This window comes from Miniopterus natalensis, chromosome 16 (assembly GCF_054644295.1).
Source record: "Miniopterus natalensis isolate mMinNat1 chromosome 16, mMinNat1.hap1, whole genome shotgun sequence".
In the NCBI taxonomy this organism is placed as follows: domain Eukaryota; kingdom Metazoa; phylum Chordata; class Mammalia; order Chiroptera; family Miniopteridae; genus Miniopterus; species Miniopterus natalensis.
In genome coordinates this window covers 18,007,830-18,278,873 of record NC_142096.1, presented here as the reverse complement: position 1 = coordinate 18,278,873, position 271,044 = coordinate 18,007,830, and the positions used below count along the sequence as shown (strand labels likewise).

The 271,044-nt window shown below is 40.1% G+C and overlaps 1 protein-coding gene across 1 annotated transcript; it reads right to left on the bottom strand.

Annotated features, from left to right (window-relative positions):
* Positions 1–45,811: 45,811 nt before the first annotated feature.
* On the bottom strand, positions 45,812–264,841 carry XKR4 (XK related 4). The gene is made up of 3 exons (XM_016207741.2): positions 263,990–264,841; positions 129,518–129,717; positions 45,812–47,854 (listed from the first exon to the last, which is right to left on the bottom strand). The coding sequence occupies exons 1-3, from the start codon at positions 264,787–264,789 to the stop codon at positions 46,908–46,910; spliced, it is 1,947 nt and encodes a 648-aa protein (XP_016063227.2). The 5' UTR covers positions 264,790–264,841; the 3' UTR covers positions 45,812–46,907.
* Between the last annotated feature and the right edge of the window lie 6,203 nt (positions 264,842–271,044).

Here is a 271,044-nt window from a genome sequence, read left to right as displayed (position 1 = left end):
TGTTTTGTTCTCTGATAGAGTAATATAAGATATTCATCATGGCTATTTGAACTTAAACCCTAGTTAGAAGAATGAGGGAGTGTGGCTAAATATAGAAACCTAAGTAATAATGGAAAAGGGATGTTCTTGGTCCTTTCCGAAGGGAGTGTTCACAGGTTAGAATCTGATGAAACCTAGGGCACTCTCCAGAAGCATGAACATGGCACACCTCTATGGGAAATCTCTCATACTCTTTTTAAAAATCTTTCATTTTGAAACAATTTCAGATTTATAGAAAACTGCAATAACAGAGCCTAGTGCTCCCGTGTACTCTGCACCCAGTGCCATCAGTTCTTGTGCCACATTAGTCGTGCTCTCTTCCCATACCCCGTCCGCTCACGTATGTGTCTAATATCTGTCTTCTGAACCGTCTGCTCGTAAGTTGCAGATAATACGCCCCTTACCTTTACCCTAAACCATAAGCCCACCCATTAAGAGCACCACAGAACAACGACCAAAATCGGGAAGCTATTCATTCGTATAATAGTATCGGATCTAAAGGCTGGGTTCAAATCTCAGTTTCTATAATATTTTGTGTATCAATTTCTATTCTTGATCCATGGTTCATGGCAGGATCACACATTGCAATCGTTCCTTTAATCTAGAACGATTTCCCAGCCCTTTTCCCCCCCACCCCACCCCTCTTGGATAATTCAGTAGAACGACTCCCAAAACTCAGGAAAGTGCTGTACTTAAGTTTCATTGTAAAGAACACAGCTCGGGAGCGGGGAAACGGCAGAGGGTAAGGCATGGGCCTGGGCTGCACAGGGCTTCCATGTGCTCTGTGGGTGCACTGCCTCTCCAGCACATCAGTGTGTGGTGATTGAACTCAATCCCCCCCCCCCGTACCCCAATAACCACCTTATTAGCATACAGGAGGCACTCAGGAAAATCTAAGGTTTTAGGAGCTCAGCGTCAGGAACTGGGAATGAAGACCAGTTCTTACAACTGTATACCTACCAATTTTCCTGATTTCCTACCAAGAAAGCTAGGGATTTAGTACATTTACATCCACTATTCCCCATGCCTTTCCTATCCCTGTTCTTCCCATTGATTTATCACAATTTGGGGTTAAATTAGCATTGTGTTATTACAACTATGCAAATATGTTTACAGCTGAGCCATTTAGTGTGCTATGATTAAATTTCCCTTCCTGAACAGCCTTCTCCATTCCCTTGTCGAATTAGTAGTTATTTCACTTTTCATTTGGTTACTTTTATTTGGGCCCTAGTAATTTTTCACCAAAATTTTCCACAAAGCTGTAAAAAGACCAAAACAGCATTTACAGTCAAGCACATCAGCCAGTTCTTATTTGCTCCACGCTTCCCTTTGTGTTAACTCTGCTGGAGCCTGGTGTACATCTGTTGCAATCTGGCAAAGTCTCTGTAACCCTGCTGAGGCACTTAGGAATTCCTTTTACTTTTCTCCTTTGGATCCCTGCTCCCCGATCCCATGCTTCCTTTTTCTTGGCTTATGCCCACTTTTGGTGAGACAGGTCCTCTAGTAGTTTCCTGAGAAAGGTTGCAGGAGAGATACAAGTTTCAGCTTTTGAGCAGCTCATACTTGTTTGGTAAGTTACCTGGGCATAGAATTCTATAATGGAAGTCATTCTCTGAATTTTTAAATCATGTTATATTATCTTGTAGCATCTGTTGTTTCTCCTGTAAGATATTTGATGCCATTTTGGTTCTGAGTGCTTTACATGGCACCTGTTTTTCTCTCTGGTAGTGTCATTTTACCCATCTCCTGAAATTTTTTTGACACTCGTTTAGTTTGCACACTTTAAGCTAAATATTTGATGGATTATTTTAATTTGAAAATTTTTGCATTTTATTTCTAAGAAATTATCTTTCTGTTTTTGTTTCTGGGTCTTTTATTTTTTATTTTATTTTTTAATTGATTTCAGAAAGAGGAAGGGAGAGGGAGAGATAGAAACATCAATGATGAGAGACTCATTGACTGGCTGCCTCCTGCACCCCCCTTACTGGGGATCAAGCCTGCAATCCGGGCATGTGCCCTGACCAGCAGTCAAATCCAGATCTCCTGGTTCATGGGTTGATGCTCAACCACTGAGCCACACCAGCCAGGGCACTTCTAAGTGTTTCTAATGTGTATCCTCAATTAGAGCTTCTTGTCTAAACCTAGAGGTCTGAGAATTGCCTTCAGGGCGTTGATAGACTTGGTGAAGTTGCATAATACACAAAAGTTGGGGTGGCTGCCTGGCTCATGATGAATAATCCCCTTTCTTTGTGACGAGCCTCGATTGACAGTGTAGGCATCCAGTGGCCAGAACCCATTGGGTCAGCCTGGAGATCTAACACAAGCCAAGTCCATCAGTATCTTTGTCCTGGAAGGGTTTTTTCTTGTTAAAAAAATTTTTTTTCACTAATATTTTTTCTTTACTAGACTGCTTCTCAAAATAAACATAACTTTATTTTTTTATAATAAAAATAACACATTAATAGAAATAAATCCAGACAATATAAAAAGGTGTAAAGTAAAAATGAAAATTGCCACCACCCAGAGAGAAATCTTATTAACATTTTGATGTGTGCCTTGCTATATTTTTTCATGCATATATAAAAAATGTGATCATATTATACATGCTGTTTTGTAATCTTTTTTATTAAATGTAACATATATGGGTAATTTTTTTACAATGGATATTGATCTTGATGATTATTTTTAAATCTGCATAGCAGCAATCTAGTGCATGGCTGTACTGTAATTTATTTAATGAGTTCTCTATTGAAAATTGAGAAGATACGCTTTCCAGTTTTTTCACTATTACGAATAACCTCATAATGAACATATTTGTACCTATAACTTTGTATGCCTTTCCAGGTATTTCCTTAGGATAAATTCACAGAAGTCAGATCGCTGGGAAATGGCATGCCTATTAAAAACCTGATTACATATGCCCAGGTTACGCCCTAGGAAGCCGGTCTTACTTGTCCTGTGACCATCCCAGCATGAGAGTGCGCTGCTTCACACATTACCAATGCCGGCTATCAGTGACCTTGCCAATCTGTTAGGCAAAAATTATACTTATTATTGTCTAATTGCTTTGATTCCTTGATAGGGGAAACACTAATCAAATTCTGAGTGAGAAAATTTCATTTAAGCCATGAAAGCGACTAGGCTGCAGTTCCACATTGGGGACAAAACAAGTGACCTGGATCTGACAAAGGCTATGATGACATCCTGCTGATAATTATTATTTTTTTAACAGTTTGCTTTTGAGGTGTATACAGTTAAGTTACTGGCTCTTTTGATTTTTAGTTCCCCTTTTGGTCCCAAATATCTAAAATTAAATAGACATTTGGAAGGACCTGGAAGCAGTTATTTACTATCCTTACACCCGCCTCGCCTCACGTGAAATGGCAGGAAACAGGCCTGACGCTTCATTTCACTGCTGCAACTCTATCACTCTTCTGTGTGTCCTCACACTTCCTGCCCAAAACTCTTTTTTCTCAAAAGCTCCCTTTCTCATCCAGGAGTGACTTAATTCCTTTTTCCCCCATTCCACGGACTTTTTGTTTCAGTTGAGGTATATTTACATACAAATATAACCATTAGCTATTTTAAAGTACATTCAGTTGCTTTTAGTACATTTGCACAGTTGTGGGGGCATCATCTCTAGTTCTCAGACCTTTTCTTCCCCACAGAAGAAAACCCCACAGCCACGAAGCAGTCCCTGGCCACTCCCTCGTGTGGGCCCTTCGCCAGCCTGACAGATGGGCTTAGAAATGGACAGTCAAAAGAAATGATTGAACATCAAACATATTTTTTTGTGTGGCATAACTCTCAGCCAGAATGCAAAAATTACCTTTTAGGATAGCTATTATTAAAAAACAAAACAACAAAAAAAATAAGTGCTGGTGAGGATGTGGAGAACTTGGACCCCTTGTGTGCTTCTAATGGGAATGTAAAATGGTGCAGCTGCTGTGGGAAACAGGATGGCAATTCCTTGAAAAATCAACAGAATTACCATATGATTCAGCATTTCCATTTCTGGATCCATACTTAAAAGAATTGGATGTAAGGACTTGAATTTGGTATTTTTTTGGCAGCCAGTATTATTTTTATATTAGTTTCGAGTGTAAGCACAGTGGTTAGACATGTATATAAATTACAAAGCGATTCCCCTAAAAGTCAAGTATTCAAACAGGTATCTGTACACTCATGTTCATAGCAACATCACGCACAGTCACTAAAAGGGGAAAGCAACCCAAGTGTCCATTGATGAATGAATGGATAAACAAAAAATGCGGCGTATACTATAAATGAAATTTATTTGTCCTAAAAAAGCAGTGGAATTCTTATATATGCTGTAACGTGAATTAACTTTGAAGACATTATGCCAAGTAAAATAATCCAGTCCCTCCAAAACAAATACTCTATTCTACTTATATCACCCGAAAGGGGTCCTGGCCCTTGGTGGGTCTGCCTAGGGCCGCCCGGCAGTATGTGGGTTCTTGACTTGATGCAGGAAAAATTTCCCAGCACGAGTCCAAATGACTGTGAGGGAACATTTATTAAAGCTGGGGACAGTAAAACAAGAAAGGGCTTAGCATAGAGGAAGCAACAGGAGGGCCTGGGCTGGACTGCCCCGGCTCCCTGGGAAGTCAGAGAAAAGGAGGCCTTGGGGTCAGGCTCAGGGGACTAGCCTGCGACGAACTGCCTCCGCCCATTGCTGCCCTGGCTGCAAGTCTCCTGGGGTCCCTTAGAGTTTAGGCGATGCCTGCCTGGGGGGGTGGGGTACTTTGTCTTGAGGTTTTTCTTTCTTTCTTGCAGGCAGGAATCTTAGCGGAGGTCCCAGGGGAGAGTTTCAACAGAACATTCCTCAGTTTTCTAGGCCTGCGCCTCCAGGGCCCTGGTCAGGGAAGGGGAAGGGAAGGGGGTGATCAGTGGTCGCAGCTGGTCCTTGTGTCGCCCACCTGGTTTTGCTGCTTTTCTGGGTCTGGAGCTGAAACACAACTGAGGCCTAGGTGTAACTTCTGGGCAGGTGACCTCCTGTACCTGCTGTAAGCTGCCCTGCAAATTGGTTCAGCTCCCTGCCTCGGTTTCCCTGTTCCGCTGTCCTGGCTCACTGGCCTGTCTCAGTTGCACAACAACGTGAATGTGCAAAGTGCCTCTGAACTGTACACTTAGACATGGTCAGAAGGGCAAATTTCATGCTCTGTGTACTTTACCACAATTTAAAAGCTTATTAGAGCCATCTCCAAAAAGATGCAGGAGGCACCTAACAGAGGGCAATTTGACCAAAAAGAATAATGACTCCAGTGAATTAATACATGTGAGTAAGTCATCTTAACATTTATAAGTTTCTGAGGCTAAAAAAGTGCTCGCTTATCAATCACTTTTGGATACTGCTAGGGCATCAATTAATTAATTACAGTACTCTGGAGATGGATAAATAAATATAAAAGAATGTGGGAAAAAATGCTGTGTGTAGGGAGAAAACATTTTCAGCCAGTTTGAAGGATCTGTCTTTTTGGCCCTCTAGTTTTGGAATCTATTTTCACTGAAACCTGGTTATTACCTTGTGTGGGCCCCTTGCCAGGCTGACAAATGAGCTTAGATATGGACATTAAAAAAAAAAAAAATTGAACATCAAACGTGCTTCTTGTGGGGCATGAATCTCAGCAAGGGGTGCAGGTCCTTTTCCTCGATCTGTCGCCCTCGTTGAGACAATATATGGCTCCCTCGCCAGAAATAGATGAAGTCGGATCTTTTGCAAATGGAAGTTAGAACACCAAAGTCGGAAATCTCTTGAGTCGGAATTTGAGTAACACACAATGTGATATTATGGAAACACTCATAAAACATCCACTTCTGTCTTGGTTTTGTCCACATTGCTCTAGAACTTCATAAAAAACTGCCGACTGGATTCTTATCCATGAATAAAAGCACCTCCGACAGCAAAGAACACTAGCAATTATTTATAGTTCATTTCATGGTCATTTCGTTAATGTAATTTATTTAAATGATCAACATTCCTTCAAACATTAAGCATAAATGACTAATATTCCTCTAAGTATTCTGCTGAAGATGAAGAAAGTGGTTCTTACGCATTCAGCAAATTAAATTCCCCCGACGCTTAAGCACCGGTCACAAACTTATTTAATCCAACTCTTCTGAATGTTAAATAAAATCACAAATCTCATGCATCTAACGCAGGGGTGGGGAACCCTTTTCCTGCCAAGGGCTATTTGGATATTGATAACATCATTCGCGGGCCATACAAAATTACCAACTTAATAATTAGCCTGCTCCATTTGGCCAGACATCTAAGTAACTCACCCCTAATGTGACGGCGGGAACCGCTTCTCTTCGGCGAGGCCTTGGCAGGGCCAGGCCCCATGATTTCACGGGGGACTGTGGCCCACGTGTGGGACGGTCCCCACCCCTGATATTAATGCTTCACACACCGTGCAAAGCAGAAGAGCTGCGAGAGGACAGCGGCACTCTCAGGACTGACTACAAACGTGCCAGTGCTGCAGGCCGGTTGCTTTCTTAGGGGTTCCTGGGTTGTCCTTCTAGAGGTGCAGAGAATTTTACAAGACGGGACAGGGAAAGATACCTCCTCAGGCCAGCTGGGTTGCAGAACCTGGTTGTCCAGAAGCTGACTCTTGATCAGGACTCTGCCTCCATTGTGCCATCCAAGGTCTCACATGTGAGCCTCTAAAAAAAGGCTGAGCCTCTTTCCATTGTTCAGTTTTTCTTCTACATCAGCGAGACTTTTAAGTCCATGTCTTTCAGGGAGCTTTTAGCTCTTGATGCTTCATGTAGTTCCAAGAAATAATATATTTTTTACTTTCACATGGTCTGCATTAGCAAGCTTATCTTGCCATTATGACCCGATTTTTTAGTATTACTGGAAATTTTAGGGTCGTATGCATTATACTTGATAAAGTCACTTGGAGTTTTCTAAAGTGAGTGAGGGATAATTCCATCTGAGGGACATTTGGCTCACAGATCATCTCGGGGTCTAGACCATGTTTATATACAGAATTTGGCTCTCTTGTTCTCTTTTTTGAGATGTTTCTCCTCATTTTTCAGCTGCTAGTTCTGCCCCATCTCAGGTCTCTTAGATATTGCAAAATGATCACCCTGGTAAGTCTAGTTAACGTCCATCACCATACATAGTTACAAATTTTTCTCCTTGTGATGAGAGCTTTTAAGATCTACTCTCTTAGCAACTTTGATTTGCAATACAGTGTTATTAACTATATTCCCCATGCTGTCTGTACTTTATATCCTCATGACTGATTTATTTTATAACTAAAAGTTTGAATCTTTTGAGGCAAGACTTCTCAAAATTTTAGTTTTTATTTTTATAAAAAATAGACAGTGATTCACTGTCCTCTCTCCATCCACAAAGATGATATTAAAATCAGATGACATGCTACACTTAAGACTATTTTTAAAAATAAAAGCAATTAAAACAATTTCCTATACTTGGTCTCACCAAATATTCTGAGTTTTACGAAAACATGATGGCTTTACCTCAAACCCTTGACTTTCCACCCTTCATATGTTGCAGGCTGAGGACTGGGATAAGGCAGTGCTCTCAGGGCAGCCTGGTGCCAGCTTTCAGAGGATGGCAGGACCATAGGATTATGTTCCAGAACCTGATCCTCAATTTTACATATATTTAAGTTTAGTTTTACTAGTGTTCCGGAACTGATCACACTGACTGACTTAACCAAACTTACAAGAGTCTAGTAAGTACACCATAAAGCTAATTTACTAGTTTGCTGGACAGGGTGCTCTGTGTCATGGTATCGGTGTTTCTGCAAGCTAACTTAATAATCCACAAATTGTTTCCTAACATGGAAACAGGGCGAAGAGAGATGAATGATAATTACAATAACAATAAAAAGAACTGCCAGTGCTGACTGCTTTCTATTTTTGTTAATTTTTACAACCTTGCAAAGGAGATACTATCATTTCTGTTTTACAGTTGAAGAAATTGAAACACAGAGAATTTAAATATCTTTTTGAAGAACATAAATCCCGGAAACACTGGAGCCACTTTTCCGGCTGGAGAGAGATCAGATGAAAACATCTTGGCAGAGCTCTCTAATGACAGGGAAACTTCTGTCCACAGATCTAATGTCTGCACATCTGATGGAGAAATACCTGCAAATTCTTTTTCTCAAATGCTTTATTACCTAGGCTCCCTGCTAAGCGCCCCCCTTCTGTGTCCCATTACTTTCATAATTATGTCCAACACACTTAACATGTTAGTTACATATGTACTCTAGTCCAGCCACCTTGATATTATGCCAAACACCTTTCTTGGTTGGACTAGTGTATGTCCCCAAGGTTTTGGGTAAAACAGTCACATGTATTTGCGGGGGTGAGACTGAGACCCTGCTAAAGGCTAGTAACACTGCTCTCCTCAAGCTGAGAGTCTTTACACATTGTTCAACATTTATTAAACGAATACAAGGGAAACTGATTGTTATTACTTAAAATTGGACCTTTCTTTATGTTCAAAATAGGATAATGTATTTCTGATATAAACGGACATTTTGGCTTATTTGAAGTTTTCTTTCATAGTGTTGCTTTTACTCAGCTGCACAGTATAAGTAATCAGCTCATTGAGGGCAAATTCCACTGACATAATAATTCTTACAATAATAATAATAACATTTTCTGAGCTGAACAAGTGCCTGTCACTGCTTTACAAGCTTTTTTTTTTTTTTTAAAGAATTTTTAAATTGAATTTTAGAGAGAGAGGAAGGAAGAGGGAGAGAAATCAATATAACCATGTTCTGCCCGGCCTGCATGGCTCAGCGGGCCATCCACGGGATCAAGGATCAGTCCTGGTCAGCGCACATGCCCAAGTTACAGGCTCGATTCCCAGTGGGGGGCGTGCAGGAGGCAGCTGATCAATTAGTCGGAGGCAGCCGACTCTCTCATCATTGACGTCTCTGTCTCTCTCTCCTCCTCTCCCTTCCTCTCTCTGAAATCAATAAAGACATATTAAAAAATAATTAAAAAACCATAATCTGATAAATAAACATGCAGACTACAGCACATATAACTGTGTTTCCTTATCTCTCCAGTTCCCTATAATTTCCAGTAACATATTATAAATAAAATTAAATTTTATTGCCCAGCCAGCGTAGCTCAGTGATTGAGCATCGACCTGTGAGCCAGGAGGTCACAGGGTTTGATTCCCGGTCAGGGCACATGCCCAGGTTGCAGGCTCGATCCCCTGTAGGGAACATGCAGAAGGCAGCTGATCAATGGTTTTCTCTCATCATTGATATTTCTATTTCTCTCTCCCTCTCCCTTCCTCTTTCTGAATTTAATTTAAAAAATCCTATATTTAAAAAAAAAAAATAAATTGCTAGAAAAAGAGAGAGATGAGTAACTTGCCCAAGGTCACACAATTAGTTGATCAGGTGGAATTTGAACCCAGCCTGTCTGAGTTCAAAGCTAACAGCTTAGCTGCCATGCAAAGATGTGATGGTTTCCTGGTGTGCAGCTTACCTGGGCTCTGAGGCGGCAAAGAAGTTGACTTAGCAAATAAATGCATTTATACCTTTTTATCTTCTCCAGCCCATCCTTTCCCCAAACCATGGGATACATTTCAATATATTTTGCAATTTGAAGCACCATGCTCCCAATTTGGCTTTATGGATTTGGGGTAGCAGAGAGGGAAGGGAAGGAAATCTTATGAGGACTGTCCAGTGATGAGCACCCCTCTCCCCAGATCCCTAGGTTTATGAGTTTAGAAAGAAAAAAATAAACACTGGCAGCAAATTACTGGGAGCCTCGATACCAACAAAATTTTAGGTGTAAGGTGAGAGAGTCAGAAAGGGAAACACCAACAAGGCTGCCCCAGGAGCGGTATTGTGCCAACCGTGGTGCCATCCAACCCTGCTGCCTCTCGGACAGCGGCCAGTAAATCAAGGGGTGGGTCTAAATAAAGCGAGCTGCAGGAGGGGGGGATCATGGTGCTTATTCTGGCTGTTGTTTTCTGTTTTCCCGGATTTTAGGGGATTTACTCAGACAATTGGAGCTTCATTCTTTATTGCCAGTGGCTGTGTTTTTGCAGAGATGTCCACACAGCTGGAAGGGTCAGTGAGAAGAGAAACCGGCATCTCAGCAGGGGTCCCAAGAACGTCTGGTCCTCTCAGGCTCCGTCAGGCTCATGCTCATGACAAAATGATTCGATTGTTACCCTGTGTCACTGCTCCGCTGCTCCTAGAGCACAGATGAATATTCAGTGTTCACGCTTCTCTTTGTTCACAGGCCTGCCTGGAAATCTGGAAAGCTTTTCCCAGTGCTATGGCTGGAAAGCATGATATTCTAGCTTGTCAGGAAAGATTTTACCCAGAAGTCAGGCAACTGAAAGTCAAATTCTTTTCCCTGGGGAACTAGCAAATTGGCTCCAGGGAAGAGGCTCCCTGGCTCCCACAGGGCCTGCACCCCCCACCCCCCGGCTGTTCTCCAGGCCATGGTCCTGCACGAGGCTGGTTCGCACTCCCTCCCCCTCAGTTCCCTCCTCACTGCCTGTAGGTTCTTAGCCTCAGAAGGTATAGAGTGTGTCTTAGAAATCGGCTTGTTAACAAGAGGAGAAAACTCAGGTGGATGGCTAGACAAATGCCACAGGCCTGGTGTCCTTAGGTCAGAGCAGGGCACTGTCATTACAGACACCTTGGGGACACTGTATTAATTATTATCTTATTTTCTGTATTCTTGGTGCTCCAGCATCTGGGTCCCACTGACCATTAGCTGCCTCTCAAGACTAGCTAATTCCTAGAAGAGCAAACAGCTTGCCTGCAAGTTGATCTTTGATGTGCGAACCAACCAATCCCAAATCCACATTGCCACCCACCCCCTGCCCTAAATTACCACAAGGCCGGGTATCAGACACCTGGGGGCCACCCTTACAGCACAGAGCCTGCCGAAGTTATTCCAACTCTGCAATCCTAACCCTGTTTAGCGGTTTACCCAGCCTTGCCCATTCCTTCCAGGAACAGCCACCACAGAGGCCCTTGTCCACACTTTCCCGTTACTCCTCTGCCTCCTGACTGACCCCGAGGCGTCCCCATGTGGCCCTGCATGGCATGGTGTGCCCTTCCTTTGGGAACCCTGAATAATAAACTAATTCTTCGCTAGTGCTGTCTCCTGACCTGTTGGCTTCACCATACCTGCGTTTTATCAACTGCTTTTTCTGCGTCTATTGATATGATCATGTGATTTTTCTCTATCATTTTGTTTATGTGATGTATCACATTCATTGATTAGTGAATATTTGTCCCAACTTTGCATCCTCAGAATAAATCCCACTTGATCACGGTGTATGATTTTTTTTTTTTTTTAAGGTAGTTCTAGATCCAATTTTCTAATATTTTGTTGAGGATTTTAGCATCTATGTTCATCAGGGATACTGGCCTATAATTTTCTTTCTTTCTCGTGTCTTTATCTGGTTTTGGTATTAGAACAAGGCTGGCGTCGTAAAAAGAGCTTGAAAGTCTCCTCTTGAATTATTTTTGGAATAGTTTGAGGAGGATGGGTGTTAGTTGTTCTTTGACTGTTTGCTAAAACTCACCTGTGCATCTGGTCCAGGACTTTTGTTTACTGGGAGTTTTTTGTTTTTGTTTTTTACTTTTTTTTTCTACTGGGAGTTTTTGATTACTCCTCTGATTTCATTTGTTGTTATTTGTCTAGTGAGTTGGTTTGCTTCTTCCTGATTCCGTTTTGGAAGATTGCATGTTTCCAGGAGTTTGTCCATTTCACCCAGGTTGTCCAATTTGTTGACATATAGTTGTTCATAGTATTTTCTTATAATCCTTTTTATTTCTGAAGCACAGAACTTTTTGTGAACACTTTGGAGTCTTCCCTGTCCTAGTTTTATAACCCAGGGAACAAAGTACTCTGAACTTGGCACACATCTCCTTTATTTGGTCTGATAATGCTTCCTCATTAATATGTTTAGACACTATGGTTAATTAGAACACCCAACGAATACTTCTAGCCACCCAAATTTCTTGATGGTTAATTTGTTTATTCATTGTAACTCTGCTGGAGTGTCCTCTCTGTTTGTATTCAGGATAAATTTTTTAGGTTATAGTTAAACTTTATAAAAGAAAACATTTTTCCTAGATGGAATCTCACCTGAAAGGATAGCCAAAGAAAACAGATAAAACATGAGCTACTGTGACTGGAGCAGTTGGGGAGTCCTGGACCCTTCTTTTCTTTCATATGATTCTACTTATGAACACACGGTCTGTCCCATATTTAAACAGGAAAATTCTTTCCTTCCCTAAATTACTGGTCCATGTGAGGCATTCCATCTAAATGTAGCAGCTGTTCATAGACAAATTGCTAGTTTTGTTTCTCAGGCTGATAAGTGCACTTTGAGAACCTATTCCACTGTTGACCATTATGGAGAAATAGGTGAGGGACTAGACTGTTCAGTGCTTGTTGCCTTTGATTTTGGCTAGGAACTAGTCAGAATTAAGCCACAGGAACTGAGTATATATCCCAGTTACTCGTGTGTACACAACTTGTAAATTGATACTATTGTGAGATTCAAAATCAGCAGGAAAGAGAGTCTGCAGACAGGTTAGATAAGTATTTTCAAAGGGGCATATATCTTGCTTTCGTTTCACACCTGTTATAAGAAATGTGCATTCATGATTTAAACTTTCAGATGAATTAGGATCACACTCCTATGGTTCTGTTTGCTAAAGATGTGGGTTTATAGTCACAAGCAGGAGCAGTCTCCAGAGTGCTCCTGCTTTGCAAATATTATCAGAAACAATGGTTTAAAGCCAACTACTCTAAAATCTTTTAGAGCAACATTTACAGAAAATGCCCTTCAAAATTAAATTGGCTGATAGCCAACAGTTATGTACAGTTAAATTAACTCATTTATATACCCAGGGGTACGTTTTCCTACTAATTGTGACCTGGGAATTTTACCAGAATACTGTTTAAATTTAATTGTTTCATGGGTGCATCATGGAGATTTTTATTTTCTAAGGCAAAGGTAAGGCATTTATAAGTGCCTTCTATTTTTTTTCCAGGTCAAAATGGTATCAGTGATGTCTTCCAGTGTGGACTTCTGGGGCCCAGTCCGGAAGCACTCACAGAACTCTGTTTTGAAGGACTGTGGACCCTAATTTAGGAATATCCTTCCTTACCCATCTCCTAGTCTGACATAAGTCTGATTATGTTCTTGACTTTCATCAGATGTTTTGAATCTATTAAAAATATATAACCTGCCGCAAGAATATGTACTCAGGCTCTTGTTAGCAAATATAACCTTGACCATACCCTACTTTGTTTTTGTCTATAGAGCTCCATCTCCCTGAAGGATGTATGTATAGTTCATCCATCCTTCCGAGATTTGTGTTTCACAAAGTATGGTCCTTGGGCCATCAGCGTGGAATCCTGAGGAGTTCCCTAAAAACGCTAAGGCTCTGGCCCGGCTGTGCAACTCTGAAATCTGAACCTCTGGAATGGGGCAAAAAGTCTGCGATTGAATGAGCAGTGTTACCCTCCAAACGGAGATCCTGTGCTCTCTATGTTCAGAATCTACCTGGGACGAAGCCAGATCACAGAGTCATTTTTACTAAATTGCGCTCTGGGGCTAAGCCTTCAAGGACCTTGGAAGAAACAGATGTGTAGAGAAAGCATCCAGTTTTCTGAGGAGCCCCACCTGCTCTGCATGGCCACCTAGAATGCTGGTGGGTGGCTCAGTGCGGCTACTCTCACTCTCACCGTGGCTGCTCCCTGCCCTCAGAGGGAGCAACAGGAATTTTTAACTCCCCTCTTTGGCCAGGACTGACACCCCTTTTATTCCTCATTGGGTCTCAGAAGAAGTTTCCAGTTAGTTTTTCACTTTAACATCTTATTTTAATCTTTAAAGAGAAATGCTGTATTGTTGTAGCTATTGTAGAAATACTCTTTGGGATATCATCATTCACTGTGTCACCCAATTCATAGGACAGCATTCAGTGTCACCTGGGATAATTTTCCTTAGGTCTGCTTGCTGCTATTGACAACTGTAGCCTCTCAAGTGACAGTTGTCCCATATGGGCAAAGTGAATGTTGTAACTGATCATTTTGGCTTTGCTTTGGTTATTTGGCAATTCAGCATTAAATGCATGGCCCATTTTTATTTTTTATTTTTTAAAGATTTTCAAATTGGGTTTGAGAGAGAGAGGAAGGAAGAGGGAGAGAGAAACATCCGTGAGAGAGCAAGACATCAATCGGCTGCCTCCAGCATGCCTCCTACTGGGGACTGAGCCCATAACTCCAGGCAGTAACCCCGTCGGTCATGTGCCCTGACCAGGGATCGAACCCGCAACCCCTCAGGGCACAGGATGAAGCCCAACCAACCAAGCCACACTGGCCAGGGCAGGCGGCCCAATTTTAATGCGTAACTGTGCGTGTCATTATGGCATGTATTTCTATATGTTATCTTTCCTAGTTTTAATCTCCCTTATGTGACACCAGTTCTCCCTTTGCCATGATTTTTTAACCTTGGGGTAAAAAATTTTAAATTATCCAATATATACTTCTGGTTCTTTAAATTCTCTAGGAATGAATTTGTAAACTTAATGATGAATACATAAAACAATCATACATACAATTAATTTTTTTCATTGTGCTCTGCGTGTAAAAGGCATGTAATAAATAGTTGCTGAACGAATAAGTGGCGAATTCTAAAAGGTGCATAAGAAAATCCGGACATACATTCATCAAGCAGAGACTATAAGAACAGAACCAATAGTGAGTAATAATAGCTGAGGCGATCGTGAGCGATGTGCTACAGATGCGAGCTTATCTCCCCCAGGAGTGAGTGCGCTCGCTGTACCAACGCAGACAGGGACACTGAGCCACAGGGCGGCGATGGCTTCACCAGGCCCTCAGAGGGCAGGCGGCAGGGACAAGTCTGGTAAGCAAAGCCTTGGCTCAGGAAGGGGTAAGATCCCAGGGCTCTGGGATTTGGGCGGGCTTCTACACCCTCTGTTCCAGGTGTTAATTTACCCTGGCTCCGCTTTGAGCTGAAGTTGCCCTGTTCTCTGCGGTAAAGACAAGAGTCATTCAAACTCTTGTTTCACATCCTGGACAAAATCCATTCTCTTCCCCAAGGTCTCTGCAGATTCTTGGAGGCTTTTTCTCCCACGGTCAATTCTGTCTCCAAGTTTCTCCTTCACGGGGACCTTGAACTTCTTGCCTCTCTCCTTCAGCTGTTTTTTCCCTCTGCTCTTTGCTGACCCGAGCGGAGCTTGGTGCCTTTGGCTGCTTCCCACAAGTTCTCTCTTGTGATGCACTGTGAGTGGCAGGTTTAGGGAGGGCTGGGAAGACAGAGACTATTACAGGCAGAATCCCAAACCACTTAACAGTGATCGCTGGACACCCCTGTCCTTAAATGTCCTTTGGCTACCTTGCCGTAGGAGATTGTTCATCGGCCACTTTCTCCAGCACTTGCAGGTTGTGTCTCAGCACCTCTCCCTTCTCCCCAGCCGGTGGCTCCATAACCGAGAGGTGGGGGGGCGGGAGGCATTCCATGTATGCGAGGATGGAGGGCTTAAGTTTTAAGATAATCCTCAACTTGCAGACCAGTTGACCTGCCTGTGGCCTAGGTGATTTTCTGCTGCTTCTTTCCCACCTTCCTGGAAAAATGGCATATCTCTCCCTCATCCCAAATTTTACTATAGTATATTGCTCATGTGTGTTAAAACCTTCATACAAACGGATCATTTGAAATACTTGATGCGAGTCTAAGAAAGGGATAGACTCTAGTGATTGCGTAGTTATCTCTATTTAAGTCGAGCGGTTTCTAATTCTTGGCTTACAACAAAATTGAAGGAAGATATGATTGAGTTGTTATTTAAAAATAAATTTTAGGAATACATAACTATGCTCTAGTTTGGTAAATATAGTGCGGAGAGAATCCACTGGTTGAGTGACGATGCTGTACTAAAATACCTTTATTCTCATCTACTTATTTAGGTGAGTAAGGGTTTCAGCATTTTCATCTATTGAAAAGAAAAGTCAGGATAGAATGAACACTGTGCTCTTGTCCTCTTATCAATAAATTATAGTCATCTGAGGATATAGGAACTCCTGTGAAAAAGAACTGTGTAAAATCTTTTAAGATGAACATGTCCAACTTTTCTTTTAATTTTTATGTAATATATTTGACCATTTTTCTCAGTGGTGTGCTACTAACAATTGTAATAACAATTCAATCTACAGAATTTTTTAAAAATTTTAGGTTCTTTGACTCATAAGAGATAAACAACCAACTTGAACTTTTAATTTTCATTCATTTAGGGCAATCGATAAAAAGGTTTTCAAACATAAAAATATGTTAAATTTGAATAAAATTTGAAGGCAGAAGTGAAATGGAAATCCAAGTTTAAGGATAAGAGATACCCACTAACAAAGGATAAGAGAAAGATAAGTATCAAAAGAAATAAATGATGTTCTAGTATTTTCCTGATGCACCTCAAGAGATCCCCTTGCTCCCTAGTGCAAATATACCCGAACCACTTTGGAGGGTCCTCACATAATTCAGTGGGCGGGCGCGTCTCCCCGTGGGCTAGAGGAAGGGAGGAAGGGGGGTGATAGTCAGACTCCTGCACAAGCCAGGCCGAGGGTTGGGTGTCTCATGTACATTGACCTCGTAGTTATTATTTAATTTTCCTTTTTTCAATATAGTTATTCTTCACTGAAAAATGAAAATGCTTTATGGAAACTAACCAATAAAAACAATGTTCTCTTTTCTTCCCAGATGGTGCAATAACGGCCTGAAAATATCAAGGAACTTTTCTGAAATGTTACAAGTAATTGGAAGAAAAACAATTAGGGTCCTGGAGTCCTCATTATGGGTTATTAGACTGTAATTTGTGACAATAGGGGTGAGGTGAGGTACCTAACTTGAAGATGTTAGCATTATGGTTTAGTGTGACTTATTAAAGCAGTCCTGGTGAATAACAAGCTTTTCTTTTGACATTTCCTAGAATTGTTTTTGAAACAGGCCTGGCCAAGTTCGCCCTTGTGAGGTCTCACAGTTCCCTCAATGGTAACAGTACGAAACTATAGAACAATATTGAAGTCAGGGTTCTGACGGGTACATGCATAAAAAATAGAGATTTTCATCAATTGTGTTGGCTACTCCGTACTGCATGGAGCTCAAGTGAGGTGAGCATGTCCACACTACAGAGAAAGTCAGGGAGACTGCAGGCGGTGTGCCAGAAAGCGGAGCAGTGTGACGTGGGCACATTTACTGATTCAGATAAGGCCTCTATCTTGTCTAAGCCCCTTATGATGTCCCAGGATATAATCACCTGTAAATTTAAGGATCAGTAGCTGTCCTGTCCAAGAGGAATACTTAACATCACCTCCACAGTGTCTGATCGAGACAGGAGTGAATCCTTGACTTTGAGAAGGTTGGAGTGGAGAATGGGGGACTGGGAAACTGATACCACTCTGTTTTTCCCCCTTGAGATATAATTCACATACTATAAATTTGACTCTTTTAAAGTAGACAATTCAGAGGTTTTTAGTATATCCCCAGTACAGAGCCCAGCACATTGTGAGTGACTGGTTAGCTGTGTAAATGGGCCGAATGATAATAAAAGTGTTTATCAATCTACCTACCACCTCTTCTTTAGGATTCATATTTTTCATTGGAAAACTCACAGAGAAGCCATCTGAATACAAACCGTGGCCATTTCAATTTCCTGACTACAACCTCGAAGCACGTGTGAAACACAAAAGTTGTGCCAATTTAAGAACTCCATTTAAACGATAGAGTTCACTTCAAGTTCAGCCTGAATTGGGTTTAAATGAAATAAAATTGATAGCAGATGAAAGCTCAACAGGTTTCAGAATAATTATATACTTGTTATGATGTTCTCACTAATTGGAGCACCAGCTCAATGAACCTCAGGTTCTGGAATTTCTACTGGGATAACTGGCAGACACATCTGTTTGGGACGAATCTGCATATTTGCTCGTTTGCCAAAAATGTAAAGTAGACCCCTGAATTAGTTTCAGTTCACTTAATCACTTCCAAGCTGAGGAATCAGCTGAATATATTCCCCTCCCTTAAACATGCCAAATTTCATCCATAGGCGAACCTTCAAAAAGGGCAACTTCAAAGCGGGCTGTCTGGAATGGTGACGCCCAGAGACGCGTGCAACCTTCCAGGAATGCATATTACTCTCATTTATCTGAAAAGGAGCTGAGTGCTCACAGCAGAGAGGAGGCTGATAAAAGGAAACTCTTTAGAAGCTCTTATTTTCAAGAGTAGGGTGAAACTTGTGTTTTCCTAAAGGAAGGCCCCTTTAACTCACATTTCATTCCCTGCGGCAATGTGTGCGTTCAAGGATAAGTATTTGCTTCAGGGTTTCCGAAGCTGTGCTCCTAACAGAATTAAAGTTTAACCTTCATTAGTCCCAGTGGTGTTCTCTCCCCAATAACTTCTGTCACGGTACTTGAATGCCATGTTCATGTTACATTATCATGGTTCTTAAGTTATAGTAATCCTCCCATCCCTCAGATTCAGGATAAAGCAGCTTCATATTATATTGTGCTTGGCTGACTCAGGTTATCTTCAAATGTTCTATGAAAATAAAACTATCAGTCCTCAGAGCAGTAACCATCCTGCTGCGATGAAATGTATTATAAAGATACTGCTTCTCTTCCTCTTCAAAACACCCATTGGAACACTGTCCTCAATTACTTCTCTTGGTTAACATTTATGTAACTTTTATATTAGAGCACAAGGAGCACTGAGTTACTTTGGGGATAAAAATTCATTTATAGGACCTGTCCTCACCTGCAAGGCCAGCCCCGCCATGCTTGGCAGGAGACCTGAAGTTCCTCCTCCCCAGGCTCCCGCCTGTTTCATTGAACTGTGTCATACATCAAGGATCCACTGTACCCCTACTATGTGCCACACACTTTCCTAGAAACAGCAGGTTTAGCACTGAGGAAGAGAGACACTATTTCTGCCCGTAGGTGTTTATAATCTAGTGGGAAACACAGGCTGAGAGTAACTTACCCTGTATAAACCAAATCATTATAAAATGCTGATATGGTTGAAACAGAGTTATGGAAAAAGACTAATTTCTGGACATAGCGGGAGTGCTGGTGGTCAGGGAGGACTTTCTTGAAGGTGAAGCCAAGGGTCAGAAGGAAGCAGCCTTGAAGAGACCCAGGGGAAGAGCAGCACAGAGGGAACAGCAAGTGCAAAAGCCCTGAGCACTGATTGATGCTAGCTTCTGTCCCTTCACCCTTTATCTCTACCCTGTCTCCCACCACTGGTCCCAGGGCTTTGTTTCCCATTCATTTTTCTTATATGTAAATTGATCAAAGACCCATCTGGTAGACATTCTCAGTGAGCCAAAAGGGTCTGCGTGATCCAAGGAGTCAACTATACTGAATGCCCAGAAGACAGGGGTCTTAACTGGTTATGCGAACTAACATTTGGATACATGAAAAATAAATCTATACAGTTTTTCTAGAAGATACCATCCCAGTGACCTGAAGTGTACCTGACTGTACACCTAGATCCTCATTTGGACTGTGCCCATCTGTGTTTTGCTCATTTAGCTATCCCCAGAGCGCCTGCTCAGAAGATGCTTGTTGTGAGTGAATGAACATCTGCGTGGCATGGAAAGAATACAGCTCTACCAAAGCGATGTGGGAACGCTGGCTACGAATCAGTGCTAGCAGCAGGGCCCGATGCACTGGGAGCCACTGGCCCACCATGTTTGCAGTTGCAGCTACAAGGTTTGGACCTTACTACCTGTTTATTTCAAGAAAGACCTCGAGGACTTAAAATGAAATAATTAATTTAAAAAGAATCTGTTATAATCAGGAAAATAATTTAGTTTCAGGAATAGGTAAACACCTCATTTTTTCCTTTTTGAAGACGAGAATAAATGTGAAGAAGGGAAATAATTGCCAAAACCGTGGAACTGCTTAATTCAATTTCCCTCTTATTATTTCATGGATATGGTTCATGGATTTCCAAATGAATCCCACAAAAAGAGTAAGTTGTCTTGTTAGGAAAATATCATCTCATCCTGGTCCATTCATCATTTCAGGGCGACAGAGCGAAACCACATCTGTCTAAACATAAAAGGAGTTGGGAAGACTGACTATAGAAATAAAACTAGCATTTATAACAACGGTATAAAGGAACTGTAGAAACCCATCTGGCTGTGAGGGGAAATAAAGAACAACTTAGGACACACACGGGATGCTTACAAAATACAAAAGAGCCGTGAAGGAGGAGCCCGAGGCAGTTATCAGGAGCAGAGGAGTCAGTAAGCTAGAGCTCAAAGAAACAAAAAGAAATGAATATTGCCAAGACTGTCTTCATCAGGAGTTTTCAAACCACTGAACAAAATACAGATAAAAGGTAGCATGCGCTCACCAAAGTGGCTTTCAAGGGCTTATTTCAGATTGTAAAAGAAACACGAGAGCGAGGAAATGGTTACTCACATTTGTTTTAGAAGGACAGAGAGAGTTAAGATCCACTTTAGGTCAAAAAGCCATCCAGGAGCGATGGAAACAACTAAATGGTGCTTGGAGATAGCAAAGCAGTTGATGCCGACAGAAATGCACTGTCCCGTTTCCATTCTCTTCTAGCTGTGGGCCTCAGAGCCAAGAATTGATGAGCTAGTTACAGGCAGGGCTGACTATCAAACTAAATATTAGATCATGAATTTTAGTCCTGGCCTTGTTACTGAAGAGGTCCTTGATCTTGGCTGAATCGTTTCGTTTCTCTGTGTCACACAGTTTTAAATCTGTGCACTGATTTGCTTACTCGGTCAGCATCTCTGAAGGCCACTTTATGTGCTAGGGCTGTATGACCTGGCACATCTCTTGCCGGGCGCCCTGCACTGCTGCAGGCGACAAAGGGGAGGCTAAGTTGGTGAGGCTCCGCAAGACGTGGAAAGTTCCAGTAATGCAGCGCGGAAGTTCCTTTGCTTCAGTTAGTAGAAAAAGAATATCAGCGTTAAGAAGTTATTTCCACTTTTAAAATGAGTAGTAAATCCTCACCGCCTTCTGTTCTGAAATACACACCTGTTAAAGGGGATCGGGCAGGCTAATAAGGCCACATAGTTAACGTTCGCAGGATACATATTCGGTGTGAAGAACAGCCTTAGTAGTTTTGTGTTCAGTACTCAGCATCATCTTGCGAGGTCATTACGAGCCCCTTTTACAGATGGGTAAACAGAGGCCTAAGGAATGTAGAAACTTGATGAGGTCACAGGACTGCCCACTGAGCTCGCCCGTGTAACCCTCTGCTTAGCCTCTCTTGCAGGGAGAGATCTGAAGGACTAGGCCAAGTTTCTATAGTCCCAGAACTCTGTCCTGCAAGGGAGAGGCAGGAGTTGGTAGGCATCGCCCCACAGGGTGACTGGCTGAGGGGTGGAACTGGGAAGAACACTGAGTGGTGAGGCCTGGGAGGTGGGAACAGATGCCCAAGAGGTCCTGGAAGGTCCTAGGCTGGAGAGCAACTGGGCTCCCCCACACCAAGCCTCAGCCTCTGCATCCGCTACAGCAAGGCCCGGGAAAAGGCAGGGGCACACTCTGCCCTTCAGGCCCTTTGTGGCTGCTTTTTTCCTTTCAAAGCTGCCAATTCTATCATAATTAATATTAGTCTTAATGCATGTAATAATATAAAAATGATGGATGTAAATATTTGGAGTATTTAAATGTGTTTAGTATGGATTAATAACTCTAATAACCACCATTTATTAATGCTTGCTATATGAAAAGCACTATGAGACATTTAAAAAATTATATAAAATGTGACTCCATTTTAGGAACTTGCCTAATTTTAAGAACTTGCCTAAGCTGGGTCACTGGGTTAGGGGTGGCAAAGCCAGGGATTGAGCATAGTCTGTCCAATTCCAAAGCTTCTAGTTCTTAAATTGCGTCCGTCCTCACGGTCAAGAGTAACTGGAAGGGTGCCTGTCATTTGCCTCGCAGCCCAGGAGAGACTGTTACCCCAACAACCACCTCTGAAGGAGGCCCATTCTCATCTCCATTTTACAGATGGGGAGACTGATGTTCAGAGGCTTGCTCAGGAGTCACAGACTCCTAGATCTATCTTGAGCTAAATTCCATGAGCCTCAGTTCTACCAAAAGACAGGATGTTTTTGTCTTACTCAAGAAATACATATTTTTAACTTTAGGTGTTTTTTTCAGTATAGACATTTGAAAAAAATTTAATGTTGTCGAATCCCTTTTCCCTTTTTTAAATGGCTTCTGGATTTTGAGGCTTTATTTCCAAGGCCTTTCCTACTTTTGGATAATAAAACGGTCTCCCAAGATTCACTCTAATGCTTTTACAAAGGTTTCATTTCTTTTTTTTTTAATGTTGAAATCTGTTGAACATCTGGAGTTTATTTTGGCATAAAGGGAGAGTTAGAGATCTGAATTATTTTCCCCCCAATAACTACTTGTGGATGGAGACTTCCATGCCCCCTCCCCCCCATCCCCACTGATATGCAGAGTCACCCTTGTGCATCTCTACAGGGATTTATTCCTGGACTCTCTCTGCTGTGTCAATCCCCCTATCCATCTGTATGCCAGTACTGTTCTGTTAATTATTGTAACTTTGTAACACAAATAACTTTCTGGAGGGCTAGATTGCCCTATTCTTGTTTTCAGAAATTTTCTTGTTATTTTGCATATTTATTCTGCAATTCTTTCTCAAAACTTAACTTTACACAGATGACATACACGTGTACACATTAAACGCATTGATAACTCCACCGAGGTTTCTGGACATAAGGACTCATGAGCTGCCTTTAGGCTCCAATCTGCTTGTAGGTAGAGAAGAGTCTGTGCTTTGCACTGTCTGGTACAAAACTCAGGGCACCTGGTTAACTGAGCACCTGATCTAGTTTTGAAGGGGAAACTTGGAGGGAGGTAAATATAGTTAGAGAACAATATGCAGTTGCTCGAGAATCAAGAATGTTAGAGTCAGAAGGGCCCCTAAAGACTAACTTGTCGCTTGGTAGTTGAGGAAACCGAATTTTTTTGGAATTTAAGTGACTTGGCTAAGATCATACAGTTGGTGGCAAATTAGGGTGGAAGTCCCAGTCTTCTGTTTCGCAGCTGAATCTTATTTCTACTACATGTGTCACCCACTCTAGAATCATTAGAATGGGTTTTTGTTTTGGAAATAAGAGTGGGGAGACTTCAGTTCCTTCTAGTCCCTCCCGTTTAAGTTTTCCACAAAAGGTACATATTAAAAGAAAATGTAACAGGCCTGAAATTCTGTTAGATTTCTTATTCATTTAAAGCATACTTAGTAAGTTAGCAAGAGTTGAAGCAGAAACATGGGACTAGAATGTTTTTCCATTACCCAAATTAATAAGGGGAACTCATACGTTTTATATGAGTTACACACATTCTTATCTCTGCTTTTCATTTTTTCCATTGATAAAATATCCTAAACCATCTGGAGAGAACTGGAGCGAGGCTTCATTTCCGTTTAGCAGCAATTATGCTTTGGGCAGCGAGGGAAGGAGAGCGAAATGTCTCTGGAGTCATCGATTCCCCAGCTAATGACGGCTAGGCCTGGAGATAAGGTCGTATTTTTCTCTACGGTGCTGCAGCAGGAGTTGGCAAGTGAACCCCTCTGAGAGTTTGCGTGGGGAGCAAGATTTCCCCAATGCATGCTCACTGTACAGAAAAAATTGGAATGATACTTTCAGACAGCTAAGAGGAGACAGAGAGCTTCTAAAATAAAATTGACAAAGAATAACTAAGTGTGCAGCTCAGAGCCCAGGCTGATCTTCCAGGGTTAAACTTGAACAAAAAAGTTTAATCTGGGCATATAATGCTCATTACTTGGGTGATATACATCTGTGTTAATTATTTTTTATTTATGTGAAAGGCAGTTTAAAATGCGCTGAAATGTAAACCAAATGGATATATCTTTCCGTCATCCGAGCCATTTTTTTATGTCCCATTTTCTAATAATACACCTTATTCCAGGAAGAAGTCCAGCTATGCGGCCGCAGTTAAGTACACCGGGTATGAAGCCTGTGCGTGGCACATCACGGCTATTTATAGAATGCTCTATTTTTGTCATCTCTTCTCCACCTTCTCTTGTCTCTCCTTCTCTGTCCTTCTGTTTCTAAAATGCTAGCTATGGCTCCTGAATTAATTTTCAAGTCTTATTTATTTATTCGGGCTACAGTTCCTTTTTGATATTTGGTGTCCTTGAGGGACTGGCTAATGAAATGTCATCCACTCTGCTCAACCCCAGTTTGTTTTTGCTCTTTCTTTGAGTGGAATATGTTGTGCAGCCTCTTATTTGTCTCCCTCAGGCCCGGGCCAGAGGCCTCCCTTGCGCAGGCATGTCCATGTCGGGGGGGACTGTCATTCTTCCTGCTCCTCTGCTTGTCACTGAAGCCAAACCATACTCCTCAGAGTAGCTTCTTTCCTCAACCCTGAATTCATTTAAGTCACTAATTTTAGATGAACATGGTTTCCTTAAAGATTAAAGAATACAGTCTCCCCATTTTATGGATGTGGAAACTGAAACTCAGAGGTGGTAAATGGCTTACAGGGACACAGAATGGTTTAATTAGTATAATTTTACCTCATGTTTACCACAGATTTAGAACATATAAATGAGAAGTAAAAATAATAAATCTTGTAATAAACCAAATAGTAATAAACCAAATAATAATTGTGAATCCCATGAACCCTTGTTAGCTCTCATGATACCTTGTATACTAGTTTTCTAGAGCTGTCATAACAGGGTGATTTGAACAACAGAGATTTATTTCTCATAGTCCTAGAAGCTAGAGGTCAAGATCACGGTGGTAGCAGGGCTGGTTTCTTTGAGGCCTCTCTCCTTGGCTTGCAGATGGTTGACTTCTTGCTATGTTCTCACATGGCCTTTCCTCTGTGTACTCATCCCTGGTGTTCCTCAGTGTGCCCATATTTCCTTTTCTTATAAGAACAACAATCAGATTGGATTAAAGCCTACACTAATTAGCTGTGTTTTAAATTATCACGTCTTTGTGGGCCCTATCTCCAAATAGTCACATTCTGAAGCACTGGGGGCTAGAATTTAAAAATATAAATTTTGGGGGACACAATTCAGCCCAAAACATGCTGTGAGGTAGGATTATTAATATCCCCATTAACTGATGGTGAAAGAATGACGAAAAGATGTGAAATAACTTGCTTTAATTTGCACAGAGAAGAAATGATAGAGCCAGGATTTGAACTCAGATAATCTGGCTTCAGAAAATCTGCCGAGACTATTATTGTTCTGTGCTCAGAGTCTTCTCAGAAATGTTTCATAATGACTCTGTTATAATGTCAAGGATCTTCCCTGAAAGGACAGTTTTTCTTCATTTGCCATGGCTCTTTCCAGTCCATTTGGCTCTTCTTTACTGCATGTAACAAGGCCTGGGACCCGTGTCACCCAAGGAGCACATAATACAGTTGTGTGACCTGAGCCATGGAGGAAAAGTAATGAAAACATATAGGAAATATCCAAAGCAGATTACAGTTTTCTTTTGAACACCTACTTTTAGATTATCCATAGCTAATTAGATCAAGGGTGCATGAATAATTAATTTTAATCCCAAAATTTTACTAAGGATACTTAACTATACTTTCATTTCATAAAAGTTTCCTATAGTGTATTAGCATAAGAAATGGAAATGGTCCTATAATAGTCCTAGAATCCAGAGAAAACTTCCCAAGAAAATTCAATAACACAACCAAAGGTGAGTTAAGTGCCTCTTAAGAAATGATTTTCTGTATTGGAAGGTTGTAGATTCATCATCATTACTGGTCATTCCATCATCTAAGGTCAAAGAAAGCCTGTCAACTCCCTACTTAATTGTAACTTTAACACATTTAGTGACAAAAATAACTGTCCTCACTTCCATAGACCTTCCACAGGAAAAATGACCTGCACAGCCCCTGCTATTATACAATTTTCTTGGTCACTGTCAGTTGGATAAACCCCACAAGACAATGTCAGTGAAACTGCTAAAGAAAGAGTCAAGGTCTTTTCCTCAACTAGAGAGGGGTCCAAAACTTAACCTCTACCTAACATTTGTAAGTGAAATAAGATAGAATAAATATGCAGAAATTTATGCAGCAACAGCAGCATTTTAAAAAATAATATTAAAATAAAAGGGAAGTCTTTTTCAGTCATAAATTTAAAATCTCTCAGTGAATAAATAAGGAAATGCACTTATAAATGTATTAAAGTTTTAATTGCTTTACTTCCCAACTATAATGATTAAATTCAATACAATAGTCCCCTCTTATCCATGGGAAGTATGTTCCAAGACCCTCACTGGATGCTTGAGACCGCAGATAGTACTGAACCCTACATATACTATGTTTTTTCTTACACATACATACCTATGATAAAGTTTAACTTATAAATTAGGTACAGTAAGAGATGAACAACAACTAATAGTAAAGTATAACAATTATAGTGATATAGTGTAATAAAAGTTATGTGACTGTGCACTATCTGTCTCTGTCTGTCTCTGTCTCTCTTTCTGGTAACTGACCTGATAACTGAGGTAACTACTAAGTGACTAAGGGGAGGGAGATCTGCAGCGTGGATACACTGGACAAGGGGATGATTCATATTCCAGGCAAGATGGAGCTTGAGGATGTGAGATTTCGTCATGGAACTCAAAAGGGGGCACAATTTAAAATTTACAGATTGTTTATTTTTGGAATTTTCCTTTTCATATTTCCAGACTTTGGTTGGCTGTGGGTAACTGGAACTACAGAAAGGGAAACCATGGACAAAGGGGTCTACGGTATCACAGGATAAAAGGTAAACATGTGCTATAGGAAAGCTGTCAATGACAGTAAAACAGGTGTTTAATATCCTTGTTAATAACTTTATAAAATAAAGGAATCTACAAAATACATTTCTAAAATAAAGCAGATAAGTAAATGTAATATCGATCACAATTTTAATGATTAAAGTCTAGAAAAATTCGTCGTCATCTCTCTCTTTCATTGCTGTTAATGGTTGGCTTTCAGTTCTTTGAATGAAATGATGGTACCTCCTAACAGATCCTATTACAGAAACTTAACTACTGTAGAGCCAAATTCCTGATTTGTTTATGAGGCATTTTAGACCCAGATAAGTGTCATCTGTTTAAATCATGCAGCTCCTGCTATATGCTGGTGCCAGGACTAAAATCCAGGTCTCTGGCCTCCCTTGTCAGCCCTCTGTCCACACTCATCTTTATGGAAAAATAGCACCGGCAAGTGATACAGAAAAAACCTTCCCTGGCACAGAGAACTTTATACGGTCTTTTAACCCTAGAGAAATTGATAGCTTTACTAAGGGCAGTCTTATCGAAGGTAATGATATCATCTAGGTACCTCCATTAAGCCCAAATATATTTTCCCCTTGTTTCTAAAAATCACAGTCACGAAGATATTTACAATTCTAAAACCAGGTGTAGCCTTTATATCTTGCACAATAATTTAGTGTGGGAAGCAATCTGAAAAATCCCAAAGCACGCAGGTTTTACTGCAGCTGCAAACTTGTAAATATAGTGAGCGAATGCTTAAAAACAATTGCAGCTGATGAGTGAGAAATGCCAGCACACTTCTTTCTAAAGAGGACTTGAAGAGCAAACAAATACCTGCTTGTGTAGAAACTTCTACAGAAAATGAGACATTTATTACGTTATTAAAATGGTGCCTTCAGTATAAGGTAGATTAGGTCTCTGCACAAAACATGATAGGTAGTTTTTCAAAAAAGGGCAAGTTCCTGGCATAAGTGCTGCAATAGACTAGTGATTTGAGTTGATGTGAGGTCCTTATGGTTGGACTGAAAATCAGAGATTAGAACTAGCCCTAGAAACTTCCCCTGAAGCCTATGTAGAGTGAGATGTTTGGTAAGAATGGAGAACTCTTATCTGGTTGTCCAGTTCTCTGTTCAGATATTGGTGACTGTTCACAGGATACCTGGTGAGGTGGAGCCATGTGCAATTATGTGCCATCATCCAAGTCAACAAATTATTTGGAAGTCAAAGGAAAAACAATTATTCTTCATGGGAGGGCTGGAGAAATATGTGCTTAGGTGGAGTTTGAAAGATTGTTGTTAAGGATAAGTCTGAAGTGTCCCACCAGCCAGAGCTGTGGAGATGTTGGGAGAAGAGGAGAGGGCCTCCCAGGGAGTGAACAACTTGAGCAAAGGCACAGACATGTCAAAGTGCAGATCCTAGTCTGGGGCTAGAGTCCTGTGGAGGAGATACGTGCACGAGGAGCAGAGAGTAAGGCTGTCACCCCCATAGTGCATCCAGTGGGGAGGAATTGGATCTTTTAGATGTTGGGTCCCTCTTACACTTCAATCTGGAGCCTTATATTTGGCAATAGCCGAGAACACGGTGACAGACACTTTGTGGCTCATACTGAGATGCCCAGTTTGCTAAAAAAGTTGGGTAGTCTGCAACCAAATTGGATCCTTTGATATTTATTATTTATTTATTTATTTACTTATTTATTTATTTCTGCAAAAAGTGAAGACGTGGCTCCTAGCATCAGTGAAAGGGTGGAGGAGTGAAAGTGCTCTTCTAAATGTTCTTCTGGTGAGTCAAGGGCATAAGGCCTGCAGGTCTGTGAACTATGTATATTCTCCCGGTACCCGTCTTCAGTGGACTGTTGACCCCCCAGACAAAACATACTATAGCCATCCCTGAGCACCAGACACTACTGGATTACATGCTTGTGAGTCCTATAGCGAGAAAGGTTTCCAGTTCTAGATTTGGGATAGATTTTAAAAGGTCTTTTGTAAATATTCTAAGTCTTGTTATGGGTTGTTTCCCCTTTTTCTGCACCACCCCACCAAAAAAAGGATATGTTGATGTTCTAACTCTACAACGGCTAATTTTGTCAACTTGACTGTGCTGAGGGAAGCCCAGATAGGGGGTAAAGAGTATTTCTGGGTGTGTCTGTGAGGAGGTTTCTGGAAGAGACTTGATTCAGTAGATTGAGTAAAGGGATCCATGCTCACCAATGTGGGAGAGCAACACCCAATTCATTGGGAGCCCAAATGGAACAAAAATAATTCTTTCTCTTCTTGAGCTGGAACATCCACCTTTTCTTGTCCTCAGATATCAGAGGTCTTGATTCTCAAGTTTTGGCTTTGGACTGAGAATTACACCACAGGTTCCCCCGGTTCTCAGGCCTTCAGGCTCACACCAGGAAAGAGGTGACAGAAATGGGCAGAATTTAGAGATATTTATGAGATAGACTCACTTTGACAATGACTACAGGTTCCTTCCATGGTGTGGCTCCCTCTCCCACCCACGCCCTTACAGGCTATGTTAGATGCTCCCAGAATAGTCTGTGCAAATCTCTACTTTTGCTTTTACCACCAAATAATATAATAATTAGTGTATCTAGACTCACTTCCCTCCTTTACTGGATTCTTTCAGGAAAAAAAGTGTTTTATTAATACTTATAACTCTAATAACATGCATGTCAAATGGTTGTAATTAAAAAAAAATTGTTAAAATTACAATTTAAAAAATATAAACGCTTACAAAAAAGACTGAAAAGGAGTACATTAAAGTGGTGAGCTTCAAATATCTTTACATTTAGCAAGTGTTACTATTATAGTCAGAAAAAAAGAAAACTCTAATAAATTACTCTATAAAAGAAACAAGTACATTCTTGAAAAATTATTTCATTTCTTTGTTCCAAGAATTTTCTTCATATGTTCCTATTTGTTTCTTTAACATTTTGTAAAGGAAGGCTTTTATAAACCAAACAAAAAAAATTAGAATATTTTAAGAAAAACAATTACATAAAGCATACACCCTAATTTTGTAGAAAAACCAGGCACTTAGACACACCATTTTTAAAAACAGCACTTGTGTTCATTGACATTTTTTCCTTTTATTAATGTTTAAACAAACTATTTGTATTTTTAAGCCTCTTTGTGACCTGAAACCTCTCTTTGCTTTTATAGTGGTTCTAGACAAACATTCTTAGCACTTTTCAGAAATAAAATAAGTAAGTGAAACATATCCTAGAAATCTATATAATTTAAATTTATTTGATTTGACAGATCTCAGCTCTATTAATTTTAAGGTTTCGGTCCCATTGCCTTGAGTCTATGCCTGTGAATATGGCTTTCTTCTCCTATCTTCCCATCTTAGACCCACAATGTCCTGCTCTCTTCCTAAACTCAGAAAGAATCAGGAACTCAGACTTGTGTTAAAATGACCACAGTGTACTTTATTTAATGATTTTGGTACCTTGTGTTGCAATAAAATAAAAAAAAAATCTACAAAATCCAAATATATAAAATTTCAAGTTTTCTTTCTTTTTTTAAAAGTTTTACAAGAAAAATCATGTAACCAAGGAAATTTGTTCATTATGAAGCACTACTTTCCACTTAATTTCATCACAAATTGCAACTTACTTAACAGACCAAAATAACTATGGTACTGAGTACATCAAATACTCCACACACTGTGCTTTCGACGGGAGCACATGGGACCGCGGCCCTGAGACAGCGGCCTCCAGCCAATGAACACACTCATAATCTGAATGCTAAAGGGATGTTTGGATACATGGAGTTTAAATATATATATTTACAGGAAGGAAAAAGAAATTAATAACTAGTTTAATTCTTCATTTCAAATATAATTCCAAATACATTTGTACAATGTTCACAAAGTAAAAGCACAAGAACTGCCAAGGTTATCATTCGGGTCCAGGCACTGTGCTTGTACTGGGGGAAATGTTACACGGGTCCCTAAACACACACACGGTCTCTCAGACCTGATTTCTAGAATGGTCCCGGGAGAGAGCAGCACAGGAATGGCAATCAGAATGTCATGCAGAGAGCTGACGACAGGGAACTGAGAAATGATCGGTCCATTCTCTTAAGTTTGTTGTTCATCTGCCACCTGTTACAGTTTCTTTTTCGGAGATAGGTTTCAAATGAAAAAAAAAAAAAATTGAACAGGGAAAGGAGCACAAAATGTTTAAGGCAAATTAAGCAAATATAGAGCAGCTTCTCTTGGTGTTGAGTGGAAATGAGGATTTTTACCCCAATCCAACAGAAACAAACAAACAAAATGAAGTACAACCTCCTGAGGTTGAGTTGCTTATGTCATACACAAATTTTTGAAAATTGCTTTGCACCAAGTATCCTTTTGGAATTTTAAATGAGAAACTTATTGGTCACAAAGTGCATGATTTCATGTTTCTAAATTAAACAACAGTAGCTGAGGTAGTTAGATGTGAAACTTATTTACTTAAAATAACCAGAGAATGAAGGACAAACGTCAGTAGCAAAAATCCTTGTCATTTGAAAGCAGATTTAGATTGTGCAATGATATAATGTGAGCAAAATGCTTTTATTTTCCTATTAGACGTTATTAATTAAACCAGAACCTTAGTGATAGTAATATTTGTTTCCGATTTGCTTGGTTAGTCACAAACAAAGTCTGTATCCCCAGTGATTTTGCTTGTAACTCATGCTTTCATCATTTCTGCATCGAAGCTATAATATAAAGTGGCATTAGCTATTAATACTAGAAATTTCTGATCTAAACTGTAAGAAGAATTTAATAAAAATTGAGAAAAGTATCCATAGGAAGGACACTTTTGCTCTTGCTTTTACAATATTTTTGTCTTAGCCCTAAATTCGATGTACTATTTGGTTTCAAGGTGGGAGGGAAACGCTGGCTCATTGGTTACCCCCCTTGTTCTGAGAAAGGGAAAAGCCTAATTTGCATATTCGTCACCATCCCTCTCTCTCTAGGCTACTGAGCTACCTGGTGACCGAGAAGAAAAGCAGAAGCCACTTGGCAGAGGCCAAGCTCTCCACCCAAGGTCCTCCCTCCTCCGCCCGCCCCTTTACCAAAGGGAGGCTTCAGGCGAGACCTTCAATAAGCAATCGACCAAAAGCTTCGTTTTCCAGCTATCTCATACCATCTAGATATGAAAGGAATTGTATGATAAAAATATGGATATAAAGAAGTTGGGAGACATTCTTTTTTTAGCAAACGAGAATTTTTTAATGTGTTTTTACCACTTGTTTATGGGACAGAATGTTAACTGGAAGTTGATAGCAACATTTTAAAAGCAACACACATGTGATGATTTACGTAATGACTGGTCCATAGCGGTATAATCACATTTATCTTTGCTAAAAAAATGTTTTCTAAGAGTCTCTGGTTTTCGGGGAAGACTCCGGAGATTTTCATGTGAGCTGGAAAACCTTGAAAAGAGTAAAATGTATGGGGCATTCAAACTCCCCTTTCCCCAGTAATTAGATGTATAGAAATGTCTATACATCTATATAGTAATTAGATATATCTAATAACATGTTGTCTCCCCTATTTTCTCCTTTAGAATTTAGATTCTACCATTTCAAAGAATTGCCCAGCTCTGACACTGTTAGATTCTGTTTTGCACCTTTGTGGTAAAATCTCCCTATGACACCTTCTCCTCCCTTCTCTCATCCGAGCCAGTCCACTCAAAAAGTGGCTACACCTGCCCTCATGTCCAGGCCCTCAAGCCCAGCCAATTTCAGTTTTCTTGTGCAAAAACAAAGGAAAGACATGGGCACTTCCCTTCATAGCAAAGGATAGTCTGCTGCACTTTTGGTTGGAAAAGCATTGATGACGTTAACTGGGAGGAAAAAGAAGAAAAGAAAAGTCCACATTATTCTGATTCATTTCTATACTAATATTCGGAGTCTAAAAAAAAGAATATTTTTCTAAGTCTGGTGTGGTGACACAAATTTCCGTTAATGGATCAGATAATTGCTTAGGTTAAATTCATGCCTCAGAAAGCTTAATACCATGCGTTAGAAATGTTTAACCTATCTGAAATGCTAAGCCTTCCTGGCAACTGAATTTTGGAATTCAGAAGAGATTATGTTGAACCTATATGTCGGGTCAGCTCCAGGCACAACATGATTTTTCTAACCCTCTTACCAAGATGAACTTTCTGAAACCTTATTTTGTATTTTCAAGAGCATGCAAATTTGTTTTGCAAAGGAATCTGATTATTAAGTAAGGGCACAATATTGATGATATTGTTCTTATCAGGACTCAGCATTTAAGTAAAAGAAAACAAGTCACTTTGGGAGGAAGCTGTCCGGGATGGTGTCTACGGTGGTGTCCCCACCCTTTGTCCTTGAGCTCTGCTCCTACCTATATCCGTGTAAGAACACGTGTGTCTCAATGCGTAGCTGAAGCCCTGTGTCAACACTTCTCTGGAATATTTTAAATATTTATAATCTGGAAAATAAATCAGCTCAGGCAGAAATAAAGCTTTACATCATTTTAAAGGGTTATAAAGGGAAAGATGTATCATCTTAGGGATGAAAGAGAATCTCACTGTAAACAACACAAAAACCTAACTTGAATGACATCTGTTGAAATTTTCCTTCCTGATAGTGGGCTCCAGACCACGGCGTGACAATCATTAGTATTGAACCAGAGTATAACGCACGCATGATGCTCTGAAAAACGCGGCGTGGGACCAGGCGTGCAAGCTCCTCAGGCACCAGAGGAGCCAAGTTTTCCGGACGCGTTTAATTCAATATTTCATAAAATGCAGTTTTTGCTGAGAGGAAAATTGTGATTCTATATGAAGCTTCTCCATGTCTGTATGAAAGGGGTTAATTTTCTCATTAGAAAGCCGATAACTGAGAAGAGTTACACATAGACCTTTGAAGAAAAAAATCCCACTTTCCTTAAGTGATCAAGAATAACCGTGCTCTCTGATGGTGAGTTATTGCTGCTGTGTCCCGAAGCTGCCCCGGCTGACCCCGCCGCCTTCTCCCCTTCGCACTGACACTAGTTATCAAGTGTGAAAGCGCCTTGAGAGCTCTAAACGTTCTGCACAACACCCTTATGAGGTAGGTAGATAAATATTATCTCTCTTTTACGTATGGGAAAAATGAGATGGGAGGTGAGTTTCTGGGGCTAAAATGACCCACCAAAAATGAGGATGTGAGTGGTCAGACCCCCAGACCCTGTGTTCCCATCACGGGACCACGCCCTGGTCTCCCGAAAGGAACCTATTCCGGAGTGTAAAAGGAGACTGTGTCACAGAATATCTTTAAAACAGTCATTATATGCCCTGGCTGCTGTGGCTCCGTTGGTTGGAGCGTCATCGCCTTCAGCAGAGGGTCATGGGTTCAGTTCCCAGTCAGAGCACACACCCAGGTTGTGGGTTCGATCCCTGGTCTGGGTGCGTGTGGGAGGCAACTGATGGATGCTTCACTCTCACATCAATGTTTCTCTCTCTCTCTCTCTCTCAAATTAATTAAATTAAACAGTAATTCTATTCAACACAGGGACTTTCAGTTTTCTATTAAACCATAAGTTGTATTCAATTATCACGTAAAAGATGACTGGGAAAAAAAGGCCAGTGTTTTTGTAGCTGCCGACTGCTTGTCGCTTTGTTACCAGTTCACCTGAACCTTGAACTAAACATCCTGTCAATAACATGGGGGCATAAGTGAGTTGGAAAGGGTTTAGAGAAGTAGAAATCTCAAAGGAAAAGCAAAGCAAAGCTAAACTGGGTGTGGGAGTAGCAGCTTTGTGGTCCTGGAGGCTCTCAAATGAACAGGCCTGCCCTCCAAAGGCGAATTTACAAAACGCAGTTAGCGCAGAGCCACGACGCCCAGTAGCTGGCGTCCTTTGGTGCACAAGGCGGACTGTCCCTTTGATTTCCAGGAAACTTCTGCATCTGGTGGCAGAAAGAACTCACTGCGAGGAAGGGGACTGCCTACCCAACGAAGTCATCCTAAGTTGGCACTAAACGTAGGCTATGACACAATCAAAACGCTTCCTAAGAACCTACAAACGTTGAGATTTGCTCTGACAATCCCCTCATGATCTTTGAGTGGCTAACTACCTTCCAGTGCCCTGTGTGCCCGCCTGTCGTCAGTGCCTCGGGACAAGCTAAGCCACATAAGCACGCTTAAAAGAGAACTGGACTGAAGAGCTTGCCTATTTTCCTGCCCAGCTTCAGAGCAGTAAGTGAGGGAAGCACACAATTTGCAGAAACACACACCTCACCAATCCGGAGCCACATCTGATGGAACATGGAAGGAATGGCCACAAATAATCTTAAATACGAGAGTTGATTGAGTATCTCAAGCGTCCTTTCTGGAAAGTCAGTTTCTCTTTGATATCATCTTTTCCTTCCTGTCGTGGCTATAGAAACATCAGTGTCACACTATGTGGTAGCCAGCTGGTCCTTGGCAATCAGAATGACATCAACCAGCTGAACCAAAAGAAAGAAAATGTGTTGTTTTTAAATTTGGGGAAAAAAGCTTTTACTTCTGTCGACACTATAAAATTCACCATGAAGTAACTGCACCAAGCAGCTGAAACTATTTTTATGCTTAAAGGTATAATAAATCCTTAAAATTAAAACTCCCATTTGAAGAATAAAAAGTTAACAAATTTGTATTTCCCTTGAACAGTTCTGTCAAACTTTGTGAATGATTAAGAGTATGTGAAGAGCGGAAGGGTAATTATAAAATTATGGAAGGTGGAAAGGGCTGAATGAAAAGGTTCCTTGCTAGGAAGGGGCCGAGTGGCAGGCCTCCAGAACGGTCGTGGGGAAGGAGGCCTGTGGCTCCATCACATCTGAATACACCTAGGACAGCCTCTCAAACCTCTTCCATTCACACGTTCGTTGAAAGTAAATAAAAAGTAGCACTTCTCTGCATTATTTATTTCTCTTTGCACAACAAAGAGATTTTTATGTAGCAGCAGGACATCACCAGCAATAGATTACTGCACGAGAAACTTAAATTCTGTTACCTACAACACCTGAGCATTTCCTGTCTCTCTAGACAACACCAGGCAACCAGATGAAAAAAACTATCGGATTCAAACGCCTAGATTTTCCCAAATATCCAGATGTTTGACATCACAAAGACCAAATTTACTCCTCAAATGACCTAATTCTTCACTTTCCATTGGGATATTTGCATTCGTGTGGACAGTCTTTGTTTTTTACTAACACCATAGTGTCCATTTCAATTCAGTGAAGGTGGTTTAACAATCATCTGGAAAATTCAGATGTTAAAAGCTCCCCCAGTGAAAAGAAACTTAGTCATGAGGAACAATCAGAGCTTTAGGGCTATCGATGGTCTAGAAGTTTTGTCTTCATTGAAACATTGCTTAACTGTCCACCTTTTTTCACTACTATTATTCTGAAAATCTCACAAGAATTATTTTTCAGATTTGGGGATAGATGCACAGACTAGGTGATGGCAGAATCAAGATCCAAAATATGTTTAAAGGGTTCAGTTAGTACTTGCAAACCTAGTTCAGTGAATGTGAATATGGAGGTTCTTGTAATGTCATGAAATATCTGCATTGGAATAATGAACAGGGCCATGGAAACCCTGAATCTCCTTGTTGGAATATGAGGGATAATTCATGTTCTACAAGCAAGAGTACTTACAATACCTTAAAACATCGCATCTTACAATCCATCAGAAGCTGTTGGTGTGCAGAGCTATTTGGCAGCACAGGGGCCAGCGTCCAAGGAGAACTGTCGTGGGGGAAAGTTTCCTTAAGGACAGAATTAGTCTCAGATGTGAAACCACTGACATCTCCTCTATCTTCCCACTCCAGTCATGCCTTGGCCCTTCATAAATGGACACACCTATTGTCATAGCTATGAACTGGAGGGGGCACCTTGAACCTCTGCTCTATAGGAAGGCAGCTATTCCTGATGACCCACTGTCAGACAGGTTTCCTCTTCAATCACCACACCCAGGCCCCTACATGAATAGAAACCTTCTGTCCCAACACTACTCTTACTCATAAGCCTGTGGGAGAGAATCGTTTATTGCTCCTGTGTCTCCACAGTCAACCAACTCATTGTGCATTAGAGCATCTTTGTTCCTCTTTTGGCTTTGGAATTTCTTTAACGTGTTAGTTTTCATTACCTTACAATTGAAAACAAGTCACAAGGCGGTAGGCCCCTTTTTTACCATTAAATTTCGGTGCTGCATCAAGAGCTAGTTCTGAAAATGAGTCTCCAGAGGAGGGGGCGCAGCATGACACGGGCACCTAAGACGGGGACTCTCGCTCAGGAGAAACATCTTGGAAACGAAAAATCACCCCTGCGGCTGCTGCTTCTTATTTTTGTTATTACTTGTTATTATTACTTGTTGGACAAATCTGATGACTTTTTCTCATTCGTCTATGATTCACTCCTAAAACTCTTAGAGTACAACAATTAGACAGAAAACCTTATAACAACATACAGATGCCTGACTTGGTCGCAAACTCTGAAACTCTAACGCGAAACCAATTCATCCTCGCCTGCGGCTCAAAGCTTTCTTTAAAAACAGGGAAGCGAGTGGAAAAGAAGCATGATTTTTAATGATGGGACCATCTGTTTACTTGTAAGAGAATCGAGAATGTGAGATTGGTGACTTCAGAGCTCGCAACCAAGGTTTTGCAAGGGTCTAAGAAGCCACAGGAGAGCCAGTTCCACATACAAATGCACCTCAGTCTGAAACTGGCTGTCTCACCACCTAGCGAGGCAGGAATCCGATTACCCGGTAGCTACATTCATGCAGATTTTACCTTTGAAATTGAATTATAAAAATGTTATTACAGTGCTGACAACTGTACTTTCAAGAAATGAAGCAAGGGCAGGAGCTATGCTCAGACAGGTCAATCATTAAACAGATGGCAATACCATTTCTTTTTCATTTTCAAACACAAGTAGATTCGTATTCATTTAAAGTGAGTCCCTATGACCCAGTACCAATATTCTGAGCTATGCAAGGCCCCAGGAATCCATCGATTCTTTTTTTCCTTTTATTTTTCAAAGCAGTGCTTACTGGCAAAAGCAAATGAAGCGGATGAATATTCATAGCATGAATGATGAGGAGGCAGGAGCCCGAGTCAGGAATTCACGCGTGCCCTACTTCACGGGGGTCTTTCTCTTCAGGCCTGGGCACGTCACCGCGCGACACGGGGAGCGCTCCTTCCCACTAACTGATTAACTTGCCCTTGCAGTAGCTTGGCTACAATATTACAAGTCAAGAATTTGCAAGATTCAAGGGTCTGTTGAATTAATTAACGCAAATCACCTTCAGTAAAGCTTGACAAGTTCCAAGACGGTTCTGTAAGAAAAAGAAGGGAATCGATGGCATCAGCAACGTGCGGCTTGTGACCTCGTGACCGTGGGGGCTCGCTGGCCACCTGTGGCTGGCTCGCCCCCCTTCCCCTTTCTCCAGGCAGGAGAAGTTTCTTTCTTTTCGCACGGAGCGAAGCCTCCGATTCAGACCAAGGAAACTGTTTCACCCCAGGCATTCACAACCGTACTACAAAGCTCCGCTTCCTTTTCTATGTGCAATACATCAGAAGGGTTAATGAGGGAAGTCAACTATTTTAGCTCTTTGAAAGGAGATAAAATGACAATTCTTTGACCAGCTGACAGACCTCCTCTGCTTACAGGGTGATGTGCTATTGCTCCCACCTTGAGTAGAGTAAGAACTCACAGTGGGCCTCACAGAAAGCCACAGGCCGCAAGTTAATTGCTGGGTTAATGCAACAGCACCGAACACACCCAAACACAAGTGCTCATCTGGCAGAATCACAATGATTGAAATGCCTGTGCTGATTAAGACGTGTTCTGCTGGTTTGTAATCAAATAGGAATTTCTTAAAATAATAGAAACCCCAAATATATTTTCAGCATACTTATGGGTGTTTTAGAACTTACTGATAATGAATTAATTTGAAATAATTTAGTGTTGATTTGATACCAGAATGCCACTAGAACAGTTAGATTAAATTAGCTTAAACTCAACGTCTCCATTTGTTAATATTTGTAGCAGTTAAATGAAATAAGAATTTGATTATTTCCATTTTAATGCAAATCAAGCAATAGAGAAGGGGCCGCCAGCTTAATTTTGTAGATTAATGTATAATAAAAACATGAAACTTTACATTTTCTGAAATTCTAATGACAGAGTAGGTGACAGGTTGCAATAATAACACAAGGGAAAGTCTGTGTTGGTGCTGTTCTGGTAATATTTGCTTATCAAGTTGATTAATTAGCATTGTTAAACATGATCGTTGTTCTTTAAACATTGTATCGGTAACTATACTTTTCTCATCTGGTGTAATGGCGAAAACAGCAGTAATAAGGGTAATGGGGACATAAGGCTAGAAATTGTGCCTCGGACCTCACACCATTATTCAGTCAACTGTTTTACTGATGCCTAATGAGACTCACCAAGGAATTCTTTGAATTATTTGCAACCTGTAAAAATTAATATTCTGTTTTTCTTTCCTTCCTTTTACTCCTAGAGGACCTACGGGTTTATACATTCCCTGACCAGAATATTTCACTTAGAGAAAATTCGTTGTGCACGTTAATAGATACCTTTAAGCAATAAACTCCTTAGCTACGTGGAAAGCCAGTCCCTATGGGCCACATTGCAGAGAGGCTCGGGTTGGTATAGCGCCAGGATGAGTAGCCACACCGGGCGGGTCTGGCTGTCCTGACTCCTGAAGTTAACACAACACAGGGTTGCTCTTCTGGGCACCTGAGAAATGGCTTCAGCACAACCTCTCAGGTTGCAATAACTGAGGTTCATGTCTAGAAGTTTGTTATTCCTGAATAACTAGTATGCCAGAGACAGATTGTATGTGCCAATGAAGGATGTTTCCTGACGGACAGAGAAGTAGCCTATTCAAAAAATTTTCAGACGTTTAATTCTGTGCCTCTTAAAAGAAATTCTCGGGAATATGCCCAAAGTTTATCTAGAGATGATTGTTTTGAGTCAGATACTATGTGTCAAAAGAATATTTTAATTTTTCTGTTGCTTTTTGACCTTGATTTTAAAATATCTAGTGATGGAGCAGCATAAAAAGAAATTATAAAATTCTTCTTCTTTTTATAGGTTGTCATCTGTCATTTGTTTGTCTTTGATTTATATTATTACCTCATATTTGTCACTGTGTGTGGCAATTATTTATTGTGAGGCTTACATAATACAATCTTGGAAACGCTTATGTTTCTTTATTGGCTCTAGTATAGAATTAAATAAAGATATTAAAAAGACAAGCAGTGTGGTAGAGCAGAAAAGAGGCAGAGCTGAAGTCAAAAGACTCTTACTCTGCTACTAATAACCAAGTGTGAGCTGTTGGACCATGAGAATCCTTTTGCACTTGACTGGGTACTACCCAGCGATACAAATCATAAAATCATACTTTGTGAGTGAATGACTGAAGGAATCCTGATTACAAACATTCTCTGATCTCTCTGAAGCTCAGTTGTCTCATCTATAAAAGAAGTGTGCTGAAGTAACACTTGGATCTCTTTTAGATGCTATTTTCTATAGAAATTAGTGACTTCTAATTGAATTTAATATAACTTCATAAAGATCTGCTTAAATCTTATCAAAGTAGGAAGATAGATGATTACTTACATTTTTAATACATTAAATTTGGATCGATCGCCATCAGGGCTGAGCAATTTTTTGCTTTATTATCGGCTAACTTTTTAGCGTCCGTTCAAACAGCAGCACACAGGGCTTACCATAAAACACCATTACATGGCTATAACTGTCTTCCTGTAGAACGCAGACATGTTACATCTAAAGTGAGGCGGAGGATGAAACACTAATTATTTTATAATCCATTCAACAAATAGTTGCCAAACATTTCCTATATTCTTTGCATCTGACCTTTCAATCTAAGATAAGGTTCTTAGATTTATATGATGGGTGAAGCTAGTGGCATAATAATCTTCTTCAGTGTTAAATACTGTGATCTGAAAAGCATTCAATAAATAAAATTTAGGGGAAAATTATGGCAATGGAATAAAATGATGGCATTTCAAGGATTTGTTGACCTATCTTTCCTTCCTTTTCCCCTCTCCTTTGTCAGGGGATCAAAGTAGGTAGTGGGGCTTGGTTATTTTTTAGTCTGCCTCACTGGATGACAGGAGCATACATGTGCAGAACACAACAGGACAGCCATCCAACTAATTTATATGTATTACTCACTTTAGTGCAGAGTAGGGCCACGAAAGGGGCCAGCTGCCTGGGATGGAAGAGCAGCATTGATCGGCCTACTGTGAACCAGGGAGTTGAAGTAAAGTTCAGTTACAGGTGATAGAGACTTTCATTTCTCATCACTGGCTTTTCTATTTCTAACATTTCATTTTGAAAGGCACCTTCAGCTTTTAATTTTCTGTGAAGAATCTGATCATCAGACCATGAGATTTTGTTTCCCCTGAAACCTTGCCAAATCAGGAACAGATTATGGTGGGAAAACATTCTTTGGTTTTCCAGAAGAACATGCGGCTGTTACAAGTTCTTACAAGTTGTGTTTTACTCTGCTCTTTCCTAGCTGTAGGACCTTGCCATTTATTGATATCTCTGAGCTTAAGTTTTGTCATCTGCAAATCGTACTTAACACATAGATGGCTGTGAGGGTTAAATGAGATCACACCCATAGGCCCTTTAGCACAGCACTTGACCGGGGCGAGCTACTTGCAATAGGGGGAACTGAATTATAAGAAAATCTAAGAGGGAAAAAATGGCCAAAGCAAAATTTTGACTTAGCTGGTGTTTCTGGCATATTATATCAGTATATTATTTATGTCAGTAGAATATTTTAGCAAAAACAATCAGACATTTCAGGACATTAAACCATCCCTCATTTAGCAGAACATAGGCCATGGAAGTTGACTGAAGTTTTTACATTTCTGGGCTAGATCACTGGGTACAATGTAACGACAGTCTGATTTTTTTCCTAGTGGAATCTAGAGGAAGAGCTTCAGATGGATGGTGAAGCCGTGTGATGCCTCAACACTCAAGGGAGAGTTTCTGCACCCCTCATTTCTGTGGGCAAGCGGCTGTTTGCCACTGTTCCGCTTGGCTTTGTGCTGAGAGCAGGTTGTGGGCGAGCTGGCCTAATTGCTACAACTGGCAAAATGAAATGGCTCATCATGTTTTTATACAATTCCACCCACATTCCGCAGAGTTTTGCTTCTGATTCAGTAATTGTACTGTGGAGGCTGTAGACACAAGCTTACATGGAGACTTCCCACGTGCCCATCTTTAGGTGGCGTCTGAATAGGACCTCTGTCCACGGAGGGTCTGCCTGAGTGAGGGGAGCAGGGGGGCCCAGCTGGGTCATTGCACAGCCCACACAGGTAGGGACCAGAGGTTTGGAAACGGGCGTGGGTGCTAGAGAGAAATGGCCTCTCCTTAGCCATTTTGAAATGCAGGGGGGAAGGGATGCTGTGAGTCAAAAGCTGGCTCAAGCAATTATTTGATTGTTTTCAAAGTGACAGTGGATTCCTGAAGATAAATGAACATGAGCTGATCTGCATCCATCACTGAAATTATAGAAGCACCCACTCCAGCCCTGCTGTGTTTTCATCACGCACTTCAACCTGCTCTGAGCTATATTTCTGAAAGGCAGTCTGAGCTATTTTTACAAAGGCTTTAAGGAACTCTCCTCCGAAACATAAAAATGCAGGCGTCTCATCCCGGCTTTATATAGAAACAGTAATGGCTACTGGCAAAGATGTGTGGGAATGCAGGGGAGCAGATATTTAGTCTAGAAAATGGTTCATTAGAAAAAGTATCTCTGGATTCTTGTCTAAACATTTGTGTTGGAACTTCTTTCCACTCCATGGCATTTGACACATTTAAAGGCAAATGTGTAACCTTCCACAACCCTGGTAAGGACGCCAGAGGTTTTCTTCCCTCAATTCAATCAGTTCAGAGAAACAAACTTTGAACTGACTCAAAACTATTCTTTTCAGCTGCTTAAAAGATGAGAACCTTAAGAAGCGACTAAGCTCTTTCAAGCTAAAAGTGCTGGATTATAGCTAGGTATTTCCAACTGGAGTTCATAGGTGTGCTCTGTCCCACAGACAGGTGCTGTAAGCTTGGCCTGATGTTGAAAATGAGGAGGAAAAGGTTTTTTGTTTTTTTTAAAATCTAAAAGTTCATGTGTCAGTAACATACCAATTTACATGCATATAAGAGAGCATATACGTTACCCTTTTCATCTGTTACTCTATTGTGTGTATGATATATAGCATACACACATGTATAGGATTATTTTGTAAAAACTGTCATTGAGATTTCAATTTTTCCCATTCAGCTTTAATTGCTCAGTGCTATCACCTCATTTATTCATAGATCAAAATAAATTGAACATTTAGAAATTAAACATAAATACTTCATTATATTTTCTCTTCAGATTACCTTTATATTTTATATTTTGCTAATACTTGAACTGTGTATTTTTACTGTCAATAAGAATTTGTTTCATTTGTTGAGTTCACAGCATTAGCACAAGTGAATAGTAGCTGAGTGTCTGCAAAGTCCACATTCCTGAAAGAGACAGGACACAGGTAAGTAGTACAATTTAAATGTGTGAAGAGAATTTAAAGGACATAGTCATTTCAGGGGACCAAACTTTGACTTCCATAAAAATTCTTTTTCTTCCACACAAATACTTGAAGTCTGTGTGGTTAAGATATAGATGTTCTTTAATCTTAAATATGGTTTCATTTAAAAATGCTAATTTGAAAGTGAAAAAAGATTATAATATTCTCTTTTAGAAAATTTTATGGTCCTATGCAAAAAGTGAGTACTAGGAGCAGACCCCTCCTCTAAAGGAATCCAGTAAACTCATGCACAGGAAGCCGGAGCCCAGAGAGAAAAATCCAGCACTTCCAGTTTGTGTGCTAACCACTGCGTCTTCGTCTTGGATTCCTGTTACTCTCTGTGGAGAGTTTAATGGCAGATTGAAAATGAAATCTTAGGAAGAACTAAAATATAAATACAAATATCAAACTTTGTTCCTTTGTACATTGACAATGTCTCTTTAAATCCTAATACTTTAAACTCTCTGTTATCTGTGGATCTGGAAACTAATGAGTTGTCATCACCACACAGTCTTCTAAGGCCTGGAAGTAAGATTAAATCATGATTTACCTTGGGAGTAGATTTTTGTTGTTATAATCTTGAGGGAACTTGTAATTCATTACATGTAGGAGATGTCATTTTCTTAACAAAAATTTTTGACTGAAACATCTTAATCTTCAAGTATGTTGGATAACAGAGTATTTACAGTATTTGGGAAATCATTGAAAAAACCCAAACTTCTTATACCTCCTGACTGCATTCTCACCTCCAAGACAAAGCGCAATACATTATTATTTTTTTAAATTCACATAGCACTTACTTTGACTCTTAACATGTTAAATGAGGGATAAAGTTGAGAAATAATTTAAGACTTACATTATTGAAGAGTGATGGGGCCTGTGGCGTTTGAGCTGATTGACACTATTATATTGTTATCTGTTACTGGCTCATGGAATCCACTGAGCAATTCAATTTCCAAAGATCATCAATTAAAAGTTGTCTTGGAAACAATAAAGCTAACAACTCATGATTCTGCACAAAAGTGAAGAATTTGTCAATGTAATCATTTTTCCCCCCTTCTATAATGGGGGTAGAATGTTTTCACCAAATTGCTGACAAAAGAGGAGTATCTTCCTGGGCCTTTACTGATGATTTAGGTACTCTTTTCATATCCAAACAAAAGATTATTGTTTTTTAGTGAAGATCTTGCTTGGGGGATCAAACCATGGTGTATCAGGAAAGTATGTCTACTGATAAAAACCCCCTATTTTTGGACTTTGTACCAAAAGAAGTCCTAGGTTGAGTGCTCTGTCATTTCTTGTGGATGTCATCTTGGGGACAGCAGTCTTTGTATGACACACTCATTAGAGATGGTGGCTATAGAGTTTGACTATTTTAAGTTAATTGTACAGTCCCAATAACTGAATAATTAAGTTAAATGGACTTGTTTCTTTTTTTATTTAGAGCCTTGACTAATATTTAATATGTCAGTTGGGTTACTATAAAACCAGGGAAGGAAATTTAAGACATGTTCCACTGTGGTCAGGTTTGTCATAATGGATGGATGAAAGTAATCATGTACATCTTTGACTTCCTGGGAAACAATGGCCAGTCTTGACAAGCCCTTTCTAGTTAAGCTGCTTCTCTCATCACCTGATATCCTGATAGCACCCCTGGCCAGGTTCCTGGGGGCACCGACATGGCAAAGCAGGGCGATCTTGCAAGAGACAAATGTTCTCAATCTGCTGAGGCAAGCTGATGGAATTTGTGGACCAGTTTCTGACATCCCAAGTAATTATGATGCTTAAAGTATTTTAAACGATTCCAGGTCTATAAAAAAAGTGATGATGCCTATATGTATACCCTATATTTTTTTATTACAAAAATATTGAAATAATCCATGAGTTATTCCACTCTGCACCAACTATAAAAAAATACTATCAAAGTTTGACCGGCACTTTTATGCAACAAAAAGCACCATGACCGAGGACACTGGGAACAGAAAACGGGGAACGTTTACTCGCTGTACGGAGGTATTTAAAACCAGAAGCTTGTTGTAAGAGTACAACTTTACAAATAATTCAAATACAAATCTTAGCTGGATCTAGTGATAAGCCCTCAATCAGTTCAGAAGGGTTTTCTCATAGCATATTCACTGTATTTGTCTGCTCATACTTACTAAAGTGTCCCAAAGCCTCTAAAAGACACATCACTTTGACCTTGAATTGGTGGTGGTGGGGGAGTCTGTACACAGTGGAGAACTCGAGTGTTCATTCTAGCTTCTGCTTTTGTGGGGCGCATGCCACTCGTTCTCAGTTATTCAGGGCTTCCACGTGAGTCCCGTGGTTGGACGGTGTTTGGCACTAGAAAGATGGGATGTGGTGGTTCTAGAATTGTGCCTGCCTGAGATCACACAGAGCCACGCATTCTGTGACCTGACACATCCAGCTATAGCCTGGTCCTCTCCCGCCGATCTGCTCTTACGTTCCAATGTGCGTTGCACAGGCCGGGAAATCAGATGCTCATTTTGTCTTTTTCCCACTTTCTCTTCCTGTATTAATTAAATTTTTGCAATTGAATACTGAATCATGATTACCATTTAATTTACATCACTAAGTTATTGAGCTCCTTGGTCTTGCCAAAAGCCATACATGAGCTGCATAGGATTTCTGTCATAAGAGATGTTCTCAACTGAAAATTTAAAATAAAAAACCAATCCTGAAATGTGTTGAAAATGAACCATTCCATCAATTCTAATACACATGTAAACACACTTGAGTTTGCTGTCTGGGGGACAGGCTTTTCACACATGGTATTTATTGGTTTCCAAATGAGAATGGTGTATGAATTCTTTTCTAAGCAGTGCTACTTTTTTTTTCTGGAGTCTTGAGGGATATATTCTCTCTCTGTTTTTATATTCCTGTGGGAATCAGAGCTTTTCATCAAGAAAAATCACCTAAACTATTTTGACAGAGGACTGGTGTTGTATATGTGTGTGTGTGTGTGTGTATGCATGTGCATGTGTGTGTGTGTGTGTGTATGACTGAATATATTTTTATGCAAAGATCAGTTAATTTCATCAAAACACCCTATTGATCAGAGGCAACATTTTCCATAACCATAGTACCCTCTGGTGGATGCGCTGACACTGCAGGAGAAGTCGGTAGGAACAGGGAGCCTTACTAAGCTGGCATGTTCCCCCCAGGGGAGCAGGAGGCTGTTGGGGTTGCTGTTCGGAAAGACCAGCCGCAGGCAGTCAGCTGATGGAGGGTCAGACAGCAATCATGACGACGGTCAGACTTCAAGCATGACAGCTCCTTTCCCTACTCAAGGACCGAGTTTCACAATTGCCACAGCCCTGCCATCACCCCTCTCTCCGGCAGCTGCGGCTCCTCCGAGTCTTTTTCGTTTTATAAAGTGGTTTCATACTCCAGCCGCTCCTGAATAAGGGCATCATCTTTGTACTGAAGCCTTGGAGGAGATGGGGAACATTCAAAGGCTAAAATGGCCTTTCGGAGGCTTCGGTCCAAAACATGTCTCTCCCATGCTGGGTACCTATTCCTGAACAGGTCAATTTTAATGACAGATTCTTCAATCCGTGGTGGGCGAGATGACGGGGTGGATGGGGCAGTGGGTCTCACCTGAAAGACAGGCACACACCCATCCCGCTCTGCGAATTTCTGGTCTCGGTCACTGACAACACTGCGGTTGTTGGAGATGGACCGCAGAGTGCTTGTGGCCACTTCTGGGGGCAGAGTGAAGGCAGCGACTGGGTCCTCACAAGCACAACTTGGTGACTGCCCGAATCGGGGTCCATTGGGGTGAAAGAAGGCATAATACATCAGCATAAAAACAACGCCCGTTAAAAAGCTGCTGAACACCACGCACAGCGCTGGGATGGCAAATGCATCTGCAATCTGGGGAGCCTTATAGAGGTACCAGAGGGCACTCAAGGCTGTATTTTCCAAAAGGATCACAAAGTAGTAAATGAAGAGCCTGCAGCGTGTCCTGCCTTCCTTGACGTTGAACCAGCTGAAGATGTAGATGATCCCCACCACCATGTCGAACACGATCTCTTCCCATTTGGTGATACAGAATTCTGTCTCACAGTGGACGATCCAGAAGGTCATGATGCACCAGTGAAGGACAATGAAGATCCCAAAGTACAGCTGGAAAACCGAGGCAAAGAGGGCGAAGGTGATGACCCTGGCAGCGATGGTGAAGAAGTGCCAGCAGAACTGGATGACAACAGCCATGTAGCTGATGGGCTTCTTGTCATCTCGTGAGTCCCGCAGGGCCTTCTGGTATGAGGCCAAGGCCCAGGCCAAAGACACCAGGGAGGCTGCCGCTGTGAAACCTACAAAGGCAAACAGGAAGACATTCTGTCAAAAGGGAGATGCAGTGTTGTCCCCTGGAAGTAGTCATGTGGGCTGGGGCTGGAGGCAGGCTAGCTTTGACCTCAGCACAGCTCATGATTTCTTTGAGTTTTAGCCGGGCGAAACCCTCAGATAAGGCTCCAAGCATCTATCCTCTCTATTACCCCAACCACACGGAGAAGTCATGAAGCTAATCATGGAGTGTGGCATCTGGAAATGGGGTGGGGTTTAAGTTTCCATGTCTTTGGTGTAAACAAACTCAGGAGGTAGTTTGCATAGTGGGAAGAAAACTGTGGATTAGAGGTTAACAGAATTAGGTTGCTGTTTCAACTTTGCCATTTATTAAACTGCATGACTTTGGACAATTGTTTAAACTGGTATTCTCATTTATAAAGTAGATGATCTCCCAGGCTCCCTGTCACCTTTGAGAGTCTGTGATCGAAAGCATGAAAAATCCCAGAAAACTTGAGGGGCTAGCTGATTTACCGTTCTGCCTCTAAACAAGAAAGTTGCTTCTTAAAAATAAGAAAAGGAGCCTGTGGAACCTCCTCGGCAGTGTTTCCTGTGATACCTGCAATGCAGTTTGTTCTAATATAATCTGACACTCGTCTTACAGCTTTTGTATATTCCTCACTTCCTTTCCCTAAGAAGAAGAAATGTCTACTCACTCTCATCTCTGAATTTTTCATAAATTAAAGACTGTACAGGCCTCACCTCTCAGAACCATAAAGAGAATGAGAAATTCAAAACATTTGCACAATTCTTCAGTGCTCTCCTATTCTACTTCTTTGCAGTTTCAGTCTGAACCGCAAATGCCCAAACACTGTGAAACAAAACCTGTACTCCTGTTGTGTTGTTTGTGGTCTGGGTGTAAATAAGAATTCCTGGAAATCCCCAGAGTGCTTTACAGGATTTATAGCCTACTTTCCTAGATGTATGAAGTCCAGCAAATTGAACCAAATACACTAATTCTTTGATTTTTCAACAAACAGAATGAGCCTGTCCCTTTCCTTCTCCTGTTGAAAGTACAACCACAGCCCTTCCCCCACAAGAGGCCAGCCAAGGGCTAGAGTCTCAGGGAAACACCTGGTCACTGGCCCAGGTTCACGACCAAACTGCAGCTGGTGAGAAAGAACTCTTCTTTTAAACTTAAAAAGTTATCGTGTAAAATTTCAGACTTATACAAAAGCGGAGAGAATCATACAATAGACACCCCCTTCAAGCACAGACTCTTCCTGAGTTCTAAGCTCCATCACAATGGAAGCATGACTTTTGGCCAGCGGGGGGGGGACGGGGAAAGACATCTCTTGATGGAGCCTTGGATCCACTCCTTCCTGAATCTTCCCGCATCTGCCCTTCCCTCGTCCTTCCTGAATCTCCCCACACCTGCCCTTCCCTGGTCCTTCCTGAATCTCCCCACACCTGCCCTTCCCTGGTCCTTCCTGCATCTCCCTGCACCTGCCCTTCCCTGGTCCTTCCTGCATCTTCCCGCACCTGCCCTTCCCTGGTCCTTCCTGCATCTTCCCGCACCTGCCCTTCCCTGGTCCTTCCTGCATCTTCCCGCACCTGCCCTTCCCTGGTCCTTCCTGCATCCTCCCTCACCTGCCCTTCCCTGGTCCTTCCTGCATCTTCCCGCACCTGCCCTTCCCTGGTCCTTCCTGCATCTTCCCGCACCTGCCCTTCCCTGGATGCTCTCTTCTCTGGCCTGGCAGGCGGAAGAGCTGTGCTGAAAGCTGACTCGCTAAGAGCTGGCGCTTTATCGGCTCATCTTCGGAAGCCTGACCTGGGGACTCCCCGGGCACCTGAGCACCCTGGCTCCTCTCGTGCCCCTCTGTGCCCCAGCCACGTTGCCAGCTCTCCATTCCTCACCTGCTGAATAACATCACATTTTCTTGCCGGAGACAAAAGGAGCTGCGCTCTCCCTTGAAAGGTCACCCTTTGCAGTTAATCTCCACTTATCCTCACCCTTGTTTTCGGTTCAAGCATCACTCCTTTCCTTAGGGAAGCCTGTCCTGGCCTCCGATCTAAACCCAGCCACCTCGCTGTAAGTGCTGCCACAGCCTGCGCTCGCTTGCTCTGGACAGCACGCCTCAGCTCACCCACCACAGTCATCTCCCTGGGCTGGTGCTGATGGGCATGTCTCCCCATCTTTGGCTGACCATTGTGTCCCCAGCATCTGTCTCTCTGCTTGTGTATAAATTTCCGAAATGAGTACATTTGTCATCCAGTTGCTGGATGTCATATTGTCTCCCTATCTGATCACCATTTTGATTGCAAACATGTTGACTTCCCTTCCTTTCAGCCCATTTCTCTGTCCTGTCTGTCAGTTTCAACATTCTTGGAAGAAATTTAAATTATGTTCTCACCAATAGTTTGGGAACGGGTGATTTACAATATAACCTTCTTCAGATATGGAGGTGAGATTATGATATGACCGTTCAAACATATACAGTCTGTTCATCACAAACTTGATAATTTTTCTCCCTAAAGGTACAGTTCCTGAACAAGTAAACAACAAATAAGCCACTGAATTTTAGATGACAATATAATATTGATTTCTTATAGTCAAAACACTTTATGGTTTTTTGAGTGAAAGTGAAGCTCATAATCATAGACAAAAGAAGGAACAAGCATTTTTTGGGCCCTTGCTTTGTGCAGTGATGTGCTAGGTACCTACATCCTTTGTCCAATATAAATTTCATGATAACACTTGTAGGCAAGTACTGTGTTGCATTCAGGAAAACAAAGACCCAAAGAGAGGTTAAATAACTTGCCCAAGCTGTGTAATTAGCAAGACGGGGAGGCATCCGATTGCATAGATTCACAACTCTGTACACCGCAATAATAGACTGAGATGGTTATCTGTACCAACAAGTGGGGAAGTGAGTTCTTGAATCTCCCACAATCTAAACTCATGAGATAACAAGATGGAGGGATGTAGATGGCCCTGCAATAGTGCCATCTCTTTAGCATCTGACCCCCAAATCTTCAGGCATATGACCCCCAAGAGGTTCCCATCACACCTGCTCCTTCAGGCTCAGAGCAGCTATATCTGTTTCCAGGCCAAAGGATCCCATTTTGGATTATTTTCACAAAATGTATCAGAAGCACAAGAACCTGGGAGGAAAGCCATTTCTCTGCACTTTTTCATATTTTCTGAACTAAAACAACCCTCCTAGTTTTTCTGGATTTTCACCTAAAGAAAAATATTGCCCAATTTGAGTTGATTATATGATGGAAGAGTGGCAGGTTATAAAATGATTATAGAGAAACAGAATGGTTTTCTATTTCTTCAGCATGTTTAGAGCTTGTCTCTTAGTTAGAGATATAAAAGCAGTAGCTCCACTTGGCTGGACTCATACTGGATTCACCCAGCGGAAAGAATATAATAATTGAAAAAAAATGTAAAGCCTTCTGTGCTCTCATCTTTGTTGAGAGCGGAGAAGGTAAGGAAAGAAGACAAGCTCCACTGGGTCTAAGATGGTCTAACTCTTTTGCATTGAAACCATTTTATCTCTGTTTGAAACCTTGTAATAGTTCTTACTAAAAATATTTAAATGCTTTAATATGTTTGGTTTGGGCAGGGATATGCATTCTTTTTGTAAGCCATTGTGAGGATTTCAACTTCTTTGCAAGGCAAATTGTGAGGCTGTTAAAGTGTTGATAAGAGAAACACTGTATTGAAATTAAAAAATGTTTTAATATGAAAGTAGTTAAAAAGAGTTGTTGGGAGAGGCAAAGAGTCACTCCTCTTCCTTTTTCTAAAGTTTATTTTTTATTGTTGACATTATTACAGATGTCTCCTACCCCCTCCACCCCCCACTCCACACACACTTCCCCCAGGGTTTATAATCAAGTGCTACCTCTAATGAGAACTACTTCCAGTCACCCGCATTCAGAGCTATTCATGCTTAGAGGACTTGGAAGTGAGTACAGAAGATGGGAAATGGGAACCAACTGAGTCCTGGGTGAAAACTAAGGAGAGGCATGTTTGGGGTGGGAGACATGGGGTAGAGGCAGAGCCAAGGATCTGGGGTGGTGCTGGGGTGTGATGTTCATGATGAAATGAAGTGGCATAAGTATTTGTGCTCATGGACACCAACAGCTGAAGCTCCTTTCTGGTAGGAGAGAGTTAAGAGTCTGCTTAGATGGCGCTCTGCCTGCCCTGGAGAAAGGAAGACAGAAAGACCACCCACGATGGGAGCGTTTCCGAAGGAGAGACATGGAGGGAACGCATGCCGTGCCCATTTGTGCAGGTGTGCGACCAGGGTTTGTATCTAGAAGGCTCCAGCTCAGCTCGTCCCCTCCTTCCCTGCTTCCCTCTGTCCCTCCTTCAGTTCCTCCCTCTTACAGACATCTCCGGAACACCTCTTAAGGGCCAGGCGCCGAGGACACCCATGCAGTCCCCTAGAGGGACTGGGGGTGAGTGTGGGAGACGGGCATTCATCTGCAGGGTGCAGGTTTCCAGGCTGCAGGGCGAGTGTAGGGAGGGAAAGGCTTCGGGCTGAGGTTCTGCCCCGCAGGGGAGGCCGCTCTGGAAGCACCGCACAGGCCAGCTTGCGGGTGTGGCTGAGGCCCGAGCGGGGCGTTGGAGGAGCCGGCAGCTGGCCAGGGGACATGGACTTGGACTTGGGCCCCGTCATGGAGGCCATGGCATCTACAGTAGCCTCAGGGCAAGGTGGCAGGGTGACAGTGGGGGGCACTCCAGGCAGAGATGGGAGGCTCTGCAATACATCCAGGGAAAGCAGCACTGAGGAGGGGGAACTTCGTACCTACCAGCTGTGTGTCTCTGGGCAAGTCACTTGGCTTGACCTATTTGTCACAGGTTTGAGGGATAATTAATGAAATAAAGTATTTTGTATTACCTCTTGGCCTTTTGGCTAAGATCAAGCGTAAAGTATTTTATGAGGAGAAAACTTTCCATATAAATATTAGTCATTCCAAACCTGAGCTTTCTTCTTAACTTTCCCCTCTGCTGCTCTCCCCACCCCCTACCCAGCTCTTTTATGCCTGGATTGAAAGGAGTGTTTGTTACTGGAAGGTGTTGGCTTTACTAGAATAAGGGCAGAGAAAGAATACAATAAGAGGTGCAAATATTAAAGAAATTTTCTTTACAGGTATTAAAGAAATTCATTTGACAGGATACTGTTTCTAAAACTCCCTTTAAAGTAGAATGAAAAATAGTTGGTATTATTTATGTAGATGGGTATGTACTTCACTTTATTTGGATTAAAGGCCAATAAAAAAGAGGCCACTCAGTGGGAGGAAAGAGGGGGTGTGGGGGAATGGTTTCAGGGTTTGCAGAAAGGATGAGGCCAGTACAGGTTTTGGTGGCCTGGTTTTGGGAAATCCCAGGTGACAGGGAGAGTGTTAGGTCACAGGATTTTCCTGAATTGTATTTAAGAAAGGAGGGTTTATGAGGAGAGTGTGGCTCAGCCTAGAGCAGGGGTGACCTTGAATCCCAGGGTCTCCAGGCTCCAGATCTCCAGGCCCCAGATGGGTCCCTCCAAACATTGGAAAGAAGGCAGTGGGGGCAGGGGGAAGGGGCTGGTTGGAGAAGGACAGCTAGGGAGAGGGGATGGCTGCCCTCAAACCATGTTGTGGTCCTTGGGAAGGGCAACAGACACTTCATTCATCTGCTTTTAATTACTGATTTTCCTGGCTTCATTCCTCAAACAATTTCTTGCAGAAATGGGTGCCCTTTAAAAACGTCTTGCTTTTTACAAGATGTAGCTTTCTTTAAGGATCTTGTCTGCTGGCCTGCATGGTTCAAAGAGAGCAGGAAGAAGCCTCTTTTGGGGGGGTGGGGGTTGGAACCCCAGCTCCTGCCCGATTTTCCAGTGCCTCGCTCTTTGGGTTGCCTCAATTTTACTCTGTCAGTACAAAGAATGTAGCTTGCTGCTGGGACCATTTAATAATGCAGCAATAAACTGCGCTTCCAAGCCCAGCAATGCCTTTCTAGGTGATTTACAAAAAATGACTCAATACCCGGAGGACACAGCTTTGTAGCATTACCTGTTCTTGCGGATGAACTGGCTCAGAGAAAGCTCACCCTGCGTGGAGGACCCCAAAGGCTCACAGAGGGCCCGAAGCCACAGAGCCAGGTTCAGGCTTCTCAGCCACCCCTCCCCTCACTCCCTCTGCCCCCAGCTGGGACCCCAGTCCTTTCCTTGGCAAGCTCCTGCTATATGTCTGCGCTTTTGCGAAAGGAAAGATGAGTGTTTCCGGGAGAGGAAAGGCTAGGAGAGCATCTGACAATATGATGGAGGTTGCCTTGCAGAGGAGAGTAACTAGCTGCTCTTTCTGGGGGAGCAGCGGCAGGTTCCCAGCTGGCTGCCCCCAGGATTTAAAATCAGAAGGTGGGGGGTAGATTTGAATCTGGGCCCTGCAGGCCTCTGGGCATTTTGACTTCTCTGCATCCCCACCTGCCTCGTGACCCCACCAGGCACAGCTTCCTACCTGGCCTTCAGGTCCCCATCTCCATCTCCATCTCCCCTCTCCCACCGCCTCTTCATATTGTGGTTAACTTGAACTGGCTGCAGAACACATCTGATTAAATCTGTCCCCCTCCGGTTCTCCCTCACATCCTGCCTCACCCTCTGAGCCCCATCCTCTGTCTAGCTTGGGCGTCTGTGTTCCCTTCCTACACCCCACCTGGAGGATCCCTGCACCCCCTACACCCTCGATCCCAGCTCACAGGCTCCCGGCTACAATATTGCTGATTACTCCATAGCCCTGCATTGCCTTTTCACAACACCTGTCACCACTGGGAATCAGCCAGTGTGCCCCCTCTTTTCCTCTCTCCTGTCCCCCAAAGTAAGAAACAAAGGGAAGAACCATTCTTCAATTTCATTACAGGTGAGTAGGCCAGACTCTAAACGCCTAGGACTGATGTCAGGAGTAGGAGAGAGTGGCTGAGGACTTTGTAAACCGCAAAGAGTTCTTACAAACACTAGGTGTTTTCTCCATTGTCCAAAAAATAAAACCCAGAGGAAAGAACCTCACAGTCCGGATTACTGTGAGGAACATTGTGAAATTTCTTTTAATTAATCTCTGGGTATGAGAGATGCCTTCCTTTCCAAAAGGACAGACCATCAAACTTGTCAATGGTCCTTCTGGTCCAGGAATCTTAGGTGACATAATGTCTGGCCCCTTGGCAGTCCTCAAACACCTGGGAGTGATAACCAGCTTCCAGGCCCTCTTTCCAGAGATACTGGTACCAGTTCAACCAACCTTTCTAGTATCACCTTACTCTAGAAATAAAAAAGCCCTTCACCAGCTCAGGTCAACTAGTTCTCTATGTACCATATGTGACTGTGGTGAGGTCACCACAACTGCTCCTGAAATAGTGGGAGTTTTAGCTGATCTTCATGCTTTTAGGTGGTCTCTCAGTTACTAAATATTTGAACCACAAAATTCTGTTTGGGAAGACACTCTCTTGAAATGACCTACATCACTGCTAGTTTGGGATGATTGTAAAGATTTACTAACAAAATCAGAAAAAAATATTAATTCAATTTAGGAATTATTCCTGGAAGTCTGAGGTAACAAGTTTTGGCTCTGACAGGGTTCAGGACATGCTACCCCCAAATATAACACCCTGGCATATTCAATATTTCAAGCTGAAGGAGCCTGAGAAACAGTAGGTACAGAAGGGCTTTTCTGACTTTGCCCTGAAGCAGGTCAGAAGACCCTCATGTGAGATGAGCCCTTCCTACACCTAGAGGAGCATCTATATCTTCAAAAATGGGGGGACTCCGAGAGGAATCCGAATGAACAGGCCTTGTCAATCCCGCCCCCCTTTCCCATCTTCGTCAAACCAACTATAAAAATGCCCAGATTCATCTGCTTCTTTGGGTCTTTATTTCCTTATGAAGGCTTGTGCATCACCTAAAATTTATATTAAATAAATTTGTATGCTTTTCTCTTGTTAATCTGTTTACTGTTACAGGGGCACCAGCCAAGAATTTAGAAGGGTAGAAGGAAACTATATTTTTCACCTCCTATAGCTCTTACAAATCAGCGTTCAAAGCAACACGGTAAATGGTTCTGCAGATCACTGACATGGTTGTGCAGATCACTGATGGCAAATGCGAACCTGCGTCAGGTGACACAGTCTCTAGTGAGAAGCTCAGGGACCTGCTCAGAATCTGTAGTGTCTCAGGAAAAGGGGAGAGGCTGAAACTGTCCAAATGACTAAAAAAATGGTGACGAAGGCAAAAGATGAGATTTCTTAATCTGCATGTTATTTAATGTGTATATGTGACTAAATCGAGTTTATGAATGGACATTCAACTATTTTGTCTTCACCCAAAGTTTAAATATCTCAGTTGGCTTCAAAACTATGTTATATCTTCCCCTTTCACTGAAAAAATAGAGGGCTGCTCTATTTTAAGAATCATCTCAAAACCAGGTAAATACACTAATCCCCAGTTCCAACCAGTCTGTCACCTGAATTTGGAACACCTTTAGAGACCCAGAAAAATAAGTAGCAATTACCGTTGACAATCCCTTCACACTTATTGTGCTTTTCTGTTCCTTCCCACTCACTTGCTCAGTTCCACAAACACCGGCGCCTTCCTAGGCTACCTTGGGTCTACCACTGGGTTATGCTGGGAACGCTCAGGGAGAGCCTAGTCCTTTAATTCTCTTGAAACTTTAGGGGTTGCTGAGCCATATCCAGGCCTGGAACTCCATCATATTTCCCCCACTAACTGCTCTGTAATGTCTGCTTGAGCCATGTCCTTTGGAAAACCTACCCTGCCCTCTTCTCACTGTCTCCCAGAATCTGCTCTTTTGTGCACCCTGAGCACCTCATGTACACCTTAATTTTATTTTCAAGCTATTGATTAGCTTTTCTTTTCCTGTGGAATTCATAAAAATAGGGATTGAGCTCTCTTCTTGATATTCTCTCAGAGACTCAAAAAAATGCCTAGCATACATGATAATTATTTGATAAATTGCACCGAAATAAACTGAATTGGGAGATGTTTTAAATGGAAGTATTGTTTAGATGCCATTCTTGCCCATAATAAAGTGATACAAATGACCTGGATCTAGGACTATTTATTTGTGTCCTGGGGCTGCGCCAGCCCTCAGGGACAGAATGTATAACTCACAAATCACCAAGATTCCAATGTGCATTCCTTCCCTGACCAAGACATGTTCCTAATAGGACAGAAGTAAATTAAATGCATGCCATTACCAGGTGTAAAGGTTTTTCAATTAGAATTTTGTGCCCTAGCAAAGTAATAGAATAGTAATTTCCCAAGACAGAGACCTTTAAATGGAAATGACCAACTCCAGATTCAAGGCTCTCTCTACATCACCTTAAATTAACCAGAATAAATTATTTTAAGCTTTTTAAATACAAAGCTGTGTGATTTTGATTGTATTAAGAGAAATTTAAAGTTTGAGTTTTCAAAAAAATCCTGGAATTATACATGTTTTAGAATTTTTTGATTAGTACAATACAAGGAATGGTACAATTTGGAAATGCTGATATACAAGTAGTCCAATATCCATGACAATTACATAATCATTCTAAAGCAAATAGCCACCATTCAGTTTATTCTGAATGATAAACTTGTAAAAAAGACTTGAAGCAGGTAATTATAAAATAAACATATCTAAGTAAATGATTAATAGAGACCAACTAAAAAAGAGTAACACCACAGCCCTAGGCTAATATTATTCTAATTGATAATTGAAATTATGTCTGAATTCACAAGATGTTAAAGTTAAATGAATGAATAAATAACTGAAATAAATAAGTTAAATGATTCTCACTGTGGGATAAAAGCAAGTAGCACTTTTCCTGTAGAATATTGTAAAAGTAGTGACCCAGCACAGTCACTGCACTTTTCATGGGATAAGTGCTGGGTTCACAGACTACTGTTTTCATTATATACTTTGCAAAAATCTAAGCCAGTTTATATACACTGTAGGTCTGTTATGCAATGTAATTCTCTTCTCAGAAATGAAACATAATAAGGGCAGGGTGGACCTAAATCCAGAATCAAGCAGGGCATGAAATCAGCTTTTATTAGCTAATCATAAACAGATAAGGGACTGGTGTGCATGGAAAATGGTCTTTACATTGCAAAAAGATGAGATTTTAAACAAAATCACTGTTCTCTGCAAGGTGGAAGTTTGGGAGTTGGCCTTCCTGTGATTCCACAACTCTTTATCAGACACTGAGAGAAAGCTGGCAGACAAGAAGACGTTGCTGTTGCTAAGTAGTGATTGAACAGGCCTTGAAGGACAGGCCTGTCTGACATGCAGCAGTTCCTTCTCGCTATGGTCTTGAGTAGGGGTACTTGGGGCTAGTGTGTGATTTCTACTGTGAGCCCTTCAGCCCCATCTATTGGATCTTTAGGTGGTAGAGACCTCAAACTGACTCAGGTGTCCTTTCTCTACATTAATACCTTTCTTAAGCCCTCCTGTGGGCTCATAGAAATCACCAGTTGAGTTGTATCTGCATTTTATGCTTTGTGGCAGTAAGGGCACACCTAAACCTTTATCAGAATACAGGCTATATGTTGGGTGAAGAATTGCATTCTGCCCTTCCATCTCCCCAGGGCTATGAGATAGTGGCCCCTGGTCTGCTGAAAGCAAAATCCAATTCACAAATCCCTATTGGATAGTGCATATCCTATGTGAACAAATATGACAACCCTGAAAAAAGTTGCTCCAAATGTTCAAATATATATAGAGGAAGATTATTTTACACATGGTGGAGATGGCCTGATTTGGAACAGTATCTAAGATATTTTGGTGTCTTTACCTTACATACAACAATTTTTTTAAAAAAATCAAATTTTGAACAACCGGAAAGAAGACAGGTAAGGAAATAGAGAACTTGAACAACAGTAGGTAGCAATATTCTACCCAACAATATCAGAATATACATTTTTTTCTCAAGTGCATGTGAAACATTCTCCAGGATAGACCACCTGTTAGGCCACAAAACAAATCTTAATAAATTTTAAAAGATTAACTTTATATGAAGTATCTTTTCTGCTACAATGAAATAAAAGTAGAAATCAATAGTAAAGGAAAACTAGAAAATCCAGATATGTGAAAATTAAATAATACACTCTTAATGAACCAATGTGTCAAAGAAGAAACCACAAGGGAAATCAGAAAATATCTTGAAACAAATGAAAACAAAAGCTCAACATACCAAAATTTATGACTTCACAATGCAAAGAGGAAAATTTATAGCTGTAAGTACTTACATTTAAAAAGAAGAAAGATCTCAAATAAACAAAATCTAACATTACACTTTAAGAAACTAGAAAAAGAAAAAACAAAACCCAAAGCTAGCAAAAGGAAATAAAGAATTAGAGCAAAGATGAATAAAATAGAAAATAGAAAAACAATATAGAGCCCTAGCTGGTTTGGCTGAGTGGTTAGAGCATCGGCCTGTGGACTGAAGGGTCAGGGACCTTGGCTGCAGGCTCGATCCCCAGCCCTGGTCGGGGTGCAGGCAGGAGGCAGCCAATTGATGTGTCTCTCACACTGATGTTTCTCTCTCTCCCTGCCTTCCACTCTCTCTGAAAAGCAGTGGAAAAAAAAAATACTTGGGTGAGAATAAAAAAAAAGGTTAAGATAATAAATTTTGCTTCATGTATTTTATCACAATAAAACCAATCAGGTGCTTTTCCTTGTTAAACTTAATAGTGCAGAAACTGCGTATTAATACTTCATGTAAAATATGGCACTGGATATATTTAGGTTTCTACTCAGTTTTTAAAATTTTTAAATTTGTTGCTTTAGATTGACAGGTCTTTCCAATCAGCCATAAGCTCCAGGTTTCCCTGCTGTATTACACTTTGTTACACTTAACCCGTTACCTGCCAGGGCCTCAAAATTATTTGGGTTTGAAATCTATGTGCTCCACTTTGCACGCCTCCCGTTCCTGTCAGCTTGCCAGCACGCATCTGTTGGGTGGGTAGCTGTTGGTAGTTACCTGTCGGAATGTCTGGCTGAATGGCAAGAGGTTGGATGTTGGACCTCAGTTGAGCTCTAGAACTGAATGCTAGTTCTGCCCTCCTCAGCCCTATGGCAAGTGCAGCTTTGGTTTTATTTGTAAAATAGGGTTAAAACATTAATTTTGTAGCGTTGTAGGAGAGTTAGATGGGATTGTAAATATAGAAGCACATGGCATGTGCCTGTCAGGCATCAGGGGTTCAGCAAATGTTGGTTTCCTTCTCTTTTTCTCTGTAAGTGATCGGTCTGCCTTTGAAAAGGGATGGTGACTGTGTTATACAATTTTCATAGATTAGTGTTGGGAGAGGCTGGGCAGGGTGGTTTTGGTGGTTTGCAGAAGGGCCTCCTGTCAAAAGCTAAACTATTATAATATCCTAGAGGGCAAGAGCTGGGCCATCTTTGTCTTTATCTATAGGTCCAACATGCTGCTTAATAAATGTGTACAGAATAATGGTTGAATTTTGTCAACATGGTAAAATAAGCATCAAAATGGCATTCACCTAGCTTTGATGACAACCGGCAGGAGAAAAAAAACAGGTCATCCTGACCTTTGGGAAGGGAATTTGGATTCCAGTGCTGGAGATCATAACTGAAGCTGGCAGAGACCTGAAGAATATCTAAAGCTGGGAAGGGGGAGCTCAAGGATCATGACCTTACTGCTAATTTTTCCCTTCTTGCTGCAATGCTCTCATCTCTTTAAGTTTTTTGGGATTTGCAGGAGCAGTTGCTTTTCCCATAACTTCTGACCAACTTGCTCCGAAAGCTGCCCCTCCTTCCTGCAGCACAGAGCGTTCCAGGGGCCACATTTTGGGCAGTAACAGCCCTTGCTCTCACCTTAGTCTCAAACTCTAGAGAAGTTGGATGGAAGAAACTAAAGAAAAAAGATGAATGTTAACGAATTGTTGGTGCTGGCTATTATTTTTCTTCCCTCTTATTTTCAAGAGATGTGCATGCTCTGTTTCACACAGAAAGGAGGGAAGCACACCTAAGGATTATACACTCATAAAATGGAGAAAAATCTCTAGGCTCCTTCCTGAATTCCAGCTGTAGCCCAAACAAAAAACAAAACAAAACAGAATCAGACAGGAGAATTGTGAGCTAAAGACAGAGCAACAGCTGGCCTGGATGCACTGCCGAACACTATGTAAATAAATAATTAGAGACCAAATTAGTACTATTAGTGCTTGATGGCTGTCTCAGCCAAACTGCTGCAATCAGTTGCTTTGAATTCACCCATCATCCATGCAAGTTTCAGCTCCAGGGCCTGATGGGTCCCCGGAGCAGTCTCACAATAGGTCACTGCAGATGTGGAGAGCAAGCTCTCTCTGCTAGTTAACTAACCACACTTCTGGAGCACTGTTCAAGTCCTTAACTTGTAAACTTGCAAAAATAAAATCAGAAAAGATATTTTACCAGCCATTGTCTTTGTCAAAGATGGAGCCCTCTGGAGCTCAAAAACTCTGTTCCCAGGGTCCCAAGGATTAACCAATGTGTGTCACATGGTAGGCAGAAAATGCTTTTCAAAAGGCAGGAAGAATGTTATTGAGAGAAAGTTGCTTTAAGTTAAGGAACATGTCAACCCATTTCTTTAATGGACTTCTATACTCATGGCACTTAAAATAACAATAATGACTCCTTGATCTCAAGTAATGTAATATAACAGTATTTTCAAAGTGTTTCTTTATACATTATCTTAGTATAGATTATAGTTTGATGCTTTTGAAATTTAAAGTTTAACTTGGTGCATATAGTTTCTATAAGATCTAGAAGTCAGTCAGCACTCCTTGTGAATTCTGAAGATATTTGTTCAAGTTTCTTCATCTAAGCAGGAGATGACCAAATATAAAAAAGATAGCATTTTATCTTATGTTTGACTCAAACACCAGCAGATAAATTTGTGGAGGCTGTACTTATGGTTAGTGAAGACCTCTTTCTCAAACCCCAAGCTTTGCCACCTAAGAAGGCTCTTGAATATGCTGTGTTTGTTCAAAGCACGGTCTCCAGGGCACACTGCCTGGGTGTGAATCCTGGTGCTGTGATATTAAGCAAGTCGCTTCCCATCTCTGAGACTCAATTTCCTCATCTACAAAACTGGGATTCAGTTAATTCAGCAAATTTTCATGAATTCCCACTTGTAAGTAGGCAATGCTACAGCTGTAGTAGTAAGACCCCAAATGCCTGCTTCCCTAGGATTGACATTTTATGGAGGGAGGAAAAACTAAATAAATGCCTGGGAGGGGAAACATGCTCTGGTCCAAGAACTGGCTGAGGTGCTGAATAAGAGATAGTGATTCTGTTGGATGTAGAAAGGTTTCCAGAGTCTTAATCTTTATTAAGCATTAAAGCCTAGAAGGGTCCTTCTTAACCTGAACAGCTCCATCCACTCATGGCCCTTATTACGATGACTTACCATATACCAGATGCCTACCATTTCCCCAGGTTCCTTATAGAGTCCATTAGCAAAGCCCTTCCAACAAGAGTCAAGCTTCCAGAGGGCCAGCACAGAAGCCTTGACTGAGCAACTGAATCAATTTATAAGCAAATATTTTCGAGTTCATGTTCTCAAGTTAATTTGACCTCAATGTTTTGCCTGAGGCAATTTTTCTAAAATATTTCTCATATGGAGATTTTGAGGTGTGTGAGCGTATGCATTTGATAAAGCACTTGTTTTACTGTGAAAGGGCTGATACAAGGGTTAGGAACCACTAGAAATTAATATCAAGGTGAGCAGGAAATCAATACAGTCTTTGTTTGATCCTTCCATGAATGAAAAAATGAGAATTGTGTGAATGGGTGGCACTACTGAGTAAAGGGCATGGTCACTTTTACAGTCTTTTTCTGTAAGCTGAGCCCAGATATAAGTTGACCTTTCAATTTGATTGTTTATTAACTAACAATAACAAAAAACACATGATTTATTATGAGTTTCTTATGTGCTAGGCATCTCTAAGAGCTTTATAAACTATAGATATTTTAATTCTTGCAATAATCCTATGAGGTAGGTAATATTATCTATTTTATGAATGAGAAGGCTGAATCTTAGTAGGTAGCTGCCCCAATAAGCTGCCTTTTGACACAGTCTCATGTGTCTTTATACTCTCCCTTCAACCAGTGTGGCTGAAAGCCTGCAAACTTCATTTTCCTGCTTAGCTGGGGTCCATGGGGGGCAATGGGAGGTACTCATAACTAATGCGGAGAAAATAGAAACCACTCTGCTTCTGGCAGTGGCAGGTGACTGCAGACTATTGCAGTAGTTGCCAGCAGTTCTAGTATAACTGGGAGATGAGCATGGACTCCTGCAGAGGCACTGCCAGCAAAACCCCAGGCCCCCTGGAGCCTACATGCTGAAGCACGGCAGAGGAGTGTGGGCTCACATGAGTGTTACCTCTCTCCAGGGTGATATGACTGTCTCTAGTTTCTGAGGTCTGCAGACCACCAACCTTCTCATTTTTTGCTCCTTTCCCTCACAGATTTTGTCTCTTAATTCCCTACTTTAAATAACTTTCTGTTTGAAATACCTAGAGAGGTTTGAATGTTCCCAAATGATCCAATATTATATCGATTTAGCCTATATTATCTTCCCAACTTCACTTTTCAGAGTCTGAGTGTGGATAGGTATTACCTTTTTGCTAGTTTCAAAGAGCTGCTACTGGCATATTCACCATTGCCCTGCTGCTGAGGATCCCATCTGGCACATTCATAGGGCACTAGTGGAAGGAGATTCTGTCATTAGCTATCTGAACAGATGCCTCCTCCCTGATACCTGGACAGTAGTAGTTATTAACCCTAGAAACTTAGATCACCTACTGGGAGATTCCTGAATTTGACTTAATATTGATCTCAAATAGACCAAGTTGTAAAACAGGAGGGGCTGGGTTACAGTGAAGGGGATTAAGATGGTTTTTTGTTTCCTTTCCCCCTTGACTTCCATGTAAACCAAAGCTCCTGAGCAAGTTAAGATGTGAATAAAGTTCCACTCTGCATGACTGATGTGGAGAGTGGAAGATTCTGCATCTTCTGCACAAGTCCCTGTGTCACTTCTGGAACATGCCCATTACTGCTTGCAACAGAAACCCTATTTCCAGCCTAACTTAATGTTCCAAACCACTCTCTGAATATTACTTTGGGCCTTTCTGGGTTTGAATTTTTGCTTATATGTAGGGTTCTTTTATTAGTCAGATTTTCTTTTAGTTTCTCAAATAATGGTCACAATGTCATTTTAAGGCTATTCTACTTCTTAGCTTAGAAAAAAGCATTGTAGTTGAGATTATGGAAATGTAATGAGGAGTGATGATTCCGGGGGGGGGGGGGGGGGAGAAATAGCCTAAAGAGCGATCAGATTAGTGTCCAGTTTAGGTTCCTAACCATATACACAATTTGTTCCCAAACAATGCAGAATACCATGACTTGAGAGTGTGTGAAGAATGTCTGTCGTCACTTGAATGAACGACTCCTTAGTTAATCCCATGCATATTCATTTGCTCTGAGAATCTGAGTAAATTCCTCATGTTTTCTTAGTTTCTTTTGAACAGGGCTAATAATGATTCACTTGCAAAATGCCCTGGCGTAAGACCTTCTCATGTCTGCAAAGGTTTTTTAAATTTTTGTTTAATATGATTAATAATAGCATAGCATGAGGTTTTATAGAATATTATTACAGTATTTAATCTGAAAGAACAAGTACATCTAATTGAGGCCTGTTAAATAGTAGAGTATAAAAACTCTTTTTGGAAACCCAAAATACATTCAATAAAAATTATTAGGTAGCAAATTTAATGCAAACAATTCCATTTTATTGTAACCCTTTGAATTTATATTATACTTCTTTCTCAGTTCAAAGAATGTAATTAAATAATTTTTTTACAAAATCAACATATAATCAATCATCCAGTAAAATCGACTGATTAGTAAATGAAACATAGAATAATACTTTTCTATATAGGTTTGCACATGTGTTGATAATTTCTAACATGAGACCGCACCAGTTAAAATGCTATCTGTTTCTTGCTTTGAGTGGCATTTGACCTTTGGAAAGATCATCCTAGAATCTTCTCCCTTCCTTTGTACTGCTGAGTAATAGTGGTTGAGAACACTCGGCGCCCTTTTACTGACATCCCCCTATGTCACACACGGGCTGGTCTTGAGTGAGCACCATGGGCAGTGGGCCTCACACTGGAGTTTTTTAACTCTCTCCTTGGGAGATTCGTGAAAATGCAGTTTCCCAGGATCCACCTTTAACCACAGAACCAGAAAATGAAAAAGTCATCCCGAAATCTGCACTCTAAGTAAAGTTAGAGCTCATTAATATTTAAAATATTAATATTTATAATAAACAAGACATTCTATATTCTCAGGTATGGGATTTCTCTGTACATAGCAGAATCTGGTCCCTGCGCACATCCCTGGGGCATTCGATAGTCTGGCCTCTTTGCTAGAGCTCTGAGTCTGGCTGCCATTTCACATTACTTTAGTATCAGCTGGTGGGAGCAGAGGTTACTACCTTACTCTTTATTCGACCACTAGTTATTATCCTCACCTGCTGCTGTGGTATCTGAATTGTTGAGTATCACTGATGACATATGTATTCTTTTTTCACATGTTGTAGGGAAAGGGAAACATGATATAGCAGAGTCCTAACAGATGCCTTGTTAGTTGACTAAAGTCTGGCCCCTCGTTGGCTGAGAGCCACTATTGTCCTGGTTCCTATAAGACTGGCGTGGGACTTTCAGAGGTGCGGTTTGTTCTCCCGGGGTGGGTTTGTTCCCTGGGGTGTAGTTTGTCCCCCGTGTATGCCCGGCTGGCCGCCACCGCAAGGAACAGCGTGGGTTTACCTCCTGAGTACGTTTGGCCTGCCACAGCCAAGTGAAGGAATGTCCCACCCTCCTTCGGCTCCGCGGCTTCCCTTTGGACGGCCCCGATCTAGAGCGCGCCTCCCTGGCCGTGGTGACTGGCACTACAATTGGCGTAGTCGTGGGCATTGCACATGTGTTTATAGGCTCTTAGGTTATTGTTTTTACTCACAAACATTGTGTATATTTTGTCTCCCTGACCAGATTTTAAGCTCCCTGAAGACAGAGAGAATGGCTTATTTCTTTAATATTCTGCACCAGGGCCTTGCTCAGAGCTCTGAGGCCAACAGTTTCCATTAGACGCATTTTAACAGACTGGTTTTCTGCATACACACTGAATTTCCGAAGAACACGTATGCCCTGGGAGCTCTGTGGTAATACTGTGGCTGGATATCCAGTTATAGGTTACCTGGTGGGATACACAGATACAGCATTAGGTGCTTGGCTCATCTGGTACCTCATGAGAGGAAAGGTGCTATTTTGCTATAGTCTTATTAACATCCAGGAGGGATTTGTGATTAATTAAAAATGATAGTGATCATCAGTGCCTGAGAGTCAAGGAAGATGGTTATTCAGCATCTGCTCTAATTATAACTTAAGTGCCCCCCAAATTGCCTCTAGTCACTTCAAAGTATAGTTATTCCAGGAACATCTTAGAATAATAGATGGTATATTACTTACGCCAATTAGCATTTTCTAAAAACCCAAGAACACTTTAGTGTCTTCTTTTAAAAAGAATTTTATATTCTTTTTTATTCTTTATTTTTTGAAAATTTAGCTTTGTTGTTGAAAGTATTACGGATGTCCCCTTTTCCCCCCATTGACCCCCTCTTCCCCTCAGGCCTTTACCACATTATTATTTGTGTCCATGGGTTATGCATATATGCATATAAGTTCTTTGGTTAAATAATTAGATGGTAATGTGTGTGTGTGTGTGTGTGTGTGTGCAGTGTGTATACAAGAGTGTGAACACTTAGCAAGGCTGCCTGATTTTTAGCTCTAATGATGCGAGAGCATATTTCATTAATGTGTGCTGATCAGTAGGTAGCATATTCACAATGATGAAAATTGAGATACAGCCCAATGTAAGGTTTCATTTCCTGTGGTAGCTGCTCCTTAATGATCAGAAAATTAGTACGTGCATTTGTGTTGAAAAGTCAGTTTTTATCTTAATATTTAAGTAAAGTTTTACTGAAGGAAATTATTAGAAGCAGCCACATGAAATGTTTCACTACCCTTGTGCATAGAAAATGCCATGTATGTGAAGAGGACCTGAAGTTTCTTTCAGAACTTAGGCAAGGAGGTACTTTGGTGTCTTGGAGAAACTGGCACACTTATTTCATTATGAAAATAGAAACTATAATTGACAGTGTCTGCCTTTTTGGTTGGTTGCTACAAAGCTTAGAGCTAAATTTAAAGCTGGGCTATGCCAATTATGTAGATTTAAGAGCTGAATAGTTATGTTCTTTTATCGTCTAGTCTCGACATTCTACTCTTATTATTTTCAGATGCCTTTACCTGGAATTCTTCATGGAAAAATATGGAATTAATACAGTAATAAAATAAATAAAATAGGATTGTCACTTTGTGATTTATAAGGGGGGATATATTGGACAATTTTCATCTGCGGAAATAAGCACAATAACACTTTCCCATCTACTTCCCAGGATGGCTGTGAGCATTAATTTAGGTCAGGTCAGTTGTAAGGAACAGTACAAACAGTATTTTTTAAGAGAAGGTCCAGCTGTAAAGTCTAAGCTATATTTACTCTGAGGATTCAGACATGTCACTAGGGTTCGTGGGGCAGGACAAGCAAGACTGTGGAGGATGAGAAGAATCCTGGAAACAAACCCATCCTAGGTGAAGAAAGGACTATGGCGAGCTCAATAGTCTGGGATCAATGGACCAATATCAGTGGGTAGAATGGTTTTATTTATGGTATGCCAGCCCTTTAATGCTATACTTATGCCAGGCCCCTGGGGAGAGAATGTCTAAAAGTTAGAAGGGCTGTTCCCTGAAATTTCTGTAAGATACTGAGAAATGTAAGGTGACTCTTCTAACCAAAGAACAGTGTGAAGCACAAATCTACCCCTGCTGTCTCCATTCCCTCATCTCTTATTTTTGTCTCAACTACTTCAGTCTTCTTTACGATAGAGCAGCCATTAGTTATGTGTGGCTACTGAGCACTTGAAAGGTGGCTATTGCAACTGGGGAACTGAGTTTTTAATTATTAAATTATTATTTAATTTTCAATGTAGGCAGTGGCTACTGCATCGGATAGCGCAACTCCTTACTGTTCCAAGACAAGAGTCCATTCATATTTCTTTGTTTAAAATGTTCTGATGGCTCCACATTGTGCATAGACTGAAGATGGATTATAGCGTAATCCATGTTCAGCTTTTCAAATCGGGTAGCCCTGATTCAAATACTGACTCCACTACTTAATAGCCATGTTGCTTTAGGCAAGTGAGTTAATCTTTGCTTTTCAGTTTCCTTGTCCGTTAATCATCAATAAATAGAACCATTATTATACTGAGAAACTAGTAATCACTAATGAACATAATAGTAACAATAATAATTACTATAGCAAACTCCTTTGTAAGGCGTACAAGTCCTTTCACAATGTGGAGCTTTCTTGTTTTCCAATTTAATATGTTTTGTTTTGTACCTTAACTTCCAGACTTTCTAAATTATTTGCTTTTCCCTCAACTACTGGCACCTAATTCATGCTCTTGTGCTTTTGTTTCTTGCTGGTCTACACTGGTGCACACAACTTTTCTTTCTATATTAAGCCCAAGGGGTTACCTTATCTATGAAATCCTTCTGCTTTCCCATCACATCAGTTAGAGCTGACTACTTCCTCCTTTTTGTCTGAACAATGCACAACTTCTATCACAGTATCTATCACATTTTATTACATTTTTCTGTCCACATGCATCTCCTCCTTCTAGACTGTGTTTCTGGAAAGCAAGGCCATTTTTAAATTTTTGTATTTCCAGGACCTAGCACATCACCCATTACAGGCATGAAATACCTATTTGTTCAGGGAATGATTGGCCAGGTCCTATGAAAATGTAGGTATTGATAGTTCCTTGAGCTATGGCAAACTGTTCAAATCTTTGGTCCAAGATGTGTTCCCGAGCAGCTATGTGACCTTAGTAAACTGACTCACTCCTCTGACTCTTTCCAGTGAGGTATTGAGGTGAAGGCTCTGAAGAGCCCTCCAGCTCTAACACACTCAACCCTCAATGTCTTTTGCACAGACTTTTTATTTTAAAGTGCTGCTGTATTTCACTAATATATAATACTTTTTGGCCCTAAGAAAAAGAAATATTGAGTTTTTTGAATGAAGATAAAGATTTAAAATTATTACTAATTATTTTTTTCTTATTTTAGCTAAAGTATATATCTCAAACATTTAAACACTGAAAACAAGAATTCAAAGTCAAGTAAAAAAGGTAAAGGAAATAGCAAAATGTAGGATGTATTTAGGAAATAGCAAGTATTCTGGGTGGCTCAAACACTGGGCATAAGTGGGAGGAGAAGACAAAGAAAAGTTTGGAAAGCTAGGCTGGACATGTTGCAAAGGAGTTTCATTGCCAGCAGACAAGAGAGAACTACAGGGACATCAACCCAGCTACAGTGTTTTGGATTAATCATATCAGGAAAGATAAAGATGACAAAGAACTTTCAACATTGACTCCTGGAGTGACATCTAGGAGCCTGAATAAATATGTTGGTAAGGATTGAAATAAAGCGAAGAAGACAAATATTGCAGTGAACAAATATTCTGGCCGTGGATACTGACTAAATATGGGGAGAGATAAAGATGATGAAAAATGATCCTTAATGTCAACGTCTGCATACTGAGAAGGAGAGAGATACAAATCCCAGGAATATGGGAAACAAGAAGTTTGAGAGGGATGGCAAGAGTTTGGTTTTGGATATATTGACTTTGAAATGATAATGGGTTGTTTTACAAGGTTGCGTAGTAGAAATCTGAACATTAAGAGGGACAACCAGAAGGCAAGACTTAGGACTGAGCATTTGAAAAGGTCAACCAAAGAATTTAAGCAGAAAATCTTGAGTTGAACATCAAGTTTCATCAGAATAGAGTAGGACCTAAGAGATCAGCTAGTTTAACTTAATTATTTTATATACGAAGAAGTCTAGTGCCTGAGCCTTCAAAGAAGGCGTAAGGCCTTAATTATATCCTTATATTATGATTTACTCACCTATAAATGAAGAAGGGATCTGAGGCTACTTTCTAATAGATAAATCATAAAGTGTTTTGTTTCTACCAAGGGAATATTTCATCATTATTTTTTAATTCAGCAGGAGTAAATAACCTTGCCTGGAGGTCATACTTTCTTGGACATCGAAAGTGTTTCATTAAAAAAAATAAGACTAGTTTTAGGTCCCAGATGAAATATAATATGAAATCAGTGCTTAGACATGAGGATTAAAGTCAAGACAAAAACTGAAAGCTCTAGAAAAAAGATGATCTGGTCCTTCTGTTTGTTTTCAAATACTCAGGGCTGTAATTTGATAGCCCGAAGATAAGAAAAAACACAACGTAGCTGACACTCAGTAAGTCTCGAACTGTTCATTTCTCCCTGCGGATTTCGGTTCCCTCTGGGGACACTGCATTAAGCCTTAAGGGCTTCCTTTAGTGCTACATGTAGGTCAGGCCTGCTAGTAATGCCTTCTCTCTCCCTTATTTTATTTTTCAATTGCAGCTTACATTTAATATGCTTTTGTGCTTTCAAGTATACAGTATGGTGGTTAGAGAATCATATTCTTTACAAAGCATTTCCCCCGATATTCCAGTACCCACCTGGCACCATACATAGTTATTACAATATTATCGACTATGTTCCCTATGCTGAACTTTACGTCCCCATGACTATTTTGTAACTACCAATTTGTACTTTTTGATCCCTTCACCTTTTTCACTTAGTCTCCCAACCCCTCTCTCCTCTGACAGCTGTCAGTCTGTTCTCTGTCTATGAGTCTGTTCAAGTTTGTTTGTTTATTTTGTTCTTTAGATTCCACGTATAAGTGAAATTATATGGTATTTGTGTTTCACTGACCGACTTATTTTCCTTAGCATAACACCCTATAGGTCCACCCATGCTGTTGCAAATGGTAAGATTTTATTCTTTTTTTATGGCTGAGTAATATTCCATTAGACATATGTACCACAGCTTGCATTCTCTTGGCTTTTGTTTACCTGAGAATGCGTTTATTTTGTTTTATTTTCTTAAAGAATAGTTATTATTATTATTATTGTGGACACAGAATTCTTGATTGATAGGTTATTATTTTTATTTAATAATATTATTATTTATCCTCACCTGAGGATATTTTTCCATTTCTTTTCAGAGAGAGTGGAAGGAAGAGAGAGAGAGAGAGAGATCAATGTGAGAGAGACACAACCAGTAGTTGCCTCCCACACTCGCCCGACCGGGGCCGGGGATGGAGCCTGCAACCAAGGTACATGCTTTTGGCTGGAGACCCTTCAGCCAATGGGCTGACGCTCTAACCACTGAGCCAAATCAGCTGGGGTTATTATTGTTTTTTAAATCAACCCTTGAATATAATATGTCATTCTACTGCCTCCTGGCCTCCATTATTTTTAGTGATAAGTCAGTCATCAATCACAATGTTTCACTGTACATAATGAGTCATTTTTCTCTTGCTGTTTTCAAGATTTTCTCTTTGTCTCTGTGTTTCAATGGATTGATTAGGAGAAGTCTAGGTGTGAATTCTGTTGTGTATCCTATTTGTTATATGTAGAACTGCTAAGATTTATAGATTATTTTTCATCAAATTTGGGAAGATTTTTAGCTATTATTTCTTCACATATGTATTTTTCCCCTCCTCATAGTCTCATTTCATATATGTTGGCATGCTTAACATTGATCCACATATACCTCTGAGGCCCTATTTATTTTTTAAAATCTTATTTTGTTTTTTCCAAACTGAGATAATTTTTAAATCCATCAGTTCACTGATTCTCTCCTCTTAAATCTGCCGTTAAACATAAAAAATAATTTTTTATATTGATTACTTAACTTTTCAACTCTAGAATTTCCATTTAATTTATTGGGATTTCCTCTGTGTTGAGACATTGTCATAATATTTTTCTGTAATTCTTTAAACATAGTTTCCTTTAATTCTTTGAACATACTTATAATAGCTGCCTTAAAGTCTAAGCTTGTTAACTATGTCACTTGGATCTACTCTGAGTCAGCTTCTATTGACTATTTTTTTCCTGCATATGGGTCACAATTTCCTGATTTTTATATGTTCAGCAATTACTTTGTTTGAAAATTTAAATTTTAGATAATTATTTAGTTTTAGCAACCCTGAATTCTGATTTATTTTTCTGAGAATTTTGTTGTTTCTGTTTAAGTAACTTCCATGGACTTAAACTGTATATTTCTTCCGGGTGACATGAAGCTACTGTGGTTGACCCTGTGTCTGCACAGCTTAGTGGTCAATCAAGATTTGGGTAGAAACTTTTCTCAAACACTTTGAACCCATAAGGCTTCTACCCTGTGTGTGGGTCAGGGAGCACAGTCAGAATTTCATCATTTTCAACTCTGCCTTGGGCTTAACTTCCCAGCAGACTCTCTTGAGTCTCCACTGCACACATGCATAGGTTCTCAGAAGGCCAGGAATGTGTGGGCAGCTTATCTAATCCTTCCATGGATCTCTGATATCCAAGGTTTCCCAGTGCAATTTTTCATTGGTTTGTTGCTTGTCCCAACTAAGATTGCGGAGAAACCACAGCTTTTCTCTTTTGTTTCCTATGGAGTTTGCCATTTTTAGTGGATAAAGCCAGGGAATTTTGACACTGCCTCCTTCCCCCAATTGAATCAGCCCTCTCTGGCACCAAAATGGGTGGTTTCCATGTCCAACTGAAGGCTGGTAAAACTACTGTTCTCACTGACTGAACTGGGAGGTAGGATGGAAACAGTCCCATGAAGACGGTCACAGACACCATGGCCCTTACCTAAGCTTTACAAAATTTTTAAGGATAAATGCATCTCAATTTGTTGTCTGCCTTTAGTCAATTTCAAGTCTTAAAATGTTGTTCTGGCAATTTTTTCCAGTTTTATAATTTTTTCTTTTGTCCTGAGAGGATTTTGTGATCTCTTAACACTACCTTGGCTGAAAGTTCAAATCATCAATTGTTTATATACTATACAAACCATAACGTTGGATTTTAGGACTACTGGAAAAGCCCCCTGGAAAGCACTGTTTCAGGTTTGTAAGCCCCTTGATCACAGAGCCACGAGTAGTTTAATATCCTTCTGCTGCCCTCTCTGAGTTCTCCAGTCTGTATATGTGGCTGTCATGGGTGGCTCACCTTGGTCCTTTATAATGTTATGAGCAAGACACAAAGTGCATGTTTGGTCTCTAGACTCTTCCTGTTCCTTGAAGCAAAACTACAACAAACTACACTGGCCACTTACATTTCAGTTGGTTATTGCCATGTAGGCCGTATGGAGATCTTTAGTGATAGAGATAAATGGTGGGCAAGAAACAAGAAAAACAAAAATTACATCATCTTATTAGAGAGCAGAGTCCCAATAAGAGAAAAATAAAAAGTGTTAGTTAGCACCTTCCCTCCCGGAGCCTCTTCCCCAAACCACAATCTCTTCACTGATTAAAAGCATCTCATTTATGAGCTAGACATTACGCAGATGAGTAGATTTGGGTTTAATTAAATCAAATGCCATGGGTTTGCCTGGATTTATTTTGATTGCAAAGATCCTTTCAATCAGTGACTTATAAAAGAAATGTTTAGATTTTCAAGACTAAGTTTTATTTTGCAAAAAATGGGCTTCCACTCATGGGTTGTTCATTGGACACACTGCATCTCCATCTCTGGCTGGAAGTCCAGGTGTGTGAGAAGATGAACACTTTATTGGCTCACTCATTTTTCCAGAGAAGTGACTATTTTATATGAATAAAAATAAGTTTAATAAATCATCTGGTCATGCCAGACACATGAATAGGAACATACAAAGAATAGGAAAGGAAACCAATTTCTTCCAAACTAAAAATACACTGAAAAAAGCAAGAAGCTGCAAAATTGTACAAGCTTGACTGTTGCTACTTTTACTGTTCTTTTTAGCATTATTGACAGGCAGCTTGCCTCCCAGGAAATTTTGTAACCACAGCTGACTCAATCTCAAGTTGTTCACTTGCTGACTAATATCCCACCAAGAGTGTTTGGCAGACAGGCACCATTTACTGTGAGAAGTTAATGTCACCCTCCTTCAAAATGAATAGTTTAATAAACCACACTATCTGTAATACTTTCAACAATAAAGATAAATTAAAAAAACAAAACAAAACAGAGTCAAGAAAATCTCAGAGTTCCCAGTCTTAATTCTTTTGCTAGAAAGAAAATGTGGATGAAAATGTAAGGAGTATATCGGCTGTCTCTTAAAATCCCACAGGTTAGAAAAGGTCTCAAGGAAAAAAAAAAATCTTGTCTGAATTTTATCGCAAGCTGAAAAACGACTGCTGGTGACGCGCAGTTTCTTTTCTGTAAAGGGAGGCCTGTGAGGATGTCTTTTAGGCAGTAGGGGATGGAGGCTATTTCAAGGCACTCAACAAACTCTCAATGAAAGAATGATGATGGTAGATAGTAGGACTAACAGCAGTAAAAAATAGTGTCAGAAGACCTGTCCAGGGGAGTCTGCCTCCACCCCCTGCTGTTACCTTGGTTTTTTCTTTCTTTATTTTTTCCTTGGCCAACCTTCTTAGAAAACTAGTCTGCATTTGCTCATCTCACTTCCTCCCCTCTCCACCCACGACAAGAGCACTGGGAGTAAGAGAGCAGCATTTACCATTTCGAATCTGGACTGATGCAGGCACACCTGTATCAGAGAGAGCAGAAGGTTGGGAGTTTATAGGAGACAGTTTAATCTTATTTGCTTCTCTGCGCAGAGTCTAGGCTGAGCCACGCAAGTTCCCCTGTGCGAGATCAGCTCCTCCACTTCCCACCTCCTCTCTGCTCCGATTTCCCCACACTTTGTGGTTCGGGCCTTACGTGGGGGTCTCTGATGGGCTCTCTTCACTCCTTGGGCTCATTAAAAGTCAGGGTCTCGGCAACTGGAAATGAGCAGATGTTCTCAGACTAAAAACTGGCTTCATGCTCACTGCTCTGGATTATGCTTTCCTGTTGTTTGTACCCTCTCTTGTCCTCATATTCCTGCCAACTCAGATGCCCCTCAATGTTTTAAAATATAGTTTATCCAATATTTTATGAGTTTTTGATCAGAGGGTTTTCTTTATCTTCATAATAAGACATATTACCTGGCCTAGAAGACCACTGATACCAAAAAAATTTCTCATTCCTGTTGTTGACACTTCTAAATTGCCAATCAGGCCTGTCAGTAAACCACGCGCAAAACAATGCTTGGTCATGAACTTTTAATACACATAGGCCTATTATTTGCTAACTTTGCTTAGGTATTTTCTATGCGCTTTAATCACTCTATAGCATTATCTCATTTAATCCTGTCAACTATCCTAAGAAGTAGGTATTATTTAAAATCCCCATTTTGTAGATGAGGAAGTTGAAGCATATACCGATTAACTAATGTGCCTACATCCTATTGTTATTGAATAGTTTAGATGGATTTGACCTAGACAGCCTTCCGATAAATAAAACAATGTATGTACAGTAACTAGAATTATCCACGCCACATAGTAGGCACTCAATGAGTGTCTGTACTTCCTCCTAACATGATTCACATTCTTAGATCCATATGATTTGGGGGGACCGGTGGGATTTCTTTACAATAAGGCTCTAAAATGACCATGTAGTAGCTAGGAACCTAATTACAACAAGAGAAGCTTTGAACTCATGTTATAAACCCTTGAGATTCAATCAGAATCCTTACACCATCAGCTGTATTGCTACTCTGATTCAAAAATCACACATAAACTTCTAAATCTGATTTGGGCTAGATACCTCCCTCCTTAATATAGCAGATTGAATAAGCTGCTTGCTAAAAGCATTTCTTGATTCAGGTTGGATATCAGAATCCTGCTATCAATACCTTCACGTACAACTTACCTCCTTTACTTTTTTTTTTTTTTTTTTACTGTGAAGAACATGTATTCAATCTTCAATCTCTGTGTTGAATTCTGAGCCGAAACAGCAAAGAACATCACTTTTGTAACATAGGTTTCTTTTCCTTGTTTAGGAAACTAGAGATGGCAGAAATAGAAAGGAGAGTACTGAAAAGTTCTGAGCACAGAGTGTGTGTCTGAGAGCCCTTGCACCGGGCACAGACCCTGGGCTCAGACCACCTAGCGGCCGGACCCCCTACGGTATCTGGATCCACCAACTCCTGGAGCTTGAAAGGTGCACGGAGATGACCAAGCCCAACACCTTTACTTTGCAGAGGGGGAAATGGAAGCTCAGAGAAGAGAAGTGATTTACACGGTGGTCACCCCTGAACCCTCTGCCTGTTGTCACAGAAGCGCAGGACTGAGCCATTTCTTTGTTTTATGAGTGTGTGTGTGTGGTTTAGAATAGAGAACATTAATTTGACTTCACTGTTTTTATAAATAGCTTCGCAACTGAATGTGACAGCATAACAAACTGTATTTATTTCTCTTTGCTTCGTGAAGCCTGTGCTATCCATATTTTTTTATCTATCCTGCAGGATGAAGATCTGTAAGAAACAGAGCGTTTAGCCCTACAAGTGGAGACTCAGTTCGACTAGTTTTCTGATCGTGTGATTGTGAATGAAAACCTGCAAGATGCACGTGCCCAGTTGTCTGCAGTTCAGAAGGTTTAAAAGGAGGCTTAGCGGGGGCCAGAAACATGACTTTTTCTGTGATGCTCTTTTAATGAGGCCTCCTGCTTGATGCTGGAGTTTAAACAATGTTCCCCGTTATAAAGATCAGCAGTATTTGGCCCATTATAATGTATGCAACTTTAAAAGGGCTGCAGCTTATTACATAACCTGATTTGAAAAAAATATTTACTTTATGATTACATAAAGTTGCCTATTTGGCTTTTAGAAAACAAAATATTTCCTTACATCGTATATAGCAGTGGTAGGAATACGAGCAATATTAAGGACCAGGCCATTTCTGATGCCATGTGCTTGGCAACAAATTGTGAATGTGTGAGGCTGGAGGTCAAAAGACCTTGGAACAAAAGCCCTTTCTGAGTTATATGAAAAAATGTGGAACAAGGAAGTCAAATGTCTTTCCAAACTAATGGAAAAGACTTCTGAGGTTAAATTTGAGCACATCTCAGGAATTTTTCAGGATAAACTTCAACTTTTGTACAACACCATTCTAATTTGGTTGTGGTAAATATAGGCTTTTGATCAGCAGCTTGTCAAAAAGATTTATTTTTAAACCCCTCTTTACTTAAAAGCACATCTGTGGTGTATTCTTAGCAGAGCTGTAAGGTCAGCAACACACTCATTTCTTGACTGCAGCAATAAAGGACTATCAAGGGTTAAATTTTGGTTGGCTAAATAAATGTTGTTATTAAAATAGAAGTACTGTAAAGCAAAGCACCTAGGCATTCTGTGCGAATGAAGAATGTAATTTGTCTTAATAAGAAAAATGTTTCTGATTGAATATATTATATGGTTCATTAAAAACCCAATCCATAAAATGACTTGTACATTAAAGATTAACATAGAGATAATAGATTTGCATGTATAAGAAAAATTGTGTACTTGATAAATATGTAGCATATCATAAAAATATGCTGCAATGAAGAGTGATTTGTAACAGGGCAGTTTGTTTGGGGCAGCTCAGTGTGCAGAAAGTTTTCCAGAATGTTACATGGGTTTTTTTGTTTTGTTTGTTTGGTTTTTGTCCTCAAAAAGAACACTAGCAGCCCTTTGAGGATCATCTGGAAGGTTTCAGGGCAGTTAACTCAACTCTAAGTATGTATTTTAAGTGGATTTAAAAGTTAGGACTCCTGCTAGGGCTAGCCATTGGCAAAACTACAAAATGGGCAAAATTTGCTTTGAAAGTTCCTTTCCTTCTGCTGCAGTCATAGGCTGGCATCTTTCTGCTGCTCTGCACCCCACCCTTAGGGAACCCACAGGGCTCATGCAATGCCCTAAACTTCAAATGTGCCTCCTTTCCTCTCATCTGGCATGCTTTCCTCTGTCACACTCCATTCTAAGGAAGGAGACCCCTCCTCTGTCTAGGGCATAATATCCAAACTAGTTAGTTTGGTAATTCAAACTAATCTTAGTTAATGTGTTATCAAAACAATATATTAACCATATAAGTGAACTGAATGTTTTAGCCCAGATAAAATGTATGCATCTGCTAGAAGTCCTGAGCAAGTGGCACCAATGCTGGGATTGGTCCACACTCAGGGAGACTGATGGGGGCATGTTCTGACCAGTTGAGACTTCTGGTCCCATTGCCTGTGTATGAATGGCCCTGTGTTCAAAAGCAGGAACATTCCTTAGGCTTTTAGAAGTGCCTGTAAGCATGTGTAGGTATGTATGTGATGAACTTACTGATTTTTGTGGTATAAGGAGCTACATGCTGGGCTGCAGGGTGAGCCCCACTTTGCACGTCAGGGACAGGAAGGCTGGCCATGTAGTCCTGTCCCCATGCTGTCTTTGAAGCCAGGCAAGGATAGCTCTGGAGCTGAAGTAAGCAGGTGCAGTGTAACTGTGCAAAATAGTCTCAAATTAAACTGTCCTTCCACTGAACAAAATAAAAGGCTGATAAGTAGATTCACAGTGGGGTTAATCTTCACCATACTGAGTGGGTGGATATCCCATTACCATGAGCCGATTTACGGGTGCAAGCCCAGTACATCCACAGGAGATTGTTTGCAAATACGGTATGGTAAATAACAAGGATAAGGCTACAATCTTAAGACTGTTTATTCTGTGCACATAATGAGGTGTAGCTTTTGTCTTCACCCCACCAATCCCACGATGCAATCTCATTTGCAATTTGGCTTGTATGCTATGATTGGATTTTACCCAATTAACTAATATCTAAACCTCGAATGCTATTTGCTTATGTATGTGTGTGTATATGTATATATATGTACAATTACAGACAAAGGTTTAGTATCAAGCACAAACAACCAAAATGATGGTTTTCAAATGCACATTCAGTTCTTTCATGAGATATTTTCAAAGCTTCATTTAATTCTTTTTCCCCTGGTAGAATTATTTAAATCAGCAAAAAGTTAAACCAGGAAGATTCCCTTCACAGCTGATTCAGTTATGTTACAAGTTTTAGAGAACAGAGAGAAAATATAATGTAGATTTACGCTGTAGTTCACTGTTAAAGTTATTTAATGTATATACAGGCATGCACACTTCATGTTCAAAATAATAGATACAACACAAAGAGTCCTCAAGCTAAAAATAATCTACATTCCTGAAATCTCAGCAGGCCAAGGTCACTGATCTTTAGTTGTGGTTACAGATATTATTAAATACTGGCATTTAAAAGCATTTTGAGCTTTGATTCTGTATTCCTTTCAACTTGAAGTGAATTTGCATTCAACCTATGTAAAATTACAAAGCCTAATGATGTTTTGGGAATTAAATAAATTCTGTCAATTAAAATCACTAAAAAGCTTCTTTCTATAGATAGAAAGCAAACAGAGGCACTTAGATGTTCTTTCTCTCTTCTCATAACATTTTGCCTTATCTCAGGGAGAAGACTAAATTTCATTGTGAGCAACCCTACTTACTTTTCCACTTAAGAAACATCCAGTTACTTTCACTACATTTGTTTTATTGCTTTATCAAACACCTTTATGAATACTTTTCTAAATTAAACTTTTTATTTTGAAGCAATCATAGGTTCACATGCAGTTGTAAAAAATAATGCACAGAGATCTTGTATGCCTTTACTCAGTTTCCCAATGGTAACAGCATACAAAGCTACAGTACAAAACCATGGCATTGACACAATCAGGATGCACAACTGTTTCACTAACATTAGTTTCTCTCATGCTGTCCTTTTATAGTCACACCCTCATTCCTCTGTCTCTACCCTGTCCTTGACCCCAGGCCACCACACTTGGTCCTACATTTGGATGATCTTGGCCTTTCAAGGATGTATGTAAATGAAATTATAGGTTTGTTTAGCTGTTCACTTGTTGAAGGAAATCTGGGTTGTTTCCAGTTTTTGAGTATTAAGAAGAAAGCTATTATAAACATTTGTATATAGCTTTTCAAGTGAACATAGGTTTTCCTTTCTCTAGGATAAATGCCCAGGGCTGCAGTTACGGGGTATGGAATTCACATAATTAGTTTTTCTTTGAGAAATTGCAAAACTATTCTACAGAGAGACTGTACCATTTTAATTCCTACCAGCAATGTCTGTGGGGTCCAGTTTCTTGTTCTTCTTACCAGCACTTGGTGTAATCACTAGTGTTTATTTTACCATTCTGATAGGCATATAGTTATATCTCATTGTGGTTTTAATTTATATTTCCCTAATGGCTAATGACGTTGAACTTTCCATGTGCTTATTTGCCATCTATATATCTCTGGCAAAATGCTCTTCATGTCTTTGCTCATGATTTAGTTGGATTGCTTTTTACTGCTGAGTTTTGAGAGATCTTTATATTTCCTAGATACTAACTCTTTGTCAGATATGTGGCTTGCAAATATCTTCTCCCCATTTCTAGCTTGTCTTTTTATTCCCTTAACATGGTCTTCCACAGAGCAAAAGTTTTAAATTTTTATGAAATATAATTTATCAATATTTTTATAGATTTGCTTTAGGTGTTAAGTCTAAAAATTCTTTGCCTAGCTCTAGATCACAAAGATTTTCATCAGTATTTTTTCTAAAGTTTGTATAGTTTTGCATTATACATTGAAGTCTGTGAATTAATATTTGTATAAGTTTTGACTTCAGTTGAATTTTTTTCCTATGGGTGTTTAGTTGCCACAGCACCATTTGTTGAAAAGGCTATCTTTAGTAATATATTGAATTTCTTTTGCACCATTGGCAAAAATTAGTTGGTCATATCTGTGTGTCTCTTCTACCTGAGTTCCACTGATCTATGTACCTATCCCTCCATCAATATCGCACAGTCTTGATTACTGTAGTCATATAATACATCTTAAAACTTTATAGACTGATTCCTCCAACTTTACTCTTTGTTTTCAAAATTGTTAGAGCTATTCTAATTTCTTTGATTTTCCATGTAAATTGTAGAATAATCTAGCCTATATCTATAAACAATCTTGCTGGGATTTTGATAGGAATTGCATTAAACCTATTTATCAACTTGGGAAGAACTGACATTTTTACAATGTTGAGTCTTAAAATTGATGAACATGGTATCTCTCTCCATTTCTTTCATCAGTATCATCTTTGTTTTCTTTCATCAGTATTTTGTGATTTTCAGTATCAAAGTCCAGTACATGTTTCATTAGAAGGAGGAGGGCTGCTTTGTTACTGCTGGGTGGAGATGGAAGTCGAGGCTCCACATGTGGTCTCTACTGACATGGAGAAGGGTTAAGATGATGGAAGTGATGATTGCCTGGTGGGGTAGAAAGTCCAGACTCCCTACTCATCTCTAATGCCACCATGATGGGGGGTTTGGGGCAACTCATTCTAGTCTGATGAGAAGGGAATCTAGCTTTCCCACTTAGCCACACTGGTTGGTGTGAGTAAGGTTGGGATGGGAGTAGTATCTGTGGTGTTTGGCTCAAGTAGAGCAATTATTGTCTAAAAGCTTTCTGTCTTGCTAGGACACCTCAATCTTGGTCTTTTAGCTAGAAATATCATTTCCAGGTTGCTAGGCTTAAATTCCAGGATATATGGGGCACAAAGAAAATGCAGGAGCTCACTGCTGTGTTGTTCATTGTGGACCAAGGTCCTTATTGAGTCTACTTATTCTCTCTATCTTTCAGAGCCTTCTAATGTTTATTTTACAAATAACTTCCAGAGTAGTTGTACTTAGTGAGAATAGGGATATATATGTGTGTGTATACATATTTTATCTTCCCAGAAGCAGAAGTCCTACAAATATTTTTAAGGCACAGTAAGTTATATAAACCATATCCAGTTTTAATAGGCTGAAAAAATTACACAACACCCTATTTGTATCAATAAAATTCCATTCACACAAATGATAATCTGCACTTAGAGACTGCCTATAGCAGCCCCATTATGAGAAACTGAGAATTGGTCTTTCAATTAGCTCATCTGCAGAATCGAGATAATGATTCTCAGCTACAAGAGAAGGGATCATGACTCTTTTTCACCATTATAAACTTGGAACACATACTAAGGGCTTAATAAACATTTATTGGAGGAATAAACAAATGATATCTCTGGGATGATACAGCCATTAAGTAGGTAGAGACTTTTGGAGGTAAGACACTTGTTCAAGAGCATTTGTTTAAGAGAGCCTATTATTTAGTTGGAAATAACTAGTCCTTCTAAAATTAAATACAGGCAGTTCCAAAGAGCTTATTACACAGAGTGTGTATGACAAATAAACCTTTCTATCATGCTAATTTTATAAAGAAATGGAGAGAATTTTCCCCCTTGTGTTATATATTTGCCTGTAACCAAAATTTTAACTATAGTTAAGAATAGATATTAATTAATAACATAAAATATGTCAACTTTTATATACTTGCTCATATCCAGCCATATATACTTTACAGTTAACATATCCTTTTATTTTTTTAAACCATTTTGGTAATAATCCTCTAATATACTTTTATTTGAACACATCTCTTCCAGTAATTGGATGTCTATTCTATATACAGTGGGATATTGTTTACAGCTGTTTTAAGGTAAGTGCTGAACATCAAATTCAATAATGCTGCTATTATCTAAATATATGCTTATATGAATGCAAAATATAGTATTACAGTAATAATCTAAAAGACTGTTACTAACAGTTATCATATTTTATATGTAGCATTGAGCTAATTTGCTTTTACTACCTGGAAATTCTGGTAAGCAATTTGCTGTGAATGGCAACTGTAGGCAGTGGTAGAAAATTATTTTTCTTCAAATGTTATTACATCACCTATGAATTTACAGTAAGTCAGTCAATATTAAAAGATCAATTTATCTGTATGATAAGGGGACACTATTATTTTGTCTACAGATACTAAGACATTTGGACAGAAAGAAAGTGTATCCAACTGCTCAACTTTTTAGCACAATTTGGGTTGGTTTCATGATTGGGAATGGTAAAAAATCATCTGATTTCACACTGATATTTTACCTATTTTTTGCCCAGCAATACACTTTGGTATTGCTGAGAAACCAAGAGGGATGTAAAATGTGATGGGAATTCAGTCTGAAAGTGGATTTGGGGTACAGGGCGCTAAACACTGAGAGTCTCTATGCTAGATAGAAGGAAAAAGGAAAGTCACTGTAGGTTTTAAGCAGCTGGGGCTACCCAATTACATTTAATTTTTAGCTTGGTCGCTCTGATGTTTCTGTGCGGGGTGCCCTTGCAGAAGCCTTGGACAGCAGAATGCCTATTACAAAGGATCAGTTGAGAGCTATAAAACTCAAACTAGGAAGCAGCAGAGTAGATAATGGGCTTGAGACGTATTTAAGAAATATAGTCATCAAGTCTCAGTGTTTGAATGTGGTAAGAGAAGAAGGGGAAAATCACCCCAGATTTCTTGTGTTGATGAGTAAGAGGATGGCACCAATACAAGTACACTATGGAGGAAGATGCACTTTTGGGTTTGGACATGCTGAATTGGAGGGGTCTCCAAGACATATAGGTTGAGGTGTTAAAGGAAATAGAGGCTCAGGACCAGTGGTATCCATCTGATAATCATCAGCCTTAGCAGTATTTACGCTCAAGATAGTGAGAGTCTAGTAGGGAGTGAACAGACTGAAATGAATAATTGGCCAGGCACAGATTCTAAGAAAGACTAAATTCTCAAAGGGTGAGAAATCAACCTCTAGGTAAGCATGTGAATTCCAAAATTGTCATTGGTGTTACTTTCTGTGACTCTTTGAAATCATGGATGACCTAATTTTAGGCTGGGATCTTAGTTACACCAGATCTGAGCCTATTGTGTGCCTCCAGGGTCCAGGCAAGTAACATCATTCAGAGACTGCTTGGTTGTTAAACAATAAATGGCTAGCTCTTGAGAGCCTCTATGCTGATTTAAAACGATGGGGCACCTCGGCTGTCTTCGTTACAGAATGCAGGAGGAGGTTGCCCACTCTTCCAGTTTTTCATGAGAATTAAGTTCATATTTTTATGTAAAATATTCCACTTTTTCAATCTTGGCAGTTAATTAAAATTTAAAACAGTATGCAGAGACCAAGGGAAAAATAAAAACGTCTGTGGCCTACACTTTGCGCTCTCTGCAATAGACAACTTGTGTTGGAATGACTGAGAACAATGCTGAGGGTCAGGAATTTGTCCAAGCCCATTCACAGGGAAAGAATTCCATTAACAACTACTTTAATCTGTGCCTAATATGTGCCAGGCTCAAGGGATGTAGTGGTGAATGCAAGTCAAAAATCCTGAAAAATGAATTACATTTTAGGAGCTTTCCCCCCTCTGCGGTTGGTTATGCTCTGCAATATTGGCATGTGGTTGAAACAAACCTCAGTGTTTGTTGTAGAAGAACCAGGACAGAGCTTGGCTGCTGGTGTCAGATTGGTTCATATTTAGCTCTGCCACTTATTTGATGCCACATATTTGGCTCTGCAATGATTAGAAACAGACATTAGAAAGGTCCTTGAATTCTCTGTGCTTCTGTTTTCTCGCCTGTAAAATGTACATAATGACAGAATGACTGTGAGAATAAAGTGAGATGGTGTGTGTAAAGTGTTAAGCCCATATTCTGGTTTATATTATCGACGGGAGAGGTTAGCTAGAATAATGATTATGACGTCTGACTCGGCACCCTGCTCACGTGTCTAAAACAAGTGATTTAATAACGCTCACAGGATGTAAATGTGACTTTTGCTTGTGGAAGTGTGAGCAGCCGTTTGAGAGGCAGCCCTATGTTTTTGAAAGCTGTACTTTAAAGAAATTGATTTCTGGATACAAGGCAATGCCCTGAAGTGATTCTAAGCAGGTGCAAAATCAAATTAATTGCCAATCAGTCGCATATGCTAATACAAATACGATCCCTCCTGCTGAGCTCCTGCGAGGGCACAGATGTGTATTTTGGATCCTGTAGGGATTGGGGGTTGCTCTTGACAATGCAGCTACTTGTGAGGAAAGAGGTTTGCTCCCATTACCACAAACTGACACCTCTTAACTTTCAAGTGAACTAACAGAAAATCTGTTCCGGACCCTCAGTGGTGAAGGGGTACAGCTGACCTCATGAGACAGAACTTGTGATTTTGATTGGATCTGACAATAATTCTGCCTATCAAAAAGTCTGCCTTGCAATAGAAAGCATTTTTACTTCAGTGCATATTAATTAAGCATTTCCTGTGCACCAAGCACTGAGCCAGGTGCTGGGTCTGAGAACAAAAGGAACAAATTCCCATCCTTCACGGAGTTTAGAGTCCAGTGAAGAGGTCAGGCTATTAAGCAAGAAATAGCACAAGTTCAGGCTCCTCGTAGGCATGTCAAAGGAGCACTTCACTTACTCTGAAGGATAAGCAGTGGCTTCCCAAAGGAAGTGGTGTAAAAACTGACATTTAAACTTCAGTAACAGAGTGAGCCAGACAAGGAAAAGTAAAAACTCCAAGATGAGCAGGAACAGTGTCTATTGCATTACAAAGTTAAGGAAAGAGTCTTTTGACTTGGCAGTCACCGTTTCTTAATTATGTGTCAAGGCTTGGTTTTAGGATAATTTTCAAGGTGTACGCTGTTGTTGATTTAACAGATTATATTATTAAAGTACACACTGACGGAGCATGGTCTGGACTTACTGCCATTTTAAATTAGCATATTGCCTCTCAGTTTCATGGATCTCAAAGACATCTGCATGAGCATCAATGCTGTGGGCAGATGATCCATCTCCGATTCGCCCCTCTCCCTCCCAGTGCCATTTCTCATTCAGCTTTTACCTCTTACTGAACTACTGCGATATTGTCTTCACTGATTTCCTTCGGTTTTATTTTCCCCCTACTTCAATTCCTTTTCTGCTTGTCTGCATTCTGTCATTTCTGTGCTTGCAGCTTCTCATGGAATCCCCACAGCCTGGTGTTAGTATTGACCCATTTAGAGCCTTTCGAGAGGCTCCAGCCCGCCTTCTCAGCTGCTCTTGGCGGCTCTCTCCTTGGGCGTTGATGTAGACTGCTTGTGCTGCTTTCCTGTTTCATTAACTTTTGTACATAACATCTTTCAGATTCAAATGACCTTCCTTAGCCTCTGTGTGCTAAACTATCCACTCACGCACCAGGTCATGCTCCACTGACTGTGAAGTCCCCTCCCAAACTTCATCACACCCACTATTATATTTTCTGCTTCCTTTAAATCCCCAGCACTATAGACACACACACACAGTACCATGTGTATATCTCTTGTATTGCACTTGTAAAATTATGCCTTATCAGTGGAAGGTATGTCTATACTCTGATGTACTCCAGTTAAGGGCAATATATTCCTCAACTTGGTATTTTCATACCTTTTAGTAAAGGATTCTTCACATTGTAGGTGATTAATATTTATTGAAGTCTATCAATTATACTAGCTATAAGTTTTTTTCACTGTTAATTTTATTTGAGTTGAAAAAGACTTGATTTTATGTACTTATATTTGGTATGGTCTTGATTCATGGAACCGTTAACTTTTTATCTTGTATATGTACAATATTGATAGTTTTTAAATGAGTCCATGTTTATTGTTTTATTTTATGTCCTAAGGCTCATGGGACACTAATACATGTATCAATATACTTATTTCTTCATAAAAACATGCACAGAAAGGTGGAGAGGCTCTCTGAAGCTCACTCGGTTAGCAAGGAGCAGGGGTGGAATCAGAACCAAGTCCTTTTTGTTCTGGGCCCTACCATTTACCACCTGCAATTCTTCCCCGGTGTGTCTTTTTTTCCTTCTGAAAACCCAGTTAAATGTAAATACTGTTACTGAAATCAGTATCTTCTCACTATACACAGATGTCAGTTAAGACTGAACATGGTTCCTGCAGCAGTTTGAGAGGAGGACCTGTAATTTAGCCTGTGTAGGTAGTCAAGTTTAGACAGCCCTTGAAGAAAATAAAAGAGAGGCATTCTCCAGAAAGCCATGTGCTGAACGCAGAATGGACTGCAAGGTGTCATCTGGTCCATTCTAAAAACCCATGTGACTCCTGAAAGCTGCATTTAGGGGAAAAGGAAACCAGAGTTCATTTAGTGTTTACCGCACACCAATAGCATTGTGGGGGCTCTTTCATTTGTCCCTTTGCCTCAACAGCAGTGGTTCTCTACCTCAGCTGCTCATTGAATCACCAGGGAAGCTTTTAAACCTCTGATGCCTGGGGCTCACCCCCAGAGACTCTGATGGAGTTGGTCTGGGGTGTGGCCTGAGCATTAGGTTATGTAAAATTTTAAAACCTCCATAGATACTGAGAACAAACTGATGGTTGACAGAAAAGAGAGGTGTTGTGGGGCTGGGTGAAAATGTGAAGAGATTAAGAAGTACAAATTGGTAGTCATGAAATAGTCCTGAGGATTTAAAGTACAGCACAGAAAATATAGTCAATAATATTGTAATAACTATGTGTGGTGCTGGGCAGGTACTGGAAATACTGGGGGGAATCTCTTTGTAAAGTGGATGACCGCCTAACCACGATGCTTTACACCTGAAACTATTACAAAATAATACTGAATGTGAACTATAATTGAAAAATAAAAATAAAAAAAATAACAAAAACCTCCCCAGGTGATTCTAATGTGCAGACAGGGCTGAGAATCACTGCTCTGTCAAGTAAAAAATATTCTGGGAAAAACAATTGGTTGGAAAGCCTCTGGCCAGATACAATATAACTAAAATTAATTGGTGGGAGCAAGTTGCCTGATACGATCTGGCCTCTGGGCCTGACATCATCGTTGCCTGTCATCCCTTGCTCGAGATCCTCCAGCCACGATCATGAATAAACCACGCTCTTCCCCTGCCCAGTACAATTTGCCCCAGATCCCTTTCAGCATATTAATGTCAACCAACTTCCCGTCAATGAAACTGATCTTACAAATAATTTCCACTCAGATCCTAGAGTACTCTGCAGTCACTATACTCCTAGCAAATGAGACTGTGGAACGATCATACAGGTTAAGAAATTAGCAGAATTACTCACTCATATGTGGACTATAATGAACAAAATAAACTGATGAACAAAATAGATCAGAGACATAGAAGCATGGAACAGACTGAGGGATCTCAGAGGGAAGGTGGGGGTGGGGGAGTGTGTGGGGAGAGATTAATCAAAGAATTGACGTATATATATATATAACCTATGGACACAGACATTGGTATGGAGAAGGCCTGGAGGTGGGGTGGGTGTGGGCTGGAGGGGATCACTGGGGGAAAGAAGGGGACATCTGTAATACTTTGAACAATAAAGATAAATTTTAAAAAATAAATGGAGATATGACTGGCATAAAAAAAAGAAATTAGCAGAATGACTATGAGGGGAGGCATGTAATTCAAACCCCCAGCCAGAATATCTTTGAAAGAGATTGTGGAACTTCCTGTGTTAACCCAGAAGCTTCTTCTGCAAGAATCTAAACGAAATGAATAAATACCATCCTTGACGTAGCCTAAGTTGGGAGCTTTTGGAGCTTTCGCTTTCCACACTGTAGCTTCATCTCCACGGGCTTTTCTCACTGGCCGATTTTCCAGCCCTTTAATCACTCTCGGTGCATTCCTCTCGAGAGCTCTCCTAGTTCTGTACATTCATTTAACTTGCAGGGTTCCAGACCAGGCCTTTAATTACAAATGTAAAAATGATGGTGGGAGTGGAATCATAATAACCGAACATTGCTTAGTGTTATGCTTGCTCCTGAGGAAAACATTACTTTGCTTTATTGTGTTAGCTTTAGGTCCATATTACTCTAAGCCAGTGATTTTCGACCCTTTTCATCTCACGACACACATGAACTAATTACTAAAATCCTGTCGCACGCCAAAAAATAAATTCTTTGCCAATCTGACAAAAAATATGTATAATTCTGATTCATTCAGAGCAGATGGCTATTGTTGTGTTGGCTGTTGTCATTTTTCATTTGACAATCTAAGGGTAGAGAAGTTGGTGCCCCTGACTAAATAGTCAGGTATTGCATGTTTAAAAAATTCTTGTGGCACACCAGTTGAAAATAACCACTCTAAACCATGAGGTTATAATCATTTTTATCAGTGTGATTATTATTAATAATAATGATGGCTCCCATCTACTATATGGCTAGTCTATGCCAAGTACTGCACTAGAGGATTTTTAAGAGGTATAGCGTTTAATTCTCATAACTCTATGAATTGAAGCCTTATGTCCAAGGTCACAGTTTTTCACTTGCAGGGCCACGATCAAGCCTAGGTCTCTCTGACTCCATAATCTATGTGTATTCACTGCATAACCACTGTCTGTAGAACAATTTTCTAATGAAGTTTTAATTATTTGAAAGTTAGAAAATAAAAATGTTGTGCACCAGAACTTCTTCTGTAATAGTACCCTTTGAAGGCGCCTAATGACTTCCAAACACAAAAGAGGATACTGCTTTCCTGTAGCAATACATTGTTGATGGACATTCAGATTTTTTTCTTCTTCATCTAGGGATTTAGCACCTGGCCCATAAAATAAGCTCAATAAATGCTTGCGGAATGCAAGGTAAGACCTAAGAATCTATTTCTTTTCTCACATAACAAGACGGTAACCTGGCTGTTATGCATGTAGCTTCTGATGTAATCATGGCTTTTGACAGCTGCAGTTTTGACAGATAAATACATTCTTTTTTCCACTCTCCCACATGTGTAGGCCCGGTCTCCCCCTGTCTCAGGGGAGTGCTCCCTGACCTCCCTGCTTCACACAAAGGTAACAGGGCAATCAGAATTCAGAAGGGTAAAACGTTTCTCTAAACCTTACCTAAGTAATCGGAGATAAAATCATGACTTTGCAAAGGAGGTACATATTGTTGTCTGGCGTTTCTTTGTTAAGCTCTCTTTAAGATTTCGGTTCTCTCTTTGGTATGATCACAGACTATTGTTAGCTATGCAAGGTGAGCTCTGCCTGTTTTGACAGAACTAAACATTCTGAATAAGAAACAGGGAGAGGAGATGTGTGAAGCTATCACATAAACACATTACTTTCTAGCTCCTACCTTGACATCAGTGGGGAAAAATATTCTGATTCTTTAATACTATAGAAGTCTGAGGAAGAGACACACAGCATGTTTGTTCCCTTCCCAGCAGTCTTATTAGATTTTTGACTCAAGGTAGGTTTGGAAAATTAGATGGGTAACTCCAGACAAAATAGGGAATCTCATTGTCCTGTGTTAGCATTTAAATAAAAACTATAGTATATTTGTGGTCTACAGCCTCTAAGATGGACCCCAAGGATCCTCACCTCCTGGTCTTCATGCACTTGTGAGAGGCCCTGTCCTTGGGTGTGTGCTGGACTTGACGAATAGAATACAGTACATCTAATATTAGGTTTAAAAAAGACTGTGGCTTCCATCTTGGGTGCTCTCTCTTAGACCACAGATGAGATTGTGGCCACAGCTGAAAGCTGGGCTGTAAGCTCATGAGACACCTTGAAACAGAGGAACTCAGCTCAGCCCTGCCCTTATTCCTGTACCGCAGTAGCTATGAGATAATAAATATTTGTTGTTTTAAGCCTTGAAGTTTTGGGATAATTTATTGAATAGCAATAAATAATTAATATAATATTAAAAATGCAAAAAGCTTTCCCTCTACTAAACTCCAATTGTGCTTTCCGCCCCTTGTCCTTTGTGATAAAATTCTCTTGTGGAATTCACCAGATTTTAACCTGTATTATAGATATGCATCATTTCTCCTGCTTGTCTATAAACTTCTGGAGAACAGAAACTCATTGCTATTAATTTTTTAATTCCTCCTCTTTCCTCTGGGTCCTAGAAATGAGCCTCACGTATTGCAAATGCTGAATAAATATCTGACCAGGACATATGTGAATAAATCTCGCATTTATGGACCAAGAGGCAGCTGGGTAACTCGACATTAGACAAGGCTTCTATTTGATCTGCTAATCATTTCCTTGACTCCGCATACATCTTAATGTATTAATAACCGACTTTCAAGCATAATCTCTGTGGAGATTTCTACTGTAGAAAACACAACCAAAGCTTGAGTAAATGACATGGCTTCATTATTTCTTTATGATGTGGGGAATTTATAACATGCAGTCACATATCAAAACACAATCTGTATTTCTACTATTCAAAGGACGTGTTTTATGTAAAAATGAGTAATCACTTGAATGTATATAGAAAATGAACTTGTCTCATTAGCAATGCATGCAACTATTACCAATAAGCAGCAAAGCAATATTTTCATGTAAAAATTTAAGCTTATATTCTTGTCCCATATTAGTTTGTCATTGTTGTCTTTTAGCACAAACATAACTGGTCTAGGAAGGAGAAGAGAGTCACCAAGATCAGAGTGGGGAAGTGGAAACTGGGGACCTGAAGTACACAGATGGTGCTTGTGTAACAGAACGTGCCACTCTGGTTATTGTGCAAATTGACAGGAATTAGACTGAGTTTTGAAGGACTTAATCAGGGTTTTAAAAATTGTTTATATCAAAGGACATTTAAAGGGTAGCCTTTTGCTGCCATCACAAAAGTAATAAGGAAAAGAATCTTTAATTAAGCCTATGAGAGGAAAGTGAAGATATTTCGTTGGCAGAGGATCAATACAGCAACTGACTTCTCTATTTTCCATTTCTTGTCGCATAAAGTGGAAACAATCAGTAAAGCACTGTCATATAGATGACAATACACACACACACACACACACACATATATGATTTTTGTACTAAATGTTACTAATGAAAGGAGCTGGAAATGCCAATAAAATTATCCAGGGTGAATCTGGTTAATTCGTCTTCTGACTCCTGCCCGTCACTGTCAATGGCTTTGTTATCTGACTCAACAATGAGGATAGTTCTGCTGGTGGGTCTCATTACTTTCTCATCAAAGCCACATTGGACAGTTTCAGAAATTTATAATTTGCCTCCTAGGACACCTTCAAGGACAAATGATTGTCCTCCCTCCGTTGTTCATTAGAAATAGCAGAAAATCATTTGGTTTAGCCAACTTCAGTTAGGCTCCTCAAGAGCTGTGTGTGCACGGTGGGAACAGAAGTGTGAAGGCACCTCCTGAGCCCTCCCACACCCTGAACATGCTTCTTCCTACCTGAGCCAAGGTCCTCTAATTCAAATGACACCGACTAGCAAGAAGGTACCCGGTGGCTCTTTGGTGTCGATTGTTTCAAATATCACTTTATAAATGAATTTTTTGAGGGCTTAAAATGTTTCAGTTTTATCTGTGTCATATGGCCTCTTGTGACTGAAGGAAGGGGACAGCATGCATGCTTGAGCAAAGGATACCTGGTACAAATGTTATATATAAATGAGTCAGGGCCCTGGGTATTAGTCTTGGCTCTGACATTATAACGCCACGGATTTTGCATTTTTTACAGTAAAAGAGGTCCTTATCTCCCCTTTTTCTTATCTGAGAACTATGGACTGGGATTATAGTTTATAGGGTGACAATTAAGGAGCTGAAAAGGAATTTGGAAATCATGTAGTAGCTCCCGCCTACCTCAAATTTATAGAGAAGTGAATTCTCATTTTCACAGCTGATCAATGGATGCTGAGCTTGAGTCTGATAGAGAGCTTGTTCAGGACTCAGTCCATAAACCACAACACTCACTTCGGTGTCTTTTCTACTTTCCCTTAGTGACTAGTCAAGAGGTGTGTGCATAACTCCACCTGAATTTACATCTACCCTGATGCCCCTTTACAACTGTCAGCCATAGACTTCAGAGTTCCCTACAGTCTGGACCCATACAAAAATTTTCAGCTGCTTTAAAGAGGATGGAATGTGATCCAATGTTTTCCTGAATAGTGTCCCTATGATTCTGGGGATGCTAAATGTGACTCTCCTTAGACAAACATCTTCCAGGGAAGTGGGCTCTTCCTGGAAGCCACTTCTGTGTCCATGAGCTGACAGGATGTCTTGTCACTGTCCTTCACAAATGAGTGCAGCCTGAGAGTCGTCAGGTATGTCTGGGCCTGGGGGCCCTGGGCACCCACTGGGATCCGTCATTACTGCACCTGGGCCATTTCACTACACTAGTCATGAGGTGGCAATATCAGATTCCATTCCACTTGGCTTCAAGACAGACACGGTTGTCAGGAGAAGGCAGGAGAATGCCGACCTACTTCACAAGGTTGACCTCGTTCCCCAGAGTGAAGGGGCTCGGGTCTTCAGCTTCTAGACTGATTTTCCATTTTAGTTTTTGGGCATCAGTGTCACATAAGCAAGTGGTCAGCCGACCAAGAACTAGGAGAAACATTCCAATGTCACATCCTTCTGGGATTATCTGCATGTGACCCGAAGTCCCTGGATTTAACAAGTTTTCTTGGAAGAATTCCATTTTGAAAACTCACTGAGTGCTTTTCTGCTATTCTGGGTACAAAACTGAGGAATAATAATAATGAAAAACTCAAAGCTCACCCTTGTGGAGCATGAATTATGTACCAGGCTCTGTGGGAAACACAGGAGGTGAAATCAGTTGCAATCTTCATATTACACGTCGGGAAAGTGAAGGGAGGACAATTATGCCGCTTACCCAACAACCCAGAGCTCACTAGTGGGGGTCTTAGGTTTCAGGTCCTCCTGGTCCTTCTCCAGGGCCTAGCCCCTTAACTACCACCCAGGGCCCAAGAAACTTGTAGCCTCCTTGGGGATGGCACTCAAGAAACGTCTAGTCATAGTAGACATGCAAGTAACTAACATGAGTATGAGACAAAATTAAATAATTGTTAAATAATGGTGAAAGAATTTTATGCAGGAGCACAAGGGAGAAAAAGCTGGTTCTGACTCAGGGTGCTGCTGGCTGAGGCATGAGCAGAGGTTGGGCCAAGACAGGGGCGGCTGAGTCTCAGGAAGGGCAATGCTGGGCAGGCTGGGAGTGTGTGCTCCAAGGAGACCTAAGGCGGGGAACAGCCTGGAATGCAGTTTGGAGCAAAGTCATGCATGAGTTTAATCCAAACCAATTATGTGGATTTTATCCTGTAGACAATAGGTTCCAACTTTAAATTTTAGAGCAGACGGTCATAAACTGCCCTGTGATCTGGGGAAGCAACATTGATGTTAGTCGGTAGATTGAGGTCGGGGAGCGAGGAGGCCTGTCAGGGCCCAGGTGAGAGGTGGGAGAGGTCGAAGTCGATCAGGGACAGGTGGGTAGAAGTAGGAACATGGAAGTGGAAGGCCTGGTGACAGCTTACACAGGTGGGGGGAAGACAGTGGTTACCAGCATGGGTGTTAGGCTGCAGGAGCCTCTGGGGAAGACAAGGCAGCCCAGGAAGGACGGGTTGTGGGAGGTGTGTTAGAGCTGAGGATTGTAACCCCAGTGACAGACTCAGTTCCTGTGCATGTGCGAGGGTCCTGCAGATCGCCTATGTGAAAATTCCCAGGGGAGCCCAAAGTACGGGCTCCGAGCCCAGGGAGAGATCAGCGCTGGGGTCACTAGTGTAGAAATGCTTGGTGAAACCCCCGCAGTGGGTGGTGGTTGAGGGAGGTAGTGGACAAGCAGACAAGAGGATGAGGGCAGGATCACAAGCACCTTCCCCGGGGAGCAGAGGAGGACTCCGGCCAGGGGACATCTGAAAGATGCCATAAGAAGGAGGGTGAGTGAAGCGATGGCAGGAGAGGCCTTTAAGCAACAGAGAGAATATTTCCCCATCTTCGTTTCAGAGGCCTTATTTTTTGGAAGGCAAATGATAGAGAGAAATCATGGCAAACAGAAGTAAAGCAATTCTCCATCATCTCCCAGCTCCAGTCGGAATGTTCAACACGATCTATTTCAAACACGTGAAGATGTGTTTCAGTGCGGCTGGGAGTAGTCAATTAGGGAGATGAAAGGCAGGGAGCCACTGTAGCCCCAGTATTTAAGCCGTCGTTTCTTCTGCAGCTGTGCGCTCTCCACTTCTCAGCAATCAGAATTGCCTCATTCCTCTCTTCTCTCTGGCTGTTGGAATTTAAGGGAAGCTATTTCTTTTCCTTCCTTTTTTTTTTTTTTTAAAGATCCTAGAATCATAGATTTCCATTATTTTCAGTATTTATATTATGTATATCATCCAAGCACGGGAGTACTTTATTTAGTTTAAATTACTTTAGCAGGCCTAGAGAACTCGCCCCTCTATCTCCAGTTTATAGCTGAGCAAATCAAAGTCAAAGGTCTTCCTAAAATTAAAGACTGTAGGTTAAGCAGCTTCAGAAAAATCAAAATTCATTTCATGGTTCATTGACGTCTCCAGACAAATCTCATTTTAATATCTGTTCTTGTTGATTCATGACGCTTATAAACCCAGAGACGTAAAACTAGAAGGTCCTGTGCAAATCACCACGTTCCACCTCTTCTTTTACTGACCGAAGCTCACTCTAGTTAATCACTTACCCAAAGTCATGTGGTCAGGAATTTCTGGACATCACCAGTAAAAGCCCACAGCTCCCATAGTTGAAGTATCTTTTCATTCTGCCTGCAGGCTCAGCCCCACTCCCTAGGGTGAATTTCACTTGCCTCAGTTTCTATCTTGGTCCTATGCCTAGTATTTTAGTCCCTCCTGGACATCAGAATCTGAATTAGACTCCCTCCTGATGCTTCAGCTCTGCCTTTGAGCTGGAGCAGTGCCTGAGGCCCTGGCACCTTCCCATGGGTCTTGAGCTTGAACTTCTTTTTTCCTGGCAGCCAAAATTTGCCCACCTGTCAGATGACCTCAGGGTTCTCTTAGGACCATTGCGTCTGAAAGCACTGCCACCTGAGGCTCTGGACTTCTGGCCATTTTGTGGCTGTGTTTGCTCCATCAGGGCCTGCACCACCCCACTGGGAGAGGCTGTTCCTGGGTCCTGCCCCCACACCCAGTCTTCCTTATCCTGAGATTTTACACAGAACTAGTGAATAGCAAAAAGCCAGGATTCCTAACTTCTGAGTCAGCATTTATCATGCATTCTTTCATTTCCTGTATGACCTGGGTCTACCACTTACTAGAGTGTGAATTTAGGCAAAATTTTCTATTTCTCTTGGCATCACTTTCATTAGATGAAATATCAAGATGATAATATTAATTTCCAAGGGTTGCTGCAAGGTTTAAATGAGATATAAGAATTTGTGGTATACACTTGGTCTTCAAAAAAGGGTTGATCTCAGCTGAGGGCTAAGGTTTTTTAGCACTCATCTTTTTACTACTAATTACTTGCATTCTTACTGTGCTAAATATTGTAACGGGGAGTTTACAGCAAAGCTAAGCACTACATTTGTGGATATGCTCTGGTGCAGCAATATTGATCCAGCTTTAACTTGGCTTGTTACCGATTCATGCCTTTACTTACTATACCTTTAATCTGGGTAAGTATGGACATGCTTTTGGATGTTGATATCATGTCCTCAGATTAGCTACACATGAGCACTGAAAAAAATATATCATGAGATGGGATCAGTTGGCCCTATTTTTAGGGCCCCACCAAAGCCTTTTTTGGCCTATGTTTTGTCTTTCATGAAATAATGGGCATGATGATACTTTTTTATGAAAGTGTAAAAGCAAAAATCCCATATGGAACAAAACCAAAGGAGACCTTTTAACTGAAATATTTATTAGAATAAAGCAGCTTGTGCAGTGCTTGATATCCTTAGGACCTTCTAGGAGGTGCTCTAGCAACTGGCACTCTACATACGCTATCTTACTTAGATAAACCAAAGTTTAACTTTCCCATTATTATTCCTGATGTCTTTATGATAGTACTAATTAAATAAATTTTACACATTTTATCACTGTCAAATCACTTTTATCCAAATGTCATGATTCCAATCAGATGTTCTACACCAAAGGTTGAGGAGGCAAGAGCCATCTCATTGCTGAGCCCAGGGTTAACTGATCAACTGCAAATTGGTTAAAATTGTAAAATCTAGGTGTGTTTTAGTGATGGTTTAGAATCCCATGGCCTTGATGATATTCACTGTTGTGTGGTTCAGATGCGGACTGGTCCTGCATACAAACAGGAGACCTCACTTAGAAAGAAAGCCACCTGCCTCAAAGTGTCATGCAGTGTATTTCCACTACCCAAGGTCTCCCCTTAGCAGAGGCCCTCAGAACACACCACTTAACTGGCAGCAGTAAAATTATGATTGTAGAACTACTCCATTTAGGGTAAGTTATACTGTATTTGGATTAAGAGTGTGCTTCTCAATCCACCTCCCTGTCCAGATGCCCTGGAAATAATCATATTCCAAAATGAAAGAAATCTGGGAATTGAAGAACATCTAGAGTGTGTGTCATCAGTAGACTGTAGATGCCTCACTCGCTAACCAGGGCCTGCTGAGCCCTCTCAGAGTCAAATGTCATACAAGCCATGAGTTACGACTTCTTTCTTTCTTAACTTATATGTAACTGATAAAATCTGGGAGGCAAAGAGGTGATGCCATGCTGGCATCTCTCAGCTCTCCTCATCTTAAAAATGGTGGTGGGATTTTTGAAATTTCAGGAAGCAAATAAAAAAGCCAACTAGCTATGCTTTCCTGATGACAGTTGCTGTCATATCTATAATTTAAGCTGTTTCAGGGAGCAGACCCCATGTGGACGGCGGGCTTTGCTGTCTACTGCTATTAGACTTCCTGGTCCCTTGTCTGGCCTCTCTCTTGGCCTGCCCATCCAGGCTGTCAGACCCAATTCTCTGCTACACACGTCTAATCTGCCCATTACAATACCAATGGCTTACTTCAAAAGAGGAGAGGGTTTCTCCTCTGGTCCAAAGAGTGTTAGGAGAACCGGGATATTATTAGTATTTCAGGCAAACAGCTCTTCATTCTCACCAAGCAGAGAAATACTTTAAAAGAAATGTCTAAATCACCCGGTATATTAAGGCATCATTTTCTTGCACAAATTGTAACAGACTTTTTTTTTTTTTTATTCCGTCGTGGAGAGGCAGAGATTTGGGAAACATGTCAAATCACATAAAGCCACAGCACACTGCAGCATCAAAGATGCAATCTGTGTTTGTCTCTTTGTGAGGCAGCAAGGCAAGAAGGCATTAATATACCTCTTGAGTGAAGCGGATCCAACCACAGGTTATGCCTCTGCCAGAGCGGCAGGTGAATGCCTTGCAGGAATTAGCCTTCTCTCTGCCCGCTAGATACCCGCTTTCTTTTTTTCATCTATAAAGCAGCCAGCAGGACGGGCAGGAATCAAGAGCTGTATGTATTAAGGACTTGAATCAAAGTCTTACTATTGAGCAATGCGATGTGCTTGGACTGAGCTGTTCAAACATGTGAAATGCAGATCTTGTTATGGATTGGTTTCAGAAATTAAGATAACAGCAACAGGATTAGGATGATAAATGGACACGGGGCATTGCTGTAGTCAGCATGGACATGAATGTTTGCTTGATGCTTCCTCAGACTGGAGGCTCCTGGGGAATGGCTCTACCTCTGCCTCCAAACACACAGGACGCAAGGCAACGCAGTTTGCTGCTCATCGTGGTTGCTAAGTATGACTTCAAGTTCATTTTTCAGGCCCTTAGTCATGCAACAAAAGGATTGTGCTCTAAATATCTGTCTATCTTCTATTTCTACACACACGCATATATTGTTTAACCTTCTTAATGTTAACAGACACCAACAGAAACAGAGTGTTAATATTTTAAATAATATAAGGATACTATAACACAGAGTTTAAAGTCATCAATATGTATATTTACATACATATATACATAGATATGCACATATGCACACATATATTCACATATACTCTCATTCAGAAACTACTCCTGACACTACTCTCTGCTCTTCTCTTTCTCCAAGGCTGTAGAGCAGGCCGGTCAAGGGCAGTAAGCCATCCCAGAAGAGTGAGTGACAAAGGGCGACGTTGACATCAAGCTGGAAGGGGTGCAGCCTGCGGGGCCCTGAGCATGCTGTGAACTTCTAAGATGTGCTACTTGCCAGGACTCAGCAGTGGCACCATAAAGCTTTTCACTGTGTAAAAACCCAGAGGTTTTTTTAACTACATGGAGGCTCTTACTAAATGTTTATTGAATGACTGAGGGAGACAGGCAGGGAAAGAAAAACAGAAAGAGAAGAAAGTTGGTGGGGACGGCTGGGTAGAAACTCTGTTTTGATCGCTCAGCTAATTGGTAATGTTAAACTGTCTCAAACAGCAGCTTACTTTCCATGGCTTCGCTTATACAGACTTACCAGGCTAATACATGGTGATGAGACAAATGGAAATGCAACCTTTTAATTACTTAATTGCTGGCCAGGAAGTGATGGCTGGCTGCCGAAAGGCTAAGGCTTGTCTGCCTTAGGATGACATTTGGCTAAAGGAAAGTCTATTTTTCACTTGTCCGTTACTGGCAGTTTATAGTTTGAACAAGTTATTTCTAATTCACTTATTTTACTTACATTATAAATTATATTCCCACATAAGTAGCTTAGCTATAAAATGAGAAAATGTTAAAAATTAGGAAAACTATTTAAAAGCCCAAGAATTACATTAGGTCACTTACAACCTAAAGGCAACATTTGCAAATTTAATGGAAACTAGTTCAAAAGTGTATATAGAAATCTTCAAATGCTCAAAGCTGACATGAATATTATTTTTAAAAATAAATTAACTACTGATAAAGTTAACTTATTATAAGTACATAATATTCTATTACTAAAATGATGTTAGATAGATTCTCTAAGGACACCATATGGCTTCAGGTGGAGCAACCAGCGAACCAGGACCTCGATATCCAGGAGGCCTCTCCCTGCCAACACAGTGTTTTAGGATGAAAGCCAAGCCCGGCCTGCCTTGCCCTTTCTGATTCTGATTTGTGATGCTCTTGACCTTGAGCTGAGTTAGCAGGGGTCTGTCTGCCTGACTGCGGCAGCCTGACTGGCTGGTGGGTCTGGTCTCCCTCCCCATTTGCCGCATTTCTCTGCCACGTCATCTCTATTTAACTGACTCCAACTTAAGAACTTGATACTGGACCCTGTTTTCTTCCCTTGCTTGAAACTTCAGCTTGATGGTCATTATCTTCCAGGTGACCCCGATTCTGCTTAACCCACCAAAGGAGCAAAGCAGGCGGTGCCGGATGTGTTGCCCCATGACATATCAAGGTCCATATTTCCACATTTTCACAGTGAAAATTAAAAGCAGCACTTTGTAATGAATGCCTCGAATCATTTTGAACATGAGCTATGGAAACTGCTGCTCAGAAGCTTGGACTTCCTGCTGGGTCAGTCTGGTAAGGGAGGCACCATGAGAGCGATGACATTGGCCACATTGACCACACTGGAAAATAGGAAACCATCCTCTCTTTAGAGGAAGCTTCAGCCCTGAGATCCTGCAAGTAATGTTTCTAAGACCCATTTGCACTGTGGTTCACGATCTAAGGGACTGGCCTGCACTGGTGAGTGGCGTCCAGAGCACACACAGCCAGGGGACCCGCCCCGGGCAGACTCAACCTCCACTCTCCATGCAGAGTGGGCCCCTCAGGGCAGCAGTTCTCCAAGTGCGGGCTGGAGACCCCTGGGGACCCTGACACTCTTGCAGGGGGTCTTTGAGGTAAAAACTATTTTCAAAATACTACTTGGATATGTTTCACTCTTCTCATGGAGTTTTCTAGAGGCTACATGGGATGATATTGCAACAGATTGAATACAGAAAAGATAAAGAAGCTTCTATTAATCAGACATTAAAGAGATTTGCAAAAATGTAATGCAACGTCGCTCTCACTGTTTTTCTTAGTTTTGAATAATAAAGGTATTTTTCATAAGACAAACTATTTTTATTAGCATGTAATAATTTAAAATGCATTAATAAATGAATCTTTTAAAATTTTCGCAGTTTTAATTTCTAAGGTGGTAAATATTGCTATATACGGACAACACAAACAAAGGCCTTTTGGGGTCCTCTGACTCTAGAAACTGTAGAGGGATCCTGACCCCAGAAAGCTTGCAGACCACTGCCCTCGTGTGGGGTCACAGTGACCCAGGCTTGAACCCTGACTTGTCTCTAAGTGCCTAGGATTTTGGCAATTTCCCTGCGCTTCAGCTTACTCCCCTTGGGAAGGACGATGATAGGGACCCCCAGGGAGAGCCTGCCAGGGAAAGCGGTGGCAGCTCGTGGGCACCCCAGCGCTGCGCCCCAGCTGCCCCCCACCTCACCTGCCCCTGCCCTCAGTCAGATGGGAGGAGGGGCTGCTTTCCCTGAGCCTCCAGGACCCAATTCACTCCTGCGGGCTCCTCCTTTCCTCTTCATCTGCGCTCTCCTGAAGGCTCATGGTGATTAAAATGCCTCCTGCTCACTCTGAGCTTTGGGCTACCAGATGGTAGGAGATGGGCCGTTTCGCTCGCAAAGGCAGGTGCCCGCGACAGCCACAATAACCGCCAGCCCAGCTGCCGTGTCCTCTCGGGTTACAGGCGGGGCAGGGGGGCACCCGGCGTCCGCCCGGCATCTACAGTAAGCGGGGAGTGCACGCAGATCCCGCCTCCCCTGCATGTCCAGTTGGCGGCGGCGCTCGCTGCTCCTGCCGGCCTGTGCTCTCCCGGGGCAGGCTCCAGAGCTGCCCTCAGCGAGCACCACGCGTATGGAAAGGCGGGGGCAGCCGTGAGCCTGCCCGCCGGGTGCCCGGGGGTGAGGCCGAGCCGATGCGTCGCCCGCTGTGTGTCTGTGAGGCTATGACCTGAAGGCCTTTCCCTGGGTGATTCCGTGTGGTACCCTGGCCTTCACTAGCCACCTGGGAGACAGGCCTACAGCACCCCCACAAACCAGCACAGGGGACAGCCAGGCAATCGCGGGCACACAACGTCGAGAGGGAAAAGCAAAGCACGATTACTCCAGATTTTGAAAGCAATATGTAAGCATGCCCAAATCTCCGTCATTCAGGAAGCCATTGCTCACCTAGCTGGTAGATCTCTAGATCTTTCCATTCATAGTTGGAATGGAAACCTCTCGGGATTTGGATTAGAGTATGGATTTGGCAACATGGGGAGAATCTGAGTTGGCTGCGGATTCTCGCTCTGTTTTCTGTCATCTGTCTGCCTCAACCTTGCTCTGACCCTCTCAGTCCCACCCAGTGGGGTTTCTTCCCCTCGCCTGGCCCAGTGCTCTCAAAGAGAAAATGACCCCCCAGGGACTGTGTGTGCCTCGTGGTTCTTGTTCCACTAAGACAACATTTCTCCAAATGTGTTTTAGTGCTCACATGCCTTCTCACTCCAGACAGGCTGCCTCAGAATGGTCAGCGTGGGGAGCCTGAAAGGGGGAGCTGTGTGCACAAGGCCCCAACATGGTTCTCACACAGCCCAAATTGAAGAATCATTGCATCATGATCGTTACATATTTCAATATTGTGACCTTGATTTAGAGGATGTTTTTAAGAGCACACTTGCCTGAGCCTATGGTTGGGGTCTTACTTTAGTGTTTTCACTGAAGATTCCAGAAGAGTATATAACTGATAAGCAGGTCTAGGAAGGAATGCATGGTTTGGGGGGTACAGTGAGTCGCAACTCAGATATGAACAGGACGCTGGAAACTGAAATTGGGGGAGGTGTGGGGAGTCTAGGTCTGAACTAGAATCTTTTGGTGTTTCCTAGAGAGACAATATTTAGGCAGACCACTTCTAGGGAAGGGGAAGTAAGATGGAAGTGGGTGAAACTAAGGAGTAGGAGGACAATTTGAGGCAGCCTGTCACAGGCTGGGGAATTTTAGGTCTAGAAAAGTTCTTTGCAACTCCTGTCCGTTTCCTTATAATTTGAAACTTGTCATTTGGAAAGCTGACTTATATGTTGACTGCATTCTCTGAAATGATGTTCTCTTCATTGTTTATAGGTATTCAAGACTTCCAATCTGTCTGAACTGAGCCACGAAGGACAAAGGTACAAATGAAGTCTTATCTGTCCTAGAGTCTGAGTTTTTATGAGAGTAGCAGATATGTAGCATGTTCAGGACAGTGGAGAAAATCCAACAGAGTAGCAGCAACCTGGAGACACTGCAGCTCCTCGATGCCTCTCCCAGGGCCCCGGCTGCCGGGCTGCCCTGTCTTGGCCGCTTGTGCTCTACAGCCTCCCTCTCTCTCCTGTTCTTGTATTCCCTCTGCTCACCCAGCCCTTCTGCCCAGGGAAAAGTCACAATTGCCTGTCTGACCCCTGCCTGTTAACCAGCCGAGCTCTGCCCTCCCCAGTGGCTTGACTGGCAAGAGCACCCATGTCAGGAAACTGTATGAACAATTCCCTTTTCAAGGGCAACTGGGATTACATATTTGGCTTCCTGTCTGCACACTTACTTAAAATCTCAAGGTCTCTGGTACATTTCTACACGTTTTGTGGGTGGAGATAGGAACAGGGACATGCATTTTAAATGACAGAAATAGCGAGAGAGGTTCAATAAAATCAGTTAAAATTCAAGATTACACAGACTATTCTGCTGACATGGTAAACATGTAACTTGTGAGCTGTCACTGGGAAGAAGTTAACTCACAAACCTATTGTTTAACTACTGGCTTGCTCCAGAGAAAGTGACTATAAATGCCGCTTGTACTTTGGGCTGAATTATATCTCTTTTCTTTTGGTTCTTTCTGCCTACTCCCATGTCAGACATCCATCTTTTGGAAATGTGGGCAATAATGGCTATAGAAAGTGCTAGGCTGGAGAGTGTGAAGTGGCTGTACCATATAGTCCTGTCAAGACACATGTTGTGGAAAATCCAAACTCCCTGCTATAAAGTCAGGGGCAGAAGACAAATTCCAATCCCATTCTGAATAAATCCCTTCCCTTGAGGCAAACCAACACAATGCAGTAAATTAATCATTCCAGAAAATCTTTGTTGGTGGTAGACAGAAAACAGGAAATAGAGTGCTTTTGTGTGCTAAAATATTGCCATGATGCATAATAAAATTTTGAATTTGAAATACTATAGAAGTTAGCAGGCAAGTAAACTTTTGTAGAAAACTGTTATAATTTCTATAAAGCACCCTACACCAAAGCATTAGGTTTTCAGATCATAATATTTGAAGGCAACCAGAACCTTAAAAATTCTCTTGCGAAAGGGTCACCCTGGCTGTCCTTGAAATAAACTTGCCAAATGTTTTATTTGACTTTAAAATTTTAAACATGTCTTTAGCTTTCCATCAAGTCCTATTTCCTTACAATTCTATCTTTTCACTCATTTCTAATTCCTTCTTGTCTCCAGATGATGGTTATAAATCTGATGCTGGGTATTTTTTTTTAAATATATCCTTTTGTTGATTTCAGAGAGAGGAAGGAAGAGGGAGAGAGAGAGGTAGAAACATCACTGATGAGAGAGTCGTCATTAATTGGCTGCCTCCTGCCACCTCCCCCCATTGGGAATCGAACCCGCAACCTGGGCATGTGCCCTGACCGGGAATCCAAACGTGATCTGCTGGATCCTAGGTCGATGCTCAACTGTTGAGCCACGCCCAGCAGGGCTGGGTATTTTTTTAGGTCTTTATTTTGAAGATGAAGGCACAGAGAGGTAGAGTAATTTACCTCAAGTCCCAGAGCCAATTAATTCCCAAGCAAAGATTAACATCCCATCCCCCATCACTCCCACTGTTTTTTCACTGCAGGATGTTGCCTCACCTTAATTTTTTTAATCCAACCAACACATAAGAAACCAATTCCGATACAGTTTTACATAGTATGCAATTCTGTCTGATATGGAAATTTGTACAGACATGAGACAATATCTGTAGAATGACAGCACAGACCAATCTCTTTAAAAGGAATGTTTAGTAGCCAGCTTGCTGACTTCCAACCATGACCTCCTTGCCAGGCACAGTGTCACCTACATTGGGGTCCATGACTGTGGAGGGCAGAGCAAGCCAACTGTTCCAAGGCTCCCAGGTATCATAAAACAAAACATTTTCTGACTTTGTTATCAAGGAAAGTTTCAAACAAAACAAAAATGGGAAGGCTAATATTAGCCTCTGTATATTCATCTCACAATTTCATCTGCTCTCCCACCTTCCTTTCTTTTTTCCTTAAGGAGTGTATTCTGAGCACTTTTCATTCCAGCCTTATTTCAGGAGAAAAACAAAACCAGGCATGCTTTAGAAATCCCATGTTTTAGAATTTTTTGCTTGGTGCATTACGGTGTTATGTAACTTGATTACGTTTTTGTTCCTTTCAGGAGAAGTCGAGATATCTCTTTTATAAGCTTCATTTTAGGAGATATACAATGTCTTGTCCCTCTTTCTACGATGCTAAGAAACAGCCTGATCTCTACATTATGAAGTTTTCCATCAGGCTCTTACCACATGCCTTTATCCATTAGTGGGCCTTGCTGAACCTATTATTTTCTCTGCAGTTTCAAAATGATTTTTCTAATTCTATCATTCTTTCCAGATTTATTAACTGAAATTCTCTTTAAACAGATGCTTCACATTCCTTATTTTAAATTGGCAGCTTTTGGAATAAAGAGTTGGAATCTTAGTTATTTCCAAAGTGTTTCATAATCCCTTCTCCCCCACACCCCCCTTTCTGGGCTTTCAAAAAAAATTGTGAGGAACAATTCAAACATATTTTTAAAATAGATTAATGCATTTCAATCAATTGCACTCATTGTTATTTTAATTAAAATTGTTCCATCTTTGCCAATGGAAGTCCCTTCTAGTTGACTTTGGTTTCCTTTTGGTATGAGTCTTTGGTAGCATTTTTGCTTTCTGGATCACAAGGTAGTCCAGGTTCATCTCGTGTATTTCCTCCCCTGGGCTGGGCATCAGCCTTTACGCCAAAGAATTCCCTTTCAGGAGGGAATGGTATTTAGACTTGACAACCAGGGCTCTTCCTGTAGGAACTGCAGTTTTCATTTCTTCTATTCCTTTTTAGTGGACATGAAACATGTATTTTTGAAAAAAGCCATGAGCTCATGCTGTTGTATTAAATATAAACTGGAAACAATGGCTTTTTACTTATCTCCTTTCATTTTATGCTAATAAACCTTTTCTTTTAGACCAATAGTCTTGGTTCCTGACAACACTGATGTAATTAGTTTTCTCATCACTGTACACAGTATATAGGATAGTTTTAGAATGACTGGCACTAATATTACCACAATAAATGTGACTGCTTCAGGTTCAGATTGCTTTGTAGCTCTAATTCTCTTTAGAATATGATCCACTAAGTTAGCTTAGCCAAAATACTGTTTTAAGGACATTTAAAGTAAATCTTTTCTTCGTAGTTATGTTATTAACTTTGCCTACAGGTAGATTCATTCATAAACTTAGGCTTTTTTTTTGGTACTTTTATGTTATTTCCAAAATCAAATCTATAGGGTGAGGCCAAAGCAGATTTAAAGATGCTAGTTTTCAAAATCATCAATAAATAATATAAGAATAAATCATGTTTCAGATACTCACAACTGTAAACTTACATTTGCTCCACCCTGTATATAACAAAGTATAGCTAGAGAAGTACCCCTCATTCCTGTCCCTCCCATCCATTCTTTCCTATTTTCATTAATTTTGGTTTTCCCTTCTAGTGATTCCTTTGGCAAAAATGAGAAAATTTTTTTTCTTATATAAAATACTATATACTATGAACACTTCTTTAAAAACTTAGTTTTTAGCAGTATATCTTGAAAATCGCTCCAATTAGAACATAGATTTATTTCTCTTTTTTGTTGAAAGCTGAATTATGCGGCCTCATGTAGCTACACCCTAACTTATTCAACCAGTACCTTACTGATGGGAGTTTGGGCTGATTCTAATTTTTGTTATTATAAGTTATGTTGTAATGAATAAATCTGTTAAATATTTCATATTTTGGAGACACAACTTCTGGGTAGAGTCTACGAAGTGGGGTTGCTGGGTCAAGGATAAATGCAAGGATAAACTTTGTTAGATGCTGTTCAGTCCTGGTCCGTGGAGTTGTAGTGTTGTGTAGGCACCATCAACCCATGAGGGCTCCTGTTTCCCCACAGCTGCCCCAACAGAGAAAACTGTCACACGTTTGGATTTTTGTCAGTGTTATGAGAAAGCAGTGGTATCTCAGTGCAGTTGCTCTTACTGTAAGGGAGGCAAACCATTTTTGCATGTTTTATATGTGAGCAGAGAGTGAAGCACTGAATCAGACTCACCACGTGACCTGCTGATTTGAGACGTGAAATTTATTTTTAAGTTTAAAAATTTGGTAACAGGGAAAGGCTAAGATGAGAATGATTTCCAACTTTTATTTCCTATAATATGTTGGGGGGGGGGGCTACCCGAGAGAATGAAATCTCTCAGTGCAGCTGGCAATGAAAAAGGAGCCAACATATTGTCATGGTCACCACCATGGCCCTAGAGAAGCAACCAGCTCCAGGTGGTTTAGGGCCAGAAGTTGGTAAATGGAGACTACAGCAAGGAGAGAGCAAAACAGCATTTTGCAAATTAGTATAGGAGATAAAATCTAGCACTGATTCCCCCCACCCACATGACTGGTGTGTTCTTCGTGTTCCTTCTTTACTACTTGCCAGTTTATTCCATTTTCCTTCGAAATTTTTATATTAAAATGCACTTCTTCCAATATATTTTCTGATGGCTTCCATGACATAAACAGTACAAATTAAACTTATTCAAACATGGGTTCTAATGTAAGGAGAAAATTCCAAAGACTCAATATTAAGGAAAAATTGATGTCAACTATAATGTATGTAGATGGAACAAAAATGCAGTGCTTGCTGTGTGAATTCTCTATTGTGACAGCAAACAATACAGGACAAAGACTAATTTCTTTTTGTCATTAAAATTATATTTATTATTAAGGCTTTATATTGCTAACCGTAAACTTGAGATTAAAATTGACAAATGATACCAATAACCTAACTCCCCCCCACCCCCTTTTTTTGGTGTGACTAAAATATCACCAGAATTTTAAGGCCAAGAAGTTAACTAAAAAAGAAGTAGACTTTCTTTCTTTTTTTAAAATATACCTCAGCCCGAAGCCTCCACATGCTCACAAATGAGTTGTTAAATTTACCTCTTGACCTATGGGCAACCTTAGTGGAAACTGAGATAACTGGAGACCAGTTTTCACTTGACAAAAATTGGTTCTTTCCCTAAGCATTTTTCCCTGGGATCAAGGGTTACTGCAGAGGCCCCTGTACAACTTGCGCATAACAATTAGAACATAGAAACCAGCTTTTGGCAGGGACTTTGACTATGAGCCTTGGGTCAGACAGAGACAGAGAAATACTAGATGTGAGGGCTCTTGCAGGCACCTGGACCCTGAGGACATGGACGTGTTTCCAAGTAACAGAAAATACCAGTAACTAAACAGAGATTAGAGTGGGTTGCCAGGGACTTACAGGTAGGCTTACAACTTCATTTTATTCCAACAGGTATTTAATAAGTACCAGGACTAGAAGAGCCCGGCAAACTAGAGGCACTCAATAAATATTCTTTAAATGAATAAATGATTGTGAAACCCTGGAGTAGACTCTATAGGAGATAAAATCTAACACTGACTTTTTTCTCTCACATGTATGGTGCATTCGTGCTCCTTCTTTACTACTTGCTAGCTGATTTATTCCATTTTCCCTTGAAATTGTATATTAAAATGCAGTTCTTCCAATATATTTTCTGATATATTATAGAAAACATAATACATATTATAAATAAGGTTTTTTCCTGGAAAAGAATTGAAAAATTGTTTAAAAGCAAAATAAAATAAGTGTGTTAGAAGAGCAAACCCTATCAATTTAAAATGAGATACATTAATTTCACTGGTTTGTACTTTCACCTCTCATTGTGAAATACAGGGATCCAGAGGTTTTTTAAAATTATTATTTATAGTTGCATATTTATCTCTTTTTTGCTACTACAGCCCATGATATTTTAAAACCAAATTGCCATAGAGGCAACATGAGTGGAATCAGCTTCACTTCCATTTTGGCACCAATGGGTGGGACTTCAACAGTACAGAAACTCTTATTGAATTGGCAATTTAAAAAGTGGGCACACATATTGCAAAGATGTCAATCTGCCTGGCCATTATTTAAATGAATGTCTTTTTGTTCAGCTATATGCAGACCATTAGATGGGATTTTTACAAAAAAGGCTTTAATCAGTTCTTTTGTGAGGTGTGATAATTGGCTACTGAAGACAAGCCGCCAGGATAAAAATCAGGGCCATAACTCCCTTTGGAGGGACTGTCAGGCTTCTCCGCATCATGTGTGAAGGTCATGCATGGAGTGGGCTCTCTGGGGCTGGCTCGGAGGCCCAATGAACTTGAAACATAGTGACGCAATACATACCTTAGAGTGGCCTCTATGGGTTTGAAAGATACTGAATTTGGCAATTATTTGTTCTGTAGTGCTATAAAATGGATAAGCATTTCCATGTCTTGACATTTCATTAGGCATGGTGTATTCTATTTCAGACAGTAGTTGCTGTTTTCAGAGTCTCTTTAACTATGCTTTGGATAACCCTGGCTGGTGTGGCTCAGTTGGTTGGGCATCCTGTGTCACAAAAGTTTGCCATTTCGATTCCAGGTCACAGCACATGCCCCGGTTGCGGGCTCGGTCCCTGGGAGGGGGCGTGCAGAAAGCAGCCAATAGATGTTCTGCTCGCACATCAATGTTTCCCTTTCTTTCTTCCTCTCCCTTCCTCTCTCTCTAAAAATCAATAAAAATATATTAAAAATATGCTTTGGATAAAGTGGTTTAAAAGCATTTAAAATACTGTGCATATGCAATATCTAAGTAATTGATAGAGAAAAATAAGGGCAGCACACAGAATATGAAGGCATAGTTTTACTTTTGCTTTTATCTCATTTGCGACCAGTTTTTGGATTCTTTTTGTTGGTACAGTGGAATGCCTCTCCTCTTGGTTCTTTCTAACGGGTTAGGCACAATATGTGCATCAGTGAGGTTATGTACTTTCTAAAGGGTCAGACTAAAGATGGACCAATTTTTTAACTAATATGCCAAGACATATACATCAAAGATAGACATCGATTTTTCAAAGCAATTTTCTTAGGAGGTTATTCTATCTCCTCTCTTCTGTGATACAACTTTGCTTAACATTTTCTGGAGTTGGCTTATTTCATTCACTTATTCAGCAAATATTTATGGAGTACTAATTATGTACTATCTGGAAACTATAGGTACAAAGACAAATAAAACATGATTCTTGACTTCAAGAAGCATACAGCTGAGAGACGAAAGGAAAATAAAGGTACATGGCAGTGGATGTGCGTTTCAAGTTCCACTGAGAGTCAGAGACGGCTTAACAGTGAGGAGGTAATATCTGAACAAACTCTTAATGGATTTTGCCAGATTAAAATGGAAAAGGGTCAGGGTTCAGGCCTAGGAAATAGTAAGTGAAAATCCACATGGGCCAAAAGTATAGAAGCCTAGAGTACTGAAATATTTTCCAGCATCCAAGTAGGCTGTGTTTCTCAAGTAGAACATGATGGGAAATGCAGAAAGACTTGGCCAGACAGTAGGCGGGACTTCCCATAGAAGGGGTTTCAGTCAGTAACACCTTTCTCTTTCTTTATAATCACAATTTCTGGTTGACCCCACATCGTATTTCAAATGTAGAGCATCCTTCTTTACTAGACATAAATCCATAATATTTTTACATTTTCCAAAAATCACACTTACTGTGAAATTAAAAAATATATATATACTATTTGTGGTATTGTGGATATTCAAGACAACTGAAACCAGTCATGATGATAATTCTCAAAGAGGAGTCCCTGGTGTACTTTTACCCATAACTAAGCTTACCAATGAAATCTGTTTTGGAGGTGACGAAAATTATTTGAAATTTGTACATTAGGTGTGTTTTCTAAAGAATCGGATGAATTACCTTATAAACGTACTTTGTGTGGGCTGATAGATGGTTTCACAGGCATCTCCCAGTCATTCTCTGCTCCTGGCTTCGACTGGTTTTCTTGATAGCCTATATTTACTGTCATTATGCCTAACTCTCTGTTTACCAGTTTGTAGGCAAATGTTTCCATGGTATTTGGTGTTTCAGTAGTTTCAAGGATCCTTTTCCTCCAGTCAAAGTAAACTTAATTCTTTTAGTTATTCTATCCAAAGGTTCAGTTAAAAACAAACAAACCAAAAAGCACAGGGTCCTCACCTGGATTTGCCATTTCTCATCCTATCTTTTGGCTTTTATTTGCTCCCTTGGTAAAAGTATCTCAGCAGTCAAATGGGAAGTTGCAAGGCTACTATTTCTACAACTTTTGTGTTCTGACCCTGCAGCTTCTTACCCTAACCATGATCGGACAAGTTAGACAGCCACTAAGCTAATGTAAAATAAATAAAAACTTGATACCTTCCACAGTTTTCCCAATGTCCACTTACCTATCTTTCAGAAAAGTGGAGAAGTATTTTCCTTGAACATTTTGGCTCATGCCTTTCTGTGCCTGAAGGAAGATCTGACTCCTACTCGCTTTTCCAAACTTAGTCCACGACTTCCTATCCTCAACCCCACTGGACATCTTCAGGCACAGAGAACAACTTGCTATTCCTGAAACATGTCCTCGCCCTGTGCTTTGGCATGTGCTATTTCACCCTCTCCAAAAGTCCTCCCTCCAATGTTACACTTTCTGTAGTCACATTCTGCATGTCCAAAATAACACAAAGGTGATTTGCAATGGAAACCTGTGGATTAGGACTCAGGAGTCTCACTCGACTCCTCCCATCACTAGTTATATGTAAAAATATAAGACAGAATGTGAGACAATTTATGGGGAAATATAGTTCGAAGTATAGTGGAATGGGTACATGTGCAACCAGACTGACTAAATTTGAATCCTGGTTCTTCCCTTCTTTTTTCCTAAGACCTTCGACACATTTTTTTTTAGCACCTCTGCTTCCTTTTAAATGACATTGGAATAATAGATCCAATCTTCTCAGCATACTCATGTAAAAAAGGGATAATACTAGAACTTTAAAGGCTGCTGGGAGTGTTGAATGAAATTCATATGGTAGCAATTAGATCATTGGTCTAATTATTAGGAAAATGGAAATAACTTCAGAAATGTTAACTATTACTACTTATTATCTTAGCAAATTCCAAATTATAATACCAAGTCACCTAAAAAAACTCAAAAAACTCAAACCAAAACTTCCTGCTCTTTCAAATGCTTCAAATGCCTAAACTAAGAGTTCCTCCGTGGTTCCCTTTATACTTGATTAAGTGATTTACTGGCCCTCTCCTTGTCCCCCTTCAGGAATTTAAGCAGTTCCTGTAGCTCTCTGCTGTGTGAACTGAGGGTCAGAAAATGTGCTAGAAACTTGAGATATGTAAAAAATCCTCTTCAGGTCAATGCTGTGACTGTGATTAGGTAGATCAAAGGCTGGGTGAATGCAATTGCTTTCGGTCTGTTTAGGCTTTAGCATTTGCCCATTCATTTACCCTCTCAGCATTTGCCCTGTGGCGTATACATGTACTTATTTGACTGTCACCACCATTCAGCCTATCCACTGGAATATTTGGGGAATCAGTGAGATCATGTACTTAAAATGCTGAGTGATAAAAAAAAAAAGAGGTGCTAAAAATATCAAGTGTTTATAAATGGAACTTCCCTCTCGGGTGTAAGCTGTTAGACCTTGGTATTAGTTGGGCATCCACACAACCTTCTATAACAAAGCAATTTTTTATAGACTAATTTTCTACCTTTGAGATGCTGTAAGTGTCAATGGAATCAATACCTAATTGAAATGTTCAGAAGCAAAGTCCTGACCTTCCAAATGCCCTCCCTTTCTCCTTCCTGTAATGGCTTCACTGTAGTACTCTTGGAAACATTAAGAATCACCTGACTACCTTTATTGTTATAAACTCTAAAACAAACCACCTCAGCCATATCAGCCAAAATACATCACCCTTCAGCAACTCAGTATCATATTTTATTTTGCTTCTCAAAATCTAGTAGCTAGCATTTTATTCTTTGGGATATACTCACAACTGCTTTTAAAAGTGGTTATCTGAAAATAAATGCTGCCACTTTAGGTAACAGTGTCCTGTTCAAAGTGACCTTGTTCCAGGTCGATGGCCACTTGCACTCATTACTGCATATTCCTGGAAGAATGGAGTTCAATACAAGACATACTTTGAGTTCTGCTAACATATCAAAGCTCAGCTTTAGAAACATAATAATTGCCTTTCTCGGTCATTGAGGTTAAGAAAGTTGATGAAAGCATCTCCAATTATAATGTTATAAAGAATTAAAGAATAACTCTTTCCTTTACTAGTGGTATTTAGAAATTTTATAATATTTAAATTTTTTGAAGAGCTTTATGATTGAAACACAGCATAACTGGAAGACAAGGCGTCTTACAGGTTTCTTTCGGGTCTTGATGGAACCTCTCTCCTTAGTCCCAGTGTGAGCCTTCGAGGTTAAAACTCAGCTGACTATTTGGAAAGTGAGAACAAGAATTCAGATTCCATGTGTGCAGAGGGAAAGAGGCATGGTAGAGGTGGAAGTGCTTTGATGAAATAGTGCCATATAAATGTTTTTTTCCTAGTCTTCATCTGAGGATATGTTGTTGGTTGGTTTATTTTACTTACTGATTTGAGAGAGAGAGAGAGAAAGGGAGAGAGAGAGGGAGAGGGAGGAAAAAACAGTGATTGGTTGCCTTCCTTGTGCGCTTCCACCAGGGATCGAACACACATCAACCTTTCTGTGCACAGGATGATGCTTCAGCCAACTGAGCCACATAGGTCAGGGCCATAAAAATGTTTATCATGGAAACTTCTATGTAATTCGAAAACTTATGAAGCATCCAAGAAAGAAGTCATTTTAGAAATTAAGGCACCTTATTATTGATCCTAAATTATTTTCCGTTGCCTTGGAATAATAAAAATAAAAAGTATCCCAGTTAAGACAAACAGGCAAAGGAAAATAATTTGGCATTAATAATAATATAATAAAATATCAAAGCTAAGATGTGAAATACATCAGATTCAGAGTAATTTTAATTTTTTCTTCTTGAAATGAAAATAATTACTATTTTTTCAACATGTTAAAGAATTTAGATTTCTAAATATTTGGCTATATTGTTATTTATATGTACTATGTACAGTGCCTTGTCTCTTTGTATTGGATATTCAACACATCAGCATTTAATTTGTTTTAAAGTGTGAAATTATTTTAAAGGATAGTTTTTACTTTAATGTTAAATCCACAAAAAATGATGAACAGAGAAGTAGTAATACTTTTTTGACTGAAATAAACATTTTTACTTATTTAGAATCTTAGATTTAGAGATGATCTAGTTTGACTTTTTCATTGACTGCATTAACCAGGAATGAATGAAATGAGAAAAATACAGGTACTGAAAGTTCACATAAATTGTATGTTTTTGTTACTAGCAGAATGTTTGCATAAACAGAAGAATGTCACAGGACTCAGATTTAATTTCTGAGGGGTCACCTTGTTCTTTCTGCATTTAGAATGAACATGCCTTTTCTCAATAATTTTGCTTATTATAGGAATGGCTTTTACTCTTTTATATGTTATCACAGACAGTTTGCAAACTTTTCTTATTAATCCTTATACTAAACTCTTATTGAAGGGGGCTGAGTAAGAAAAGTGGCCAAATCACCTGCAAAGCAGCCTCTTGATGATATCAGCCTTTCGACCTTTCTTCCCAAGATGCCATAACACATTTGGTGCCCAGCATTACCCCCCCCTCATTTAAGTAAGTGCTTAAATGTGAATTGGTTACTCCTTAAGGATGCTCGGGCATGTTTGAGAGAACTGGATGCTGCCAGATTCCCTCAGCTGGGCTCTCATCAGAACCAGTGGAGTTGGAGGCAGCAGGCAGTTCTCAGGATCAAAGCTTTCCCTTCGAAACATGACTGTGCATTGAATTATGTCAGTGAGAACATTAAGAGGAAGCACATGTAATTTTTGTTGTTAATATTAAGTGCTAGGCCTTACTCGCATTATGCTTCAGAATAAGTCGCTCACAGTGTTCATTATAATATTTGAAGTTGTTCCCCATTTCAGAGAGAATAAATCGGGCATTCTAGAGTTTAAGACATTTGCCCCAGTTTTCAGAGCTTGGTGCTCAACTTCAGAGCCTGAGTGGTGGATTTTCCCACAGCCCCCAAGGGGTTCTCCTTGGAGAACCACCAAGGGAGGTGCAGGGAGCTCTGCTCTCAGGATGGAGACTAAAGAGCTCGCAGGGCCAACAAAAGCATTTCTTGATTCAGATGACATTGGAGCCTGAAACAAAGTCAGAAGACAGCAGCTCAAATCCATCTATTCTTATTTGACATGCAAATCCAAATGAGTACATGTGAGCACCTGGGAAATTTGTACAATGCCCCCGAGCACACTTGTAATAATCACATCTTCAGTCTGTGTGCTCTGAGAAATTAAGTAGGACCCAGCAGCCAGCATAGGACTTGGCCCACAGTAGGCACTCTATAATCACATGTGGAAAAGATGAGGAAAGGGGACTTTCCTGCCTCTTGATTCTGCAAACCCAAAGCAGCATTTCCTTGCAACCTTATTGGTGTTGTGGCCAGCTTAGTCCTGAAAATCATAGTTACTTTTTTTGGGTATTTTTGGAGAAAATATATCCCTGGTAGGGGTGCATGTGGGAGACAACAGATGGATGTTTTTCTCTCAAACTGATGTGTTTTTCTCTCTCTCTCCCTCCCACTCTAAATCAATAATTTAAAAAACTCCACATATCCTCAGGTAAGGATTTAAAAAAAAGATCTTCAGTTTTGCATGATGAAACGATAGGATTTCCCAGACATGATTTATTCAGCAATATTGTATTCCATATGATAAACACAGCTGGATATTTCAAGCTGAAAGCAAATATAGTGACCATTTAGCACACTCAGGTGACGTGCTAATTACTTAGTTAGTTAGTAGGAGACTCAGGACTTGATTCCACTACCCCAGTCCATTTACTTGGCATATTCTACTCTGTCTTTATATCTCTTTAAGTACATTTTTATTGTGAGTATACACGATGTATATGTAGAGGTCCAAGAAGAATAATAAAAATACTCTTCAAGTTAAGAAATTGAACATTACCGATGTTTATGAAGCCTCTTCCTCCCTCCACCTCATGCCCACCGGCAACCGCATTCCTGAATTTCAAGTTAAGTGTTCTCTTGTTTTTCTCCATAGCAGATTACTTCACTTGATTTGCAATAGTTCTTTTATTATGAGAGCCTAAATGCACAAATGTTCCCTGAAGCACAATAGATATTTCATAGCTCTAATATAAGATCAGAATTGTAAAGCCATAAAAATAGCCAATTATGTTTCCAGATCAATCTTGTACTTGCACCCATTAGCCACCTACTCACTCCCTGTGACTTGAGATGATACCATTGCTTCTGACCATTAAGAATTCACTTTTTGGCATTTCCACATCCTTTGATAATGTAAATTTGTAAGAATAATGAGCTCCTTTTGAGGATTTTATTTCTCTAAACTCATTGCACTATTTCGTATCCCATGTATTTTAATGTGCTATTGCTTCAAAACCAGATAACAACAACAAAAACAGACTTTTCCTCTTTCCAAGCATTAAAACTGCTTACTGGGAACAAGCAAAAACAGTTGTACTCAAACATTGTCAGTTTTAATTTCTATTCCCTGATGAAGACCTATCTGATTGGTACCATGGCAACATGTTGCTTCGAGCATCGAATAGGTATTACGCACATACAATCTCACTCACAAATTCTCTTTGTAAGTGTTAGGAGAGGTGTGATCTTCTCTTAGAACTTACTAAATTAAAAAAGGCTGAAGAAAATCTAATTAGTGTTTCCAGAAGTGCCTTTCTGGGTCTGATAATATCAGATTACTGTTTCGTATTATTTTCCTGTATCCGCCAGGAACAGGTGCCGCACATAGATGTCCCAGCAAGCATCAAAGAAGTGAAAAATTAAGGCAACACCAGGGCAAGAAGGCAGAATAAACTCACTGAGTTCCAGTGTTTATCATTGACTTGAGATATTCCAGGTTGTTGAGTTTTCCTCATTCCTTCCTTTCCACCTTCTTGCCTTCCTTCCTTTCTTGAGGGAAGAAACAGTGAAGTATTCTTAACTAATTCCATGAATTTATTTGGTAGTGTACTCTTGGTGGTAAGGTTAATACCTTGGTTATAAATGTTCTGCTCTTTGTTGTCTACTGACACATCAGAGTTAAATATTCCCATATGACAGAAGAGAATGCCTCTTGAGTACCTGCCATATATCAGGTATGATACAGGGCATTGCCTTTCACATTGTTTCAGAATATTCTTCTTGAGATGCTTGCTCTATGAGGTACGGCTTATTTTTCCCACTCCTTTGGTAAACAACAACAAACAGAGATGCAGAGAGGCAGAGAAATTCACCACAGGTCAAAATTATTACTTATTGGAGCCCAGATTCACAAGTTCTCTTTAACTCTAAACTTTCTCTCCACTATACCCCTTGAGAAGGTGGTCTGCATCATTGTCATAGGCATTATAACTTTCAAATACTGTGCTATAATTTGAGATGTAGTCTGTGCCTATAATCCCAGTTATGTCTGTGTTTGTATTTCTGAGTTGTGTGTGTGTGTGTGTATGTGTGCATGGGGGGGGGGGGGGAGGATAAGGGTAAAAGGTGAAGAAATGGAAATAAATATAATTACTTATGATGATTCATTTACTGGATTAATGCTATTTTTTTAAACCAGACTGCCTCTAACATTAAGACTATATGGCAGGAAAGGAAATAAAAGGTACACAGACTGGGAAACAGGAAATAAAACTATCTTAGTTCACAGAAGACATGATTATCTGTCTAGAAAATCTAAGAGAATTGCCAAAAAAACTGAAACGAATAAGTGATGACTGAAGGATTGCAGGATATAAGATTAATATTCAAAAGTCAATTGCTTTCCTATATACCATCAATAAACAAGTGGAATTTGAAATTGAGAACACAATATCATTTACATTAGCAACTCCCAAAAATGAAATACTTAGGTATAAATCTAACAAAATACATGCAAGATCTTCATGAGCAAAACTACAAAACTCTGATAAAAGAAATTATAGAACTAAATAAATGGAGAGATACTCCGTGTTCATGGTTAGGAAGACTCAGTATTGTAAAGATGTCATTTCTTTCAACTTGATATATATATTCAATGCAATCTAATAAAAATCCCAAAAAATACTTTTGTGAACATTGGCAAACTGATTCTAAAGTTTATTTGGAGAAGCAAATGACTCAGAATAGCCAATATAATATTGAAGAAGAACAAAGTTGGAGATCCAACACAACCCAACTTCAAGACTTACTATAAATCTACAGGAATCAAAACAGTGTGGTATTGGCAAAGAACACACTAATAGATTAATGGAACTGAACAGAGAGCCCAGAAACAGACCCACATAAATATAGTCAACTGATTTTTGACAAAGGAGCAAAGGCAATACAGAGGAGCAAAGATAGTCTTTTCAACAAATGGTGCTAGAACAACTAGATAGCCACATGCAAAATAAAAATCTAGGCACAGACCTACATTTTTCACAAAAATTAACTCAAAATGCATTGCAGACCTAAATGTAAAATGCAAAACTGTAAAACTCCTAGATATAAATAGGAGAAAATTTAGATTTGGTGATGACATTTTAGATGCCACACTCAAGGCAGAATCCATAAAAGAAATAATGAATATGCTGGACTTCTATAAAATGAAAAACCCCTCTGTGAAAAAGAATGTCAAGAGAACAAAATGGCAAGTCACAGACTAGGAGAAAATATTCATAAAAGATGCATCTGATAAAAGATTCTTATAAAAAATATACAAAGAACTCTTAAAACTCAACAACTAGATAATATGCAATGCAACTAAAAAATGGGCCAAACACCTTTACTTTAACAGACATCTCACAAATATATAAAGATATATATATGTGGCAAATAGCATATGAAAAGATGCTCCACATTATATGTCACCAAGGAAATGCAAATTAGAAAAGCCCAAATCCAAAACAGCATCAAGGAAATACAAAATGCTACAGTCACTTTGAAAGATGGTTTGGTGGTTTTTTACAAAACAAAACATACTCTTACCATATAATCTAACAATTGCATTCCTTGGTATTTACACAAAGAAATTTTAAACATATATCCACACAAAAACCTGCACATGAACATTTATAGCAGCATTATTTGTAATTATCCCAACTTCAAGGCAACCAAGAAGTCCTTCAGATGTGAATGGATAAATAAACTGTGGTACATTCATACAACGAAATATCATTCAGTGCTAAAAACAAATGAGCTATCGAGCCATCAAAACACATAGAAGAATCTTAAATACATATTATTAAGTGAAAGAAATCAGTTCGAAAAGGCTACAACTGTATGATTCCAACCATATGACATTCTGGAAAAGGCAAAACTATGGAGTGAAAAAAGATCAGTGGTTGCCAGAGGCTGGGGAGAGGGAAACATAGCACAGAGAATTTTAGGGCACTGAAACTACTCTGCATGATACTCTGTCATAATAGTGGCCATGTGTCAGTATAAATTGGTCCAAACCCATAGAATGTACAACACCAAGAGTGAACACCAATGAGAACTATAAATCTGAGATGATAATACTGTGTCAAATTTTGGTTTGTCTGTCTGGTGAAGGGCGTTACAAAGGGGAAGGCTGAGCATGTGTGGAGGCAAAGAGTACACGGGAGCTCTTCATACCTTCCACTCAGTTGTGCTGTTAAATTAAAATTGCTTTAAATAATAAAGTATATTTTTAAAAATGAAGAAGAGATGGCCACCAATTTTAGAAACCCTATGCTTTGGTAATATAAAATATCTCAACACTTATGATATGAATACTAATGAGCTTGTGGGGAAAAGATTAGTTTTGATGTCTAATGGAGTGAAGATTATATGCTTAAAAACATTAACAAAGACACTTAACTTTTTTCTCATAAATGCATATTCTTTCAAAAAATATTAAGGCTAAAAGTACTTTGTGCTGAAAATATAGGTCAGTGAACAGAGCAAAGCCTAAGCGGCATGTGCTGGAAGATTTCTGAGGTTTAAAAACCCTCTGGGACAACAGTGAGTTTAAGGGACAAGAGCCCAACAAATGCAATGGGCATTGGCTCTGGAGGGCTTGAGTAACCTGAAGCCACACGGAGAACTCTCGGGAGACCAAGTTAATATTTAACTTCAAGGTTAAGTAAAATGAGTTCAAATTGGTCTCCAGCCATTTAAGAGAAAAATGAAATGTAAATGTGAAACCTCATTTCTTGGTAAATTTAGGAACATTTAAGACAGGAAGGAAGTGAGAAAATGACACATATGGACCGCTGAGCACCCTCCTGCCAGACAGGAGGTTTGGGCTCTTTACATTGTTAATCTGGTTTGATTCTAACACAGAACTGCGATTTAGATCATTAACTTCCTTTCCAGGCAGAGAAGTTAATGCTCGGCGTGGGTAAGTGACCCACTTAAGGCTACAAGTTGAGTGAGAACGTGAAAGATAATTATGACAATTGTCTTCATTTTGAGGTTCTTTAGCGATGGGATAAAGCCTGGGTCATGGGGCTCTGGTCCCAGCTCCACCTGTTACTGGTGGTGTCACCTCTGTCAGCTCACACTAAGCTTTGCTAACTGCCATGGGCGGGGCGGGAACTTGATTAGAGAAAGCCCGGCCTCTCAGGTCTGTCCTTCAAGGCTTCACCACTGTCCAGTGTTTGTTTCCATCCTGCAGCGTGTGCTCGCCGCCACTTCACTCATTTCATTCACCTCAGAGTCTAGAAATTTTACCTTGCTATCACTCATTGCACTCACTCTTTAAGGTCCGATACTTCTTCTTTCACAAAATTCCCTAGCGTCTGAATTTGACATAAATATCTCCGTCTGTGTTCACAAAACATTTCAAATTGAAATTCACTTTAAATCATTTTCATAGATGCTTCACTTTTTTATTTTGATTTTTAAAATCTGTGCATTTATTTACTGTCATTTAGTCCAAAAGCCTATGGTAAAAAAAAAAATCTGTTTCTTGTTTACATCCTTGGAAATGTGTTTTAGAATTTTAAATTTGAATTCTCACTTAGCATTTTAGCTGACAAAACTCTGGACGTATCTGCCTTTCGTAGAAGCGCACACACGGCTGATTCCCACATTTCAGCCCTACGCCGAGGACATCATGCCCTGTGAAACTGTCCGAGTGTTTGAATGGATAATGTTGTGCATGTTTGGGAAGCTTGGGAGCTCTTGAGTCTTCTTAGTCTCGCAGGCTCTCAGACTTTTCCTACAGCCGAGTGGAAAGCTGTGGAAACTTAGGTTCACAATGAAAATGCTGACAAAACCTCAGGCAGGCAGTGTGCTCAGCAGGCCCTGTCCCTCAGCAATCAGCGGCTCATTGTGAGCCTTGAGGAGCGAATCTCCATGTGGTTTATTCTAAGCAACGTTTACATACCAATTGGATCAGTCGCTTTTCCCCCCTCCTGCTTACATCTGGCTCCCCCAGTTTGCAGGGCTCTAGATCTGTTGCATACATACCTACACACGCCATGCACAAGCAATACATTAAAAAAAAAAAAAAAAAAAAAAAAAAAGGCCTTTCTTGAATCATTTAACAGGAAATGATCCCAGTTCTTTATTCCTGCCAAATCATCAAGAAAACATTAGTTTACATGTCTAAGGAATGCTTTAAAACTCAGTCTAAGTCCAATCTGCCTAATAGATGCAAAATAATTTCTAGAACAAAAGGAACAGTTTAGGATGGCAGAAGTTTGTCTATAAAGAACAGGCTTTGTAGTTTCATAGTGAAAACTAAGTGGTTGGGGGAGCTTTTCTCATCCAACCAGAATCAGGTCAGAAAATCCTGATCATGGACCCATCTGTGGCTTCCTAGAAAAAGAGCGGGCTGGGAAAATAGCACAGTAAGCCGTTCTTGAATTTTTTATTACGTTGACCTCACCTTGTCCCTGCTCAGTGAGCATTTTGATTACTATTCATGGCAGTTATTCTTAGTGTTTAGAAATAATAGTTTAAGAATGTCGATATTCATTCAGCCAAAGTAAACACTTGCTCTGAGTTTGGGATAAAGGTCAGGTAAATGGCAAATAAATGTGGTTTCTGTTTCTTTGAAGGTGCAAAGGGCTGAAAACCTACTGAAATATGGGGAGATTGGAGGTTGGCAAAGAAAGGCATGAGGAAGGCAAAGGAACAGCGAGTGTTTGGGGACACTCTTTGCTGCAGACAGTCTGTTACATGTGCTCTGTTCCCAATAGGGTTGTACCGACTGCTCTGCACCTTTCATCAGGTCTCCCCCCTTCAGAGCCAGGCATGTGCTGTTAATCACACTATCTGTTCACTCACACACAGCCCTATGCCTGAATATGCCTTGGAGCTCACTCACAGCTCATAGGAAAGAAAGCAAGGGAGAGGGAAGGAATACTGAGTGGAAAAATACCAAGATGTGTGCTTGATTATTGGAGATAATTAAGTAGAACCTAAAAATAGGCCCTTATTTCATATTATGTTCAAAATGATTCAAATTCAAAATTATTCACAGCTGTGCTGAGGGCTGATCTACCATACAAAGTTGATTTCAAGCACTTGAATCAATCATCAGCAAATGAAGCTTCTCTCAGTTCTTCTAAGTATGACTTGGGGTGGTACCATGCTATAGAACGTGAAATAAAGTGATCAATATTATCATTACCCCATGACACTTCATTGTTTATTCTGCCAATACTTTTCAATAGGGTAGAGCAACGTGGCCAATCCAGCATGTCGGTTTTGTAAGTCTCTCCTTACAAAGTTGTTGATGGTGATGAGTTTTTAAAACTCAACTCCATTAATGCATCGATTAAGCTGACTGGTGGTTGACTATTTATTGACTTATTAATTGGTAATCTCACATATTGAACAATGCAAAAACACAGGCTGAAAAGTAAGAAATACAGGAAAATGGACTGCGCTTCTTTTAAATCATACATGCAAGGATTTACCCTGCAATGAGAGAGAGCTTTCAAGTATGAGGAATACATCTTAGTATGTGCTATAAATAATACCAACATCCCCACTGTGTTGAGGACACGATTATCACCTGCGCTGCTGAGCAGACATAGGCATGGACCAAACCACGGGCCTCCACTTTCTGCTTTCATATCGCTCTCTCTTCCTTACAGGATATGACAAAATGTTAGGCTTCATTTATGACCCAGTTCTAAGGCTACCTTTTTCATGAACACTTCCCTGATTTTCCAACATTTCCTGACATCCATCTCGTTAAAAATTCATGGCTTTTCTATTTTCTATGTACCATTTTCCATAAGAGATCATTCTGTGTCACCAAAGGGCCTTAACAATAGGACACAGCACAGTAAGTTATAATAATTTTTTTTTGTCTTTCTTTTCCCTCAGACTGGATTCTTTGAGAGCCTGCGGTATGCCTTTTTTTTTTTTTTGTATCAATCACAACTAGCATAGGGCTTTGTCACATAGCAGGCATTCAGTCTTCCTTTCATTTAACAAATATCCATCGACTGCCTACTATGTGCCAAGTGTGAAGGTTCCATGCTGCCAAGAAGGAATGTGCAATGGCCTTTGAGTGCTAGCACCATCCCCAGCATCGCCCTTGTTCGTGTGCCTCTACTGACTTTGTCAGCGCCTGGGAGGGAGGGCAGGCTGTCTTTCATCCCTGCAGGGCTTTGCACTAAATGCTATGCGAGACAGTTAATATATTTACAAAGTCCAAAGAAATCACAACTGTCCAATGGAAAGGCTGCTGTTTCATATTTTTTTTATGGTTTAGCTCTTTACCAATTTCCTTCAGCCAGAATTTTGTTGTGAGTTCTGAGGAATTTATTCCTGCTTTCTTCATATTTTGGTTCAAATCAAAAGTCTCTGGTGAAGCTGTTCTTAACATTTCGTTTTATCAGTAATGATGTGCTGCTGCTTAATAGAATAGATTTAATAAAGTTTGTACAGCTGGATACAATGAAGCTACAAGGGAAGGAATTAGAACACTTCTTGGAATTAAGCCCTTCACATTCGAACAGGTACCATTAAGAGTTTCTTCCCACATCTCAAGAGATTTGCCCCAACCTCAGTCCTTGCCACATACATTGCTCTCGCTGACCTCCTGTGCATGTGGACCAGAAACGTGAGACGTTGCAGGATGCTTCTTAAGAAATGGACTTTAAAACTGCCAGTTTGACATTATGGATCAAAGGCCTTCAAACCTGACTTGCCCCGGAATCTAGTAATTACACTTTTAGGTATTTATCTTTGAAAAATAATTAAGGCTATCTGCAAAGATTTAGTTCTTAATGTGTTTACCATGGGGTTATTTATTATAGCAAATATAGATGATGACTTATGATTTTAAAACCGGGGGCTTAGAGAAAAAGGATAATCCATATATTATGTAGTTGTTAGAAATGGTGTAGAATTATATATATTGTCACGGGTGTATGTTCATGATGTGTTGTCCAAAAAAAGGAGGCTGCAATACAGTATCCATATTTTAATTCTATTTTAACATAATATATGTTAAAACATGAAAGATGTTTATAACGGTAAGCAATAAAATATATGTCAGCCTTAATTACTCTTCAGTGGCAAGATTTTTATTATTTCTGAGTGGCAGGAAGGTGATTTTTATTTTGTCTTCTTTATATTTGTGTTTTCTATTTTATCTTCAATAGCAGGTATACTAGAGAACAAAAAGTTAATATTTAGAATACCCCAAATATGCAGAAGTGTTAAAAATGGCATATTTTTGAGAGAGCTTTTACCAACTGTGTTATAACGAGCCACCTTTCCGGTGAGATGGTGGGCCCTGCAGTTGAACGTGGGTAGCGAAGGTGGAATTGATCAGAGACTCATGTGTCAGGTAGAGTGATGGGCTAGATGCCCTTTAACATTCCTTCCAACAAAGAGTCTGCAATTAAGTCAGAACTGCCCATAATGAACTATTAAGTAAACGCTGTATGGCCCCTTTGTGGAGGAAGGTGAGCTTAGATATGCCCTAAGGGCGCCTCTTATTTTATACTATTTCATCTAGAAAATGGAACAGCTCATTTTGGAATACGCCCAGATAAACTGTTTCTAAATATGTTTTGTCACGTTGTTTATAGTGTCACATAAACTTTTAATAAAAAGTGAACTTCTTTAAGACAAATTTTGCAGAGTTTCACACAACATCATGCACACAATAGACAGTCAATAAATGTGTTAATTGACTAATGAAAATAGCAACTGCAAAGCAGACAGGTCTAAAGGCACGTGAGACACCATCCCACGCACAGACTGGCACGCTGGCCTGCACTTCTCCTCCCCAGCAGAAATCCAGAGATGGAAGGACTTGGGCCTGAAGGTAGCTGGGTTTCTTCTCTAACCTGAGACAAGTAAATGTAGCTGGGTGTGGCTCTACCTGCTTTACTACAAAGTTGTGCAACTCTAAATCCAATGATTTTGGTCTTGAAAGTCCTCATCAGGATATGACAAATGAAGTGGTTTTCCCACTTCAGAGATGTCTTAGTTACACGACTTAGCTAGGGACAGTGTTTGCCAGATGTATGAGGACAGCCCCTTTAACTCTAACTTCCCCAGCAGTCTCATGGGATGTAAGGCAGGAAAATAATAACTAGAAACTCCTTCCTGCTCTCTTTTCTCTCTCTTACAAATTATTCACAATAAATTGTTGGCAAAAGGGGCAACATATGGGTTTTTAGAATATGAAGAAATCAGAATAGAAGTAGTTGTAGGTGTGTTTTCCTACTTAGCAAAGTCTTCCTGTGGGAAGGCATTTGTTTGTAACTCACTCTGCACATGATAGCAAAATGCACTTTGAGTGCAGAATGAGATTTTCCAATAATGGTAAATAAAGGTAGAGATTGGAAATGAACTAGAGCTATCAGGAAAAAGTGGGAACATTTGGGTTGGTACACTGGGAACCACTCTCATCTGGTAAAGCGATTATTTTGTTTTATCTAGAATCAGGGATGGGGAACCTTTCTTCTGCCAAGGGCCATTTGGATATTTATAACATCATTCTCAGGCCATACAAAATTATCAGCTTAAAAATTAGCCTGCTATATTTGGCCAAACATTTAACTGAAGTTATTGAATTTCGAGTCCCGCCTGAGGTTGCCTTGGCAGGGCCAGACCAAATGATTTCCCGGGGCATATATGGCCCACGGGCTGGACATTACCCACCCCTGATGGTTCCTCTACAAAGGAGGGTTGTTTCTGCATGATGGCCCCCTGTGTGGGCATGCACACCTATCAGAGCCAGGAGACGGTTAGATGCAGCCTGGGCTGTGTTTACACACTCTGTGCAGGTTACACGGTTTGCCCTGGTCCTGCACAGCATTCCTCAGGCCGCTCCCTGTTGGAGCACGTGGAGCCCGGCACTGAGCGATGGTGGGTTGCTAAGGAAAGCCTGTGGACCACTGTTTGTAAATGAGTCAGTATCTTCTCTGCCAACTCTGGGAGGCCTTGGGCCATATCTTCCTGTTCATGTGCTCTTTACATGGAGAGTAACAGGAGTGCCGTCGCCCATAGCTGCTTACCAGGCAGTCTTTCTTCCTCCCTCTCTCCCTCCATCTCTCTCCCCCCTCCCCCGCCGTGGGGATACGGGACTGGACTGGAAAACCATAACGAGGTGTAAACTGGAAACTCTCTGACCACGGGGCACTATACCAGGGGCTGTCTTATCTGCTGTGCCATCTCAGCTGTGCATGCACAGTTGGGCCTCCTTGAGTGTTTCTCATACTCCAGAGTAGGGGGTTCCTAGGGAAACTGCAGATGCAAAGAGCAGCAGCTATGTCTAAGGTGACAGTGTGGAGTGAAAAAAACTGGATGTTCATGTTCAAGGTTCCACTCTTCCCTGATTGCTGGTCTCAGAACAGGAGCCAAATTGGCCTTCCTGGAACAGCACAAACTGAGAAACAATTACACTTGAACAGTTCTCCACTGAACCTGTCAGCTTCCAGCACAAGGAGGGCTCTCTGATTTAATTATTCAATAAGTAAGGAGAGCTGAGGAAAGATTTTCACAGTGAACAGTATCGTAGGGCTCCATCAACCTCCATAAGAAGAATACAATTTTTAAATGTAAGTTTTTAAATGTCATATTTGTTTGGTTTTCTTATTGGTTTTCAAAGAGTGTCCTTCAGAGAGTAGTAGATGGGTAGTAAAGTCAGGTTAAAAAAGCAATTTTCTTTCTATCCTAAAAAATAATTTTAGACATAGTCATATATGAAAGCGACTTGCAGACTAAGGACCACTCTTTATTTGCTAAATAAGAATATTTTAGAGATTTTAATTCAGAGCTTTTTGCAAATTCTCCACAAGTTTCATGCCATGGATTATTGGCATTCATTGCACAAGTTGTGTTTTTACTCATAAATCCCAAGAATCTTCTACAATAACGATGTATGAAAATATATGTTGGACTAGGTTCCATCACATTAATTTTTCTTTTTCTAGAGGGGAGAAGCTCTGTTCTTATAATTCACATCAATTTAATTTATAAGCTGGTTCCTTTGTCAGTGGGGTCATATATCAGAGGAGGGTTGAATTTAGAAGCTCTTTCTGAAGATAGGTTTCTTTTCAAAATGCAAAAGGATTTCTATAACATTGCCTGATGCGAGCGTGAGCTTAGCAGATAAGTTGGGGATAACTGATGTCAGGAAAGAGTCACAACTCTAAGAAACATACATTTTGATTCTTATGTTTTGGGTGAATAATCTGATAAAAACTAAGGATTATCTTTTTCCTATTTTTTGTTTTTTGTATAAAACTTTACATAAAACCCTCAAATTGAAAAGGTGATCTCATTTTCTTAGACCCTCTCTCTCCTTTCCTCCTCTAGCTCCATCATCTTTAGGATAAAAGCTTCTCTGTAATGTTCTAAATCATTTAGAAAACTAGCAGAGACACTCAGTGATCTTGGGCCACAAGAAGGTGGTTTGCAACTCTCCACATTTGTGCTACAGTTTTCCTTTTCCAGAGAGTTCTCACTGTGTAATGATACTAAGAAGTGGCCACGTTGTTCTGGAGATGAGCACTGGATTCTTTGACAGAGGTTTTGTTTGATGTTGCCTTTCAGATCATATGCTCACTTACAGACCATTTTCTAATGCATAGACCTGGCCCTATGAGTTTACTGGGCATTTATTGATGCAAAGATGGAAAGAACGGTCATCTAGTTTAGTTTGTGACCTTTACATTTGAGAAACTGGGGCCCAGAGAGGTTAAGTGACTTGCACAAGATCTCACAGCAAGAAACAAGATAACCAAAGCCAGAACCTCCCTGTGCAGCTTTCACTGCTAAACATAGTCACCCACAACCAAGTTATAAGCCTTGCCTTCTCCCACATTTTCTCTTCTGTTTCCCCAAATACTCCACTTTCTCTTTCTTCCAATTTGCTTTCTAACATTTGAGAATCACACCCCATGGATTTTTGGGATGCTTGCCTCAAACATCTTAGACCAAAGCTACTTCAGCGTGGAGCCGGGCTTGAGCCAGGAATTAAAAAAAAAACGGGTCACTGGCTACCAGGACACCCTCCATCTTTCTTTTCCTTCAATATGCCTCTTAAATTAAAGCACTCAGCCTAAGCTAATGTGCTGCTTGTTATAAAAATTTATAAGGATACTGTAGAGATTCCCCAGACCAATCAGATCAAGTCTCAAGCCAGAGCATGGTTAGAACATGGCAGGAGCATGTGTGTGCATAGAGGAAGCCTCAGCGGCTCTGCTGAAGTCGACACAAAACGAGCACATCATGATCCGTGAACTGGTTAACAGCATCTATTTAGTTACAGAATTGTCACACTGCCAGGAAACTCTTTCTTTAGAAAATGGTTACCTATCCATCACCTATCTACTTATTTATTCACCTCTCTACCCACTGGTCTGTCTAATCTTTCTTGCTCTAGAAAATATTTGAGCAGCAGCCCTATGGAAACATCAGAGCCCTAAGAAGCATCAGAGCAAATCTGTTATAAACGGAATAGTCTTACTGATGAGATTATCAAACAACACAGCAAAACATAAAAATATTAATCTGATAATAATACTCATTTTATAAAATGTAGTAGTACACAAACAATATATTGTTAAATGATATTTTCCCATGTGAGCTTTTTTTAAATATTAAACTAACCCCTATCATTTTCTTTTAATCTCTTTTTCTTAAAGTCAAAAGAAGATGGTAGAGATTGTCCTAATATCCATATAAATATAGATGATGATATAGATTAGATATAGATATAGACATGAAATTAGAGAGAGAGAAAGAGTTATGGCTATTTTTCAGTTTCAGTTTTTGAATATTACTCCAGCATACAAACCAGAAAGCCTTAGCTGACTGTATTCTCATATTGGCCAAGTGTAAAATTATAAAATTTCTTTTTCCTACACAGAGGGCAACTTGAAGCCAAAACCAATTGTCTTTCTATAAATTAGACCTGACAAGTGAACAAAGGACAAAATATGCATCATTCACAAATTCCGTGCCAAACAGCAAGCGCGCAGCAGGAAGCACCAGGGCCTGTGGCAACAAAGGGCGTTAGAACAGTTCCTCGGACGTGACAAAAGTAGCCAGTCAGTCTCTCCCCAAATTCCGAAACCAAATCGCAAGCCCTTACCTTGGAGGGCCTGTAAGCTATGAGTCTGTACGATAATGCAGAGCTGCAGGACCAGCTGAGGAGCACTTTCCAGAAAGGTGGCTAGCAAATGCAGCATACTCACGTCTGCATACTCATACACCATTTTCCAGTAAAACCGCCACCGGTCACTCTCCCCACTCCGTCGGCTTCGAATACCTAAGTATATTGTGTGGAAATATCTAGAAAGAAAACATGGAGAGTAAGAAAGAGATGAGTGATGCTTTATAATTCAAACGCCGAGGTTATTATTTTTTTCCTGCAAGCCACCATACGCAAGCACACACAAAAAACAATTACTCTAGTGGCTTCTATTAAGACCCAAAGTTAACTGTTGAAGAGTTCCCTTATTCTTAAATGTTCACTCTCAGACGTCACTGCAATTTTAGTCCTCGTGAAAGACATTCCATTGGATTGCAATATGAAGAGTGAAGTGACATGTGTTAGAAACTCTGGTGTGGAAGAGATTTGCTATTTTGAAAATCTACACACACTCTGTCTGCTCAGTGTCTCCATGGGCTCGAAGGTGTTCAGAAGATGGGTTTCTCCCAGGGCACGATGCAAGTCTGAAGTACTACAATGTATGTGCTTGTAAACACTCTTTATGTCTTTTAAAAAACTTATCATTGAAAATTTAAAACATATGCAAAAGGAGACAAAAAATAGTATATTGAATCCACTGTACCCTTCATCTAGATTAAGTAATTATCAATACATTGCCAATCTTTTATCATTTATGTTTTTACTCCCTGATACCAGATTATTTTGGAGCAAATCCCAGGCATCATATTATTTCATCTGTGAGTAGTTTATTAAAATAATTTACAAACAAAAATTCAATACCATTATTATACTTACAAATAAGGATGGTTTGTAATATTATCAAATACTCCGTGTTCATATTTTCCTGATTATATTTTTTACAGTTTGTTTGAAATACAATCCAAACAAGGCTCACACATGAAGAGTATTTGATATTCTTAAGTCTTTTTTTTACACCATGAATTTCCCTTCCATTTTTTTTCATTTCTTGCATATTTTCATTGTCTTGATTTTGATGATTGAATTTGTGTGGTGTCATTAACAGATCTGTTCTTTGTGTTTTCTTCAAATGGGTAGTTAGTGTTAGAATTTTGAACAGATCCAAGTTTGGTCATTTTTAGCAGGTGATGTCTGGGACTTCCTTGAGGGCTACTTTTTTGAGGAGGCACTAATGTTCTCTTTTATGATGTCATCATCAAGTGATGATCATATCCTAGATAACTTACTCATTAGGGGTTGAAAATTGCATACATTCTGAGCCTGCCCCCCCCCCCTTTTTTTGGCTAGAATACTTCTACAGTCCCTACATCAATATCTTTACAGCATGTTTGCTTGTCTGAAGCTTATTATCTAGTAGGTCCTTTAAAAAGGTGCATAGGGACACTGTTCTCGGAGTTCTTGCATATTTATAACAATACATGGTTATCAATCTTGCCTTGGGTAAAAATAAGGTTTCTTTATGCAGTTTAAAGGGACTTTCATGAAAAAAAAACACATGTTCTTGTATCACTCCAGAGCTGTGGCTTGGTGACCAGCCCAGAGCAAGCAGCTGGTGTTACCTTTCTTACAATTCTGTGCCTTTTCACAAGCTCATTCTTCTCTCAGAATAACCCTGGAATAGCCTTTCCTGCTTCTCTGACTGGCAAACTTGTTTTTGAACTGACAGTATTTGTTCAATCATCACCAATAATCATTCACTCTTCCATACAGTTACTTCTCTACCTGTTCGTATTAGTTGTTTCGGGCTGCTTTAACAAAGCACCACAGGCTAGCAGCTTAAACAACAGAAATATGTTGTCAACCAGTTCTGGGGGCTAGATGTCTGAGATCAAGGTGTTGGCAGGGTTGCTTTCTTCTGAAGGCTGTGAAGGAGACTCTAGTACAAGCCTCTCTCTTGGCTTCTGGTTTGCTGGCAATCTTTGGCATTACTTAGATTGTGGATGCATCACCTTAATCTCAGCTTTTATCTTCACATGGTGTTTTCTCTCTTTTTCTCTCCCTCTGTGTGTTGGTTTGTGTCCAAATTTCTCCTTTCCATAAACACACGGTCCTACTGGATTAAGACCCACCCTAAGATCTCATCTTAACTTGATCATCTGCAAAGACCCTGTTTTGTTTCCAAGTAAGGTCACATTCACTGGTGCAGAGCATTAAGGCTTCAACATTCTTTTAGAGGGGCACAATTCAACAGATAATACTCTTCTGTCAATGTTCAATATTGTTCACCCTCTGACTTCTCCTCCTGTTTGGTGATTTACAAATCTGTATCTCCCACTCCAACCCTCACCAGAGATCCAAAACTGTATGTCCATCTGCTTACCCATATGTCCATTTACTTTCCAGATTTCCCACAGGTATATGAAAACAAACATATTCAAAACACCTATTATTTTGTTTCCAATTTGTCCCATTTCCTATACTGATAATCCACACACCATTCATTTGGTTATTTAAGATAGAAGCCTAGGGGTCATGCTAGGATCTTATCCCTCTCTTACCCCCTGTATTTGATAAAGACTATCTTCTGAAACTTTTATCTTCTTAATATGTTTTTCCCCCTCTCTTTCTAAAGTCTGCTTTTCTGGGTTTCTGTTTTGGTTCTGTAACCTACTACTACAGTATGACCTTAAGCTTAACATGTTTCTATCTTAGCACTTCCTTTCGTTCAGAAAGAAGATAACAGTACTGCTTGTATAGGTTTATCTGAGAATTAATAAAATAAAAATGAAGGATTTAGCATGGAGCCCGGTAAAGAGTAGACAGTCTATAAATGTTAGTTCCTATTATGAATCAACTTTGAACTCTCTAATGGGCTCTTTCCATTATTTCTGCATGCATAAATTGAATCCAATCTCTCTCTCATCTTAAAAAGCTCAGTGATTCCCCACTGCTTAGAAGATGTGCATAAACTCGGGCAATGCAAATATAGACATTTAATGCTTTTAATTTACCCTTCCTAACCTAACCTTTGGCCTCTATTGCCTGTATACATCTTACGTCCCTATAAGATTCAAGCACTTGCTGCTCCTTGGCTATGAATTGACACCTCATACTTTTGCTCCTGTGGTTCCCTTGCCCAGAAAGGATGCTTCTCCACACCCTTTATCACCCTGGAATTTCTACCATTTCATGACTCACTTATCACCTCTCCTTCACCCTTTCTTCCCCACTCAGGTAGAACTGACATTCTAATGTCCATGCTCTTTAGAGTTCTACTATACTAGTATTTTATAGTGAAATGTGTGTTAAAATGGAGAAGTGTGGCTTGGAGTAAACATAACCTTGACTTTTAGTTGATATAATATTGACATGGTACAACTTATATTCAAGACTTCATGTAATTAAGAGACTACTGGTAAAAATCATTAACCATATTTTTTAAAAACAGACTAACAGAATATTTGTTCTTATAACTTAGGAAATTGTGATTATGATTGAATCAGAACCTTCATCCTAAATCTTGATGGACTGATTTTATGACAAATGAGGAATGTTCCAAGTGAGTGTGTGTGTGTGTGTAATGTTTTATTCTTTTTAAAAGACAAGATATTGCCTTGCAACTTTTAATCCTCACTTTAGCTGACTTATGGACATTTATAGTTTTAAAAGTGAACTGAAATACCCATGGACCTGGGGCATCTGACCCATCACATCTTTTCAGTGGCAAAGTGGAGAGGGAGGAGAGTACAAGGAGTTGGTCCTCAGGCACCTCATTACAGCTCAGGGTGTGCTGTGTTCCTGGGTGGCCTTAGGTCCTTGTATGTTACAGAGGCCAAGTTTACCAGCACCATTGAATGACTAGAGCTGTTCAGGTCTAGGTGCAGTCATTTTCATTCTCTTTAAGACACTTCATCACTGTTCAGATTATTGTTTTATTATAATTTTATTGTTTATTTATTAACTCATCCATTCTAGGAGAAGAGATTAAGTTGTGTTTCTTCAGAATCTTGGCAGAATTAAGCAATATAAAATATATAGTGTTGTGAAAAGATGGGGAACAAAAGAATGGGAGGTCTAGATGGGTCAGGTCTAAAATCTTTTAGTGCCTGTGAGTAAGAGAGCTTTATCATGAGCAGCAGTTCCCCCTCCCTTTGCATCACGAGCCTGGCAGTCTTCACTGTCCACAGAGGCCATCAGTGGTGCCCTGTGTAGCAAGATTCTGAGATGGACACTATAAATGTTGGCCTGCCCCAAGCTTACAATTGCCGGTTTAGTGTAGACTTTATCAGGCTCACCCCAAGCACCTAATTTCTGAGAATGGAGAGTTGAAAGGCTTCTGGAGGTTGTGTATCAGTTCAGCAAGAGCAAAGCACATGAGTTTCCTGTGCTACAGACAGTACTTGTCCTAAGACCAGAATGTTCCCTCCTCGGGGAAATACAGCGGCTCATGGAGATGAGTCCAGGAAAGTAGGAAGACCTTTCTCTATCATTACAGACGTAATCATTTCATTATCTTACTTGTTCAGCAACTTGTGTTCTCAACTGTTTTAATGCCCCAGGGAAAGTTGTCATTGGCTGTAAGAATTTAGCAAACAGGATGTGCAAAAACAATGTGTTAAACACAGCAGGGGGCTGATGCACAGTCCAAACAGTCTAACAGTATGTAGAGTCCTGTTCAGGAAGACCACACTCAAAGTTTCTGTGACCACCTACCAAGCTGGTAACTATAGAGATTGTGTCCTAGGAATTGTGCCCACAAACAAAAAGTTCAGTGTTTCCAATGCAAAGTCCCCTTCACCTAATGTAATGAATTCCTTTACTCATTCTTCATTCAACATTTATTGAGCACTTATTCAGAGATAGGCACTCCTCTCAACTCTGAGAATACAGCAGGAAATGAAATAAACCAAGAGAGAACTGGGCATGTGCCATCATTCTTCCAGGATATAATTTGAGCTGTGCTGGTACTTTATGAACTAAAGTTATATGCTGTGTCTTGGACTCAATTCAGCAACATTAATGGTCAGTGCGACTTGATTTTGAAGGGGTTTTTTAGTAAGTTATCTTTATTATTTAAAATATTACAGATGACCCCCTTTTTCTTCCATTGACTCCCCCACCCCACTCCCTCCTGCACCGCAGACCTTCACTGCACTCTATCATAGAGGACAATCCAACTGATTTCATGCTTTATTTAAAGGGTAGCTTTGAGGAAAAATAAAATACATCCTTATAGGCTTTTCCCAAACTTCTTTTACGGTTTATGGGAACGTGTTCATGTTGATGTATTAAATATTAAAACCAATGCAAGATTTAATGTAAAATGTGAGATTTAATTGAAATTTATAGGGCAGCTTTTCTTAATTTTTGGTCTAACGCATAATTTTTAGCATGTTGCACAAATAACAGAAAACTGCCTACATCCTTCTGTTGTTTTAACATTGCTCAGAATTAAAATTAAACTTGCCGACATTAAAAAAAGATGTGATGCCACCAGACTCGAACTTCCAACCTGGTTTTGAATGTAGCTGAGGGGCAGTCCATGGAACTGGCCCGAGGAAGGTATGGCGGTGTATGTGAGCAGTTTTGAGGCTGTGGCAGAAGGCACTCAGTCCTGTGGAATGAATGCACATAATACGGTAAAAATAATTAAAAATAACTTTCTGCCTAAAATACACTGGTACTGGGTAAAACGCTTTATATACGTTTTCTTAGTCTTCTCAGACACTTTATGAAGGTGCTGTTATTTACACCTTTTAACCTATGAAGAATCTTTGCCATAAGAGGCTGTGGTCAATTAGGAAGGTCGCAGCTAGTGAGCAGTCGAGCTGATCATGGACACCATGTTTGTCGACCTCCAAAATCCATGCTATCTAGACACAGCCAGACCCACTTTCAGAGCATCCTAAGTTATTAAACAATCTCAGATTTCTAGTCCAGGAAAATGTGTCAACTACCCATGACTAAATTGCCACTGGTCTTATATTAAAATGTTATTTGGGTTAGAACTAACGAAGCCCCTTAACATGGAGTTGAACCTGATATACTGTGTGGTTCAGAGTAGCCTTCGAAGTGTGAGTTTCTAGAAGGCAAGGCTGGGATTCTGATCATGGGTCCTAACACCAAGCAGTCTGCTTATCAATATCTGCCTGAGACAATTGAATTTATTTATTGATTAACTTCCTCACAAACAAGCATGACCTTTCTTGAGCATTTAAAAAATTGTCTATATAATCCAAAATATCCAAAAATCATACCCAAAGGCTTGATATAGCTGAGAAGTCCCAGACTTCAAGTGTCGAGTGATTCTGCTTGACTCCCCTCACCTCACTGAGTCCTGCCTCCCAGCCTCCAGTCCAACTTTACTCTAGCTCTTGCTGAGTTTGTTAGTTTTGCACAAGGGTAACTGGAGAGCACCTTGGTGAAGCTGCAGTTTTTTTCTCCTAATCTCTGTCCTAGGACTATTTACCCTTAGGACCACCCTTGACCAAGGAGGATCAGAAGAGTCATTGAATTAAAGCTCTCCTCTTGCCTTTTCTAGGCATGCCCAGCTCCAGTTGCTCACAGTGGTGACCAGAATGACAGAGCATCTTGGGCTGGTGGGCCTTCCTTTCTTGTCTCCCTTTCTTGCTCCCTGGGACCACCTCCCCAAATAAACCACATGCATACTCCCTCTTGTCTCAGGCTCTGCTTTTTGGTAGATTCAGGCTAAGACATTTACGACACGTGAATCTAAAGCTTTATTTTTTTCTCATCAAAGATTGTGTGGGAGGAAGGACTAGGTAAGTAACAGTTGCCCAGATTAAAGATGCAAATTTTAAAACAAAATTTAGGAGAGTAATTTTTAAAAACAAACTGTTTTTTTATTTTTAGGAGCAGATGTCTCTAAAATCCATCTGACTTTCCATTTTCACCATGCCTGACGAAATTCTTACATTTTTTAAACTTATTGCTCAATTAATTTTGTCATACTGGGCACGCCAAACCCCCTCTTTCTGTAATCAGTTTGTGTTTTCAGGCAGCTCAGGCAAGAGACAATTCAGGAGACATGCTGTTCATAGCAAAAGGAAGACACTTCATGTTGAATATGGCAGCAGGGTAATCAAACACTACATGTTTGACTTTCTTATAACACAGTGAGGAAAACACCCTGTGTTTTCTGTCGAGAATATAAAAACTACTTATCCTATTTTCAGGAGGGTCACAGGTTTCAGAGCTGAGAAAAGCTACCAAAGGGTCTCTCTTTAGAAAACCTTCATCCAAGGTATTTCAACAATGTTTTCAGATCATGTGAACTTTTCAGAGCCATCCCCTCATATCTACCTGTTTACTAAAATACCCATTTATTTTATCGTTGTCCTTCCCACCACCTACTAATTCTCTTTCATCCCCTCCCCTTTCCCTCTCTGCTTTCTACTAACTTCTGTCTTTTCTCCACATTAATATTTCATATGATACACCTTCCTAGATGTCTTCACTCTTCCCAGCATAAAGAGTCAATGAAGTGTAAGAAAGTATGGCCCAGTGAATTTCTGAACAGCTTTCATTACACATTTAAAGGACTGCAATTACTAGTTGAGAAACATGGCCTTGATTCATAAAATATCATAAAGGGATATTAAATTACATGCAAACCCTCTCAAGATGAAAAAAGAGCATAAGGAAAGTATAAGAACCAGTGAAACAAAAAAAATGGTATTTGATAAATGGGGTATTCTAATTCAAGAGTCCAGTTTGGGCTCCCGAAGCCACATGTTGACATTTCCGTGAACTATAATTTCTTTGCTGTTAAAAGGTAAATCTTGGTGGTAAGAGACACTAAGGGCCATCTCAGTGATGAGGCCATATTGGCTCCCCATTTGCTATTTCCCACTGCATTCATGAGTGGATGGGCAGTCACATCCACAGAGCTTGACATGATGCAACTACATCATATAGAAATACATCAGACCTCAATGTAATGTAAAGTATATATTTAAAAAACATCAACATTTCCATCCCAAAACAATTGCAAATTTAAGATTGTTCCCTTTATGGGGTTCAACTATGAAATAGATATGTTCACTAGCTGGTTTGTTTAATATTAGCGTGAATGTTCGTTGTGAACCTAATATACAAGGTAGGGCAAATATAGGTTTACAGTTGTGAGTACATGAAACAGAGTTTACTCTTGTATTATTATTTATTAATCATATGAACACTATAAACCTACTTTTGCCCACCCCTATATTTTGTCATCTCTTCTTGAATCCTTCTAAAATTAATTAGAAAAGAAAAATATACTTAAAAGTGACATAAAGGACAGTTTGCATAAAGCTTTTCTCATAAAGTCTTCAAAACTCTTTAGGTTTTAACACATTTTATTTATATTCAAATTCAAATGAGAAATTTTTTTCATCTTAAAACGAACTGAAGTCCCCACAGAATAAATTTTGTTACTTATGCCTGCATAGTAAAGAAGTGGGAGATTAGGGATCAGAATCAGATCTTTCAACCTCACTATCTGGATACTCAAAACAGAGAGATTAATGGAAGTAATTCCTGAGGGCAGGATGCCCTGGGAGCAGAATCAAAGGTTAGTTCAGTTTATATAATGAAACCTAATCCATCAAACTTGAAATAAATATATAGCCAAGTGTACAGGAAACATATTCTGTTTTTGTTTTCTGATATAGCATAGTCAAGCTAACATCTTCCAAATGGACTACTCTTTGAGGCTACTAGCCAAACCATAGCTAAAATTATGCCTCATATCTTTTCCTTTGACTGTGCTTTATTTAGATTTTTTCAAATCTCTTCAATATGCATTTATTTATCATCTACTTTGTGGTATCTAAATATGTGGTAACATATTTTAAGAGATACATAAAAGAAATAAAAGATTTATTTTTGACTCTCAAGAATCTTTTATTCTTATTGAACACATAAGATATATAATTGTCATTGACCCTATAGGATCATGTGCTGTGAAAGGTGGTAACATATTTGTATAGGAGGCCAAATGAAAAGCTTTTAAAGTTTGATAAGGTAAGGGAAGGCTTTATAAGGTTGTGCAAGGTAGCAGTAAAAGAACAGGTTTTTGTGTTAGATCCTGTTGAGTTTGAATCCTGGTGCTGACTCTTACCAACCTGTGATCCTTAGAAAAGCTATTTCCTATCCCCTAGTCTCAACCTCCTCCTCTGTAAATCAGGAATAAACATATCCACTTCATTGGGGTATTGCTTTCTAACACAAGGTCTGACATATACCAGGAACTCAATAAATAATAATTTTCTCCTAAATTGAGGTAAGTCATAGTAAAATGTGGTAGAGTTGAAGGGGAAAGTATTACAGGTTCGTAGAATACAGAGCAAACTTTCAAGGTCAGAGGAAAATGGGACATCTGTAAAATAATGAGTGTGTCTATCTGGGTTACAGAACTATGGGCAGATGAATAGATAGGAGCAGTAATGTGAAGACCTTGGGGAATTTGGACTTGTAAATAGCAGGGGATGTGTTAGGTTATTCAGTAGGATCTCAGCTCTTAAAGATGCAGCCTTTCTATATTAAGGAATAACTAAAACCTCATATTATTAACTCTTGTTTTTTGACTCAGTTTGAGGTAGTTTGTTCTTCCTTGATTCTTTTATGTCCTGAAGAGTAAATGAAGGAGAGTTGTTGCAAAAATGGAAAATAGATTTGGCCAAGCAAATTCAGCAGTGAATGCAGATGAAAGCAGATAAAAAAATACTTTTGTAACATTTGAAGGAGAAGATGGATGGAATAGGTTAATGAGCTAGATAATGAAAGAACGAAACAGATTGGAGAGATATTTGAATGTTGTCATGTTTAAGTGATGGTTTGGATATACAGGAAGGTGAGGCTGGGGGAAATATCCAGAATGACTCCTGGGCATGTAGACAACTGGAGGAATGGTGTTGCCTCTCAGTAGAGAAAGAACCCTAGTTGGGAAATAAGCCAGCGTGTGTGGTGGCACTGCAGGCCAAGAGTTGATTAGACACTGAGACTGAGAAGCCTTTGAGCTATACAAGTGGAGAGGTCAGGTAGGCAATTTTGTATTTGTACTTGGACTTAAAGCAGTGGTTCTCAACCTGGGAGTAATTTCTCACTTCCCTCTCCTCGCCACTCCCCAGGTTGCATTTGTCAATGCCTGTAGATGTTTTTGTTTTCAGAGCTGGGAGAAGGAATATTACTGGTATCTATTGGGTAGAGTCCAAAGATGCTGATAAATATCTCATATCGGCCACTACCCCATACCTCCCCACACCAAAAAATTATATGGCCACAAATGTTAACCGTGCTGAGGTTGTTGGTTCTTTGGGGGCAGAGGTAGAAGGAAGAAGAAATTCTTCTTAAGAATACTTGCAATGTGATTCCATCTAAACAAAATTCAAAAACATCCTAAATTAAGCAATCAATTTCTTAGTGATATAAGTATGTGGCAAAACTATAAACAAGAATGTAAGAACAAAGCACACAAAATTTAGAATGAAAGGCATGGGATTGGGCAAAGTCAAGAGGAGATTCAAAGATTATGAAAAACATATAGGAATTTTTAATAGGTGGTGGATTAACAAATGTAAGCTGAATTATTAAGTTTTATACCATTCACCTAGTTTATCAATATTCTTTTTATCCTTACAACACATAATAAGAAGCAAGGTAAAAAATCGAATGGCTAGGTAAGAAAGGATGAGTCTACAAGGAAGATGGAAAATAACAAAAAGGTAAAAAAACCAGAATGTGATGTCACAGAACAGTAAACAGTCACTGTCAACAGTAGCAAACACAGCTGAGGCCAAGTTAATAGGACAAACAGGTTTCCATTGAGCTCACTCCATGGAACTCACTGATGATCTCAGAACAACTTCAGTGAAGTAATTAATGAGTGAAGTGTGTTGAGGAGAAAGTTAAAGTTAGCAAGTGAAACTGATGAGTCCAGACGACACTTTCCAGATGTTATGCTATGAAGAATACCAGAGTGAGAGCTGACCAGCTAGAGATTGAATAGGCTGTTGAGGAAACGTTTTGCTTTATTTATTTTAATGAGAGACATGAAATGGTTTAAAACTAGAGAGAAAGCATTTCACTGAAAGGGAGATTTTGGATCTATACAGTAGAAAAGGGGATATTTGGTGGTTTAGGCTTCATGGGAAAGCAGGAGAAAGCAATGATCGGACACAGAGCCAGGTGGAAGGATTGGTCCCAGGTAGAGGGAAGGTCAGCTCTGCTCTTTATGAAGAAGAAAGTAAGTAAGTGGAGGGGAAGATGAAGACTTAGTGGAGGGGAGCTAACGGATCCTAATCCTACTCTTTCTGTAAAAAAAAGGATGTTCGAAAAAGATAAAAGAGGTGGATGTCTGAAGAATATGGAGAATTTTCGAAGTAGTCTTTTTGGACACAGAATAAGTCAATAAAAGGAAAAGAGTAGGGTTATAAAACAATATTGGGGTGCAGAGTGGGGAAGGTGATCACAAATTTCTCATGGCACCAATCTGTCTTGTTGAAACCACTGTGGTGGTACTTGGTGGTGCTCAGCTGCTCTGGTTCAGCTGAAGGGCTAGGTTCATCCAGGATTGGGACTTTGCCAGATGTACATGACAGGAAAAGAAAATATCTTGGTAAGAATGTTATGCCAAAGTAAAGAAAGGAGAAGACTCACGGTCCTTTTATTCAAAGAGGTCATGGCTACCTTAAGTTTAGAGAGAGACACACAAATCAACAACTATGCTAGGAAGCTGACCTGGAAGACACAAAGAAGGACGTGTCCTGTGCCAATAAGGGGATCACATCTGACTTTGTAGAAGAGATTAGCACTGAGTCTTGGTAAATGATGTAGTATTTATTATATAGGCAGACTACCAAAATAAGGCATAATGGAGTCAGGTAAGGTTCAGTGGAGATGGAAAAGAAGGGTATGTTCCCCCAAAATAACTTTAGGATTTTAGGGAGACATAATGTAACACAATTAATGTACCCATTATTTAAATTTTTTTAAAAATCTACTTTTATGAAAAGAAGCCCAACCATTGTGTTTTCATAGTATTTGTACAAAAAGCAGAACATTCTTCCTTCCTCTACCCTTTCGACAAAAAAACCAACTTCTATAACTTGGAGTTGCTGACCCCAAATTTGTACGTTGGTTCAGTACCAGTTGGCCATTTTTTGATAATATGGTGAGTAACCTAATCTGTTCTGAACTCAAGTGTCTCCCATCATTCCAGGTAGTTAATTAAGGACTAGGCAAGTACATTAATTCCTGTATATTATTAGGCCAATTTCTGAGCCCAAAGGGTGAGGTACTGAAGTTACACAGAAGGTAAGCAAGTGGTCTGGCTTTTGCTTCTAAAAATATACATTGTTTGAACCTACTGTTAATTCTGTTGGTTTGCGCTGTTAAAACACTGTTTTTCAATGACTGTTTTTCAAGTCAATAGATAGCCTGGCATAACCCACTGCAATGCACTGGCTTCTAGGTTCATAAGCCCTTGTTTTCTGCAAGAGACAGCACAAGAGGATTAAATGCAGAAATGAGAGATGACAGGGGGAGAAGTCAGTTTCAGCTTTCCAGGCAGAAATTGGGGGGAAAGTCATAATAATTGCCACTAAGGTTCACCTTTATTTTACTTCTCCAATTAATGCTAGCCTCTCTTGTACACACTGCTTTGCTGAGAGGTATCAATTATGGGTCACACAATCATATAAACATGAATTTTGTTTCCACCACTGCCTAACTGGGAAAACAAGGGGAAATCATCCCATTTTTCCAAGTATTTTTTCTTTATTTTTAAAATAAAAATAATAACTTATAAATGAATATAACTTTAGCCCAATGTAGGTCTTCATTATTTTGCTGTATTATCTTATGTGTTTTTATAACACTTACCATGAATTTCAGTTAGTGCACTTAGGTTGTCTTCCCCAGTAGATTGTAAGTTTCTTAAGAAGAGGGATCCCAACTTATTCATTTCTGTAGACCAGCAGCACATATTACAGTTTTTTGCCCATGAACTAATGTAAAGTGGAGAATTAATTATTTTCACATTTTACCCTTCCAACAGAATGGCCTTTGGGAGCATGGCAAATGATTTCGGTGTACTAACATTTCAGTACACAAGAGTGCATGCACTCAAAGAGTGATATATTTGACACATGAAATGAATTTAGGTACTTAAATTTATATTAATAGTTAAGGAACAATGCTTTTGTCTTTATGTAGTAAAACTAAAGTTCACCAAAGAATCAGAAATTGCAAAATGTACTTTACTTCTGAGTACCAAGTACAAACTTAGGATTGTAGGTTTTCCTTTCCTTTTGAATATTTCTTAGGAAAAAAATAAACAGGAAAAATAGGTAATATAAGAATTTTTTTTATCTGACACAATAATAAAATTTTCCAGTGTATTTCTTTCTTTCCTCTCTCTCTGTAACATAAGATGTCACAATGACCTTACTAGTTTTCCATGGAAAAAAATTAGATGCAGAGAGAGCAAACTGCCACAAAGAGAAAAAGAGTGAACAAAAGTCAGACAATTTACAATTTCCTGGGAGGCACCAATCTTCTGTTTTGACAATATGTACTGTACTAGAACATTCTTATACTGCAATTTTAATATTGAAACCGAATTTTATTATTCCCAAGTGCTCTTTCTTCTTGTGGGTCTATATTGCCCTATTTGTTACATCTGATAATAGAGAAACTTGTAACAACTCTTTTCCTGCAAAGTGGGAACCAGTGTCTTGTGTAAAATATAAATGTCTGATAGGAGCAGACATGTTCATTCCTAGAGAAATGGTCTGTGTGTGTGTCTTCCCTTTCAGACTGTAAGCTATTTCAAGCCAGTAACCATTTGTTTTCATTTTTGCATCCCAAGAGTCCAGCACAATGCTCAACATGTAGTAGGTTCTCAATAAATATTTCCAGATGGAAAGCATAAATTCCATTTCCCAATTCTGAGAATTCTTATTTCACGAAAAGGCAAAATTACACATCGCCTACTCCCTGGTTTGGGGCCCTACAATGAAGAGGTATCCTTTGTTTTTTGTTTGAGGTTAGAACAAACTGCTAAAGAGCACAGAGGAGAGCCACTGAGGTCAAAATTGTTTTGTTTATACCATCATAGCCTCCTGCACTTTTTCCAGTTAATAGCAGGTACTCCACAAACACTTGTTGATATGAATAGAAAAAAGTCATTGGATTTTTACTTTACTCAAAAATAACCATTTATTGACAATCAAGAAATTTATCATGTTACTTTTGGCTTCAGTAGTCTCAGGATTATCTGTTATTTATGTACCAATCTGTCATGATTCAATAAGATGAAAGAGATGGGCCAATGATTCAGGCTAGTCAGGGTAATTTTTTAGGAAGATGTTTACAAAATAGAGATCACCGTGCCCTTTTCTTAGCTCCAAACCTAAAATGATTCAATATCAGCAAAGAGATAAACCCAAGCCAACTTAGCATCCAGCCAATTTTGTAATAGCTATAGTCTGACCCTAACCATTAATTCTAGTAAATGGGATTATTACTTGGTCCCTATAAATAAATTACGTCTTGGTACTAAATTTTCAGGAAATGGTTTCCTGTTTTCTTGTTGTTTTTTCTGGATTCTTCAACTGCATCTCCATTGTATAAACATCATCCTCAGGCTCAGAGTCCTGTTCTGAAGTCATTCTCTGTGGCGAGGACTCTGCTCCTTCCTGTGGACCTCTTTGCCAGCAATTAAGTCTGTGCTGCTGAGTATTTCCATAATGTTTTCCTGACATCATGCTTTTCTTGACTACCTGCTGCACAGATTGTGCACAGCAGTTCCTGTCACCCACAGCAGTGGAATGACCTCCAGATATTGAGCCTTTCATCACTGCCTGGGCTGAGCGTGGATGAGACCAAGGTCTGTCACAATCACTGGAAGGCTAGGGCTGACTTTAAGTGAACTCTCAGCTGAAAACTCTCCAGTTTCATCTCTTATCAACAGAGAGATACCAGAGCCAATATTAATAGTTGACATGGAAACACGATATAATATGAATCCTACGATGTGATATGAAATTTTTTCTAACCAAAATAAAGTGATGGGGGAATATTTTAATTTACCAAAACCTCACTGGAAGAAAGACTAAAATCCCAGACTCAAAGAAAAAAAAAAGAAATCCAAGGTTAGAAAAATGATGGCTGATTGGGAGAAGAGGATTGGGTTTTTATCTATCTGTTTTTATTATTTGTTTCATGTTTCAGATACATTTAGATGCAAAGCAGGCTAATTCCATGCTACTTTAGATGTAACTGTTTTGACCACTCATCATCTAAGATAGTACGCCAAGTAATTCAGATAAATATTGGAAACGACTGACTATAAAATCTTTCAGAAATGAGCAAGCCGAAAATGATCTCAATTTTGTTTTTGCTCCTAGTTTGTAACCTTCCAGAACAGATGTCCTCAGATACTCTAGCACAAAAGAGATTTTTGTTATTTTAGAGGGCAGTGGCCGTGGTAGGAGTGCTGGGGTGCATGTGAATGGGGGAAGGAGCATAGTGGGAGAGAAATGATAAAGACTAACTAGCCGGGCAAGGAGACACAGTCAGCCCGAGGGCCTATGGGGGGAGCTGGGGCTTAGGGAAGCTTCCTGAGCAATCCCAAGAGCACGCAAGAACACCATGGGATGAGCTCTGTGCTTGTAATAAAGCTCTGTGGTTCTGGCTCCCCTTTCCCTCAACTCCCTCTTCCCTTGGATAAATGTCTCTCCATCTTGGCATGCCAGGCAGAGTGGCTGCCATGTCTACAGGCAGTGGGCTGCAATCCTTTCTTTTTCCCGAATAAATCCTTTTGGTGACAAAACACTAGTCAATGTTAATTTTCAGTTGACAAAGTAAAAATTCATTTTTAAACACAATGAACTGAGTTGTAGTCATTCTCTTTTGGTATTGCACAGTTCTGTTCTGCATAATATAGGAACAATAACCATTTTAAGGTGGAAGAATCTGACACAAGACCACAAATATTTTTCTAAGGATGATCTTAGGAAGTTCAAATAGGCCACCTCCTTACTTTGTAGATGAAGAAACTAAGGGTCCCTAAGAAAAGTGAGAGCAAAGAGCCTTAGGACTGGAATTCAGGTCTCTGGAGCTTCGTGCAGTTTCCCTGCCCACAGTGTTATTTAGACATTTACACAAACACACAGCTGGATCCCTCTGTCTTCGGGGAATTATGTCAAGGTTTGTTGACAAAACACTAGTAAATCAAATGTTTACTATGCTGAACTCTGGAAAAATGGCCCAGAAAAGACAGGATTATAAAAAGGAGAGGAAAATGTAAAGTGATGCGAGCAAGGAAAGGATGTGATTCTTTTGTTTTTGTTTTTGTTGGAGGACTTGGGTAAGGGATTCTTATAGTTGAAAAAAATTTTAATGTAATAAGCAGGTGCTTAAATGAAAAAAATCCTGGAGAGCTCTGATGAGTTATGTGCAGAACACCAGCCACCACTAATTCAAGTCTTCCTGAAACAATTATTTCATGGGAGGTATGGTTAAAGATTTAATTGACCAAGTGCCTCTGACATGTCAAGAAAGAAAGATAGGTTCTTAACTATTATAAGCAAATTTAATCAATCTCAGGCTATTTTTAACCAAGGCTACAGAGTCATCTCCACACTCTCCCTGCCCCTCTAGCAGTCCTATTTTTAAACCATAGAAAGTAAATGTTTATTAAAAGCTTCCCAGCCAGCTATTCCTTTCAATTAGCAGTCCGCTAAGATCCGATATCCTTCTGTTATTCCCTTAAGAACCATTTTAGCTGCAATCTGCATTTAATATTGAATTTGTACCAGAGAAATTAATTAGATACAAAGAGTATAAGAATTTCTTTATGCTTCCATTCCTTTCAGTCCAAACCACTGTGCCTCTGAGTCATATCGAATACGCTTGGGGGTTGAGGCAGAGAACAGGTGGAGTAGAGCAGGACCACAGGACAGAACAAAGGAAAGAAAGAGGAACTGGGTGTTCAGACAGGTTAGCTACCATACAGGAATAAGGTGGAGCAGAAAAAGAGGAAGGGGCAAAGGGAAAATGGGAGGAATGGATATTAAAATGGGTCAGCTGCAACTCAAGACAGCTGAATTTTTGTAAACCACCTTCCTAAACCAAAATCAAAGTGATTTCTTTACATCTATGGGTAATGAATCTGCTTAGCAGTTTCCTTTTTAAAGAGATCTGTGCTATAATCAACTTTGAAAAAGAGTTTTCTCTAGACAACTTACAACTTTAATCCTGAATCAAAGGGATGTGTTATGCCCCAAGCACTACCACAGATCAGGATTGAGAGCCCAGCAGTGTGGGATGGACCAGGAGAGGCTGGAGCTTGCATGGGACTGTTCCCGTCTTCACAGCCTAAGATTTGGTGTTGCTGGTCATAAGACCAAGGACAAGGAAGATTCAGTGTTTGGGTGGGTAACTTCCCTCAACAGACTTTTAAAACTCTGAGAGGATGCGTGTGAACCTGTCTTTGAAGCTGTAAAATAGTAAGAGATATTATGGGATATCATTGTTATGTAGCCATGAGCCAAAGTCTAAGATCCCAAGATGGCAGAGACTTCATGAAACTTATCAATGAATCTTCATGCCTTTAGTTCAAATCTCCCTAAACCATGAGGGTCCATCCAATTTTTAGCATTTTCAGAAATGCTATAGTATTCCTGTGTTAAGGCTTTCACTCAGTGAGGAGTATGAAAAATATGGAAAGTGTATTAAAAACTCTAGTCTTTCTCTCAATTACTAAAATCATGGGTAGCCACTTTCTTCTTTTCATAGAATATTGGGCAAGCACATCTTGGGAATTTTCTGGACAAAGGCATAATGAGGTGGTTTTGTAGAGTAAATAGTTCTAATTTGAATGGGCTCCAAGTCGTTCCTGGGAATGGCACAGCCCAAGGGTATGGTCACCAGCAGCAGATCTGTCCAGAAGGTCTCTTTCAAAGACTAGGTTAGTTATCCTTGCAAAGCTCTGTTTTATTTATTCTGCAGTATTGCCCAGAAAATGATCCTCACTGACACTGATCAAGGCTGGACAGAAACTCAACCATATATTGCATTTCTAAAAATTCCCATCAGAGCCATTGTACTATAAATTTCTGACATTTAGCACCTGGTTATTCATCTCTGTGTCCTTGGAGTCCAGTACAGTGTTGCGTACAGAGCAGCTAGTCCATGAATGAGTGCTAGCACTCATTGCTAAAGAAGTTAGTACCTGTTGTTTCAAATAGGTCTCCCTCTCCCATTCCACTTGGGTATTGGGTTAACACTGCTCTAACCTGGAATTGCTTTTTCACTAGAAGATTTAGAAAAATGGATTTTTAGTCTTAAAGATTGCTACTAATAAAAATGATGTCATATAATCACCTAGTTCAGGAATGGCAAATGTATGGCATTTATGCTCTCACCCTCCTCTTCTGTCCCTGTAGTCAACACTGATGGTCCATCAAGATATTCCTTCCAGATGGGCCTTTGGACCTCAAAGCCTTCTCCACCCAGATCTGGCATTGCAGAAGAACCTGCCCTCCTCTCTTGATCTAATTTAACCATACCATTTTATGGATGGAAAAATTGGGGTTCAGGCTATTAGATGACTCTCTCAACAGCTAGGTAGAGGGGCGATTAGCTCCTACACTTAAGCAAGTTGTAACCCATTGTGTTCTCTCTCTCACTTTTTCTGTCAAATATTTTTTGTTGTTATTGTTACTGTTTGGGCCAGGAAGGGAAGAGTAGGAACATAAGGATAACAGAAAAGGAAAGTTTTGCAAAAATATATTTTCTTATTTCCTTTCCTTCTCTAATCATGAGCAAAAGGAGGGCCAATTGACTTAAACATTATTAATAAAAAAAATGGAAGCCTGAAATTGTTTATTTTTAAATATGCCTTGATATCACTTCATAAGTATGATCCTGGATGCACACTTGCTGTCATATAAAAATACCTTTCTGCCAAGCCTGCATGGTTCAGTGTTTGAGCGGCAACCTATGAACCAGACCGTCACAGTTGACTCCCGGTCTGGGCACGTCCCTAGGTTTCGGTCTCGATCCCCAATAGGGGGCGTGTAGGAGGCAGCCAATTAATGACTCTCATCCTTGATGTTTCTATCTCTCTCTCCCTCTCCCTTCTGCCCTCTGAAATTAATAAAAACATAAAAAAATACCTCTATTTAAAATATTGATGTGGAGAGATTTGACTATATGTGAAATTTACCATGCTCACAGTATCTAAATTAATAATAATAATAATAATAATAAATAATTATTAATAGTAGGACTTTAAAGGCAGATTTCTTAATACTATAAAATATATTATGGTAAAAAAAAGCCTACTCCTTAAAACAAGAACAAACAAACATTTCCACTTCAAGACCTCATCAGAAATACCAAGCAATCCTCTAGTAATCTTTTTATAATAAACACAGCAAAGGCAAATTTGGCCATCAAAGGCGTTTTGTCAGCATGGCAATTTCCCAAGGAGTTAAATGTCAGAACAAATGGTGGCTCCTGCTGTTCTTCAAGGTTAGTGCCCCAGAGAGGCGGGCATGGGTCAGGAAGGGCGTTCCAGGATATCTTTAGCCCAAAGAAGACCTATTAGAACTACCAGGTCTCCTGGGGTCAGAATGTACATGCCTGGGGCTGGGATATAATTGAATTACTTCTGGTACAGGGAATAACATCCCTGACCTAAATTTGATGTATTTGTCTGCCAGCTTTTGGCACAAGGTTGGCTGATAATTTCACTCACATTTTAAAATCTTAATTGCTATAATAATTGGCTCTGCCAAGTTTACCAGTCGGCCAAAGTCTTAGAAGACTTTTAACCAAAGGATAGGATTTCCATCTGGTGTTGACTAAATCCTGAAATTGCTGCCACTGCTGCGCTGCTGCTTCTCCTTGGATTCGTGTCTGTGGGGACTGACCACATTTGGAGCTCACCTATAAATCAGAAGGTAACGTCATTATTGGTGGCTCTCACTGACAAGGCTGAAAACTGCAGGCATCCAGGGTTTCAATGACTAGGCCAGAATTATTCATAATTCTGGAGAAAAGCAGAGCCAAACACCTCACTTCTAATTAGTCCTTCTGTACTGGTTGCCTTCCCAGGCGAATGCTGTTCTTAATCAGGAGCCCCAGGGATCAGAAGATCTAACTGGTGATCCTTCCCTAGTCAAATCATAAAGACAGCAGGTGGCCACAGCAGCCTTGAAGTTACTTTTAATATTCAGCATAATTTCCCTGTCTGTAGAGAAGCAATTTCTAACCTTTCTCATCTCCTGGCACATAGAAATTAATTACTAAAACTCTGTGGCACAACAAAAAACATATTTTTTTGCCAATCTGACAAAAAAATATAGGTATAATTTTCATCACTCATGCCAGATGACTATTGTCATGTTGGCCATCATTATTTTATTTGATAATCTACTGGAAGAGAGGTCAGTGCCCCTGACTAAATAGTCACGTACTGCGTGTTTTAAAAATTCTTGCAGAGCACCGGTTGAAGCTCGCTGCTGTAGAGAAACGGCACTGGGGAATGTGGAATTTATCCTCATGTTTCCTCACTGCCCGCTGGCTTACGGGGCATTGCCTAGATTGAATAAGTAGACACCCCAACCATCTAGTGCAGCGATTTTCAACCTTCTTCATCCCATGGCACACAAATGAGATGACAAGAAAACAGGTATAATTTGATTTACTAAAGAAAAGAAAAAAGGTAATTACTCTTTTTGCTCCAAAGTGACTTTTTTTTAAAAAAATCAGGTGCCTATACTTCTATATAAGGATTTCTGGTACCAAGAATTAACTGGTACCAAGAATCAGACACAACTTTATTATGCGATGTGCCCAATAAGGTACAACTCTATTAAAAGGCCTATATATTTGTGGTTCAGGACAGGGCATTTGCAGTGTGTGGCTACTGTTGTGTTGGCTGTTGCCATTTTTATATTTGACAATCCAAGGGAAAAGAGGTCAGTGCCTCCAACTAAAGAGTCAGGTATTGCATGTTTTAAAAATTCTTGCGGCACACTGATTGAAAATCGCTGATCTAGTGGCTTTGATAGCACCCTGCTCTCTCTCAGCATCTTGGACCTTATTTCTGCCCAAACATCATGCCGCTGCTATATAGCTTGTGCACTCCTTTCTACTGGAGCCAGAGAGTGTTCAGGAAACTGCCAAGGCTACTGCTTCCAAAGCCCTAATACCACTTTGATCTTTTCCCAAAATAAATTTGAGCAAATTGGTACTCCCTCCATTGCACCCATTACTCTAATAGCAGCCTCAGATGGGCTGATGTACACTAAGTGTGTACATATCAGTGTTGTAGCTTCTTGCCAATTTACTATTTATCCTACCCTAAAATATTCCTTCTACTCATAATAGTAATGTTGTAGAAAGAACACAATGTATATAACAATTTTATTTTGAAGAATCAGTTAGGGCATCTATCAAAGCACTAATAGACTAGGAGATGCACTAGTAATAACACTTTTTATTTCCATGCATTCTATCCACCAAGGGGATTATGTATGCTTTATATAAAGCCAAGATTAAAACACAATTAAAATTCTGTAAACCCAGAGAAAGACGGGAGAATTATGTAACCAAAGAACTGCGTCATGTGAAGTTCGTTAAGGAAAACTAATCAAATGCTCTGTCTTGTTTAAGGCATCTAAATGCAAAACTATCCTGAGGGACTAGACTAAACGATTCCCATCTAACAACCACTGCAATCTGGGTCTTGCCTTTCTTCTTGTTTTAATTCTATCTAGGAGGGATCTTAGACTGTAGCTGGCTTTGGAGTCCAGTGATGAGAGCTTTGTCAGAAAGATTTAAATTAATTCCAAAACAGTAAAACAAAATTTACCTTCATTATAAAAAAGATACTCATGAAATTCATGAAAAGTGCATTTCTGATGGGCTTTAATTACATTGATAATGGACTTGTTCCACCAAACCCAACAGAAGGAATATTGGTATCAACATTAAATTACAATGATCATACCCTTCAGTGTGTGCAGTATTGATTAAAGACTTACTGTTAAAATTCCACCAAAAGTGCTAAACTGTGAACCTAGTATAGGGATCTCTGAGGTGGCAGATATAATCACAATTTGGGGGTTTGTATCAACTTTTAAAATATGCAAAATAATTACAATGTTGTTGTAATAATTGCCCATATAAGTCAATGAAGTAAACATCAAATTTGTTACTCAGAAGTCTCATGTAATAAACCTTGAAAAAGACAAAGTTTTTCTTGTAGGCTGACAAGGTATGAATTATTGGTCTTACCCTTAACTAACTTGAGGAAATAGTTTAGTAATCTGTACCAACAGAAATATACAAAGTTGGTGTCCTGTTTTCAGATGTAAATCTCTGATTTTCCCTATAAAAAAAAAGAAAAAAGAAGAAAGAAAGAAAGAAAGAAAGAAAGAAAGAAAGAAAGAAAGAAAGAAAGAAAGAAAGAAAGAAAGAAAGAAAGAAAGAAAGAAAGAGAAAACCTCAGAGTGGGAACAGGAAAAATCTTTATTGTATCCACACCTAAACACCACAGAACAGGTTTAGAAGTGGCTACATTTGCAACTAAAAGTCACAAAAAGGCTCACGGCTAAAAGCTTTTTGGAATAATTATCATTTGACCATGAAATTAAATTGTGCTAGAACAGACTGTTTCAGAGCAAACCTAAACAAGAATCTACAGATTTAATTCAGTAGATGGCAGACTACTCTGGACCACAAAATGAGGAAAATTCATAAAGGTATTAACATAATCCCCATGGAAGCTCTTCTTATGTTTGTTTTTTAAGCAAAATTACAGAGACATTTTTAGTTGTTTTAGACTACATATAAATTTTCTTTTGCCTTTTAGCATGCAAAGGATATATATATATAAAAAAAATTTAAACCTACCTAGCTTCAATTCTTTGAAAATGACCATATATCACCAGTGACACTTTTCTCTATAATTCATAGATGTTAATGGGAAAATAGGATGCAGTCTACAGGTTATCATTTCACTGTAAATTAAGAAATTTGGGTCTCCTTCTCAGCTAACACTTGTCTCTACTCAAACTGAGTAGGAGCCTAAGATTCTACAGCAGTCCTCCTTATCTGCAGTTTTGCTTTCCATAGTTTCAGTTACTCATAGCCAACCACCATCCAAAAATATTAAATGGAAAATTCCAGAAATTAACAATTCATAAGTATTAAATTGTGCACTGTTTTGAGTAGTGTGATGGAATCTAGCCTGTCTGCTCTGTTCTGCCTGGGACGTGAATCATCCCTTTGTCCAGTGTCTCCATGCTGTACATACAAGTACAACAAGATATTTTGAGAGAGACCACATTCATGTAACTTTTATTACAGTATATTTTATAATTGTCCTATTTTATTATTAGTCATTGCTGTTAATCTCTTACTATGCCTAATTTATAAATTAAACTTTATCATAGGTATATATGTATAGGAAAAATCCAGTATGTTATTTAGGATTTATTACAAGCTAAACCAACACTGTTCAATAGCACTTTCTGCGATGACAGAAATGTCTTATATCTGTACTCCGATATGGCAGCAACCATCCACAGGCGGCTATTGTATACTTGAAATGTGGTTAATGATAGGAAGAATTGAATTTTAATGTTAACTAGTTGAAATTTAAATCTGAATAGCTATATAAAGCTAGCAGCTGCTGTATAGGTCAGCAAGTTCTAAACATTCCCTCTCTTTCCATCACTGTTGGCTGAGCATAATTTGGGTGCCTCTTCCTTTCCCACCATTTTTTATCTTGACCTCTTCCATAGCCTTACAAAAGCACAAATAAGTGTTTTAATTTTTATCATTGCATTTAAGTATTTAAAAATCTCATTTTATTAGCTATCTTTTCTGACATTATGAAAATTATTATTTCTGCCTGTGATGATAAAAGTGAGAAATGTCCTATGAACCTCACTTCATCCCTATTGTTAGGTTAAAATAGAATCCCCCTTTGCTCTTAGAGTAATGCTGCTCGGCCTTTCTGTGTTCCCTCCTTCTCACGCCAATTTGCCTTTGGAAACCCTATTCCCCAGGAAGTTCTTCTTCAATGGTGTTGTCCTCTTTGTTGGGACCATCACCCTGCCTTAATGAACCTGACTATCTTGCAGCCCCTCAAGTGGAAGCATCTTATTACCCCACATTTAGTAAGACCACCCTGGAGTGTGGACCAGCACCCTCTCCCCTTCCTAGGGCTATTCCACATACTTACTCTTCTTCCTTCTGGTAATGTCACTCTTTATGTCCTCTCATTTCCATAATTCACTGAAGTACTGGTATTTTGTCCATAGACTTATTTTTTATTCCAAGACCCATTGCCATTTAGATGTTTTTTATCACCCAAAAGGAAGATATATCTAAAACTTGATTGCCTTGCTGACTAAATCTCCTTAATCTCAAGGATTTCCAGTCACTCCACTTAGCTACTTTCTATCTGCTGTCCTCTACCTGGTCATTATTCAAAAGTACACTCAAGAAACTCTGAAACACAAGCATTCCAATCTCTGATTTCCACCTCTTATATATAACTCCTTTCTTTTCACTCAGATACAGCTACTGAATCTATTGTTTGACCTACGGAAACATCTAGGCCCACCACTCACCTGTCAGCCTCCCTCTAGGTTTACTTCCTTCAATATGCAGCTTAGAATCTGTTATCTATCATTTTGATTGCTCATTTGCCAATAATTTTAACTCCCTTCCTTTATTGTTCTTTATAACACTTACACTCACCTTGTTCAACTGAACTGTTTGCTTCGCTTTTATACACCTGAGCTACAACATGTTTCTGGAAGTCACCCTATCAATATGTTTGTGTCTATGAATTCATGGTTCTCCAAACTCAATGGGGCCATCAATACACTAAACAGTCCTACTGTGTTCCCTAGTCACTCTCCATTCCATTTTTCAGGCACACCTTAATCTCTAGGGGATCTTCTTTAGCCCATAGTTTCAATGACTGTGAGTTGATGATGCCTAAACCTATATTTCTGGCACAAATCTCTCTCTGAGAGTCCTGGAGGACAACTCCACTTGTATGTCCCTGACATCTCAAAAATACCATGTCTAAAATTGTATCCAGCCACTCCCTTCATCCACAGAGTTGTTTTCTCCTATGTTCCCAGTCTTAGTGGATTACATCATCTGACATTCAGTGTACACAACAGAATTTTGTTACACTGTCCCTCCCTAGTCTTCATTCTTTATATCAAATCTCCAAGTTCTCTAGATATTCTACTACATGTCTTTAAATGTGTTTCATCTTTTCATCCCTTTTACTGCAGTGCAGATCACAATAATTTCCTCTCTTCAGTGCTCTCAATAAGAGCAACTCACTCAATTATCTTTAAGACATTATCTTTCTAAGAACCAAAAATATGTCCTTGACTAAAAGTCCCCCAATGACCTCCATTATCCTCAGAATCAAGTTCACGTTCTGAACACTTCAGCACCTGACTCTAAACTATCTCTCCAGTCTCACTATTTGCTTCTCTTTCATGCTTTAACCTTTAACATGTATAATATATACATGTTATATGTATGTATGTATACACACATGGAGGGCCAGGAGAAATGATAAAACAAATGTATCGATATATTAAACTTGGTGATTTTAGAGTAAAGTGTATAGGAGATCTGTGTATTATTCCTGCAACTTTTCTGTAATTTTGAAATTATTTTACCAAAAAATGTTAAAAAGGAAGTTCTAAGAGTTTTGATATTTAGTTTTATAACTGTTGTCAAGCAAATGTGAGAGATTCTGTTCTCGTTATTATTTTTGGTGTATTTGAGCTAAAATTAAAAAGGTGTTATAGAAATTCTTACAGTACAAAATATTTTCTTTAATAATATTGCTGGGTAAAAGCCAGAAGAATAGACTGTAAGTATAATCAATCATATGCAATATTTAGAAGAATTTTGAGTGTATATAAAGTAATATTATCATTGGATAATGGAATTGTTGACAATTTTACATGATTTTATTTTCCTTATTGTTTATGTTTTATAATTTAATAAAGCAAATATCTATATACTGGTTAATAAAAATGAAAATAAATCTAAAGGTACTTTAACAATGAACAGAAAAAAGAAAAGAAAGCAAATAGATTCCATCTCCCATAGCCTTGGCTGGTAGGGTCTGGGAGTAATAGGCTTCCTCTGATCACCTGTTGTTCTTTCTTTTAAAAAAAATATAATTATGTTCTCTTTTTAATATAATTCTGTTTCTTTTTATTATAATTCTGTTCACTTACATATGTTCATAAACATACTATGTTGTTGAATTGAGAGACTCAGCATAGTAAAGATGTCAGTTCTTTCAATGTTAACATATAGTTTAAGAAAATGTCCATTAAAATCTTAGGAATAGTGTTTGTAAACATATAAAAGATCCTTCTAAAATTTATATGGAAAATCAAAGGAACTCGAATAGCTATAACAATTTAGATAAGAAGAATAAATTGAGAGGAATCAGTCAACCCATTTTCAAGACTAATTGTATAGCCATAGTAATCAAGACGGTATGGTATTGGAGAGGGGTAGACACATAGGTTAATGAAACAATACAGAACCTAGAAACAGACCTACACAAATATGCCCAACTGTTTTTTGACAAATATACAAAAGCAATTCAATGGAAGAAAGATAACCTCTTCAACAAATGGTGCTGGAACAATTGGCTATCTAGAGGTAAAAACAAAAACAAAAGCAAAAACAAAAGCAAACTCAATCTAAACCTCAAGTTTTAAATGCATATTAACACAAAATGAATTCTGGTCCTAAATGTAAAACATAAAATAGTAAATCTCTTAAAATAAACATAGAAAATATTTTTAAAAACACAGAAAGTCTCCAGGGTCTAAGGCCAGGCAAAAGATTCTTATATTTTACACCAAAAACATGATCTATAAAGGAAGAGCAATAGATTATGTGAAAATTAAAAACTTTACTCCAATAAAGGCCTTGTTAGGATGAAAAGACAAGTTATGGTTTGAAAGAAATTTTTACAAAACACATATCCAACAAAGGGCTAGTATCTAAAATACATAACAGGAGAAACAAGGTGGCAGCGTAGGGAACAGCTGCACTCGCAGCCTCCCGCAACCACATCAAAATTACAACTAAAATACAGAACCACCGTCACTCAGAGCCTCCTCAGATCCGGCTGCACAGAAGCCCCACAACCAGGGAGCTGAAGAAGCACCGAGACCCGGTAGGAGGGGCGGAGACGCGGGCGGGTCGGGGCTGAATCATGGAGACGCGGCCACAGGCCCACACCCAGTGCCACCGGGTAAACCCGGGAGGACACCTCGGCGGTGGGGGTTTCCTGGAGGAGTGAGGGGGTCCCAGCCCCACATCAGGCCCCCAGCCCAGGGCTCCAGGGCCAGGAAGAGACGTCCCCACAACTCCAGGCTGTGAAACCAGCGGGGACTGTGGCTGAGGGTCCCGGAGGCTGCGGGAGCCCCAGCAGCTTCTCTTAAAGGGCCCGAGCACAGACTCACCCAGATGCACTCCCTCTGAGCCCAGCGCTGGGCAGCAGCTGGAAAGGACCTGGGACACTTGGGGAGGAACTAACCTGCCTGGAATCCTGGCGACAGCTGGAGGGGCAGCTTCCTCCCAGGCAGAAGAGCTGGTGGAGGCCATTGCTCCTTTGGCGAGTCCTCCCCGCACACAGCCGGCAGGCAGGCGCCATATTAGAATCACCAGCGCCTGACTCACACTTTGGCCCCACCCCGTGATTCCCGGAGGCCCCGCCCCTCCCCACCTGCAGGCTCATCTGGGCCATTTCCAGTGGCTCTTCCATGCAAGTGGCCTCTCGAGCCTCATGCCTAGGACTTTCCTAAAACCTCTCAAACAAGCAGCAGCGGGCCCCATACGGCTTGATAAGCGGCTCCAGGCCTGGCACTAGCGGCAGCTGCACTGGCTCATAGCTTGGCCTCTCCTGGGCACCTCCAAGCCCAGCACAAGCAGCAGCCAACTATGGTTTGCTGTGTAGCTCATGCTGGGTGGCCCTGGGCAAGGCACTGGCACAGGCTGACTTTGCACCTCCCCAGAGGCCCCAGAGACAGTGCACCTGGTGGTCAGAGTCGACCACGCTGGATTACAACCCTACCACAGCCACGAGTGACACACTCAAGGGGCGCACTTGGTGAACACCAAAGCCCCAGTGAAGTAAATCCTGCTCCATAGGGGTGTCTCCAGCACAGCAGCTCTTTGGCTGTAGTTGCAGCTGGTCCTCACAGCTGATTGGCCTGGGGGTCAATTCCTCCCAGCGACTCCAACAACAACCAAGGCTCAACTACAACAGGACAGTGCACACAGCCCACACAGGGGAGCACCTGGAAGGCCCAGCTCAGGTGACTGGGGAGGCTGAGCCACTGGATCCTATAGGACACCTACTACATAAATCCATGCTACAAATTCCAGGAGATATAGCAGCTCTACCTCATACATAGAAACAAACACCTGGAAGCAGCCAAAATGCAGAGGCAAAGAAACATGTCACAAAGGAAAGAACAGAAAAAAATCTCTAGAAGAGGAACTAAATGAAATAGATCCAAGCAAGCTAGCAGATACAGAGTTCAGAATTTTGTTTATAAGGATGTTTAAGCATACTATTAGGGAAATAACTGAGAAAACTGATAACATAATAAAGGACCAACTTGAAATGAAGGCTACACAAACTGAAATGAAGAATAATTTACAGGGAATCAACAGTAGAGTAGAGGACGCTGAGAATCAAATCAGCAATTTGGAACATGAGGAAACAAAAACCACCCAACCAGAAGAGCAAAGAGAAAAAAGAATCCAGAAATATAAAGATAGTATAAGGAGCCTCTGGGACAATTTCAAGAGGCCCAACATTTGTATTATTGGGGTGCCAGAAGGGGAAGAAAGACAGCAAGAAATTGAAAACCTATTTGAAAAAATAATTACAGAAAACTTCCCCACCTGGGGAAAGAAGTAAACTTACAAGTCCAGGAAGCACAGAGGGTCCCAAACAAGAGGAACCCAAAGAGGCCCACCGCAAGACACATCATAATTAAAATGCCAAAGGTTAAAGACAAAGAGAGAATCTTAAAAGCAGCAAGAGAAAAGCAATTAGTTACATACAAGGAAGCACCCATACGACTGTCAGCTGATTTCTCAACAGAAACTTTGCAGGCCAGAAGGGAGTGGCAAGAAAGATTCAAAGTGATGAAAAACATGGAACTACAACCAAGATTGCTCTACCCGGCAAAGCTATCATTTAGAATTGAAGGTCAAATAAAGAGCTTCATAGATAAGAAAAAGCTAAAGGAGCTCATCCCTACGAGACCACCACTACAGGAAAAGTTGAAGGGTCTTCTTTAAGAAGAAGCTAATGAACAAATGAATCTGATGAACTAAATAGATCCAGAGACATTCATGCATGCAATAGACGATCATATTTCAGAGGAAAGGGGGAAGGGGGTTGGAGGGTGGGAAGAGATTAACCAAAGAAGTTATATGCATATATGCATAACCCATGGATACAGTTAATAACAGGGTGAAGGCCTGGGGAGGGGGTGGGAGCAAAGTGAAGGGGGTCAATTGGGGGGAAAAGTGGGATACCTGTAATACTCTCAACAATAAAGATAAATTTAAAATAAAATAAAATAAAATGAAATAAAATAAAATAAAATAAAATACATAACAAACTTTCCAAACTTAGCAATATTAACAGAAAACAATCCAATTGGAAATTGGGCAAAAATATAAGAAGACTTTACCAATGAGGAAATACAGATGACAAGTAAGCACATAAAAATATTTTCAACATCATTAGCCATCAAGAAAAGCAAATTAAAACCACTGTGAGATATCACTGAACACCTATCTGAGTGATTAAAATAAAAAATAGCAACAACACCATTGTTGGTGAGGGTGCAAAGAAACTGGATCAGTCATACATTACAGGTGGGAATGTAAAATGTCATGGTCATTCTGGAAAATAATTTCACAGTTTCTTATAAAGGTAACCATACAACTTCCATATGACCCAGAAATAGCACTCTTGAAGACTTATTCCAGGGAAATGAAAACTTATGTTTGTACAAATGTGTGTAAATGTTTATGGCAGCTTTACTCATGATAGTAAGAAATTGAAAACCACCCAAGTGTCTTTCAATAGGTGAATGGTAAACAAACTGTTGGATACATCCATGACTTGGAATACTACTTACTCAGCAATAAAAAAAAGTACGAACTGTTCATACATGGAACAACTTGGATGAATCTCCACATAACTGCACTCACTGAAAAAAAGCCAGTGCTAAACAGTTACATGCTGTATGGTTCCATTTATATAACATTCTTGAAAAGAGAACAGATTAGTGGTTGCTAGGGTTTAAATTAGGGGTGGGAGTAGACAGAAGTTAAATGTGGCTATAAGTTTCTATGTCAATGCTAATATCCCGGTTGTGATATTGTATTCAAGTTTTGCAAGATGTTACCACTGGAGGAAACTAGGTAATGGGTACATGGTTTTATCTTTATATTATTTCTTACAACTGCCTGTGAATCTACAATTTTGTCAAAATAAAAAAGTAAATTATCAAATACAATAGAAAAAACAGCAGTATAAAGTTCATTATTATTTAGTGCTCCGGGAAGATGAAACTATAATTACTCTTATGTGTGAATTACAATATCTAGTTTCATTCCATAAAGTACCTCAGGATCCACTGTAGACACTACTATTTTGAATTTTTTAAGCCTAAGATTCTTAAGTGTATTAACTAAATTTTACATTCCTTAATTTTCTTGGCAACACCATTAGCCACTATTTTCTAATTAAGGCAAAAGAGCAAAACCTAAAATTAAGTCACTAGGCATAGCAGTCGTCACAAACCACAGGGTTCTTTCCCGAGTTCTGAGTTGCATTCTTGGTGTGAGACAGTACTGAATGTTCCCCTGGTGGGGACACAGTGCTCCACACCTAATAAAATTTCTGAGATGATAGTTGGAAAGGATGTCTTGGGCAAAGAAAATTCAGTCAGGTTCTAGCAGTAAGTCAGAGTTACTTTTTGTACTAGCTTGGATGAGCAGTGCTCAGAGGAAGCCTCTTTTTACATTTTAGTTGGCAGGTTTTTAGCAACAATACACTTCCCTTCAACAGGGTTTCTAATTTCCACAGGCCAAGCCGCTCAGGAATGGCATTCTGTGAAAGCCAAGGGGAGGGCAGGGATGGGAAAGGTAGGCGGGTTGGCTGTGACCCTCCCCAACATGGGGAGCAACCTGTTAGTGAGTAAAGAAAGCCTTTGGCGAGCCAGCTGTCTCTGGCTTTGTTAGCACAGCGGTATTTGGTGAGCACACAGCACATTTCAGCACCCATTTCCATGATGCCCCCTCTCTCATTAGGTAAAGGATTTTCTTTGGCTCTGGGTTCTCTGCCAGGAAACTTAAGGCCTCTTAGAAGAAGTTGAAGCATCTTGGATATTGAGAACTAATATTTGGATATTCCTAAGGCCTATTCTCACCAGCACTTCAGGCTTAGGCAATGCACCTGAGGTCTCTAATATGCAAATGTACTTACATTTAAATTGATTTTCTAAATATGGCTGGGAAACTCAACAGCCCAACTGCAAGATTGCCCTTTTGAAATCTCCAGTGACGAGAATCTGATAACTTAGTATACAGATTGCACTCCAACTTTTAGCACTGCTGATTGACTATTTTTCTGATTTTTAAAAATATAAATTGGTCAAAAATGTTTGGCAATTTGCTCTTGTGTGTGTGTGTGTGTGTGTGTATATATATATATATATATATATATATATATATATATATATATATATATAAATTTAAAATGCTTCCTAGGTTATGGAGTTTGTGTTTTTGGTTCTATTTTTTTCCCCCCAAGAAATACTTGACACTTAAATTTCCAACTTCAAAGTATAACTTTCTCCTCTGTACTGCAATGTTCTACAAAAGTTCAAATCTGAGAGCCTCAAACCAACTAGATTTTGTTTGTTTTCATGTTTTACAGGTATGGGAAGAACTAGAACTAATTTACCTTAAAAAGAATTTGTAAAGCATGGGGAGAAAATAGGGAAGCTGAAAATGAAAAACAATGTAAGTCAAGATATCACAAAACTATGCTGTGTTTTTGGAAGTAAATAACCCCCCTAGGCTAAATAACTACGTTGACTAAAACACAGTTTAAGGACACATTTTTTGGAGGGCATTCATTTGGTCTCAAGCAAAAGTCTATGTCAGGTCACTTCACGTGTCTTTCCTTGGGACATAGGCCTTTAATACTGGACAGTAAATATTTTAAAATTCTGGTATTTTGAAGAAAGGCTGTCCTATCTGATGGGAGGTGGGTACCAACAAGGAGAAAATTTGGCAATGTTCTGAATTATAAACTACAGTGGACGCATAGTGAGAGAAAGAGACAGAACTACTTAGTCTCAGTGGCTGTGGGCCAGATAACAAAAGACTGTTCACATGCCTTCCGTGTCTATTGGAGCTTCGGATTAATTTCCAGGTGGCTGTTCTTTTCGCAGACTGTTTGACTCAGCCACCCTCAACTGCAGGAGCCTCTGCCTCAGTTTACCCGTGGGCTCTCCAGACTGCTGCCCACAGCCAATCCACAGAGCAGACGTTTCTTTATTCGACTTCTGTGCTTATTTCAGAGCTGGCCCCACTTCACCTCGCCTCGCCCCTTTGCCTACAGCCAAGGTAAATCCTTTCAGACGGCTTACAGCTGTCCGCCCCCCCGCCCTACTGGGTGTGTGAAAATGCTTGCCAACTCCGAGACGATGGGCGTGCTGCCTTTCCTACCAAGCCGTGCGGCTGGTGGTCTAGACTCCATGCCCCCAAACCGGTCTTCTCCTCCTTCTAGCAATGGCCTAACAAGTCCTTTCTTTTAAAAAGACTTTCAGCCATGGAAGTTGCAATTTTTTGTTTAACGCTACTAATCACATCGAAGGTAGTTCCCTATCATATATGTTCACTGAAGGAATAAATTAAAAGGCTCTGTGATCCCAGGAAAATAGGACGGGGCACCACCTCCCAGATGTCATCGGCTTTCAGCTGAAGGCACTTGCCAGAAAGGTTTGCAGATCTGTTTCCTGGACAACACTGGCTGCTGGCCTCATGCCCAGGGACCAGTGCCAGCCCTGCTGTTGCAGGGCTGTCCCTCTCCAGGGATGCTCACTCCTGCCTCCCTGTGGGCTCCCACCCAAAACACAATCCTCACAATCCCAAATCCCTATGAAGCCAGGACACAGGGCCTCATACCCAGTACTTCCAAAGCAAGGCGGCTATTACTTGGCACAGTGCCTTTGAAACACGTCTGTACTGAGCATCTGCAATAGGGGCCATGGGAGAATAATGCAGCCTAATGCCCAACAGGAGCCCTGAAGCCTGAACGCGTCCTCTGGGTTGTCTTCTCTCTCTTCCCATCTGCATAAATTCTCTGTTTTCCTTCACAGCCCAACTCCAGCCTCCCCGTCTTCTGATTTCCCCAGTTGCATTGTGGTGAGGTGCCTTTCTCTTTCTCTGTCATTTCATTTTTAGAACCACAACCACTCATTTCACAACTGTCATCTTGAAATAGGGGACCCTGGGAAAAATCTTCTTTATTTTGCACTGGAGCTCTTTGACAAAACCTACGACAATTATTTTTACTTGTGGGAAATAAATGTGACTAGTATTTTTAAGCTATGCACTGCAGGGCTCTGCGCAGCCTCTTCAGAAGGTAGATGTCTACCTGCGACGGGTGAAGAATCAGTAATGTCTGCAGAAGTCCTGCAGCCTCTTCGTCCTATTAGAAATAAATACATGCTTGCTTCTCAGTGTCCCAAATGAGGTAATGTCCACTGTCTTGAATAATGTAAGTAAGAGAGGTGAGGACATAAACCTAGTAATTTTTCCCCCCCAAATTAAGAATAACATTCTCATTTGAGACCTATTCTCATTTGAAACCTGAACCGTTATGATTCACTGGTCTTTTCTTCCAGATACAAAGCAGAAGATGGTAAGACATGCAGTTCTTCATCTAGTTGGTTTTAAAAAACCCATGAGTTCAAATTCAGAATACAATCTTCCCTGACCAATCTAGAACTGTTACTTTATGATGAAGGCTTGCTCACACTGGGTGATGAGGTTGAGAGGGAGAGCTGTCCCCCCGAACACCGCCCTTGCTTGCTCTATTAGTATTTGCAGAGGTGGCCCAATCAGATTATAAAGTCTCCTAGGCAGCCTCAAACCAGTGAGCCATGACAGCTGGGTTGAAAGTATATTTGGTCTACTACACTATATCATTTCCACCCACCCTTCTTCTGCTGTATCAAGCTATAACAGGGTCACCTCAGTACCTGGCCCACTTGGAAAGTGAGCAGAAGGGACATCACAATGGTAACAACTCAGTGAGTTCTGCCAAGCTGAGAGTAACGCCACATAAAATGTCTCACTCAGCACCATTTGCAAATGTACGGACGGGCATACAATAGCAGAGATCACTGGGATGAAGTCAGTACTTAGGACATTAGGGTCAGTACCTTAGAATGTAGACAAGAGGACCGTGTTCTGGGTTTTCTGCATTTCACAAACACACTGGTGGTTACATTTTTCCAACTTCAGGGAGGTGCTTCTCTATATGGCTTGCCTATGCTCTCCAGACAAAAAGAGTCCACAACTGAATGCCTTCAAATTTCCTGTTACTTTGCTGCTGGAGTTGGTGTTCTTTGGTATATGGAGAGGATGGAAGTGGCAGAATCGCTTAGATAAGAAAAATTAAAATTGAATTAATATTTGAGCCCTCTGTCTTGGAAGGCATGGACACAATAAGGCCTTGAATTAATAGAGAATTGTTTCTCAAGAACTACTGAAAGTGCATTTCTTTTTTACTTCTCTTCATGTTCCAATAGAAGGTTCCTGAGATACTCATGAAGTAGCATAGTATCTCAAGAGTTGCTCATGGAAGCTGAAGAGTATTTTAAAATATTAAACGGGTCATTGTACAATTAAATTTGTATCTATGCAGCTGTAGCTGTAACATGAGAGAAGTGCCAGGACAATTCCATATCGATCCAGCTATTGTTTCCAGTGGTGGTAAATATCAAACTTCGTGATAATAATTTATGTAATGAATTAAAATATTTTGTAATATGTTCTAAAATAATGGCAATTTATTATATATGACACATAATTTTTGAATACATGCATGATTTTTAAATTAAAGTAGTGCTTTAAAAATTTCACTGACAATCCCAGTTGGTACTTCCTTAATAGAATGAAGTTTTTCTACAAATTGAAATAAATGAAAAAAAAATTTTAAAACTACAATAACCCAACAAAAAATTTCTAATTTAACAATACCATCTTTACTGCCTGGCCAGGCGTGGCTCAGCGGTTGAGTGTCGACCTAGGATCCAGGCAATCGGGGTTCGATTCCCGGTCAAGGCACATGCCCGGGTTGTGGGCTCGATCAGTGACTCTCTCATCATTGCTGCTTCTATCTCTCTCTCTCCCTCTCCTTTCCTCTCTCTGAAATCAATAAAGATATATTTTAAAAAAACAAACAAACAAAAAACCAAAAAACAATACTATCTTTACAACAAAAACTATATAAAGATATAATAATATCTTCATAATGTATCGTAATAGCTACATATTTAGTGATATTGCTGATATAACAACATTAAGAAAAATAATATCCTGGAATAAGTATATAATAATTTGTGAGTAAAATATGCTGTGTTTTATTATTTAACAAATGCTACTGATCCATAGCCTAATACTTAGACTTATGCATTAATGATTAAGCTCAATCACCATTGTTATTTTGATGACTTTCAATCACATATAAGCAATATAAACAATATTTACAAGTTTTTGATTTTGACATTTTGAAGGTTTATTTATTAAGGTAGGAGGAGGCACACAATAGAATATATTTCACTTAATAGTTGTTAAGATTGATTTGTGACTTTTAAATATTTAGACATCATATGTTGGCCTCCATCTGTGTTCTTGCTGTATAGCCTGAAAATGTCTCAGGAGATATGTCCATGTAAGTAAGTATATATACTAACAAAATAGTTATCAAATAATATATCAGTGGATATACTGTTCTATTCCATTAGTAACACCTTAGCATCATGGATTTATAAATGATGTATAGTAAACGAATTATATGCATCTGAGAGATGCACATAACTGAACAGCAATCATTTGGAGGGTCATATGGCCATAGCTCATACTGACCTCCACGGGAGATGAGTGAGTGCTCCAAGGGCAAGATCTGCACATAAATCCTTAAAGGCAGGCATTCTATTAAGCATTGCTTAATAATCCAACTTGGCTTATGTCTGGCTTCTCCAAATGCCATCAGCCTCAACTATACACAGAGGCAGCTGATAAAGTCTAGTCCTTCACTTTAAATCTTCTATAAATAGTTACAAAAAACAAATGTTCCATGCTAATACTGTAATTTACATAGCTTTGCCTAAAATATAATTTATTTTTCTATTGTCTAACTGGATTTATTCTATTCTTTCCCTTTCCAGTTCAGATACTAGATGTTGATATATCTCTGGAATTTGCAAAATAAATAAAATTGCCCTGTTAACAAATTACTGCAAAATGGAATGACAGTTAATGATTTGTTTCTGTCTTGACATTTCAAAATCAACAATTAATGTGTCCAATATTTACTTAAGTAGTATGAATCAAATTTCTCTGTAATCACTTATTTAGAAAACAGTTAAAAATGATTATTTTACGTTAGAACTCTCAGAAATTGTGGGGTTCTAAGGAATGGATAGAAAATAGAAATCACTTAAGATTTTATCTTTGCATCACGGTATACAAATTAATGTGAAGAGTTGCACTGTGGTTTCCTAGTGTCCAAGCTGTCTTCTGCAAAAGGTGAAAGATGAGGAGTGATTATTGATTTCTACATGAAATTAGGCACTGGTCATCACTATTGTTACATTTCCCATCTATGTTATGAAGACTTGAGCAAAGGGAATTCAAAAGACAAAGCAACCTTCTTATGCATTTGTCAGACCATGGACATGATTTTGCCCCAAATGTTCTGTTTTGGAGAAAGTAAAGCATATTGCTGATAAGCTTGATTTCCCCAGGTAGAAGCACCTTTAACTTTCCACTATTCCTCACCAAGCTGATGTATTCCAAGAAACTAACTAAGCTTCTAGGGTATTCTGTTAAATTCAATCTAAGAGAACCAGAAAAATATTGGCATTTTAAATGCTGTGTGAGATGTAGTTCAAACACTAGGGGTTCACTTTGTGGTTTTGGACTCTCTAAATACTCCTATAGTAGCCCCTACCCCCACTCCTTATCCACAGGGAGTGCATTCCAAGAACACTCGTGGATGCCTGAAATTGTGAATAGTACTGGATACTATAAATATATGTTTTTTCCTATACATACATACCTATGATAAAGTTTAATTTATAAATTAGGCACAGTGAGAGATTAATAACAATAATAAAATAGAACAACTATAACAATATACTGTAATAAAAGTTGTATGAATGTGGTCTGTCTTTCAAAATCACTTATTGAACTGCACTCACCCCTTCTTCTTGCAATGACTTGAGATGATACAATACCTTTGCGATGAGATGAAAGGCAGTGGATGACATAGGCATCGTGACACAGTGTTAGACGACTAGAAGGGTGACTTGAACACAAGCACTGCAATACCATGCGAGCTGATCTGATATTGGAGACAGCTACTAAGTGACTGAAGGACAGGGAGTGTATAGAGTGTGGATACACTGGAAAAAGAAATGATTTACTTCCTGGGCAGGATGGAGCAGGACTGCTTGAGGTTTCATCATGCCACTCAGAACACTGAGCAATTTAAAACTTATTGTTTATTTCTGAAATTTTTTACTTAATATTTTCAGACACAGTAGACAGATTGGCCATGGGTAACTGAAACTATGGAAGGCAAAGCTGTGGATAAGTGGGGCATGGTACTGTCTTAACAGCATTGTTACGGGAGCTTTGGGAGAATTTATATGTAACCGAGCCATCAAAAACTTAACATGAACATTCTCACAGGATGTCATGGAACTGCGGATCCTTCGCCATCTAAAGAAGGGCATGTTATAAAAGCTGGCCCAACTGGATGGTTCTGGCTAATGGTTCTCCAATAAAGATGAAGTGTTTTGAGGGGAATGCCTGCAAAAGAAAAGCACTTCACAGTTTTACTTAAGAGCAACCCTATACATCAGGTGATTTCAACTAATTCTTATAAATTAGATAAACTTGAGATTAATTCAATAACTGGTGGGCATGGGAAATTTTCTTGGCTGAGCAAATTTCTCAAGGAGAAATACATAGGAGTGTAAGCAATATCATGCATACCAAAAGGTATTGTATGACAGAATATCACTGTTGCAGATCTAGATTCTGTGCTGGGGATGTATTTCCAGAATGAGCAGCTTATAAAGAAAGATCATTGGGTCTAACACAACGAAGACCCTTTTCAGACATTCTCTACCATAATGACACCCAACCAACAATGATGTTTATATTGTTCAGCCCCAAATAAATGCATCTATTATACAATATCTTGGAGGAGTCAAGATTTAAATTTTATTTCCCTATGTAATTAAAAATCAAATTTCATTGTATTTCTTTTTTTCAAATATTTAAGGTGAATTGCTGTTTATATTTATTACTATAAATCTATTCACACTGTCATTAACAATAATGACATATCAAATAGCTTTGTAATAATGTTAAATTTTAAAATCATATGCCTAGCCCAGCCAGTGTGGCTCAATGGTTGAGCGTCAACCCATGAACCAGGAGGTCATGGTTTGATTCCTGGTCAGGGCACGTGCCCGGGTTGTGGGCTTGGTCCCCAGTAGGGAGCATGCACAAGGCAGCAGGTCCATGATTCTGTTTCATCACTGATGTTTCTCTCTCTCTCTCTCTTTCCCTTCCTCTCTCTGAAATCAATAAAAACATGTTTTAAAAACTAAATAAATAAATAACCATGTCTAATAACTATTTTTACATATTTTATTTTAAGTATTTATTAAAATAGAAATATAAAATAATGAATACTTTAGTTTCAAAATTGAAATGATTTTCTTTAAAACTAAAACATCATATCCATTTTTCAAATATTTTGCACATTTTATTTTATAGAAAAGATTTCTGCAAAGTACATAAACTTATTAAACTTAAAATAAGACTTTAGAATTCCAGTATTCTAACATATCCCTAAGATGTAAGATGTGATTTCAGATTAGCTTCAGTACAGGAGTCCTATTTTTTACCCCAAGCACACAACAAAGGAGCTTTCTCTTACTGTAATAGGCACGTGTGAATTGTGTCCCCCAAAATTCATATATTAAAGCCCTAATTCTCAATATCTTAGAATGTGACTGAATTTGAAGCTAGGGCCATTAAAGAAGTGATTAAGTTAAAATGAAGTCTTTAGGGTGGGCCCTCATCTTATATGACTGGTGTCCTCAGAACATGAGAAAACTATGACACAGACACACACAGAGGTAAGATCACAGGAAGACACAGGGAGAAGACAGCCATCTGCAAGCCAAGGAGAGGCCTCAGAAGCAGCCAACCCTGCTGACACCTTGGATGTGGGCTTTTGGCCTCCAGAATTGTGAGAAATCTACTAACAAAGGCATAATTAGTCACTGAGGGCATGGCAAAGTGCACGCACACACACACACACACACACCCTTTTCAGATACTATATTACCTTCATTCTATTTTGTTCCTATTATATTGGTGGAAAAATTGATCTAGCAGATATTGTAATGCCTCTCTCATTGACTGTGATGATATGTCACATCCCTTGGAGAGAAGCTAGGGCATTACAGGCATTTTTTGTTGAAATTCCCTTAACTGGGCCAGACTGGGCAGTGGTATTATTTATCAAGAGTTTATGTCCAATACCTTTGCTATCTCCAGACATGATTAATTAGTAGAGAAAAGTCAATCATTCTACAGCTAATTAAAATTTACTCTAAAAGCTAATTCTTGGAATTCTTCCTTAAAGAACAGAATAGAGTGATTGGCTATTCACCGTAATGGCAGCTGAACATAGAGATGTCTGCAGCCAAATGCAAGGGAATGAGAATGTTTGAGAAACACACAGCATCGTTGTGCTTATTTAGCGTGACTCTGGGGTAGCAGAGCCGGAAACCAGGGAGAGTCAGTTTGACACCAGCTTAGGCAGGTGTGGAGGACAGATCAGAGAGAGATCCTGGGGGCAGAGCTGAGGCTGGCAGCTGGGCAGTGAGCAGGAATCTGGTGTGAAGAGCTAGGAGCCTGTCAAAGGTGTTCCCCAGCTGCAGTCCAGGAAGCAGGCTTCGCTCTAAAACCTGGATTGTCATCAGCTCTGTGGCAAACGGAGGGCCCCACAGATTCTGTTAAATGTCTTCCCCTTCGTCATGGCTCTGGATGAGCTATCCCATAGCACAGTGGGCTCCACCTGGCAGCATCTTTAAGGCACTGCTCATACAGTTGTAAAGTTTATTTTCTATCCAACTGCTTGTTAATCTTGGGTTACTAACTTACTCTAATTTTGTTTTCTTTCTGATCAAAAGCCTTCAATTGTATATTTGCTCTAGTAGTGGTGGTACTTGACCTATTTTGGTGGGAAGATGCCTTTGTCACTTTAGTAGCCGCTCCTCTTATGGAGAGTGGCAGCATTTCTTAGTCCCTGCTCTGCTAACAGCTGTCCCTCTTAGGGTCTGTCTCCACCTAAACACCTCTGTAACCGACTCTCTACCCCGGTTCTTGCCACCATGCTTACGCAAAAACAGAAAATTATTAGTCCACACCTCTGTTTTCAGAGACAGAACAAACAAATGGACAGTGGCCCTCCTCCCCTCATTCTTCTCTGTCCACAGACGTGTGCAGTGTTCTGGGAAAGGACAGCTCTGGTAATGTCACGGATATACAGAAGTACATTTTGTCATGGAAGCTGAAATCGAAGGCTTTCAGAACTGTACTGATAATTCCAAATTAAATAATTTATAAACTGTGCTAAGGCTTTAGTGGTCATAAAACAAATCATAGAAAGTAAAGTAATACTGATGTTTTCTTCTTGTAACACATGCAGTAGTATCTCGTGCATGCCACAACCTATTTACATCACAGCTTAGAGCCAGAAGAGAGACCAAAACACAAGCAAATAGCTAAAAGCCCTAGACCCACCAGAATACATACACTTTATTTCAAAAGTGTATTACTTTGTTCAGAGAAGGTCATCTGAACTTCATTGAGAGATCATTTATTCTTATTTTACACGTAATTCCAACTATTTTGGGCGCTGTCAGTCTGACACTGCTCAGAATAGGAGCTATAACCCCTAAATCACCAAATGAAAACAAAATGGAACATCTGAAGTTCACTGTGAGTAGCCTAAGCTATCAAAGAAAGATTTCTAGAATCTTTCTTTTTTAGAGGAGCGTGTGCTACATGCTTTAATCCAAGTTCATCCAAAACATTTAAAACAAATGTAGGAACTTTGAATGTCCCTTCATTTATCTGGAAATTTATGTCAAATTACTTATTCTCTGACAAAGCTAAACACTCTGAGCCTTCATTTGCTCATCTATAAAACGGGAATCGAAATATGGCATACTTACAAGGTTGTTGTGGGAATTAATGATTTAATGCTGGTGAAAACAATTAGCACAATGCTAGGCACATTGTAAGTGCTCAACGCATGTTGGTGTTGCTATTGTTATTATTATTAGATTGATTGTTGCACGCGTGAGTATTACCTCAGTAATTAGATCGTTTCCTTTTCTAAAAGCAGGGCCCATATACGAAAATTCTTTTTATTTCCTATACCACTCAGAACAGGGCTTTGCTTTTGGTAGGTATGTATTAATATCTACTAAATAAAAAAACCTGATTGTGTAATATAGCAATTGTCCATACCACCTGGTACCGTATCTATGACAGCACAGTTAAAAGCATCACCATCAGTTGCAAACTGTCTTTCCCTTATGGTGCCACAGTTCTTCAACATTTTACCTTGAGGCTACCATTGCTATTATTGTACTTATTTACTATTAAGATAAAAATAAATTCCTTTTAAAGTTATTATCTTATAAAGTTATTATTGCTAAATCTCAATTAAAATGCTAAAAACATGACCTGCTTCTCTTTCTCAGTGTGAAAATGAATGACTCTGATTTATGGAGAATCTCGTTTCTCCCTCCATTCATTTTAATCTTGCAAAGGTAAGAGCATAATGTACTCATGATGGCAAAATCAATAGGCTCGTGTACTGTTTTGACAATGTCTTTTCATAAGTATATATTATCCATTAGTTGATGTAATGAACATCCAATACAGGGCAGGCCAAACTGCGCTGCTTTTTTTCTCTCCAATTAATCTCTCAATCAATCTCATATTTCCATGCATTTTTTATCTCTTCTATTTCTCAGCCAGAATTTTTCTCTAAATTAACACCTTTTGAAAAAGAAATAATTTTTTTTCAGTTTATTCATAACTATAAACTCTTCAGCAGGTCAACAAACATTGCTGAGACCATGCCTCTTCCTGTGGGCCAACTACATGGCAGTAAGGAAATCATGCCATTCGAAGCAAAGGACCCGAGCAGTCTATCTTTCCAAGTTCAGAAAGTGGTAAAAAATTCATCTTTTGACAGTTATAAAATATTATAGTCATTATAAAAATAGTGAAACTATATTATAAAATGGACAAAAAATAGATAAAAAGAATAAATCCATAAGCCTATAACACTATCACAACCCTTGTTAAGATGTTGACTACAGTTTACAACTGAAATCCCTTAGTTATGCTGTAGCTCATTGTTTCTATCTATCTATGTCTATCTATCTATCATCTATCTATCTATCTATCTATCTATCTATCTATCTATCTATCTATCTATCTATCATCTATCATCTATCTATCTATCTATCTATCTATCTATCTATCTATCTATCTATCTATCTATCTATCTATCTAATCTATCATCTATCTATCTATCATCTACCACAATAAATCTGTCTGTTTATTAAGCCACTTTGGGAATGGTTTGTTTCAGCAGCTAGTGTGTAGTCCCAGAGCTACTACAGGTTTTCTGTCTTAGAGATTGTTGTTTAAGTGTTTCTGGGTCTCACTTCTTCAATTGTAAAGTGAGGATAATCATACCACACCATTCTACAGGGTTGCTGGGAAAAGCAAATATATGTTACATTTAGGTGTGCTTTGTAACCTGTACACTGTTATATAAATGTTGGTTATCAACATTGGTCTTCTTGTGTGATCTAATTTTATTTATTTTATTTGTCATACCCGAGAGACACAAGAAGCCTACTATACTATATAGTAACCCATAAGTTAATATTCTCTAGTTTGAATCATCCCAATTATATTTTATTTTTGTCTGATCCTCTAAATTAGCCAATTGATCTTCAGCTTCTCCCCCCTTCTCTTCCCCTGTCCACTTGCTGCTATTCTAACCATCCTTGTGTTCTGATTGTAGTAAACCCTACGAAATGCTTCCCTCCCCATCCCCACCCCAGCCCCACCCCAGCCCCAGCCCCAACCCCATCCCATCCCATCCCATCCCATCCCATCCCATCCCATCCCATCCCATCCCATCCCATCCCATCCCATTTCATCCCCATCTCTTCTCCATCTTCATGTCCATCCTCATGCCCATCTGCATGCCCATCTCCATCCCCACCCCATCCCCATCAAAGTTCTCCAGCTTCCTTTTTTCCAGCAGTTATTAAAATATCACTTACTCTTTGAGAAGTTTAGCATGATGGGAGAAGATATAGCAAATGCATTTTGACAATCATTGTTATTGCATGCAACTCCCATAATTCCTCTCTCTTGACTAGTACCAAACACATAGCACACAATTTATTCCATAGGCATGTGATGCTAATGATTTTTACACAGGATAATAACTTTTAAAAATCTGTGCTCTCCACCTGGTTTGAATAAGAAAAGTTCAGAGAAAGAGGCCATGTATCTTTAAGAGGAGCAAGTAGGTCCAGGGCAGGGTTGGGTGAAGGTGGAGTGGGGTATAAGGCTGTGAAAAATAGATGTGGGGGTGGGGGTGTGAAAAATAGATGGTTGTTCTGGTCATTGCTCTTAGAGAGAATCTCAGCTTCCTGATCCTTTAATCGCAATACATGGCCATGCCATCCAGAAAGTCCCCAAATCTTTCACTTCTGATCTTGTATTTGAGCAAATTGCTTTTCCCTCTCTTTCTATATATACCCCGGAGGACACTGGTTGAAACTAACCCCGGTCTTCGACTTTTCTGAAGGTGTATTGAATTTATAGCTTCTTTAGAAAGAGCTGAACTCCTCCTTTCTTGGCATGCTGTCTTTATTTTTCTGCTACTATCCTATTTGGGGATGGTATCTGTGACCCCTCTGACTGTGGGCCTTTGAGCCAGGCCTGTCCAGTGCCACGTGACACACTGATGAATACAGGAGTGGCTCAGGAATAAAGGCCGCTGGGAACCCTGGGCTTGCTCTGTCCCCCTCTTAAACCTTCACTCATGACTATACTCACCCAGCTCCTGCTCAACTTTGCCTAACTGCTCCAATGGTTGCCTCTTCAGACTAGACCATCAGACTTGTAATTTTCTATTTCTTACTCTTAGTTTGAATGTGGTCTTTATACCCTCCTTAATTATTTTCCCTCTTTCCTTCCCTGGGTAATCTGTTCATCCTTCAAACCCAGCTCTGGACTTCAGGATCCTACTGCTAAAGAACCAGCTGCCTGAATGATGTACTTTCAGGCCAACCATGAGGCCAGGTCGGGGGACTGGACCCCTGGAATAATTCATAGTTGCCTCCAAGTAGCACAGAGGCAAAACTGTTTGGCCCTGAAATAGGCACATGTATAATGCACATTTCAAAGCAACTGTCGATCTCATGTGACACAATTTTCTAGCCCATATTTGCTGACATGTTGGAGAACACTCAGTGGAGATAACAATCTGCCAATGGTCTGTCTGATGATCGATCTCTACATCCAGAATATTTTTCCTATGTTGGTCACGGAACTGACAGGACCACCAAGATTAAGCCTCTGGAATATAATCTACCTGTCAGTGCTGAAGTCCTTTTTGCTGGGATCCCTTTGCTTGATGGACGAAGGGTAGACACTGGCTGACAGTAGAATGTACAGGTGTCGCTTGGTAAGTGCAAACTGAGTGGTCAAAAGAAGTGTTTCAAAGCCATAATTTAGATACAGATAATACAGATGGTTTGTGGATTTCTGGGAAACAGCTGCAGCAGATAGAGCCATCTGGAAGCTAGCAGAAGAGGCTTTTTTTTGGAGTCTTTGGGATTCTCACATATATCACCAGATCTTAAAATTATGTCTTCAGAAGCAAATAAAAATCATGTATATTATACATGTGTGTATACCATAGAGACACATATATAGGGGTGTGTGTGTATTTGTAATACATACATTGTGTCTATATTCTCTACAGAAAGAATCATACGCAGAAGAGGGGTGATGCCTAATGATCACATTCATGCAGCACAATCAGCGGGCTAGTTAATCATTTATGTAAGAGTTTCTGCCTTGATGACAACTTGTAGACCATGAAAATATCTTCCTTTTATGTAGTTTCTAGCTAAAATTACAAATGTCACCGAAATTCAAACACAGTTTCATATACTAAGTACCAATTGTGGCTGAAAGCTTGACTTAAAAAATATACCTTAAGGACAACTAAACACAGCTGTAAATAAATATACTGATTGTTCTCATTACACCACAGATATTAGCCAGAGAGCATTTGTTTATCCAGTTATTTATTCATACATCCAATATTTATTGATAGCCTGTATGTTTTGGGCATAGTTCTAGGCACTAGAGTATACAATAGTGAAAAAAGAGGCAAAATCCATGCTCTCATGGAGCTTGTATTATGGAAAGGAGTAAAACACAATAAATAAATAATCATAAATCCTGCCAGTTGCTGATAAAGGCAAAGAAGAAATATCAAGTAGGGTAAAGGGAATCAAGGATGGTAAAGGGATGCTGTATTAGACCCAAATAAAGTGGCAGAGTGAGCTGGGATAACATACAGGGAAAGAGTCTCCAGCCAGGAGAACAGCAAGTTTAAAGGTCCTGAGGCCAGAACATGCACAGCATGCTCCTATAAGAGAAAAAGACCAGAGTAACAGGAGGGAGAGGAGCGAGGGAGATGGTCATGAAAGATGGCAAGCGAGGTCAGGAGGCAGATCATGTGGAGTCCAGAGTACTGTGCCTCGGCCATAGTGCGTGTTCTGGATGGCCAAGAGCAGCACGCTGTTATAAACCGGCTCAGATGGAGCTGCGCTGGCCATGAACAAGCCAAGAAGTACTAGTTTCCTAATTTCAATCAAGAAAATGAGAAGTGGCCCTAATGAGCCTTTGGCACATTTCTGCCCACTCAGTTGCAATCATCAAGCTATGTTTGTTATGGCTGAGCCTGCATTTCAGACCCTTAGTTCTTCCATGCCCACTGAAAACTACAGCAACCAAAGACATGGAGGACCACTGACAATTCAGATCCCCTGGAATGAAATCAGTGCAACAGACAGCGAATTTCAACATGCTGAAGCCTTGGCTGAGGACAAAGGAAGCCCAGAAAGGGCAGGGGAGGAAGCTGCACATTTCCAACTAGAAAAGACACTGATTCTCCAATGTGGCATCTGTGTTAAGTAGCTAGCTGCCCATGTCAGGTAACTCAACAAAATACCCAGTGATGGTTTGGAAGGTGAAAGGGAGAAAGACATTCATGATTTGAAACAACATTTACAGAACGATTTAACAGAAAATGGTGAGGATTAGAGAGAGTATTTATAAACTGCTTTGCCATCTTTGGGTGAAAAGGTATTATATAAATAGCATGACAGTGATTATTTTAAATATGCATTATTTACATTTGCACACAATTTCAGTGTCAAAATCGTATCTGTTTTGTATTTATGTCTGCCTTTACCCCTTGCAAAGCAGCCTGCTTGCTAGATCTGGCTGATCCTAAGGAGAACAGCAGTTGAGGGACTGAGAAGAAGGGCATCAGGTCATGCAAAGGAGACACGGTGGGACAGGGCACAGAGCGCTGCCCTTAGCATCACCTTGTGATGGGTTGTATTTTCCACAATGATATTGGGGACCACAATATTGCCCACCCCATCTGTTCTCTTATGGAGGAAAACTGCCACTCTTCCACTGCACCTTGTACCACTGATTGATTTAAGCAGGAAAGTAACATAAATAACTTTTAGTTTTAAAGAAGTCATTTCAGGGTTAGGATGGACTGAAGGCGTAAGACTGAGGCAAAAAGACCAAGGGGGAGAGAAGTTGCTGAACTAAAGCAGGAAGAACAGAGGTGGTCAGAGGGATAGGCTGGAATTCAGGTAAAGAGGTAGATGCTGTGGGGCTTAGAGACTGATTCTGTGAGGGCACTGATGGGGAAGGGAGGGCCCTAGAAGGCTATCATCCACTTTCTAGGTTCCTACTTTGGTGAGAAAGGAGTTAATCTCCATTTTACTGTAGCCCCTTGGACCACAGTGATTCAAAATCCTTTGGTGCATCCGTCTAGGCCATGAGATGCCCCTTGCCCATGACAGCTTCCTTGATCTCGTATCCTTTATCAGCATGGACTTTGAAATCTGTCAGGGTTGGGTTCTAATGGCAGCTCTACCACAGCCTTAGTCAGCTCAGGCTGCTACAAAAAATACGGCAGACTGGGCAGCTTAAACAACAGAAGTTTATTTCTCACAGTTCTGGAGGCTGAGAAATCCAAGATCAATCTACCAGCAGGTTCCGTTCCTGGTAGGACTCTCTCCCAGGCCTGCAGATGGCCGCTTTCTTTCTGTGTGCTAAGATGGTCTTTTTTGGTCAGTGCATGCTCTCGCAGAAAGCTCTGGTCTTTCTTACTTTTCTTGTAAGAAAACTAATACCATTATGAGGGCTCTACCTTCAGAATCCCACCTAAATCTAATCACCTCCCAAAGGCCCCACATCCTAATACTGTAACATTGGGGGATAGGGCTTCAATATATGAATTTGTGTGGGGCAGGAGGGACACAAACATTCAGTTCATAATAGCTTATTAAACTATTTGATCTTGGGTAAATTACCAAACCCCTCTGAGCTTGTTTCCCCATGAGTTTAAAGGGAAAATAATATTTCTCTAACATATTTGTTGCATGAATTGCTTTTGGCAATTTGTATGAACAGCTTGTTCAGAGACGTTACTTAATAAATATCAGTTTCACCCTACTGGATATGTTTCATTAATTTATTTATCAGTATCCTGCCTATCTATTAGTGTCCCATACAATATTTACATGTATGTTCTCCATCAATATTTTTCAAAGTTAAATTCATTTTAAAGTTTATCTAAGGTAGTTTTCAGATGATATTTGGCAAACGTTGATTTTTTTTTTTAATATGTCTTTATTGATTTCAGAGAGAGGAAGAAAGAGAAAGAAAGAGAGATAGAAACATCAATGATGAGAGAGTCATTGATCTGCTGCCTCCTGCAAGTCCCCTACTGGGGATCGAGCCCTTACCAGGAATCGAACCGAGATCTCCTGGATCATAGGTCCATGATCAACCGCTGAGCCACACTGGCGGGCTGGCAAATGTTGGTTTCAATCTTTTTCACTTAAGTTCCCCAACTTACTGCTCTCAAGATCTTCATTTTATTAAAACTAATAAACACTCTGTATGAATATACTTTTTTTTCTTTAGCCAAGTGTTCTCTTCTTCGTGGAAATAATATTATCAGAAGTGTCCCATATTCTAGAAAAGTTTCCCCTTTAGCCTATTAATGGCCAAAGCCTAGTTTGAGTTCCTTGCACTTCCCATCCCTCCTGGAGAGTCAATGTGATATTTACAGAAGAAAATCTGCTCAGCTGCCTGTTTCCAAATCTCCATTAGTTTCAAACTAATTTTATTTTCAAAGAAAGCTTGAAGCTTTATTTTGCATGTTTTGCATGAGCCTAGAGAACAAATTTAAAAGGCTGCCAAAGGCTACCTTCCATCAATTTTGAAAATCTTGACAGTTTTGTTTCTATTACTCTTCAGAAAATGAAGGGTTGGCTTAGGTGCAAAGGAACTCAAAATAGAAGCCAAACCTTGTTGCAATAATACTTATATCTGTGAAAGGAAAACAATTCCTTTAGCATCATAGAAAGAAGCAAAACCTCAAAAGTGTCCCTGACATTAGAAAACATATTTTAGGTCATTTTGAGTCATATAATGTAAGAACCAGTTAGACCTATTTATGGTTAGACCTAGAATGATGGACCTTGGGAGAACTTTGAGGTCATCTGGCCAGACCCACTCATTTTCCAGGGACACTAAATTCAGGAGAAATTCAACGCTCTTCCAAAGTAGTTGCCAGCATTAGTTACCCTGATTACTAGTCTCCTCTCCTTTCCTCTATATCTCTTTTTTTCTCTCCTTGTTTGCTTTTAATATAATACGGTTTCCCTAAAGTCTCACTCCCTTAAGTATGATAAAAGAAATATTAGACAGCCTTTTCATACCTTTCAGAGAAGTAAATTTAATATGTTTAAGGCAAAACAGACCCATATTACTTATTTACTAGTTTAATTGAGGTCATAATAAGTGATGGGATAGAAATAAAATACCATGAAGAATTTTAGAGAAAATTTTCAAAGAGGAGAAATAGTCTGAATCCCTGGTGAATTTTGGTTCTGTAAAAAAGTCAGGCTAAAGTGTGGAGAGACATAGGGAGAACAATGAGAATGCATTTATCCATGCATTCTGCAAGTATTCACTGAGCATCATTTAGGCTAGTAGGGGAGACAGACAATGAGATAAATAAGTAAATATAGAGACTGTTAGATATTGGTAAGCACTAAGTAGGACACATAAGGAAGGCACAGCAACAGAAGTTTCATATGTCAGTTGAGGGGTGTGTGTTGGGTGAAATTTTAAACAGGATGGCTAGGGCTGGCCTCAATGAAATGCTATTTGAAAAAAGTGTAAAGAAAATTAGGTTCAATTAATCTTATAAGAATTTCTCATTTCTAAGTGAAGTAAGTCTATTAGAATTCATAAATATTAATTAGTATAAGCCTTCAAATTCTACACTAAAAATGGCCAGATCGGTGGACCAATAGGACTAATAATTTACATCATTACAGTGCAGAGCCTTGGAAGAAATACACACCTCCCTCAACTTTCTGAATGTGTTTCACTCTCATGTGCATCTAGTGACTGTCCCCACTCACTCAAGGCTGCTGGGCTTTCTCAGAGCATAGTTGTGTCTGGGGGGCTCTGGATGATGGGGGGGAGCAGGGCTTGGAGTCAAATACACTTGAGAACAACCCCACCTGATCAATTCTCTAATAGCTCTGTAATCTTGGGCAGACTTCACGAGTTCTCTGTGCCCCACATCCCCATCCACAGCAAGGTCGTAAAGACTAAATCAACTAATATATAAGGAGTTACCATTCATATAATTTTTATTAAATGCCAAATATGATGGTAAGCCTTTTATATACATTATCTTATTATATACTTAATGCTCATGATGAAAGAAGGTATCATCATCATCATCATCATCTCACAAATATGGAAGCCAAGGATTAAAATGGTTAAGACTTAAAAACAAAACAAATTTAAAAAAAAGCTGAACCCAGAATCATGGATCGGAAGCCCCCAGTGAGTTCACCATTGGGCTGCATTCCTGGCCCAGGTGTTCTCTGGGGTTGTAGGTGTTGTCAAAGGGTCTGAAGGGCATAAAGTGCTGATCAACATTAACTTTGTCTTCTCCCACCTCATGCACTGAGCTATAGGATATGGTGGCTTAAAGAATCTCAGACATTTTCCAAATGTGACAGTATCCCTATGAGCAGATTGTAACACGCCTGCTGGACTGACATCTCCCCAAAGGCTGGCAAGTACCTGCCACTAAAAATGGGAATAGCTGTGCCATTAACCTGAGGTGAGCTCTCTCCAATGACAGATGTTCAGTTCTGCCAGTAAGAGAATGTTTGGGCTTAGTGAGCTAATCAATGCTATGTCTGGTCAATGTTTGGGACACTTCTCTTTATAACCTAGAAAAATAATGGAGGTAAAGACTAGAAAGGTCTAAAGTGATCCAAAATATGCCTGCCAAATCCAGACTGAAAGGATTGGGAGAGTTGTTGACCTGAAATTCAGCTAAAAGCAAGCCTTCTGATGAAGGAGAGGTAAGAGGATGACATATACTGATTATTTGGTTGGAACAAGCAGTTCCAATGTGTTTGAAATTCTTTCAGGCCCATTCTCACAGGCACTGTACACATGAATAATAACATTTCATATTTTGATAGGAAGTCAAGGGCCATGAAAGCAGACAAAGCATACCTCATCCATCTATCTATATCTATCTATCTATCATCTATCTATCTATCTATCTATCTATCTATCTATCTATCTATCTATCTATCTATCTATCTATATCTATCTATCTATCTATCTATCATCATCTATCTATATCTATCTATCTATCTATCATCTATCATCTGTCTATCATATTTCCATTTATCTATCATCTATCTATCTATCTATCATCTATCTACCATCTATCTATCATCTATCTATCTATCTATCTGTATCTATCTATAATCTATCTATCACCTATCTATCTGTCATCTATTTCTGACACAGCACAGACAGAAGAAAAGAAGAAGAAAGACGACTCTACTGAAGAATTTAATTTATATCAATTTAACAACTTCACCATGGGAAGTGCTTTCACTCGTCGAAGAGAAAGATAAAACCCAGAAGTGGCAGAGGAAGGACGAGGTATACAAGAGAACACGAGGTGCCTTTCAGAGTCTCCTCGTCACACACAAGGCTGTGTCACGAAGACAGCAACCCCCTCTCCTCTGGCTTTGATCTTCCTGAGCAGAAAGTGACTTGCCGCCTGCACTAGAGTTCGCCATGAACCTCCGAGATAAGAAAGACTCGGAACAGACGCAGTCCATGCGGTGCCCGAGGACAAATGTTACGGCGCTGTGCTGGCCTTTGATTTTTCACAGTGGTTCATCTGAAAAAAATTAAGGGATTAAATGCTGTTCTATCAGTACTTTGTTGCTGTAAAAATAAACTTAGTAAAAATGCATATGAAAGTTACCAAAAATGCGTGTTTCTCTACCATCTATTGATAAATGGCATAAGATGGTTAAGTGCATTGACTACCTAGAGAGAAATATAAACTCCTTCAGAGGGATCTGGGAAGGGAAGACGGTGAAAATAAGAGGGGAGTGAGGTCTTGACTGCTGGGTAGGACTTCAGTGAGAAAGGAAGAGGGGGATGTTTTAGGCAGGTGGGGGCACCAGCAAAGTGTTTCATAATTGTATTTAACCAACATTTAGTGTGCTGTGCGCCCACGCTCCAGGAATCCTGCTACGTGATTTCACAGACATAACTGACAGCGTAGGTTATGCCTCAGTGCCTTAGCCACACCTTAAAAATCCAGTCGTCCTTTCTTTACGTCTCCACTGAGACATGATAGTGAAGTAGAATATAGGAAAGGAGGGTTCACAGGCCAGTCCAAGATCACATTGCTCTAAACCACCTGCCCTGAGGCTCCAGTCTGCTACAGTGCTCAGTGTAGCGCTTTATATAAATTTCAAATTGATAGGGACAGAAGAGAATCTGGGAAATGCAAAAGAAAAAGGAAATAAAAGTTTAACTTAAGTAAAGGAATGTTAAGTTTGAAAATATGCTGATACATATATCTACTTGTATAAGAACATTTAAATTTTTTACATGCAGGTGCCTCTATGAAACATGCAAAAAACTAAGGATAAGTGAGGCAGAGTGAATATATAAGTATTTGGAGAAGTAAAAAGGTTTTCAATAAACACAGGCACTGTTGCAGTGATGTATTATTTTGATATACAAGAAAGCATTCATCACTGAATGAAAGACATAGGACATAGAGGGAAAAGTTGTGTGTAATGCAATTTGATTTTCAAACTTGGCTGACATGTCAACTAATTCTGAGCTATGATGCTAGTAGAAGCAATCATATACATGTATGAATGTAAAATGACAGAAATTAAATTACAGAACAGAGGATGAATGCTCTTTGGGGGATGAACCAGTTATTTAGAAAGCAGATATAGCATTGTATGCCTGTGAAAAGAGAAAATAAAAGTATTGGAAACCTAGAGATTAAAAATATTGGGCTTCATGTGAAAGATGATAAGTGTTATAGAAGGAGGCTTTCAGGCTCTCTCCACTGGCTCTTTGGTAGGGGTAAATAATAAGAAAAAAAAATAACATCAGTATTTCCATTCTGGCTACTCAAAGAGTTGCCCAGTAGAGCTGTGTGGCCCATAGTGAATGGGTAAAGCATTGTGCTTATAACTGTGAATGCAGGAAAAGAAATGAGATCTTTACTCAGGAAGAAAATGCAAAGGGATGGGAGCCTAGGGGTGTCAGGGGAGTTCCAATACCATCTCCTTGAGTGCTTAGTAAAATTTCTATGTTAACAGAATGTGGGACTCAGAATTGGAGGGCCTAGGTTTCCATCTGACTGTATCACCTTTGGCCACATGTGCTCAAAAAGCCATTTCTTTTCTCTAGTAAAATGATGATAATCATGGCTTTTGCTCTATGTAAGGAATTGTGAAAATCAAAACAGCTAATGCTTGTAAAAGTACTTTCAAAATTGGCATCATATAAAATCCAGCACTAAAAATCCCTTTGAGGAGTCCTAGGGCATGGCTGGGGTTGGGCAGTTTGGCAAGAAGTTTAAGTGGCAGGAAAAGGGATCACTTTCCCATAGAATTTTAGTACAATCTCTACCTCTTAGGCCCTTGATCGTCCCACTCACACTGCTGGAACCTCTGGCTTCTTTACTATTTGGAGGCACATTTTCACTTTCAGAACTCCCCTTGCTATTCATATTGGCCCATTTTTTTCTCTTTGGCTTAAACATATTTGCGGGGGACTGGGCAGGAAGAAAAGGGAGTAATATTTGGGATGATTTCCCATAGCTCTGGTCTTTGAGAACGCCCCTCACCTTTCTGGCTTGGATTTTATGTGACTCCTCTCCAGGCATAAGGTGTCTTATGTCTCTCGGCAGGTCTGAACTCAGCTCGCCCCTAGGGATGTCCTCCCCGAAATCCAGAGCACAGTGAATACCGAAGAATCTCGGGATGCTCGGGGAGGTGGGCTTGGGCAGCCCTCTTTACCCCCATGTTACAAATGAGGAAGCTGGGGGGGGGGGCTACAAGGTTGTGATTGGCTCCAAACACCACTCCAAATCATTGATGAAGCTGAAAAGAGGATCCAAATCTCCTCCATCTGGACCTGAAATTCAATGAGGTCTTTCTTGAAGCCTCTCAGGACACTCCGTACTCTTAACAAAGGAACAAAGGAACATTTACATGCCCACTATTAATTGTATCATTGGTAGGTAGAAGAAATCCTTTCAAGGGATTGGGATGAAGAAGTCTTAGTTTCCATCAGCCACGAAGTCAAAGGTTCATCAGTCTGTTTGATTTTTCCACAGGAACAAATGACCATAAATGGGACCAGGATATTCTTTCATTTCTTTCCCTAAATTATGCTGCGGCTGCTGACGTTCTAGGGAAACCACAGCCTTGTTCCCTTGCGACAAAGTCTCCTCCTATTCCTCCCTACCGTCTGTGTTGCCTCGAAGACCTGCCTCAGGCTGTGCTCATGCTACTCAGGCATCAGTAACAGGGGACCCTCATTCAAACCAGCCCTGCTCCGGATCCTCTGCCACTCCTTCAACGCAGCATCCATGCCAGGCACTGTTAGGGGCTAGAGTACAAGGGACATCAGGCTGTACAAAGCAGTCACAGGCCCCAGATAAAAATATAACATATAGAGGCGATCGAAGGGGAAAAAGGGAAGAGAGATTGAAGTGTGTGTTGTGTGTGTGTGTGTGTGTGTGTGTGTGTACGTATCTGTGTGCACAGGTGTGCACTATTTTAGACAGGGTGGTCAGGAATGATGAGAGTTTAACGGATACTAAAGAAAGGGAAGGAGTGAGCCCTGTGAATAAGTGGTCAGAGTGTTCTAGCTGAGGGAGGAAACAAAATAAATATCTAGGGACGGTGGCTCTCCCAGGAGTTTCTAGGCCAGTCCACAAAGGAACTGTGTTCCTGGACTGAACAGATTTCAGTAAAGACAGAGAAAGGTTAGCTTCTAAGGGCTTAAAAGAAAGAATTCTATTCGCTCATGGTTAAAGTGTTCGTGCAGCTTTGAGATAAATGAGCACAGCAGCAATGCAAGGACAAGCAAGTCTACCACAGAGAGCCACTGAGTGTGACTCTCAGGACTCAGCTCAAAGATACTCAGGATGGGAGAGGGGGCTTGTATGTAAGCTCCATGAGGGCAAGGATACAGAAGGGAATATGTAAAGAGTAGATATAGGAATATACGGGGAACATAAATAGAAATGGACAACATGTTCAATAAATTCTTGTTGAAAGAATTAATGATTGAACAAATGAATGAATGGGTTTGGAGTTCCAATAACAAAAACCTGATGGGTTAGGAGCCAAAATTCATCATATACACAAAATCTATTGTACACTCATTGTCAAACCAAAGTCAAACACACTAGTTTTGAATAAATTGCTTTTCTTTAAGTAGATACAAACACAGAAGGTTAGAATTCTCTATCCATGAAAAGACTGGATGCTTGGTCTCTGCTGGCTCAAGACTCAGTAGGGTAAAATTGTCTGTTATAAGAGAGCCAAGTAGTCTGCTGCAGGGTTTGTAGAATGGCTCACCTTGCCTATAAATCAGAGCATAACACTGAAAATAAGAAAATTCTCTTGAATTGGAATTGTTTTCATCACAATTGGCTTCCAGATTGACTTCTCTCCTGGGTTCAGTTTCCCTGCAGGGAAGATGAGAGTTTACTTTTCTCCTGTCACCCTTTTTAGTGTGATGAGTGAGGCTCAAATAATTCCTGGCCAACTACAGGCTTAATCTTTTATTCCATTTAATCATGTTCTTTCTTACTCCTTAACCCCTATTTTTCTCCTCTGCCCCAGGCTTTCCCTTAATACAAACCGCCTCCCAACTTCTGAGGCCTTTCTCATCTCTCTAACTCATTCTTGTTTTCCACTTAACTTCTCATTTTCTTAAGCCTTTGTTTTTATACAGCAGTTTTAGGTTCATAGCAAAACTGAGGGCAGGTACAGAGATTTCTCTTATCCCCTCTGCCCCCAGACAGGCACAGCCTCCCCCATCCACAATATCCCCCATCAAATGGTACATTTATTACAAATGATGAACATATGTTGACATAGTATAATTATTCAAGTTCCCTAGTTTACTTAGGGCCCCCTCTTGATGTAATGCACTATATGAGTTTGGACAAATGTATAATGGCATATATTCATCATTATAATATCACACAGAGTATTTTTACTGCCCCAAAATCCTCTGTGCTCTGCCTATTCATTCCTCTCCCTCTCCTTAACCCCTGGCAACCACTGGTCTTTTTACTAACTCCATAGTTTTGATTTTGCAGAATGTCAGATAGGTAGAATCATACAGTGTGTGTATGATATATACACACACACACACACATAGCCTTTTCAGACTGGCTTCATTCACTTAGTAATAACATTTAAGTTTTCTTGATGCCTCTTCATAGCTTGATACCTCATTTCTTTTTGGTGCTGAATAATATCCCATTGTCTGGAAGCACTGCAGTTTATTTATCCATTCATGTACTGAAGGACTTTTGGCAGCGTCCAAGTTTTGACAGTTATGAGTAAAGTTGTTATAAAGATCTGTGTGCAAATTTTTGTGTGGTTATGTTTTCAACTCTGGGGTAAATAGCAAGGCACTCCATTGCCGGATCATATGGTTAAGTGTGTTCAGTTTTGTATCTTGTAAAAAAAAAATACCCACCAAACTGTCTGCTAAAGTGGATGTACCATCTTGCACTCTCACCAGCAATAAATGAGAGTTCTCATTGCTCCAGTTCCTCTCCAGTATTTGGTGTTTTCAGTGTCTGGATTTCAGCCTTTCTAATACAGGCACACCTTGGGGACATATTGGGTTCTGTTCCGGAGCACTGTGATAAAGTGACTTCTAATCTTTTTCCTGGTGGAGGGTCTTAACGCCAATTTGTAAAAAATACGTCTGCAAGCACAAGAAAACAAAGTGCAACAAAAGAAGGTACGCCTGTGGGTGTGTGCTGGTATCTCGTTGTTATTTCAATTTGCATTTCCCTAATGACACATATGTGAAGCATCTTTTCATATGTCTGTTTGTCATCTATATTTCCTTCTTTGGTGAGATGTCTGTTAAGGTCTTTGCGCAATTTTACCTGGGTTGTTTGTTTTTATTTTTTATTTTTGAGGTTTCAGAGTTTTTTGTTTTGAGCTGTGTTTTCACCCTTTTAAAAAAAAATTCATGATCCTTACTATTGGGGGTATTAATAAATGTGGTCCTACTGGCAGACTCATGAAGAACAGAAGAACAGAATCTGTTGAATTTATCTCAAAGTTGTGTGCACAGAGACCATGTGCCAGGCCCTGAGCCACATGTTAGGGACAGGAACACAACCCTGCCTTAAGGGTCTTATGGCTTAGAGGGGAGACAGAAACACATGCAAGCTCAGCACGATGTGGTAAGTGCCATGGTAGAGATGAAGCGAGATCCATGGGCTCTCAGAATCAGGGTACTTAGTTATCTCAGTCTTGTCAGAAGGGGCTGAGAAATGGGGAGAGAGCATTAGCTCAAGTGTGAATAGGAAGCATTTTAGGGAAATGGTTTGCAAGTATTATTGCTTTGGGGAGATTCTTTGAAATGCCAACTACCAAGCAATCTGTTTGAAGGAAGCCACTTTCAAAAAGTACAGGATGGAATGAGAACTTGGGTATTGGAGCGGGGATATCAGGAAATAATTATAATATGCTAGGAGGGGTCCTGGCCAGATATATAGATTTGATAATTTTCCTAATTGTTGAAGAAACAGGGGTGGATGGGCTTGTACAAGAGAACACCCAGCATAAGAAGAGTTGCAGGGCAGACCGTTAGAAGAGCATCCGCATGTAGAGGCCAAAGAAGGAAGAGAAGCGCAATGACCGGCATGGACACTGGGAGGAGGCGCCGGAGCAGGGGCAGAGCGCCCAGCAGGAGAGAGCAGCACAGGAAGCCCAGTGCGCAGACTCGCTCCAGTTCCCAGGGGCTGGAAGTCAATGCAAAGAGGCTGCTCGGTTTTCAAGGAGTAAGCGGCACTTCTAAATTGCTCTAAGCTGCAGGCAGTATGCTTTTTGCATATAAAAAAGCATCGTGTGGTAGAGCATAGAGTGTATGGATATTGATTTGTTGCCTTCCTTTCCTATCTGAACACAATTGGAGCTATCACCCAAGATCAAACAAGATACTTACATATAAAGTGACATGAATTCATGACATTTCTGCCTAACTTGGAGCAGTGAAGCTAATAGGCGTTTCAAGCTTCATTATCCTAAGAATCTATTGATATTTCAAACGTCACTGTAAAAACAAATTTTACAGTTGTGAAGAACAAAGAACGTTAAAACAGAGCCCAAATTATCACATTTTTCACATGGGTTAATATAAAAAATAAAACATGATATTTAACCACTGAAACTGAAAGAAATCTTAAAACATATTCACTCAAATGCATCAATAACTAGTAGAGAACAAATGTATAGATTTGAAATCAGACAGATTTAGGATTGAGTCTTAACTCCACCATTTAATTACTTACTATCTATATGAACCTAGATAAATTATTCATGTTCTCTAAACCTAATTTATTCATCCTTAAAGTGGAATCAAAAGGAGAGAATTCATTCCTCATCCTGAGTATACATTTTCCAACCATAAATAGGTGCTAGGTTGTCCTAAGGTTGGTTTTGAAGACTATCATCATTAAGAAGCACAGGGATTGAAAACAGCGTTGGAAAGAGAGAAGGGCAGACAGGTGCTTGCGGTGTGGATTGGTTCCACAACAACGCTTACTCTCCTCTGTGAAAACCTGGCCTTGCTTCTGCTTTAAAGAAATAGAGCCCAGCTGGGTGTGGCTCAGCGGTTGAGCATCGACCTAGGATCCAGGAGCTTGCAGTTCGATTCTTGGTCAGGGCACATGCCTGGGTTGCAGGCTCAATCCCCAGTTGGGGGCGTGCAGGAGGCAGCCGATCAATGATGACTCTCATCATTGATGTTTTCATCTTTCTAGCCCTCTCCCTTCCTCTCTCTGAAATCAGTAAAGATATATATATTTTTTAAAAGAATAAAAAAGAAATAGAAAATTTCCAGCTGGGAAGTAGGAAAGGACAGATGCAACCATCAAGATGGGGAAAGGGCCTGCTGTTCAGGGAATGGTGAGCAGTTGTGGAGGTGCTGGGGCCAAAGATGAGGAAGGCTAGAGAGACAGATTTGGGGCAGCAGTAAATCATGGGTCCATCCAGGGTATTGGATTGATTCTAGCCAATCCGTGCTGGGCATCCACAGCATGATGGTGTGACTTGTGTCATGGAGTTAGTGTTGACAGGGAATCCATCCACCCCAGGCCAGCTCCATGCGCCACCCACTTGGTTATCTTTTCCTAGAGGAGCAGGCTCAGGTGATTCCCTTCCCATCCGCATCTGGACCAGTCTCCAGCCTTATCTGGACTGCACTGGAGTCATGAGGAATGAATTATCATATGAGTTAATATAAAGGGCTCCTTCATGTGGCCTGGGAGACACAAGGACAGAAATCACTGGAAATTCAGCCCAGGGATGGAGTGTCGCACTCCTGTAGGGCCCCACTTCAGTGGCATTTCCCATACAAAGGGAAGAAGGGAAAGACAGCAAAGCAGTGAGTTTCTGCTTCTTGTTTAGCTCGCACTTGCTCCCCTTTCATTCCTGCCTGCATCTGGGCAGATACAAGCCGGCGTGTGTGCCCCTCCACACACACCAGGCTCAGGGTGGCCTGCCACTTATGAGGCAGATAACCTGCAAAGGCCACCCTGAGCCTGTAGATGGGCAGCATATTTTCAGTGCAAACCAGGTATGATGCCTACATGGCGAAGGAAGCCAAGAGCCAGACAAGACTCAGGGTCTGAGATCATCAGACCACAATTTTATGCCAAGAGGCCAAACTCAATATGAAAAATCATAGCCCGGAGCTCAGTCAGAGGCAATTTAATTAAAGCGAGCTGGTTATCTAGGCTCAGTTTGTAACTTGGCAACCAGCAGCACTGCGCTTTTTTGACGGATTCTGTGTCCTCTGTCACCCAGGATCAGGCTCTGGATTGGTTTGGCTTTTTTGTTTTCAGGTTCTTTTTTTAAAAAAACAAAAACATAAACAAAGACATGGACAGTTTGTAGGTAAAGGAGAAGGGAAGTAGGGAGATAGTTGGTGTTGTGGGGAAAGGTGGTGTATTTATAAACATACCTGCAAGTGACTCAATGACAAATAAAAATGAACTTACATTTATTAAGTGTGATCTTTTTACTTATTACTATAACTAATAGTTAAAACATATATACTATGCTTACCACATACAAAGTACTGTTCTAAGCACTCCATCTCCATTACCTGATATGTCATAACCACTTATGAGGCAGATAACCTTAGCATCCACACTTTGCAGTTGAGACAACTATAATGGGTTACCCCAAGAATTCATGTCCACCAGGATCTTCAGAATGTAACCTTATTGGGAAACAGGGCCTTTGAAGATATAATTAAAGTAAGACTTGAGATGAGAGCATACTGGATTAGGGTGGCTCCTAAATCCAACAATCGGTAACTTTCTAAGACGAGGAGACACAGAGATATGAAGGAGAGGCCACTGGAAGCTGGAGGCAGAGATTAGAGTGATGCATCTACAAGCCAAAGAGGACCGAGGACTGCCGGCCGCCACCAGAAACTAGGAGAGACGCACCAGATTCTCCCTCAGAGCCTCCAGGAGGAACCAAAATAACCCTGCCCCCGACACCTTATTTTCAGATTTCTGGCCTCCTGAACTGTGAGAATAAATTTCTGTTGTTTTAAGCCACCCAGTTTGTATGATTTGTTATGGCAGCCGCAGGAAATACAGTGCCGAAAGCCCTTGCCCAGGGACACGTGGTGGTAAGTAGAGTCCCTGTTCCTAGTCACTCAGCTGTCCTGCCTCCACAGCCAGAGGGGTCTGTGGGTCCTGAGGCTCCCTGACCATGGCACCTGGCTTTCCCTGTGCCTTTCATGCATATGATTATTGTATTCTTGGTGATAAGCCCTTCAATATCCCCATTTGCTACCAAATTCCTGTGTTTGCTTCACTGGCTGGCAGATTACAATGCCTGTTAAAATAAATATGCTTCAATTACCTTAAAATCACTCAACATCGCCAGTGTTCCTGCTGATATAAAATTACTGGAGTGATACAAATTTTAACAAGACTTTGAATTTGGAAGTAATAAGGTTTTTGTGATATGTGTAATGTGGAGTGATTTCAGGAGAAGACATTTAGAAATGTCTGGTTCAGACTAGAAACCTTAGAGTGCAGAGGCATCTTAGACTCAGCCCTCCATGGTGTTTAACTTGGAGGGACCTGAAAATCTGTTTTTACCATTTCAGTTAAAAATTCATGTTTGTTTGTTTGTTTTTAAAAAGTATTTTAAAGGTAGTTATAAATGTACAAGAATGGAAAACAAAGTATTTTTCCCAAAATCTGACTCTGCATTGCTTGAAATTCAATAAGAACAATTTTTTTTAGAAGAATATCCAAATCTATAGATTCTTAAGAAGCTTCACAGATTTTCAGATCTGAGGAGCTCAGGCTGTTAAAATTACACCAATGTGAAATTGAAAGCTTCATCTATGTGGGAATGAAGGCTTCTCCATTCCTGGTCCATGGGAATTGTATTTTGCTCAAATCTTTCTTGACCACAATTTCCTAAATCTTGTGCGATATCATTTTGGACTTAAGGGGATCAGTAATGGCTTTGACTGTGGTACTTACCCATCAGCTCCTTCTAGCTCTAACACATGTTTTCTGGGTTTCCCATTTAGGACAATTTTTCTTTTCTAAATTTTTTCTTTCATCTCTAAGTTCACAAATGTGATAATCACAAGCCTCTGAAATACTGTATTCTGCTCCTGCATTTTTTCATAGTTTATTCAGAATATTTTCAGTAGGTATACTCTTGTTATGTTTTCTTAACCCAATATTAAAAGACAGTATTTCAATGGTGTTCAGGAGACAAGGGGCTAAAGCAAATGTGGGGAAAGCTCAACTTCACAGTTTTGCAGCTTTCTCTTAAAGTTATAGTTCAGGCATTTGCACACTTCGGGGACATTTCTCTCCCACAAATAAGCTCTATGACTGGGAAATCATATCTACTTTGCTGTGGCAGGGGTCATGGCTCTTGGCCATGTAATTAGATGTGTTCCCATCCGTGGTATGCCCACACCTTCTCAAAGAATCCACTTCCTTCCAGAGCCTGTGGAGTGAGTGCAGGCGTGAGGGGACACCCCTCTCCAGCACAGCTCACTGAATCAAGTGCAGGTCCTGACCGGAAAGGGTGCCTTTGGACTGGGGGGAAAAGGGTGGGCTGGATCAGATTCTCCTATGGGGAATTGGGAATGGGAGAAAAGATTAAATTAGCAGCAAGACCGAAACCAGTAGACAAGAAGGAATACAGATGAATTTCACTCATGGTGGAACATGGGAGTAAAATCCCATGAATTGAGACCAATGAACATGCTCTACTTCCTGCCCATTCTGAGGCCAAGTCTGTGAGACATCCTTGTGTCCTTAAAATGAATTTCCCTTTCCAACTGAGTGACTTTAATTAATTCCAATCAATTGCTTAGATTAAAATACAGAGTGAAAAGTGACCAACAAAGAGAACTTTCCTCAAACCAGTCTGCCCAGCCCTCCATGTGCCCACTTTCTCTCCCACAGACGCACTATCCCTCCTTCCTCTTCAGGCTCCACTCAGAGTGGGCAGAGAAGACATAGGTAGACATAGCCTGAAAAGAATGCAGGCACAGAGAGGGCTGCAAGGGACAAAGGATAGCACAGAGCCAGGATGCAGAGAGCAGGAGAGGTCAAGATGCACAGAGCAGAGAGAACCAGGCCACCATGAAGGTGCATCAGGCTGTGGTTAGCTCTGTGGTGCACAGGTCGATCCCTGTGATGGCTGATTTTATGCGTCAACTTGACTGTGCCAAAAGGTGCTCAGATTAAACATGATTTCTGAGTGTCTCTGAGGGTGTTTCAGATGAGATTAGCGTTTGAATCAGTGGGCTCGATATAGTAAACCCTCTATTTTTCAGACCTTGATTTAACGAACTTCAGATTTAATGGACAAAATTTCTGGTCTGTATGTCATATGTGAAAATTATGACATATTTTAAAATGCTTTTAACCAATATTTGCTTATAACTAAATTAACAGGTTATATTTTGTTATTAATTCATTGTTATTTTTAAAAATATTAGCAAATAGGCCATACGTTGGAAAAAACACTGTAGTAATTTCGCCAACATAAATAAATATTATATATCAACAACTATAGTCTACATATTTAAATCCAAGCATCACCACTCATAAACAATGTTTTGCGAATGATTAGCACGTGATCACACAGCATGGTGGTAATTGGTTCTGTTGTCTCGTGGTGTGGCTTTCTGCAGCAGTTTTAACGAGTGCCCACCAATGTTCCCATATGTGCTAAGCCATGCCCCAGCCTTGTGCATTTGTTTACTCGAGGTGACTGATGAGTGCACACATTTACTAGACCTATTCGGTATAAATTTAAAATTACAGTAATACATAAAGAAAACTTTTTTGTAAAATTAAACTTTTCATATATACTTAATTTTAATTTACATAAACATGCCTACATAAGTAAAAACAGGTAAATGAACTAATTTAACAATTTTTAACGTATTTACTTTGTCATAAAAAAGGACTTTCGGCTTTAACAGACACCCCCTCAACCTGAATTAGTCCATTATATTGAGCTTTTACTGCATAGTGGCTTGCCCACCCCAGTGTGAGTTGGCATCCAATCTGTCCAGGGCTTGAATAGAGAATAAAGGTAAAGGAAGGGGGGATTTGCCACTTTTTGCTTCCTGCCTACTTGAGCTGGACCTCAGTCTTCTCCTGCTCTTAGACTGAGATTTACACCATTGGTTCTGTTAGACTCAGGGGAGATCTCTGGCCTGGGACTAGAATTTACACCACTAGCTTGTCCCCAGCTTGCAGACAGCAGATCACAGGACATCTTAGCCTCCATCATTGCATAAGCTAAGACCTCATAATAAATCTCTCCCCATATATACCTATTGTGCTATTTCTCTGAAGAACCCTAACTAATACAACCCCTTATCTCCTCAATGGAAATGCCCACAAATGAGATGGGAGACATGAGGATGAAACAGATGCTCCATCCCAAGATTGTGATACAACATTATTATTATTTTTAATTAGCTCATGAGTAATTGTTAAGTATGGGTTTTACATTTAACAAAACCCTATTATGAGAAAATTCCAGACTTCTACATGATTCTCTGTATGTTCTTAAAGATAAAAAACCTTAGTCATTCATTTGTTATTTCCATACAAGCCCAGTGTATACCAAATGTGCAAGGGACAGACCACAATGCTCATTTTTTCTTATATCTAAGGATAAAGTACTAAAGTAATTGTGGAGCATGAGTCATCTTTACATGCTTTGCAAACCATCTGCAGGATACTGAGAGAAGCACAATGTCAAGGCTGTGAACATACAGAGTGCTCCACATTCCCAGCCATGGCTGGCAGCTGGGTGCTAATGGGCTCTTCCCAGCGGGGCTCCCAGCTAATGGCCTCGTCCTGGCACTCAGTCAAGCATTACTGAGGACCAGCAAGTTGCCTGCGCACAACCAAAAGTGAGAATTTCACTTTTATATTTGAAGAGAGCTATCCAGGGGTCCCTCCATTTGACCATGACTTTTGAGAGGTAGGATGTGATCCGTGGTGAGGAATGACAAGATGAGAAGGGATTCAATTTTGAACCAACTGTGTCTTGTCAGGAAGACCTAACACTGGAAAGGACAAAACATCTTTGTTTTATGAGTAAATCCATCAGTTTGATACTGACGTCAACACCAAAGAAGTATTTGTGAAACCTCCAGTTACGCTAAATGGATCTGAGATGACAACTCCCCCCAAGGTTGGAAATCTGCATATGAATATATTGCAGTTAAGCATCTCCAGCTGGCTCTCGGCTCCTCACTGACTGGTGGGGGATCTGTCAGATTAGATCAATCAGCGTAGAATATATAGGGTTGATAAGTACTTTTGCTCTGCGGGTGGGGTTCCTGATGCAGACCCTCTGTCCAGGTCCTTCGGCACTCATTTGTCACTCAGCTCTTCCCCATGGCACTAGGCGTCTACAACACAGGCTCAGGAGGTCACGCCCATCGGCCAAGACTAGGGATCTCAAACCTCATAATTCCTTTGCCAAAAAATATGAATTTGTATAGGTGATTGATCACCCTCCTTCCTTTGTTTTGGATAGCTCAACTTGAACTCTGCCCTGGTTAGAAAGGGAAAGATGGGGTGGGAGATGGAGGTAAACAAAGCAAAACCAAAGCAACTAAAAACAACAGTGCAAGTTAAATCAGCGGTTCCTTCAAAGCTAAATGAAATGGGAGGGTACAGTCTCTTATGATGATCAGCGATGGCTTCTCCCCCTCACACTAAAATGATGTGTATGCAGTGAGTATTTTTCATCATTCCGGCTCCTTGCACTCATGATGTTCTCTGTTTTCCCAATTTACAGATGTCAAGTTAAGCAGGTGTGAGTAAAGAATGGTTCCAAACTAAATACTCTGATTTTTCCCTCATCCTCTGTTGGGAAAATCCTTGCCTATAGTCCTCAATATTTTGAGTTTATGTAATAGAAAACTAGATTTAAGTGAATACAGTTATTACCTTTGATTAGATAAATCAATCAACAATACAATGTTTTTGAATTGATTGATTTTAGAGAAAGAGAGAGAGAGAGAAACCACATTGATTTGCTGTTCCACTTATTTATGTATTCACTGGGTGATTCTTGTATGTGCCCTGACTGGAGATGGAACCCAAAACCTTTGTGTATCAAGACGATGCTCTAACCAACTGAGCAACCCAACTGGGGCAACAATACAGCCTTAGAACTGGAAGAAACCTCATCATCATCAATTTCAAAGTCTTTATTTTAAAGAGGAGAAAACTAAGGCCTAAAGAGGTCAGGCAACATGTCATCTGCCTCTTTTTTAATTCCCCTTTAATTAATTATTGAATTAATTGAGGTGACATTGGTTAATAAAATTACATAGATTTCAGGTGTACAACTCTATAATGTGTCATCTGTGTACAATATTGTGTATTTACCACCCCGAGTCGTCTCCTTCCATCACCTTTCATCTGCCTCTTAAGTAAAACCCCCAGTGTCAGAGTGATCAGACTGGGCTGCGTCAGGGGGCGGCGGGACTAAGAAGAACCTGACAGAGCTCCCCAAGGCTCCACGGGGCTGGACAGCACATGCCACTGCAGGGGTGTCATCACCAGTCCAGGGAACAAGGGGACACAGGGGACCGATGGTTTGAGCGTTTCATAAAAGCATTGTTTCCCATTTAAAAGGCTGTCTTCTAGTCTGAGTGTGTCATTCCTACTTTTCCGAATAAAATGTCTTTCCCTAAATGTAATAATGGCTACCACAGACGGCAATTTTCAAAATGTTTTGTAGGAGAAATACAATAAGTGATTTCCCTCCCTAATTTTTTTCCAGTTTGATTTTTTTCCCCCTAATCGCTCTATTTACTGCTCTGTCATATCTAAAATTCTGAGAAACCACTGCCTGAAGCCACAGAGACTCACCGGAGATTTCTAAATCAGAGAGAAGCATGAACAGAGAAGTAATTTGGGAAAATTAATTGTCCTTCAGTGGATAGTATCAACTTTAGTGAGAAAGAAAATGGAGTCAGGAAGCCTGCCTAGAAAACAATTACATCACAGTCAGCGTAGAGAAGGGGATGAGCTGGGGCGGGGTTGGGGGGGTGGGAGCAGCAGCAGAGGCTGAAGCAAAGGCAACGGGCCAAGGCCAGGCAAGGGGCAAAGACGACCAGGAGGTTTCAAGCTCCGGCACTCAAAAGGGCAATGATCTGCATAGGGACCAGGAAAACGTGGAGGAGTTAGGAAAAAAAATCTGATTAAATTTGGTGATTGCTCTATTTGATTTGAGGATATAGTAGATGCATAACAAAGAATATCCAACTAGGGAATTTGGCCAAGCAGGACTAAGATTCTGTAGGGAGGCCAAGGGAATCCTATGGGGAAGCCACAAAAATGTGGAAGCCACAGGAATGGAGACACACAGAGGACCAGGGGCTGGAGAGGATAATACGCGCCTTATGGGGGAAGACCTGCAGACAGTGATGGATGCAGAAGATCAGCCCAGTAGAGAGAAGGGACCCAGGAAGAAAGGAGAGTTTTAATGTGAAGGAAATCGTGTGCAGTTCCTTCCTCAGTTGTTTTCTCCCTCCCCCTCACTCCCCGTTTCCATCTTCTTTTCATCTATAGCTTCATCCCTTCACGCATCCAACTATTTATTGAGCATTTACTATGGTCCAGACCCAGAGCTTGGCTCTGGATAAGCTGAATCCTGCAGTCTAGGTTTGGAGAAGGAAACTGCCAGGTTCTAGTGAAGGGTGGAGTGCGAGGTGGACCGTGCACCTTGCCTCCACCAGCTTGGTGTCCCCCAGCTCCACCTTTCTCTTACCACGCTCTTTCGCTTCAGGCCTCTGGTCCTGTCCAGGAGCACTAGTCAGAGTGCTGAGCCAAAGTGAAAGAACGTGGGCTGGGGATGCCGTCGCCTGTGTCAGGGAGCAGGCAGGTTTCCATCGCTGCCTGCGTGACAGGTGGAGTCAAGTTAAGCAAGGACCATTTCAGGGTCATCACCCAGGGCAGGTCCGCTTGGTTTGGGAACCCGCCTGGATGTCTGACAGCATGAGTCCAGTTGGGGACACTAGCTGCTGCTCTCTCCTTTGCAAAGACTTTATTCAGTTCCTTAGAAAGCAAAATGCTTTAATGGCAAGATACAGAAATTTCTGACTGAAGTGAAGTGATTCTCCCTGAACCAAACAGTAGTCAAAATAGAAGAGAGCCCTAATGATCAGGGTTGTTCAGAGACACCCCTTACTGTTTTTGGTTTTTTTTATAAATGTGTTTTTATTTATTTCAGAGAGAGGAAGAGATAGAAACATCAATGATGAGAGAGAGTCATTGATCAGCTGCCTCCTGCACACCCCCTACTGGGGATCAAGCCCACAATCCAGGCACATGCCTCGACCAGGAATCAAAACTTGACCTCCAGGTTCATAGGGTGATGCTCAACCACTGAGCCACACCAGCCGGACAAGACACCCCTCACTTTTAATAAATTCCTGGATCCAGAATCACAGTTTAGAGACAGGAATAAAAATGTGTGTATACACACACACACATACACACGACTTCTATACATATATGTACATACATGAATAAGTACATTTCAACAAATATTTAATGAAACAAAATGAAAACAAATAAAATAAGTACAACACGGTAAGCTATGAAGAAAACAGATGTGATGCTACTATATAAGGACCAACAGGAGGAAGCCTACCTTCCGTTAGACTTCATCTCCTCATTGTGTGGATGAGGGGGAAGGCCTTATTAAATTCTTTAAATCGTTATGTGTTTGAAGCGATTTCTTTAGTTAAATTGTAAACAGTAACATAGTGATCTATTGCTTTGTGGGGATTTTAACTATTGAATTCAATTATTCCATTTATATTTCACACAAGTGCTCAAGGCTTCTGAGAAATGAAAGCACTGGCAATAAGCGAAATAAATAAGACATAATAAACAGAAGACATTCTGAAATGCCTTTATGTTAAAAGTTGACTTTCCTTAAAAGTTACCATTTCCTGCAGGTTCACCTTCTTTAGATGAAGAGTACTTTTTAAGTGGCTCCCCCCTCCCCCAGACACCTGGTATTTATAGCAAGTTGAACTTAATGGCTATGTGGTAGAACTTGCTATATTCAAATATATATATATGCCTTCTGGCTCCTATCTTTCACTCTCTCAGTTCCTACACAACAGGTGTGCTAAAAACAGCAACGGCATTATGTGATGTACATGAATGTAAAGACTGCACATAACATACAGTGGGGACCGAGGGGGAGACAGCGCTGGGAGCTTTTTAGGAAGTAGAACAGGTCGTACTGGATGATTTACTGGACATCAGGAGTTCTAATGATGTGGAAGGAACCTAGGAAAAATCTTTGGAAAATGAATCAGGAAGAAGTGTTTTTTGCCCAATAAAATTTGCCTCAGTCCAACGCTGCTGACATTCTTCTGTGAGTAGACAATCATTTCACAGGTCACAGGCTGTGTGAAAGTCCTTCTTTATCATTCTTTGAATTTCACACTTAACAAAATTTCTCCTTCTGTCTAATTTATATACTCAGTCACCCTACTGGCTGTGCGTTTTTTCTTTTCGATGAATTAACTGAAAATTCCTATATATCTCAGAAAAGATTCATACTTTTATTGTGCCTCACAGACGTGATTTTTACAAATTGAAGGCAAGACTTTCCACCAGCAAAAAGATTAGGAGCCTTCTTGTGTGTTTATCTCTGCTGCCCTCACTTTCCCTTTCACCAGAGGTAACTACTATCCTGAGATTTGTGTTTATGATTTCATTGTCTTTGCAAAATAGTCTTCTGCAACTATATGACCTATATTTAGATCTATCTATCCATCCATCCTTCCTGATTTAGCCTTGTGTACTTTTAATCTCTATTTTTAAAAAGCAGTTTTGCTCCTATATAGATTGTATCTACAACTCATTTGTCTATAGCTATACACAATTCATGTTTATTTCTGAGCAATATTCCATCATTTGAATATACCACAAAAGGGCAAGGGTATTTCCAGGTTACAGACTCGGGAAATAAATGGTGAGGTTAGAGAGCATTCATGTGTTCAATTTTATGAGATGAAACCAAATTATTTTCTAATATGGTAGTACTAATTTGCAGTCCCACTGGCAGTATTGTAGCAGGCCTTATGGCTTTAGTTTCCTCCAGTGCTTAACGCTTTTTATGCTTTGTTTAAAGCTCATCAACTTTTTTTCCTCTTGTTTACAAATATAATTCCCTACCCTGAGTTCATAAAAATATTTCCCTCTACAGACTTCTAAAAGTGTTGCTTTTAATATTTAAGTATTTAATCCATGTGGAATTTATTTTTTGTATAGAATGAAGTTAGATACAACTTCAACTTTTCCATATTAATAAACAATTGGCTCAGAGAAGGGTGGGGGTGGAGGTGAGGCCTAGGCACTGTGATTGAGCTCACTGGTTTGCTTTGATCTAGTCACACCGCAGATTCCTTCCTCTCTTCCTCTGCCTACTTTCCTTTTCTTGTGTGGCCTGACCCACTTCTTAAGAAGATGAACAAGGGTTAAGTTCCCATGTACTGAGCATTCCATAGGGGCAAGAGACATTGTGCGTGCGTGTGTGTGTGTGCGCGCGCGTGCGTGCTGGGTGGGGTAAATTTGTGTTTGCAGGAGAGTGAAAGAAGCAACAGAGGAAGGACCAGGGGTGAGCACAGTGATGACAAGAGAGTAATAATGGCAGCTGCTAGGGCAGAACTCAAAATGCACCACATTGGAGCTGACAAAAATGTCACACATAAAAGAAACCCTCCTACAAGCCCAATTCCATCCAGGGAAAGAGATTTCGAGGGGTAATTAGGGCCAGGGAGACCACTGGGAAAAGATTTGGAGACAATGAATGCGGGATTTGCACAGCACCCTGAAGACCCGCAGGCTCAGGTCAGGGAGGGAGAGCCAGGACGTCTACACTTGTGCAGAGGCCAGTGAGCAGATGGCCCTCCAGTGGGAGCAGCCGGGGTGCTGGGCCAGCCACCTGGCTGAGGCCGAGCCCACCCCCAGCCTGGCCCCCAGGGCCAGTGTGCATTAGATGTTAAATTATAACCAACAAACTCAAATTATAACTGAAAAAAAATGCTGTCCTCACCACTGAGGCAGGGATAGCTGAGAACATGGCTGTTCAAAGTACCAAGTTATTTATAGCTCTGCCTCCCCTCCTCTGCAGGCGCCTTCAGGGAAGAGTGACAAACTTCAACATGGTTTTGAAATTTGGGGAGTGTGAAATTTTTCTTTCAAGCCTCGATTTCTAGCTGAAATGCCACAAGGTTCACAGGACTCAGATAGCTGGATGTCCCTGATTAGCAGACTGCTCCTGTGGGGCTGAATGGCATTCTAGTGCGAGCAGTTACTCTGCTAACAAGACAGACTCCAATTTCCTTCTTGCAGAAATGGTCTGCAGTGCTGCCTTGGTTTCTTTAGTATAATTTACCTTCTTTCTTTCTGTGATAATTATATAGAATTGCCTTCATCACTTCCAAGCTAAATCTTTACTCCTGACCATGGTGGGGGGGGGGGAAGCAGTTTCCAAAACTGTATTTTTCATCAGAAATTCGCCTTTTTCTAAAGTCATAAATATGTCAAAAATCAAATACATATCAAGTGAATGATGCAGCTTCTTTTGCAACAATATTTGCAGTTTATCTGGCAGTTTCTTTCTCGAAGGCTGGGATTTTCTGTTTTTATGTATATATATTTTTTATTGATTTCAGAGAGAGGAAGGGAGAGAGAGAGAGATGAAAATGTCAATGATGAGAGAGAGTCATTGATTGGCTGCCTTCTGCACATCTCCTACTGAGGATCGAGCGAGCAACCTGAGCATGTGCCCTGATGGGGAATCAAACAGGCGACCTCCTGGTGCACGGGTCAATGCTCAACCACTGAGCCACACGAGCCAGAAAGGAATTTTCTTTATCATAGTTGTAGGCTTGCCCTACTCCCATCTCTATCTATTAGCACACACTCAGTAAATGCATATGAACAAAAGTCCCCACATCATTATTGTGTGTTGTGGATACAGGAAACTTCACAGACTCCATATGCTATTTTTATGGCCATGAGAAGACATGCCACATAAAATTCTCATCATGAGATGCTTCACAGACAAAGCAGTTACTCAAACTTTTGCATCTGACGTTTTATCATAGAAATTTTATTGTGGATTTACAACTTCCTTACATTGTTCAATAAACTACATTACAAAAGAATAGAAATTAAACAGTGTTGAGTTCCCTTGGTCAAAATTTTCACTACTAATTAACTTTTCAAAAGAAGTTAGAGGACACATTCTTTGCCCCAGGAAATAACCCTGTGCTTCTTTTTCTGAATTTGCTGTATCCAGTTTGCTGACATCAAGTACATCTTGTTCATTTATTCCACAAGTCTTGACTGAGCCTTTCAACATGAAACTAGAATAGAAGAAACGTCCCCTACTTCTGAATTTGAATCTAATTGTATAACAACAAGTGGGTGTCAAGCAATTAAGTACAAAACAAAATAAAGTGTCTGGAAATGCAATGTGTATGTTGTATGACATGAAAATTTTAAAATGTGATCAGCTAAGCAGGAAAGTAATTTTGCTCCTTAAAAAACAAAATACAACAAAAAAACCTGGCTAAGAGTCATCGTCTTTATTCCAAATAAGTTTTTTTGCTGTTTATATTTTAGTAAATATAAGCAAGCACAGAATCAAGTGTGTGCCCCTCACTTTCCAAGCTGTACTAAACTAATCAGAACACTCTGGACAGCCTTCTAGAGAACAGTCCTCACAGCTAGTAGGGCAGCAACTAGAGAAGTGAGTTACACACCCACACGTGATCCCAGTGATGCCTAACTGGGCCCCCAGGGTCCACCTGGCCAGTCAGCGTTCACCAGCCAGACTTTCAGCCCATCTCCAGTGTGGCCCTGGTGGGAAGTTTCTTAGGAGTTTTCTATTTACCTTTGAAAACATTAAATGTCTCACTGCCACTCTCTGGTTAACTGCCATTTTGCCTCTGTGACTGTTAGAAACTAAGTGTGGGAAACGTACTTTTACATTTTTATCAAGTATGCCCAGTGGTGAGAAGTTGTACACATGAAATCCCAGCTCAAAATACAATTTCCAGGAACCATCCTCTCTTCACCCCACTTCACATTTTAATCTCTCACTACGATCTGTGCCCCCAGAGATTGATATGATTCAGTTTCTAATACCACTTCACGTTGTGATTGGTTGTTCAAGAACTGTGAATTTATTTCATGTGTCTATCTCTTCCAGTGACTCAAGGCTCCAGAAAGGAAGGGAACTTCCTGTCCCTTAAAATAAGGCCACATTTCGGCCCTGGCCAGTTTTGCTCAGTGGTTAGAGTGTCGGCCTGAGGATCAAAGGGTTGTGGGTTCAATTCCCAGTCAAGGGCACATACCTAGGCTGCAGGTTCGATCCCCAGCCCAGGTCAGGGCATGTGCTAGAGGCAACCAATGGATGTGTCTCTCTCACATCGATGTTTCTCTCCCCCCCCCCACCCTTATCTTCCACTCTAAAAATCAATGGAAAAATATCCTCAGGTGAGGATTAAAAAAATAATAATAAGGCCACACATCTTCACAGTGCCTAGTGAAGCACTCTGTACACAAATGTCAAATGAGCGCTCACTTGCTAGGACATAGATTTTCACAACAGCTAGGAAGGAACCTTTCATGAGTCATCTCCTCCAGCTCAGCGGTGCTCAGTCTTAGCTACACATCCCAGTTAACTGGGGAGCTTAAAAACTACAGATGCCTGGGTCCCCTTACCAAAGACTGTGAGTTAACTAGTCTGGATATGGCCTGAACAGCGGGAGTTTTCCAGTTCTCCAAGGGTTTTATCTCCAGCCAAGGCTGAGAATCCTGGCTCCAGCTGCATTCTTCCTCAAACTGCCTTGTAAAGAACAACCTGGAAGCTTATTAACTATACAAACTACCAAGCTTATCTTATTGACTTCATTCAGTGGGTCTGAGATGGAGTCTCTCATATAGATTTAACACCACCATACAGTAATTTTTGTCATTGGTATATTTGCAGAGGGAATTTGAAAATGGCTCCCAGCTCCCCTGAAATAGTGAGGTGCACTCTTGCCAACCTTTGTTCATTAGCACCATGTTATTTTCATGCCACTTCCAAACCCCTTTTCTGCAGTGAATGCAGACGTGAGGGGTGCTGAGATAGAATGTGGGTGCCCGGGGAGGCAGGAAAAGGGGAGAGCCGCGTGGCATGATAGTCCAAAGCCAAGATGCAGCTTTTGAAAGCAGGGTGGCGGCTGGCAGGCGTTCGCGTCTGCTTATTGTTACAGACAATGAATCGCAGCCGGTGCCAAGTGTGACGTGCATGCTACATACCTGTCATTTGATCAAATGCCCCGGTAGCTATTCCATGCCAAGCTCCTGAACTTGGCTACACATGGAACAAGCATTCAGTGAAGTGTCCTCAGCAGCCATCTCAAACGCCTGCACCTTCGGGATAACCGCCAACGGTGGCTGGGTTCAGAGGCCCTCCCTGAAGGTCTGGGAAGGCGAGGGGGCTGAGCTGCTCTGCAGACTTTGGAAATCATCTCTAAGGGCTGCTTTCTCAGACTTTGTGAAAAACAGCCTTTGCATCTGACTTTCGAAATGGTCTCATTTGTTTTTTCAAGTCTTCACCGACGATGATACATTTAAGTCTGCCTGTCCTTTGCTTAGAAACAGAATTAAATCTTACCCAACAGAAGGCACTCTTACACCTGGGAAGGGCTACAGGTGTGCAGAGATCCTAGTCTGGGCCTTGGGGCAGCAGAAGTCCCCAGGCCAGTGTCCTTTGGCCATAAATGCTCATCATTTCTAGGTGAGCAGTGATGAGAAAAAGTTGGGAAGCAGTGTCTAAATAAATGCCTTACTGGTAAGTAAAATGCTGATCAGTAAACATAAAATGTGCATGAGACTCACAAAGGTTACATCTTTGGTTCTTGAAATGTTTATTGTTGGCCTGGAATTGTTCTGAAGGCATGGAAGATGTATTCAAAATCTGTGCAGGGTCCCCTTGAGGAGGGCGTCCTTTCAGGGTATCACTCCAGTCTAGAAAGGACATTGTGTAGTCCTTTCCTATAAACCTCCAAAGGCAACTCCCACCTCCCTCGGTAGCCATCCCACTCTGGTTTTATAAATCATTTCTCTTCTCGTAAGGCCTCGAGCCAACTGGCTGTAATGACGTATCGAACTTCTGGTCTCTCGTGCCCCTGGCTGATTATATATTCACTAGCTTTTAAAAGGCAAGTCCAAGCTATTGAGTATCCTTCAGATTTGGAACCAATTCCCTTGCTAGGATTTTGTCCCTTATTAGAATTTGAATAGTTGTTGGCACCAGTTCCATCCTTGTCACACTATTTGCCTAAGTGAGAAAAATTCTTGAGCAATGACTGTTCTTTAGTGTAGAAAATACTGAGCAACACTAACATCAAAGCCTCCATTTTGTGCATAAAGAAATTATGTCTCAGTTTTAGCAAGCAAAGAATGATGTTCCTTTTTAACATTAAGAGTGAATCTGATTTAATAACACATTTCCCGAACAACATAAATAGAGACCTTATTTGGACAACAAGATATTGATTGGAAGCTGTCTCTTCCTATAAATGTTTGACTATGTAGACAAGATGCTCTACAAACTTAATGGGCATCCACAGGCAATGTCAGTACCTCTCCAGGGCCATCAGAACGTGAGCTTTCATTTTGGCCATGCTGTAGTCATCTCTCATTTCACAGAACCCTAGAAAATTCCAGAATCAGGCCTAAAGCTCCATCCTTACATCTCATAATTGCAAAGCTCTGTCTCTTGCAAGCTCTTCAGACAGGGTAAGAGGTAAAGCTGGAGGGAGGAGGGAGCTGTCCCCCGCACAGCAGCTGTGTAATACCTGGTGAATTATAAAAATTCTCTGGGTCACAATTTTCCCAGAAACACTAGGAGAAAAATGCCATATTTTAAATTACTCTGGAGTCTAGAGAAGACAGGAATATATAAATGTAACACAGTATTCTCCTTACTGTTCAGGTTAAACTAAGTTTGCATTAGAACAGCATGGGCTCCGTCACCACACAAACTGTTGGCATAGAAATGTCCCAGTGACGTGACAATTTTTCAGAGGCACTGTCTTCTCAATTGACCTGCAGCCACAAGTATCTTTGGAGTCCCTTTTAATGGCCTGCACTCTATCCTAGGCTCTGTAGACAAACATTAACAAGACAGAGAAAGTGCTGATTCATCTTGATTTCTTCAAGACTTTCAACTGAGAGAAATAAAGTCAGCTTTATTCGCTTGATTTACTTTTAGATTCACGTTTCATTATCTGAGCTTTACTGTTAAAAAACACACAAGCAAACAGCAGCAGCAACAACAAAATCCCTGAAGATGCATATGATGTTCTGCTGAAAGGAAATGCTACTCATATTAGTAATTCATTATTAGCTACTACAAACTAAAATATTTTAGTGAGATTCAGCTAGTCTACATTGTCAACTAGGATTCAATACTGGTACAGCTCAAAGCAACTGTTAATAAACATTTCGTTTGTCTTGGTTCGTGGCCTTATATTTAACCTGCTCAGCAGTTATTAAAGCATGAAAAACATTATTGTTTCTGCTGACACACGTCCTGGAAGTAAAGGAAGGATGGTCTCTGGTGTAGAGTTGATCAGGCTACCAATGTTTCCCTTATAACTTTCATAAACAAGGCTTTCGTTTTTCAATAGTAAAAACCATGCTAAATCATACCACTGAGTCCGCATATTATTGCAAAGGTGAATTAGAGAATGACCTGATTTATTGAATAAATACAACGATTTTTAACTAACTTCTAAAATGGTTGGAAAAGCTTGGATCGCTTCTGTTTCCAACAACATTCCACTGATACCATTTTTACAATGAACTTTCTTGGCAAATAAATAAAATATAAACTTTGGGATTGCCTAAAAGATCTACCAAAAGTTCTGACAGTTTCACTCTAATTGTAAATTTTTCTGGCTACCTTTGTCCTCAGCATCTCTTACTGGAACTATAAATAGAGTACAGACTTAGCCACATGGTATCGCCTAACTGATGTGAACTGATGCAGGGAAGCAGTTAGGAGCTGAAGGTTCTGGACTCTCTCGGTACGTTTGATAAGTTCCTCAATTTGCCAGCTACAGGACTTCAGGAAAGTAACTTAATCTTTAAAGCCTGAGTTTCTTTATCTAAAAAATGGCTGGGGAGAGGCAGGAACGGGGTGGAGGGGACTAATGGGGGAATAAAGGGAGACATCTGTAATACTTTCAACAATAAAGATAAATTTAAAAATAAAAAAATAAAAAATGGAGATGACAACACCTACCTCAGAAAGATACTGAGAGGATTAAAGGGCAGGCCGGTAAAGTGCTTAGTTTAATCTTTGTCACATAGTAAGCTTGGGGGAAACATCAGTGGTTAATATTGTGTAGCTATTTTATATATAATCTAACACTGAATCAGTCATTGACTAATTAGAGGACTTTCTATTGTCTGTTTTCTCCAAGGTTAGTGGCACAGAGCTATGATCAGGAGGGCTGGCATCCTGGAGAGGCCATCGAGTTAGGAGTGCACTGAACCTGTAACTGATTAGTTTTATTAACTCTGAAACTACAGGGGCGGGCAAAAGTAGGTTTACAGTTGTGAGTATGGGAAACTCAGAGTTTATTCTTTTATTATTTATTTATAATGATTGTATTATTATTAGTGACCTACTTTTGCCTACCCCTGCATATGCAGGTCATTAATGTCCCTGAGCCTTTGTTCCCTATCTGCACAATGGGAACATAACCTATGGAGAGATTGGTAATAAAGATGGAATAAAATAACCATGTGTAGAAGCATTTTTAAAATTGTACAGCACTGATGATATCTAAGTTATTATTAATGGGTAGGAAATAACGATGAATCGATGATGATACCTAACAATTTTTTCAGTGTTTAACATGAGGCAGACACAGTGCTAAGCACTTCAGATGCATTATCTCCTGTCCCTAAGCGTAATCTGAGATGATATAAAGGGAATTTTGCTGATTTTAACCTCTCGTCCTTTACGTTACTATTATTTTTTAAAGTCTGATCCAGTCCATTGTAGTCTGGGAAATGCCTTTGACCTTCTGTCATTGTGCTATTATTATCTCTAGCTTTGTAATGGACCATTTTATAAAACTACATTAATATGTAAGAAGTAGAACTACAACCACATTTATTGCTTTAATCTTGATGCCTACATTAAAATAAGTTTTTAATTGCTTCTTTGTGCATGAAATGAATATTTTCTTCACTTTTAAAATCATTTTCCATATCCTTTCCAACTGCAGGAAGCTGAGGTGTTTATAGCAGTTTCAAAGGCTAGACTATCAATTTGCTAAATTTAAGGTCAAATTAGATTTTCTGTAGACATCAGGATACATGCTTTCACCATAAAACAGAGAGGGTTGAGATATGTTTTTTATATTTGTCCTAATGTTATAATGGGACACTGGGCCACCACCCACACTTATTCACATTGTAATGATGATTTATTTATTGTGACAAATTTCTGACATATATGAGTATATTTTTCTAACATTTTTTAAGATATGAGTACAATTTTTCTAACAAAAATCAGTATTTTACAACAATTTTCTAACAGATGACAAGTGTATATTCAAAAGTGGAACCCACTTCTTAATTTATTTAAAGGTACCCACATGGGTTGTGTCTATATAAATATGGATATTTATATAACATCTATTTATATGTAATAGAAATATTTATATACTTATAAAGTTATATTTATAACGTTTGGTGTTAGACACTCAATAATTTAATCATTATCACTTTTACATTGTTGTTTTTTATTTTTATTGATTTTTGATCATCTATAATATATTCCGTAAAAAAGGTTATTGATGTTCAGGAAGCTGTGTTTCAGATTTCGGGTCCTACTAAAAGTTATGACATAAAGTAGATAAGAGTTAACCTTAGTAACTACTAGTCATTACTTTGATAAAATCACTATCAGGATAGCAGATTTATCTGCATCCATGGAGACCCACCTCGCTGATATGTACAGGCAGAGAATTTCTTCTCTATATTTTGGCTGCTATATTGGGGTCAATGGCAGCCATGATAGTGATTCCAATATTTCCTGAAAAAGAGTGGGCTCCTTTTCATTTTGATGATAGTTTATTTTGCTGTGCAGATGCTTTTTAGTTTGATGTAGTCCCATTTGTTTATTTTTTCCTTTGTTTCTCTTGCCCTAGGAGATGTATCGGGGAAAATTCTGCTACATGATATGTCTGAGATTTTACTGCTTATGTTTTCTTCTAGGAGTTTTATGGTTTCATGACTTACATTTAAGTCTTTTTTCCATTTTGAGTTTATTCTTGTGTATGGTGTAAATTGGTGGTCTAGTTTCTTTCTTTCTTTTTTTTGCTTGTACCTATCCAATTTTCCCAGCACCATTTATTGAAGAGACTGTCTTTACTCCATTGTATGCTCTTGCCTCCTTTGTTAAATATTAATTGACTATAATGGTGTGGTTGATTTCTGGGCTCTCTGTTCTGTTCCATTGATCTATATGCCAGTATCAGGCTGTTTTTATTACAATGGCTTTGTAGTATAATTTGATATCGGGTAATGTGATCCCTCCAACTTTGTTGTTCTTTCTCAAGATTGCTGTGGCTATTTTGGGTCTTTTGGTTCCATATAAATTTTTGGAATATTTGTTCTGGATCTGTGAAGTATGCCATTGGTATTTTAATCAGGATTACATTGAATCTATAGATTGCTTTGGGTAATATGGACATTTTAATGATGTTAATTCCTCCAATCCCCAGTCAACATCTTAAACAGTAGTCTTCATATATTTGTTTGCATACTCAAAAGAATTTTGAAAACTAAACACCTCTTCTGATATTTAAAAGTGAAAAATCTAAATTTTTTCATTATAAGTTTTAAAAATTGCAAAATTTATGCCATTTTAAATTTTAACTGTTATATCATCTTTTTAAATGTTTGCAATGGAGTCTATATATCTGAGCAATTTGATAGAGAGAATTGTCCACTTAAAAATGTATAAACATTTTTTAAACCATATTTTTTAAAATAATTCCCTTTTCTCCTTAAATTTGTATTTCTTTTTTACTTCTCTTATTGTAATTTAAGTTGATATATTTTTAATTTGAAAATTTAGTTGATCATGCTAGTACTTTTGTGAAACAAAAGTTATGGATTTAAATTAAAAAATTAATATGTATTGTAGATCTATGAAGTGTCTTTAAAAACTTTTTGTTTTCATTATATTATTACTAAAATGTACAATAATAAAAAACATAAATATATTATAGTTTTGATAGATAATTATTAACATCAAGACTCAAATTTGACAACAAAAGCATCAAGAAATGAGATGGATAATGTTTTTTTCTCAATTAGTTCACGTACTTATGTGTGAAAAGGTACTGCTAGAATTGACAAGGGTCAAATTAACTCTGTTCCCTTTCTTCCCTTTTTTTTATAGAATTAAGAAATAAAACACTGTTTACCTAAATAGATGAGAAATGGAAGTCATTTCCTTGTAGTGACCTATTCAGTTTATTGTATTCCTTCCAAGTTGTATATCCCAAATCACATAGTCATTTATCATGAAATATAATTTCTAATCATCTATCACCTGACAACTTCCTTAGGTCCCCCTCCAATTTTGTTTAAAGCAAAGAATTGTAAACCAGTTAATTGTAAAAATATTTGTTAGCCATAATTTTTACCCATTCATTAGCATCATTTCTTTTAGCAACGGCATTCCAGCTATTAATTTGTTTGACACCTGGGAGATGTGTAAGCCCTAGATCGATGAACCATATTAGAGATGTCTCTTTTTCCTGAAGTTGAAAAGCCTGACTGTGAAAGGGGTAATAGAAAGGAGAGATGTGTTGACTAATTTTAGGACAATGCACAGGGAAACAGATGATCTGAGAACTCTTTGATCCCATTTACCTGCTCAAAACCACCATGTTTCTCCAAAGGTATGATTATGCCCTTACAAGGACTGTTGCCTTAAAGTCTTCTGAGATTCTCTAAACAGACTGGTGCCACGGGGTGTGTAAGAAAAGAATGGTGTGAGACAGTCATGGTATATGGGCCGAAGGTGCTCAACCCTGAATCTCCAGTGAGGGGCAGGGCCCCTCATCCACCTTACCTGTGAGTCCTCAAAGTAGGTCAGCCCTGAGTCTCTACCTAGCACCCAAGTTGCTCCTGGAGGAAAGATTTCTCTGAAGCAGCCAGAGAGAGTGGACTGGCAGCTCACAGTCATCAAGGCTTACGGGGAACTGACCAAAAATATTCCAGGAACTGCAGGGCCGAATGACCTGTCATTTCAGGGGCTGCTGGGGGCATCAAGCTGTCAGTTTGTTCAGTTGCAGAACAGCCAGATCATTCAAGGGGCGTTAAGGAGCCATCAGAAAATCTGACTTGGCATTCAGTTGCTTAGTTACTCTGAAGGAAGGCAACAGCTGACCCTGAGACAGCGGGGTACTGCAGGGTATCTAGGGCACAGACTTGGGGGCAGAGGGACTTGAGCAGAGAGTTCTATGACCTGGGGCTCAAAGCAAAGGGAGGCCATGGCAGGGCTCCATGGGGAATAGGATGCGAGGCCAGCAAGGAGCCTGCAGAGGCCTCACGTTCTCAGTGCTGGTTTTTGAGTTGGGAGAGAGGTCAGTCAGGTGGCCGAAGTTCCTGACCAACACAGAGTCTGTCCTTCAGTGATCTCACCCGAGTCCCCAAATGCTGCTAAGGCACCGCTCAGTAGCAGCTCTGTGGCCGAGGCTCAGGTGGCCTGAGGGAGGCTGCCCCCAGCTTCTGAGACAGAGCTCCAGTCGTTCCGTGGAGTTCTTGGGCTCTGCATTGCTCCTGATCTCTCCTAGCTTGGGACTCCTGCTTCCACAGACAGGCAGGTTTGTTGGTCACACAGCATATTATTTTCAACTTGGAGATCTGGTCTTACTTGTCTCCATTCCTCCGTGCCTAGCATAGCTCTTACTCTCTCTATGTGAAGAATAAATAAATATACAGAATTATCCAGGATCTGAGAAAACATCCCCAAGCAGAGACAGAACAGAAATAATAGCCTTGGAGTCTAGGTGTTTTCATTAAATAGAATTTTTTTAAGTGTGCTTATGTCACATGTACCAATTAAAAGAAGACCTTGACAGCCTAGATGGTCAAATTTCTGAGAAAAGAACTCTACTCGGCTCAATTCACATGTCTAACAAGTCACTAAAGCTCCTTAATATTCATAGGCTCATGCTTCATCCATTCTGACTGCTATAACAAAACACTACAGACTGGGTAGTTTTTAAATAGCAGAAATTTATTTCTCATAGTTCTGGGTGATAAAAGTTCTAGATCAGGGTACCGGTATGGTTAGCTCTCTTTTGGGTTACATGAAAACTTCTAGCTGTGTCCTCACATGACCCAAAGGGCCAGCAAGCTCTTTGGAGTCATTTTTATAAAGCACTAATCTCATTTCTGAGGATTCCACCCTCATGACTTAAACACCTCCCAAAAGGCCCACTTGCAATACCATCACTTTCAGGGGCCAGATTTTCAAAATAAGAATTTAAGTTGGGGAGGAAACACAAATATTCAGACCATAGTAACTTAGTTCCATTACTATCAACAACAGGGATTTTTATCTTTTGTTCCTGGACACAGAACTTCTCCCACTGGACAAGAGACCCTGTGTGCCATGACCCTGGGGTGTGATGCCAGGCGGTCTAGGTTCCTGTAAATAAACACTGCAGCTAATGATTCAAATTCGGGTTGTAGAGTAGCTATTGTAAGCCACTGCCCTAGCCACTGCCCTAGCCACTAGAAGCTAAGTTTGAAATTGAGAATGTCAAATTCACGAATGCTGAGGGTTCCCGTATTAAGCTGTGCATGACCGATACACATTCTGTCAGACCTAAACAAACATTCTCTATGGACTAGGGACTGTGTTATGTAAATGCAAGTCTTGAAAAAACTAAGGCATAACCAAGAGTGGTTTATCTCTCATTGTAATTACTTCTTTAGTAATCACAGCTCATATAATTGCTTGTTCCCTAGATACTGGCCACTTATTTGATGACTACATAATTACTGATTACAAATATAATGGTCTATTATTTCATTACTACTATTATTTTAATCTAGGGAGCATAATTTTCTTCAAGAAAAGCAAGATGTATTATAAAGCACATTTGAGGTTGGAAAAAATATACACCCTCTATAAAAATTCACAGTTGATTATCTCAGATGGGTCACTCCTACTTGGATTTTTAAAACGAAATCTTGTTTTCAAATTCTTACTAATATTGTCATCTCTTTGGCTTGCTTAAGCACTTTGTTAACACAAATGGGGTCCAGGTATCTGCAGGGATCACAAGAGAAGATCTTTTAAATCTAAACTACTATTTCCCTGCCCTTTATGAAAAACATGAATTAGCAATTTTGTTATGCGGATCAAGCTTGGGCTTATACTGGTATCTCACATTATTCTGAGAGGTGAAACAGTCCATTGCCAGCAAGGGTGCGAAAATTAAATCACTGAGTTTGCAATTTGCTTTTATCATACTCTTTGGGGGCACACTGAATGTCTGGGAGCTTAGAGAGACCCTTTACTGATGTAAATATGAAACTCTTCCCCCCCAAACCATAAATAATTAGAAATTACCAACCATTTTTGATGACTAACTTCATGCTTTGGTTCCATTAACAATCCCATTGGCTTTTTTTGAGCCTAAGAATTTCACAGGAACTTAGCAATGAACTGGCTGCATTAAGGCCTTGGTGGGCAGGATGGCAGGGGAGTTTATAGTCAATTACCCTACATGGAATCAAACTCTTATACTCTCTTCTGGGAAATTTTTACTGTATATTAACAAGTTAATAATCTGTAATTTCAACTACAGCCACGATACATGTAGTTCTCTATGGAACTCCATATTTTATCTAGGCACTTTTTACCTAATAACCACAGAAAGTGATGGCAAACCGTTAAGAGTCCAGAGTTTTTGAGTTCCAAATAATGCTCAAATATTTATCATTGCTTTTCAACAAAAGTACACCTAGTTCCATTCTTATTACTCTATTATACCAGTGAGTATGCTAGCCAGAAGGCCTTTCATTAGTTTCTGAATTGTCTTATAATTATTAAAAGGTCATTCAAATTGTGGTTATTTTCTGTTTGTGTCCATCAGAAAACCCAGCAGATATAAAAAAATAGACTATGAAAGGTAGTATGTGTGCACTGGATGTATAAAGGAGATACGGGAAGAATAAAGCAGTAGAAGGTGACCTTTCAATAGGAATGATTGCCTCAATGCCACTAGGTAGACATGGGATTTCTAAACTCAAACATATCAATACTGGAAAAAATTACTCTAAGTTATTTACATAATGATAGATGGGCTTTGGTCTGAAATGGTTTTGCAAATGAGGCTGCCTCAAGCAGTAAAAACAGGATCCCCATATTTCTCTAATGCCTTTTCATCAAGCCAAGCTATTAAAAAATAAATTTGTTTTGTGTCACTGCGTAACAACATAATGTCATGGGATCAGCTCATATGCAAAAATTATTGTTTGTGTATTTTTTATCACTTTAAATTGAATCTCAAATAGTATAAGATTATAAGATTAAATAAACTATAACTAAAAATTGGCATTTATTATTCAATATTATTATAATTGATATTTATGCCTTTTCAGAGTTAATTCTACAGTTGCATCTTACTATGCTGTGATTAATAATTATTTAGCCCTAAAAAAATAAAAATTAAAATATTCTTAAGAGGAATTATTTCTTTTCTCTAAACACAACACATATCCTGATTAGAAGACACAAAAGCTAAGGTTAATGCTGGAGAAAATTTGCTTTAGAGACTGTACAAGTGAGCAATATTGACCACAGACAGTACTGAGATCATCACTATCCTTGTTTATTTATTTATTTACTTTATTTTAAAAAATATATCTTTATTGATTTCAGAGGGAGGAAAGGAGAGGGAAAGGGAGAGATAGAAATATCAATGATGAGAGAGTCATTGATCGGCTGCCTCCTGCACGCCCCTGACTGGGGATCGAGCCCAAAACCCAGGCATGTGCCCTGACCGGGAATCGAACTACGATCTCCTGGATCCCAGGTCGATGCTCATCCGCTGAGCCACGCCCAGCCAGGCATCACCATCTTTATTTAACATTTATGCAAGAGTGAGACTCAGTCTGGCACAGAGATTTACAAGCAGTTTGTTTCCTCAAAAGCTCCAGTGTAATTATGCAGACACACTGAACAGATACACATGAATACAGAAGAGAATGGCAGAAAAATACACACACTTTTTATTGTGGAAAGTCAGTGCTTGTAAATGTCTAGATATATGTAAGTAATATTCTGCCAGCAGAGAGCTTCAAGAGACCATGATTCCTACAAACAAGGGAAGCCCAAGGGCAAAACAGCACAAATCATCATCAGTGCAATAGTGGCAACAACAGAAACAGAGCTTTTCAATTCTCAAAAACATTCGTGGGGCATCTAGTTTCAGCTTGGGAATTTTGAGAACATCATCCCCATTCTTACAACAAGAAAAAGACTCAACAAACAGCAAATTAACTTTTCTGAAACCTATGAGAAAACTGTGGTTGGAGAGCAACCACTGAAGATGAACTCTGGGGAAAGAAAGACATCTACAGGGGGCAATAGAACCCAAGCACCTGCTTACTTGGAGCAAATACTGCTGGACACCAAGAGCAGTCAGCAAATAATATTTTTAACAAATTGCTAAAGACTGAATATAGGCTATAAAAGGGGCTAAGTCCCTGGAGATGTAGAATGGGAGGACTCGCACCCTCTTCCAGGATCCCTCTCCATGAACCTTATCAGTCACTCAGGCAGGTTTGGTGAGAATCCTGAAAAAGCTTCCTTGATGGAGCTGACAGAGAGGGAACAGTAACCATCCTAAAGATGCACACATATAACAGAGATTCAAATTATATGAGGTAAAAACTTATCGAACTGAAAAAAGAATTAGGGGAATCTACAGTTATAGTTGAGACTTTGTAACACTCCGCTCTCAGTAATTATAGGACAAGTAGGCAGCAAATAAGTAGAGATATAGATGATCTACCCAACACTATCTGCACTTGACTTAATTGACATTTATAGAGCATCCCACCCAACAAACTGCATTAATAAACACAGTCATTTCCCTTGCCTAAGACTGACACATCAGCTTCATATTCATCCAATTCATGCTCATTCACATAAGGCGCATCCACATACCACTCCATGCAGCCGGGCCTATACAGGTAATCTCTGATGGACTAATGGTCAACAAATGCTGAAATATGTGATGCCATCAATGGTTTTTATAAAATGCCTTTTGTTCATGAATCTTCTCAACTATCCAATATTAGATGATTAATTCACTTGAATCAGTATTTAATTCAAATAGAAAGGTTTATAATCCATGTGTTGACATCAATATATAGCTCATTATGTGTATAATTATAGTCTTATTATGTTTAAACATCACTGCACAAAAAGAATGAGTGTAATCAAGGTCTTCCAGGAACATACTGGATAATTCTAGTTTCTGCTAGAAGGGAAAGAAACTCTTCTATAAAGGTTTCTCAGAAATTTCCAATTTTCATTGAAATAAAAATCTGATTATATTTATTTGTAATTTTTATTATAATAAGGATATTACTGGAAATAGCACAAAAGACAAACAAAAAAGGGTAAAGCTGAAAGAATTCCTACTATATTCCATTACACCAGCCACACTTCGCTTTTTAACACAATCCATTCTGTACTCTTGTCGCTCATCCAAGGAGCCAAAGCAAAGCTGTATCATTACCTAGGCAACGAACACAGACTTGCACACTTTCTAGTGAAATATGTCAAGAAGAAATACCCTATTTACAGTGAGCCATGCCTTTGACATTTGCAAATCCGAATACAAAGCTAAAGCTTACTTCCACAATCTATACAAAAAGTTGATTAATAAACCATACTTTAAAAAACCAATCATTTTTAAGCTATAGATTATTTTCTAATGATCACCAGCAGAGCACAAAAGCAATTAATTGGTAGAAGTCTACAGATTAATTGCAATCTGAAAATGTGAAAGGTTACCTGTTTTGGGGCAAAACAATATCTCTCAAAAAAAACTGGAGAGTTTTAGAACTGAAATGGATTTGGAGAAGTCTTGCATATCAGCACTGACATACAGCAGGCACTGACTCGGTGCAGGATGAGCGAGTGATGCGTAGGTTGAGCGTCTTCATGCTCCTGCCATTGGACAGAGTAGTACTTAAACCATCTCAGGAAAATCAACCTCTTAAAGTCTCTCAGGCAGGTATTCCAAATACTGTTTGGAAATTGAATTCATGGTTATTATTGTCAGGATTTTTCCTACTAACAAACTCTAATGTTCTATTACTCTACACCAATGTCTGATTCCATGAACTCTCGCTCGCTCTGCTGCATTTAAGCTTACTTCCTCTTGCCTATTTTTTCAGGGAAAACAAAAAACAGGTTCTCACTACCCCTGTTTCCCCAGTACTCAGAAAAACCCACTTAACCTCATTACGTTACACTAACAGAAGGCAAAACAATAGACATTTTGAATTCTTAGAAGAGCTGGATTGGATAATTCTGTGAGGAAAGCTGAGACAGTTGGAGCCATGGCAAAAGCCAATAGCCTGAAGCAAAAGTGAGCATATAGGAGTGGCTCTTTTCATAACTGTAGACCAAGAACTGTTAGAGATGACATAGTTCTTCAAGGTTTTATGTTTCCTAGCCTTTATGTTGTATATGAAGAAATGAAAGTCAAAAGAATTTGGATTGATTTTTCTAAGGCCACATGACTAGTTAGTGTCCAACTGAGGCTAGAAACCAGGTTTTCTGATGGTCAGCAGGGCTCTGTCTTCTACCACAGTACACCCATCTTGATAGGATACTTTGGCAGGAGAAGACATGAGGGGATGATAGAAGAAGCCCTCTGCTGGTTAGGGTCAACAGATCTGTTTTAGTAATAATAGTAATAATTATTGTAACAGAGAACACTTTAACATATGACGGTCACTCCACTAAATGCTTGATGTTCAATATCATTTTTAACCTTCACAACAATTTAATGAATTAGGTGATATCACCATTTCCACTTTGCAAATGAGGGCATTGAGGCACTGAGCTTAAGTTGTTAGCTCAAGATCACATAGTAATTGGCATAGCTTGTCCTTGAAACTCACCCAACTAAATCATTTAACATCTCTCAGCTATTACTTAGTCAAGACAATGAAGGGATTAAACTCTTAGACCACAGAGTTTATGAAATAAATGTAAGGATAACCTTCTCTGCTTTGTTGCAATTTTCCTAGAGTACCTCTTACCTCTATGCCCCTTACAGGCCCACAATCATAAGAATGTGTGCCACCTAAGTAAAATCAGACGGTAATGTAGAAATTGATGATGGTGGGATTTGTTTTAATCCTTGATAAGACAAATTCCAGGACACCTCTGTAGGGCAGTGTGTGTTCATGGGTGGGCCAATGTTGGTCCTTGGCGGCCTATGTAGTTCTGGCCAGTGGGATTCAAGGAGAAGGAACTACAGTTGAGCAGGAAAGCTGTGGACATCACATTTTTTAAAAATCTGCTTTCAAGAGATAAAGAACAATATGAGAAATGCAAAACAAATCAGAAGCATCTCAAAGCCCACAGCAGCCACTCTATGAAACCAAACTCTCTTGGGAAGAAGCAATGTGACATTTATAACTTCAGAGCAACGACATCTCTTCAGATGGTGTCAGTGAACAATGTAAGGAATGAAAAAGAGGGCATATCTTTTCCCAGCAGGAGGAAGTTGCCAGGGCTCATGGACCTGCTCACTGAGACCCTCAGTCCTAACTCAAGTCAGAGAGAATACCTTTCAAAGCCAATAGGAGATCCAGGCATGAGGAGCATGTCTAGGAAAAAAGAGATTCAGAGGTGGGCACAGATCCTCTGCTGATATTCTTGTGTTCTGCCACGCTCAGGTTCTTCCTGAAAAAGTGACTATGCTTGAATTGAGATGGTCCTTGGGTAGGAGCCCAATACAACCGTTATTAGGTATCCTTACAAATATAAGGGTCAATCAAGGAGAAGTATATTGTCTTATAGTTAAGAAAGGTACACCATCGACAGTTATGAATTTAACATTTCTGCATGTGATTACTTGAAAATAATGATTATTAGGCAATTACATCTGTTATTTGTTAATTTGTGCACAAATCTGCCTTGTGCAGAGTGAGATCCATGTTGGCGTGTAGAAGTGAGTTTGCGAGGGAGAGAGATAACTGAGCAACACTTCCACAGCTCAAGCCATCACCCTCATCCTTGGCATATGATTCCCATGAAATCATCAGACTATCATTAACTTGTGAAAAAAGAAAAGAAAAAAAGAAAATGGCCATCCAGTGGGAGAATATTTTAATAAATGTGAAAGGTACACCAAGGTGTGCCTTGAGGCTTATGAATAGGAAACTAATGATTCTCAACAAAATAGGTCAGATCAAAATCAGAAGCCAGGCCACATTTGAAAATGTAGACATTTACAAATGTCCAGAGAGAAAACCCTTGTGAATGTCTGTTGCCTGCCAAAAATCAAATAGATTGCTTTCAGAAAGAAGGGCTTCCTACAGTGCGTCCAAACCTAACAAAGAAGAATGAACCGGGAGGCTTCCTACACGTGCACATACACACGCTCTCACACACCAGCCCCGAGCCCGCGAGTGGAGCCCCTAAGTGCGTGATGGGTAGAGGACTCTGCCTGTCGATGTCTCTTCTGGAGGCAGTGGCTGGGGCACTGAGCACAGGATGCAGAGCTGATAGAGCTGGATTCATTTTGAGCCCTTTCTGTCACAAAGGGACCTAATCTATGTTGTGATGTTAATCCCCAACTCAGGATGCTATATTTATAGAATATATACTTCCGAGCGCCCTGAAAAATGATGAAATGTAAGTTTTATTAGCCAGAGATAAATATTAGTTGTGCACAGTTTGTTCTTTCGACCCAGCAATATAGATCTGCATTTTGTCGCAGACCATCTGCGTTCTCTGTGATTTACTTTATTAGGTAACTTAGAAAGAGGACATGTGCTTATCTCAAGCTTTAGAAGAGAGTTTCAACTTCATATCTATTGAGTACAGACAGAAAAAAATCTCACATTTTTACGTATATTAAAAATTTCATTCTATAGAGTGTGAAGTGACTATTAAGTGACGTAACCCATTTCCCCTAAATACAGCAACTAGTAGAAAGGGGTCCTGTACCCTCAAGCATCTACATATGCACCTTCACTAAAACTTACAGGCCATTCACATAATTGATATGTGTTTATTTTATGTATTTACATATTTGTTTTAATAATTTGTATACATTGGTATATTCTTTCTTATCTACAAGTAAGTCAAAAACAGATCACTTGTTATAAAGAGAACCTAAAATAAAGCTCAATCAAGCATAGTGTGTTATTTCTAATTTGACAGTGCTCATGTTCTTCGGTGCCTCTACTTGCATGACAGAGGTCCAGCTATTAGGAAAGCTGAAATTCTGAATAGGATGCTTCCTTCATGGACCTAGTGTCCTGACTTAACTCTGAACACAGTAAAGTGTTTATGAGCCATTAAATAACAGAGCACAAATCCTGATTATTTCAGCAGGAAGTTTTAATTATAAAACTGGACATTAAAAAAATTAGTCAACATTTGTTGGTCAAGTAGCTGCATCTCTTAATCAAAATTCCAGGCCTTTGGAAGCCAGAGCTTATATTATTTATAATTTACCTAAATTCACTCCATAGCAACCAAAATATTGGATACAAAATGGCTTTTTGACAAAGCCCATTTTTATTAAAGCTTCGAGTTAACAAAACCTAAGCTTCTCAAAAAAAAAAACCTTAAAAGCCTCTTTAACCATCAGGTGAAAATTTGGCTTTAAAATCTAATTACTCACCATCTCCTGGGTTTCCCGGAAAATCTTATGTAGATGATAATAATGTTCGAAATGCTCTCTTTGGTTATATTCTGAGCCAAATGTAACAACATTTTATTCCTTATTTTTAATTATATCTTTTCACAGTAATGTGTTTGTGTATACAGAACTCTGGTATACTAAGAAAATTACCTCCTTCCAGATTACTGCTCAAAGACATATTGCCTTGGTCACATCTCTCTAATTGTCTTCTCATCTAGGAAGGAACTTAAGACTCCTAATGGGGTTGTGGAGAACAACCTGAGACAAAAAGGCCTTGCTTTGAGGTAGTTGGTGGGGACAATTCCACAGGCCAATTCTGTGGAAGGTGTTTCTGGCACTGCCGAATCAGTTCCATCTCAAACCTTGTGAATGATAAACCATCCCTGCATATCTTTAACTCGTATGTGATTATCTTGTCAACTGGGAGACACTAGCGACATTTTCTACTCCAAACATCTGACAGAGTTGAAAGAGGTCAAATCCCCACACCTTCCAACTTTGCCTGTGTGCTGCCCAATACCTATGACAAAGAACCATTCAGTCATGGATGGAGGGTCATAGGAATTAATATAAAACCCCAGGATGGTTGCTTTATTATTTTTTGGGGGGGGGAGTTTAATTAGATATTCAGCAAGCATTACTAAATGTTGTACGCCAAGCACTGTGCAAGGCACTGGACGCTACTAAGAAATATAGAAGGTATGGTTTCCATCCTTTTGCTACAGTGCAAGTAATATTCTTTTGTTCTTTGGAAGGAGTTCTATGCAGGATGCAAAGACACCAACTTGACGCTTATTTTAGGTGGATGTGAGATCCATTTGTACCACTGTTTTTGCTGTAAATAAAATTTGATCTATAAAAGCCAGGTTACTTGACATCTTAGGATGAAGAGTTTCTGCAAGAAATCTAGAAGACATTTTTTTCCGACCTTTTTCTAACATAAAAACTGAAAATTGTCATCGGATTAAATATCCTCATCTTAATTGGTGGTATTACTTTACAAGCCAAGCATGTTTGGGCAAAGCTATTGGGCTGGTCCTATAACCATACATTGGTTCAACCAGTATTTTTTTTTTTAACAATGTGCCTGGCCCTCAAAGCTCAGCCACCAGGCCCCTTCTCTTTCCATTCCATGCTCATTCCCTTGGAGATTTCATCCACTTGTATAACTCTAAAACTTTATGTCCAGAGTGTTTGGCATCACATTAAGTGACAACTCCATTCTCCCAGTTGCTCAGACCAAACACAGTGTCATCCCCAATTCTTATCTCTCTCTTTCATCCCGTCCATCAAAAAATCTGTTGACTCTACCTTAAAAATATATACTGAAAAATATCCCTTCCAGCTAGTGTACCACTTCTATCCCAGTCTGAGCTTCCTTAAAATTATGGCAAAAACTTTAAGCTTCTACCTTTGCCTCCTTGCAATCTATTCTCAACACTTAGTGTAAATGATCCTTTTACAATGTAAATGTGATCATGCTGTTCAAAACCTCCCAACGTCTCCATGTCTCACTCAAAGCAAAAGGCCATCTTTGCTCTGGTACTGGATTAGGATGCCTTTATTCAGGCATAAAGGCAGAGACTTGGTTGGTTGTTTTTGTTGCTGTAGCCACAGAACTGGGAGAGTGTTTGACATATAGTAGGTGCTTAAGACATATGTTAAAATTAATAAATGAAACATTTATCTTTAAATACTTGGGCTATATGCCTGTTCTAACACCAGCTAGCCAGTCTCCTCATGTCCATCAGCAGCATGACAGTGCTGGAGCTTCTCTACAGATTGAGGGTGCAATTATCCCTAAGTATTACCAACAGTGCCACATGTCATGGCAAAAAAAAAAAAGATAACTTCTATGGCTAAACAGAACAGAGACAGTTGGACTGGCCGATCATTGCCAATGCAACATTTATTGGGCCACAGTTTGGGCAATACTAGTGCTATTACTCCCTCCTTCCCCAACTCATCTGCTTGATAGGGATTTCAGAGCATGTACGTGTTTTTCCTGCTCCCCATTAATTTTGTTCAAAGTTGTGCTAAAGTCATTTCTGGATATATCACACTTGACTCTGAGTGGGAAAGATATACAAAGACCAAAGGTAAAAAGTACCCCCACTCATTTTATTTGTACTTTAGTTATTTTCTCTCAGGACATATAAGCATTGACATCTTATTTTTCCAAAAATTTCTTCGATTCTCAGCTACTTTTCAGATGAAGAGATAAAGATTGAAATCACTTTGATTTTAAAATGCCTCTTTGCTGAGATTGTTTATGACACCAAAATTAATGATAGAAGTTTAGAATTTAGCAAAAGTTTTGTAGAGTATTTTCAGTTTTTTGTGTTCTTTTAACACATTTCATGATATTTGAAACTTTAGTACTGCCAAAATTTTACATGAACTAGTCAGGCAAAAATATCTTATTGTTGGGACTGATGATTAAAGTTTTATAACACTGAGAAAATTAAAAATATATAATTGTCATGAATACTAATGGTGCATAATATGTATGAAGGTCATTATATGGTCAAAGAAAGATCTTAAAATAGCTGGTATTTTGATTAGCCTTGATTCCTCTTTTGTCTTCCTGTACAGGGATTCATTAATACACCTCTAACATGTCATTAGTCTCCCACTGAGAGGTTCTAACAAATCAGCACTCTATTTTTGAATAAAGACCAGTTAAGCAACTTTGTCTCTTCATCCAAAAAGGAATTTTGGGGGAAAGCAAGAATATTGAATTTTCATGGTCTCACCTTCTATGGGACCTGACCAGCCTTCTTCCTCCGTGCTACAAAGCTATAATTTTATAGATTTTGCCTTCTGCCAAAAAAATAATCTCCTTGCCTCCATGTGAATTCAAAGAACTGATCCTGAACAATCAGTCCTGAAGGACACTGGAGAGGTAAGAATGTGTCGGGAAATTGTCTCCGGGAATTGGAAAGCAGAATACACCACTCTTTGGTACTAAAAGTGACACTTATTTTCAACTTGAGCACTGAGGAATAGATATCAACGCTGGTTAAGAAGATTGGAAATAAAACACAAAATAAGTTTAAAAACTGGTAATGTTACTTAGACATGGATCTGATATGACTTGGTCTTATCCTCTTACTCTGCCTCTCTCTGTAACCTTTAAATAAGAACCTGTGTTAGAATATCACCCGTGTCCTCCTTCCCCCTTTCTTCTGGTCCGGCCACCTCAGAAGCTGGTCCTGCGGGTATGTTCAGGACACTGGGCCAGCAGCTGTGGAGAATACCCAGATGAAAACTGGATCTCTGTCCTCAAGGTGCTTCTATTTTACTTTTTTAGGGATCCACAAACAAAATATTAGCTTGCTAGAGGCTAAATCTCTGAACATATGGGAGTTATTTCTACTCAAGGGGCATTTTCCCACCAGGCAGCAATGACTGAAAGCATCCTGTCCACCAGCATAGGGGAAGCGTATGAGAACATGAGAGATGGAGAAAGAGGGGAGGTCTCGAGGCCTGTGGAATGCAGGAGAGCACTGAGGGGCAGTGGGGACTGGCGAGGACACCTGTGTGCCTGCCAGTGATGCTCAACGCTCAGCAGGAGCTCCTGTGGGTTGGTCTGGGGCATGGCCTGAATACAAGAAAGAACGGAGGTCTGAGTGTGGGTCACAGAAAACAGCAAAGCAGTGTGTGTGAGGTGTGTGTGCAAATAACTGCAATCACACTCAAATATGTATGCAGGCAGTGAGCTGGACAATTCTTAGTAGACTTTTTCATGCTATTTTAAAGAGCATTATATAGTATTTATAATAATGCTAATTATTTAACATGGTTACCTGAGTTATGGAATCAAAAGACACAGAATTCATAGGGATAAATTAAGAATATTTAGAATTCTATGTTGAAGTAAAATTGTATCTGGGACCGTGCAGGTCACGTACAAAATCTGAGCTGCCCATTTGCTATTTACTTGCTCCTGTATTTTCTCCTTGGGGGCTACAAGTTCTCCACTGTCTCTTCCTGAAGCCTCTACTTAAATACAATCTATTTTAATGAAGGATCTGAATGTCACTCGCACTTAAATGCAAACAGATAACAATAAGTAAGTCTTCTCTTCCCAGGTTATCTGTCTGTTAACAGAGATTAGAGCCTTAAATTTAAAGAATTAATCTTTAGAAGTTCCAACAGATATGTGTATGTATTGGGGGTGGATTTATTTTAGGGAGGGAGCTTTCCCATATTGCTGAAATTACAACATAAAATCTCTTGCCTGGTAGCAGTTAAGGCCAGGGCTAGAAATGTATACAAATTCTAGCTCTTTTGTACACTGTTACATTGGCAGAAAATGTAAAGCATTATACATTATATATTTGTATAAGATGTATATCATAATACTTTAGGTTATTCTATTTTGAAAAATTGTTCAGAGATACATATTATTAAGTCCAGATATTCTGTAGAGTTTAGCTCAGAATAACCATTTCATATGGACAGAGCTAATATATAGTTTTCTTATTAGAAAAAACACCCCTCTTAGTGTAGATTTTAGATACTGGTAGTTAGAATATTGAAATGGCACAAGTAGTCCAATTTCACATAGTAATGCCCTGAATTGTACTCTTGAGACCTCACCGATGAAGGTGCTTTCGTGCATCTAACCTGCTTTCAAGGAGGGCCCTTCGGGTAGCAGAAGAAAGAACGATGATTCTGGAATCAGACTCAGGTTTGAATACTGGCTTTGTGGGGGGTTTTTTATATTTCCCTAAATTTGATTTGACTTTCATGCCATTTACAGGCAATTTAACAATTTTCCTTCCTCTCATGCACCCAACAGCTAAGCATTTTCAGCAGCCTCTTGCATAAGCACTTACAAAAACTGTAATCTGAGGGGTCATTTCTGGGACTCTGGTGCTCTCTGTCAACTAAGAAATATTCACAGAACACTTCAGGTCAGATTATGTCCAGGCTTATATATACCCTGGGATGTATGAAGGCTTCTTCCCCGCCCCCACCTCCACTAAAATCTATTGAGATGATGATCTTGGCCCCCCTAAGAAAGTAAGAAGAGGGGTGGCTCTTGAATAGATGTGAAGCAGTCAAAACGGATGCCTCTGCCAGTCCTGCTCTCCCCCCTCGTTGCTTTCAGCCCGGTGGTCGCAGCAGTCCTTGGTTATACCTGGATTCCGTTTGCTATGATTAGGACAGTGATGCCAAGGAGACATTTTTTGAGTGACATAACTCCAACTAGGTGTTCTTATAAATGAGCTCTGTCTGTGGGACCCCTAATGCAAATTTCTCCCTTGGTAGACTAAGTCAGATGGCAGCCATTCTAGGTGATGACTGCTGTCCTATCTGAGAGACCTTGGCATAGGACCAGGAATGGTATCTTGGTGGATGACAGGAAAGAGAAAATAAAGATACCGACTATGAGTTGGTAAATTCACATTCCACACCAAAGCTGTCTGAAATATGTAAATCTCAGATGAATAAAAGCAAAAAATGTTAAGAATTTCCCAATTATCTTTCTCTTTTGTCTGAATCATACTAATTTTCTATATTATTCCAATTTCACAATGACTGTATAAGAGTCCCTTGTAAGTTTCTACTATTTCTATTTTTAAACTATCGATAAATATCTCTATACATAATGTAGGACATGGATCAATGTTTGGTCAAGAGATAAAAAAAAATTAAAGTTCACTACTTGCCCAAAGTCACACAATGATGGAATGGTCAACACAAATGTGGTGGGAATAGAATTAACTAATACCAGATAGGGAACCGAAAGCTGGGGTGAGAGAGGTTCCTCAGAGAACAGGCTGCAGAGAAGGTAATTTAGTCCCCTGATAAGCCAATAAATCTGGATATTATCAATAAAATAAAATATAAAATAAAATAAAATAAAATAAAATAAAAAGAGCCAGTCCAGCACCTAGTGGAATGAGACAGTCCAAGAGTAAGAATCAAGTTGTCTTGATGGATAAAGTACTAAGTCACCTTAATTCTTCTTTTTTTATTTCTCTAAAAATTGGGCAGAATCCAGACCTTAAGCGGCACATAGCTGAAGCCTTTCTAGGAAAGATCACTGGGTTTTGAAAAGACCAAACGTGGGGAAGGAACTTAGGAAATGGATCTTGCCCCACATTCTGACACGCTGAAAGTTTGGGTAGAGCCAGCAAAAAAACTTAAAACCTTCCCCTTTGAGAGCGGTGAATAGCCAAGCGATCACTCGGCTACATGGTAAAGGGAAGATTTTGGTTTTTAGCTCCCCACGCAGCAGGGAATTAAGACATCAGAACAATGAACTATCTGCAGGAACAGCATGCACCTTAGAACACAATGGAAGATGATTATATATATTCACTGAGCACCAATTTAGAACATGATGTAACGGGCCCCGTGGAAACCAGCTTTATACTTTATGACCTGGTACTACATTTGGAATTCTAGATATTCAGTCCAGCTCCCTTGCTAGCAGTCTTCTTAGGGGCTGGTTTACCTCAAAAGTTTCTGGAGACATCCTGCTGGTGTAGCCCTTAGCCCCGTATAGCATGATGTGGGCCTTCCTATGGATGTAACAAGATTTTGACTCCCTGGACACTTAGGGTGTGCATTCCTTTTCCTGTCTCTTCATTTTTAAACTTTTATTAAAGTTTAAACCTATATTATTATTTTAGTAGCAAAACGGTATTTAGATTTACATGGGGAAAAGGGCTACCCATGCTCAGCCTTCTTCAGCTTCGATGCCCAATCCCATACCCCAGAGATAAATACTTTCAACACTTTTAGGTATTTTTTATAAGTATTTGTTTACAATCTTATGTTTCTATGTGTTGCCTTGGGAATTTTAGACGTTTACAGAATTACCTACCTATTAAGGTGAAGACTTAGCTCATATCCCACTTCACTTTTGCCTCCCCTTACTGTCTCATGTTATGATGATGTGATGTTAAACATCATCTGCTGTTCAGTGCACTTGATTACATGCCCTTACTCACAAATATCTGTGCATTTCTTTAAATTAAAAATGGTCTCATTTTTTTATTTGTGCGTTAGCAATATATCAATTGCTAATCTTATATGTCAGTTGCTAATCTCTTCCCAAATGTGCCAACAGATTTGCCAAAAGCCTAGCAAGGTATTTCCAAATACACAAAAACAGTAGCAAACACTCTACCCCATATTTGCTCCATGGAGCTTCCCCTTCCACAATCACAAGCGTGATTCTCAGCTCCAATCAAAAGTGGGAGCTGCAGGCCACCCTCCTATGCCCAAAGCCCAGCTTCCTGCATCCACTGTCTTGCTCATTCTGAGGGAATTCTTTTGGCTGAATCACATCTCCCAGCAGGTTCTTCAGGTAGGTTGTATGAGAGATAATTTTGTAAGTGTGCAAGTCCTCACACGTCTGAAAGTGTCTTTGTTCTGCTTGTATACTTGCTAGATAAATGGCTGTTGTAGAATTGCACGTGGAAAACCATACTCCCCTTAGAATTTTAGGTGCCTCTCCTCTGTTTCCTGTTATCTACTGCTGATATGAGGGTTGCCTGAGAGTCCCTGTGAGCGATCCATTTTTAACACTTTTAAGATTTACACTTTATCTCTGTCATTCTGATAGTTCACAATGGTTAGCATGAGTATGCATGTGTTTTTGTTTTTGTTTAATTAGACTGGGTATTTGATGGTTTCTTTTAATTTAGAATTTTATAGTCTTTGCATTTTATGTGCTATTTTTAAAATAGTATCTTCCCTTATGTTTTTATCTGTTTTTTTCTTTTTTTGAACTTTAATTAGTTATGTTAAACTTTTTGGAACAATCACTTAAGGTTCTTATCTTTTTTCACTGAATATCTTTACTTTCTAGAAGGTTTATTGACTTTTTCCAAACCCTCAACATTTTTTTTCTTTCTACCTTATTTCAAATTTCCAAGAGCTGTTAATTGGTTTCTGATGTTCCTCTTATTATAATAGCTCTTTATTTTATATTATATATAATATAAAATCGTCTTTTTAAAAAATATTATTATTTTGAATTTCAAATTTTTTCTTCTGCTCCTGTATCATGTTTCCTCCAATAACTATTTTAAACAAATGCTGGTGAGAAAATGGAGAAAGGGAACCCTTGCATGCTATTGGTGGGAATGTAAACTGACACAGCAGCCATGGAAAACAGTAGAGGTTTCTCAAAAAATTAAAAATACAACTACTATAGAACCATCAATTCCATTTCTGGATATATATCCCAAAATAAAAATGCTAGCTTAAAAAGATATCTGCACCCCTATGTTCACTGCAGTATTATTTATAACAGCCAAGATAGGAAGCAGCTTAAGTGTTCACTGATGGACACTGAATGGATAAAGAAAATCACACACACACACACACACACACACACACACACACACACACACTGAAATACTATTCAACCATAAAATAGAAGGAAATCCTGCCATTTGCAATAATATAAATATCTCACTTATATGTGATATCTAAAAAAAAAAGGAAAATCCAAACTTATTGAAAAAGAGATCACATTATTTGCGATCACCAGAGACAGAGGGTAGGGTCAGGGGAGTTGGATAAAGGTGGTAAAATAAATAAGTTATAAAATAAATAAATAAATTCTGGGGATGTTATAACAACAAGAATACTATAGTTAACACTTCTGCATGGTATATATATATATATATCTATAATTGATTTTAGAGAGAAAGGGAGAGAGAAAAAGAAAGAAACATAGATGCGAGAGAGAAACATTGACGGCTGCATGCACCCTTACCGGGGACCTAACCCACAACCTGGGTATATGTCCCGACTGGGAATCAAACTGCAACCATATGGTGCACGAGACGATGCTCCAACCAACGGAGCCACACTGGCAGGGCTGGTGGTATATTTGTAAGTTGCTAAGAGAGAGTATATCCTAAAAGTTCTCCCCCACAGGAAAATATATGTATGTAAAATCATGTTGTATGCCTTAAAGTTATACAGTGTTGTATGTCAACTATATCTCAATAAAACTGGGAACAAAAGAACCCTGATTTTTAAATGTTTTGGTTTGTTTTTCACAATGGGAATGTTTTAATGCCTGGTGAGTTTGGGTATCTGTTCATATTAAGATATTTGTGATTTTGTTTTTTCTGGGGTTGCTTACTTTCTTCTGAGAATATTGAGGAGTATACAGCTAGTTACAGGCTGTCTGGGAACAGAGTGGGGAGGTGGCTGGGGATCTCATAGATCAGCACACAGCACTGTATTCACTCTCTGTTTTCATTCTTATGTCTCAAACCCTACTCTCCACTGGACCTGTTGACGCAAATCAAGGGTCTCTGGATTGATCTCTCTAGAAAATCAATTTCTGGTCTGCAGAAATGGTGAGAAAGAAAAGTCATCTCTCTGCAATGGAGAAGGAACTTCTCAAACTGCTCAGACACCCATGTGTTTAATCTGCCACATGTATACAGAAGTCTTCTTGCTTAGTTCTCACGTTGTATACCAGTGACATTTTCTGACTGTGTGAATATAAATTTTATAATGATTGTTCATCAATATGCACCCCCAAATCTCCATTTAATTAACCTATTTTGTACCTCAATAAAAAAGTTGCTTTTAATTAATTATAACTACTTTCTACTAAAGCTGTTTAAGTGAGTTGAGGTAATATACAGCTGCTAAATAACCTAATAACGGGAATGAGTTTCTTATCTCTATTAATGTGCAGTGCTCTGATGAATAGACCTTTGGCCCCAGTATATCCAGTAAGAGTTTTTCAGAGGATTTTGCCCGGTATCATGAATATGAAAATGATGCTATAAAGTCTGAGGCCTAAGGTAGTTCCAACCCAACATTTCACATAGCTTTGTGTAATCTAATATCTGATGTCACTTATATTAAGTACATTTTTCTCCATAACCTTTAATTTTTTAAATAGAGAAAGATCCCTAAATTTTTAGAAATATCAACTTTTGCTGAGTTTTAAGATTGCAATACATAGGATGTACACAAACAAATATCACAAGAATGATGTAAATCTTTTTCATACAACTTTCTCAAAATTTCATTTGTCTAGACTCAAAAACCATGACTTGAATTGTCATATTTAAAATATTACTAAATTTGTTTAAGAATTATAGTAAAATCATCTCTTTAAATAATTACTGAATTAGTAGCAGATTCCAAAAATAGATTTGCAAATTCAACAGTGTGTTAAGACCAAAAAGGAAATGATACTAACCTTCCCTGTGCTTATAGGGAGAGGAATTCAATCTTCTTTCCTGTCATTAAGAGTCCTAAATGTAATCAATGGGCCATATACTCTCTAATCTGTGCCTAGAGCTGTAAGAAATGTCAATAGAAACCGTGTTGGAAGATCAAGGGCAATGAGTTTATCAATGTGTTTACTCTTCCTGGGAATACACTCTCATCAAAAGCCAACATGTTTTGTCAATTCCCCAATATCTTTGAATTGTCCGTATGCCTAATATCTTCATGAATCAACAAGCCTGACTTTCCTTTTCTAAGTGGATTTGCATAGACTCAAGCACTGAATTTATTAGTTAGTAACAGAGGAAATATTTGATCTGTCTACACCAAGGACTTGATCTCTATTTCCACGCTCAGAAGGATAACAGAACTGGGCACTTAAAATTAAGTTAAGATCTGGCATCAAAACAAGCCTTTCAAAGAGGGGTAAACATTCATCTGAGCATGTTGTCTTTTTATTGGAACTCACGGAATGTTCTCAGGGTTCACCATCTACAGTTATGTGTAAAGAAACAAGAAAGTCCACCTGATCCACATGTCATGTGTTTTATTTTTATCATTAAGTGGATATACATCTGTGAAGGCAGTTCTCCTAGCAACTGCAGTGCTAGCTTCCCCCCGGTCTTCTCCCTGGAAGGCTGAGGTGTTGGTGTATATGTTCTTTGAAGGTCTGCAGGTCACAGAATAATCTTTAAATATTTCTCCCATTAAGGGTCAATGTTTTGAAAAATAACTGGATCTTTCTCCCTTATATCTTCCCTTGGGGGAAAACTAAAAGATAAAAGCACTGAAATGTCAATTTTTTATGTTTGTTCCAGTAAAAGTTTTTTATAGCTCACTTGGACCAAGAGTTGTATGTAAGCTGAGTAAACACAAATAACTCGTTCCTTTTAAAGTTTAGAGAACTTTGAAAAGTCAATTTGATGCTGCAATTTATGTGGCAATTAAAGCAACTAAGGACATCTCTAGTGTGGACCTTGAGTCTTGATCATTCTAAACCAAAGAAGTACACTAAGCTCAACCCAGTGTGAGCCTAGACTGTGCTGAGGGAGCAGCTGAACACTGCAGGTTGAAAGACATACTCTGGAGTAGGAATTGCTCCCTCTAGCTCTGTACCATATCAATCCCAAACCTTGATTATAAAGAACAGGTGCCACATTTCAAGTTAGGCCCTACAGTAACATTGCATCATTCAATTCTCACACTTCAGAGGTGAGTAATTGAGGCTTATAACAATAAACTCACTTGCCTAGAGTAAATCTAGTTAAGAGATGAGCTGGAATTAGCTCTCAGTGTCTCAGTCCACAATGTCATGTGATCCATTCAGTTCTCTGATAAATATCACTTTTCACTTGGATCCTATTGCGAGCTGACTGCACTTACAGCAACATAAATCAGTTGACTTTCTCCTTCACTTTGTAATCAATAATCTAGTTGTTTCCAACTTTATAAATCATTGGCATTAATAACATTTTTTTTCAGTTTTTGTTTGGTTGAGAACCAGTGCTAGATTTAATATATAACTTAAGTTACATGAAAGTTGGAATCAATTAAAAAATGCTTTACAACTTTATCTATATGTTAACAGTTTAAGAATCTAAATGACTGACCATTATTTTATCATTCCTTGAAGACAAAATAGATTTCTTCATAGCTTATGCAATATTTTCTTATTTTTGTCTCATTAAGTGTTCTGTATAAAGCCTGCTATTTTTCTGTGAAGATAAATGACACATAATAAACATCTTAGATGTGTATTTGGATGTCAAAGATAAGAAAACTATCAAAGCTACTGCTTCATTAACCCTTGATGAATTTGAGCTTTAGGGTCCTCTTTCATAAAAATAGCTCATGTCAAAAGCACCTTATTCTATTAATATTCCCTTTGCTCAGGACGTTTTCTAGCTAAGGATAATTCAAAACTACTTTTTTCTATTGTACGGAGAGAAGTTATTTTCATTTAAGTAGACTTTGCATCAGAAGACATAAGAGATAAGATATGAATTTGCCATCATATCAGGAACCTTAAAAATTTCCATATTTTGATCCACCAACCATACTATGGTAATTTAATTTAAATAAGGAAAGATGCTCACAAAAAATTACTCCAAATATTTTTCATTGTATTTTAACAGTGAAAATATTAGGGAAATGATTAAATATATTATGATAAATTCACTTATTGAAAATTAATATGGCATTAAAATCATGTTTTTGAGAATTATTTAATGATAAGGAAATAAATGCTCATAATGAAATGTTAGGTGAAAATAAGGTACAAAATCATTTATAGCTTGATTCCAATTTTATCTGTACATTGATCCCTCTGTCTTTGCAGTTCAAAATACATGAAGATACTGGTAGTGAGTACAAGGCATAGAGTGATAAGTTTCAAATTTTCTTTTTTTATAACTTTCTAAATACTTATAAGAAAATACCTTATTTTTATACTTAGAAAAAACAATATCTAAATGTTTAAGTGCACTTTGAATGATAATTATCTATTTTTTGTCATATAGGTAGATATCTATATTAGAAAAGGCAGCATGATGCCTGAAATTTTATGTGTGGCTTGTTCATTGATCATTTCATGGTCACGTCATGTGTTAGACAACAAGGGGGGACAGGAGTTTGTGGTATGATTGGCCACATGTCTTTTGTGTCATTCATGTCATTTTCCCTTCAGTCAGGTTCTTTTACTGTCAGATCTGGTATTAGAAAGGTCAGACACTTTCTTTTCAATATGCTGTGAATTTCAATTTGCAAACCAGAAATTTAGGTATAAATTCTAGATATAATAAGATAGTGCAATTCTCGTTCATTAAATAGTAATATGGCACTGTGTGAGACAGGCTGCTGATAGGCAGTCTAAGTGAGATGTGGCTATTACCCATAGCTTGAGAGATGACAATAATAAAAAAAGTAAAGCCTGGTGCAGACAAAAAGTACTAATATATTACTATTATTAAACTTCCTTTAAATACTGCATGCATATTTGATAATTACTAAATCAAACACTTAGTTTCAACCAATTATATTTTGGCAAAGCATCTGCTCCTTAAAGAGCTGAAGTGGGATGGGGAGGGAAATATTAGCTCTCTCTTACTGATGTAAACTTAGACAAAGCATCCATTCATTCTCCATTCATCCATCTGCTCTCTTATTCTTTCTAACAATGATTTTTGGCACCTACTGTGCACAAGACTTTGTGGAAATCTCTACGAAGAAGACAGCACCTCTTCCTATGGATCTCACAGTTTATCAGAGTATAAAAACACACAAGTGGTAGTGACGTGTGGTAAGATACTTACAAAGAGCTGTGCAAGTCCAGAAGACAAAATGTTCAATTTCTGATAACATCTGAACTGGGATTTCCAGGATGATGAAAAGTTTGCTGAGCAGAAAAGGTAAAGAGGGAAGAGTGCATTCTAGGCTGAGAGCATGTTGAGTGTAGGGCTCAGCAGCAGAAAGACACACGGCCTGCTCATGGCCTAGATCAGGTTATGGTACAGAGAGGGGCGGGCAGGGGTAGTGTGAATTGGGTTTAGAAATGCAAAATTTATGAAGGATCATGCATGACTTGCTAAGTATGAGTGATATCTTTATAAAGATCACTCCATAATTGTTGGATAGTCAAATTATATTTTATCTACATAGTTGGTATAGCTAAATCTAACCCTCTATTAACAACTTTCTCCCTCCCAATTCCTTCTTCAGCAGCTTGTAAAACATACAGCCTGCAATAAATCTGCTGCGTTTAACTTAGAAACACAGATTTGGATGTAAACTCAACCAAAAGAAGAAGAAATGGCAGAAAAAATGCAGCTGCAGTGAGTGACCCAATGAGTTTGAATACAGTTACAAAAAGTGCGTGGTAATGAAACTGTTGCTTTGATTAATTTCAAGACTCAGCTCTATAAAGCAATGACAATTTTAGTAAATAACCCATGAAATGCTATTTATGTCATCTTAGAGATGTAAAGCATAATGAGGGTCATATTTTTCTACGTTTTTACAGATTAAAAAAAAAAGAGGCCTTATGCTGACTTGCCCAGGAATGGACAGCCAGGGGTGGAATGGCTGGTACTGGATCTGAGTCTCTGGGGTCCCAGTGCAGTTTCTTCCTATCACACCAGGCATTTCCAAGATAAATAACATGTCAATATGGTTTCATCTTATATAGAATTATTACCAATAAATACCTAAGGTTCCCAGTATGAGTTTTGATAGGCAAGCCTCCCTAGACCTAGCACCACATGCTGCTATGAAAGGTGCCCACAAATTGCACCATAAGGCAGCAACTGTTTCTGCAGCAGGTTGCACAGAACTAGGCTCAAGCACAACAGCCAGTTCCTTCCGGAGCCCAGCCTCCTGGCTGCCGCTGGGCTATGGCCTCAGCCAAGCTATAAACACTCCAAAAGGCAGAGCTTGTGGCATCTTCTGAAACCCTCTTTCCATTTGATGGCCATGATGAGAAAGATCATCCTGTTCGTTATCAAAACGATCCCCATGTGGCTGAGAAATCCTAAGGAACACTATGACGCTATGTAATACCTAAGTGTAAACTTTTTCTCAGTTCCACAGGCTCCCCACCGCCTACCCAGGCCCACTTCTTTTCCTCCTCTCTCCTTGGCCCACTTATGTTTCTGTTAAACTTTTCAAATGCACCACCTCTGTGCCCCTGACCCCACTCCCGCTGCCCTGCATTTTCTCCTTCAGAGGCTTAGGGCAGCTCTTTCTGACAATACTACAATTTCCCCCTCACTAGCACTTCAACAAAGGGAGTCCAGGTGGAAAAGAGAACTCGTGGACTGAGATAAGAGAAGGGGAAAATTAAGTGGGTGATTCAGTGGGCAATCTGAATACTTGGATGGGTCAAGCATGTTATGAAGCCGTCATAGAAACCTGAATGATATCATAGGCAATGCCAGCAAATTCTCTCCGCCTGAGACCCAGGGCAAGGTACACTTAACCAAATAAAACAAATAAAATAATTGTGAACTTGTCGATAGGCACAAACTAAATTGGACTATGTCTTAAAAGTAAAAAACAAAACAAAATGGTGTTTCTGGGATAGGATTTTTTTAGTATCATCTGATTAGGACATGGAGGAATTTGTCCTATTTGCATGTGTGTCTTCAATATTATCTTTAGTCTCGAGACCTTAAGGAATAAGAGTAGGAAAGAAAATCATTAGGAAGGAAAGCTCATTCTCTGCTAAGGACCCTTTCTATGACAGAGCAAAAAATTCTATAAGGCGACTTTGAGAAATAAATCACCAAATTTAATGTAGGTATACATAATTTTTATTTCCCCTTAAGCTAACTGACCACTTCATGGGTCTGGGTTTGAGTTTTAACTGTGAAAGGAAATCAAGAACAGGAAAAAAAATTTAATTATTTCAAAGAAAAATAATAAATTATAATCCTCTAGATAATTAAACTGGATAAAAATTAGTGTTGTCTGTTGGGGTGGAGAAGAAAAGAGGCAAGAATTTAAAGATTTTACGCTGTCATGTATGTTACATTATTTGACCTGATGATTAACAGTGACTTAAAAGAGAAAGCTTTACATCGCATTCTAGGTCTAAACACGTGACACAATTCTCATCAAGGACACGGAGATAGGTCATAAGTTCCTGGTCAACCTAAGCTATGGTAATTCTTAATAAAAACAAGCTATATACCACTGTGAGATGTTTCTTTCTTAGAACCAAGCCTCTTAAAATTTGTATATGAGAAATTTTGTATTTCTGCAAACACTCGAACCTTCAGTGTTCACGCATTAATGCTGTGACATGGACTGGTGAGCCTGTCATGCAATCGGCCCTCCTTTTTCACCAGGTGAGAGCACTGAGGACTGTAAGTGTCCGAGGCTACCAGAAGTCCCAGGCCCTGGCCTCCCCACCTGCAGTCCTGTCCCCAAAGTCAAAGGCAGCTACGACTCCACAAAGACAAAAGTCTTGGCTCTCAAGTGTAGAAGCTTTAGTTATCTTAATTTACGAAATTTCTCTGGTTATATTTTTCCCTTTGGGTACAATTTCCTATTTATGACAGGAAATTATAAAACATACAAAATAGGACCAAAGTACCCAAGCCTGAAACGTGGTTTTACATTGTGCCCATCAGCGGTAGTTTATCAACCTGCTATCCACATGTTTCCAGAGCTTCTTCCAGGTCTTAGCGTCAGTGCCCTAATCAACACTGCACTCTAAGCCAGGCGCACAGGTTTAGGAGAATGGAGGGGGCAAGCAGTCGACAAGCTTCCTGCCTCTACCGAACAGGAGTTCCACAGCAACGGGCAAAGCCCCTCCATCCCGAACTACAGCAGCCAAGACTGAAATATGCCTCGCATTCTGCTCTTGGTGCACTGGAAATAATTTAGTTTGTCATTTAAGAGTTTGTTGAATCTGTAAAGCATGTAAATTATAATCTGAATTATGAGGTCCAGCATAAAATACAATGTTCCTCATAATTAAAAAATGAAAGAGGTTATTAGATCTCTTCTCTACAGGTCTATAAATATAGGAGAGCTATTTCTCTCCTTCAGTGTTCTCAGCTCCTTCTTGAAGCTGGTCTGGCTAACCTCTTCAGGGCTTTCACAATCTCTTGCTTACAGTTATTGTACTATTTTATAGGTCCCTTCATTTTGTTATTTTGTGATCCGTGATTTTCCAAATAAAGCTTCAGCTTCTTTTGAAACGAAAACAGATGTTAATTGAAGCAGTACAATATACCATGAAGCAGACATGAATTGATTTTCTTATATACCTGCTTCTCACATTTACTGGAGCACGTGTGCTAAAAAACAGGTGTTTGACTTAAAAGATTCTCAGAAACTACTTAAATAATAAGCACAAATATGTTTACTACTGTGACCTAGCAAATCATATTGCCCTGGACTTTAATGAAGTACCCAAGTTATTTTCAAGAACAGCATTTCGTTCAATTGGATAGACTGTGGCTTTTCAATCATTGCGGAATGATTAGCTCTAAAGTGTAACACCCGTTGCTGTGCAAGGCGGGCCCAGCTCAGGTAGGAGCGGCCGTGTCCCCCACCCAGAGGGCAGTCGCATCAGGGGGACAGCAGCAGTGCTGCCATTCTCTCTGCTGCTCAGTGTCAGCCCTGCCTTTGGTTCACACAGCCCACATCCTGGCTCTCTAGAGACTTCACCTTGAGGAATTAAAATGCAAAGACGTTCATTGAAAATATTTGGGGTTCTTGACCCAAACAAGAGCAAAAATTATTGTAAGTCTATATTTTCCTCCAGAATTGTACTGTCCAGTATGGTTGCCACTAATGACTATTGACATGAAAGTTAATTAAAATTAAAATTTCATTTTCTCAGGCACAATTGCTACCTTCCAAGTGCCCAATAGCCACATATTGGACAGCACAGATGTAGAATATTTCCAAAACTGCAGAAATTTCTGCAATGGAAAGAGCTGCTCTAGAAAATACGGTACTTTGTCATAGAATGCTTTTTGTCATATTGGAAACTAATTTGCACCTCACTGTAATCATTACATGCTATTAACAGGGTTTCAGAAGTCTCCATCAGCTTCTTGAAAACCAGAAGTTCATATTTCTCATGCCCACCCCAAGATGTCCTTCCTGTCCATTGTCTCTGCGAAGTTTATAGCAGCTGTGCAGGAGGGCTCCCGGGGAAAGTCTCGGTTTTGCCCTGGGAATGTCAATCTTGCTATGGGGGGAGGTAAGGCAAGCATATCCCAGATCTCCTAGAACACTAGTAGCGGAGTCACTTTGCAGAACATAAAAGGAACAACTAAAACAGTGTGGCTTTAGATCACATTTCAGGCTCTGTGGTGACTCGGGTTACAATGTCATTTCATTCTTCATTTCCAAAGCATTAGCTTTACTTCACAGATTGCCCAACCAGTAAAAATAACCCTAAGATAACATCTATATTGCCAAGTGAGCTTAAAACAATTTTTTCCCAAATACAAATGAGTGATAATGTCTTTGTTTCACAAATAGATCTGCTTCCAATAATAAAATGCTTCAAATCTCCTCATGAGCCTCCTAGACTGACCTGACCAACCAACAGGTATTCATTTTGCATTTATTGTACAGAAAATTGATGTGATGGAAAGATATAAATAGACAGCCCTGTTCTTAAGGACTTGCCAAGGAAAATGCACCTTCATGAACATACATATAATTAAAAGAGTTTATTTCAAAATCCAGACTAGTCAAATGTTTCAGGTTCTTAAACAGCAAACAAAACATCTTGAGTTAAAGTATGTGTGCATAGCAACTAACTGAATAGTTGCTAAAACATTTTGATCATTTTGATGAGCTATAGATGCCATCTCACATTTTATATAATCAATCAGCCAAACAAAACAGCTATTGCACATTCTATACATGCTACAAATTATGCCAATTATTGCTGGGAGGAAGGGTGCAACAAAATGGATCTAAAACATGAGAGCAGATAATCCTGTTAGGAAACTAATTTTTTTTTTAATTGTTAAGTGGTAGGTGTGGTGCCAGTCATTGTACATATACAGATATTTAATATATTCTGTTCAGAAAAGGAAAAAAAAAAATGTATCCTAAAGTATTACGAATGATTTCATGGACAAAGTAGGATGTCAGGAGCACTTTAAAGAAGAGTATGGTGGCAGAGAACATGAGTGGATTAAATTGGCTCAGTCTGTCAGAGCATCCTCCCATTTGATCCCCGGTGAGGGCACATACCCAGGTTGCAGGTTCGATTCCCAATCAGGGCACATACCCAAGTTGTGAGCTCGATTTCTGGTCAGTGCGTATGCAGGAGGCAACTGATCGATGTTTCTCTCTCACATCTCTCTCTCTTTCCCTTCCTTTCCCTAAAATCAATTAAAATAATCACTCCAGCAAAAATACTGTAGAGATTTTCTTTTCCACTAAGGCTCAAGCTCCTACATGACAATGCTCTTTTCTGCCTTTATTCGAATTTCCCACAATGCTTAATGTACTTACCAGAAGTGTGTCAAACCTGTTTGTAGAATCGACTTACAAGGAAAAGTACAAGGATCATACACATGGAAGGCTTTGAGACAAGTCCTGCCCTGCCACTCTTTCATGGTATGACTATGGAGTCACAGTATGACAAAGGTATCTCTGAACCCCAAGGAAATCATCTTATATCTGGAAATGCCCTAGATGACCTCTGTGGTCTTTTAATTTAAAAAATCCAATCTCTTCTGTGCTATTTCCTTCTTTGATTAATGCTTCCTTCTGTTTCAGAAGTGAACAAAAAATGAATCAAATGTTAAATAATTTTTTTACAATTTTGAATCATCGTGAAGAGGTAAAACAGCTTTGCAAACTATTGCTCAGTGCCTATTAAAGCCAAACATACACATGCTTTATGACTCAGCGATTCCACTCCCATTCATATGCCCAAGAGAAATGCGCACAGACGTTCACCAAAAGGCACGCATAAGAATGATCACACTGGCACCTTCTCTAATAGCTCAAGTTGGAAATAAGTTCCCAAACATCCAGCAATAATTGAATGATGTGGTAAATTTGCAAGATGAAATACTACATGGCAAGAGGAATAAATGAACCATAACAACACGTTAAGAATAAATCTCCTTAGTTTAATGTTAAGTGGAAGAAGTCAGACAAAAATGAACATGTATTGTATGATTCCATTTATGTGACCTTAATAAATAAACCAAATTATGCCCCAGCTGGTGTGGCTCAGTTGGTTGGGCATCCTCACATGCACCTAAGGGTTGCTGGTTCGATTCCCAGTCAGGGCACAAGCTGGGTTTCAGGCACCATCCCGGGTGGGGGGAGTGCAGGATGCAGCCGATCAATGTTGCATTCTCACATCAATGTTTCTCTCTCTCCCTCCTCCTCTCTCTAAAAATCAATAAAATTATTTTTTTTTAAAGAAAGTTTTATTTAATTAGATATAACATCTTTGCTTTGGTGGAGCTTAGCATCAATTCTTCGGCACCATGTTTTAGAAATATCTAGGTACTATTTAGCTATTGGTTTAACTTTAATATATTTCTAGAGCATCTAAGAAAGACTTTATTTTTATCTAATATATCTTTTAGACATATTGCAGAAGTTATGAGAACGAAAAAAATAATTTATGCAAAGCAGAGTGCTTGGTGCAAAATAAGAGCTCAACATATTAAAGCCATTATTATCCATCCCTGCCATCATACTCTGCCCCTCTGTGAGGATGTCCAGTTTCTTGGATACATGTATGGCCCAAATGATGACAAGGGCAGTGCCCTTGGGCCTCATGCTTTACCTACCAGATGAAACTTTTCTGGCAGGGCGGAAACATGATAGGTCTATCTCCAGAATGACTTCCATGAAGCCATGCACAAGGCCAACCATTAACAGCACCCACACTGCAACCAATCTCAGAAAGATGTTGGAAAATATTTACAAATACCCTTTTGAAAAGCATCCTAGTCATGCACATGAGTTATTTAACTCAACTACATTCAGGGGAGGCTGAAGTGAGACATCTAGTGTAGCTGAAGTGGTCGAAGCTTCAAGCAAGAGGACTCATCTAGAAAGACAAAGGACCTGGACCTTGAAAGAAGAGATAAAAAGAAATGATTTCCCCTTACACAAGAAATTAGCTAATGTGTGTCCCACTTTGTAAAAAAGTAGTGATACCAATGTTTCTACTTTGTTCAAAGAAAGAAGAGAAGGCCTGTTAGAATGACTTGGAATAAGAAAGATCTCCAGAAAAACGGTCGTAAGTAGAGAAAATAAAAAACCCTACAGTTGTTTTTTGAAGATCTCTAAAGCAGGGCTTCTCAAACTTAATATGCATACAATTTACCTGGAGATCTTGTTAGCGTGCAAGTTGTGACTCTAACCCATTAGGTTTGAGGTATGGCCCAAGGGTCTGTGTTTCTAACAAGCAGGTAAGGACCACACTCAGTACAAAGGCCCTCAGTCACAGTGACAATCAAATTACGTGTCCGGATTGTCAGGCCCTAACTTTAACTTCCCTTTACTAAGGATACTTGTGTGACTACACACACTTGCACACACACACACAGCACAAGTTTTGTGAACTTAGACAATGGGGGGAGCTGCTCATCTGATTGTTCGTACTTGTGGGATGGGAGTCTACAAACACTACAGGGCAAAGCCAGAAGCAAAGTGCACAGACAATGCAAACTGAGGCTCAATCCGAGGGACTCATGGGAGACAATCAGAAACTGGCCCAGCTGTCCACCCCCACGCCTGCCACTCCAGGTAACTGCCTCTGGGCGGGCAGTGTCCCCGTCTAGCAGGGCACTGGCACCCAGCAAGCATCGGGGCAGTGTGTTGCGGATGCAATGCATCTTCCTCACACTGCCTCCGTCGTCATCAACCACCGCCTCCCGTCCTTCCAGGTGGCTTCCTGGAAAAACAACGAAAGTGCCCTTCAAGGTCATGAGCTGTGACAGTGGCTGGGCTGCTTCACTTTCCCCAATCTTGACAGTGTATTCCCTAAGCAGCTTCGATGCATCACTCTTGCAAATGCCCTGAACTTATGCCCTCCTGTCCTGTGCTCAACACCCCTGGCAAAACCCCAAGAAAGAGTAAACTTCGTTACCGTGTGGCCCCCTGCTACCTCTCTTCATCCAGGTCTGCCACCTGCTCCCATGCTCCTGCCACCCTGGCCCCTTCCTTTGTCAGCGTCCCGGGGGGGTACGCCTACCTGGATGCACCTGTGTCAAGTATCTGCATGGCTGACTCCCCCACTTCCTACAGGTCTTAGCTCAGTGTCGTCTTGATGGAAACACTCTCCCTAGCCACCCTGCATAAAACAGAACCCTCCTCCCTGCGCTCTGTCTCTCGCGTTACTTTTCTTCATAGCGTCTATCACCTGACATATTATGTGCTTATTAGCTTTTTTATTATTATCCATGTTTACTCCCTGGAATGTAAGTTGCCATATATCTGGTGCCAATAATAGTATCTGAATAAAAAACTCACATTGAATATTGATAAATGTCTAAATAAATGCTTCTGAAAATCTGAATGCTGCAGAGAAAAATTAGGAATCAGGTAGATTAGTTATGCTTCAAAATCAAGGTCATCGAAGTCAGTTGGGCTCCCTAACCCTTAATCTTGTCAGATTCCTCTAGTCAGATTATTTTTCCACTCTTTCAGTCATGATTTCAAATGTAATTCCTTCAAACTTGTCCCACTCTAACCACACACCCACCACTCCCACAGCAGGTGGCCTTGTCTCCTAATTCAGAGAGAACAGCAGTTACCAGAGGGCCAGCAGCCCCTGAATCTGCACCAGTCCAAGGCTCTGTCCGCCACCCAAGAAAGACCATTTCTTCCTGTGCTCTGGATGCCTTTCCTCTCTGCTTCTTAGAAACCTGACATGTAAAATCAAACTTGGTCTTACCATCAACGCCTCTCTCTCTCTGTCCACTCCATCAGATCCTTCCCAACAATATTCAAACATGTTTCAGACTCTCCCATTTAATATATAAAAACAAAGCATAACAGAAAAAAAAAAAGCAGAAAAGATGAAAAAAAAAAAATCACCACTACTAAAAGTGTCCCCCTTCCTGGACTCCTGTTCCTGCCCGGCCCCTTCCCAGGCCTCACAATCAATCTTTTCCAGTGTTCCCGCACTCCCCTTCCCGCTTCCTCACCCTGATCCAGCCTCCCACCCACAGAAGCCTGGCACCTGCCTCCCAGGCTCCAGCAACACTGCTCTTGCTCAGGCCGCTACTGATCAACCGCCGCGTCGGTACAGTCACGCACCGTATCGGGACGTTTCAGTCAGTGAAGGGCCTCATATATGACGGTGGTCAAAGAAGACGGAGCTGAAAAATTCCTGTCACCTGGAGATGTCGTAGCTGCCTTCGCACAACACGTTACTCAGTTGTTTGTGGCGATGCTGGTGTAGACAAACCTACTGCTCCGCCAGTTGTGTAAAAGTACATACAATTTTGTACAGTACATAATACTTAATAATGATAATAAATGACTCTCTTACTGGTTTATGTATGACTATAATATTATACCTTTAATCATTGTTTTACAGGGCACTCTTCCTAATTATAAAAAAAAGAAAACTTCACTGTTAAACAGCATGCCGCGATCCCCGGGCGGAAGCCTCATGCATCTCCTGTTTACCGTGTCTCTTGATGTTCTCTTGTGTTTGGTTTGATCTTGTGTTGTTTTGTACAGTAACACGGAACAGGTGTGTAGCACAGGCTATACCATGGAGCCTAGGTGTGCACAGGCCACACCAGCTAGGTTCGTGCAAGTGTGATGTTCCCACAATGATGAAATTAACTAACGGTGCATTTCTCAGAATGTATCCCTGTTTTTACTCGACACATGACTAAATGCAATGAACATTTTGTATATGAGTTAAATTCTGCAGAACTGAGGTCAGACTATTGTAATCAGTGAAGAGATCAGTTTGTAAAACTGAAATCTTGCTCCAGGAACAAGCATAGAGCCCCAGGCAGTTTTGCCTCCTGCCTTCAGACTTGTAAGAGTGTTTGAAAGGATATGAGGATTTTTTATTTTTATTTTTTGAATTTGCTCAGAGGGGAGAAGTCCCTTGAGGATATCACTTCTGTATCTTGGGAAATTCTTTTCTTGACTCAAAATAATAGGCTCTCAGAATTTAGTGTAGATAACCTATATTTGTAACTAGCAAAAAAATGATTTTCTTTTAAAACTGAAATCTTTGGGTTATCTCTCCATTTTCAAACCTCAACAGATATTCATCCTTTCTCAAAATTTTGCTGAAAAAAAAAAAATGTGTGTGTGTGTATATATGTTTTGCTGTAAAGTCTATATTTCCCTATTTTGATTCAAAAATATCCTGAGTTCAGCTGGAATATAAGGATATTTGTAGAAGCTTCTAGTTCACTTGGTTGTTGCTGATGAAGGGTTCAGAGCCTATAGCTATTGGTGAGACGATCCTATAAACAAAAGTTTGATGTACATTACCCCAAATTTCAGATCTTAACCCACCCTCATGATCAAGCACCTGCGTTTCAACACCCTGAATAACAGTGCTGCTGCAGGACAGCCCTGGTGCCACTTGCACTTCCATTACCTGTGCCATTCGCTTTTTGGAGAGAGTTCTCCCACAAGATTTTTCCTAAAAGAGGACTCAGGAATCTATCTGTGGCACAGTTGAAATCTCAGGGATTGTTTTATGTTTGGGCTGACTGTCAGCCAGAGAAAACCTCCAGGGTCACATCACCAGGTGTATTTTTTTCAATCTGATACGCTTTAAGTGGGCTGAAAATATAGATGGTCATCAAGACAGACTCACTCTATTGTTCTTACTTCATCACAATGAGTAAAATGCCTTCTTAAAATAAAGTCACTTAATCCCATCCGCTAAGGCTTGCCTCTAAGACAGACCTGACTAGATCTTTCGAATGGAGAAGCGCGAATGAGGACTGTTCTTGGCTGAAGCAAAGTCAAGGCTGGCCCAGCAGCCTGGGTGTGTCCTGTTACCACTCACTGAAAATGCTCCTACGTGCAGAACTGTAACTAGGGAAGTTCCAGGGGGACACTGACCCTGCTTTAAGGGTCAGACACCTAAACTGAAATGATCGACATTAATAGGTTTTAACACTGCTATTCAGGGTATTCTAGCTGGCTCATAACAGAATGGGGAAGATAGACACATGGCCAGTAAAGTTGGGGTGACATAGGGAAGGTATTTGCTGTCAGTCACACCTGGGGATAGAGATGGTTGGCCAGAATGGGAGTAGCCACTGCCAAGGCGAGAAGATCTGGGATACATAACCACCTAAACAAAGGAGTTCACTCTCTCGGCTCCCCTGGGACCCGTGTGACTCTGGGTTTATGGGGCTCTTTTGCTCCTGCTCCCCTGCATCCACCCACATGGCCCATGGCCGTGTGGACCCCACACACAAAGGGCTGATGGACTATAACTAGCCTAAACTGGACCCAGCTCAAGCACAGAAAGGAAACCTGGACATTGGCTCTGATCTTAGCGTTATCGACACCCCAGCTACACTTCTTCTATGACTGGACTAAGGGAAATGAGACTTTGGAAACACGGAGATTTAATTCCATGCAAATAAAAATCACTCATCCTTCAGTGCGAGTCTCAGGAAATCCTTTTTCCCGAGATATCCTAGAAGTCCACCCCTAGCATCCGGTGGGGAAGAAGACCCCCCACTTTGTCTGGTATCAGAAGTATTGCTACAAATGAGTGGACTTCATGGTGACGTGTAAACAAGTAAAAATGATGTGATTACTCTGCCATCTGCTTTTGTCCCATCAGAATTAAGTGTAAAATGTACTTTTAGGGTCTAAGAAAATAGAAATTGTATCTCTTGCTCACACAAGACAAAATAAGAATGGGACCACCTGGGGTAATAAATCATGGCTGTCACCACGAAGCCCCGGGGATCTCCCTGCGGGATGCCCACCGCAGGGGTGTGTTATGCAAAGACGGTTTCCGAGGCTGCTTCTGGGAAGGGGCAGCAAACCAGCAAGGCCAAAGGCCAAAGCTTCTGTTTTTTACGGGGCAGGTTCATCCTGGGTTTGGAATGGAAGGTACACAGTTTTCTCTATGGGCCACCAGCTGCTCTTAAGATGCTCTCAAAGGGAACCAAAGGGCAAACTTAGATTACGCAGGGCCTTTGCAAGCCAGGGGCTCTGGAGTCCTGTTGTTTGTGCCCTGGGGCCAATGCCAGTCCTGACTCTGCAGAAGTCCACTCCTTCCATCCTCTGCCTGACGCCAACCACAAAAGTCAACAGAAAGGGCACCAGGCATGCTACCGGGGGATGTCCTGGGCATCATGTTTTTTTAACCTGTGGATTAAATTCACAAGTAAAAGAGAACATATAGAAATTAGGAATTTACACAAGTCTTTCATTATGAAGAGTTTTCTAAGAATCTGCTGATTTTCTTTCATTCGTTTCATCAACAAATAGCTATTAAACGATAACAATGTACCAGACACCACGTTATGCTGGGGACACTGCGGCGAACAAATCAGTTTCTGCCCTCACAGAGCTCATATTCCAGAAAGAACCAAAATTTACTAATGAAAGTAAGTAGGGTGAGTCTGATAAAACCACACATCAACCTAAGTAACTATATTAAAAATAAGCAAGAGACATTATTGAAGACGTGCACACCAGTATATAAATCTCCTCCAAGAGGTTTCCCAAAGGCAGTCATACAGGCCTGATCCACAGCCTGCCTGGCCTCCCCTCTCCCCCCCCTCCAGGGCACCCTCCTCTCCTCCCCTCGGAGGCCCCCATGTGACCTCAGGAGAAGCCTCCGGTGACTGAGGTTTAATGAATTTTTTCTTACACAGAAGAGAAGAAAGACAGCACTTTGCTGCAAGTTGCAGCTTTTAGACCAGAGTTCACAGGAACCATATTTCTTTTCCTATCATTATTAATTTAGCAGATTTCAGAGTTTTCGTGTCTGTAGATGATTTAAATGTAGTTCTTCCTTTCAAGCACCTGAAAAGTGATTCTTTAGCATTTCTGTTAATTCCAAAAAAAAGTGCCTGCGGACTGCCCACTCACAAATCATCCCATTCACATCAGCAGACTCAGATTTACACTCATCACAAGTGTAAATGAAGCACAAATCTCAATTCCTTTCAGAGCTAAGAGGTCTCAAAATCAGAGGTACTGATTTTACTTAATGAACTAAGTAAAGTTTTAGTGTCTCCTCAGCCTTTACTAGAATTGTCATTACGCATCATGTAACAATTTCAGTTTCACAAATATTTGGATACAACTTTAAAACCCAGAAGTTGCAGGTATGGAGGCAAATTTGGGAACATGTATTGAAATGAATATTTATGCATAATGCAGACACTGGACACTGATACCCAAGTTGTTTTTATGTAGTACAGAAGAAATAAGGAAATTACCAGGTTATATAATTTAGGCTAAAAAAGTATCCATGTTTGTATCCTTTGTTGCTTTAGTTGAACAGATGAGAAAAACTTTTTAGTTCATTCTCTGCTATAAAAAAAAAAAATCACAAAAATAATTCAGATCAATCTTAGCTAATACCATAACAATTCAGGTCAATCTTAGCTAATACCATAACAATTCAAATAACAATATTGACAAGGCCTTTTAAACGGTAGAGAAACCAATTTTCCACCGTTCAATTGTATACAATTTCCATTCAAGTCCATTGGCGGCAAAGCCCAAGCTGAGCAGAAGTGAGTGAATCAGGCTGCAGCTACCCCAGGGCAATTGTTCAAGTCTTTGGCAGAACTCCAGAGTATTTCAGAGGGTGTATGTGTGTGTGTGTGTGTGTGTGTGTGAGAGAGAGAGAGAGAGAGAGAGAGAGAGAGAGAGAGAGGAGAGAGAGAGAGGCACTTTTTTCCTGAAAAACAAAGTATTTACCTTATGGTTAGATTTTTAAAAATAATTACTGAGCAAGCTTATAGATCCATGAAAATCACTAATTCCAAAGGTACATTAAAAAAGACTAATCTTATTCCAATAGTTTTAGAGTTGGTACCAGAAATCAACGTCTAGATGTCTAGCAGAAAAATTTTATAAAACTACTTAAATTCATCACTGGAATAATTATAGTATTTTACTGTAATTTAAACTTTTTTTATTTTACCCATTTCTCATTTAAGAATAATTATGTGATTTGTACTCTAAAGCACAGATTCTATTCAGCAAAACACTCCAAAATGTTACTTTATCTGTAACTTGGACAAATTCATGGTATCTTAACTGTTTGTAGAATAACAGTTTTGCACCCTGGGTACTAACTTTGTACCCTCAAATGGGGGTATTCGGCATATGAAATGGTACAGCCACTTTAAAAAGCAGTTTGGCGGTTTCTTACAAAACTAAACATCCTCTTCTTATAAGACCCAGCAATCATGTTCCTTGGTATTTACCCAAATGAGCTGAAACCTACATCCACACAAACCCTGCACACAAATGTTTATAGCAGCTTTGTTCATACTTGTCAAAACTTGGAAGCAACCAAGAGGTCCTTCAGTAGGTGAATAGTTAACTGCATGCATTCCAGACACTGGGATATTATTCAGTGCTAAATAGAAATGAGCTATCAAGCCACAAAACATATGGAGAAACCCTAAATGCATATTGCTAAGTGAAAGAAGCCAATCTGAGAAGGTTACAGACTGTATGATTCCAAGTACATGACATTCTGGAAAAGGCAAAACTAAGGGTGGAGTAAAAAGATCAGTGGTTGCCAGCGGGGAGGAAGGGTTGAATTAAGTGGAAAACAGGGTCTTTTTAGTGAAACTGTTCTGGATCATACTATAATAATAGATAAATGTCATTATTCATTTGTCAAAATCCACAGAATTCGCAACATGAAGCGTAAACTCTGATGTAAAGCACAGACTTCAGTTAATGTTAATGGTACTTTATCAGTATTAGTCTGTAAGTTATATCAAATGTCCCACACTAATATATGAGTGGAGTAACAATAGCCAGTAACAGGGGAAGTTGGAGGTGAAAGGATGTATATGAGAACCCCATATATTCCATTCGATTTTTCTGTAAATCTAAAACAGCTCCAAAAAGTAATAAAGTCCACTAATTTAAAAATTAAGAACATTTTAAAAGTTGTTAAGTGAAGATGTCCTGAAATAAAAGAGGTTAGTTGGGCCTTAAAAGTACCTTCCTCTGAGGAATCTTTGCTGAGCTAAGCATCGAAGGAGCACTGGCCACATCCTCATGATTGAAGGACCCTGCCCGTTCAAGGGGTGCTCCCTCCCCTACACAGGCCTTTTCCAGGCTGAAGTTCGCCTGCCTACAAAGGGAATGCAAGTCCGCTTTCTAAAGCAAATCCCACTGAGAGCTAAAAGAGCATCCAGAGGCAAGGAAATCGAGGAAAGAGAATACTGAATTTACAACCAAACTTCTTTTAGGCTCCACAAGAAACCCATGAATGAATAGCAGTCAGTCACCTCTGGCTCAGGAGGTTAATCAGAGGGCTCATTACCAGGAATCCCTAATTAACTTCTGTGCGGGGAATTTCCCAGCTAACTGGTGTTGACTGTAAAAGCAAACCCTCCCTCTGACATGCACATATATTAATGCGCTATTGTAAAAGTTCAGGGTAGTTATTACTGAGTTGTCACAGGCCCATTAATTATCCACTATACCGTATTTAGCTTTACTCGGGTAAATCTTTTTTAATTACCCAGCCTGCATTTACAGAGCATCTTTATTTAACGTGCTCCCAACTCTGTTTATATTTATGCCTTTCCCAATAGTTCATTAAACAGTGAGTTCTTAACCAGCACCATCAGAATCTCCAGTGAGAACCAGCCGAGCCCACTAAAAGTGCTTTTATTCCGTCCCTCCTAAGGAGCATTTTAAAGTCCTGACTTTTGTTCAAGTCCATCTCTCCTTTTCTTTTCCCTGCCTCGGAAGAGTGCAGGGCGCTTCCTTCTCCGTTATTTCCCAATTCCTAGTCAATCTTCCCCACTGCTCCAGGCGACCGAGCATGCATTTCTGAAGGTGTCCCCTGAGCCTCCATCCACCCGCAGAATCAAGTCCAGAAACCAGAGGAAAGCACCCGAGGCCCTGGTTAGTTTGGCCCCAAACTTACAATGTACCTGTGGACATTCTTTCCCTCACAACTTCCATTTCAATGCTTTACAGAACACAGCACATAGTGTCTCTGCCCCTTTTCTTTCTGCTTGTAATTCTGAGGTCCCACTGATATGTTACTCCCTCCTGAAACCTTCCAGACCGAAGTCCCCATGCCGGCCCTGCCCTCCCTAACAATTCGGTTCCTGCCATTGTGAATGATGCTTGACCCTCTGATGTATAAATAGGTGTAAGTGAGAGGCAGGGAGCGCATTTCATGAACCTTGGTGTACTCAGGGCCTGCACACAGTGAATGTTTCATAAATATTTACTACATGAATGAATGAAGGCATTTTCACTCCAGACTATCTGGGTTTAATTACATCATCTCTGATTTGTCCAGCATATCCTAACCTACATAACCACACAATCAGGGGAATACATAGGAAAAAATCATGAGAAAAATAACAGTGGCATAGATATGCATGTTTCTTAAAGCATATCGCTTGGGATAAAACATGCAGTAAATCAGAACCCATTTAATGTCATGAACATTAAAAATATTTAGAGCCCTGGCCAGTGTGGCTCAGTCGGTTGGAGCATCATCTTGTACCCCAAAACGATGTGGGTTCGGTCCCTGGTCAGGGCACATACCCAGGTTGTGAGTTTACTCCCAGGCTGAGGCGCATGCAGGAGGGAAACGATTGATGTTCCTCTCACACTGATGTTTCTCTCTCTCCCTCTCTCTTCCTCTCACTCTAAAGTCATTGAAAAAGACAACATTTGGAAATCACTCAGTCTCTTGGAAACACTATATTTTGCAAAGATGCCATTGAACTAAAAAGAAAAATACTACATATTTTTCATGAAATGCCACTCTAAAAGAAGCTACAATAAGACTGCAGTTGGAAAGTCCTTTCTAAGAAAGTCATAGCCACTATGGGGGAGCATCTTTTAAATAGGAACAAGGGACCTCTTTTGATTTTTTGGAAATGGACCTTTAGAATTGCTTTTATAAAGATTCTGAATTCTAAAGATTTAAATTGTGTGCATTAGAGAATGAATTTTTTAGCTGTGTTTGATTCTGAAAATTTTGAATTGTGTGCATTTGAGAACAGATTTTCTTGCGCTTGCATATGCTGGACTATTATAGAGCTGGTCCTCTGAGATATGCCTTAGGAGTTGAATTTGAAGTTATGTCACGTAGATGCAAATCCTGCTGGTCTCAGAGGGAGAGCTGTGACTGAAAGAGGGGCTCTGCCTTGCATGCTTGCAGATGAATTCCTAATTCATAAACAGATGTGGGGTGGAATGATAGTATATGCAAAGCATGACTGCATGCAAACTGAGGATGTAAATGTGGGTTAATTATGCACTATTCACATTGGACTGGAGCCTACTTAATATTCTGTAGTGACATGATTTCCCAATGGTGATAACATGTATTTTACCAGTAGGTATCAAAAGAGAGTGACACATTATGGGTAAAACTGATCTATAGTCTCTGTGTTTGAAGTTTTGCATTAAATATCAATCCCATGAGTAGTTTATTAGAAACCCAGCCTGGGTCAATAAACATGAATATTGTTCCCCAAGTGGATATGCAGTTAGGTGTATAAAAAGAGTTAATATGCTTCATTTACATACCACATTTCATAGAATTATAGATCTGGAAGGGCCTTTAGAAATTATTTGCTGACTCCCACCCATTTTATAGTTGAGAAGGTATAGCAGAGTCAAGAATCAAATCCAACCTCCCTTTATCAGGTGCATCTCTCCCTTTCCTGGCATTCAGAGGAGAACCCATCATTGGTCTTCACTAATCCCCACTGGTGTCAGTAAAATTGAACTCATTGCAGTTTTCAGCACAGGTGCCATCTGAAAGGTCAGGGAATGCTTCTCCAGGCGATTCTCTTGATTGATGGAGGAGTGGGAAGAGAGGGAAAAAGCACAAGATTTAGAAGCTGAAGTCATGAGTGTGAGAGCAGGCACTTGCTGTGTGCACTTGGGCAAGTCTCCTACCCTCTCTGAACCTCAGTCAGTTCATCTTCAAATGACAATTATAATATCTGCCTTGTCAGGCTGATGAGAAGACTGGATGGTTTCATATGAACGAATGTGTTTGGCCAATGACAGTGGCACTTACAAAGATTTAGTCTTTATTGTCAACATTAAATACTACTTATTAAACCACCAAATAAGCTCAGCATGTCGTTAGGCCTTAAGCAAGGCAGGAAGCAGGGAAGACAATGGGCTTTACCTACATTCAGGGTTTTATCTCCCAAAGAGTCTGTTTTTACCAGGTAATCTTACTCGCAAAATCCATTAAGTCAACCTGTCTCAGCAGTGAAGCTAGTCCCTGCGTTCCCTGGTAACTTCCAGCAAAGTCTTATCTTAGTATTTTGAAACAATTCATTTTAGATTTCCTCCTTCTCATGTCTCAGGAACTGAGCTCTAACATTATCTAGAGCGGCTCTGTCTAGCAGGAAAATAATGCAAGCCACACGTGCAATTTTAATTTTCTGGTAGTCACATTGAAAAAGTAAAAAAAAAAAAAAAAAAAAAAAGCATCAAGTAAAATCAATTTTCATAATATATTTTACATTACCCAATATATCCAAAACGTTATTGGTTCAACATATAATTAATATAAAAGTTATCAATGAGATATTTACCATCTTCATTTTTTTTCCCTACACTAAGTCCTCAAAATCCCTGGGTATCTGACACAACACGCTTCAATTGAAAAAAGACACATTTCCAATGCTCAGCAGCCCTGTGCATGTAGCTGGTAGTGACCATATTGAAAAGCCACGCGGGTCTAGGGCCTGGCAGGATGACCACACCTACCGATAGAGCAGACAGATGAAAATTAACTTAGTAACTCTCCATGGAAACACTTAAGAACACTACAGGAAACAATCTCACCCGAGCACACAGATGGGGAAAGAACCCTAGCAACAAAAGTGACAGCGTAGCAACACCAGCGGCTGTACAAAAGGGAAATTAGGAAACTATTACTTTGAAAAGAAGCACTTCTGGGGAGGTCACCTTTTTCTATTTCATTCAATGTGAAACAGAAAAACGGATGCTACATCTACACAAAGATACATTTCATAAGGCACCCTGCTCATGAGCTCTTCAATTCTGCAATACAAACAGGGATATATTTTATCATATTGTTGAATATTATATTTCGCTCATTATTATATTTCAAAGGATGAACAATAAAGTATGAAATCAGACTGAGCCATCATATTTGTCCCCACGGGATGGCCTGCCCTGTGGGTCTTATGGGTCACTGGGAGGAGGTGACTTGCACGGAGCAGGGTGTGCTTTGAGAATCCTTCATTATTTTATAAAAATTCCCTGCTAACTCCTGGCCAGGGCCTCTCCTACAGGCCTAGACACCTAGCTCCATGCTCTTCTACTCCTCCCTGAGTTCCCCCTTCCCGATGTAGATACAGAGACTAGAGGCGAGGGTGCGGGCTGCCTGGCTGCCTGACCTCCTGCTCCACTAACCCCAACCCCCCGTGGTGGAATGGCCTTTATTCATCCTCGCAGCCACTTCTTTTTCACAAAAGTGTGAATAAAAATGCCCCAGCCAGCCCAGCTCCACCTCTCTGAGCAAAGGCTGAAATCCTCATGTCCTGGTAAGAGCTGCCAGGCCTGCATTCCTCGCCTCATTCCCCATCCTCGGGGTCTGGTGACTCTGAACCCAATATTCTCCCTCGTGTCCCCCTACATTGAGAAGGTCTGGTCTTCCTCTCACCACCCACTGTCTCCTCCATCCCGAAGACGAGAATGGCACACGTCTGAGTACGTGTAAAACTGTGCGTGGTGGGCGGTCAACATGCTGAATTATTTTCCTAAAGGTCAGTTGTGAACAATAAACTATAAAGTGATAGATTTTTTTTAAAAATTTACTAAAATTTTTCACTTTCTTTACCAGTGGAAGATGTCATAATTTTCTTTACAGTATCATCTATATGAGCAGATTCCTTCGTGTGTATGTGTATCTACCCGTTAGTTTCTAAGCACTGACCGTCACTACCACACTGGGTGAGCTAACTGGTGAGAAAGCCAGTTAAAATGTCGGCATCAACCATATTTTCCATGAAGGTCCAGCTCGATTAGCCGGCCCTAGCCATTGCAGCTGAAAGGGATTGCTCCCTCCTCTATAGCAGAGTAGATGCTGCTCTGCTTCTCAAACTTTCATGTGCGTACTAATCTCTACTAAACCCTTGGGGACCTTGTTTAAATGCAAGTTGTGATTCAACGGCTTCGGGGGGGGCCTGAGAATCCACATTTCCGAGACACCTCTGAGAGATGCTGCAGATCCTACTCTGAGTTGCAAAGCAATAGCTCCACCCTTAGCATGTCATCAGACAGGTTTGGGGAGTATGACCGTGACTTACCTCCCTTCCTAGACAGTGACAGCATATCCTTTTTAAGCTGATGTGCTGTGGAATTCATGATGAAATGTTATCATTGGTCACTTAGGTTTTTTCATGCTATGCTCAGCAGCAGAGGAGAGAGCCCAAGTAGCAATTCAGTCGATGAGCTGCTAACGAATTTGCACATAGTGGCTGAGTAAGCCCCTGCCTTTAATCCCAGCTCTTTGCCATTCCCACAGTGAAACGAGAACTTGGCCTCCAGTCTTAGTTCTTACGCTCAGTATTTGACCAGGCAGAAATTATAGAATGAGAACATAAATGAAACAAATTTCCTTTTAGTTTTACATTTTGAAGCATGAATTGGCTTTTGTGAAGCCCTTGAATTCAGACTCTTACCTACACTTAGTAGTAGCAAGTTGTTTCCAGCTCCCACTGGGACTCCCGTTTGTGATGACATCCCTTGCTTGGCCTTGACCCTCTGGCCGCTGACTTCTTGCCTACTTCTGATCGGCGTGGTAACTCAGGACTCTCAGGTCAAACACCTTCAGGCTGCAGACCCCACTGGTGCCCTAATATCAAATTGATCCCATAAACTTAACCATTGTTACTCCAACTTAAGATCCTCCCCTTACTCATTTGATTCAAAACTTATTTTAAAGTGGGTAGATATTGTATCTTTAAATAATTGTAACTATTGATTACTTTTCAGAAGTACAAACACAGCTAATATTTATGCTTTCATTAGGATAGTGTTAATGTTACCCGTTCCTTTCTGGAACTCAATTTGTCAAACCTGACCATCACTAAATCAGAAAAATTCCCAAAGGACATCTGTGACTGCTACTCTTAGTAGTAGTATATCTCTGGAAATATGAAATCCTATGGTACATACTTCCTAATTTATGTTATAATAACAGGCCCAAGTATTGTAAATCACTTTGGAGAGTCTTCTGGGACTAACCTACACTTAAAAAAAAGATTGTTATTAATTTTACTTTTGTAAAACAGGAAATTGAGGAGTTAGAAGTCTATCAAAACAGAAGAAGCCCTTACAGAATCTTCCCCTTGCCTTCCTGAAGGATCACTTTTTCATTGTTATGTTATTTTGATACAGTGATTATGGCGTGTGAACTAATGATGGAAGTTGGGGGGGACCATTTTGCTACAATGACTACCTTTGCTTTGGTTATTGATTCTCTGCTACTGCAAAGAGACCTGAAAAGTAAAGAATTCATCCCAAAACTAATATCATTATTCATGACTATTATCTGAGCTACAGAAAGAAGAACTCAGACTGCTTTTTACATGGATGAAATCTCCAGATTGGTGGTTCAGAGAGTGACTTTGTCTTTCTTACATATAATGTACTTGATGGGAAGTGAAATCAAAGTCATTTCCAGTGCTTTAGACTCCTACCCCCTTTAGATCTTAATTTTTCTATATATTCGTGATTTTCGACTGATGAATCCTCACACACCTCGCACACTGCCCACTGCTCTGTTTATATCAATGATTCCCTTGACAGGAAAATAGGGCATATGCATAAATTAAACAAAAAAAGTAAAACTGATTCAAACAGCCTACTTATGAATCATGAAGATGAGAAAATAGTTGACACGTTTCAGATAATTTTAAAACGAATACTTTTTCTTTTTTTTAAATTTAAAAACCTGCAGTTGTCATGAGGTTGAAAATTGTTCAGTTTCACAGCAGATCTCTGATACCCAAGGGATACAGTCAGTGCCCACCAGGAAAGGTTAATGCTTCCCTCTCTTTTTCCAGCTGAGTGTAACATATTCCTGTTCTTCAACAAGTACAGCCCAGGACACAGGATCGTTGTGTGGAGTTTAAATTTGATTTCTAGCACATTAGAGCAGTGACAGTATATAGCCTAGGACAAGCTTTTAATTTCAAAGCAAATCTGGCTCTGACAATAGCTTTCTCATTGACATAACAGATAGTTCTTTTTAAGCCTGTGAAGCATCGTTGCCATTTGCTAACCACAGCACTCTAGCTGTGCATCCCTTGCTACGTGAACTATAGATGGTAGTTTTGGCCTTCAAATCTATATGGTATATATCTTTGAATTAGTGATATGTTAACGTTGTTACTATCAGCCTCAAATATTTAGATATGTTTTCATGAAAATGGTTTCATTAGATTATAACTAAAATTCAAAAATGACACAAATAAGTTACATTATACAAATATGCTTGAGATTGTCTTTTCATTCATAAATAGTATCAGTTCCTGGGGATTAGATACTAATATTACTAAATCTGGAAAATCCTTTGTAGATTCCCCTTTGACTTACATAGAGAAATGCTATAACAGTGGCCTTAGAAGAATAAGTTCAGAATTTCTGGTGCATATTCTCTGGGGGCCGGGGAAACAAAAATAATTTATAGTAAGATCTGGATCAAGACCTGCAAAAACACTTGGATATTCTTTTTTTGACCAATCACATCATACAGATAAAAAAATGACACTCAGAAGAAGGAAACCAAAAGATCTAAACTGTGTGGGGCCTCTAAAAGCTGTGCTACATCTACCATGTTGCTACAGGTAAGTCAGAGCAGTTAGGTGGCCTGTCTGGGGTCTGAACTATGGAGCTGCCAAATCATCTCTCTGACTCCTCATCAGTCTAATTCCCCATAGGACAGCTGCCTCTCTAAACAAGATCCATCACTGGTATTCGAACTATGACGCTTTCCCTCACCATAGGGTTAGGAAAGATCTAATGGTGGCATACAGGCCACCTCCCACCTCTAGGGAGTTTCTGGACTGATTTATCTCCATTCTAACCCTTCCTTAATTTCCCTTGCAATCAGTAATCTGTACCAGTTCTATCCATATACTAGGCGTGAAATTCATGTTTTATGGTGATAAGAATTATGGTGATGGTGGTGGTGGGAGTAATAGTGGGAGCTACAAACATTCTTTGAGTAGATAAACAGAAGCTACAAACTTTAGTGGGAGCTACAAACTTTCTTTGAGTAGATAAACTTTCTTTGAGTTGATAAACAAAATACCAAATATCACTCTGTACGTAAGTCTATTCTCAAACAATCAAGTGCAGGTAAGAATTAAGGGGAAAACATCTATCCCAAATCTTCCCCAGTCTGGCTTTTCTATTGGCAAGAACAGAAGTGCCAAATTAGGATTCTAAATGCAACTTTCTCAGAAGATAACTGGTCTTTGGTAAAATTTATCCCCACTTCCCTCAGGATAGGGATCTAAAAAGGAGCTGGGTGATTCACTCTACCATTAGAAACTCAAGATGCACCCAAGCAGCGAGTTCAGCTACACTCTCATAAAGAAGAAAGAATAATGCCTGGGCCTCATTCACAGATCAGTGAAGAGTCACTGGGCAAATATTCCTGTACATGTAAGCTCCACACCCACGAGGATAACTTGTTGAGGACTTGCTGCGGGCCTCCCTCCTGACCAGCCACATCAACAGTTACAAAGACACCATTACATAGCTGGAAGTCCGAATGATGCAATGCCATTCAAAATCATATTTCCTGTTGAGAATTATTAAATGTGGTTTTCCCTGAAATCCATCTATCTATTACAACTATTTTATGAGATTATACCTGGTAAGCATTTTCTCATGACTAGCATCACACTGCACCTTATATTTGATAATTCCTGGTCTTGCTTCCAATAGGCCTAGTTAGTGTGGCAGTCAGATTAGCCAGCAAACCCATCTAACGGGAATCATCCTATTTCTCTTTTTCTCTTGTGCCTAGTACAATTTAAATTCATAGGTAGACTAAGTCATTCAAACTGTAAAACATCAAATCTACTTAATAGCAAGTTGTGTACTTGAATATTGACATTAAGGAATTTTTGTAAGTGGCGGAGGAAAGACTTTCAAAGCTACTGACCAAGGATTTGTAGACACTGTTGGAAGATGATAGCATACATTTGTAGATATTACTTTCAGCTGCTCTGTGTAGTTAGTCTGCAATTCTGTTGTGGAGCAAACAGTGTATGGCTCAAGTAAATGGAAAAAGTTACAACCTTTGCACTGTTATTGCAAAGGTATTGAAATATACCACATAGATTTATGCATAAATTATTCCAAATCACACAGAAACCCAAGTCAGTTCCCAGAGGACTGCCTGATTGCAAGTGGATTCATATGTTAGCTAAGTTAGAGGGGAATTAATGGCATATCCTCTGAAACTCCACTTTTTGCCATTCCTTTGGATGAAACCTCTTAATACTTTATAACAATCCCTGCCCCTTATAATCCTTCAATGGTTCCTCAATGCCTTCATAATAAAATCTAAAATCCTTTCATTGTCCAGCCCAACTAATGCTCCCTTCTCATCTCTAGCTCCTATCTCTCACTCACTGTCTATTCCAAACACACACTTGACCTGCTTGCCCCTCCGACTTCACAATAGTCATACCCAATGCCCCCCTTTATTCAGATAGCAGATATCCTCATCATTCAAACCATTGCTCAAACATTCGCTGCTCTAGAGAGTCTTACCTGAACCACTTAGGTGGTTTGAGTTTCCTATGTCTATTACAGTGCTCACTTATTTTCTTGTATTAAAATTGTTCGTTCACTTTTCTGTCTTCCTCATCAGACAGTAGATTCCTTAAAAGAAGATCTGTATTTTATTCGTCTTAGGATAATTAATAACTAGCACAGTACCATGCATAGACTTGGTGCTCAATATATGATGACTGAATAAATGAATTAATATGCAGTAGAGGGAACACAAGATACAGAAAATGACCATTCAATAAACTCAGGAAAGGGCACCAATCCTGTCTGACCTATATCAGAATTCAGAACTAACTCAGAATCAATAAAGCTCTTTTTCAGTAGCCAAAGGGGTAACCCACATGTTCTGTATTTTCCTACCCATTCTTTATCTCTAGAACCTCTTTATCATTTGCAAAGCACTTTCCAATTCTTCACACACATTACACCACTTAATCATTAATGCTACTACAAGATGGTGTTACTCAACTGGGATTTAATACAACCCCAGCATGTCCAAATGGTATAGTAAGAGCACTGGACTTAGAGTCAGGCAATCTGAGCTCAAGTCCATGTTCTGCCATTTAACTACTGATGTGTTATTAGAAAGATCTAACCTGTCCAATCTGCAACTCCCGCTCCCACTTTGCCATCCTTGGTCAAAGTAAATTGTCATTTTTATACATTATTGTCCTATAACCCAGGCTGGCATTTGGAGGTAGCTAACTAAGCCAGAAAGAACACACACGTTAGGGTAAACACCTAGTTTTGACTCCTAGCCACATCGCATAATACTTGAGTGATCTTGTGCCAGTTGCTTAATCTCTCTGAGTCAGTTTCTCATTTACAGAAAGACTGGATTTCCTCTTGGGTTGCTGGAAAACTTAGATAAAATAAGGAATATAAAAACATTTGTAGGTTTTTAAGTGCCATGTAAAATTATTATTATAATTCTTTTTTGGCCAGGTTTAAGAATGGTGTAGAACAATGTTTCTCAAAGTGCTTTGCACACCACAGCACATACAATTTATTGACAACTGCACATTAGCTTATTAAAGGCTCTGAGAAGTCGTGATGTAGAGAGATCTGTTTAACCTGTAATTTTCCCAATATATTTGAATATGGAACACATGCTAATACCTTGTAAAATATTAAGCATGAGAAGAGCAGAAAAGCTGGTTTTTTCACCACATGACTCTTGCGATAGATATTCAGAAACAAAAGCCAAACTAGTGAAAATAGTAAATATTCCCCCACTTAACCATCCATTAATTCATTGTCTGCAATTTGCCTATTTGCAAAAATAAATAACTAAAGTACATACACACACAGGAGAAATTCAGGTAGAATTTTAAGAATAAGTCATAAATTCTGAAAGAAGAAGACATCTAGAAATAACTGATCATGGGTATGAAGACTAAAGGCTGTTCTGATGGAGCACTGTGATTCCCACTGGGCTGAATTACACTCTTAGTAACTTCTAGAAATATGTGAAATGAACAAGAAAGAAATATACTTTCTCATTCATTCACAGGCACAGTTCCTTTAAAGGCATAATTGCTCTTTTCATGTGGTAGCAGAAGCTCACTTCATTATTTCCAATGGCTCATTCCCAGCATCAACTCCTGTGACTTTAAAAGCTGCCATTAATTTCCCATTAGTAAATTTTAATTAAAATGAATATGTATCATTGTTTTCAAGAGTAGCATTTGTAATAAATGTATAAATACATTTATGTGTGAATCTGTCCAAAATGGTTAAAATAGATATTTATGAACAAGCAAACACTTTGATGTTATTTCAAAAGACGTTACTTACAGCAGGCTTTTAGAATCTGGCCCTTACCTAAAGTAACTAGAATTTCATGGATATACAATGATCAGTTACCAACTTGACTAAAATCTATTCTATTGATCTTAGAAAGCAGCATGTTAAAACATGAATAATGATCTCCGAGCTTTGAACTACTCAGTATCCTTGTGTTTCTGCAACATTTGCATACAATGCATCGAAAAGAAGAGTTAAAAGAGGCAGAGGGATGCTTCTAATTTAAGAAATCATAGTGGCTTAGTAGAATAATCTGAGATTAATTGCATTTCACCAGTTTATTATCAAAGATGCATCTACCCCCAAAATTTCCATTCAAATAGTCTACATCAGAGAAGATGCAACACTTTAGAATACATCTGAGTGTTAAATTCCATGAACTTTCTGATCCCATTTCAATTTCCCTACATGAGGCTAAAGTTTTGTTTGAAGAAAATGAGGCTGAGTCTCAGATCATGCTTCCACCAAGTTACCCCACCATCCCCCAAATATCTTAACCAGAATCCAAGACCAATTAGATTAGATAATTCAGGTTTACATATTAAACACATTGTTCTGAAATGTAGACAAATAGCTAAAAATATTTCCAACAATACTTCCTCCCAGGTGACCATGCATTAGCAGAAGAAATTTTAAAGTCTCTAAGGAAAATGTTGTAGAAATGCTTAACAAAAAGGAGTCATGTGTGACCACGTTCCTCTAAGGGCTGGGTCAGTTAATGCACCTGTCTGACCGCCTGTGGTTTTCCTTCTGCCTTCAGCCTCACCCTTCCATTCCTCCTCCCCCTTGATAGCTTTTCTGCATGGCCAGTTGACCCAGTGTCTGTGGTCTCACTGAGATGTGCTTAGGCCCTCTCCTTTTCTTACGTATTTCCCACTTCCCACATTTTATGTCTTGAGATAATACACACCATTTTTAATTGAGAAAAGGTTTTATTTAGAAGGTCTAGTAAATATAACTGCATTAAAACAACTTCCTCAGTTCACAGAATTTGATAGCAGGTTTCTCATAAAGTATCAGTCAGTAGGAGACCCGGACAGTTCTTCAGTTAATAGATTGAGAAGGGTTTGCATTATATACATAAATCTAGGATTTTAAAGGTGATTGAAAGTGATTTCCAAATCCTGCATAAAGTTTGCAAAAGTTACCAAATGCAATGTTAAGCTTCATTTACCACATTATCAGATTAAAACTGCTAATCATAAGCATCCTAGCCACTAAGCAATTTCGGTAATTAAATCAAGCATCAAACTTGAAGAGCAGTAAGCGGTAAGTGCACAATAGTCAACCATGGGAAATACAGCTATCACATTTAACTGACATTTTAAAAGTCTTCTGAGACCAAGATAAACAGGTCTCTAACATCAATTTGTCTGACTGTATATTATATACCACTTTTCCAGAAAGTATCTGCTTAAAAATGAAAGTTTCACAGTCTGAACGATCACAGTCTATGGCACTGCTTTACAAAGCAATGACCCCAGGAAAGGTTGCAAAATAATCACTGAGCTTGCTCTTTTCAATGAAAACACTATTGTTCATCATAAACAAAAAAAAGTTTTTGGTTCTGTTCTGCAGACTCTCAGAGTTGTTTCTACCTCAGCATAGTTAATGATTATTAACTTATCACAAAGTTAATCTTATCACTTAGCACAAAAAATAACTACACATGAACTTGAAAAGGACACTGGCATAGCAGAATGTAGCTCATACCGCACACTTGCTAGGAATTTTCCTCATTTTACTTACACTATACATCTGCGAAGTCATTTTAAACCAAAAATGTTCTGGGATGTGAGCATCTAAATCCTTTGATACAAAGAATTTTTATAGGTCTAAAACACTGCTTCAGAACTTTTAAAAACATTGAAAAGCCCTAGGAACACACTCCTGAGCATACTGTTCCATTATATTCCTAAATCCAGACAGTGACTGCTCAAATGATGGCTCCCTCTGCCCAACAAGCTTAGCCCTGTGTTCCAGTTTGAAAGTGGAAGTGATCTCCGTGTAAAGAGCCTTGGCAGAGAAGATGACAAGTCGCAAAGCAGTCAATGGAGATGCCAGGTCCGATTAAAGTTTACAAGACACGCCACCCCTTTTCCAAGGGTTCTTAGTTATATGAGGTATTAGATACGGGTTATATTGCGAGATAATCAGAAAGTGCATCAAAAAAGTAAGCCTGGGTCCCATAAAGTGTACTTACTCAATTTTAGAGATATTAGATATGTTCAAAAAAAAAAAAAAAAAAGCAAGCCGTGGCCCTACTACGCTCTTTCCTTGGAGCACAGTACTACTCTAGCAGTGATAATTAAAATGTGGGTACTTTTCAGCAGCAACAACTCCCACCTAACTAGAATTAGCAATTTTTCTCAGGGAACAAAAGAAGCCATCCAAATTGCAACATACACCTCAAATTCAACATAATAAAAAAGGCTTTTTAGACGATGTGGCAGGAATCCTCTCCTACTCAGTGAAAGGAAACAGTATCACTAAAAATGGGAGGGGGAAGGGTTGTAGCCTATGAAGAGAGAGTAGTGAAGCAGAGTGGGAAGACAGGGATGGGGTGACCAAACCACTTGGCCGCCTTCCCCTTGTTTCTCACTGCCCTCCCACCCGAGGTTGTGGTCACAAATTTTAAAAATGCAAAACCCAGTTAAAAAAAAAACAACAAAAAAAACTGAAAGAGTATGGCTGGGGTTACTACCACAGCAACCCTCAACGTTTCTCGTGCAAAAGCAAAGCAGTGGGGATGTAGGAGCGGCAGCAAATCTCCCTCTTCCCCCGCCCCTGATACGGTACCTCCAGATTTGCCCGAGCTGCAAGATGTGGATGAGTGACTGCAGGAGCCAGATGCAGAAGGCGCAGGAGGCAGACCTGGGCTGGCCGCCCGCCGCGGGGCCGCCGTTGGGGGCGGCGAGGTTGCTCTTGCTGGCGCTGGAGGCTTGCCTCTGCGGCGTGGAGGGGCGCGCCTCGCCCTCCGCGGCCGACCCGCTGCGAACCAGGGTCTTGCCATCGGCGGCGGGCGGCGCGCAGCTGGCGGCGGCGGCCGCCGCGGCGCTGTCCTCGGTGCTGAAGTCGTGCACGAACCAGCGGAAGCTGAACACCTGCACCGAGAGCGAGCCGAGCACCACGAAGAAGAGCGTGAGTCCGAACCACCAGCGCTGGCCGCGCAAGTAGTAGTCCACGGCGAGCCACACGTCCGTGCCCACGTCCGCGAAGTACACGGCCACGGCGGCCAGGATCCAGAGGCAGTCCCACAGCGAGTAGCGCCGCTGCTCCCCGCCCAGGCGCAGGCACAGCGCCGCCGAGCCCGCCCCGCTTCCGCCGGGGCCGCCGACGCCGCCGCCCGGGCCGCCCGAGCCCCCCGAGCCGCCGCCCGAGCCGCCGCCGCCGGCGCAGCAGCAGCAGCAGCGCGAACAGCCGCCGCCGTCCGGGCAGCAGCCGCCCCCGGCCGCCTCCTCGTCCTCGGCTCCCGAGCCCGACGGCAAGCCCGAAGCCAATCCCGGAACCGAACCCGAGTGGTCCGAGTTCTGCAGCGGGGTGAACGCCACGTCGCTGCTCTTCTTCATTTTCAGCCTCCCGTCTGACTTAGCGGCCATGATGCCTCCGAACCGGAGGAGAACCCTCCTTTATCTGACACCTTTCCCCGCTGTCTCCTCCTCCCGCCACCTCCTCGCCTCGCCCCGGCTTCCCTCCCAGGCGGCGCGCTCCCCGCCTCCTGCTCCTGCGCCGCCCGCCGCCCGCCGTGCCGGGCGCGGGGCGCGGGGCGCGGGGCGCTGGGCCGGGCTAGCGGCGCGCCCGGGGCCGGCTGGAGCGCCGCCTGGCTGCCTGCGCGGAGCCAAGCCGCTGTCGGCGCCCCACGCGCGCCCCTGCCCGCCGCCCGCGCTCTGCGCCGTCCCGGCCCCGCGGCTGCCGCCCGAGTCGCCGCCGCCGCCAGCAGCGGGAGCAGCAGCGGCCGCCCCGGCGCTCCCCGGACCTGCACATTCCTCGCCTCCCCTCGCGCGCGCTCCCTCCTCCCTCTGCCTCTCCTCCACCAGCTGACTCCGAGGGAGAGGATGACCTCATCCCTTCTCTTCCAGCTGCCGCGGCCCCCACCCCGCTCGGGAGGGGCGAGGGAAGAGGAGGGCCCCGGAGGAGGGGCCGGGCTGAGACGCGCGCCCGGGTGAGGGTGCGGGCGTTGGCGGTCCCCGGGGCGGGGAGGAGCGGCCGCGGGGTTGCGGGGGAGACGGGCAGTCGCGCGCCCTAGGTCGCAGGGTGTCGGGGAGCGCTGGGAGCGGCTGCCGGACCGCGGCGGGAGAGGCGGGAGGGCGCGAGAGGAGGGGTCCCGGCGTCCCGCGCTCGCGGAGGTCGGAGAGTGGGCACCGGCGGGCGTGGCGGCGGCGCGGGCTAGGGAGGCGCGGGCCTCTGTGTTCCGTTCTATTCTGCGGGCACCCGAGAAGGGCTGGGTGTGCCGCGGTGGCCGCGAGGGCTGGGATACTGGGTGTAACCGGGACGCCGGGGCCCGACTGCTGGCAGTCGCAGTGGGCGTGCCCAGCCTGGAGAGCTGGGCTGGACGGTGTGCGGAGCCGGGGCCGTGCGGGCGCAGCCCGTGGGTCTGGGCCGCGGGTCTGCAGGGAGCCCGCCCCCGGGGTAGGAGCGGGCAGCGGGAGTCCGGGCGTCACGGGTGGGCCGGGCGCCCCGCTGGGTGAGAGGTGAGGAGGCGGCCCGGCCCGCGCTGCCCCGCCCGCACTCCTCCCGCGCTCTCCGCCGCCCAGAACCGTACAAACCGGAAGGAGCGGCGGGCGGGCTGGCCCCGCGGCGGCCCCGCGCCCCACCTCCCGCAGGTGGGAAGCAGCGCAGTACCAGGAGCTGCCGCTCGGGGCGCTGCTAGGCCTCGGGGCGGGGCCAGGAGCTGCGGGAGCGCCGTACCTGCCTGCGCCCGAGGGAGTGGCGGAGCCCCAGGGAAGCGGGTGCCAGCTCCCTGCTGCAAAACAAAAATTGCCTTCTCTTACTGCTATCGGAGTTGCAGACTGGATGCGTGGTCCCACAACTCCCAAAATGACTCCAATAAATTAAATCTGCGATCACAGTGGTTCACCAAATTAGATATTAAGAGAATATAAAATATTTTGCTAATTGAAAAGAGTCTTAAAAACTTGATACATATAAGATCCTCATCTCTTTTTTTTTAATAAGGAAATTTAGTTTTTGATTTGTCTCACCTAACTGTTGCTATGTGAGAGTAAGGGAGTGTGATTCTTAAATTATACTGTGACTCATGTTTTAAGACCAGAGGGAAGTGAGGCAACACGTGTTACACTGTGGTCTTCTAAATCTGGAGGCAAACATAACACTCTCCCCTTCCCTGTTGTAGACACTGGGCTCAGTTCGAACTAGTGTATGTGCCATTCTTAATTAGTAGCATTCTCAAGTAGGAGTGCACAGATTTCTCTGCATGTAGAAATAGCCACCCCAGACATTTTGTGCTACAGCTCAGCCACTGTTCTAGCACCAGCTGGACAAAGTGGAATTCCCTGCACCCCTGGATCATTTCTTTATTCTTAAGACTGGTGCCCTGGGCACTGCCTCGCTTGGTCTTTGCCTGACAGTGTGACAGGAGGGTGTTGGGCCCCAGAGCTTATAAACATTTCATGGCATGGACAAATCCAACATTTCTGGAAAAAGGCATGGCCAAGTGGTGAATGAGGAGTCCATGTAGTACCACTCAGCCAGGCAGAGTCTATTTTTAAATCTAGCTTTAGAATTGGACCCTCTTGAAGTAAGAAACTTACCTTGAATTATGAACCTTATCCTGTTAGATTCTAACAAAGAAATAACTAGTAATGGTTTCCTTATTAACATTTATTCAAAACTGATTGGACTCTTTAAAGTATTTGAACCATTTGTTTTTGGGGGAAGAACACCCTGGTTCTCTTCCCCCGAGGTCCAAATCTAAGATTCCATCTCCAAGGCACTACAGCTGAACTTATTTTGTGCCAAACCTATGGGGAGAGAAATGATCTCTTAGGCAACTGGGTCCTAAGGGATAGAGTATATTCTAGGTCAAATGCTGTGCCTTAAGTTGCAACCTGCTGTTAAAGGTCCTGCACAGTATCTGAGGTTCTGAAGGCCTGAGCTGATTGAAGTTCCCTTAGAGCAGGGATGTTTCTTATTTAATCATATTTTCTGCACCTAGCATAGTGCCTACACAGACTATTTGCTCAATAAATTTTAGTTGAATGAACTCATGAATGTATAGAAAGAACACTGCACAGCAGTAAGAATGCTACATTCTGTACTAATGTTCCCATGGAAACATAGGAATTATGAAACTTAACCTGTTAGATTCTAACAAAGAAATAACTAGAAATAACTAGTAATGGTTTCCTTATTAACATTTATTCAAAACTGATTGGACTCTTTAAAGTATTTGAACCATCCCTGGAAGTTAGTGGAAAGAGTAGACAAGCGGGAAGTCAGAGGAGGAGCATTCACAGCCAAGCTCTGCTACTTACTGGCCCCACTACCATCTGGGCAAACTGCCTAATACACGGGATTAATATGAGGATTAAAAGAGATAACGCATATTATTGGGCTTTGTATACAGTATTCTTCTCAAGAGTCTCTAATCCCATTAGTCTATTATTCACGTCTCAGGATGCAGATTTTAATATCACCTGTTCTATCACAATCACTACACCTGATATAATAGGTAAGAGCTCAGAGTTCAGACTCAGCCAGAGGTGTCCTTGGACATGTTATTTAACCTTCCCGGCCTTCACATTTATCATTTGTAAAATAGAGATAATAACAATCTTTAACAACTGATGTGGTTGCCAGGAATAAATAAAATGAGACATGTAAACTGTTTAACATTGTGTCCAGCACATTTAAACACACAGTAAACAACATCTATTAATATTCTTCATGTTTCTCCCACCCCCTCATGTTTTCTGGTTTAACTCTAAAGGTTTATGTTTAGCTAGTCCACTCTCCCTAAAATGAGAGTTCCTCAAAACACAGTCCTTGGACCCCCCTGCAGCAGAATCAGTTGTTTTTTATTATAGATCCCTGGCCTATCACTACTGCAATCTCCTCTCTTTCAGTGATCTTCTTTCGCCCCATCTCAGAGGTTCATTCCCATAGTCATCACCTAAATCCTATCATTACTCAATAGCTTCATAAATTCAATTTCAGTCATCCCACTCTCTGATTAATCCCTCCTAAATGGTTAGCTCTCTCCCTCAAGTACCTTGGACTCCATCCCCACCTCATCTTCATGTGCCTTACCCGCTCTTTGCCCTCACTTTTCTCCTTACACAGCTTAAATTCCACGGTCAATCACCACCAGCACTGCCTCAAACACAGCTTCATTCCTGCCCTCCCTCTAGTTGGACGAAACACCAACCCTGCTGAACCCTGCTCTTCCCCAGCTTGGGGTCTGAGCCTGTGCAGCTGGCTGTGGCTGGAGAAAGGGCAAGGCCACGTCGACTGTGCTCCCTTCAGGTCCATAACCTTAAACCCGAAAGGGAGCCTAGGGCTGCTCAGTGACCATGCCCCCCTCTCCCTCGTCCGTTTGCGTTTCTACTCCTTTCTTATTTTCTCTTCTCAAACTTTAAACGCCTCCTTCTCCGTCCTTACTCTCAGCGAATGACTCTGCTTCCCATTTCGTGAGAAAAATGAAACAATCAGAACAGAACCACGAAGCTCTCAGCACCCCCCTGCCCACCAGCATTTGTACCCACATCTCCTCTTGCCTCAAGGGGACTCTGCTTGTCCTCCAGTTCCCATTCCCTCTTACGGCTCAAGAGCACAATTCAACTAATTTTCACAATCATCCGTTTCCCTCTCTGGGAAGTACATGGACTTACGGGAGAAGTAGGGAGTACCAAAAAGTCAATATTAAATATTTTGTCTCAGTTGATTTGACCCTGCAAAGGCGGAGGTGAAATGAAGAGATTCCACTTGTGGTGTGTCATGGACTGAATGTGTGTCCTCCTGGCCTATGGCGTTCTGTTCCAGCATCCTGACTAGGCTAGGGCAGAGTGGTTAGCCACACTTATACTGCTCTTATGCTTTTGTTCGCTAATAAAAGTCCTCTAAAAAAAAAGAAAAAAGTAACCTCATGTTACTGAAGTAACTGAATGCTACTGAGACAGCTGCCTTGTAAATAAACCAGTAGTATATGTCCCAGAACTTTTCTCTGAAGTTCATCCAGAAAGCTACCAAGTGTCATATTTCTTACTTAAAGTGTCAACCATAATTCTGAGAAGTTTGTAGGGCTCCAGTCATTTTAAATTAGTGTAGAAATGAAGCTTTTCTCAGAGTTGGCAGGAGCCCATCATGTGGGAGCTCTTTGCTCTTGTTTATCAGACAGTGACCCCCTCCTATGTGCCAGGACACCTTTCACGGCACAGTGCCAGGTGTGGGGAAACTTCCTCCCTTCTCCAGACATCCCGTCACAATTTTTTTTTAAAGAGAGTCAAACAAGACTTTGAGATTTTGAAAGACTCAGATCACAATTCTTGTGAGATAAGGTAAGAGGATTAATTTTTCCAAAAAAAAAAAAAAAAAAAAAAAACCTGTAGAGAATCTTGAAGAATTTAAAATAAAAGAGTGGCATGACTATATTTTATTTTAGGATGACCAATTCTGGTAGCAGAGTGGAGAATTGTAGGGAAATCTTATGTAAAACTCTTTATAATTTATGATAGTCCAACAACCTTCCATGTATATACTCTGTACCCAGAGCCTAACACAGTGTCTAGCATATTAACAGACATTTGATAAATATCCAGGAAAAAGGTTTCTCAGAGGAATAATCTGCACCTCTTCTGAGAACCATTAGAACTGTAACAGTGGTTTTCAAAAAGCTAAAGCTCCCAAAACATAGAGGCTTCTGGAATTCTTTAAATTTTTTTCAAAATAGCTATTAAACAAAATTTAGAGCAATACAAGAAATTTAAAGTTTGGAAGTAATTAGGGATGGAGTAAATGAGTCCTAAGTGATACAAATACCAAAAATGAGCATTTAATTTCATTTCCAAATTGGTATAGCAACACAAGCTGAGTAGAAGAAAAGAAAATAGGATGCAATTTAGGGTCTAAAATAACGTGTCTCAAAGCTGGGAACACAGGTTTTGATTTGATGTAGAAAAAGAGAAAGCCCTGGGTTTCTTTCTGTATTTCATAATAGCCATCCACAGCTAAGTGTGTTTTGTTTCTGAAGTATGTTAGTGAGCCACTTAGGTCTTAAAATGCATTTTTCCTGTAAGAAAAGAAAATGATCGATGGTGATTAAATCCCCAAGTCAGCCAGGAAAAACCTGTTTAACCCCATCATAGTTGAAACATACATTTGCAATAAAAAAATAGAAAACACACCATTTCCATATGAGGACTTAGACAAATTTTAAAATTACTATAGTGTTGAATAAGAAAGTTTCATTTATATTAGATGCTGGTACTTGAGAGGGGAGTGGGAGAATTAAAAGCATGTGGACCCCTTCAGAAGGAGCATAATTTCTCCCCTCACCCCCTCTTTACGTGATCATAAGGGAAGCACACTCAGTGTTTTGTGGGTCCCATGCTTCATATTCATGTAGCACCTACGCCAGGAGATTCTCTGGGGAACCGGAGAAGATGCAGTAGCCCTGCCTTCAAGACTCTACTGTTTCTAGAAACAGCCATCACTCTTACTGACCACGAGCTGATGATCATGCACATAGCGCAGACCTCAAGTATCAAGAGTGGTCTGAATTTTTAAAATCGATTACTTCATTACTTCAACAAATACTGACCACACAAGTTCTAGTGTCTGCAACTGTGATCTGTGTAGCATGCTGCAGGACGTCAGCACAGTGGTGCCTTACGTGA

Excerpts from the sequence above, each read along its gene's own strand:
- XKR4 (XM_016207741.2), bottom strand. The coding sequence starts at position 264,789 with ATGGCCGCTAAGTCAGACGGGAGGCTGAAAATGAAGAAGAGCAGCGAC. Across the intron at positions 129,718-263,989 it reads CAGCTCGGGCAAATCTGGAG|ATATTTCCACACAATATACT; the intron begins GTACCGTATCAG and ends TTTTCTTTCTAG. Across the intron at positions 47,855-129,517 it reads TAGCTTACAGGCCCTCCAAG|GTTTCACAGCGGCAGCCTCC; the intron begins GTAAGGGCTTGC and ends TTGCCTTTGTAG.